The sequence below is a fragment of the Megalobrama amblycephala genome, linkage group LG10 (assembly GCF_018812025.1).
Source record: "Megalobrama amblycephala isolate DHTTF-2021 linkage group LG10, ASM1881202v1, whole genome shotgun sequence".
In the NCBI taxonomy this organism is placed as follows: domain Eukaryota; kingdom Metazoa; phylum Chordata; class Actinopteri; order Cypriniformes; family Xenocyprididae; genus Megalobrama; species Megalobrama amblycephala.
Window position 1 is genome coordinate 13,023,235 of NC_063053.1, and position 248,420 is coordinate 13,271,654.

Below are 248,420 nucleotides of genomic sequence, written 5' to 3' on the forward strand. Positions count from 1 at the left end.
ATTGAGAAAGCATTTAGCTTGACAACCTCTCGCACCTCACAAGGTAAGCCAGGGGGCACTTCTGGACCACTGAGGTGGACATTGTCTGGCTGAGGGCCTGTGCCGTGACTTTGATCACGGTTAGTCAACAAGCGCAGCTCAACCCCAGCACAGAACTACCCTCATGCAAAAAGAGTGCCTTGGCCTCACATGCAGGGTGGGTGTGGTCTGTGTACAGCCACCCCATCCAAGAGGGTAGTGAGAGAGGAAAAACTTATGCAGATTTTGGCACTTTTGGCATTCCATATTTATGGCACCAATATACCCCCATACTGCCAAGTTTTCCATGCACATCTGGAAGACCCAGGAAAGCATGGCTGTAAACTCCGAATCTGAGTCAGCATAAGCACACACCATTACAGTGGGCAGCGTCACCCTCATTTCCAGAGCATAACAGCACTCTCTCCGATGCTGCAATCGACGTCTGTCCCTCAGCTGGAGCTCTGAATGAAATGCTAGGTTCCCCTATGAGAAGGACCAGCAATCCAATCCAGAAACTGCACAGCTTGCAATGCGCTAGAGAGGGAGGGGCCCTAGGGGGTTGGTTCCCCGAAGGAACCCCTCAACCTCATGTCACCCAAGCCATATCAGCAAAGTAGACCTCTTTTGGTGCACCAGAGAGGGCGCTACAATGGAGATTATGCAAGGGAACCGCGCATCTAGAGCGCTGAGCGAGCGCTGGGTTGCCGTGACAACCTGCGCTGCAGCCCGGCAGCTCGACGGCACACGACACGCAGAGGAGCGAGAGGTTTGCTCTCGTTGATCTCCCAGAGTGTCGGGCAGACCCGCGGCTGTGCTTTTACACACAAGCGGCAGCTGGCCAACAACAGAGGGGACTCAAGCTTGCCGGAGAAAGAAGAGTCACGACCGGCGTGTCGACGTGATCATGTTCTCATATGAAAACATGAAACACCCACGAACATCGTTTCAGCACGCGCCCAGACATGTGAAACAGTGATCGTGGCCGTCAGTGAGGACAGGAACGACCGCATCCAGAAACACAAGTAGGATGTCATCTTTAAAAAGACGCAAATCTACTTGTGTAAGCTCTTTCAGGGATTTTACTCTTTTAAAAGTGCTGAAGCACGCAGGGGAACGGCCGCCGCAACACAGACAGGGATTGTGTGCAGCCTGTCGTGTGCTCTCTCTCTTTGAAGGCGCTCACTCTTACCAGCCGTAAAAACGGCTTTTCAGCGCTCAAAAGCGCACCGTACCGGCCGTGAGAACAGCCTTCTGATGCTGTCAAACAGCTATTTGCTCAAAAACGGCAAACGAAACAAAAACAGAAAAAGAGAGGACTTCGACCCCGCTGCTGTGCTGTTCGCCCGCACTCGGAAAAAAAGAGAAGTTCAACCAAAAAGCTTGACTCGTCTTCTAGCAGACACTCGCTTGCAGAGAACAGGAACAAACACCGTTCGGTTCCGAAGCGAAAAGCTGAAGATGCAACGCACCTGCTGCTCATTATATACCCGTGCTGCGAGGCGAGCAGCTGATGCATATGATTGCATGCCAATGTGCATTGGCTCGTTTTAGTTACACTCGAAGTAGATTGGCCTCTCTAGCGAGATTCCTATTCGTCGGTCTGTCCGACGTACGTCGAACGTGACCGACTGAATGGGAACAATAGAAGCAGTTAAGCCAACAAAAGGGTAACAATATGTAAGTCTCAGTTAGTCTAGCACAGTACATGTGGAAAGTTTTTTTTTTATATATATAAATAGAAAAAACAGCATAGAAATGGAATAGAAAATGTTAGTATTAATGGGTCAAGTGTTGATGAAAGAGACTGGAAACTGGTTTCAAAGTGCAAGTTTTTGAAAATGATACTGTTAAAGGTGCCCTAGAACTTCTTTTTAAAAGATGTAATATAAGTCTAAGGTGTCCCCTCAATGTGTCTGTGAAGTTTCAGCTCAAAATACCCCATAGATTTTTTTTAATTCATTTTTTAACTGCCTATTTTGGGGCATCATTAACTATGCACCAATATATAGGTTGCGGCCCCTTTAAATCTCCCGCTCCCCCTCCCCCGGAGCTCGCGCTTGCCTTGAACAGCATAAACACAGTTTACACAGCTAATATAACCCTCAAAATGGATCTTTACAAGATGTTCGTCATGCATGCTGCTTGCATACATTGGATCATGTAAGTATAGTATTTATTTGGATGTATTACATTTGATTCTGAATGAGTTTGAGGCTATGCTGCGTGGCTAAAGCTAACATTACACACTGTTGGAGAGATTTATAAAGAATGAAGTTGTGTTTATGAATTATACAGACTGCAAGTGTTTAAAAATGAAAATAGCGACGGCTCTCTTGTCTCTGTGAATACAGTAATAAACGATGGTAACTTTAACCACATTTAACAGTACATTAGCAACGTGCTAACGAAACATTTAGAAAGACAATTCACAAATATCACTAAAAATATCATGATATCATGGATCATGTCAGTTATTATTGCTCCATCTGCCATTTTTCGCTATTGTTCTTGCTTGCTTACCTAGTCTGATGATTCAGCTGTGCACATCCAGACGTTCTGCCCTTGTCTAATGGCTTGATCATGGGCTGGCATATGCAAATATTGGGGGCGTACATATTAATGACCCCGACTGTTACGTAACAGTCTGTGTTATGTTGAGATTCGCCTGTTCTTCGGAGGTCTTTTAAACAAATGAGATTTATATAAGAAGGAGGAAACAATGGTGTTTGAAACTCAGTGTATGTCTTTTCCATGTACTGAACTCTTGTTATTCAACTATGCCAATATAAATTCAATATTTAATTCTAGGGCACCTTTAATACATGTACTGTTGATACATGTAAATTACAAAAATGGGAATTTGTGACAACGGTGACATTATGCACTTACATATTACGTGTTCTATCTATTATAGCCACGTGGTTTTCTTTACAAACAGACAGCACCAACTACTGGCCTGGCATGCATAATACAGCATCATTTTCGTGGATTTATGTGAATGGGGATCGTTTTGATAATGTTGTTGTCCGTACGCGAAAAACGTAAAGGTAAAACTTTTCTGTTTTTAGTACATTGTTGTTGTGTAAACGTACCCTAATATGCTGTTTACCTTTGTGACAACTGACCCAATATAGTTTGACAACACTGATAATAGCTTTTAGACTTTAAGGTTTTTACTTGAAAATTTACTTTAAAAACTGAACCTTACCCTGAGAAATATTCAGTGGAGTAAGAAGTGACAAATTGGCCTTCCCTATGACGTAGTATAGCTCTCTCAAATCAAGCATACGCAACTGAACTATTCCCTTCATAAAATCATTATTTTCAAGATCACCAGAGGTATTTATTAACTCCGAACACATAAAGACTACAAACACAGTCTGTTTTAAAACTCTGCATTTCCTGGGGCACATACACCAAACCCACAATACATACATGAAACTTGAAGATCTATGTCTGCAATAGTTCCACTGACCTGGAGGCTACCACAGAACTGGTAGAGGGAGTTATCAGCCGGGTTGAGTTGGTTGATGTGTGTCGCCGGCTCTATAGCATTAGGCGATTTTTCTTGATCTCTGGCCCGCTGGGATGGTGTTGTCATAGAGGCAGTGGTTTGCACTGGGGGCATCGGCTGCCACACGCTCACATCAGTCCCATTTCCAAACGCCTGGATCGCATTGCCTACATACAAAGAACAAAGATAGTATATACCTCCTATTAAAAGAGAGATATGAAATATTCAATAATTAACTGTCAGGCCAATACAGACACAAGATAAACTCTGTGGACAGGTTTTGCCTCCTGTCTGCTGTCAACGTGATAGTCTGGGAGATGTTTACTATAAAATCAGAGTGCCATGACTGTTTATTAGTATTTCAAATGTGTTCGACTGTAAATCAATGCCTAAATACTGGAATTCATTTACATATTTATGTGCATGCTGTATGTGCATGTAGCACAGGTTTCTCTAAATATATCAAATAATATATATGCATAGAAAATGAACTGATGGATGCTAAATAATGAAACCGTGGGCATGAAAAATTGCCCTGTATAATGACAGGTGATGTTTATATGTTTCTGATTTCCTACATGAAAAGCATCTGCATAATGACCATCAGCTTGATCTCTCTTTCTCTGAGATTTATAATCAATGATTTAACAGAAGGACCAGCAGTGTGTACCATTCAGTATATGACAGAGTGACTGCAAGGACAGATATTAACATAGTTAATAGATAATGTGCTGTTTGCTTTGAGTGCTTGTGTCATAGACCAGAAATGATGCATATTTGCCTCTCCACATATGAAAGACTGGAAATGACTTGGATTTGCCCCAACTCTTAGTTTGGGCCTTCCCCCCTTACGGAACAAAAATATATTGGAATATACTGCAAAATATAATGCAATAAATCACATAATACATTTCCATATATGGGAAACTAATGCTTATATTTTTCAATAAGCTGCAATCTATGAATTGACCATGTATGGCTATAAATTGATACATATAAAATATGTATAAATGAAGACAAAAATAGCATTACATTCATAAAGTTTTATCCTTATTGTGTACATATATTGCACATACATGTTCCCATATAAATGTGAATGTATTGTACACACATATATACACACTTTCATGGAATGAGTTACAATCAGTGGTTACAACAGACTTCTAGATCCCAGCATGCTTTGCTTCTGACTGTTAAAGGAGAGTAAATGTTTAAATGAAGTGCTATTTCATGTGTTTTGCTCAATATTGATATAGGGGGAGATCTGTTAGTATTTAAAGTGTATTATTTTGTAATTTAAAAGGTTTTCTGGTATGTGTGAGTTTTTGGGGGTTACCATTGTGCTGAAGAGTACAGTCTATGGTTAGGTTTATGATTGGCTGAACACCGTTAAGACTATAATAAATTTATTTAAAAAGTAACGGCTGTGCACACTATACAGTGATAGTCTCTTTGGTAGAAACGTTAGTACATGCAGGTGTGCTTTTGTTAACTAACTTGAAAATATGAAACATTTAAAATGTAAAGAATTATAAAATATAAGAAATGTGTTACGTAATATACAGTGGGTACGGAAAGTATTCAGACCCCCTTAAATTTTTCACTCTTTGTTATATTGCAGCCATTTGCTAAAATCATTTAAGTTCATTTTTTTCCTCATTAATGTACACACAGCACCCCATATTGACAGAAAAACACAGAATTGTTGACATTTTTGCAGATTTATTAAAAAAGAAAAACTGAAATATCACATGGTCCTAAGTATTCAGACCCTTTGCTGTGACACTCATATATTTAACTCAGGTGCTGTCCATTTCTTCTGATCATCCTTGAGATGGTTCTACACCTTCATTTGAGTCCAGCTGTGTTTGATTATACTGATTGGACTTTATTAGGAAAGCCATACACCTGTCTATGTAAGACCTTACAGCTCACAGTGCATGTCAGAGCAAATGAGAATCATGAGGTCAAAGGAACTGCCTGAAGAGCTCAGAGACAGAATTGTGGCAAGGCACAGATCTGGCCAAGGTTACAGAAACATGTCTGCTGCACTTAAGGTTCCTAAGAGCACAGTGGCCTCCATAATCCTTAAATGGAAGACGTTTGGGACGACCAGAACCCTTCCTAGAGCTGGCTGTCCGGCCAAACTGAGCTATCGGGGGAGAAGAGCCTTGGTAAGAGAGGTAAAGAAGAACCCAAAGATCACTGTGGCTGAGCTCCAGAGATGCAGTCGGGAGATGGGAGAAAGTTGTAGAAAGTCAACCATCACCAGTCGGGGCTTTATGGCAGAGTGGCCCGACGGAAGCCTCTCCTCAGTGCAAGACACATGAAAGTCCGCATGGAGTTTGCTAAAAAAACACCTGAAGGACTCCAAGATAATGTCTTGTCCTTCATGTGTCTTGCACTGAGGAGAGGCTTCCGTCAGGCCACTCTGCCATAAAGCCCCGACGGGTGGAGGGCTGCAGTGATGGTTGACTTTCTACAACTTTCTCCCATCTCCCATGAACTTAAATGATTTTAGCAAATGGCTGCAATATAACAAAGAGTGAAAAATTTAAGGGGGTCTGAATACTTTCTGTACCCACTGTATTTTACCATGTGTGTTTATACCGCATGAGTAAATATATCTGCAATATAGTATGCATGCAGTACCATATCTGATCACATATAAATCTATATATTATTATAAAATTACATACATTATGGTATATTAGTAAATATATTATAACATATTTTTCAATATATGAAAAGCAGCAATTCCTTATGTATTATTCAATGTATTGTAATATATTTACACAATATATTTTTTCTGTATATTTTCAAATATACTGTTGATGTAATATATTGATCATTCATATATGGGGAAATATATATAAGGGCCAACCCAGCCTTTCCCAGAACTAGGCTCTGCTGCCTCATTATATGGGCCTCTGACAGGCTCTTGCTCTCCCTGCCATCTCCACTGAAACAGCACAGACAGCACACTAGTCTGTGAAGAGTTTTTAATAAAAGTCCAAGTATGTTTGGTACAGTATGGGTGTTGTTGTTGTGTTGTGATGTTGTTCTTGATCAGAAATGTCCGCCCTCTCTCATAGCGCTAAGTTCTTTCTGTCGCTACGCTGCCTCTTAATGTTTTTTTTTTTCATCTCCTCCTCTAATTTTATCATACTCACATTTAAATAGTTTGAGCAAACACATGATGAATGTGTTGTTTGCTATTTTTAGATGCTTTCTCTCCATCTCTCTAGGAAATACTGGAAAAGACCCACAAGGCTCTGAGCGCTTTGATCGTTGTTTTGAGTCTATGAGCCCTGACACATTTTCTTCAGCAGATGAATCGTGTAGTTTCCTCTCATGTGCATGTCTCTCAATGAGTCATGTTCTCTGAATCCACTCTACACTCCACCAGCTGATGTCTGGAGACCTTCATATCCACAAGGTTTTATGTTTCAAAGAAAGGAAAATGTACTGCAATATCAGGCTACTGTTTACTGTTTTTGTTATTTTTTTCTGACGAAATGAAGACCAGCTTAAAATAAGCACATTTTTCTGTTGTAAATAACACTTGCATTTAGGTTTTTTCAGCAACACACATTAACGCATTGTTACAAAACTGCTGTTCTTTCTATTTGCCAAAGACTATCACAAAAATATTAAGCAGAACAACTGATGACTCAATGATAATAATAATAATAAATTATAATAACTATAAACGTTTCTTGAGCATCAAATCATCATATTAGAATGACTTCTGAAGGATCATGTGACACTGAAGACTGGAGGAATGGCTGCTTAATATTCAGCTATTACTGTTCAAAATATTACTGTCCTTTTACTTTATATTACTGCACTGTTGTATTACTGTATTTTTTGATCAAATAAATTCACCTTTGGTGAATATAAGATTATGAACTTATTTCAAAAATATTTTAAAAACTGTACCGGCAAAAAGCAAAGGTATATACTGTAGGTGAAGGTGAATATTAGAAAAAAATTAAAAAATAACATTTCCAACTTAATATATTTAATAATCTTTGAGCAATCTCACAATTCTACTCAATGCTATCTGTTCTGCTGAAGCTCTGCTCTGCTCTATCCTGTGCTGAGGACGGCGTGTTCCAAGGGCAGACAGACGCATAACGCTCAGGGGCGAGTGTAGGGTGTGAGGCCAAAGCGCTTCGTCATAGCCTTCTAAACACCCAGATACTGACGGCACTGGGAACGAACCCCCAGAACTGTCAGGATGCCTTAACACTGAAATCTGGTAATGAGACACGAGAGAATGAGGTAATGAGAAGGAGAGAGAGCAAGAGAGAGAGAGGGAAAGAAAGATAGAACAATAAAGAAGCAGTTTAACCCAGTTTAACCTCCTGAAGAGTCTCCTTCAACATCCCCTCAAAGCCCTCAGCACTAAAAGAAACAAATCAAATTAAGCTCAGACTGCTCATAGATACACTCTTCCTACAGTGAATCCACCATGCCCTATTGCCAGTCTGATTTGAAGATCTGAAGATCTGATTTTGAAGATCTAAACTATTTGCTGTCTTTAGTGCGATGGTTTAGAGAACGATTTTGACTGGTCACAAATTCTTACATTTATCATCATTTTTAATCACCTTTTTTGCCTTCACTACTTCATTCATTGTAAATGGTCCTGATGTCAAACAGTTTGTTGTGTGCATTTTTAAAAGTTCAAATATTCCATGTAGACTCTTGTTACGTCATAGTACACGCATCCTTGTAAATGTGTTGTGTCCTTGAGCCTGTTGTGTCTCTCTATTTTGTTTCGGCTCAGGGTGAGAAATTAAAGTTAGTTCACCCAAAAATATATCTAATGATGGGCGATTTCAAAACACTGCTTCATGGAGCTTTGAAGCTTTACAAATCTTTTGTTTTGAATCAGTGGTTCGGAGTATGTATCAAACTGCCAAAGTCACGTGATTTCAGTAAACGAGGCTTCGTTACGGCATAAGTGTTTCGAAATTTCAATGGTTCACCACTGGGGCGTGTGACTTTGGCAGTTTGATACACGCTCCAAACCACTGATTCAAAACAAACATTTGTAAAGCTTCAAAGCTTCATGATGCAGTGTTTTGAAATCACCCATCACTAGATATGGTGCACAAAAAGTAGTCTTTAGTAGCTTTCTGGGCATCTGAAAGTGTCAATTATCTTGCTGGCAATAGAGGCCTCACTGAGCCATCGGATTTTTTGAAAAATATCTTAATCTGTGTTCCAAAGATGAACGAAGGTCTTATGGGTGTGGAACAACATGAGGGTAAATAATTAATGACAGAATTTTCATTTTTGGGTGAACTAACCCTTTAACATTTTTGCCTACTATCCACAGTGGCTAAATGCAGAATTTTACCTACACACAATGTTAAGCAGCCATTATTTTTTTCTTTAAACAAATACATAATATTTAAGCAACAAACTACAACTACAACTGCATGCACTACATATAACTACAGTATATATTATTTAGTTTTAGATTATATTATTTAGATATTTAGAGCTCTGTTAGCAGCACAATTAATTTTGTGATTATCAAATCGCAAAGGCTGTGATTTAATGTCCAGCAAAAGAAACTTAGTTCATGTGCTTTCCAAACTTATCCCTGCATGGATCTCTTTCAGTATAAGCCCTCCCTATACTTGCACAAGCCCTCCCTGAAAGCTCGCTCTTTGCTGTTACCACTTTGTCTGTTTTCACGCTATACTATTAGTTCACAGGAACAAAAGGAAACACTTGGTGCAGTCAAGGAAGTGTAGCGAGCAAGATATGTACGGGGCAAAGGGTAAAGAAAGAAGTGCACATAATAGGAAGATGGATAGAAGGGGCTTTTTAGAGGCAGAGGTAAAAACAGGCTGACAGGCGGACAGCTAAAAGCCTTGGAAAACAACTTGCTGGAGTCTGAAGAGATGGACAGTGCAAAGGGAGAATGAGACAAATGGACAGTTGGGAGAGAGATGGCATGGTTGGAGGCACAGAGTTTAATGGAGAGAAAACAAGATAGGAAAAAAAAAAACGAACAGAAGATATTAGAAGCCTTTGTTTGACACGCAGATTGACGCATCTAGTTTATATACTATGGGGCTGTTGAATGTTTGATTCTGATTGGTTGGTCGTTTTTTTTTTTTATTTATTAAAAGCTCAGATAAGTAGTTCCAGGCAGGTCTTGACTGCATTACAGTTCCATATCAGTATGCCAAATGATTTCAGTTATTTCAAAGGTCCTTACCACCTACAACAGCAAGACACTGACCAAGCGAATATGTATATATGTATATTCACACACAATCAAGCAATCTATCAATCTCTCTCTGCATATCAAGCCTCCGTTATTAGCTCTAAAATGAAATTCTGGGATTAGCAACAGAGGCTTGGGATGAGATGGGTAAGAAATGAGTCCTACACACAAGAACATTTTAAGGACAAAAACCTGACAAATGTCTTGAAATAAAACATCTGAACAATGTCTTGAGTTGTGGTAACCGTAGTATAAGCGAAAAGCCAAATTGACTTCAGCCGATGAAACATAAGAAAAATAATGCACACCCGAGGTGTATTTATTTGCTTGGTCAGTGTCTTACATATGAGAGCTTACATATAAATGAAGCTGGATCTTTTAATTTGGCCTTACTTTCCTAAGGAGCATGCCATTTTACTACTTACACAACTCAAGTATGAGAGCATTAAATCAGCAATGTTTTAATACTTTCCTTTAGTTGGAAAAATTTCATTAGAGTTGGTAAGTTTGATTTATTTCTGTTAATCACTTTGAACGGCCCATTTCAATTAAGCATTCCAAATTAATTTAAAGATAAATTTGGCATCATCACTCAAAAAATGTTAATGAAACTCTACCTTTGTGGCAATTTACATGCTTTACAATGTTCAAGTAAAAACAAATGTAGGTAAATAATTTTATAATATAGATAAAGTGTTTTCCTCTTATTCCCATTTACAGGTTCATAATTTTGTTTATGGGGGTCTACTAGAATACGTTTACAAAATGTAATGTTCAAAAAAACAAATTTTTCTTATAATTTACATTGTTGCAGCACCTGTTTTCACGCTCTGTCTGAACGCTCTGTTTTAGTTTCGGTTTCTTTAAAACCCACCTTCCAAAAAACAAAGTCTGCGCTGATTGGTCAGCCAGCCCTGTTGTGATTAATCTCCTGCTTAGAGCATGTGTCAGAAATGTAACTGCCCTTACCATAACCAGTGAGTATCAGCTCCACAGGCTTCCCGAGGCACTGTAAACACTACTGTAACTAAGCTTACTGTGATGTCAGTTTTGCTGTATCAGTTCGAGCACAAGTTTGATAATGACAGTCATGAATAACAAGCTGATCAACATGAAACACCTTCGCAAGCACGACTTGTGCAGGACATTATCAGCCCTAACACAAAGTATACATAAATCAGTGAGTATGCCTCAGATTTTACTTTGCACAGAAGCAGAGAGAGTCAGGCCAGAGAAGTAACTCACGCAGGCAGGCGTTGTCAGTGAAGAACTCTGTGAATCTGTCGCATTCCTCTTTGCTGTTGCCACTGTTGGTGCAGTCACAGAATGGAGATACGCTGATCTTGGGTGAACGCAGATAATTTGGGGTCATCACCGTACCTGGATAACAAAAGGAGATATGTTTCTACATTCTTTAGGAATATTGTATTTTAAAAATTAAAGTATCTTTTTTTTATTTTAAAGGACTGCCTAAATATATGCTTGATGTGTGCCTTGTCATCTTAGATTAGTCGCTATTTTGTTCTCACTGAGCTTTCTTAAAAATAATTTTTTGGTGCAGTCTGCCTCATAAAAACTATACTGTGGGGATATGACACTGTTAGCCCACAAAGTGAAATAGTCTCCCACTGGTAGAACAACAACATGAGCTAATCACAGATTAATAGCTGCACTGCTGTATTCCCGTGTGTCCAGCTGCTGTTTCTGTGTAGTGCACACACGACATTGGGAAGACTTCCAGCTCAAGCAAAACACAAAGAACTAGAGAACAAACATGTTTTTACAAAGGCTTTCTCTATCTACACTATATTGCCAAAAGTTTTGGGACGCCTGCCTTTACGTGCACATGAACTTTAATGACATCCCATTCTTAATCCGTAGGGTTTAATATGGAGTTAGCCCTCCCTTTGTAGCTATAACAGCCTCAACTCTTCTGGGAAGGCTTTCCACAAGGTTTAGGAGTGTCTTTATGGGAATTTTTGACCATTCTTCTAGAAGCGCATTTGTGAGGTCAGACAGTGATGTTGGCAAGAAGGCCTGGCTCGCAGTCTCCGCTCTAATTCATCCCAAAGGTGTTCTATCGGGTTGAGGTCAGGACTATGGACCTTGGTTTGTGCACTGGTGTGCAGTCATGTTGGAACAGGAAGGGGCCATCCCCAAACTGTTCCCACAAAGTTGGGAGCATGAAATTGTCCGAAATGTCTTGGTATGCTGAAGCATTAAGAGTTCCTTTCACTGGAACTAAGGGGCCAAGCCCAACCCCTGAAAAACAACCCCACACCATAATCCCCCTCCACCAAACTTTACACTTGGCACAATGCAGTCAGCCAAGTACCATTCTCCTGGCAACCACCAAACCCAGACTCGTCCATCAGATTGCCAGACAGAGAAGTGTGATTCGTCACTCCAGAGAACACGTCTCCACTGCTCTAGAGTCCAGTGGCGGTGTGCTTTACACCACTGCATCCGACACTTTGCATTACACTTGGTGATGTAAGGCTTAGATGCAGCTGCTCGGCCATGGAAACCCATTCCATGAAGCTCTCTACGCTAATCTGAAGGCCACACAAAGTTTGGAGTTCTGTAGCTACTGACTCTGCAGAAAGTTGGTGACTTCTGCACACTGTGCACCTCAGCATGCGCTGACCCCGCTCTGTGATTTTACGTGGCCTACCACTTTGTGCCTGAGTTGATGTTGTTATGATACCACTATCACGGCAACCTATCACGGTACTACGCTTGAATTCACAGAGCTCCTGAGAGCAACCCAATGCCTAGGTGCTTGATTTTATACACCTGGGCCATGGAAGTGATTGGAACACCGGAATTCAATGATTTGGAGGGGTGTCCCAATAATTTTGGCAATATAATGTATATCTCAGTGGATTGTATGAAGAGAACTAGCAGTCACCCAGTATTAGTTAATGAGAAACTATCCCCTGGTTTCACAGGCAAGGCTAAGTTAGTCCCAGATTAAATGCATGTATGAGATGTTTTAACTGAAAGCAACTTGCACTGACAAATCTTACAATATGTCAGTGCCATTGTTTTGTCTCAAGATGCGTTTATAAAAGCTACTTAAATACCCTAACTGAACAAAGGCCTAATCCTGGCTTAGGCTAAGCCCTATCTGTGAAACTTGGCCTATATTATATATATATATATATAATAAATTAACTTCACTACTGAATTGCTACATTAATCTACACAGCAAGGAGGTAGCAATGTGTCGCTGTTTTTGAAGTAATTAAATCAAATATCAGTCACAGCTTTAACTTTTCAATACGGGCAAAAGAACATGGTATAAGCAGGATAATCCATGTCTAGCGGTGCATAAATGACTTGAACGCACTCAACAGGCTCCACTTCATGTTCTGCATTAAAATCGTTTAATGCACAACTAGCCATGGATTATCCCTTAAAAACACACATTCAAATAAATGTATTCAAGTTTCACAGCACGAAAGATACATTTATAAATGCAATGATTCTCAGATGTTTTGTATGAACTTGTTTATCCAAGTTAGAAGACAGAAGACAGACTCACCAATGAGACCAGAGTATGACAGCAAGCAGTCAGCGTAGTTCTCCTTCAGACAACCAGAAAGAGAGCGGGGCTCAGGCTGACAGTTAGTGAAGAAATCAGCCAGACGAGACCTAAAACACCACATACACACTTTATATTGCATAGTTATCACCTTTACTATCTATCCTGTCACAATCAGTACTAACAACATCACTTTATAATTAAATACTGTTCATTATAAATGAAATAAAACATATGTTGCCAAATCTGTGTTTGTAAAGCTAACGGCACCCACAGTTCTTGGCTGTTAAATGTGCTGGAAGACTCTCAGCAGCAGTCTGTCATAGTGTTAAGGATGGAGAAGGAATGTGTAAATGAATGTGCTGTGCTGTGTCTCCTAAGACACATGGTGTAGGACTAGTGTGGGATCTTTGCACAACTACAACGAAGCTCTTGGTACAGCTAGGGGCTACACCTAGCTTTAAAACGATCATGGGTACAAGAACAGGATGGATATAAAGAGAAAGACAAATAATAAGGGAAAAAAGCGACCAGAATGGAGAATGTGAACTGTACAGACCCGGAGCGCAAGTGCAAATATATTCCATTTATTTGTATAAGTGTCTGAATGTGCCCCCAGAATGCCGAGCGGCGGCACTTCTGATTGAGCAGGGTCATTAGCTGTCGCTCTCTCTGTGCCTAAAGACGTTTACTTGGCAAAACTACATCCACGTTGTGCTAATGAATCCTTAACAAGCCACTTAGAGGACTCTGGGGTTGCCTCCTTCCTGCACAAACCAGATTTAGGGCTGCAGTTTTTATTGCTAGACTTCAATAATCACCTCGATTGTCCTCGCGATGTGCTCTCCTGCTTTAGCTTAATAAACGCTTTATTTCCCAATAGATGCAGCTTACCTGCTCATGGCCATGTCTGTCCCTAGTTGTGAATATGTGTTATTACAGATGGCATGTTGTGATCTTGCCTCTCAGATTCAGTAAGGCATTTCTTAGCACCTCTAAATAGCTCAGTTTACACTGCCATGTGTTAATGCACACAAGATACGTGCTGCCATGAAGTGTGGATGTATGGACTTGCTTTACTATTACATATGTAGTGAAATGCCTCTTTTTTGTAGTTTTACAATGTAATAATATGATTTTAAAAAAGATTATATAATATTGTAACAGTTTAGTAAGAAGTAGACTTTATATTATATATACAGTTGTGGTCAGAATTATTGGCCCTCTTGGTAAATATGAGCAAAGCAGGCTGTGAAAATAAATCTGCATTATTTATCCTTTTGATCTTTCATCCAAAAATTAACAAAAATCTAACTTTTCATTGAAGTAAAGTGTTAATGATTTATTAACCTATTACAACTTCATTACCTTAAGAAATATTGAGAAAATGCTCAAGAGAATAACATTTTAAATTGAGTTCAGACCTGCAGATGTAGTTAGTCTTGCATGATGCTTGTAGTGTCAGGCAGTTGGGCCTCTCCTTATCCTCGTATGAACAGGCTGGCACGATGGTCTGGCGTCTGCGCTCAGAACAGGCCGACTGATCCCCTAAAGGACACGAGCAGAAGAGCATACCGTAGCTGTGCTTGGGTGGCACCTTGTCGAAGAACTGCCGCAGGGCCTTGTGGCACTTCCGTTTGTTGCAGACTTCAGCCGTCGAGACTCTGCTTGTGCAGGGGCTTATGTAAGCCGAACGGTATTTCTTGCAGGTGTCATTTAGGTTGCAGGCCTTTGCTGCATTCAAGCAGTTGTTCTCCTTTGCTAGCGCGGGCTCACCTGCAAAGACAGAGAATACACAATATAACTAAAATGAACTGCTGATTTGTGTTCCCATTGACTGTAGTGCACAGTATTTAATAGTAAAACTTGGTTAAAGTCGTCATGAAATGGAAGTTCTGTTCTTCACTATTGTGTCATATGAGTGAAACAGCTTCTCCAACAAGAAAAAAAAAAAAAAATTAGGACAGGACTTGATTTTGTTAATTGGGAATTGATTGGATCGTTGTGGTTTGTTATTGCTGTGATCTCATGTGAGTGACAGGTTGTCCCGCCCTTGCACCGGTAAACAGAGAAGAGAAAAGATGTTGCTGTATGAGGGAGAGGAAGTTATTTTGATTAAAGATTTTGAGGGCAAAATAAAAAATTAAATAAATAATAGGGATGCATCAAAATGAAAATTCTGGGCCAAAACCCGAAACTTCTGGATGCACTTGGCCGAAACCTGAAAATGCTTTTTAAAAATTATTTATTTATTGTTTTAAATTAGCTTTTTACAAATAATTGTATTAATATTATACTTTTTAAAGAAATTAAATAATTTTAATGAAGCCAATAAAGTAAAATAACCACATTTATTTCACAATATATTAAAGGGTTAGTTCACCCAAAAATGAAAATTATGTCATTTAATACTCACCCTCATGTCGTTCGATTTCAAAACACTGTTTCGAAGCTTTACGAATCTTTTGTTTCGAATCAGTGGTTCGGATTGCGTAAACGAAGCCTCATTTACTGAAATCATGTGACTTTGGCGCTCCAAAACACTGATTCAAAACAAAAGATTCAAAAAGCTTCGAAGCAGTGTTTTGAAATCGTCCATCAATAGATATTGTTGAAAAGTCGTTTTTTTTATTTATTTTTTTTGGTGCACAAAATGTATTCTCGTCACTTTATGATATTAATGTAGAACCACTGTACTTACATGAACTTTTTTAAATATGTCTTTAGTACCTTTCTGGATCTTGAGAGGTTCAGTGACATTGCTGGCAATAGAGGCCTCACTGAGCCATTGGATTTCATCAAAAATATCTTAATTTGTGTTCTGAAGATGAACGAATGTCTAACGAGTGAAGAATGACATGAGGGTGAGTAATAAATGACATTATTTTAATTTTGGGGTGAACTAACCCTTTAATATTAAATATCAATATTTTTCTTTATTCAGTCCTTTAAAACAGAATCAGATTTAATATATTTATTTTTTGACCAATTATCCAAATAATGTATAGTCCTTCAAAGCTATTATTGTCAGAGCATATGAGCAGAGCCTAGCAGGGAAGAGGATCAGCAGTGTTGCCAAGTCCGTGGTTTTCCAGCGGAATTGGGCTACTTTAACACTGTTGCCTCGGGTTGTTTTTCATGTCCGCAGGTTGAAACAACCCCAAAATAACATGATATTTAACCCCTGAAATGCGAATTTGACCAGGAGAACCCCGCCAAAAATGCAGATTTTACCCTCCGGAGTGCGATTTTTACCTTCAGCCGTTTTTCTCTTTTGGCCAAAAACTGAAAATCCCATATTCAGCCGATAATTTTCAGCACAGATAAATCATTTAGAATAAACACAGCAAAGTATTGTCAATTATGATTCCATGGTGACTTTAAAGGTGATGTAATGCCATGCTGTACTGTTTGAGCTACTGGAATGCTAATCAGAACCAATAGCCACTTCCAGACACTCTCTATCCATCAATCATTTTGCACAATTTTGGAGGCGGGGTTTTTGCAGAGAGGGTGTGTGGATGAATTGAGCAAAATCAGCAGCTAAATTTGCTTACAGCACCTTTAAATCTGTAAAAATAAATTAATTATTTTACAAAAATATGTACAAATTTTAAAAGTAAAAAAGTAGATACCATAAGCAGAACAAACAGACAAAGAAAAACAGAGTCTGATGCTATCCACAGCTCTGAAATCCTTGGTCCACACACACACAAACACACACAAAAAAAATCTTTCATTTGAATACCCCACAGCACTGACAGGCATGTGAATTAATCATCCCTATTTCTGCAGGTCTGCCAAAACACAGAGGCTGTTTATAAGGAACCTGTTTTTTGTTTTAGGCTGTTTTTTTATGTTAAATGAAACAGTGCTCGTCCCTTTGGATCCCTGCAGCCTAAACAAACAGTCATCTTGGCCGAACAGGGGAGTCATCAAAGCGGCCGGCATGGCTCTGCTCTCGCCTGTCAGCTGTGGCTAATTGCTGGCTTTCTAACACATTCCACCATTAACTAACATTTCTGGAGACTCGCTGAGCTACAGCAGCAGTTTGGTTTATAATGAGAGCCAATTAAAAACAAGAGATAGGTTGTATTAGAGCAAGGGCGGAGCGTACTTGTGCAGTGCATGTGTTTTTGTATGTGCGTGTGTATGTAAGGACAGTGCTAATAAGATGGTTATCTTTAAGGGAGCCCGAGAGGAGACTGTATCCTCAGAGCCACTAGCAGCAGGAGGTGATGTCATTTGGTCATGTAAGTCATGTTGGATCAGACCAAGGCTAAAAACAGATGTATGAAATGGCTTAAGCTGTTTTTCCACTATCTCCAACATTAGGATACGATTGTTGCATTTCGCCCCCTAGTGGTAGTCGAACAGTTTTAAAAATTGGTCGTGAAGCAGCTGTTACCCTTCGCTCTGGTAAAATGAATGAATAATGAATGTATGAATATATCTACAAAAATAAATTTGTCTGAAAGAAAAGCACAGTAGGTTTTTGGGCGATAATTAATGTAAATTATTGACTTAAATTATTATTATGTAAAAAATTATAAAATAATTATTTCTGAAATAAATATTCGTAACACCCATTTTACAGGAATAATAGTCATTCTCACCTCACGCTTATAGTTTGATTAGAATGCATCACATTGGGTCACACGTGAAGCTCAAATAGGTTCCCAAAATTCCACATACGCAGGAGCTCCAAGCATCTCCTGTATTACTCTCCATTAGAAATGAATGACTTCCAGTCTGTATTTGTTGGACACAGTAAAAAGGAGGCTTCAAAGTCAACATTTAATCAAAACTGACCCTATTTACTTTCGTAATGTATTGTGCACAATGCAGAGCAAAATGTAATAATCTTTTATCAAAGCGTATCCAAACTTCTGCCTCTGAAATGACTCAAATTATGTCATAAATCCCTTATACAATTTTTAACCTCTCCCCTCCAACTACCTGATTTCTTGTGGTATAAAGCCAGTCAAATCAGAAATTACGTAAGTAATATGGATTAGTAACTCTGTAATGATGCACAATAATAAGTAGAAAACTTATTATTATTATTAGAAAATCAGTGCTCAGTGATGACTGTATCTCTAACAAGTAAATGTCAGTTGTGCTGAAGTCAAGAGCAAATTATACCATATCATTCCAAAGACTGAGGTCAGCAAGACTTCATTAAAAAACAACTTTTATTCAGCAAGGATGCATTAAAAACATTTATGATGTTAAAGACATTTATAATGTTAGATTTCTATTTTTTATTTATTTAATTATTTTTAAAAATGCTGTTCTTTTGAATTTTTTATTCATCAAAGAATCCTGAAAAAAACTGTATCAAGGTTTCAACAAAAATATTAAGCAGCAAAACTGTTTTCAACATTAATAATAATAAGAAATGTTATTTAAGCACCAAATCCGCATATTAGAATTATTTTTTAAGGATCATGAAGACTGGAATAGTGATGCTAAAATTCAGTTTTACCATCACAGGAATGAATTACATTTTAAAATAGATTAAAATAGATTTGTTTTTAATTGTAAAAATGTTTTACAATATTATTATTTTTACAGTATTTTTTTATCAAATAATTCCAATGTTGGTTAGCATAAGAGACTTCTTACAAAAACATAAAAAAAAAAAAAAAAAAAAAAAACATTCTTTTTAAAAACATGGTTGTGTATCTTTCAGGGACTGTGTGAGATGCATTGACCCCTTGACCTTCCATAGCACAATGTAAAAAAACACCACTCCACCCCATCTGTTAGCAGTCTGGACTGTAATTCAACACACACACACACACACACACACACAGAAGCATGTACACACATTTAAAGTCCATCTGCCCAGACAACATCTGCCCATTCAAGCCCTTCAGCACAGAAAAGTCTCTGTCTCTCACTGTTTCGCTCTCTGAGAGTGGGTGCTTATCTGTGTGTGGAAGAAAAAGTGGAATGCAATCTCGCCTATTCATGAACAGTGTGATGTTCTCAGTCAGAGTATCAGACATGCACAAACACTTTCACACAAACACTCAACACAACCACCTCCGCCTTGCATTATGATCACTGTATATAAAACGTTAAGCGTTCATTTAAGCAATGTTAGCCATTATAGACATATTTATTCAAATCAGCTGAATCAATAGAATCAACAGCGCATGACCAATATGTTCAAACCTAATAGCCCCTTTTATTATTAAAAAAATAGCCTCAAATAAAAGTTGGACCGCGTAAGTCAGCATGTTAAGGTATTGTTGTTCGTTACCACTGAAACCTCTTGCATGTCCGGGGTGATACACGTTCTTCTCATGCATGAAAAGTATCTGTACACATGATGGGCTGCAAAATCACAAGAAAAGCTTGATGTGTACTGACAACTATACGTTATATAACCGTATTTCTCTTCATTAGGATGTTTATATAGCAACTGTTAAAGTGTCAAGTAAGCTTCATTAATGTTTCTCTTTTCAAAATATATTAATTTTTAATATGTAACATTAACATGATGGTAATTAAATGGAGCCTTTGTAAAAATATAAACCAAAACATTAAATGTGCAATCAATCAATCAATCAATCAATCAATCAATCAATCAATCAATCAATCAATCAATCAATCAATCAATCAAGTTGAATAGTCTTGCATACTGATGACATCATCAAAAAAAAAAGACATTATCTGTGTGGGTGTGGGTGTGCGATGTGCCCTTCTGATCTGATGCCCTGAGGCTGACAAGAATAAAATACCTATTCTGTGGCTTGGCACAAAGGGCTTCAGGTTGAAACGATCCTCTACAGCTGTCTGAATCCTTCACCTCTCGTATGAACCGTTAGTACCAGATGTCACACAGAAGAGACTGACCAAATCACACATGAACACACACAGACACACAATCCATATAATCAGTGTCTAACATTTACACTCGTCAAGCACCACATAAAAAGTGGCTATGGTGAGTAAATAAAACAGATTTACTTGCAGTTGGCTGGTAATTTGTAATGAATTGCCATATAATACAAGGTTTAAATCCAATTGTAAGACCAATAGTCAAGCACCCGCTTATGTAAGATTTACTTATGTAAGTTTTACATAAATGGCAAATTTTTCATTGTTTTTTTTTTTTTTTTTTTTTTTTAATACACTATCATTCAAAAGTCTCTTATTAAGTCTCATTCTTAAAGGGTTCATCCAAAAATGAAATTTCTGTCATTAAGTATTCACCCTCATGTCGTCCTAAACCCGTAAGACCTTCGTTCATCTTAGGTACACAAATTAAGATATTTTTTATGAAATCCGAGGGTTTCTGAAGCGCACATATTAGGCACCAACGTCATTGCAACTTTTTGAGGTCTAGAAAGGTATTAAAGACATTGTTAACAATATTAAAGACATCTCTGCACTCCGTTCACTACGTCAACAGTGTAACAGACTGACATGGAAGAAAAGAAATTATTGAATAAAGTCGTTATTTTTGTTTTGTTCTTGCGCACACAAAAAGTATTCTCGTCACTTCATTACATTAAGTTTGATCCACTGTAGTCACATGGATGGTTTTAATGATGTCTTAACTACCTTTCTGGACCTCAAAAGGTGCAATGACTTTGCTGCTTATGTGTGGTTCAGAAACCCTCAGATTTTATCAAAAATATCTTACTTTGTGTTTCGAAGATGAACGAAGCTCTTGCAGGTTTGGAACGACATGAGTGTGAGTAATTAATGACAGAAATTTCATTTTTGGGTGAACTAACCCTTTCAGTCTCTTACCTATTCAATATCAAGGATCAATTAAGGTTTTTGCACCTACCAATCCTACTCATGAACATGCTTCATGTTCACAAATACAAACATCACACATACATAGCTCATTCACCCCACACCTCACACACACTGGCCATCTGGTCTGATAGGTAGAGCACAAACCCCCTCCCCTACTGTGTCTCATCTCTGATACAGCCTCAAATTGATTAGTGTCTCCTATTTCCTTCCTCTTTTGGCTCTAATTTTCAATTTGCAGGAGAATCAGTCTGAATAATGACCTTGGATGCTATTAGAACAAACCCGTGTATTTACAGATCTGCTTCTAATGTTTTATTTGGACCTTTGTTATCTTCTGTTCTTTCCTTGAGTCATTACAACAATGATCCAACTGTGGGTACGTTTTTTTTTTTTTTTTTTTTTTTTTTTAAATATTGATTTACATTAAACAATGAAATTGGAGCCCTACTGCAGCAGTTACAATGTCTGTTATTTAGAAGTTGGAGCTCACATATTCTCATGGGTTTGTGTTCCTGTAGCTCAGCCTGCAAAGTATATGTAAGGCACTAGCAACACCAAGGTCATGAGTTCAATTCTCAGATGGATGGATGGATAATAAAAAGGCAAAAAGGTTTAAAAAAAGAATGAATACAATTAACTTTTTGCCAGTGTTTAGAAATACAGAGAATATAGACATTCCAATTCAATAAAATTAGAGCAAAGGGACTGTAGTCACTCTTTTAATTCTCCCTCTCTCTGTGCTGTTTTAACATACTTTCTCTCCAGGATCAGAAAACAGAGGCCTGATTAAATCCTAATAAAAGCCTCACCTGAGGGTTAATGGGAAACGTACAGTGAAACAACGAGGGGAATCCAGCGCGCTCCTCTCATACTTTATCTGGAACTGTAATGTCACCAGCGATTAGCAGAGAGGTCGAGGATTTGATTAAAACACCACCATGATAAGAACCTGATGTCCTCTTGAGTACATGTGTGTGTGTGCGTGTGCTAGTCTCTGACTATAACTTTCTTTGTGTCTTTCAGGTGATTATTTTCAGTCACTAGACTGAAGAAACTAAACGAAGAGACAATTATAGAAACAACGACATAATGAGACTAAAAAGATGGAAAACATTAACAAATACTTTGACCGACACTGTTGGTGTGTGTCCAGGTTTTCTCTCCCTGCGGTCACACAGATGTAGATTACTCACTGGAAGTGATTGATAATATAAGGTAAGGGCTGTGTTTGATAATGTGCTGTAATTAGTCAGCTCTATAGTGGCTCTGACAAAGCCCTGTGCAGTCCTTATGAACACTAGAACTATATTTGTCTGTTTATCTGACATACAGTACAGTCCAAAAGTTTGGAACCACTAAGATTTTTAATGTTTTTAAAAGAAGTTTCGTCTGCTCACCAAGGCTACATTTATTTAATTAAAAATACAGTAAAAAACAGTAATATTGTGAAATATTATTACAATTTAAAATAACTGTGTACTATTTAAATATATTTGACAAAGTAATTTATTCCTGTGATGCAAAGCTGAATTTTCAGCATCGTTACCCCAGTCTTCAGTGTCACATGATCCTTCAGAAATCATTCTAATATGCTGATTTGCTGCTCAAGAAACATTTATGATTATTTTCAATGTTGAAAACAGTTGTGTACTTTTTTTTTTTCAGGATTCCTTGATGAATAGAAAGTTCAAAAGAACAGCATTTATCTGAAATACAAAGCTTCTGTAGCATTATACACTACCGTTCAAAAGTTTGGGGTCAGTAAGAATTTTTATTTTTATTTTTTTGAAAAGAAATTAAAGAAATGAATACTTTTATTCAGCAAGGATGCATTAAATCAATCAAAAGTGGCAGTAAAGACATTTATAATGTTACAAAAGATTAGATTTCAGATAAACACTGTTCTTTTGAACTTTCTATTCATCAAATAATCCTGAAAAAAAATATTGTACACAAATATTTTGTACAATTGTACACATTAAATGTTTCTTGAGCAGCAGATCAGCATATTAGAATGATTTCTGAAGGATCATGTGACACTGAAGACTGGAGTAATGATGCTGAAAATTCAGCTTTGCCATCACAGGAATAAATTACTTTGTGAAATATATTCAAATAGAAAACAGTTATTTTAAATTGTAATAATATTTCACAATATTACTGTTTTTTACTGTATTTTTAATTAAATAAATGTAGCCTTGGTGAGCAGACGAAACTTCTTTTAAAAACATTAAAAATCTTAGTGGTTCCAAACTTTTGGACTGTACTGTATAAAATAAATACACAAGCATATACAGCTGAAACATCATGCAATAAAAGCTATGAGTAACAGGACATTTTGTTGATGGCTTGGTTTCTATTCCTAGCATCGTTTTTAGTAGCCGCACCCACAGTAAAATCTCATTGGTCCAAAATCCTGATTCCAATAACTGTACATTAAACATTAAAAAATATTTCTCACCACCCTATTTGACAAATTAAAAATTCAATGTTTGTTGTAAACTAAATGACTTTATTATTTTTTTTAGCTGATTACATTTTAAAATATTGAATTAAAAGATTAAGCCCTATAGTTCAGAGCTCTCTTCTTGCAGTGGATATACAGTATGTTGGTGTATTTCACTTATTATTGTGGACCATAACAATCCATTTGTACAGGTGGAAACATAGAGAGCTCTTTCCTTGTTTACCATCAGTGAATCAGAGAAGACACATGGTTGAAAAGAAGACCCTCTCTTTCTCCTGTCTTTTGGTTCTTTGTAGTGCTTAATAAACTCTCTGTTTCTGCAAACAATCCTCCAGTGTAATAATGGCAAATGAAACAGTAGCAGTCCTATAACTCAAGACCTCTGTAATTGATCCCTGAAGCCCTTGCTCTGTCTCTCCTCACTCTTTCGATCAAGGTGGCATGCTCTCGGAGAAGGACATTCCTCTAAGATATTTCATCAGGGTGCATAGGGTTTCAGCAGTGAGTGGTTAAATCCTGGGATAATGGTGGGTTTGGTAAGGAAGCTGGTGTCGACAAGATGAGGTTAGCTCAGAAAATGTGATACTTTGTATTAGTAACCGTTTGGGTAATTCTGAGTAAACTAGCCATTGATGCCTTGACTATGTGATTAGCTTTTGGTATGTCTGATATCAAATCCCACCAAAATGGGAGGTTGTTTGAGAAGTTAACATCCCTCACACACATACACACTCCCTCAAGCTTTAGCATCACCATCCTGCCAGAACCCTCGAATGATGAGGATTCATGGCCCAGACTGCCTGCTCGATCCTGGCCCTGTACACAAACGTGATCTTTGAGGCATTAATATGCACAGCCGCCCCACCACCCCCCCCCCACCCCCACCCCAGCCTGTCACAGAGATATACTGTTCTAGCCCCAGAGTACCGGCACACTGAGAGACATCCGTTTCAGGGGAAGTTATACTAGTGAGAATCATTAGTCCCTGCTGCTGTATTTGCATGAATGCAAGAGATAGGATAGGATAGCTGTGATCTATTTCCCATGATTGGATGTGATGAAATAGAGCATGCAAACAGAATGTTGCTGAATCACTGCCCAAACAAGTACCCTTTGACCATGTGCAAATAAGAAAATACTGTTCTTGTTTGAGAAATTGAAAGAATATAGAGGAAGAAATGCATTGTTTAAACAGAAAAGAGTCCAAAAGTATGGGGTCGGTTAGTAATTTTAATGAAAACAGTAATATTGTGAAATATTATTAAAATTTAAAATAACTATTTTCTATTTTAATATATTTTAAAATGTCATTTATTCCTGCGAAATTTTCAGCAGCCATTACTGCATTATTTAGAAGAAACATTTCTTCTTATCAATGTTGAAAACAGTTGTGCTGCTTAATATTTTTGTGGAAACTGATAATTGTTTTTCCAGGATTCTTTGAAGAATTCTATGTAAAAAAACAGCATTTATGAATAAAAGTATTATTTAAAAAATAGCTCCTAATGGAGCTCCTATTTCATACAGTGGTAATTCACAAATAAATGTCACATAAAACTCAATTTTAAAATAATTAAAGACTAAAAAACATCAAAAATAAAAGTTTAATTTAAAAATACGTTATAATAATACATTAAACTTAACCACCTTTCAACGTATATGGATTTTCCAGTTGTTTCATACATTAAATGTGAACATATATATTACAATTTATAATTAGATTGTAATATTTTCTATGTCAAATTTTAATGACCCCAACTTAAAGGTCCCACAATGGCATCAGAAAGAGAGTGAGAACCATTTATGACACAATGCTGTTTGCAGGAGCTTAGAAGTTGCAGGTCTTGATAAACATGGTCGAAAACAACATTATTTCTAAGTTAGATTGGGCAGCTTTTCAGGTCCAGCCCCACTGCTTTCATGACTGTGAATAATTTTCCATTTCATTTGGAATCGATCAACTTGCCAAAGTGAGACAGAATTACCCCGGGTGGTGAAAAATTCTGTGAAAGTGCATCTATTGCCAAAGGCTTAAAGTGCAGTATAAACCTCCAAAGTGCAATCAGGCTAAAGCAGCAGTGCTTGGCTCTGATTGGGCAGTACTTGTTGCACCAAAACTGGCAGCACTGATAGAGGCCATATGCTCTGGAACTCAGAGGACTGTGCGGCTTACCAAGCGTCCTAAAATGACAGCTAAAACTACTATTGAGACTTGTGAATCATCATACAGCTCTAGTCATATGACATTTGACAGACGTCACAGTCATCAATGTGGTCTTTATCTCTGCGCCTACTGACTATATGAGTCAAAGGTCACGCTGAAGTGAAGAGCCATCTCATCAGACCCCGCCAGGCAGCGCTACTCGTGTGTGAATCCTCTAAGAGAGAAGAAACGATGTGGGAGGGAAAATACTTAAACGGCAGTCACGTTCAAAAGGCGCCCACTGACTGAACTGCTCATAAAGGACTGGAAGAGTGAGAGATCGCTCTGAGCTAATGCGGAAACCCACTGGGAGTGGGATATCAGTGTGGCTATCTAAACTGGCAGTCAACTGCATCTGCTGCACATCTAAATCATATAAGTACTGTGATATTTCTAACAAAAATACAGAAAGCTGTTTAGCAGAGCCAGGGGCTTTTGTAATGAAAGAGCAAAATGTGGCTGTGAGATGCAACAAACGGTATGTTTTATCGTGCATTCTCACACTTGTACAAACACCCCTTAAGTGTTATTGCTGTATGAATACTAATGAGATGAACTCAGTTTAAACAACTTTTCAAAAGAAATCTGCTTTGTGTCAGTGATGGGTCAGTATGGCTAATCGACCAAATTAATAGTTTTACTAGTTGTTTTAGATTTAATATTTTTTACGTCAGAACTTCTTAGCATGCTTTGAGACTGTCTACCATGAGAGACTTGGCCACTTAATCAGGTCTTGGTTTTTCAATGTCTCACACCATGAATTTTGTGTTAAGATGCTGTGTCAAGTTAAAAATAGTTCAACTTTTAAAGTCGCAATGAAGAGAAGTAGCGACAGATCCTTTCTTCCATATTGTGACATAGATCTAAGTAAAGATTATCGAAAAAGAAAAAAAAAATATATAGGGTGGGAACTTGATTCAACCCAACGGTTGTTGATTGGATGGAGGCATCTCTGAATGAAAGCTTGCGGCGATTATAAGAAAGGGGCGGAGTTTGAGCAGTGAGAGCATCAAAATGATTGGATTTATCCTGCATACATCACCTAAAAGAAGTACTGTGTTTCACCGGAAGATGAAGTGTCAACATTTTGATTAAAACAATAAGATCAAAAACATTTGTTTAGGAACTTTGGTAACACTTCAGTATGGGCAACACTTATTCACTATTAACTACAACTTTTCCCTCAATAAACTCCTAATTTACCACTTATTAATAGTAAATAAGGTAGCCAATATTCTAGTAATATGCAAGCTAATATCACCAGCAGCCATATCACCCTGTTGCCCACTTAGGCTAAGCAGGGCTGAGCTTGGTTAATACCTGAATGGGAGAACTCCTGGGAAAACTAGGTTGCTGCTGGAAGAGGTGTTAGTGAGGCAGGCAGGGGGTGCTCACCCTGTGGTCTGTGTGGGTCCTAACACCCCAGTATTGTAATGGGGACACTATACTGTCAAAAAGCATTGTCCTTTGATGACATGTTAAACTGAGGTCCTGACTCTCTGTGGTCATTAAAAATCCCAGGATGTCCTTCGAAAAGAGTAGGGGTATAACCCGGCATCCTGGCCAAATTTGCCCATTGGCCTCTGTCCATCATGGCCTCCTAATCATCCCCTTACACTGATTGGCTTTATCACTGTGTCTCCTTTCTACCAATAAGCTGGTGTGTGATGGGTGTTCTGGCGCAATATGGCTGCCGTTGCATCATCAAGGTGGATGCTGCACATTGGTTGTGGTTGAGGTGATTCCCCCTTCCATATGTAAAGCACTTTGAGTACCCAGAAAAGCAATATATAAATGTAAGAAATTACTATTATTATTAATTATTATTACAATTATTATTATCAACCTTAATGTTATGAAGCGACGAGAATACTTTTTGTGACCCCAAAAAACAAAATAATGACATTATTCAACAATATCTATCGATGGGCGATTTCAAAACACTGCTTCATGAAGCTTCGAAGCTTTATGAATCATTTGCTTCGAATCAGTGGTTCGGAGTGCGTATCAAACTGCCAAAGTCACTTGATTTCAGTAAAAGAGGCTTTGTTATGTCATAAGTGTTTCGAAATGTCAATGGTTCACCACTGGGGGGGCATGACTGGCAGTCTGATACGTGCTCTGAACCACTGATTCAAAACAAAATATTCGTATAGCTTTGAAGCTTCATGAAGCAGGGTTTTGAAATTGGCCATCAGTAGATATTGTTGAATAAAGTCGTTATTTTGTTTTTTTGCCACACAAAAAGTATTCTCGTCGCTTCATAACATTAAGGTTGAACCACTGTAGTCACATGAACAGGCAATGGAGGCCTCATTGAGCCATCGGATTTTATGAAAAATATCTTAATTTGTGTTCTGAAGATGAAAGAAGGTCTTACGGGTGTGAAACGACATGAGGGTGAGTAATTAATGATAGAATTTTCATTTTTGGGTGAACTAAAGGCCCCGGTATACTTCAAACGAAATCGAAGAACAATCTGATGTGATGTAATTTCGAACAAAATCAGGCCAAAACGAAGTTTGTTTTGTGTTCGTTTGGAAGTTCGAAACCGCTTGCCAAAGTGAACTTTCAAGAAAAGTTTGCTCCAGCTGCAAAACACCTTCGTACTACCATTAGTCCGTGACGATAACGTAATAGGAGGTGTGCGCAGAGGCTCTGCCTTCACTCGCGTGGAACGAGTCTCTGACTCATTTCGTGTGTTTGAGCTTGTTGAGGTAAGATCTCCGTGGGCGAAAACATGAACACACTGGATAGCCGCTTTATAGAACAAAATGAAGTTGTGCTTGTAAAAAAATGAGGCACTAACACTGTTTTTCGTGTTTGATACTGTAAAGCTGCTTGATTTTAAGCAATCTATTGAATAAAGTGCTATATGAAGACGTGACGTGACTGGAGTGCTAATTGCAGAGCTCGTGCTAACATACCCATGTTGTTATGATCAGACACTTTCTTATGCTTTATATAATAAATGTTTGCTGTTTTCTGATTTTTGTTGTGTTTATTTTGTTACTGAGAAGAAAGTGCACGGCACATATTTACATATTCATCTAAACGTCGCTCTCAGCAGTGTGGGCGGCGTCAGATGTTCGTTTACAGCATATCACTGGTCACGCATTTCGAACTTCGTTTTACCCCTAAACGAAGAACAAAAAAGAACTTTGTTTGAAGTATACTGGGACCTTAACCCTCTAAAAGCACATCTCAGGACCTCAAGCATTTGGTTACATTCAGATTCAGACCATCTAGCTGCTCATTAACACACAAATTTATCTGTGGTGGACCCCAAAACAGCCCAATTATCCAGGGCTAAAATGCTCAAGTCAACTAGTTGTTTAGACAACTCACTGACTAGTTGATTATGAAAATATGTAGTTCTATGCATCCCTACTTTCTATTAATTAGGCCAAAACCTAAATTTCCAAATGAAACAAAATAAAAAAAGATACAGTTTTTTTGTGTTATTGTACAAAAATAATGAATGTCCATTTTGAGATGACAGTTATACATACTATATTTAAATCAGCCTCCCACCACTTTAAATAACTATATGAGACACTAGTAGTTGGTTGCGCTGTGTTCAGCGGTGCAAAAGTCATCAGGGAACGTAATCTCGCTTGTTCTCTCCTCAGCTTTAAGAGTCTGTGGTCTATTATTATCTCAGTGATATGATATTTCTCTCTGCCATCCTTGTCGTCGCTCAGAATGTCAGCTGCCAATCTTAGGAGCCATGCAGAGGAAATGAACAGTCTGTTCTAAACACTGAAAACTACAGCTTTCATTCAGTTTGAGAGGTTACGACAGGGATTCATGCATCTAAAGGGATTTGCAGACACCTGAAATAAAGAACTCTTAAAGTGGGAATCATTTGATATCTAAACTTACAAGAGATGGTAGAATATAACAACTAAAAACAACATAAACATAATACCTAAAATGTATTTCAGTGACAAAGTTAAGGATAGTATTTCAGCTGAATTGTTCCAGAAGACAGAAATGAGGTAAATGAGAACTAAAAGATAACTACACAAACTGATTAAGTGATTAACTTAATGTGACATAATAACAAACGTTTAATCTACACAGTTCGTTACAGTTGAAAAGTTTACATTTTGCTGAAAAACAAACATTGTCTCCAGTCTATCACCCCATATAATTGGGCTGTAGTGTTGCTGAATTCACAAAGCCATTGCAGACTCACAGTTTTGATTGATGATGCTCATTTTCTAAGCGCTGTCTTCGACACTTAAAGTGCATATGACCCAGTTCTGTAGGCTATACGTTTTTAATTTAACATCCACAGTGCCAAAGTATGCCCTGAAGATGGATGACTACTACTCTCCCAGTTCTGGCAGGTAAAGTTGAGGATCACGCAGCAAAAACAGTCAAGCTTGGCAGGGACATGGGGAAAGAGAAACAGAAAGACATAGAGAGCAACACAGAGACTGGTAGAGACTGAACAGAGAGAACACTTCACTGTTAAAAAATTACTGTAAATTTTACAGTAAAATACTGGCAGCAGGGTTGCCAGCCAGTTACTGTAATTTTTACAGTAGTGTTTCTGTAATTTAATTTACAGAATTTTACTGTAATCGAGAATACAGTAAAATTCTGTAAATTAAATTACAGAAACACTACTGTAAAAATTACAGTAACTGGCTGGCAACCCTGCTGCCAGTATTTTACTGTAAAATTTACAGTAATTTATATATTTTGTATACTGCATTTTACAAAAAAATATATTGTATACTGCATTTAACATACTTCTTTAAATAGCAAATACACACATTCAAGTAGTTTAGTCAAGTAGAATATGTAAAATGCAGTATACAATATATTTTCCCTATTGCTCACTTAATGACTGGGAGCTGAATTTTAAATTTAATCTATTAACTGCATAAACTTTAAACAAATTTTAACTGCATAAAGTGTTGTATAATGCATAACTTAATTCACCCCCCTCCCAAAAAAATGATGCTTCTTAATCTTGAAAAACAGGTCAAAATGTAATAAATATATCTTTCAAATTTACATAAAAAATGCCATAAAAGGTGTATTATTTTGAATTTATTTTTTATTTAGAAAATCATTTTATTTTTTAAAGGGACAAAAGTTTGTCATGAAAATGTTTTTAAATTACTTATTGGCCATCATGGCCCTTCACACAAAGAAATACAATTATAACTATAACTTGACCAACAGGGTCATATAAAAACATTTCTTAAAACCCACATCACTTTTATCACTTCATGAACATACCAACATGGCCAAACAACAAGTCCAACAAACTTGCGATCAAAAAAGAACAATTCTGCTCCAGATGATGTTCCATCCCAGGATTCAAAGAGAGGCTAGAAATATTGAAAGGAACAAAGAGGACAATACATTAGATATACTACAAAACATAATACTTTAAGGGTACGTTCACACTTGTAGTTCGGTTTGTTTGGTTCATTTGGTCCGGACCAAAGAAGAAAAAAAAACATTTAGTCCTGGTCCGGTAGCGTTCAGATTGGCAATTTTATCACCGAACCAAAAGATACCGAACCTAAAGGTACAGGGATACATTCACAACGTGATTGGTCGGATTTTATGACGTATTGCCTATTTTGAGACGGAACTTACCGAACATCCAAAACAATGCTGTTTGCTGAGGTAAATGCGCTCGTTGTGTGTGCGTAGCGGGGCGTAGCCTGCATGTGATGGTATTTTGGCCAGTTGGGAACTCGTGAAGAGCTTATAAAATGTGTAAAGTAGTCAAAACAGCGGCAGGAATCCATCCGTCACACACACAAACGATCTGCTGTGTGGAGACGCACGTCTGATGCCTGTGATGAGCAAACTCGCGACTATGACGAGAAAAACCCACATGTGTGAGGATTCTGTCCTTGTTAGGGTCTCGTCTTCCTGTTTTTGGTTCGGTTACATGTCTTTGGTCCGTGTTGCGTTCATATATCATTCGAACCGCACCAGAGTTCGTTTGGAAGCGGACCGAGACCCATCTTTTCAGCGGTCTCGGTCCGCTTGTTTGATGCGCACCGGGGTTCGGATGGCAGCGTTCACATATGTTCAAATGAACCGCACTAACCGAGCAACCGCACCAGGGGTCGTTTTAATCGAACCAAACATGACAAGTGTGAACGCACCCTACGAGACTGATAAAGGGATGATAGATACAGTCAGATACAGATATAGAATAATAAAAGTATATAATAAAAGGAAAAATAGATCTTGGTGTGTGTGTGTATTTCTTACATTTCAGAAATTCCACTGAAAATCCATCACTTTGCACAGAAGAGTGGCCACATGTAGGTTGAACGCAACCCGTTTCTTCTGAACTGTCTGCCTGTTGTTTTAGATGGCACTTTTCCTTTCGTCTTTGTTCCTCTCTCCAGATAAATACCTACAAAGTGCATAAAGGGTCAGGAATTCAGATTGGTTTTAGCTTTTGAGGCATGTAATCATGTTTATGAAATTATACCATGTGGTAGAGCAGTATTAGCCTACAACTCCAGTCCTGAATACTTACTTCCCAGAAAGTTTTAGATGTCCCACTAATCAACACCTTATTTAACTAATTTGTTTGCCAGGGTCAAATAGAGAGACATCTAAAACATTCACCCTAAAAAATAAATGTCTAATCTAGTTGAGAAACAAATAGTTTGTAGTTGTGTTAAAGGCCTCAATAGATATAAAATGTACATCTAAAAGACAAGTACAGGATGATCAGTTTGTTCATATCTGTAAATAGCACATTTCATTTCAAGTTAAAAAAAAGATTTGTTTTCGTAATGGTACGTTAATACATTAACTATACAAGGCAAACTAAAATCAAACAGAGATGTTAAAGTGTTTGCATTACCTTAAGTTAGCAAATGTCCACAAATACATCACATTGGTTACGTTAACAGCATGAAGCGGCACCATTTTGCGTGACACATCCTCCGTGAGCGGCCTAATCGCGTCGCGAGGCTTTTTCGTTTCGGCCCGTGTTAACAGATGACTGTCTGCCTGTACAAATGTGATTTACGCCATAAAATAATCACGACCAAGTGCGCTGATGAACACGAAGTTCTCGTGAATTCCAACTGTTTCTAATTATTAATTTTCGGCCCACAGCCGCTATGCTAAAGCGCCGGGGAATGTGTGAGATCCTACCGCGACCGCGCTGAGGAAAACCCCGCGCAAGTCTGCTTCGCGCCCCGCGGACGGAGGATGCGTCAATCCGGGGTTACCAATATGAATCGCGAATGTAAATACATACATATTTACCAAAGACTGAGGGGGAAATTAAATAATAAGTCACTTACCACAGTTGTAAATCACTCCTCTTGCTGCTACTCGAATCTTGACCGTTGGAGATCCCACAATGCCTCTGTATATTTGAAATTTACAGCAATATTCTGTAAATTTGATTCAAACCGCCACGCCCCTGGAATTCATTGCAATTTACAGCAATATGCTGTATTATTAAAATACAGCCATCGGCTGTAAAATATTGCTGTAATTTTTACAGCAATTCATTACAGTGTTGTAATTGACCAAGCATGAGGATACAAAATAATACTCTAAATATGCATGATATATTGGTATATAATTAAATATGTTATTAATTTTTTTTTTTATTATTATTATTATTAGCCAATTTTTTGTCTATTTTAGGATTTACTTTTGTCATCCTTTTGCACAAACTGATAATGGTTGAATTTAAGGATTAGTATATTATTTCTTAAGGATCATGTGACACTGAAGACTGGAGAAATGGCTGCTAAAAATTCAGCTTTGCATTACATATAGTTTACATTTTTAAATAGATTCAAATAGAGAATAGTTATTTTAAATTGTAATAATATTTCACAATAATAATAAATGTAGCCTTGGTGTGAGCATAAGAGATTTCTTTCAAAAACATTTAAAAAAAAATCTCAAACCCCAAAATTTTGAACAGTAGTGTCTAGGGGTGTCCTCGACTACGGATTTACATAGTTGAATCCGATTCGAATCAGATTGCCTATATACGACTGATGGGGGTGGGGGGGGGGGGGGGGGGCGGTCAGTAAACTTTAAAATATAAATTTATACTGCAGAAAGGCCACACTAGATAGATATACGCATATGTCGGAAATCAAATTAAATGGCTAAATTGTCTGTGCTAGCAAGCTTTAGCTCTACACGCAACACTGATGCACCAAAAAACAAACAAAAAAATTAATTAATTTTTATTTTTATTTTTATCAAACATTAATTTACAGAATTGAATTAGAACAGAATATACCGTTCTAATAAATGAAAATAGCCTATTTAAAAAAATGAAATATGATCAAGTCAAACTGCAAATGCCTGAAGTGCAGGGGAACATATATTCAAAACACAAGCTAGAAATAGTTAAATTAGATAACCCAGAGTGATCAATAAATAAATTAAAATTAAAGAAATGATTAAAACAACTAAAGTATAGCTAGAATTGTCAACTTGTCTTTTTAACTGCAGAGACAATAAACGCTAAACTGGAGTGGCAGTCTTTTTAGCTAAACATTCACAGCATCCAAAAATCAAATTACATTCGGCTGAAATAGTTTGAAATCACTTGTAGCTACCCTACCTGATTAAGAGAGAAAAATCCAGTCTTTCACGCGATCTGCCTGTGTCCGTTTGAGTCTTTTCAAATCAGCTCGTTGGCCGGCAGAAGCGCGCCGCAGTGTTTGTTGTTGTTGAGTTCTTGGACATGAGCTGTTGGCACAACTTGCATCATACGTTTTTTTGATCATCTTTTACCATTTCAAAGTGCATCCAATTGTACACTTGATCCCAGGCATTGTTGAAGATTTAATCCCTGCCGTAAAGATGCTCATCTGCCGGTCACGGATCATGGAAGTGAAACTTAAATCGGTCACAGGTTGGATTTATTGACGCACATTAAAATATTTATTAAAAGCTTCTTTCTTTTCACATTTTTATTTATAGTATTAACATAATAGGCTGTATATTAACCTAATGGGAAAGAACCGTTATGTCTATGTAAAATCAGATATTGAGCGCCCCCTATCTCATCTCATAACACCTCTGCGACGATTCGACTGTGAGATTGGTAGTCGAATCAGGCTCCTCCTATCGAAGATTCGAATCGTCGACTATTCAGGGTCACCTCTAGTAGTGTTATATGTAAGCAATAAGGTAGGAGAGGCTGTGCTGTATCATGAATAAGTCACAGCTGGGCGTTGTTAGGCTCTAGCCTCGAGTACCTTATTGCTTTTATAAAACAGTTACCAAACAATACAAATATTAAAGCCAAAAATATGTATCAATGCAGCTTTCATGAATTAAACTTTCACAAAAAGCCTTCCTTCCGCTCGAAAAAATAGTCCCAGACCGTGACTGTCTTTATGAGTGTATCAGTCAGTAGCGTAGACTTTTACATTGAAAAGACTGAATTGTTGTGAACACGGAACAAGACGCAACTGAAAAATGCTTTGACTAGTGCTATCAGTCACGGGAAAACCCCTTAATTGTTAAAAGAACAAGATAATACATCGGACATTTAAACAGAATTTTTATTATGAACCTGACCTGAAGGAAAATGCTAAATCTGAATGCAGGTAATAAACTCGCTCACTCGATCTCTTTCTCACAACACTCTTCTACATAATACAGTAAGCTTCAATGAACAATATCAATTGAGAACATACCGTTTACGTTGCTAAGACTGGTTGCTAAGGGTGCTGTGCAGTGATACACAGAACCATTGGGTGAAGCAGTCATAGCTGTGTTTTAATGTGAATAAAATCAGAATCAAGGACAGGAACTAGCCATTTTATAATGTACATTATGACGCCTACTTATTCTTATTTTTGTGTGTGTGTGTGTTTCATGTTCTTTCATTTTGTGGTAAGTGGTATCGATTTATAACACTGGGCATTTATCGGAAATAACATGAACATAATTACTGGCTTATCATATTGGCCATTGTGTAATTTCAGTATAACTGATTGAACGAGAAAGAAAGAAAGAAAGAAAGAAAGAAAGAAAGAAAAAAAAAGAGCCCTTCACTGCTCTCATATCTAATTGGAGGAGATCTGTCGTCTCTGGAGAATCTGTCTCTCTGCGCTCAAAGAAACAGCAATGATGCAAAGATACTTTTTCACATCAAACACACCAAAATGTTACTCTCCTGCATTTTGTTGCTTCTTTGAACACTAAAAACTGCTGGTGTTTTGTTCACTGCCACTGTTGCTGGAGTTTGAATATTTTGTATCCAACTTAAAAAACTAAAGTATAACAGAAATTGATGGGGGGAGAGAACTGAAAACAATGCAGATACGCACAACATACTGATTTTATTTATTCCCAAACTGCTCCCTTTACACTAGTTGGGAGGTAAAGGAACAAGCCAATGAGGTCATTATTACCTAATGAGATTACCTAATGACTTCACAGGGGTTCCAGAGCCAATAACTGCCAGATAACTTCCCCTGTAATTATTTGGAAACAACAGTGTGTTCTTCCTCGACATTAAGCCAACATTTTAATCACATTGTCTGAGTGCTTCATAGAGCACAGCAAGTCTGGTTTGTTGAAAACACTCTTTGATTAGCTGGATTAGTGATGTTCATGATTTAAGCCACAAAACCATTACCATGCATGCACCAATACCACAGTGTTTTTTTTTTTCCTTTTCTTTTTTTCCCTTAAAATACTAGAAATATAAGTCTAGGGTGCATATGATCATGCAAATTTGTTATTTAAGCATAATCTGATTTTATTTTTGATTGCGATAGGTGCAAATTTGTTATCCAAGCATAATCTGATATTATTTTTGTTTATGATTGGCTGACGAAAGTTTATTTAAATTAACGTCTAACAGTCGAATAAGCAACAAAGGAACATTTTAGAAAGTGATAGCAATTGCATGTGAATCAGACTGTGCACAAACATTCACCTTACTTCCTTTTTTAAGTTAATATAGAGGCACATGGGATTGTATATATAGATGCACAAGCGCTTTCCATAGCATTCGTACAATCATGAACGCATGGCACGTAATTAATGGAGCTGCATGGGAAGTGAGAGGATGTAACTCTGAAACAGTCACTCGTCTGGGTTCGTCAGGCCTCTGGCGGCATACTTTACTGTGGTCGGACCAGATATGTTTTATGACCTCTCATTAATACCCATTACTATGGAGGTCAGTCAGGACACGCTGGTGGGTTATCTACAGGACTATAAACCACAGCACAATGAGAATGACTGAATCCATCACTCATACAGCTCGGACTATGATAGAGAGAGATGAAGAGACAGCGAGGGGGCCAGAGCAGGAAAGAAAAAGAAACAGAAGACATTCATAATAAACAAAGGGGGAAAATCAATAGCAGGGGAAGATGTGATGATGAAATCTTTCAATGTGAGTGTTAGTGATGAAACCCAGACAGACATAAATAAAGAATTAACAGTCTGAGGAAAAACTGAAACATAGTAGTTAATTTATATCCATGCGCCAATAAATGAGGAAATTAACAGTTTTACAACAAGGTCCAAACATGAATTTACATGACTTTTCCATGACCTTTTTTTTTTGCACACGTTTTGACTTTTTGAGCCTCTGTGCCCACTTTACCATCTGGCAAGTCATACTGACAGGCCAATAACGCTATGAGCATTATCTATTCAATGAAATATGACCTTTCATGTTATAAATTTCTATGATTTAAAACATGTGTAAATTCTAGGGCTGGGACAATACATCGATTCTCGATTTGCGATACAAAGAATCTGAAGCGAGTCTGATATTTTCCGATGTATCGTGATTCTCTCTCGAATTGATTCTGAGCAGATGGCACTACTTGCTTTAGAAACACACATACTCTGCTTGCTTCTAGTTCCTTTACACACACTACTTAAACCTAATATAATCAATCATAAATTTTGAAAATGTTGAAGCGAATTACAAGGGTGTTCGCAGTGGGTTGTTTACATAAATCTTGCGTCATAAAAGCATTCTGAGCCGAGGCGCAAGTATATTTAACCACTTACATCGTGAACACATGATCACTATCCAGCACTCTTCTTCATGAGCATTTGAGTGTGCGGTTAAAAACTAGCCTAGTGCGCCATCCTCTGTTAAAACTAAGCTCAGAATCGATTCGAGAGAGAAAATATCAGAACCGATCTAGAATCATTGTATTGTGAATCGAGAACCGATGTATTGTCCCAGCCTTATTAAATTCCTTGATATACATTACTGTTCAAAAGTTTGAGATCGATAAGATTTTTTGTTTTTGAAAGAAGCTCACCAGGGCTGCACTTATTTGATGAAAAATACAGTATAAAGAGTAATATTGTGAAATATTATTACAATTAAAACAACTGCAATTTCAGCAGCCATTACTCCACTCGGCAGTGTCACATGATCCTTCAAAAATCATTCAAAAATCATGCTGGTTTGCTGTTCAAGAAACATTTCATATTATTATCAGTTGAAAACAGTTGTGCTACTTAATACACTCTATTGCCAAAAGTTTTGGGACGCCTGCCTTTACGTGCACATGAAATTTAATGACATCCCATTCTTAATCCGTAGGGTTTAATATGGAGTTGGCCCACCCTTTGCAGCTATAACAGCCTCAACTCTTCTGGGAAGGCTTTCCACAAGGTTTATGAGTGTGTTTATGGGAATTTTTGACCATTCTTCTAGAAGCGCATTTGTGAGGTCAGGCAGTGATGTTGGCGAGAAGGCCTGGCTCACAGTCTCCGCTCTAATTCATCCCAAAGGTGTTCTGTCGGGTTGAGGTCAGGCCAGTCAAGTTCCTCCACACCAAACTCGCTCATCCATGTCTTTATGGACCTTGCTTTTTGCACTGGTGCGCAGTCATGTTGAAACAGGAAGGGGCCATCCCCAAACTGTTCCCACAAAGTTGGGAGCATGAAATTGTCCAAAAACAAAAACAAAAAAAAATTCCACAAATTGCTTATGAGAGACCATGCATACAGAATCAAAACAGCAATAAAAGACAATGAGATCCAACTATCCAGCTCAAGACTGACTGCAGTGCTCTGGTTGTGGATGAAAGGAAGCAGTTGTTATCAAAGGTGGAAACATACGGCAGGGATCACTGCACATAGCTCAGATTGAGTCAGGGTGCCCTTTGCTTTTGCCCGCTACTTCAAGAACCAGCTAAATGGACCCTTAAGGAGTTAGAAAACTAAAACACAATGTCCTGCAAAGTTCTGTTGAAGAGCCGGTGGCTATTGCATCCCTTATCAGCCAGCCCAGACGGAATCTAAAGACTTTATAAAGCATTTCCTCTGCTGAATATTTGGGCGAAATGGATTTAAACACTGTAAAATTTGTTAAATGAAGCCGAGATTACAACTTTCTGGTTACGCATAATCAAATAAATCAAAATTTCTCATGAACACACACACACAAGGGTATAACTCTGGGAATAACGGTCATTTCAATTCTGTGGAAATCTGCACATACAAATTCTGTGTGATCTAGCTTATCAGTTCACTCTTTTCTATCAATTTAGACTGTATATCTGCGAGGTAGCGAGTTTTTAGTGTGGCTCCATTATAATCAAAAGAAACCATTATTTTCCCTCAGGAAAAAGCAGTGTCATTTGTCCTTTGATAGTGAAGAGGGCGGAGATCAGACGTTTTATTAAGAGTTATGAGTTTAGTATGAGCTTGTCTGACAGGACGAACTTCAGTCCAAAGAAAACTGGTTGACAGGAGATTAAAGTCACAGTCTGGACCCTCTACAGCATTACAAGACAAGTGCCAGGTCTTTGATTTGTACTTAGAGTTAAGTGCCTGTATGCTGTGATGTATATTTAAAGACCAGTGCAGTACTTAGTAGTAGAAAGGGGAAATTTTATAAAGGGGGAAGTTTATAAAGAGTGAAATCAGGGGGCTTGTTCTGTGTCGGTTGTAAGTGTACGCTGGTGATTTTGCATTAGTGCTGAGCCCTGACCCACTGTAATGGACTGCATGATGGAAGAAACGTCTAGTTCAGCAATCGCTTTGAGCCAGAACACGAGGAATTGACTCATATGCCGATCAATATCTGGTAGCACGCCGCTAAATGAACAGGACACATTCAAAGATTTGTGTTCATCAAAGAACAAGTCGATTTTTGCACTTCATGTAATAACTCCACTCTGAATGGAGAGCAGAATTATTAGGCACAACTTAACATGTCACCCAACTTCCTTTCCAACCGACTGAAAAGGCCAACGCAATGCAATATGAGCCACTAGCAGAGCTTCCAGCAATAATTGATTCCAGAGCGCCATTGATGACTTGGAACATGGGCGCTCATCTCATCTCCCCAGGTATTTGACGTCCTGTGGGTTTTTGTTCCAGCTGTGTTCTACAACACCTCATTTGACTAATTAGCAAGTTTTCAACTACAGGGGATGGCTTATTAATAATGACAGCAAGGGAAGTGGAAACATAACTTAACAAACAATCATAACTTGAGCATGTACAACAGATATGAACAGTAAACGTGCTAACTTCCACAATTCAAAATGTGATCTGGGGATTTCAAAGGGGACTATGAAGAAGTGTTAACCGCCTTTCGTATTCAACTTACGAAGAAAGTGTAAAACTCTTGCAGTTCAAAAAGCTTACACTATGTCCTACGCCTTCCATATACCTATGGAAAAAGTTTAACTGATGCGATGCCAGTTCCGTTTTTTTTTTTCTTCGTATGTTGAATATGACAGGCGGTCTGCGGAAGCTAGATATTTTACTTCATAACTTGTTATTTTACTTCATAACTTGTCAAATGCATCGCTTCGCTTCAGAAGGCTTTTAATACCCTAAAGCGAGTGCCAGGTTGATGATGGACTTTACTGGAGCTGACTTCACAACAGGTGTTTAACCGTTTCTCTGAGATGTGTGTTTGCATGTATTTGTCTAGAATCCTGCCCAGGTCTGTGCTAGGCAATGCCAGGCTATAATCTTGTCTGGCTTGTGTGTCTGTAATTAATGGCTCTATTCTGGTGTGTGGAATGATGAGGAAGCATACTGGTAAGCATCAGTGTGATGCTCTGAGTTTAAAAATGCTCCTGAGTGATGTGCTCTGCCATTACATGAGGTCAAAGGTCATACAAACTCTCCCCCTTTGTGCTTCTTGATATAAGCTGTGTGTCAGAGAACATCTGAATTTTTCTTTGTGCTCTTAATTAGGGGAATTAAGACCTGAAAATCTTCTGGTGCACTTGCAAAATCCATTTGGCAGGCTATAGCTCTGCCGTGGTTATTTTGAAACCCATAATTTATCTTAAAGCTTAATCAATCCTCTCTACTTGTTAAAAACAATTTAGATTTACATGATTCTGGATTTGTTTTTAAAGGTTCTACTATGAAATAGATGATAAGGGAGAAATAGTCTCTCTTGATTAGTGCTTATGGGCAGGTGTGTGATGACAATACGCACATACCCCGCAGAAAAACAGACCACCTGCTTTTGTTTAATCCCCTGTGCCCAATCTGTGCCTGTCTGACATTTTAAGAACATACTGAATTGAACAACCCCCTTCTAATCTCCTTTAGATTTGCTATGGCACTTTCTTTTTCCAATGTCTTTTTCCCCTCTCTGGGATTGTGAAGATTGGAGTCGTACGAGACCGCGTCTGCAGTGCATCAGACAGCGCTTTTGTTGAAAGCTTTTTGGTTAGCTGATGCAGTGTGCTGAGCTGTTGCTGCTGACACTGTGCAGATGCATAAAGTGTTTGAAATGTGGAGTATGGTGATGGAGCATTCACAGGCCCGGGAAGAAATGTGTATTTCTGCACAACACTACTCCTGACACAGTGCCTGGAAAGAAGCGCAAACCTGCAAGATTTAACAGGTCAAAAAGCCCAAGGAAGCAATCATCCATTGACACCAGTGACCTGTACATGATGGAAAGGGTGGCCAGATGTGGGAAGTGAAGTTTTATTTAAATGTTATACATTCCTTACGCTGATAAGCTGGAGTGGTTTAGTCATGGGTTTCCCCTCCGGATTGTAAAAAGTAGATTAGATGACAACATTGTCAAACACATTCATTAGTTCAAAATCTGAGGTGTAAATGTTAATGCATGTTTATACACATCTGTTCAAAAGTTTGAAGTCAGTAAGATTTTTTTTAAAAGAAATTTATACTTTTATTCAGCAAGGATGCTTTAAATTGATCAAAAGTAAAAGTAAAAAAGTAATTTCTGAAGGATCATGTGACACTGAAGACTGGAGTAATGTTGCTTAAAATTCAGCTTATATATAACTAACAGGTGGCGTGATGAAGACATAATCAGTGTTACTCACTTCACCTGTCAGTGGTCATAATATTATGCCTGATCGCTGTATATATAATAGAATAGAATTTTGAATGGTCATAATATTTCTCAATATTGCTGTTTTTGCTGTATTTTTTGATTAAATATATGAGCATAAGAGACTACCTTTAAAAATATTTAAAATCTTACTGACCCCAAACTTCTGAATGCTAGTTTATTTGTCATCCAAATTAATCATCAAACCCAATACGTTGCACTTTTCTTTTCTTAAAAAGGAAGTTAATGTGTGAACAACATTTATAATATATATTTGCAAATAACTGACTTTAATATATCAATAGTCTATGGTTTCATTTTATCATTAATGCTGTTTATTTGTTATTTGTTGCCTAAATTTTTTTTATCATCAATTTCAAGGTCCAAGAGGCAATGTATCAAAGAAAATCACACATTTTGATATATTTGACCCTAATGTGGTATGTCTACAAAACTAGTTTGAGCTGCCTTCTTTAATGTGCATAGTGTCTTCCTTCTCAGTTAATTTGCTCTCACAATGAAGCAAATTTGATGTTATGAAGAGATCCCTACAGAGGGACTGGACACACATGACCTGCACATGGCATTGTGGGATATCTGCCCAGAGTAATCGGGATAAGCTTACAGCTATGAGCTTTAATGAGGCAAAAATGGAAACAAATGGAGTGTGTGTTCCCATTACTCTTCAGTGTGTCCAGGGAGACAGAGGAAAAAGAACAGAGGAGGTGCATAGGAGAGGTAAAGAGAGCAAGAGAGACTGTACTCAAGTGAATTAAACATCTCTTAATCTGTTTGTGTTCCACCTGAGCTCAGATACATCAGCTCTAACAAAAAAAAAAAAAAAAAAACCTGATAGATAAGAGAAAGGATAATGGGGAAACAAAGAAGAAGAGAGTGCATGTATACATAGATCAAATGGATACTAAACTTAAGGGTAAAAATTTGTTGTGATAAATGTGATAATTGTCTTCATGGGTACCACAATATGCCACATAAAGTGAGATTTCTCATGTAAACACATCTAGATTGCTGAGCATCACAGGGTTTGTGTAGTCAGAACCCAGTGTTAAAAATACCATAAATACCCACAAAGAAAATCAGAGCAAAAAAAAAACAAAACAAAAAACACAAAGGAGTACAAGCATATTATTCACACATCATCTCCACTGACAAGACAGTGAATTTAGATTTTTCTAAATCATTATTGTTTTCACAGCATTGATTAACACAGGATGTTGGGTTTCTTTGCAACTGGGTTTACAGTATGTAGAGATATTGCTTCCTGAATACAAATGAATAAACTGTGAGGTTTTTCAAAATGCTTATTGCAAATGACAAAAAATTGTAAAATTGTAAAGTTTTATTGTGCATATGCTTACCTTGTCTGTATAGCAAATTTTTTTGAAAACAACTCTTAAAGGAACAGTTCCTCCTCAATAAAACTTTCTGTCATTTATTGACCTTCATATCATTCCAAGCCTGTATGACTTTCTTCTGTGGAACACAAATAATGAGGAAGAAAAAAAAAGTGGTCAATATGATGTGTGTACTATAAGTCTTCTGAAGGGTTCACACATTTTTTAATCAATTAATTTTTATGACTCTTCCATGACAGTTTGAATTGTCTATAATTACTGAATAAAGATGTTAATAATTTATAGTAATTTAGTAATTAATCACTGATTTATGAACCCCGTCAAACTGTCAATTTGAAAAGAAAACAAATGTTATCATATGACTTAAGTAGACTTGGAATAAAGCACACTGTTCATTTGGTTGATGTTTATGATACTTTTATGGTGCTTTTGCATGTAACTGTATGGAAAAGAGCTATCAATACATTATCAAAATTTCTCCTTTCATCTATCCCTTTAAGATTCTGTTTTCCACTGTTGGCTACTGTGAGTTACTTGTGATTGGAAAATTGAGAAGTGAAGCCATGACCTAACTTAATTGGTATTAGCTACAATAGGCTACAGCTCAAGATTTATTACGCTTGGATTACTTTGTTTTTGCTTTGTGGAATAAATGTTCAACTTTGTTTACGGATTTGCTGACTCATGCGTTTGGATGACAACAAGCTGGAACTCTGCCGCTGTTGTTAATGCATCTGTGAGAACATTTACGTCCTGTTAGCAGGGGCTTAGAAAAGTGGGTTGTGGCATTACATATCTATACTGCTGTATCTGTAGCAAGCAAAAGCCAAGATTTTCTCTCTTCTAAGTCACAAACACACATACACGCATGCACACAGACCGAAATGATTCACCCCATAAACACAGGGATGAGGGTTTGGGGGAGAGTCGTATAAAGTCGCAAGGATTTATGCGGATGTGGAGCATTTTGTTGCCATAGTAACTTGCAATAAAAGGTATTCTAAAATGCCCTATTCATTTTGAAAATTCACCAAACATCTCCAAGGCAAGTAATTATAATACATTATAAATCTAATCTCTTTTCCCCCTCACAAAACCATATTTGAAAATGCATAACATGAGTCAACCCACACATTATTAAAATATATCACAGCAAATCTTTGCTGGGAAAACTATGCCTCAATATACACTGCCCGGACAAAAAAAAAAGTTGCTGTTTTTTGATTTTGATAAGCAAATACTTAAGAGTCTATGGATGGATCATTATTACAGTGATTATTATTTTTTATAGCATGTTACATGTTTGGCAACGGTTCTTTGAACCCTAAAAGATGGAGTGTGTAGCTTTTCATTTCTTAAACAACCATGTATTAAGATGTATCATGGCCATATTCCAGGATGACAATGTCAAGATTCATCAGGCTCAAATTGTGAACGAATGGTTCAGAGAGCATGAAGAATCATTTTCACACATGAATTGGTACTGACCTTAACCTCAGTGTAAGTTTTTGGGATGTGCTGAAGGAGACTTTACAGAGTGCTCACCTCTTGCATTGTCAATACAAGATCTTGACCAAAAAATGATGCACCTCTCGATCGAAATAAATGTTGTGAAGTTATTTCCATCAAGAGGTGCATCAATTTTTGGCAAAGATCTTCTATTGACAATGCAAGAGGTGAGCACTCTGTAAAGCACATCCCAAAGACTTTCAGTGAAATTAAGGTCTGGACCCAAAGGTGCCAATTCATGTGTGAAAATGATTCTTCGTGCTCTCTGAACCATTCTTTCACAATTTTAACCCTGGTGAATCTTGACATTGCCATCCTGGAATATGGCCATGATGTGTCTTCCTACATGGTTGTTTAAGAAATGAAAAGCTACACACTCCATCTTTAAGGGTTAAAAGGACCGTTGCCAAACATATAACATGCTAGAAACATAATCACTGTAATACTGATCTAGTCATAGTATTTGCCTATTAAAATCCAAACAGCGACTTTTTTTTTGTCCGGGCAGTGTAGGATCTGTTGGAAAGAGGTCATAGTAATGCAATCAACTTTGAGTCGCTATAGGAAATCTATAAATTGCATGCAGTGTTCAATAGTAATTTATTTCTAAATACAATCTCAGATGAATTATAATCTCATTCATTTTGCACATTTGAAACTGTTTGTCAACTTGTAGTTGTAAATCCATTCCATCTGTCTGTCCAGTCCTGTTTATTAGTGTAAATACATGGATAAACAGACATATTAAGTCAAATCCCTACCCTTCTATTCACCCATTTAATTCCTCACCAAAATCTGCACATGCTATTAATCTGATTTGTGAATAGTGGAGAGAAGAAGAAAATGTATTCTTCATTATCTCTGAAAGTATACTATATAGTGTATTTAAAGCGCTGGACTTTAACCATTGTTCATTATATATTTATATAATCAGTTTTCTCCTCACTACACAAATGCATGCAGTCTAAAAACATCTTTCTTTTTTTGCATGTGAATCCATGTAATTATCATAATAAAATGCCAATCTGAATAATTCTGTTTCATGGTTTTAAAATAGCAAATATGACTGTGTCCCAGTGTTCCAGAACCTGTATTTCATTATCATTCTCAGTCCAGCCAAAGCTATAACAATGGCACTGTTTCAAGCAAAGCATTCATTGTCACTTTTATTTGTTTAATATGATAGACAGAAAGAGAAAGACAATAAATGAATTTGCTTTTAACTTCCCCTGATGTGCACAATGACAAAATGTGCATAAACATTAAAAGGAGGCACACATTAATTAAGCACACGAAATCCACAGAGAATGGGAGGCTTTCATTGGCCTACAAAACTAATGAAGAGTTTGTGCATTGCTGCGTTTGAACCTGATGTCAGATTTCCTTTCATTTAGTCATTCTCTGTTGTTTTAACTTGCCGCTTTTCTAGGAAAACAGACTTCATTATTTACCGTTCAGCCACACTGAAGGACTGACACTCATACATAGTTCAAGCATGGGATAATGTACAACCAGACTGTCATTATAATGAGGGTGACCAGGACACTGACATGAAGCTAGCGGGTATAAATAAACGCATGGATATGAAATATTGGTTTGTATGGAAGCTTGTTTCCATTAAATGTAAAAGATAATTGCAACTTTTTATCTCACAATTCTGACTTTTTTTTTAAAATTGTGAGATACGTATATAGTCGCAATTGCGAGTTATAAAGTCCAATTTAAAAAGTCCAGTTTATATTTTGCAATTCTGACTGTATAACTCACAATTGCGAGTTTATATCACACAATTCTGATAAAAAAGATAAAAAGATAAAAAAGATGATAAAATCAAAGATAATTAATTCACAATTAAGTCGCAACTGCGAGAAAAAAAAGTCAGAATTGAGAGATAAAAAGTCACAATTAGCTTCTTTTTTTTTTCTTTTTTTCTCCATGCCAGAAACAAGCTTCCATAGATTTGAGCTGAAATTTTAAGTTTTCAAATTTTGCTTGTACGTTCCATCTTACCAACTTATGGCCTCCTTTGCAAAATAATTTTCCTATGTGACCCGTGCTGGCAAAATGATTCGAAATTAGCACATTTTCAAAAATAAGTTATTGTTATTCTCACATTCTCTATTAAAAAAATTCAAAATTATGTATGATTTAGTTAAAACTCTTTTCTGTTTTCTGAAGGTTCCAAAACAAAATCCCTGATTTGGCACAAACCAAGTCAAAACCCATATCTGTAAGAAAAAAATATATATATTCAAAGTCTTTTTCCATGATTCCACAATTGTTTGATTAACATTAAAGGTGCCCTAGAATTACTCTTGAAAAACAAGAGTTCAGTACATGGAAAAGACATACACTGAGTTTCAAGCTCCATTGTTTCCTCCTTCTTATATAAATCTCATTTGTTTAAAAGACCTCCGAAGAACAGGCGAATCTCAACATAACACCGACTGTTACGTAACAGTCGGGGTGTACGCCCCCAATATTTGCATATGCCAGCTCATGTTCAAGCCATTAGACAAGGGCAGGACGTCTGGATGTGCACTGCTGAATCATCAGACTAGGTAAGCAAGCAAGAACAATAGCGAAAAATGGCAGATGGAGCAATAATAACTGACATGATCCATGATATCATGATATTTTTAGTGATATTTGTAAATTGTCTTTCTAAATGTTTTGTTAGCATGTTGCTAATGTACTGTTAAATTTGGTTAAAGTTACCATCGTTTATTACTGTATTCACGGAGAGCCGTCGCTATTTTCATTTTTAAACACTTGCAGTCTGTATAATTCATAAACACAACTTCATTCTATATAAATCTCTCCAACAGTGTGTAATGTTAGCTTTAGCCACCGAGCATACTATCAAATTCATTCAGAATCAAATGTAAACATCCAAATAAATACAATACTCACATGATCCGATGTATGCATGCAGCATGCATGACGAACATCTTGTAAAGATCCATTTTGAGGGTTATATTAGCTGTGTAAACTGTGTTTATGCTGTTCAAGGCAAGCGCGAGCTCCGGGGGCGGGGGAGCACGAGAATTAAAGGGGCTGCAACCTATATATCGGTGCATAGTTAATGATGCCCCAAAATAGGCAGTTAAAAAAATTAATTTAAAAAATTCTATGGGGTATTTTGAGCTGAAACTTCACAGACACATTCAGGGGACACCTTAGACTTATATTACATCTTTTAAAACGAAGTTCTAGGGCACCTTTAATGAAACAGACAGCTTATATATTAAAACCTACTGTATCACACGAATCTATTATAATGTTACACATCAGATGTTTTTTCCCCAACAGTTAACCAAATGTTCATTTAAGACATACTCTCAGAAAAAGTACAAATATTGGATGGATGGATGGATGGATGGATGGATGGATAGATAGATAGATAGATAGATAGATAGATAGATAGATAGATAGATATATCGATAGATATATCGATAGATAGATAGATAGATAGATAGATAGATAGATAGATAGATAGATAGATAGATAGATAGATAGATAGATAGATAGATAGATAGATAGATAGATAGATAGATAGATAGATAGATAGGCACAAGTTGGGTTTGGACTGGTTATAAAAGATTTGAGTTTAGGATGAGTGGGTTTAGGAACACATAATTAATCCCTTATGTACTCCCCTCCCCCACAAAGTACCATCACTCTCAGCTCCAAAGTCCCTACAGTTTTTCTAATAACAGAGTCTGTTTCTGCTCTACGAGATACACCATTATTCCCTTAAGTGTATGACAGGCATTAAAAGGATAGTTCACCCAAAAATGAAAATTTACTGTTCATTTACTCAGCCTCAGGCCATCCAAAATGTAGGTGACTTTTTTTTTTTCCAGTAGAACAGTAAAGAAGATTTTTTAGCTGAAATTGTGGTCCTCGGTCATTCATATAATGCAAGTCAATAACTACAGTCACACAGAGTCAAAAAACATATACAAACAAAACAAAATTAATACCAGTGGCTCCTGATGATACACTGTGGTCTTAAAGAGAAACAATCAGTCTGTGCCAGAATCTAAACATTATTTACAACTTTATTACCTGTTATACACAGCCTCCGCAAACAGCCTGGAGAGCAAACTTCCTGTTGCATGATGACATATGTACAGGAGTTTAAAGTTTGGGAATCTATGAAAAGTCAATCTTTTAGATTGAGATTGCGCAAGCGAACGTAATCTTAATTTTTATATTGGTTGCGGCGGCATCCAGGATAAGCACAAGTAAGTACCATTTAGATGAACAATACAACACACACGTCTTTCCTCTCTGTTGTAAACAAACACAGCGTCAGCTCATGTGTGAATTTGCTCCAGTGCATACATCATACTGCGACAGGAAACTCGCGCTCCAGACTGCTGTGAACGCACTCATCACCATTTGCAGAGGCTGTGGATTACAGGTAATAATAATGTTCAGTTTCTTGCACAGACCAATCGTTTCGCTTCATAAGACCACAATGCATGTTCAGGAGCCATTAATTTTGTTTTTCCTGTATATGTTGTTTTTTTTACTCTCAAAGTGATAGCCATTGACTTGCAAGGAACATGGTTTCAGTTAAAAATCTACATGTACATCATGGATGGCCTGGGGGAGAGTAAATTAACAGCAATTTTCATTTTTGGGTGAACTAGCCCTTTAACTATATTTATGTTTACTGTAATACAAATAATAGTCTAATAGTCTAGATGCTTTCCATAGCCAGCCCTTCAGATAACTGTTGCCTACCAGCAATAAACCATTAAAAAAATAGTTCACCTAAAAATAAAACTTCTATCATTATGTTCAGACTGCATGCAGATTGGATTTCTTCTCAAATCAGATCTTTTCAGCCAGATTGACCCCACTATTAATTGCAAGTGATCAAATAGGATTTGTGTGTCCAGACATAACCAATCTATTTGCATAGGTTTCTTTAGTAATGACGTAGGCATACACTTATTGTATGTGATGAGGCTTTCAAAAAATGGATACAGGAAAAATGGAGGTGCATCATCTCGCTTTTCAAATAAGCACCATCGAGTTGCGGTGGCAAAATGACTGCCCACTGCTTTGGGTGTGTGTGTGTGTCCACGGTTTGCAGTGTGTGTGTTCACTACTCACTACTCCTAATGTGTGTGTGCTGACTTGGATGGGTTAAATGCAGAGGACAATTTCAGAGTATGGGTTAACATACTTGGGCTTCACATGTCACAATTCCCTATTGCTATAGTTCTATGGCCTGTTTCTCCAGGCAAAACAATGCCCTCATATGACGCAAGGTTTCAATACTTGTCATTCAACTAGATTGATTCAAAACAGTTGTGGATTATTTACCAAATACCCTTGCGGACCACAAGTATAAACAAGCCCTGACTCACTGCACCAGAGTGGGTCTCGAAAATTAAAATTTGTTGATGCCACTGTGTGTGAACTGTATATAGAACAATACAGATTTTTTATTTAACACCCATAAACAACCGTCGATTGACCTTGAATTGCCATCTAGTCTCATTCTGTCAGTCACATTGCAGGATGCCCTTCATTGAAGCATTCAGCCACATTTGCCAATATCAACAACTCAAACAAGACAGTAGCCCTCAGGGTGTTTACGGACTAGCCTCAGAGCTTGGGATAATAGAGAGGCTAATTGGGGGAGAAGTTCATCTATGGACTGCTAAAATAGTGGCACAGTGAGGGCGAGGGGAGAAAAAAAATAGAAACAAAAAGAGAAAAGGTAAAGTAAAGACCACAGAGCAAGGGAGAAGACAGTAGAAATGAAAATGACTAGATGTGCACAGAGGGAATTAAAAGAAAACATGAGAAAAGTGAATGAGTAAGTAATGTATGTAAAAAGAAAGACAATCATGTATCATAGAGTGAATGTGTGCAACTCAGTCTTTCTCTTAAGCTGATAACGGCATTACTGTGTGCATTTTAAATTCATAGTGCTTAATGTTACGAGACCTCTTAATCCGCAGAAAATCAATGCCTAATAACCTATGAAAATGTACATTTGCTCTTTTACTATCGCCAGAGGCCCAGTCACACACTCCGGGGGCCCTTCTTTCAATTCCCCTGCATTAGCAGTAAAAACCATAAACCACCATTAACGACAGAGGATTTGTGTAAAGCAGTGAGGGGCTGCTCTGTGCTCATGCCATTTGGGACAGAGATCAGCTCCAGGAATGATGTTTGCATGATAGAGATAGACAGGGAGCATCTCACACAGGTCTCATGGATATTTAAAATCAAGATAAGAGGAGCTGGAAGAAAGTGGGTTTACTATGTGAATAGAAAGGAGACACAAATATATACCATTTATTTATGTCTCCTTTATGTTTAATTGGTAAACTCTGAAATGCATAGCCTATATCATGGAATATGAAGTTGATAACACATCAGTGGGATGCTATATCAAAGTCCCTTTCAAGAAAAGTCTGTTCACTCGGCGGCCATATTTGCAATGCCCCCGGCCAGCTATTTTGGGCATCCAAGACCAAGTCCTTTCTATTTGAATGGGGGAATCCTGTAATCTCAAAAACTGCTTGGCAAACTCACAATTAAATAACATATTTCAAATCAGCAACAAAATCTGACATGAACTGTCCCATAAATGTTGTTTCTTATGCTCAAATAGCATTAAAAAGTTTATTTTTCAGGCTAGACGCAGTCCTAATCGTGAGTCTCAGGTTTCTATGGGAACCGGAGCTTCTAACAGCTGCTGCACCAACGCAATGACTTTATCGATCAGTGATTGGCACTTTTACTTAAAAGGCGGGACGTATTCCACTATATTGCGTGTTGCAGTTTCCCTCATTCATAACTAATAGAAGTGAACCGTCTTTCTATATCTATAGTCTTTGGCTATATATAATGGCAAGAAAAAAGTACTGCAACACTTTCTAGTCGTCAGATGTAGAACAGGTTCATAGTTAATGTAAAGAATCACAATTGTTGGCTAAAAGTAAGTGAAGTTAGTTCTTACGTTACTTAAAGCTGCGGTGTAACAGCAATGTTGCTGATTGAATGGAGGCAGATCTGTATATGGTGCATTCCATTTGTCATTGAAACAATCCATTTGTCATTCCCCAGTAAGAACTTTTAACTGGAATGCCCCCTCAAGTTGGAGTTGCAACTGGGAAACTGAAGGGAAACTCAACTACCCGACTTCAGAATCCAATAAGGTTTCTCAGCGCATCAACTGTAGTGAAGCAATGGTAATATATTGTTTATTAGCACTTCTGTTTGTCTGTGTCTCAATAAACTCAGTGGTGCACACAGTACTATCCAACCTCTATTTGTGGACATGATACTTTGGCATTATCTGTGCAAAAGCAAAACAAAGGTTTGCCTGGACGCGCCTATCTTAGATTTCTGACCTGTTTACTGGAGTGTGGTCAACTAAGGTATGATGCCATTCCCAGCTACGGCATCCCTCTTCCCAGGTAAATGGAATGCAGCATAAACTTGCGGTGGAATGTAGGAAAGGAGTGGGGTTTAAGCTCACTAAATAATTGCAGAAGTCTGGCAAACATACCAGAAAGTCTGTCGTTTCACCGGTCGTTCAAGTTGACATTTTGGTTAAAAATTAAAAAACAAATTCACAATATGATCTATGACATGCATTTACAAAATAGATGCCATTTTAAAGTACCACTATTAGGCTTTTCGGATATTACGTTTAATGTAGTGTGCAAAATACAGTAGCTGTTTGTGAATGTAAAAGGTCTGAAAAGTTTCAGATGGAGTTATTGTCTCCCAAAAGAAAGACCTCATTCTAAACTGCCTGAAACAAGTCATCAGTACTTCCAGTCTTACTTCCTGCACAAACATATGTAGGTTTGTAACAAATTTGCATAATGCCAGCATATGTTCTTCATTGGCTGCCTACAAACAACATCTACTTTGATCCGCTCTCAAACAATGTAGTTGTAGATGAGACCTGGAAGAGTTTGGTTTGTGTTGTTATGTTGAGAAAAAAAAAAAGTTTTTAACAAAGACTCGGGCTCGAATTGATATGGTAAAACCTACGCTTTCATCACTGTGAATAAAAGTGCTAAAGAGGCCTCTAGAGCTGAAATTCAATATGGTAATGGACACTTCATTTCTGACATGCACTGTAAGTGCTAGACCAATCACAACAGACTGGACCATCTGAGCAAACAGAGAAGAGTATGCTCTCGGAAAGGAGGGGTTTACAGAGACCGAATACTTGATCTATCTGTTTTAGACACTGTAAGAAAAGAGGTCTGCAATGCATAATACGCCAAAATTAAAGTGTTTTTTATTTATTTATTTATTTTTTTTTACCATGGATGCATGTAAATCTTTTGAAGGAGACCTCCAAAACAAAATTAGGAACCTTAAAAAAGCATCCAAATAGGTTTTGGGAGTCACTGTAAGTACCATGTTATTGGTGCCACAGTATGTTCTGTCTGCCTGTGTCTTTTAAGGGTTTTTTAATCAAAATTTTGAGTGCTGGCTTGTTTGTTGGTGTGCTTGCATGACCGTAAAAGTGTTTTTGGATAAGCCTATGTGTATGAGCTTGTATAATTGTGTTGTCTCTGACTGTCAGCTCCACTAAGCCCCAAACCCCCTATACCCACCCCCTAGCACACGGCTGACCTGTTTCCATATAAACACAGGATGCTGGAGGCAGAATGCTGAACGGCGGGACTAAAGCTTAGGCATCCTGAGGATGGACGCCTCCGAGGCTTAGGGGTCCCTCATCTCCCAGCGACAGAGCTACCAGACCCAGCCGGCCATCCTCCCTGCCACCCGACTATAATTACCAGACAGAAATGCATGTACGTGCTTACCGCCTGCAGGGCTGATCTCCAGCTGCCGTGATATTAACTCCATCAGGTCTTGTGCTGAAAAGAGCTTTATCCCTCAGCTCTCAGGAGAAGCTCGGCACAGCCATCCCCTTAATAACATACATAACTTCTCTCAAGCACAACTTCTTCTCCATGTCCCTGACCACTGAAAAACTGCTCATAGGAGGAGAAAGAAATCGATGTCCCTATCTTCTGCTGCCTGTGTATAAAGCATGGAGAGGTTATTAAGAATGAGTGGAAGGAGAATATAGGAAAGAATGAATGAAAACTATTAATGCACTGCAAATTTGTGTCTGTATTTTGTCAGTATTTTGTCTTTATTTTCAATAAAAATGTCTAAACATTCTTTAAACAAACATGTTTCAGATATTAAGATATCTGCTTATTGCCCCCCCCCCCCACCCCCCACCCCAAAAAAAACCCACCAAGCCCTTATTGTGACCTACAAACATAACATCTTTAAATGATTGATGAATGAACTGTCATATGATGATATGGCTATGAAGACTTATGTTTCTGGTTAACGACATGTTATTAATCTTTCCCCCTGCAGAGCAGATATCACAAGGTTATTAGCTGAGTGCCCTTTCATGGACAACCCCTAAAAAGGTGTTGCAGATGCACATTAACAGTTACGACAGCCTAGTCGTTTCAGTTTGGCAGATATAACATCTTATGCAAATAATATGGAAATAAATTCAAAGGTGTAACTCTACCAACACGCTAAATGTGGGTGTATGAAATTAACATGCTGAAGTGTAAATATATCTGTTTGTCTGAGGATGTACCACAATATCCACACGCATGCAATTACTCTTTTTTTATTATTATTATGTGTATGTGTGGTTCAGGTATGCCATACACATGGGGACAATATTTCCCCACCAAGATGTCAATATCCAAAAATCCTTGTGCTTGGGGTGACATTTTTTTGGTCCCCATGAGGAAAACAGCTTATAAATCACACAGAATGATGTTTTTGAAAATATAAATATGCAGAAAGTTTTCTTTGATGGATAGGTTTAGGGGTGATGTTAGGATTATGGAATAGACTGTAATAGAATAGACTGTAGAATAGACTGTAAAATATAAAAAATAATTATGTTAATAGAAAGTCCCGATAAAACATGGAGACCCAACATGTGTGTGTGTGTGTGGTTCAGGTATTTCCTATGTTATAGGGACAAAATGTCCCCACAAGGATGGCAATACCAGAAATATCTGACTTGTGGGGACACAAGCTTATAAATCATATTAAATTATATTTTTTGAAAACGTAAAAATGCAGAAAGTTTTCTGTGAGGGTTGTGTTTAGGGTTAGGTTTAGGGGATAGAATACAGTTTGTACAGTATCAAAATCATTATGTCTATGGTCCCCATAAAATATGGAAACCCAGCGCACGCGTGTTTGTGCGTGCGAGTGTGTGAGCGTGCAACACTGCGCATCAAAAGTCCATAATTCTGCATCTGTTGCTTGTGTAAAGCTCTCATTGAAGCTATGCCCGTTGGGAGATCAATCTTTGTTGCCCTATTGATCGGCATCTAGATGCAAGGCGGCTGAATGGCAGTGAGGGATTTCTGTGACTTACAAACCGTATGATGTGCAAAGTGTGACTGCATGTTTGTGAGAGAGAGAGAGATGGAAAAACAAAACTGCAAGACAGAATACAAACTGATTGGATAAAACATTCCCCAGAACAGATTACACACCAGTGCTTTAGTGGTCTGATTCGACTGGCTAAACACCCACAGTTAAAGTCATTCTATCAACAACTCATCTCCTTAGAATTTCAAACAAACCTCTCAGCAGACTGATGGTTATCAGTCCCTACAGACTTAACGCTCACCTCAAAACTGATTTCTCTCACAATATCACAGCTGCTAATAGGCTATCAACGTCCATCTCACCACCTAACGCTGAGACCCAGATGACATTTCCCCACTAGTTAGCCACCCTGTTCTCGCAATAGTCCTGAATTGTTCTTCCAAATCAGAAGGTGGATTGTGGTGTTGCTAGTGTCTTGTAGAGTGGAATACTTAACATACAAAACAGGCAGGCATACAAATAAAAGTATTAAAATGCACAGAAACAACCAGATTTAAAACTTTATTTTAGTGTATTTTAACTAGTTGCTTATTAGCATGCATATTACTAGAATATTGGCTATTTATTAGTACTTATTAAGCACATATTAATTCCTTATTCTGCATGACCTTATTATACATTTTTAATCCTACCCAATACCTAAACTTAACAACTACCTTACTAACTATTAATAAGCAGTAAATTGGGAGCTTATTGAGGGAAAATTTGTAGTTAATAGTTTGTGTTCCCTATAAGTGTTACCTTTTAATTAAATATAGAGCCGTTTTACTCAAGATGCCTTCGAAGGAGCGAGCAAAGATGAGCATAACCGATGTCCATTGTGATGGAATTTTTAATTAATCATAACCAACATGTATTTTTCTTGCTGGAATAACATGTCCCCAAATCTTGGAGCTGAATCAGTGTGTGTCTGAATCATGTCCAAATATAAGAAAAGGGGAAATGAAACTAGATAACTCTCTAAATATAATAGCCCCATACTGAGTATCCAACAAACTAACAAACCCACGATTTGGGCAGATCTTGCTTTACCTAGTAACAGAAGGGTTTGGCATATGAAGAACCAATTATATTGTAGAATGCTTTGCCATGTTCCTACTATTTTTGCTGGTGGGATTCTCTGAGATTGATGTGAGGCCATGATTAAAGCATATTCTAAGGCTTAGTCTGGAGTCTGTCTGGTTATTGCTGCACAGCAAGTTAGGACACCTAGAGATCTTATTTATATAGTGTCAAAAGGGTCAAGACATTAAACGACTCAGCCGACAACGATTTGGAAATGCAGTAGAGGATAAATTATTACGTGCCGACTGTAGACGTTTAGCCCGACCCAGGTAAAGTGAGGTGCGTAGGGGAAAATCTACCACATCTAATGGTATCTAAAAGATTTTTTTTCTTCTTCTCCTCACTAACATTCGGATATTAAAATTGAATAAAACAGCTACAATAAAAAAATAACTAGCTAATTACTTTAAAAGTGAATCGTTATATATCGCTGTCAGTTCACATTGTTATTAACACCCTCTCCGAAAAGCGGATGCAATGAGACCTGTTTTCATGTTTGTTCATGCGATGTTTGGCATAAAGTCAATTCTATTCATGTAGTCTAACAATTGATAAGCCCGACCTTTTATTTTTTTTTAGCTCATTCTGTATGTTTGTTAGGCTTTTATATATGGTTTATCTGAAATAGATGATACTACAATAGCCAGAATAGACGGGATACACAACATATAAGCACCATTTCGTCCATTTTTTTACATTTAGAATACAATCAAAGGCTCAATTAATGTTAATCTTAAAAAATACTAACAATTTAATAACACTGAACACTGCATACATGTTTTCATACTGATACTGTGCTTAAACTGCACTCTTGTCAATTTTGTGTGCAGTATGAACAGACTGTGGGTGATACATGGGCAAACTGTCTGACACTGAGATTAAAATGATATACATTCAAAATCAAATTTTAGACAATTCAGGAAACTGATTTCAATATCTTTATAAAGCATTTCATTATACTATTTTGTAGTCATGGCATGACATTTGTGATGGTCCAGTGAGTGTTGCGCACCAGCCTGAGAGTGTTTTTTGTGAGTTAAGCCAACAGCAGATGGTGAATGGACACATGACCCACCATCCTCATTCAACCAGCACTGGTTCAGAGGGAAGAACAGGTGCGTCGTCTGATACAGTCCCCCCTGAAACCTGAACTCGTACTTTCATTCCCCCTCTCACATTCACTTGGCCTGTCTGCTGCTATGCTTCACGGTAGACTTTTCCAATTAGTCTCACCCGTGTAACCCCTCTGGTGTCACATGAGACGGCATATGGGCCATTGTACTTATAAAACTTAATCTGACAAATGAGACACTGCATTCAATCAAATCCCACTTGTGGCAAAATCATTTAAGCCCTGAATATACTGAAAAATGACATGAGCATAGCTGAACATGGGATTGCGTCAATCAATTAGTGACCAATTCCTAAAGTAATTCAGTTATTAGTCACTTCTCTGACATGCAACACAAACATCTATGGCAGCACTTCTCAAAGTCCGGACTCCGGTCCGGATTCGGAGGGGATTCAATCCGGACCCGCCTCCATTTCGTATTTCAACAGCAGTAATTGTGTGTAAGGGATTAAAAGTCTGGATTTCCTACTTTGATAAACGCATGTCAAAATCATTTGTTTAGTGTTTTATGTCTTTTTGGAGATGGTCCGAAATTAAAGCGAAGGCGAGATATTTAAAGTTTTCCTCCGTGATTCAGTTGCCATGACATCCAGTGAGCATATACTTTTCATGTAATTGGGCGCGAGTTGCGCGACGCGACACTTAACGCGCAGTAAGCGTTTGAATGGGTGTGGAGCACTGGTTCTCAACCTGCGGCCCGTCACAAATGTAAATGCGGCCCGCGACATGCCGACCACAATAATAATAATAAAAAAAAAAAAAATTAGCATACAATTTATTTTTGTTTTAAAATTTAAATTAAAGTGAATTAAAAAAAAATATAAATGAGCTATAATGCTTTATTTGTCATATAAAATAATTTTGGTGAGCATTTATTATTTTCAGACATCAGCCAATGTAGGCTAATGACGCAATCACTCAGTTAACGAAACAAACACAAGTGCGCGCTTAGGAAGAGTTCAAACAGTAGCCATTAATTTTGTAAATTTAAGCCTCAAAATGGTCAAATTTGTTATTAAAGGAGAAAAACTAAATGTGGAATTTAAAATGAAGGAACACATGCAAACAAGCAGAGTCGCAGCATCAGCAGTAAAGGTAAGAAGAATGGAAGAATCAGTTTGCTGTTAGGCCTAATGAGTGAGATGGGCAGCGTTCCTGTTTGCTCTGTAGTAAAGTAGGCTACTTGATAAGCAAAACCTACAATTTCAAAAGACTGAACTGTGAATTCGATGTCTGTGATTGATGTATTTAAAAATAACCGCATCAGCGCACCCGCGGCTGGATGAGCCTAACTCTGCGCGCGCTCGCGGTGTAATGCTATTTCATGCATTCTAACTTATTTACTGTTAAAGAGTTGCATTCTCATGTTAAACATGGCCAAAGTTTCAAAACATGAGTTGGACGTATGATGGAGTATTTCTGTGCCAAATCCACTACTTCTGGTTTTGGTACAGGATTCTGAGAGGGTTTTTTTGAGTGTGTACTGTATTACGTTAAAAGAGAGCAGAATTCCTTGTAAAGGCACTTCTCCATGATAAGCACGCGCACACACATTACCCAGAGCAACAGCACACCCATCAACGTGTTTCGTTAGGGATACGGAAGCCGCTAGATTTTTCAACAATGGCTGTGTCCCAATTCAGGGCCTGCACCCTTTGAAGGCTGCATACATCATCGAGGCAGTCTCATTTAAGAAAAATAACCGTTAGATTGCAACGTAAGAAAGAAATTACGGTAATTTACACCTCACAATGAATATCAGTCAATTTTATTATGGTTACTTTTCCTAAACATGACATCCTTGATGAAGTATGCAGCCTTCAAATGTGACCTCCGGAGGACGCGGCATCTGAAATGAGACGCAGCTCCTGTCACCGAAGGAGTGTGTTTTTGTTTGTGAGGGAAAGATTACCTTTTTCAGCTTCCCAAAGAACCCAGCGTTAAGGGAACAGTGGATGAAGTATGTTTTTCCGGGGCAGCAACGGAGTTGTGCACGTATGTTTGTTTGTTCCCGGTATTTCGGTGATGAATGTTTTGTAAACAAGTCCCAGTTCGGCACTGGATTGGCAGATCGGGGCGGTGAGTAAAGCTGCATTAGATGTCTGTGTTTTGTTGGCAATTGGCGTGCAAGTGCATATAATGTAAACAACAAAAACTTTTTTATTCCCTTTTTATTTATAAAGATGTCGTAGCTAGCAGACGATCTCTACGCAGAAGCTGCACGCGCTCATGACTCTTTAGCTCTGCCCACAGCACTGACGGCAGGCATGCCTCCAAGAGCTCGGCTTTTTCCGGAAAGACTCTGTTTAGCGTGTCTATCTTTTATAAATATGACAAAACTAAAGACTTCGGAGATATGTAGGATACATTGTTACTCTATATGTACTCAAGATTAACATGAGATTGGCAGAAACTGTGTGTGACTTTAATAGTGTGTTTAATGTTGTAGATGTATTTCAAAGGTTGTAAAGCTTGTCTGGATTTTCCACTTCTGTGACCACACAAACAATCAAACGTTCACATACACCAATACAAACATGTACGGACCCTCACAGTGGAAGTTTTACAAGTTTAACGTGATCTTTTTCATCATTAAAATACAGAGAGCCTGAGGGGAAATGTTCAGTTCACAGTTTTGTTGTGGCTGCGACATATTAACTTGTAATCTTTATATTGTGGACATGTGATTTGAAGTTGTGGCCTCAAGATCTTATGTTGTATCCTATATATACATACGTGTGTTTATATATTAATATATATATATATATATATATATATATATATATATATATATATATATATATATATATATATATACACAGTATCGTTGAACAGTTTGGGGTCAGTAAGATTTTTTTTTTCCTTTTAAAAAAATCTACTATTCTAATATAAAAGACTTATATATTATAATACTTAAATTGATCAATAGTGACAGTAAGGACATAATGTTGCAAAAGATTTCTATTTCAAATAAATGCAGTTCTTTCACCAAAGAATTCTTTAATATTAATAATAATAATAAATGTTTCTAGAGCACCAAATCAGTAATAACTGCTGAAAATTCAGCTTAGACATCACAATCAATCAATCAACCAATCAATCAATCAATAATTTGTGTTTCTATAGTGCTTTCTTGCAAACCTGTGTAATCACATTAGGCCCTAAGACAGCTGTTTCGTGTAACTGCCGCGTCTAATGTGCCAAATTATGATTTTTAATCATATTAGTATCAGTTAGGGGTGTAACGATACGCTCAGGTCACGATACGGTACGTATCTCGATATGGAGTTCACGATACGATACGTATCACGATATTTTGAACAAAATGAAACTGAAATTCAAATAAGATTTATTAAAAAAACATGAACAAATTTCAATAATTTTCCTTGTTGTACATACAAGATCACATTTCAATAAAATAAATAAATATAAAATTTTAATAAAAACCTTCTGTATTCAAATTAACAGTTGAATAGGGCTGTCTGTCACTGAAAAAAAATGTTAAATTTAACATGAACTTAGAATTATGAATAGGGGCCGTTCACATATCGTGTCTAAAAACGCGTGGAAGGCGCGGCCGCACCGCTTCTCCTTCTTTCCAAAGCGCTTGCGCTCCCGTGGCGTCGGTCGTTGCTATGCAACCATGAACCGAGCTCTCCAAGAGGATCAGGATGTTTCTGCAAAGGATAAATGATTTCTAGCCCTTGCATTAGTTTTACTACGAGATATACTGATGGAGATAAGATATAAAAACCACCATGTACAGCTATGATCAGCTGTTCAGCTGAGCTTTTGATGTTTTGTTACTGAAAGGCCATAGCTGATCGGTTGATTCTTGTCACACGACCTGCGGTGCGCTTGCGGCATTCTGAGAAGTTGAGAATTGCATGCGCGTCGCGACCGCGTTGATCCCATTATGAGCGCGCCTGCCGCGCGGCTACATTTGAAAATAATAACTGACTTGCACGCGGAAAAGACGCAATATGTGAACGGCCCCACAGAACTTCTTAAAGCAAAGCATCGCAAGCGTCTTTTGCTTTTCTGTGAGCACAGCTGTTCCTGTGCACTGCGGTGAAAGAAAGCCACGACTTTTCTCACGCGACCATGCAAGAGACTGACATGCAGGCCTGGACTGGTAATCTGGCATACCGGGCAAATGCCCGGTGGGCCGACGCACTTGAGGGCGGGGCCGCTATATGATATGATTTTTTTTAATAAACATAAAAATTGGCCAACGACCGGCCCATAAAGCAGGGACAGCGGCCCATTGGGCAAAAAAATCAAAACATTTAGAGGTTGATGCCTCAACGTGCAAAAATTACTGGCATGTTTAGTGCGGTTACTGTAGCTTCAGTTTCCAAACCTACAGTACCTGACGTGCAAAAACAGGTGAACATAGAAGAACATGGAGGAGACACCTGTAAGGCAGAGGAGCAGCAGGTGTCTGACAGTGAAGCCAATGAGGGACAGAGTAAGCAGGAGAGTATAATAGAAGCGGTAAGCAGGGTAGTTACATGATTAACAGCGAGGGACTCATGATGCGACGACGACGACGATGATGCTTAAATGAATGAATATTATAAGACAACATAATCGTCGTCGTTATTATAAAGTCAGACTGTCACCTACTGCACTGGTCACTCAGTCAGCTAAAGTCAAATAGCACAGCAAAAGTTATTTTGCACTGTTTTTTGTAGTTAGCAGTGCCCTTGTAGCTATCAGAGTTCACTTATGCAGTAACGGCCTTTCTCATAGAAAAACCTGAAATGATGCAATTTGATTTTTCAAAAAAGAAAAATTCAGGTTATTATTATAATGTAATATTACTGACGATGTGTTTATTTCACAACGAGACTATAGGTGTCTATTTATAGCTGTTAGTCGTGATAATGGTCTACTAGATCTCACTTTTCAGCTATAAAAAGTAGCTCTTGTACCCTATTACTCTGGTATGAACACTTGGTTGTTTATGGCAAGTGAATAACATGAATATCATTTTATTAGGACGTTTTTTGTGAGTAATTTGGTAGTATAGTTTTCTTTTTCATTGTTTTTAATGGGGAGTATCTAAACAATGAGAGGTAAATGTTGGACACTTAAACAGGGGTTTGTGCTCTTTAAAACAAAGTATATTTGTAATTGTAAATTATAGTTTTTCTGCTGTCTGTTTTATTGGAATTTTTTTTTTTTTTAATTCTTTATAGAATTATCAGTATTCTACATCCACGTTCTAAGGGTTAACTAGCTTTTATATCATGGAGCACATTGTCTATCTAGAAATCCTACTCTTACTAAGTGTACTTTTAATAACTCTACCAATTAATTGTAATACTCTGGTGGGTGGTGTCCGACCGATTGTGGTGGGCCTGGGATACAGGTTCGTGGACCTGCGTATCGCGATTTCGGTTTCATATCGCATATCGTTACAGCCCTAGTATCAGTATTATAAAAGTTTATATAAAATTAGCTAGGACATAACCTGTTATACATGCACACTGTCAGTTTCCAAAAACTTTCAAAGAAATTACCATGCAAAACACAATAGAACATCCACAGAGATGTTCTCATAAAAAGGAAGCGAGGGGTAAAATCAGTAATAACAACAGAGTTATTAAGCCACCAGGCTGGCATTTCCCATTATGGATATTAAACTGTACCTCTGCTGCACTTAACCTGCTGGGGCATTTCTAAATCATCACTACTATTTCACACCGCTTTTTCCCATGCACTCCATTCTTTGTATGTAAATCTGAAACTCAAACACAGAGTCGGGTGCGTCTCTCTCATAAGCAGCCCAGTAAATCCCTCCTCATCACACTGTGGGGATTTGGCCTGTAATACAGCTGCCGTGACTCACCTACCGCAAGGAGGGAAGGAGAATTAAAGGAGGAACCCAAGCAAAACCAGGCTTTTAAGTTTGTTCTTTCCTTTACTCACTGCACCAGCCTTGTTGTTGGCTCAACAGTGACTTTTCAGGTGGTCAAAAGAGGGGTGAGTGGACGCAGGTGTGGGGTCGTTGTGTCAGTACTACAGTACAAGCCTAAAGCTGCTGCCTGGGGCAATCATTGCCCACAGGGATCCGTTTGAGGAAAATTGGTCTGCCCGTCATTTAGTCATCAGAGCGGCACGGCAGAGAGGCAAGCATGCAGTCTATTCAACCCCGATGCATGTGGCTACAGAAAACGCAAGCAGCTGCAGGCAGCGTTAGGGCCCACAACGCACAGAGCACCGAGTCTGACATACCCTGTGTCCAAATGGGCATATCTATCCTAATTAGTATAAGATATTAAAATAATGTGTCCCGACTCCCAAAGTCAAGTATGTCAAAGAGAGTCTGCCAAAACTACTCGGATGGTCAACTGATTCCAGAAGATTTTGAAGAATGGATCCGTGCACACTCTAATGGTGAATACCGCCCACGACTCATTGTGCTTTGGATGAGGATTTGGCCCAGAACTATAAACATGGCAGATGTTCGTGAGACCAGCGGTTAAGCAGAGATGCCCTGAAAGAGGTTTAAGTGATTAATAATCAATATGTAACCTGATGTAAAATATATATTTGTTTATATTATCTGTGTTATAGTTCATCTGCAACAACATTGTGAACTTTTATGTAGATGAAGAATAGCACAATAGCAAAACGGATATGTTTGGCATTTAACTAACTGCAAAAAAACATGAGATGAGTTATCTGCAGGAAAGACCCACATGATGAACGTGTAACGTCTTTTCCAATGTTGTTATTGTTAACTAAAAATATTAAAAATAGCTGAAAATTAACTGAAATAAAGCTGGAATAAAATGCAATATAATTATTAGATGAAAACTAGAAAATTAGAAATGCTGTAACTAACTGAAAAAAGTAAGTTTAAGTGTAAGTATTACAATTACTAAAACTAAAACTTAAATAAAAAAAAAAAACAGCAATTCCAAAAAATGAAAAAATCCCAAAAATTACTCAAATTAAAATGAAAACTGAAAATATAAAAATAAAAGCTGATTCAAAATATTAAAAAAATACTGTAAAAGTATATAAATAACACTAAAAAATACATTTTTACCCCCCTATTTGATATGGTATGTATATTGTATGTTGCGTAACATAAATGAAATGAAATGTGGAGTGTGTATATAAGGATGTTAACTGTGACAAGATTGACAGGCCAGTTTACAGTGCTACGATGTGCACAACTATGCAACAAAACGGTGCATGGTTTCAAGATACAATTGTACGTATGACATGGTAGTATATCCCAAAGCTCATCTACCCTTCTGTTACAAAAGTATATCTTCACAAAAAGAGGGCATAGTATAAGTAGATGTAGCAAGAGATACTTAAAGAGAGTTAACCCAAAGAAGGATATTAAAAAAAAAAAAAAAAAAAAAACAAAGGTATAGGGGCTATTCCTTTAAGCCTACCAACACCTGCCGGGTCTCAGATATACTTCTCACATAAATTCACACACCGCAGGCTTTCTATATACATGCTTATGGTGAAGAAACACACACAACCACATGTATAGATGTACCCCAGACAGGTCCTATTACCGCCCACTTCCTCTCACATACTCTATCACTTTCCCTTGTTCTTTCGCTACCTCTCTCATGCGCCTGACTTCTCAGGTTTCAGTGAATCAGAGCTGGTGAATAATGTATAAGGTACAAGCTGTGAAAACCTGGACAGCACTGTAGGCAGCAGGCAGCGACTAAATGCAAGTTTTAGAGCATACAGACAGACGGTATTCACTAGTGCTGTGTCGTATCCACCCACAGACACCGGTATCTTCATCAGCTCTGCTTTGCTTAAAGGGGACTGTCAAAAAAACCCAACATTTAAATAGTGAAATGGATTGTTCAGTGCCTGTTTGTAGAAATTATGCCATTTACCACTAAAAGATGTCCTAGAGGTCTGCCACAAAACATTGCTTTCTGTAAGGTTTGGTGGTTGGGGATTTTCTTCATCCTACTGACTTAAATGTTTTAAATTTGTTTGCTAAAAAGATTAGTTGAAATTCATTCAGTGCAGGTTACATTATTATGCAAGTAGGTAAAACACAAGTGATTTTTTCAAGAAGCTGACCATGTTGTTAAAATATATGTTTACAACTTTAAGAGAATATATAACGATTGTTTATGCATCATTTTACACACATTCATTATTCTTCCACCACCTTTCACCTCTTGTGAGATGTTTCATGTTTGTTCACAAATGAGATTTGTGCAGTTTGTATTGTCTGTGTCCAAAATCGCATCCATACTGCAGAACCGTCATTTTCTGCCTCCAGGTAGGCACCGCCCACAAAAACATCATCGCTGTTTGGTTCATTTTCATGTCTCGCTAGAAGATGGTGCCCACAGCCATTCCAGTGCAATCAGTCACCAAATTCGCTCACTCTTTTTCATTCATTTGTTCAAGTGGACTATATTAGTGGAATAATGTAGGGAATAATGAGGATATGAGGCGATTTCAGATACAACTATCGATTTATTATGTAAGAGGGCATATTCATTCAATAAGTCCAACCAATGAAACACTTCTTCACAGCTCACACTCGAAGGCTATTGGGATGTGCTATAGTCAGTCATTAAAGGCAGCAAAGCGGCTGAGTGCTTCACAGAGGTGTAAAGTACTTGAGTAATTTTACTTGATTACTGTACTTAAGTATTATTTTTGGGGATTTTTACTTTACTTGAGTACAATTAAAAATCAATACTTTTACTTTTACTTGATTACATTTTTTGAGAAAAAAGAGTACTTTTTACTCCTTACAATTTTATTTACAGTCAAAAAGTACTTATTTTTTGGAGATCACTTCATTCTATTTTCTTTTGCTATTACCAAACCAATTGAATTGTGCTGATGACCAGTTTAATTTAAAGGTTATTTATTCAATGAGATTCATTTTCACATTCCATGAAATTGGTCAGACATGTTCATTGGTCCTTTGGAAGTGACGTCATGTTGCATCAATTACCACAATGCACAGCACCTTGACCTCAAAAAATATACACTAACAAGAAGCGACACTCAACAGAATGTTCCATTGCAACACCTGCGCCAGCAGCGGCCTTGTATTTCCGCCATTTTGGGGTGAAGGCGACTTGGCAGTCCACTAGTTTCTATGGCAATATCAGCTGCTTTGTTAAAAAAAAAACTTTTTCACAAAAACTTTTTGCTCTCAGTCAGTTTGGGTTAAAACTCTTTAAAAGATCTAGTATTAGTATTAGACTTATAAACACTGAATTAATACCGATATGAATTATATATAATATAGCTCAGGAATTATATATAATATATGAAATTAAATTATGACATGCATCAGAAAAATTGGGAATGTTGGACAATAAATATATGAATATAACAGCTTGATTTTGCAGTGTTGTCTAATGTCCATTGAAGCAAAAGTGTCCAAAAGTGGGAATTATGCGATAATGGACACAGCAGATCATAAGATCATTATGTTTGTAGCGTGATCCATAAAACGTACAATATAGCTTATTTCAGTTCAGATCTAGATATTATTATTATTGCTCCAATAGGTCTGAAATATATTGTTCGCTGCAAACATGATGATCTTAAATTAATTAATTATTAATTTACTATTAATAAATGTGTAAAGTTTCATAAAATGGAAATGCTCAATAAAGTAGGCTAACTACGTTACCTCAGATGGATGAATGGTTGGATTCCACAACTGGTCAAATAAAACGTATATAAGACAATACAACATTTACTGTAGGAGCCATACAATTTACTGGTGACTTAATTTAAAAAAACTGTTCTACTGTGCTTCTGATTTGGCAGTGAAATTCACCAATTTTGGGTGCATAAGATGTGAAGGATTCAATGGTCCAGTTAGTATTTTCACCCCATAATGGTGGCCGCGCTACCGGAGCGCCATCTAGTGACTGTTGCCTAAAAAGTATCAGAGTGTCGCCTCTTCGGTTCTAAGCTCTTTGTTGACCTGGAAATTACAGTGGGTACGGAAAGTATTCAGACCCCCTTAAATTTTTCACTCTTTGTTATATTGCAGCCATTTGCTAAAATCATTTAAGTTAATTTTTTTTCCTCATTAATGTATACACAGCACCCCATATTGACAGAAAAATACAGAATTGCTGACATTTTTGCAGATTTATTAAAAAAGAAAAACTGAAATATCACATGGTCCTAAGTATTCAGACCCTTTGCTGTGACACTCATATATTTAACTCAGGTGCTGTCTATTTCTTCTGATCATCCTTGAGATGGTTCTACACCTTCATTTGAGTCCAGCTGTGTTTGATTATACTGATTGGACTTGATTAGGAAAGCCACACACCTTTCTATATAAGACCTTACAGCCCACAGTGCATGTCAGAGCAAATGAGAATCATGAGGTCAAAGGAACTGCCTGAAGAGCTCAGAGACAGAATTGTGGCAAGGCACAGATCTGGCCAAGGTTACAAAAAAATTTCTGCTGCACTTAAGGTTCCTAAGAGCACAGTGGCCTCCATAATCTTTAAATTTGAAGACGTTTGGGACAACCAAAACCCTTCCTAGAGCTGGCTGTCCGGCCAAACTGAGTTATCGGGGGAGAAGAGCCTTGGTGAGAGAGGTAAAGAAGAACCCAAAGATCACTGTGGCTGAGCTCCAGAGATGCAGTCGGGAGATGGGAGAAAGTTGTAGAAAGTCAACCATCACTGCAGCCCTCCACCAGTCGGGGCTTTATGGCAGAGTGGCCCGACGGAAGCCTCTGCTCAGTGCAAGACACATGAAAGCCCGCATGGAGTTTGCTAAAAAACACCTGAAGGACACCAAGATGGTGAGAAGTAAGATTCTCTGGTCTGATGAGACCAAGATAGAATTTTTTGGCCTTAATTCTAAGCGGTATGTGTGGAGAAAACCAGGCACTGCTCATCACCTGTCCAATACAGTCCCAACAGTGAAGCATGGTGGTGGCAGCATCATGCTGTGGGGGTGTTTTTCAGCTGCAGGGACAGGACGACTGGTTGCAATCGAGGGAAAGATGAATGTGGCCAAGTACAGGGATATCCTGGACGAAAACCTTCTCCAGAGTGCTCAGGACCTCAGACTGGGCCGAAGGTTTCCCTTCCATCAAGACAATGACCCTAAGCACACAGCTAAAATAACGAAGGAGTGGCTTCACAACAACTCCGTGACTGTTCTTGAATGGCCCAGCCAGAGCCCTGACTTAAACCCAATTGAGCATCTCTGGAGAGACCTGTCTGTCCACCAACGTTTACCATCCAACCTGACAGAACTGGAGAGGATCTGCAAGGAGGAATGGCAGAGGATCCCCAAATCCAGGTGTGAAAAACTTGTTGCATCTTTCCCAAAAAGACTCATGGCTGTATTAGATCAAAAGGGTGCTTCTACTAAATACTGAGCAAAGGGTCTGAATACTTAGGACCATGTGATATTTCAGTTTTTCTTTTTTAATAAATCTGCAAAAATGTCAACAATTCTCTGTTTTTCTGTCAATATGGGGTGCTGTGTGTACATCAATGAGGAAAAAAATGAACTTAAATAATTTTAGCAAATGGCTGCAATATAACAAAGAGTGAAAAATTTAAGGGGGTCTGAATACTTTCCGTACCCACTGTATAACAGTCAGTGGAAGAAAATGGAGGAAGTCAAAAATCAGCCACAGAATCAAGAGCACCCGTGGCCAACAGATCTGATGATGAAGATTTTTTCACTTCTTTGAAACAGACAACACATGAAGCCAGCAAAGAGTTGGATGGATATCTGGCCTGTGTTTCAGACACCAGTGTTTCAGGCACTGCAGGATTGATTTTTAGCCCCAAAAGAGCTAGGCTTGACACTCACAATTTTGAAAATCAGCTTAAGTTAAATCCAAGGTTTTGCAACTTTGAGTAGCATGTTGCATACTGGCATTAGGTAGTAGTCTTATAGTTTGATAATTAAATACAATTAAACACAAACAGTTCTAAAGGAGGATAAAACTTTGTATGTGGTTCATTCACTTCATGTTTTTAGAGATTAAAAGCTTAAACAAGAATCTCTAGTTTTCATTCTTGCTGTTACTTTTACTTTTTTAATACTCAAGTACAATTTTAATGTGGTACTTTTTTACTTTTACTCGAGTATGATTCTGGCCAGATACTTTTACTTTTAATTGAGTAAAATTTTCGCTCAGTACTTGTACTTTCACTTGAGTAACATTTTTGAGTACTTTTTACACCTCTGGTGCTTCAAATGGGAGACACTTGAATGAACGAACATTATGAGTGAAGTGCATGCAAGTGAAAGAGAACAATTTGTTTAGTTAAAAGATTTGTTCAAAAACTAATAACATCATATATTCTTCACAAAACAAATGTATGAAAATCAATCAATATATGTGTAGTAGAATCATAAGTTATTAAATATGAGCAAAATGTAACAATTTTTCTGTGACTACATCCCTATGAACTTTCCAGACAATGCTCATTTTAAGAGTAATGGCTTTTATTCAGATCCGCAGTCCTGCCTAGCAAACAGGGTCATTTAATTTGAAACAAAAGACATTTTATCTCTCTCTGTTGTGATAACTGACAACAAGCATCTAGAAAAAAAAGAGAATTATACTAGACTGGTAATTTCTTGGCTAAAAAAATAGCACTTTGTAACGGGCGGCGATGAGACTGCTCTCCAAAGCTCACGCCATACTTTCATTACCCCTCGTCTATTCCCCTGTAGGCCAGCTGCCATGCCAGCTTGGATCCTGTTAATGCTCTAAAACTGGAAAATAATTTCAAGGTCTCCGGGAATAGCCTGCTCTTTCCAGCCTTTTTATATTTATTTATTTTATCCAGAGTCACCTGTCGAGTGGCTGTGATTATGCATGCATGACTGGGCCTGGGCCATGCAAATCCTCCAGGCTCTTTCGCTGAGGGCTCACTGACCTGCTTCCTGCTTTCATCCCGCCTCTAAGTACCGATCGCAAATGGCCAGGAACTAAATCAACAGCACATGAAAGGCGCTGAGCGTGGAGGAGAGGGGCCACATGGCTAAACAATCCCCTACCCACACTATCGTAAACAGCTTGGAATGTTCACGCAGAGCTGAGCACATTCACCAATGCCTCAACAGCACTGTCTGTTATGCAAATGAGCTGGATTTCATTTCTATTCCACTGTTCTCAAAAAAATTATTAATATTACACAGCCTGGTCTGGGTGTTTACTTGCCCCCTGTCTGGAGGCTCTGAATGCCAATATATTTGGCTATACATTTAAAATATTGATATACAGTGTAGCGCACTGCAAAAAATAAAGAGAATATTTGGAATAAAATCTATGATTTCAAAATCAACCAGTCGGTGGGCTGCCTCAACTACTAGTCAGCTGTTCTTAAAGTGTCATTTTTTCATCATTAAAAAAGTTTTTTTAAGCTATAAAGAAATAAATAATACTTTTGAAAAATAAAATAATGTATAATAAATTATTTCAATAAGAAGAAAAAAAAAAGAAAAGAAATTTTACATTGAGTCTCATGGGTCCAAAAATGACATCACCTGATCAGCCAAATGTTATTTGCTCTACCTACGTCATCATACAAATGCAAGACACTCATTAAACATTTTTATGACTCAATGGCCAATGACAATCATTGGCATGTTTTTTTTTTTTTTTTTTTGAAGAGGATTTATTCTGTTTTATTGTGCAAACAACTGAAGCACATCACACTCATGAATTAAATATATTAAAAATAAGTTTTTATCCAAAAAACAAAAGATGACCTCACTAATTGCTGTTCAAAGACTCGAAGGCTATCTAGTCAACCACCGTGCTCTACATTAAATATGAAATGGTTAGATTATCTGACATATTTCCATGTCTGTGCCCTGACAATTACAATGCAGAAAAGATCTGAGGGGAAAACTTGATATACGTGTGTGTGTGTGTGTGTGTGTGTGTGTGTGTGTTCCTGTATGCATCCAAGTTTCCCTGAGGTGTTCCCTGTTGCATACAGCATACTAATTTAAGTCTTCCATTCATATTCATTGTACAGAAAAATGCTATTCCAGACACAATTTAAATAATGCTTTCATATTCAAGTTCTCTTGTCACTGTTCTGTTGATTTAATATCAAACTCATGACTTTCCATTTCCATATTTTCTTTTTCATAACCTTTTGAGTTCACAGCATGCCAATAAATTCCCACCTCTCCAGCTTTTTAAAAGAGATCATACAATTTAAATCAGGGCTTGAGTTTCCCATTTGTTTCGAGTCAACGGGTAAAAGGTAGTCAGAACCTCTATGGAAACATTTATCTGTCATATTTTTTAAAATGACGACAGTGAGGGTACGAATCCGTCTGCTGCGGCACTCAGAAAGCAGCATCTAAGGCCCAGGGAATGAGCGCCACTTGTTCAGCAGTACAAGAGGGAAATTGTCCCCCTCTGCAGCACACACAATATTGCAGGTGCTTAAATTATTCATCCTGTACGAACACTGGGGTCTCACTTAGAGCCAAAACTCCAGCCTCTTAATCTGTACTTTATATTCCATTTTATATTTTACAGCTTTGTTTACTCCGAAAGGGAGATAAAGAGCTTTTCGTTCCAAAGACGTCTAGCTTTGTTCTTACTGTTGACAACAAAGAAAACAGTTCTGTGTAATTTTCATATATCACTATGTAACATTTTCCGTCAACTGCCTTCACCCTGCTGGCAGACAGGCATAAGAGTTGCACATATACGGTTTTTCAGTAATTGTGATACAAACGAATGCCAAATCAATGAATACCCAGTGTTTGACAACTACTCATTTTTAAATAGTTAACTAGTCTTCTAGATTCTAGAAAACAAACTGACTAGCTGACTAGTTGATCATTGTTTACTTTATGCAAATGATTGTGATACAAACAAATGCTAAATTAATGAATACCCAGTGTTTGCACAACTACTTATTTTTAATAGTTAACTAATCATCTAGAAAACTAATTGACTAGCTGACTTGATCATTGTTTACTTTATGCAAATGATTCATCAAATGCCATTTAGCTTGGCTTTCTTTGCTGTTTCTGGCAAGCTTTGCTGACAGAGATGATGTGAATGTCAAAGAAAGTGTTCATATCTTCATCGTTTGCATTGAAAAAAAAAATCATACAAAGCAAAAAAAAAAACAGTAATGAACCTCTTGCTTTTAGTTTCTGTCAACGTTTAGACAAAATTTAACTTGTTTCATGATAGTTCATACACATTTTGTCTTGTATTGGTTCCTTGTATTTGAACACACCAAATAAACACCATCTAACCAATGGCTTGTTTTATGAAAGCAAAACATTTTGGCTTCATTTTAATAGAGAGATTAAAATATAGCCAGCAACCAAGCTAGCACTGAATAACTATTCATATTTACATTTACAGGTGCTGGTCATATAATTAGAATATCGTGAAAAAGTTCATTTTTTTATTGTAAATTATTTTTAAAAATGAAACTTTCATATATTCTAGATTCCCTACATGTAAAGTAAAACATTTCAAAAGTTTTTTTTATTTTATTTTGATGATTAGAGCGTACAGCTCATGAAAGTCCAAAATCCAGTATCTCAAAATATTAGAATATTTCCTAAGATCAATCAAAAAATGGATTTTCAAAACAGAAAAGTTCAAGTTCTTTAAAGCATGTTCATTTGTGCACTCAATACTTGGTCGGCAGCACATATTACAGCAAATGACTTGCTCTAGCACAAATTACAGCATCAGTGAAGAGTGGCATGGAAGTGATCAGCCTGTGGCACTGCTGAGGCACTATTGAGCCTTCAGATCATCTGCATATTGTTGGATCGGCTGTTTCTCATCTTTCCCTTGAAAATATCCAATAGATTCAGGGGTCAGGCATGTTGGCTGGCCAATAAGTGAAGTTCACAACGTAATTTCGGGAGGAGTGAACCCATCTAATCTTTCAATTAGTGAAACTCAAACATAATCTCAAGAGGAGGGAACCCTAATCTTTCAATTACATCCAGAGCATATAAGCAGCTACTCACCCTGCTCTGGCATCAGTTGTTTCGATATCCCTCCACCTCCCCAACTCCACCACATAAATTAGGCATCTCATCTATCGTACTCCTCTTCCATGTACTAGTAGTCCCTGGGGGTATATCCAAGCTCGAGTTGAAGCTGCTTCCTCGAGCCCCTCCACAGCGGACAGCAAGCCAAATACGCTTAACCTTATTAGCTTAAAGATTTTATGAGGAAACGAACTCATGAAAACACAGTAATATCATGTTCAGCAAACCACTTGGAAGTGGTTTTTGCACTGTGGGCAGGCGCTAAAGTCCTGCTGGAAAAGGAAATCAGCTTCTCCATAAAGCTTGTCAGCAGATGGAAGCATAAAGTGCTCCAAAATCTCCTTGAAGATGGCTGCATTGACTTTGCACTTGATAAAACACAATGGACCAACACCAGCAGATGTCACGGCCCCACAAATCATTACTAACTTCAGAAACTTCCCACTAGACTTCAAGCAGCTTGGATTCTGTGCCTCTCCAGTCTTCCTTCAGACTCTGGGACCATGATTTCAACATGAAATGCAAAATTTACTTTTATCTGAAAAGAGGACTTTCGACCACTGTTCACTGTCCAGTTCTTTCTCTCCTTAGCCCAGGTAAGATGCTTCTGACGTTGTTTCTGTTTCAGAAGTGGCTTGGTAGTCCTTTTCCTGAAGATGTCTGAGTGTGGTGACTCTTGATGCACTGACTCCGGCTTCATTCTACTCATTGTGAAGCTCTCCCAAGTGTTTGAATCGGCTTTACTTGACAGTATTCTCAAGCTTGTGGTCATCCCTGTTGCTTGTGCACCTTTGCCTACCCAATTTCTTCCTTCTAGTCAACTTTGCATTTAATATGCTTTGATACATCACTCTGTAAACAGCCACCCCATTCAGTAATGACCATCTGTGACTTACTCTCTTTGTGGAGGGTGTCAATGATTGTCTCCTGGACCATTGCCAAGTCAGCAGTCTTCCCCATTAGTGTGGTTTCAAAGAACAAGAGATACCCGGAATTTATACTGTAGGGATGGTCATTTAATGAAACTCAAATGTAAATATTCTAATATTTTGAGATACTGGATTTTGGACTTTCATTAGCTGTACGCTCTAATCAACAAATAAAAAAAAAAAAAAAAAAAAAAAAAAAACTTTTGAAATGTTTTACTTTACATGTAGGGTCTAGTATAAATGAAAGTTTCATTTTTTAAAATAATTTACAATAAAAAAATGAAATTTTTCACGATATTCTAATTATATGACCAGCACCTGTAAGGCATTTAGACTCTTATCCAGAGTGAATTATAAAAGTGCTTTATTGCTAACTATGAGAACTCTGTTATCAACAGATGGCAAGTAATATAACTTGGAACACTACAGTACCTGTTTAGTTGAATGAGGTCATGGATACCACATCCTTTCCTTGGTACATCTGTTTGTTGTCAATGATCACGTTCATTAGAATACTGACTGAATGTTACAAGCTATTTTTCAAATTCTGTTAAAAAAAAATTAACCTCCTTCAATATGGCAAGAGTCTTTTCATCTTATTCGCAAGACCTTGTAAAATTGAAATGGTTCCTTTTGTAAATAGGCACTGGTTACTTCTGTGTTTATATATATAAAAAATCTTTTCTCAGTTCAACAGAACTTTTCTTTTAATCTGTTCATCTTGTATTTCTATTCCCTCAGCCACTTAGAGCAAAGTGAGAACACGACCCTTCCTGACTGCAAATCCAGACCATGTGTACTGACATTACAAACCAACGTCACCATATAGTCATGGCACACAATGGAGAATGTTAACTTTTTGTTAATGGCATGCACACTTTTTTCCCCCCACTTACTCCAATCTTTTTCAGCATGTATTAGTGACGTATTTACCCAGAATTGCCCAGTTTGGGTGTGCTCTTCTGTTTCTACTGGGGTCTTGAGGCTCAAGTGGTCTTGACCTGCCCTGGGACCCTCTCACTGGGGCCACGGTGACAGGACTGCTCCAGGGACCGCCACCAGTCCCTCCCTCTGCAAAGAGACTCACTGTACTCAGTAACTTCCACTTGGTCAAGCAAAAGATATTTTAAAAGATGCCAACTAAGATTAGGAAGTCCATATTACGAGCTGTATCAATTGGTTCTGTTTAACAAAGTAAGAATTACCTAGTCGTTTTTCCAAATCTTCAGATGCTACTGTGATACAGATGATCTTGTTAATGGAATCTTTTTTGCTATCATACTAATGAAAGTAAATTTTGCATTCAAAGTCACTCAATCACATTGCAAAGCAATTAACAGCACATCTGAAACAGACAATGCTCAGCTAAACACAAAGACGAAGACCTGTACATTGGGGAAGCGAGGACACAAAAACAAGATTAAAACCATGTAATACAAAGCTGGAAAAAGCACAAAAAGATCTGACAACCACGAACACTCAACAAACAGAACAAGGGAGCTAGTCAGGTCCAAAAACTGTGTATAAAAAAGAGAAGAAGATGCATTCACAAGCAAAGAAAAGAAGATGGCAAGGTTTAAACAGAAGGAATCAGCATAAAGCAGAGGTGAGACAAAAGAGAATTATGGGAGTATAGTTCTAAACAAAACAAGAGCAAGAAGAAGAAGTCGAAACCCAGCATCTGAATATGTCAAATCAAAAGTAGAAGATGAGTATGTCCAAATATGCAGCGTTCATGAAATAGTCAGAGAAAAAGTTGGACACTTTACTATCCCATGAGGCCATGGGAGAGGAGTAAGAGTAGTCATATTCATAAATAGCACAGAACAGTGATGTGGCTGACATTTTAGGTCACATGACAATGCCAACATGGTGGATGTAGTACACAGGGAAATAAATAAATAAAAATTGTATTCCTATAGTAGTATATAAATTCATTAATTTTATTCAAACCAAAAATTATTATTTAAAATCACTGAATCAACCTAAATACATTAGGTTACACCAACAAAAATCACCAACAAATAAATATTCAAAAGTTTAGGATCAGTATGATTTTCAGTCTCGTATTCTCACCAAGGATGCATTTATTTGATCAAAAATAGAGTAAAAACAGTAATTTTGTGAAATATTGTTATTCTAATTTAAATTCAAATAATAATAATAATTTAATCCTGTGTTGGCAAAGCTGAATTTTCAGCATCATTACTCCAGTCTTCAGTATGACATGATCCTTCAGAAATCAATATGCTGATTTGCAGCTCAAGAAACATTTCTTCTTATTATCAATGTTGAAAACAATAGTGCTGCTTAATATTTTTGAGGAAACCTTGATACATTTTTTTTTTTGAATTCTTTGATGAATAGAAAGTTCAAAAATAACATCCTTCACTTTAAATAGAAATCATTTGTGTTTTTACAGATTGTTTTAAAACTACACAAATGCATAAAGCACACTTTATTAGCAGTCAATAATGCAGTAAATACATTGAACAGGGAACAAACTTGGATGCATTAAAATATATAAAATTTTAAAATTAGTATAAAATTTATTTTCTATGAATAACTATTTAACAGAGAGAATATATTTATTCAGCAGTCTATGAAATATTGTGACTTGGCATGATGATGGATTAATGATGTCGCTGTGTCCGTAGGAGGCCTTTGTGCTTGACTTTATATTTCTAGCATAAAAAGGAGTGAAATGAGAACACAACAGAGGATTTGAGTGAGGGGGGTTGATAATATGTAAGACTGGAACAAAGCCAGGAACAGCTGGATACCAGGGCAGCTGTTTTTTCTTTAATTTTTTAATTTATTTATTTATTTATTTTGTGTAGGTCCTGAATATTTGTAGAGAGCAGCTATGATTAGATGAACAGAGAGAATAAAACAGAGGGATGCTCTGAGAGGAAGTGTGGTCCGTGTAGTCTGGTCCAACTGTAGGTCATGAAGCAAAGGCATGATTAGAAGAGTCGGAGGCATGCTGAGATGAAAATCATGTATTAATGTGTCTTTTCCCTGGCTTTCAACATTCATTCATTTTCAACCTTTAATCTTCCTTTCTATCTCTTGTTCTTTCATGCACTGCCAGCCTCTTTTTCCCCCTCCCACTAAGCACTCGCCAAATCCTCAGTGAACCAGAGGTCTTGGTGAGATTGGGCAAGCCGATTCCTCATTATATTGTAAGGCTTTAAACACTGAGCGACAGACATTTCTCAACTGTCTGGACAACACCACCAACAATGGGGTCCAAATGTCTGAGACCATTACTGAATTGCTTCTAATTTGCAATTTTTTTTCTCTAATTTAATACAGTTTTACTTATTAGACTTATTAGGGGCCAGTTGCATAAACTGCTAAGAGTAGTCTTACAAGTTAAGGCTGATTCATACTTATGCGTCGAGCCTATGATGTAGCCTGACGCGCACCTAGGTCTGATGCAGAAGTATAAATCAGCCTTTAGTCATTAACTTTTTTAAGTCAGTTACATAAAAATGTAGATTGGTCTAACTTGATACCAAAAAGTAAGATTGATCAGCCCTAACTAACCGCTAGTTGGTCTTACTAGTTCTTAAGACACAGTCTTAACATAATGCTTTATGCTCGCGCTTCGGTTGCTCAACAACAACAAAGCTGGAGAATCTCACACACAGCCAAAATGACAATTGCCAGTAATGGTGTTGAGCCATACATTGTTCAAACCAGAGTCGGACACTGATGAAGAGACTCAGGAAGAAGTTACAACTTTTAGAATGCAACTGGACATTTCTGAACAGTTAGTGTAGTTGCTGTGGAGTTGATTCAGCTCATCGACTAGCATGTGCCGTCATGTTAATCTTTTGTGCAAAACCCATATGGACGCTCACTATACATAGCGTACCTGTTTGCCAAACAGAAACACACCAGGCTAACGTTTATGATTGCTATCAAATGCTGTGAATGATCTAATATTTTTTCCAAATTATCGCTCAGACAGAAATGCTAACGAAAGCTAACGAGACTCTAAAGAGTGTTCTGTACTCGTCTGTGCAGCCAACGACAAAACAGTTAGCATGCTTTGTTCGAACTTTTACCATGGCGTTAGAAATTGTACACCGTTTTCGCTTGCGAAAACAATATAATGGTGTTGTGGATGGAAACGTGCAGATTAAGGGGTGGTAATATAATAAGATCCCCTTCCCATGTCACAAGGGTGGTGTAATCTGAGCGGCTCGTCTTTTCACATGAGAGAAAGGCTTACCAAAACAAAGTTACAGGATTGTCCTTTTCCACATTTTTTTGGGTTGGTAGATACACTGGGGACTCGATTTAAACACGGAAAAAGTCAATTTTCATGATATGTCCCCTTTAAAATATTATTTTATTTTATGAATTGAAAACCAATAAAACTTTTTTAAGTCCCTGATTTTCAATGTTGTCTCAAACTTGTGGACCCATATCACAATACTGATGCAGTTTACAAATGGTTTCGTTAAATGTACTTTGGACTAGGTTATATTTCACCCAAAATTTCATAAATATTTTTTCCAAAGCAGCTTTACAGAATATAGAGCTTTAAAATAGTGATTAGTGAGCAACTTAAAGGTGACAGAAAAAAAAAAAAAAAAAAAAAAAACCCTTGAAAGACAATTATTATTCATGGACATATCTATGCTACAAGAAAGAAGAGATGAACATTTATCAGAAAAATATTATATATATATATATATATATATATATATATATATATATATATATATATATATATAATATATATATATATTTTTCAATATCAGTTTTGGCGTAGTCGCTTCTATGATACTGCTTATAAATCCTTGTAGAGTAATTAACAGGATTAGTTTCTCGAAACTCTGTCATACTAGTCCATTTATTTCTATCTCCTGTCTGCATCCCTCCCACCTGTTTAAAAACAGAGTAATTATGTGTTTGCCACATCTACCTGCTTCCTGACTGCCACTTGTTGCCTTGGTAATTGTGTAAATTTTGCATGCATCTGTGGTGACTGGCCAAGGCTGGAGCTGGCACAGACATCGCCCCTACTGATTCCAGCTGTCAGCAGTGTCTATTAACAATGATGAATCACTCCCCCACTTCTCAATCCAATCATAGAGACCACAGCAGGCCTTAGATCTGGTCACCTCTGACTAAATGATTTTTGGACAGCGTGGGGCGGTATGGCAGAGCACCCGGTTGGCGCTTTGTGTTAGATTACGCTATTAGCCTGCAGGCTTCTGAGCTTTACATCCTCCAGCCTGCCCTTGTAACTGTGGTACAAGTCTTTGTATTTATACAGTCATGCACAAAACATTAAAAATTCACATGTCATCAGAACTAAATTATACCCTACGGTTTTGGCTATGCTCAGATTCAGTGGGTAAAAAAATATCAAAATTCAGTCTAATAACAGATATAAGATAGTTTTCATTAATTGGAATAAAACTGAAATCAAATAAAATGTAAATATAAGAAAAACTTGAACTTAAAACTTAAACTTACAAAAATGGAAATAGTAATGTTGCATTGGGAACTAACTGCAATTAAGTAAGTTTAACTTGACTAAAATGACTAAAACTGAATTAAAAATAAATTAAAGTGAAATATAGAAATATAAAAAAACTAATAAAAATGTTAAAAGCACTTTAAACCATTAAAGCAAGCTTAAATTAAAATTAAATTAAAACTGAAAATATAAATATAAAAGTTAATTAAAAAAAACTATAACAGAAAATAAATAATACTAAAATAACACACACAAACAAATACACACATGTTGGGTTTCCATGTTTTATGGGGACTTTCCATAGACATAATTAATGTATCCCCTAACTCTAACCCTCCCTTAAACCCACCCATCACAGAAAACTTTCAGAATTTTTAAATTTTGAAACATCACATACTGTAGTATGATTTTATAAGCTGTTTTCAAGATTTTCAGATATTGCCATCTTTGTGTGGAAATTTAGTCCCCATAACGTAGGGTATACCTGAAACACATACACACATTTAACTTAAAATAACATTCAAAGAAAAAAACATTTACAATTAAGTGAAATTAGTTTCTGAAGCTGTTATCAGTGAGAGTGTTTGATTTCCCTACATTGAGCCTCAGAGGAGAGCAAAACAACAGCATGAATAAATGAGGAAAGCGAACAGGGGCTGCCATAACACTAAAAAATTCAATAAACTGCAAATCTGCAAAAACTATTTGGTTTTGGTTTTACACGACTTTTGAAAGTCTAAAATAAACATCCCAAGCAAGTTGTTCCATCACCATTCTGCATCATGTAGATATGCCATCATCTTTGGTTTCCCTTTTTCATCAGTGTGATCCTGCAGGTTAGAAGTCAAGGTCAGTGGGTTTCAATCACTTTCCTTAGCTTTCCACTTTTCTCTCACCATCACCCTCAAGGCCGTGAGAATGTTTGACCTCCAGAAAGCAGAAAGACAGATGGTAGACTGGATGTGATTGGGTTATGTGATGAGCTCTATGCCACATAAAATCTAGTTGACATCATGCTGTACAGTCAGTCTGTTAACATTTCCCTCAAGAGCTCCTCAGTCCTCCATCAAAGCCCTAAATGTTCTCTGCACATCTCTCCACTTCATCATTGGCATATAACCAATAACAAGCTCAGTGTTGACAGGGGTGACCTGATCTCTTAAAAGGGAACACTGTTAATAGAGATCAGTGGCTCTCTACTAATTTGTTTATTTTTTAACCCAGTTTGTACACTGGACATAGTATTGTGACCCAATAAATAAATACATAAAAAAGTGAACAAAAATGTCCTCAAAAAGATTGCATTGTATATTTATATTAGCATGTACTGCCCAGGAATATGCCAAACTATTAACAAATGTATACAGTAAATACATTTTGTTTTTTTGTTCTAACTGTTGTACATTCATTTTAAACTGCAAAAACAATTAATTAAAAAAAGTAATAATAAAAATCTATTATGCATTACATTACACATGACTTTGTAAATATGATGTAAATTATATTTAAATTGTAAAAAAGTCATTATTGACAAAAAAAATACCCATCAACTATCTGACAGCTGACAGTTTTTCTTTAAAAATTGGTTTAGCCATTTATTTATGTTTAATATGTAGAATATAAAACATTAACTAAAAGAACAAGTAATCAATAGTGCCTAAAACTGAAAACAAAATCAAAGGGGGAAAAAAATATTTTACTGTTTACTGTCATTTGAGCTGCATGTCAGACTATGGACCTACTCTGCATTTCACTTGAGTTTTAAAATGTCCTAAACCTGAGCATTAGAAACAGACAGATATTCCTCTGATCCATCTAAACGGAAGAGCTAAGGTGACAGGAATAAGAGAGAAACAAAGAAATCGATGGTTTCTTGTACTCACAGCTTCAGGTTTCTATTTTAACATGGCCCGCTATTGATTAGCTTTCATAGCTGAAGTCTCCCTGTGCAGCAGCTTGCTCCAGGAGGATAGAAGAGAGTTTAGCAGAACAAAACCCACAAAATAGAGAGAGAGGGGAGCTGGGAAATGATAGCCTGATGCTTCCTTGGCCTGCTTGATCTGCACTAACAGTTCCTGCTTAAGCACGGTCAGTGTACTGTTGCCAACATGAAAGGCTTTTGTATTGCGTGATGGACTTTCCCAGAACAGCACTGCGGTGCATAGAGCTTTTATAGTGGGAAAAGGAGGCTGACTTCGAAGGGTGAATTCATTTAAGGAGCGTTTGCCAAGTACTGTGCTCCCACTCCCGCTGAAATGAAAGGAGCTCCGGTGCTTTGTGTCAAGAGAGGCATCAAATACCTGTGCAGCGGAGAGCAATGCTGGGTAGGCACTAGGCAGTGTGTAGAAACAGTAAGTGGCATGTGAATGTCAGCATTAAATACTTGCTAATTAAAAGCCTGAAGAATATTATGCTACAATACTGGTATGGTACTATAATCTTACACAAATTATGTCCATGTTCTGCTGTCATGGTGAGTTTACGGTGACCAGCGTATTCTCTGAAACAACATGTTCTCGGTCTGGAACTGATTAACTGAGTGCTGCTGCGACTCTAGCTAGGTGTCGACAGCTTCACAGCATCATGTCAGTATAGGGATTTTCAGAAGGCTAGCCTGGAAGGTCATACAACTCACACTGCCTAAAGTTGACACCAAAAGGAAAGGGAATGCCATAACCTTCTGCAGACCCCAAATCACATCAAAATGACAAGTCCTAATCAAGTCCTTGATTAGCTGAGAAACATACTAAACATTGAACGTAACATCATGTACTATACAAACTTAATTTTGTGTGTTGCATTCTGAAATGTGTTAGTTACTGATGCAAGGTTGTGCACCATTCAGAACTGAAATGACCATTCGCAAATACCCGCCCTCTTTAGTTACTGTTGCTATGTCCGTCAAAGCCATGCACACATGCTCTCACAGTGAAAAATACATGGCGGAGCAAAGAGGACACTGACAATGTGTCAACAGACAATACAGAGTACTGTAGGTTACTATTGATATGAAACTAAGTCTCAAATTTTGTAATTTGTAAAGAAATTTAAACAATAAATACTGTTTTGTGGCTCTTTTTAATGTGTTGTGACAGATCGCTGTAGCACCTCAGTTCAAGTGGCTCGTGAACCGATCGTCTCTTAATTGTCTAGTTAATTAATAGCATCAAATAAACATAAAAGAACATCAGAAGGAAAGTTCTTTCAACCGCAGAAAGGCATCAATACACACCATTTTTCAAGTACAAATCCACCAACATTAATCTACTAACTCCCCTGCTGCACTGTCGGACATAACGGAGGATTTGGCGTCATGATTGGTTAGAACGCCTGTCAATCAAACTCTCTGCAAAGGGTCAACTGAATTTGAACTGAGAATTGAGCTGCAAACAGGATGCAAGAAAGTAGAATTAAAATGAATTGAAATGAAAAAAATCATATAACTTATTTAAAACTTGTTATTAAACGGCTCAAATCGGTCAGATACGACATTCCAAGGTCAGTTATTCCCCGATGACCATTACACCACAGATGGACGTGCTCTCTTGTCTTATCTTGTGCATCAGTTATTGACTGTATTTACTGTAAAATGAAACTGGATGACTTCAGCATGAAACGGAAGTTGTGATAGTATTTTCTTCCCTTTTGTGACTTATATATGAGTAAAACAGCTTCTCGGAGAAAAAACAAACAAACAAAAAATGTAGAGTGGGATTTGATTTTGTTCAATGGAAATTGAGTGGATCATTGTAGTTTGCTATTGCTGTGAATCTGTGATCTCATATGAGTGAGGGAAGAGATGTTGCTGCAAGAGGGAGGGAAAGTTATTTTGATTAAAGATTATGAGGGCACATGAATTAAAACAAAATAATGATGTGCATGGATTAATCATTTATATTAAATATGGCAATATTCCATAGAAAATAAGGAATGAACATTTTGATTTCACAGTGACTTTAAATGTCTTTGTACATTATTCCTTCAGTCGTCTAGGCTCAAAGTTGCTTGCTAGGAACCGTTTTTCTTTGCAGAAGCTTGGCGTTTAATAAGCTAATAAAATATTTCAACTCAAATCAATATTTCATGTCTAATTGTTTACTTACGTGGCGAGTAACTGTGTAATAAGCTTATTACATGGCTACTTGTACATAAACTGGCTGGATGTACATTATCCCTTACAAGTGGCTTGCACAGATTCGTGAAAAGTGCCCTTTGTGGTCACAATTCCCCACCACCGGGAGCGCAATTTCACCCCTGCCCCCGCAGAGGTCTGTGCCCGCCACTGTCCCTTACATAAACTAAAGCAAAGTTAGTCAAAACAAAAAGTTTGAAAAAGAATTTAAAGATTTATTACAGACAGACAAATAGATTCATACATTTCATATCTCCACAATGACAGACAACCAGTTGTTATAACAAAAAAAGCAAAAAAAGGGGCCAAGAAACAACAAATTTATACGGCAAACTCATCCTTATTCATAGCCGTGCTTTCTGAAATTGTTTGATGTCCTGTTCTTTTTCTCATGGCTACCCCATCATTTAGGCAATTTCATCCCAGCCAACTCAAGCAGCATAGCTGGCTATTACACTTTGTGTCACATCTCCCCCCCCCACCCCAGTCCCATTTGTTTCACAGGGCCACTGAACGCTAAATGGCAATTGCCTGATACTGCCAAGGACTTTATCAACAAACTTCAAATTTTACACCATGCATCTCCATGACAATAACAGCTTTTATTTTCCAACCTTGTGCATTTTTATTTTCCCCTGACAAGATTAAATTACTACTGCAGAGGCCAGGTTCAGATATTCTGCAACAGAATACTGTAGAAACAGATACTGCTGAGATACAGAACAAAAGTGTTTCAGCATAGGAGAGTAAAGGGTGCTCTGAGTGTTCAGGCGCTTAGGTTTTTCTCTCTGTTTTCCTCCTGCATAAAGCCTAATGATGTGGAGGTAATGCAAAGTCAACTCAGATCAGAGGATGAGAGAGTGCCAAATAAGTGTGAATAAACTAGCAGTGAAAAGTGGTGCGGTTTCCTCACTCCTTTAAGCATACTGCCTCGTACTCTACTTCTCTCTTACTAATTCTCTATGTTAACATCCAGTTCTGTTTTATAGTGAGAAAATCCCACCCAATAAGGTGTCATTTTTGTAACTTTTGTATCATCACACCTATAACCTGCGACTGCTTTTGAAAAGACCAGCATTAAGTATCATTTTGGATGCCAGTGTTCTGGTGTTCCCACCTGGCTTCTTAAAATTCTGAGGTAACCAAATTAAAAACCAAATAACCAAGTTTTTTTTTTTTTTTTTGTCCATACATTGGACATTAATGGGAACCAAAACTGTTTGGTTACAAACACTCTTCAAAGCATCCTCTTCTATGTTCCACAAAAGAAATAAAGTCATAGAAGTTTGGAATAGCATGAGGGTGAGTATATTATGACATTTTAGGTGGACTATCCCTTTAAATAGCCTGGAAATAGACTATCCCTTTAAATAGCCTTAAAAAACTGGAAAACCTCAGAAAACATTCAGGCCAGGTGAAATGGATCTCTCAAACAGTTTACATTTCCCTGTCCTCACCTATTTGTTGACATTTCAGGCCATTCTGAAACAAGACATCTGCATTTATGAGCAGAGGGAGACGCACCTGCAAACTCAATCCATCTGCAGCAACTCTGCTATAGAAAATATAGAAACTTTGACCCCTGCATCACCCTGCCTTTGGATTTGTTTTACTGGCACCAAGGCATACAATGGCACTTCAGGCAAATAAGGGGCAATAGTCCCAAAAGAGAGGAAGCCCTGCAGCATTCAATAAGTCATTTAATCGAGTGGAGAACAGACATCAATACAGGTAAAACTCAGCAGGATACTCAGCAGGAAAACAGACAGGGGGAGAGGCAGTTTTCATGAGGACTTAGTATGTTTCACACAAGGAACACACAACCACACTCCACACCCCAATAGAGCACAGCTGCGTTTTATAAAGGCAGAAAATTACATTAAAAAGTTGTGACCCTTGACTGTTTCAGCTAAATATGCTCTCAGTGATGTCATAAAGAATATATTTTACTTCTTTAAAGTGTGGGATTTTAAAACAATTCAAAAAGGTCTGAGGGGGACTGACTTATAGTTAAAAATCAGATAATCTAAGTCAGGGGTGTCCAGTCCTGCTCCTGGAGGGCCAGTGTCCTGCAAAGTTTAGCTCCAACCCCAATTAAACACAACTGAACCAGCTAATCAATGTCTTATGCTGCTTTTACGTGCTATCGGAAATTTCCTACTTCCTAATTCTGAAGATGTGATTATAAGCTTGTTGCATTCAAGTGCTTTGTTGCTGGAAAGAACAGGAATCATGGAGGACACCAGGTATATTCTTACCTATTTATTGGGAAAACCTTATTAAAGCCAAAATTATATTTAGCATCCCATTCATTGACAACCTTACAAACATTTACCACGCTATCTACTGTAGATAGTCAGCTTGTTGACGATTCTGGAATTTCTGTCAAATACAAGCTATTTTCGCTGTGTATAAAACATACAACACATTTCAAACTATTTTATTCATACAGTATATGTAAATATGCGCTATTTTAACAACAATACAAGGTGATGTAGCTGTTGTGGAAAAAAACTACACTGTAAACCCTAACGCTCAAAATAATTAATTGATTTCAGTAGGACAAACTTAAGTTAAACAAATTAGTTCAGTCATATTAACTTTTATGAGTATTTAGCGCTTTCTTTTTCTTTCAAGTTCACAGAACTGATATGTTTTAAGTAAACTGAACTGTTTCATTGTTTTGAGTTTTATGAACTTATTTCTTTTAATTTAGATGAACTTAAGTTTCACTGAAACTGGGCTGGGATTTCTATTTCCCAGCATGCTTTGCCCATGGCACTCGAAAGGTACAGTAAATGCTAAAATTAAGTGTTATATAATGCTTTTTTGTGCAAGATTAATGTTAAATGGGAGATTTAGTGATTAATGTTTTGTTAAGAGTTTCTGTTAATGTGGGTTTTTGAAGGGTTACTATCATGGTGACAAGTGATGCATGTGGTATGGTTTGAGAGCAGGTAAGTTAAATGCTTTATATTGCTGTACTCATTCAACAAGTGCTACACAATGCTACTGTTAACATGTTAGCAAATTAACAGGTTAGCATTGAGGTTATATGAAAATTTTAAGTTAACTGTATGATTTAGTGTACTCAAACATTTCAAGTTAGGAACAATTAAAATATAAGAGTACAAAATAAAAATCTGCCAGTTCTGATTACTTAAACTTTGAATTTCTTAACTTAAAAATTTTGAGGGAACTGAATGCCATACCAGAATACCAAACACAGCAGCAATCATTCTCCCCTCCGCCATGTTTAAAGTTTATGGCCTGCCCAATTTGGGAACTTGGGTATCGAAATTATGCCAGAGCTTTCCAGTGGTACATACGACTAGAGAGGACATTCATGTCCAATTTTTAACTAGGAAACAATTTTTTATTATAATTCCGATAACAGGTAAAGGAAGCATTAGGCATACTAGAAACTTTTAGGCAGGTGTGTTGAGGCAAAATTGGGCCTAAACTGTAGAACAGTAGCCCTTCAGGACCGAGTTTGGACACCCCTGATCTAAGTTGACATAAATTAATTATGCAACACTCAGCAGATCTAATCAATAAACTCTCACCTCCTAAACTGTACAGTATCAATCATTATTTAGGGTATTATGTATTTTAAATTAGATTCAATAGTCCTCTAAGTTCCATTAATGACAAGACAAATTAGAGATGTAGTTAATGTAAGAGCCAGAAATTATAAAAGAATTATAAGCATAACTATATTGCTGAGACATTTATTTTATTGTTACCATATCTCCACCACATGAAAAACAAACATATGTAAATATTTAAGTAAATTAGCCCAGACAAATGAAACATATAAATTAAATTAAAACTAAAAAGTTATCTTTAATCTTCTGGCTGTTGAGAAGGAAGTGCTAATAAAACTGCGATCTACTACACCCAGACACCCAGAATGTATAGTCTGCCTCGTCTCAGTGTCTATGTCATAAATCCCTATGAAGGTGGGGAACTGATTCCTCTCTTGGCCTGTTTCTTAGCCATGGAACTCTGCCGTCAATCAATGTAAAAAGCTTTCCAATGAGGATCCCTCAGATTTAGAGCACGCTCTCTGTTCTCACAACCACAGAGTGAGAGTGTCTGAGGGAAAGTAGCAAGGTACATGTTATTTTAATTACTGTGGTGTTTACCACCTTATTCCAGTTCCCCGAGGGAAGCTCGAACCAGGATTTGCAGTTCTTCATTTCCGTTATTTTGGCTGACATGACTTAACAGTGACATTGAATTTGGAAGGTGTAAGTTTTTTTTTTCCTTTTTCTTTTACAATAAACTTCTAAATAGGATATTAGTTGTTGATTAAATTAAGCACTCTCTTCCTTCACACTCTCTCATGTCGAGGAAATCAATTGCTTCAGAAAACTAAAACTTTTATTCTGACTTCATCTGGTGCTGTTAAACCATTGCTGTCACCATCTGTTGTGCACACCTTTGACAGCGCATCTCTGCTCTTTTTATTATGCCCTTTCCATAGTGAAGCAGGGAACAACATTGCCACCTAGAGGATGATCCAAGTCAGCATCCAGCATCTCAGGTCAGATTCACAACCCCTGCTATCCTCATGAACATGTTTCCTCAGTAACCCGAGGCACATGTAAAAAGTAATTTCATTGCAGCCCCTCCCCCAAATAAAACACATTCAAATGCTACTGTCACATCAGCAGCACCTCACACAAGCTTCATCCCCGATCCGAGCAATTGCATTGCCCCTAGAGTTCGCTGAAGTGTACAGCATTTATAATGGTTCACTGAGCACTAACCATGAACATTCAGAACTATATCTCCCCATGCAAGATCCAGAGGATCAGAGAGCGGAAGATAGCATGCATCCACAAGGGCATATAGAGGAAAAAGAGGGAGGAAAACAAGTAGGACATGAGAGAAAATATCAACCCCACTGGTTGAACTACACCATGTCAAAGTCCTTTTTTTCAAAAAGCATCTTTATTTTATCCACTTGTTAAAATGAATGAAGCGGATTAAAAAAGCACACCCTACCTGAATAGATGGGGGCCAGTCGAAAAATGTCTGAAAGCCGGCTGTTCACAGGCTCATATGGAGAATCCTCAAGTAAATCATTCCCTGAAATATTAACAAATGAAATGTGATTAAATACCAATAATGAAATGCTATATGAATTATTAAATCAGTTTTTCTTAAGTGCACTCTTAATATCATTATAAAACTACAAAGCTGCAAACTGTCCATCATGTTTGTTAGTATCTGGGTCATTGATTCATGGGACTGGTTTACATTTCCGGAACCAGTTTCTGGTTGATTAGCTTCATTGGTCAGTTGAGCTGAGAAATTCCCCCCACAGCACACACACACACAAACATAAAGCATCAGATGACCTCACACTCCATAAACTTTAATGGACACACTTCAGAGAGGCATTTGAAGACTTTACAGTGACCCTATCTGATAACAGAACCCAGAAAAGCAACTCCTTGGCTTAGTATTATTGCTAGCTAAGTATTAAAAATAAACAATGTCAGAAAAAATGATGTGTATAACTTAAAAGTGCAATTTGAAGCTAAATATGGTCACAGCTTTATATGATTATAGTGCATAAGCTCCACGCACCCTGTAAATGTTGATAGATCCCCCAGTAGATGCGCAGGCAGTTCTTTTCTTTCTTCATGCCTCTTTTACAGCGGCAGTTGTACAAAGGGCTCTGCTTTAAAGCGTCCAAGGCAAGCCGACATTCATCCTTTGCCTCCATTCCAGTCACCATACTGAAGTTGGTCTCTCTCCCCGCCAAGCACTGCCTCATAGTTCGATACTTTGTACTGCATCCCGGCTCCTTCAAACACAGCTCGTTCGCCTTTACACAGTCCAGCCGGTTTGAACTAAAGTAAGACTCCTCGGCAGATAACAGCACATCTATGGAGGACGACAATAGAAATAATCATATCACGGTCAGGGTCGCGTTTTATGTAAATGCTCCAAGAACTACTCAGACTTTTACAAGCAAAATCGACAACAACAGTTAAATGCATATTTAATTCGTATAAATGTGAATTATTTTATTTTTGTTGCATTGTTTAGTGTATGGAAACACTTGAAAATGTTGGAAAAATTAACACAAGTTAATTTTGTTGAAGAATATAAAGGGATTTAATAAACTTTAAGTGCTTTAGAGATTAACTATTGTTAACACAAGAATATTTAATGAGAATTAAGTGGAAAATATGACAGAGCTGATTCTCAATAGCTAAAATATGCCCTAGATATAAGATATGTTGTAACATCCTAAGTGCATATAGACTAGAATATAGTTATATATTTGACAGAATCAAAAAGACCAAAATGTAAAACTCTTTTTGGCGGTATTTTAATGACATTTGAGTTTTAAACTTAAATACAATAGCCTACTGCGCGTCTATTGCTATGTAATTCACCAATCAATCACTGAATATGTAAAACCGCATTCTAACTCACCCAACAGTGGTAAAATGATGTAAATCGCGGCGAAGATCATTGCGCTTTTTATCCGTGGGTAAGTTCGTTCAAACACTCAATATATTGTTTTGACGATGAAAAGAGTAATCCTTCTCATTCAGGTCCATTGAAACATCGTTGGTCACAATGTACATCCAGAGTACCTAAGAAAAATGTTCCGTAACCTGGTCCAAAACAGTCACTAATCGATATGTGATGGTTTCTTGGATTAAGACTCATATACGATGTAACAACCAAGCAGAAAATGAGTCGCGAGGCAGTAGAATAAAACTCCAGCTCTCAAGATATGCTCGTGCGACTGAGCGCGCGACAGCACTGTGGCATTCAGCTGCGCTGTAACCCAAACCAAAAACCACACGCGACTCAGTGCACTCTCAGCGTTTCTGCGTGAAACACGGCAACAGGACAAAGACGTCCTGCTTTGCCACTACAAAACTTATGTTTACTGCTCTGTTACTATATAACAGTATGTAAGGATATACGTAATGCACGTTTCTTTCTTTCTTTTCACGTCAATTGTTGAGTTGGTCTTATCAGTTATTCACGTTAGTTTCTCTTTCTTTCCTCGTCAATTGGTAATCTGAGTATGTCTTAGAAACTGCACAGCAGACGCTGAAATAGCTTTTGTTTGCCTAACTTGTAGATGTTAGCTGCTGGACAATCTGTCTGAATGGAATTGGGAAGATTACGTCCATAACTAGTGAAATCAAGTAAATGATTTACGAGTATTAAACTGTTCCGTGTATCAAAGTCTATCTCAGTACGTGTAAATACTTATCTAAGGGAACATGCTATAAAATATTTTTAAGTTAAGTTTTTTTTTTTTTTTTTGTACTTTAAAGAATTACAATATATTGAACAGTTATGATATGGCTTTCCTTGTGGATAAAAATACTTGACAAGTTTTGTTGCGATCTCGTTCGAGGTAATGCTTACTGAACTGAAGACTGGTGGAGGTCGCCATCTGTTGGTACGTATATGCAACTAACTCATTAGTGGGTTGCATGAGTTCATGAGTTAGTGACTGGGGCTGCATGAGTGCTGCTGGTACTGAGGAGCTGCGCTTTATTGAAGGAAACATGGATTCCAACATGTACTGTGACATTCTGAAGCAGAACATGATGCCATCCCTTCAGAAATGGCAGTTTTCCAACATGATAACGACCCCAAACACACCACCAAGATGACAACTGCCTTGCTGAGGAAGCTTAAGGTGAAGGTAATGGAGTGGCCAAGTATGTCTCCAGACCATCCTGGATGGTCAGGGCATCCTCAAGTGGAAGGTGGAGAAGTGTTATGTGTCAAACATCCATCAGCTCCGTGATGTCATTATGGAGTGGAAGAGGATCCCTGCAAAAACAACCTGTGCGGCTCTGGTGAATTCCATGCCCAGGAGGATTAAGGCAGTGCTAAATAACAGTGGTGCTCTCACACACACACACAAAAAAAAAATTGACACTTTGGACACAGTTTTGACATGTACTCACTTTTGTTGCCAGTTATTTAGACAGTAATGGCTGTATGTTGAGTTATTTTAAGAGGACAGTAAATCTGTACTGCTATACAAGCTGCACATTGACTACTCTAAAGTATGTCCAATTTTCATTTCTATAGTATTGTCCCTTGAGAACATATAATGAAATGGTTGCTGAAATGTGAGGGGTGTATATATATATATATATATATATATATATATATATATATATATATATATATAAAAAGATAAAATAAAATAAACTATAGTAAAAATGTTGATACATTGAAGTGATAATTATTAAGCTCATTTATTTATTAACTAACTGTAGTAGTTCTCCAGATGTAGAATTGATTACTGTGGAATTTCTTTGTAACACCCTAATTAAATAATTAAAGGATTATAAGAAATAAGAACAGTAAACAAAGTTGTAGGTCTAATTGTAGCCTAGTTGTGAAGTAATCCATTTAAACTCTTTACAAATGATATTTAAAAATATGCACATCATCACTCTTATTTGTATGTCTAAAATGTCAAAAATGCAAAACGTTTCTTGTCTCATCACATTCAGTTATGAATGACATGGATCATGGAAATTATAGCATATTTTCAATTAAAAATGGCAAAATTCCATTTAAAAAAGTTGAATAGTTCACATCACTGTATATTACTGTGGGTCGTTGAACATAGCAAGCTACTTACTTCTTACCACACACTCTTTCATTGTAAAAACTAAAGTGTTGCATTGGAATTTGCACTCAGTAAGCCCCGCCTTCTTTGATTTGATTGGCCATCTTAATCATTTTGACAGTGACGAGTGCTGTTAGACCGCTAAGGCAGACCAGCCTAAAAATTTAACTTTTTAAACTTTGTCATCCTAACAACAAACAGAACGGTGCGTAATGGAGAGCAGCAGAGCAGCATTAATTAAGGATATCAAATATTTGGGGGGTGGGGGACTTGTCCCCCTCAATGTCTATGGTGGTTATGGCCCTGAGTTCAACTAGCCTAGAGTTAAACATGAGTAACTGTCTCTGAAGAGTGAAAAAGCACACAAAAGTTGGCAATTCAAACGTTTTAGATCTACTGACAATTGTTAAGGTGAAAACTGAAAGTTTGTTTGCCAAGGTTGAACACTGAAGTGAAAAATTGTTTGGGTAAACTGTTGTCCATGTAAAGTGTCAGATATTTCTCCAAATTAAGAAATATGATGTGGAGTCCCATTCAACAATGACTAAAGTCACCAAGCTGCTAATGGCTAGGAGGTATTCCTACTAATATTTATATGTATCTATGTACTGTATGAATGCGTGTGTATGTGTGTTTTAACAGATTTACTTTTTTTTTTTTTTTTGATTTTTTTTTAGATAATTTGTTTAAATCATTTTAAGACATTACTCCGCAGTTGAGAATCACTGGAATATCCTTTTCTGAGGACACAGGCTGGTGGATTACATTCTACTTATTCTGTCTTGTTAATGCATTTTACAATTAAATGGCTTAATAGTTAACTTGGTTAAACATAGATCAATTTTTCCTTATCAATGAGATGAATTTTTACACAAGGAAAAAAAATCAAAACTGTTTGACATTTATCCTTATGTCCATAGTTCATTAAGGATCAATTATTTTGACCAAATCTATTGACAGCTGTTCAATCAAGAGTCATGCTTCTTGTCTGAGTTAAATGCATTTCTCAATTAACCTGAGCTCATTTCATTTTAATAAACTTAAGTGGAGAACTGGGTTTCTACAGGCCATCTGTGACAAGCAGGGTTCAAAATCATTTGAAATATTCCCCTCACCTCATTGTTCTTTCTCTCTCTCTCTCTCTCTCTCTCTCTCTCTCTCTCTCTCAATGGGAATTATCTGAATTGTAATAACTAAATCGATTTGTACCAGGCCTGGCTCCAGCTCTAAGATTTAAGGTGGGTCAGACAGTTGGGGTGGGGGTGTTGGTTGGTTGCCTGGGTGGACCAAGACCTGTTTTGCACTGTATCATAGAGTAAATTAAACAGCCAAACTTTTAGACCATCTCTGTCCTGATTTAAGAGTTTGGTTCTTGAAGAAAAAGTCTGAAAAACATAAAAACTTAAATCAAAATGGACTATTCATTTTGCAAATGAATGTCAAAATGATATAGTCACGGTCACATAAACTAGAACACTTTAATGTGCTGCGTGGCACCAGATCAAAACCATCCTTTCCAGCAGTGTCTGGGAAACTGGAGAAAGTAAAGAATGACATGACAAATACTGCAGGACCAAATGGCACCAAATTAAACTTATTGATTGCTGACTGTGCTTACAAACGCCAAACAATACAGAGACTGGCAGTTTAAATTGCACTTCAAAGTAGGCCAGTGATGAATGAAATGGTTGGTTGAGGAGGCAAACCGACTGAGCTATCCCATGGGCTCACATTTCTCACATGTGGTGCATCTAGGTACACCTCTACCAGTGTATCATCAGTTTGTAAGGCTACTGCAAATCTATTTATCTGCCTGGAGGTTGATGCCCTTGTTGTATCCACTCTACATGCCATCAGTGTGGTAATGGCAGTGCAACTCCTGAAAAATTTGATCTGAGGCAATAATGAGAATAAAGTCACCCGACTCCAGGAAGTACCAAGACAGATTCTTCCTTTTTGCCATCTTCACTCTGCAAAGGCAGCACAGAAACTGCATATTATGTGACATATATGAAAAGATGCATTTAAACAAACTGTTCAATCCTGCACACAGAAATAACATTATGCTAGGGGGGAAAAATGATTAAAAACATATATATGATTAAAAACAGATAGATAGATAGATAGATAGATAGATAGATAGATAGATAGATTTCTTCTTCTCAATAACATTTCGAATAAAACGCCAACAATAAAAAGAACTAGCTAGGTTAGTTGATAACCTCATATGTCCATAGATATCGCCGTCAGGTTCTTAGACAGGCAGATGTGATGAGATGTAAATTTCTGATGACGCAGGAGTTGCAACTACGGCAGCTGAGAAGGCCATTCTTTGTGTTCTTTTTGAAGAATTTTCGGAATTTTAAAGTCACCACCCACACCATTGCACACCGTTTCCAGGAAACATGTCGTTCAACCCGGAAACCGTAGCAAAACGTTGCGCACCGGTTTGAGCTTGAACCATAGGCTTGAACGAACGTGCCCCCGTTTTCCTGTTTGTTCACGTGACGTTCGTCTAGTAAAATTCCATTAATTAACTTACAAAAGATTTTAAGTTGAAAGACTGAAATAGTATTTTCTTGTAAAAATGTACTCCAGTGCTCTTTGTTTTATTTACAACTTTTAAAAAATCACAGACAGGCCTAGATAGTTTTAGACAAGGGTGATTTACGTCGTTGCTGCGTATGCATTTGCGTAGTTACATGTGTCAGGAGGATTGCGCATGCGCACATCACGTGAAGACTCGGGTTATTCTCGAAACGCTTCAGAAACAAACTGTTAACCAAGCTTTCCTCTTAATATGATTGCTACTAAGCTAATTTGGCCAGTTTCCTTCTTTCTGGTATTTGGTATTTAATGGTAAAAATGAGTCTAGAATCTCTTTTCGAGCAAATCCTGTTGACAGAGCAGCAGGTGTCGGAAAATATCAAGCAGCTTCATGAAGGTAATGAGCAGATTAGTTAACGGTTAATTTAATGAGATGAGTTCGCGAGTGTTTTTGAACAAACTAAATCCAACACACAACTAATATATATATATATATATATATATATATATATATATATATATATATATATATATTTTTTTTTTATTTTTTTTTTTTTTTTTTTTTTTTTCATAAAATATTTTATAAGCTTGTAAACGTATACAACGTTTTGTACAGTAATAAAAAGTTAATAATGTTCGTTTTTTTTTTCTTTTTTTCTTGCTCATTCAGTTAAAGCTGCAATCAAGAGTGTACAGGACAAAATAAACTCCTCATGTGAGAAACTGGAGAAAGCACATCGTGAACTTGACGAGAAGGTTTGGACTATTATTACCCAGTGTTTTTTTTTTTTTTTAAACACTGGCAGATAAGAAAAGATTAATTTCCGTTTCATTTTTTTTCTTAAGTGTTATGTGAATATATAGGCCTAGTTCAGATAGAAATATTGCCACACAGCAGAGAATGTCCACTGTCACTCACTTTATCTATGCAGAAAGCTGATATGCAGTATTAATATCCTTTGGCCCTGTGAAAAGACATTCTGTTTCATGATTAAAACACTTCATCTAATGGACAGGATACATTAAAATGGAGTGGATCAATTCAAAGCGGCACTGCAAAATCAATCTCGTTTCTTTCAGATTACATTAGTATTATTCTTGAAAAACCTTTAAAAATACAATTATCCTTGCAAACATATGGCACAGTTTGTTTGATTCCAATGTCAGACATAGTAAGTCAATGAGCAATTGAATCATTTGACTAAAGAGGTCACTCATTTCATGAATACTGAGGTCAATACAGAGGTGGTCTATAGGATTCTTAATGCAGATGACTCCAGATGTCACCTATTCACATAAAGTCATTTAAAATATATATTTAACATTTTATTTAGCATTTTCACAGTTTGTAAATGAATCCATTCTGTGTTGTGGCAAGTTTAGAACATTTAATACCGACTCCTGGAATGACCTCAGTGGTCCACCTGAGGTAGTGAATGTCATGAAAGACGTGTCTAATTTTCTGCATAATATTATGTTTGGTCAGACCAACGTGTCCTGTGTAATTATGAAGCATAATTTGCTTGCATTCTTTGAAGCCAGGTAGAGAGTAATTACCTGAAGGATCCTTGATGTCTTTCACAGTTGACTGAGCCGGTAAAAGGAGAGAAGCAGGGACTTGAATTCAAAAGGCAATGCAATGCCAATTACAGAATGACCTACAAACAAAATGACATAAGCTTACCTTAACAAACAGCATTGAAGCCACTGATCCGTCAGATGTGCAACATGCTGTGCTGCCGCAATGTCTTTGTGCAGCCAGTTATAAAACTTCACTGCTGTGAATACAGAGTTCATTTGAGGGACGCTTTTGTCTGAATAAGACACCGGTCAAACTCATGAATACGTTTTTTGACCATAGGCTCAGCTCCTGTCAGAAAACAAACTGCAGCTTGTTTTGATGACAAAGCGACGGGATCAACTGGAAAGGCAGAGAGAGGAACTCCTGGAGCTGCAGAGAGATCTCAAAGAAACCCTGGTACATACTGCCACATTGAAGACTATTGAAGTTTTTTGTATTCCATCTTTTTGGAAAGGCTATTGTCTCTTCATCACACACCCCATTAAAACACAACAAAGTTAAGCCTGAAACAATATTATTACAATTATGAAGCTAGTTACAATCATGTGGTCTGATAAAGAAAGACATCATTGGCCATTGAAAATTTCAGAGCCATGCATTATTCGTCATCTAATACAATGCACATGCTGAAGTGCTTTTGTACTCTGTTTGTAATCTGCATAATAGCCTTTTGATTGTTTTGAAATTCAGGACAGGCTGAAAAGAGAATACTGTGAAGAAAGAGAGAAATTCTTGAAGGAGATGATAACTTTCAACAATAAATTCAGCCTAATCAGCAACAGAAACGCTGTTTTTCACACCCAAACCCGCTCTAAGATCCAGAGTCTGGAGTTGGAAGCTGAAACTCTACACAAAGGTAGGTGTTTTATTGTTGAAAATCAGACAAAAGTATTTTATTCACTGCACATCAATGCATTACAAACAAACTACTGTGCATAAGTCAAATCCAATCTAAATCAATCCAATAATGTTCGGTAAGATTTTAGAAAATCTCTTATGCTCACTAAGGTGACATTCATTTGATAAAAACAGTAAAAACAGTTATGTTGTGAAATATTATCACTTAAACAATTGTTTTTATTTCAATGTATTTTAAAATGTAAATTGGTGCTTTGCTGGCAAAGCTGAATTTTCAGCAGCCATTACTCCAGTCGTCTGTGTCACATGATCCATCAGAAATCATTCTAATGAACGCTTTTCACGGACTGTGATGATCCATGATCCATCAACATTGCAAATCTAGCAAATTGACTGCTGAAATCAATTTCTATATTTTTCTCTTTTGGAAAGTTGTTGAAAAGCTATCACAGATTTTTTTTCTTTTGCGTTTAGAGCAAATGCAAATACGAGCATTTTTGCTGTCATGTCCCATTCACCACCATAGAGGTTTACCCAAATGTGATGACTTCTGCTTCTGAAAAACCCAGAAATGTGAAAAGGGTCCATATGCTGATTTGGTGTTCAAGAAACATTTCTTATTATCAGTGTTGAAAAAGTGCTGCTTAATATTTTTGCAGAAATAGTGATAATTTTTTTTTTTTCTTTGATGATTACAGAGTTCAAAAGAATAGCATTAATTTGAAATAGAAACGTTTTGTAACAATATATATATGTTTTTAGTGTCAGTTTTGATCAATTTAATGTGTCCTCCTTGCTGAATTAAAGTATTAATTTCTTTCAATCTTCAAAAAAAAAAAAAAAAAAAAATCTTGCTGACCTCAATCTTTTGAACAGTAGTGTTCCTTGTGCCAGAGTCCACAGTCTCAGTCTGAAGCCAATTTTATTGGTCTGTGCTGGTTTTATTTCCTTGAGCATTTGAAAAAAATTCTTAAAGTCATCATGAAATCAAAATCAAACTTATTTTTGGCTTTTAGTATGGATATGTTAGCCTTAAGATTATCTATAAGCTAGTGTGCTCCAAAACAATGACAAAATTGGCATTTAGAAGATATAAGCATTCAAAACTTAGTCTCATCACTTTCGCCAATATGGATCAACAGTTTTAATGACATCACCCTGCACTTCAGCTTCAGCCCTGCACATCAGATTTTCTCACCAATCAAATGCTTTCTAGAATCTAAAGCATCCCGCCCCATACGTTATAAATAAACGCTGAAGTTGCAGCTAAAATCGGTCACTTGTTCACACATTTTCTATTTTCTAAATGGTAAATGGCACATAGTGCACTACACTGAAAAAAGTGATTTTGGAGAGTGGTAAATATAATCTGTGGAAACCATATAAAATGTACATGATTATTGCAGCCAGCCAACGAATTCTAAAGTAATGGGTAAATTCTACATATGCTACCCATTCGTCAACAGTAAGAACCATCACATAGAAAAATGCAGTAAAATATACCCCCAAACTGTGAGTTTTTTTTGCTTTAAATTGCGCATGCGTCAGCCCGCGTTTTTGAGTGAGTGTGGACGACGCTGGATCCTCTCTCTGGCTGCCATCGAACAGCAGAAGTGAAGGTAAGCTATTTACATAGGAGTGCTGTATATATATATATATAATATATATATATATATTTAATTATGAGATATTACACTTCACTTGTATTCGGCTTTCGTTTGTTTAACATGCCATTACTTGAAATTAAAGTTTGAATCTGTCGCTGGCGTCACCATGGCCCGGGACACATCAAGCCACGTCGGACAACGTCGGACCGTCGGTCAGGCAACTTGGTTTATTGTGTTCCATGCGTCGGTTTGATGTGTTCAAATAAACAAATTGACCCCGACGAAAGCAGACGTGCCGTTGCTAGGATGAGAATGCGTTGACACGCAACGGCACATCTGCTTTCGTCGCTGCTAGTTCTTTGCCATCGGTTTGTTGTGTCCCGGGCTTTCACCGTCCTTACTGCCGGTAAGTTGAAATGCCGTCGTGGTGTGCTTTTTACAAGATTGGTCAGCATGCATGACTGTGTCTGACCGCTGGTTTTAAGGTTAGAAACTAGTCAAAGCCAGCTTTTTCTAATATATTGAATGGGCGCAGGATTAAAAATAAAAACATAGTAACGTTACCACTGTATCCCACGAGTGTGTGTGAAAACACCAACTGTTGCTGCACCTAAGTTTTTTAAGGAATTGTGGGATCACGTACAACATTTTAGAATTGATTTTATATTATATTTGTTATTGTTAGAACATCAGTGCTTAATAAATGTTTTCATAATTTTGTAATATGTTCTATGAAACACATTACATCTATGAAGCTAATTATATGAAGTATGAATATTAATATATGTAATTGCAATGCCTTTATTTAAGTCAGTACACAGTCTGTTATTTCTGCATGACCGTCCCTTGTCAGACAGACAGACTGCCCAGATCAGAGGAGCACTGATAAACTACCATATTTCCCCAATTAATCACCGGTCTGCAAATAGCCGCCTGGTTCTTTTAAACGTCTGGGGTTATAATCCATTTTGCATATTAAACACCCACCCGAATAACCAAAGGGGTGTGATTATTTGCATTATATTGAGGTAAACCCAAAATCATCTGTACAAAATCTAACCCAGGTGCATGTCTGATAATTTGTTTTGTGTAATTTTTGTTTTTATTTCTGTTGTAGGCAGTCTGTGTATGTGGACACTCACTATTTGCCCTCTCTTCAGTTCCTCTTGTCTGTCCTCCACAAGCAGAGACTCACTGATAGACCACTGTTACCAGTTCTAGTGTTGACACATCCACCCACATCCCCACCACAAGTGTATCCTTTACAGGTATGCAAGTTTTCCAAATAAAATAAATCACATTGTCCTTAAAGGTATAGTTACCTTAACTAAAGTCCTCAGTTATGGGAAAATGAACTGGAAATGTAAGTTGTGCAAATTCACAACATCAAAAAGATTGGACCTGCTGAAACACAGCAGACTAATACATGAGCATTTAGGTCGAGTCCACTCCATACCCTGCCTCTATGCAGATTGTCCTTGCACAGTCAAGACATGGGGTGCATTAAGGACACATTTGTCAAGGCATCATTCTCAGTCAACCCAGCCAGGAAACATTTTGTTTACATGCATTGTCTGTAATTCATGCTCTTTTGACAATGAGAGGCATTTTTTTGAACATCTTGGTGGCCATCTAAAAAAATTTGAAACTGTGACATGTGTTTTTGAGGGTTGTGATTACAAGACCAACAAATATACAACATTCCACAGCCACAAGAGTAGAAAACACAACCCACATTTGTTGGAAGATTTCAAGACTAATGTTCTTTATCAACACCAAAACAACCCGGATGAAGAAAGTGATTTTGTTGAGGATGAAAACGACTGTGGCTTAGTCCTTGAGGAGGATGAGGACTTGAACAAAATTATTACTAAAAGAGTGGGGTTGCTCCTCCTGAAAATGGAGAACATTTTTAATGTCTCAAATTCATGCATTAATGAACTAGTAGAGGAATTTCATTTCCTTACAGCGTCTGCATCTGGCCCCGTCATTAAAGAGATCATTCTGAGTACTTTGAGAAAACATGGCTGTACATTTGAAGACTCAGTGATATCAGAACTGGTCAAAGACCTTTGCCAGCTAAGCCCTGTCTGTGCTGCTTTACGAGTGGATGGGCCTTTCAGCAGTAAGTTCAGGAGAGAGCAATTTAGTAAGGAGCATCTCTCATCGATTGAACCAGTTGAGTACATACTTGATAGTACAGAGAAAAAATCATTTCAGTATATACCAATCCTCCCATTATTATCTCAACTTGTGAACAACAGCCACATTCAAAACACAATATTACAAAACAAAAAGACATCTGATGCCTCTTCTGGATACAAATCGTTTAATGATGGATCTTTACTAAGAGAAAACAGCTTTTTATGTGAGGATGAACTTAAACTCCCACTCATATTATATATAGATGACTTTGAGATATGCAACCCTCTGGGAACATCCCGCAAGAAGCATAAAGTCACAGCAGTGTACTGGGTGTTCGCAGACATACATGCCACATTGAGATCTACACTGACTTCCATTTACTTAACCATTTTGTGCAAGGCAAATGATGTCAACCAGTATGGCTATGCAAAGGTTTTGGACCCACTGCTCAGAGATTTGAAGTCCTTTGAAGATGAAGGTATTTTTGTTTCAAGTCTGGGCAAAGTGGTCAAGGGCACTGTACTTGCTGTAGTCGCTGACAATCTTGGTGCTCACTCAATAGGTGGCTTTGTTGAAAGCTTTTCAGCTTCACATTTCTGTCGCTTTTGCATTGGAGAACGGTCACAGATCCAGGAGCATGAAGTAGGAGAAGGACTGTTTCCTCCACGGACTAAGTCCAACTATGCCATGCATGTCAAAGCAGCACTGTCTGATCCAGCAGAAGGTCACCACTGCGGAGTTAAAAGACAGTGTCCCATCTCAGACAGACTCAGTAAATTTCATGCTATATCAGGTTATCCCCCTGATGCTTTGCATGATTTGCTCGAAGGAATTGTACCTGTGGAAATATCACTCTGTCTTGATGTGTTAATCAGAAAGAAATACATCTCTCTTCAGGAGCTCAACCATTCCATACGTTGCTTTCCTTACAAATGGAGTGACAAAAGAAACTGTCCACAACCCATTGCCCCGCATTTCAACTTACGAAAAAGCGTAGGAGGTAACGCACACGAAAACTGGTGTTTGTTGAGAATGATGCCACTCATGATTGGTGACAAAGTCCCAGAAGATGAGCCTGCTTGGGAGGTTTTGATGAACCTTAAAGATGTTGTGGAGCTTGTCATGGCTCCTCTCCACACAGATGAGACAATAGGATACATGCAAAGTAAGATCTCAGAACACCGTTACAGATATTTTGAAGTGTTCCCAGAGGAGAAAGTTCGACCAAAACACCACTTTCTCGAGCATTATCCATGGCTTACAACTGTTTACGGGCCACTGGTACATTTCTGGACTATGCGGTTTGAAGCCAAACATCGATTCTTTAAAAGGATTGTGAGGCAGACTGGGTGTTTTAGAAACATTCTCATGACAATGGCAAGAAAACACCAATCAATGATTGCGTATCATACCAACAATTGCAACAACCAAAGGCCAGCACTGTCAGTGTCCCAGAGGACTCTTGTGGCAGTTGATGTTCTTAAAGATGGCATTAAGGAGTCCTTCGCAAGGAAGTTCCCTGGGGAAGAGTTTGTGAACATGACAAATAAAGCAACCATTTTAGGCACAGACTATAATATTGGCATGGTGCTGCCGTTTGGCTCAACAGGAGGCCTACCTGACTTTGGAGAAATCCAGCAAATAATCATTGTGCGTGAAACTCCTGTCTTTGTTCTGAAATTGCTTAGTGGTTGGTATTGTGAACACCTGAGGAGTTTCAAAGTAGAGCCAACAGGAGAGACAGAAATCCTTAAACATTCTGAATTAAAAGAAACATACCCCTTGGCTGCATACAATGCAGCAGATGGCCGTATGGTGACCCTTAAACACTTCATTTGCACATAAGAGTAAGTGTAATGGGTTGATTTTATTTATGTTGTCATATCAAATATGTGTGCACTTTTCAAGTAGATATTGAAACAATTACTTAACAGCTGTATGGCCAGGAATCCTGTCTTATTTATTTATTGTAATGTTTATTTAACGGGGATGATTGCCACAGAAAATGGGAAAATGTGATGCATACTTACTCTCCTTTTTTCTCCTCCTTTCCTCATCTACCTCTTCTTAAAATAATAATGATAATCAAAGATTATTTATTGAAATTTCCACTGAACTAAATATCTGTTTATTGCTTTGGCAGAAGAATATTGAAGCAAACCTATGCAAGTAAGCTCATCAACTATTAATAACCTGTCTCAATTTCGTTTCTTTCTCTGTCTCTACAGCTGAGGAAACACACACCAAACAACAATGGCGGTCCATTTAAGAGTCGTTTTAGAAGAACACAACATTCAAAAGCTGAAACTTCCAACAGGAATTCCAAATACAGTGGAAGATCTTGTTTCCATAGTTACTGAAACTTTTCAATTGCATGGGGAAATTGGACTACTATACCAAGACAAACACTTTGACAATGAGTTTTTCAGTGTCACCTCAACTGCTGACTTGTATGACAAGGCCACTGTTAAAGTGATCCTAAAAGAGCCGACGATAACCCTTGACCTACACCCAGTACTTGAATCATCTACATTGAGTTCAGTGAGCACCTATCCTGCAAGTACTACTGAAACGGACATCTGCCCTGCAGATCATGATGCATCCTCAGAGGTGTCAAACTACGCATCGTCAAGTTCCAGTGACACCATTATTCTCCCTGATTCATGTCGCTCTGCTGCATGGCCAGTGCCATTCCAAGTACCGGAGTTTTCCCGAGACCTAGAACTCATCCTCGCAGAGGCAAACAACTCATATGATGCCACTGGAAGACACTTCATGGATGCCAGTGTTAAATCAGCAATAATGCAAGAGCTTGCAAAAGTAATTTTTTCTTACACTGCTTACCCAACCAATCAGCAAATCCTCTCAGTGGCTGAAGCCTTGGTTTCTAAGTTTCCGTGTCTTAGGGAGCCGGGATCATTTGCAGGCTTATATGGCTGGCAGCAGCGCATAAAAAACAAGATGCACAATTACCGTGCCAAGCTAAGATCTCGAAAATATTCTTACCCGGAAATTGAAATCAACACCTTAAAAAGGAAGCATCCGGGTGATGCAGTGCCTTCGAAAAATGTAAAAAAGCCCAAAAAAGCAGAGGTTAATTACCTCCCTCCGCACCCTACTGGTGAAAGCCAAGAGACTCTGGAGAAAGAGAGGCTTGAATTAATTTTTGAAATTACAAAGAAAAACAATGCAAAGATAATTGCAGATAAAATGAATAAAACCTTCTCTAGCCGAAGAGTTGAAGTGGTCAGCCTCAGCCCCTCTGTGGGTGTGTTTAAAGAAAGGTGGCCAGCATTATTCACTGAGGCTCAGGTGAGAATGTCTTGTAATTTTTTCTTCCCACTAGGATACATTCATGTGATTACTATGAGAGCTGGTCTTTAATTTAAAATGTAATTTTTGGTCCTTTTACTTCCTAGATCAAGGAGGAGTTTAGACGCATCACAACAGTTTCCTTGGAGGAGACATTCATGAGGAAGCTCGATGAGTACACACCAGGTCTTTTGCGGCTAATGCGTGCCAAAGGAGGAGCAGCTGGTTGCAAGATGCGTCCTCTGCTGGACACTTTAAATGACGTATGTTATTTTATTTTTTCACAAATATGTAATTATTGATATGAGTGAATTAAAAGTAAAGTAATTTGTAAACAGTTGCTTTGTTGTGCGCAAAGTTGAGCTCCTTACCAACTTAAACCTTTTAACATCAATGTGTGAATTCGGTCTTATCCATCCATTTTCTTTACTGCTTTGTCCGTTCGGGTCACAAGATTTTTGAGCCAACCCAGCATTTATCAGGCGAAGGGGCAGGGTTCACTCTGGACAGGTCGCCAGTCTGTTGCAGGGCCAGAATTCGGTCTTAGTATATGTAAATCACTCCCCACACCGCTAACAGTCTTATCATTAAATTGTATCTCCCTACAGACACAGAACATTGATAAAAAAAGAGATGCTGTTGTCTGCTGCCTCATTAACTACCTCGGTGAAAGACAAGAAGATCTTTTCCATGACTGCCAGGTATGTCATATTGATAACAGATTTTTGATTAACTCAAGGGATCCTCCTCTCCTCTCCTCTCCTCTCCTCTCCTCTCCTCTCCTCTCCTCTCCTCTCCTCTCCACATAGGGCTGGGCGATATGTCGCATGAGATTGTCATGCGCATTTCGTCAGTAAAGCCGGTTCCCTGATTACCGCTAAATCGCCATCACCTGCTTTCAAATGGAGCGGCATTTAATAGACAGAGCCGTAGATCACTGACAAGCTACGCAATATCGCGTTCATTATCGCAGATGAATCGCCTTCGATAATGAACCCGATTTTGCGTGGCTTGTCAGTGATCTACGGCTCTGTCTATTAAATGCCGCTCCATTTGAAAGCAGGTGATGGCGATTTAGCGGTAACCAGGGTACCGGCTTTACTGACGAAATGCGCGTGACAGTCTCATGCGATATATCGCCCAGCCCTACTCCCACATGGAAAAAACCTATATAAACATATATGTTTCAATATAGGTTTTGATATAGGTTTTTAATATATATGACATATATAAAATTGGCCGTTTTCCTATATTATATGTACATATATGTACATATATGTGTATATATATGTGTATATATACAGTACAGTCCAAAAGTTTGGAACCACTAAGATTTTTAATGTTTTTAAAAGAAGTTTCGTCTGCTCACCAAGGCTACATTTATTTAATTAAAAATACAGTAAAAAACAGTAATATTGTGAAATATTATTACAATTTAAAATAACTGTTTTCTATTTGAATATATTTCACAAATTAATTTATTCCTGTGATGCAAAGCTGAATTTTCAGCATCATTACTCCAGTCTTCAGTGTCACATGATCCTTCCGAAATCATTCTAATATGCTGATCTGCTGCTCAAGAAACATTTAATGTGTACAATTGTACAAAATATTTGTGTACAGTATTTTTTTTCAGGATTATTTGATGAATAGAAAGTTCAAAAGAACAGTGTTTATCTGAAATCTAATCTTTTGTAACATTATAAATGTCTTTACTGCCACTTTTGATTGATTTAATGCATCCTTGCTGAATAAAAGTATTCATTTCTTTAATTTCTTTAAAAAATAATAAAAATAAAAATTCAAAAATTCCCCAAACTTTTGAAAGGTAGTGTATAATGCTACAGAAGCTTTGCATTTCAGATAAATGCTGTTCTTTTGAACTTTCTATTCATCAAGGAATCCTGAAAAAAAAAGTACACAACTGTTTTCAACATTGAAAATAATCATAAATGTTTATTGAGCAGCAAATTAGCATATTAGAATGATTTCTGAAGGATCATGTGACACTGAAGACTGGAGTAACGATGCTGAAAATTCAGCTTTGTCATCACAGGAATAAATTACTTTGTCAAATATATTTAAATAGTACACAGTTATTTTAAATTGTAATAATATTTCACAATATTACTGTTTTTTACTGTATTTTTAATTAAATAAATGTAGCCTTGGTGAGCAGACGAAACTTCTTTTAAAAACATTAAAAATCTTAGTGGTTCCAAACTTTTGGACTGTACTGTATGTGTACATATATATGTGTTGTCACAGATCCCTTGTCTCCAGAACTCCAATTCCCATGATCCTCCTGTTCTCCACACCTGCACTCACTTCCCTCGTCATCTCCCCATCATCACATATCATCATCACCTGGACTTCCTTGTTAGCACTCCCTATATATATATGGACTCACTCCCTTCACTCCTTGTCTGTTCTAAATGTTACATTGTATGTGTTGGTTGTTGTTATGCTCCTTCGTTTCATTAAAGTACCCATCTTGTGGATTTCCGTGACTGCCTCGTCTTTGCAAACACCACCCGTAACGTGTGTACATATGTACATATAATATAGGAAAACGGCCAATTTTATGTCACATATATTAAAAACCTATATTGAAACATATGTTTATATAGGTTTTTTCCATGTGGGACCAATTTCACGTGTTTGCACATACATAAATTCTTGCATAATTTTTTTTCGTTAATTCTTAGTTTTTGCCTTGATAATAGAAAATATGAGCTAAGGCATCATGTATGACAGTCAAAAATTAGATATGAGCTACAAAATGACCAGATCCTGCCATTAGCTATATAGAAGACATATACTGCATATATGCGGCATATATGCAGTATATATGCAGCATATATATTATCATATATGTGCATATATGCTGCATATATGTGCATATATCCACATATAGGTTCTTTCCATGTGGGCTCTCCTCTCCTTTCCTCTCCTCTCCTCTCCTCTCGTATCCACCTTCTCCTTTTGCCTTCCACTCCCCCTCTGCTCTCCTTTTAGATAAACTGAAATATATTGAAACAGCATCTTAAATAAAATAAAAATGTGTATGCTTTTTGTTTGTTTCTTTTTAACATGTAGGAATGTGAGGACTACACAGACAAAACGATGAAGGTGATTGTTAAGCACAATGTCATGGCTGAGGAGGATCCATCAGATTTGTCTATTGTGATCGAGGGAAACCAAGTGATGGAAGGATGTGGAAGCCGAACAAAGGCATGCATACTGCTGATGGGACTCATTTATGCAATCAACATCGAATATCCAAAGGAGCTGAAGAACACGTTTGAAGCTTTTCAAAAACTTTTTTTGGAAATTGACGGGGCAAAACTACTGAAAAAGGTCCACAGCCTCAAAAATAAGCTCATGCAGTAGACACACATTTCCCCTGTTGTTCGAAGAGGATCTTTTGTCTGGACATACTTTTAATGGAGTTGTAATGGAGTGTAGTTTTATATTTTTCTTCTTTTCCTTTATTTGCTCCACACACAGACACAGATCCATCCACTCTCTCTCAGCCCACTCCATTGCTCTGTGATTTCCCCCAGATTGACAGAAAAGGAATACCAATAGAAAGTGGCCTGAAGAATTTTGATCTCTCCTTCTACCCTCTTTCCCTCCCCATTTGTTTGTTTCTTTTATTCTCATCCTATCTTTTGAGAGTGAGAGCAAGCTCAAAAACTAAAGAAATATCTTTATCCAGATATTTGATACTGTACATGCACAGAAACAACCATGTGGAGTTTGTGTGTGTGCTTTTGATTTTTAAAATAGAATAAGTGGCATGTGTTGTTTGCAGTAGCCAATTATCCAGAAACAACATTTGAAACTGTTCTTAGTGAGTTATAAAAAGTCAATTCGTTCATTGTTGTGTGAAGCTGTTGTACTTTATCTAGCACTTTATTCTGTGTTTTTTGATAATTTGGTGCATCATTGCTGCATATAAACAAGGCTGTTCGGTTATTTGTTATATGAATACCTGGACCACAGATTTGGTCAGTCACTGTTGTGTAAATCTGAAGAGACACAAAGAGTTTAGTCTAAGAATTTAGATACAACAAAATCTTAATGTGATTGGACATCCAGCACTGCTCTGATCTCCTCACTTCTCCTTTCATTTTCTCTTCTCCCTTCTCTCCTCACTTCTCTTTTCCGCTCTGATCTGGATGTCCTAAAACAGGGATATGTTTTATTATCCAACATTATTGAAACAACATTTGATAGATCAGTGAGTTATAAAACAGGTTCATTACTTGACATGTTTGTTAAAGCTGTTGTGCTGCACTATATTTTGAGTGTTTCATAGGATTTTTTGGATTAAAAACATTGATCTGATGAACCATCTGAATGTCTTTATTGTGGGGGGTAAATTTTACCTTCTCTGAATAAGTAATTGTTATTAACTGATATTAATTAACTTTGATTTGAAGAGATAATTTTTACCTAATTTTAATGAGTAAGTAGCTGTTGAATATATACATAAATGTGAGGTATTGTTACCCAATTTATGCAAGCATTTAATAGCTTTTTACTTCAGATAGTTTATACTCAATATATGGGATTAAATCTACCCCACCAAAGTCGATGCAAATTGTTACCTCACATTTATTGGGTAAATTCTATAGATTAGTTTTTACAGTGTATATAGGGGACAGGGAACGATTAAATCAGTGTAAATATTAGGGCTGTAACGATATGCGATATGAAACCGAAATCGCGATATGCAGGTCCACGAACCTGTATCGCGATGTGAGAAGGCAGAATCGCGACACACCCCTTCCAACTCCCAGAGTTATCCTTCCTGTCCAGATCCAATGCTACCACATTTTTAAATTACTATAAGTATTAGGGGTGTAACGATTTATCGTAGATGGTGTGTCTCAATCAGCTCTCTAGTTCAGTAAGTGTTTCGGGCACACATTGAATCTTGCAAGCAGGTTTAAACGTTTCTCATGTAAGTCTCTTGCATGGTCGCGTGAGAAAAGTCGTGGCTTTCTTTCACCGCAGTGCACAGGAACAGCTGTGCTCACAGAAAAGCAAAAGACGCTTGCGATGCTTTGCTTTAAGAAGTTCTGTGGGGCCATTCACATATTGCGTCTTTTCCGCGTGCAAGTCAGTTATTTTTTTCAAATGTAGCCGCGCGGCAGGCGCGCTCATAATGGGATCAACGCAGTCGCGACGCGCATGCAATTCTCAACTTTTCAGAATGCCGCAAGCGCACAGCAGGTCGTGTGACAAGAATCAACCGATCAGCTATGGCCTTTCCGTAACAAAACATCAAAAGCTCAGCCGAACAGCTGATCATAGCTGTACATGGTGGTTTTTATATCTTATCTCCATCAATATATCTCATAGTAAAACTAATGCAAGGGCTAGAAATCATTTATCCTTTGCAGAAACATCCTGATCCTCTTGGAGAGCTCAGTTCATGGTTACATAGCAACGACCGACGCCACGGGAGCGCAAGCGCTTTGGAAAGAAGGAGAAGCGGTGCGGCCGCGCCTTCCACGTGTTTTTAGACGCGATATGTGAACGGCCCCTATTCATAATTCTAAGTTCATGTTAAATTTAACATTTTTTTTCAGTGACAGACAGCCCTATTCAACTGTTAATTTGAATACAGAAGGTTTTTATTAAAATTTTATATTTATTTATTTTATTGAAATGTGATCTTGTATGTACAACAAGGAAAATTTTTGAAATTTGTTCATGTTTTTTTAATAAATCTTATTTGAATTTCAGTTTCATTTTGTTCAAAATATCGTGATATGTATCGTATCGTGAACTCCGTATCGAGATACGTACCGTATCGTGACCTGAGCGTATCGTTACACCCCTAGTAAATATGCTTTCCAATGAGGCGAATTAAGTTTGGTTTCATGTTAGCGTCACGCGAACCACCACAGAGCCAGTCCAGAGACGCAATACCACAGAGCGGATAATATAAACGAGTTGGTGCAGACCACACAACATATCGGACACATTTGAATTCTGTATAGAATGCTATATTTTAAAGCGATATGGAGGAGATTAGGAAGATAAATGGTTAGAGATTAGGAGGAAACTGTGGTTTTACCGAGCTCAACGGCTCTGGCCGAGCTGTGATATAAACTAAACGCTATTGGCTACTGGACATTGTTAAATCACCACACAAGATGCAAACTATTTGAGACAAAATTAGTGTTAATGAGCACTGAATGACTATTAAGCTTTTGTCAACATGCTGTAATTTGACAAATAAGCCTGTAATGTTCACTTTGCTGAAAATGCACCATTGTTTCTCAGGTTTCGATGAAAACAAAGCTTTGTAGTTCAGAAGACATCCACAAAATCCTCATTAAAATGGTTATCGTTTTTCAAAAGTCTGTTTGTTGTAGTTCTGACCGCCTGCTAGCAGGTTACATGAGTTGTCACCTTTGCTGTTCCTCAGAGATAGACTTGCTGAAGCAAAAGAACACTTTGCTGAGCTCCATGGAGGCAGAGAAAAGATCACTAGAAACTGAGCTCCAGGATATACAATCACAGCTTGCAGGTGAAACAAGGCTCTGCTCACTTCAGAACTTTCTCTGACATAGTTTAGAAGTATCCATGTGTCAGAAAGTCCTCACCCCCTAGTTTTCTGTCCTTCTGCAGATATAGAGAGAGATCTGAAGGAAGCAGTGGCAGTGACAGAGATTTTGAAGACAGAGAGCCTCATGGTCCGTCAGAAACCTTTGACAGACAGCACCTGTATCAGGCAAGAAAGTTAAGGCCTATCGTAATATTAGTGTGTGTCTTTATCTACCCAGAGAAACATGATCCATGGGGAGGGTGAGCAAAGAATGCTGAATTTCCATTCATTTATCTTTCCATCTTCCTCCTCCTGTCACTTAACCATGTGAAACTAATGCAGCATTAGATCCATCCTATTAATTAGGTCTTTGATATGTTGCTTACTATGTCCGGTCCAGAGTTAGATAAACACAACCCCTTCAGATCAACGCCCCACTAGGAAGTGATGATGGAAAGGGGATCGATCGCTGTCCTGTCTCAGGAAGAAAGCTCCTCCATAGGGTGTGTAAATCACATGTGGGGGTAGTGTGGAACAAATCTTCCTCGTTAATAGGAAAGACTGTATAAGCCCACAGGATGTGCTGAGGACGAGGCTTTTGGGACAGCGCTGCTAAGCTCAGGATATGTTCATTCCTCTCCTATGTAGTCATGAATCACTCTTAAACACATGCCCCAATCGTGCAGAGGGCAGTTTTTCCCCTGTATTGATCATCTGACATTGAACATATGTCAGTTGAAATTAACAGCATCTATTTAAGTGGAAGTTATGAGAAAGACTCCATCAGCATCCCAAACTTTAATGCATGGCAGTGTTGAAGTGATTTATTTTGCTCATGTAAAGATGTTTCTGGTTTGATGTTTTATCAGCCTCTTTGGGTTAATTCAAGACTTCCTTAAACCTCAGAGTTGGTTTCCAGTAGTATTTAGTGAGCTTATTCACATTCCTCATTTTAATGTTTTGGGATGCAAGTCACACCAAAACATTATAAACAAATTTTCTTGTTCATATAGTGCAACCTAATTGTTCCAAACTGTATTAGTAAATCCTAAAATCAACTGTGTGCATTAAAAACATTTCATGTTGATTTGCCTTAACTGGTTACATCCTGGAAAACTATTCAGCTGTTCTGTTGACAATGCTATGTGCTGAAAATGTCTTTCTTTTTAAAAAGCAACATTTCAGTCTAAAGTAGTAATGTAATAATGTTGTTATATAAAAAATCAAACATATTCAGTTGTATTTAGTCATGTAATTGATTTATATTATATAGACAAGATTTGTGGATTTCCAAGGCTGTTGTGTTTATCACATACAGTGCGAATATTCTTTGCTCTTAAGTCTTGTTTTTCTCTTAATGTTGTACAGTAGTAGTAGCCTGATGAAAGAAGAGCAATGTCACATACCATTCATGTCATTTATATATTCTGTTATATTCTGTACTTAGTGGATATGTGCTTATTCTCGGCAAGCATTTGTTTCTTGTAGTATGTTCAGGATTCTGTTGTGCTCACATCAGCAGACATATTTTTTACTGAAATCATTTCTTTGAAAATGACTTGATATATGAAAATATGAATCATTTATTGAGCAATATGTGATTCATATGAGCAACCAGTATTTTAGATTGATGAAACTTTCACTAATGTTGCAAATGAGGATTTTTTAAATAGTAAATAGCTTTCAGAAAGTACACAGATTACAGTAATGGTTTTGTGCTCAAGACAGTCGATTTAGTTATCTAACCTGTTCAGACTGAAAAAAGGGCAACTGCAAATTGGGCAGTATGCTGCATGTTTGGTTTTTTTGACAGTAGTTAGTGGGGACAACATGGTAGAAAGCTATGCTGACTTTCAGTACATTATTTTTTTGCCCCATCTTTCTCTCGTTTTATACAATTCATTAATTCACAACTATGTATTCTCCATGTTTCAGCAGTTTTTCAGCTTTTGTGCAAATCCATAGTTGAATTGACCCTCATTTGTGAAGCAGTCCAGTGTAAAATGACGGCATGGTAACAACACTCTACTACAACAACTCTTCCTCTTCTCTAAGAGGAAGAGTTGTAGAGTGATGACTCTGTAGCCCAACGAGGCCTCGCCTCCTTTGTTGCGTGTTCTCGGGGGCAGGGTTGATGTAAATTTTAGGGTTAGTGAAGTCACTAACACGAGAAGAAACTTTTTGTAGTCCCTACCTGCCATTTGTTGTAGTCCTTAAAAGGAATTCTTTAAAGGAAAATATCTCTCTTAGCATTGAACTTTGAGCACCGTAACTTGCAGACATTGTTTTTGCTCTAACAGCAACATTACACTCTAACTAAAGTTAAAAAAGTGAAATCATAATTAACCAACCATTTAATAATATAGTTTAAAATATGAACTTGCTTGAATGATTGAACAAGATTAAAGATTTGAAAATTATTACATGAAATTAATAAAATAAAATTGAACACATTTTTAAGTTAAGTGAAAGATTTGAAATGCACGTGTCATTTTAAGATTGTATTATTTTGCTTTGGGCATCATGATTGGTTAACCATCTTCCTGCTTGAATGTGTCTGTCCCATTCAGACTCAAGAAAGAGCTGGAGTTATATAAAGAAGAAGAGCTTGAGCTTCTGCGAGAGACCCTCAGCTCTGAGATTCACTCCCTGCGACTGGTAACTATGTACTTTCCAAACACAATGACAAAGAAAAAGGTCTTTCTCATTGACACTGCTACCACAATCTCTTTATATACTGTACCCAAAGCTAAGGCACCAAGGAAGTATTTTAAGCTCTTTAATCTGAAAAATGTATGAAAAGCGCTAGCTTTCTAGGCATAGGCACATAATAGGAATGTGTTTAGTACTCTACAATGGTAAAAAAAAAAAAAAAAAAAAACTTGTTTTTTTTACTTTGCAGAAGTTATCACAGAAGGACATGTGTTGAGGCTGGGTGCTTCAGTCAGACTTTGTATACTTCAGAAACCCTCTGTGTTTTGTAGGCTTATATTTAGCATTTCTTAGTGACAGTTTTGTTTTGCCTGGGAATGATTTAATCTTGTTGGACACAGACTTCATATACAGTATATACAGTATAACCAGCATTGTAACAACTTTAGATGATGATTTACATCTTATTTGTACTGTTAGAAAAGCTTGACTAAAGCTAAGGTGTTGAACTAGATTAGTTGTTTAGAAATGTTCTTCTGTTGATACCGTACCTGTCTTAATCTCACACAAGGCACAGATTCTGTTATGTATTCATATATAAGTACTTCAAATGCTGACAACACTGGCATCTAGTGGCCCTATTGCAATAATACATCCAAATGGACAACATTCGAATGCTTTTTAATATTCATGTTTAACAATAAAAACAAGGTTGCATACAGACTGAATTGGATTCATATAAATCCTAAAAATGGATTGCTTGTTTGTAATGAAATGCTTAAATGCACATTTTGGACAGATGAAAATGGACTCTGAAGAAAATCATACAATTTCTGTCGCACATGCAGCATTTGTGTATGAAATTAACAGGGATAGATTCACTGGCCTCAGGCTGTGATTGGTGAGGTTGGATGACTGGTGCACATCTGCCATTAAGCTGATCTGTCTGATTCTCATCTCCTCCTTAGACCCCAATGGGCAGATTATTCCAGCCATGGAAATTAAATCGTCTGAAACCCCCTTAGTAATAGGCTGCTTTATTTTCCCATTGTCTGAGGGTGATTAATTGTGTACTGTAAAATTGCTTAGAAAAAAACATGACTAATGTCTTAAGATTTTGTAAGACTCCCCAGCCCAACTATTAGAGCTAGAAAAAATCTATTCTTTGTAAATGATGCTGCCTGTGTCAGTTTGCCCGTTTTGTTTTACCCTTGTCATCTACTGTGGTATTTCTATACTGGGCCTTGTCATTATGAAAATACATTAGTTGTTAAATTATTAAATTATTAGTTTGAATTATAAGTCATTAAATTATTTTGGTTAACTTGATTTGAGCACATTATGCACAGCATAATATTTATTAAAGCGTTAGTTCACCCAGACATGAAATTTCTGTCATTAATTCACCCTTATGTCATTCCACATCCATAAGACCTTCGTTCATCTTCGGAACACAAATTAAGATATTTTGATGAAATCTGAGAGGTTTTTTTATCCCCCATTGAAAGCAATTAAATTACCACATTCAATGTCCAGAAAAGTAGTTAAAAAAGTGTTAAAATAGTCAACGTGACTACAGTGGTTCAACCTTAATGTTATGAAACAACGAGAATACCAATATAAACAAAACAAAAATAACGACTTTATTCAACAAATTCATCTCTCCCCGTCTCTCCTCTGCCACACTATTTTCGTTGCAGCTTCCGGGATCTACTTCCGAACATTGGCGACATCGCGTGAGCAGCACAAGGCATGTGTGTGATGCTGACACAGGAGCCGGCCAATAATACGTTCAGACGTAAACACGGAAACGCAGCACTGCGCCAACTGCTTAAAGCTGCAGTAGGTAACTTTTGTAAAAATGAATTTTTTACATATTTGTTAAACCTGTCATTATGTCCTGACAGTAGAATATGAGACAGATAATCTGTGAAAAAATCAAGCACCTCTGGCTCCTCCCAGTGGTCCTATTGCCATTTGCAGAAATACACCGCTCCTGGTAAGAAACAACCAATCAGAGCCAGGAGGAGTGTCTTAGCAGTGTCAATCAAGCTCGCGTGAGCGCTGATCACACCCCTCTCATGCAGAGCGCGTACAGGCGTTCAAATTCAAGATTACCGGTGTGCCACAGCTTTGCTTATGCCGGACAAACAATCCAAACTGCCAATTCCTCAAGTGGCTCCTGCTCATAAAATAAAGACAGGTAAACGGAAAAAGACAGATGACGATGATAAACAAGCCAAAAAGAAATAATTAGATAGAGCCCGAAATAAAACGAGGGTAAATATCGGAGCAGCTTTTCCGAGGTGGAGGGAGCTACGTGTCCTGAAAGGATTAAAAACCGATGCAGAGTTAGCCACATTTCTGCTTGACAAGTAAGTATCCCTGCTTGATTTGTTTCATTTTTTAAGAACTACACAACTAAGATAATTTCAAAACAGGCCTGCCCGTCCCCTGCCTGATGCTTCCTCTTCTCCCCGCCCGTTGACTCCTCGAAGCCGCTGTGGGTGTGGATTCCTCGTCGGAGCCCATTGACTCGGTGTCAAAACTCTAGCCGCATAACATACAGATAAAATGTCATGCACTGTGCAAAGAAACTATTGAAACCTACTAATTCACTGGCTTGTCATGTTGCTGAAATAATGTACTAGCAAACCTTATTTAGCATTACATATCGATAGAATAATTACTTGCATACTGTAACGTTAGTTACCGTTATATTATCATACTAGCTATTTATTACTTATAGAAATAGTGCAACGTCATATAGTTACATTACATGTATTGCAAAATACGTAATGTTTTGAGGACCAAGTTTGTAGTCAAAGTATGGGCAGGACATAGTCAATGTAAATCATATTGTTGATGTTTCGTCTGTACCAGTGAATGTGCCATAACTGTTTATCCACCTCACTAGCCTGCGCGTTCACGGCAGGCTCCGTTGTGATGGGGGAGGAGCTGTGGAGGGAGGGCTGTAGCGCAGCATAGAGCAAAGGGGAGTGACCTGTGAGTTGTGCTTGTTCAAATTTTCAGGCTAAGTCGATGTTTTCTAAAAACTCCCTACAGCAGCTTTAACAGACTGACAGGGAAGAGGGAAAATTATTGAATAAGGTCATTATTTTTGTTTTGTTTTTATATTCTCGTCACTTCATAACATTAAGGTTGAACCACTGTAGTCACATTGACTATTTTAACAATGTGGTAATTTCGTTGCTTTCAACAGAGAATAAAAAATCCTCTCGGATTTCATCAAAAATATCTTAATTTATGTTCCGAAGATAAACACGGGTGTGGAACAACATGAGGGTGAGTAATTGACAGAAATGTAATTTTTGGGTAAACTAACCCTTTAAAGGGTCATGAAACCCCAGAACACATTTTTTGAGCTGTGAACAGATATGTATAGGCTGCACGTCATTGAAAACACTAAAGGTACTTTGCTGTTGTTCACCAGCACAAATGGAAAATATGTTTGCATGAGATCGCATTACAGCGGAGAATTCAAATGTCACAAAAGTGCTGTTCATCACCTCTGCGACACGCAAGCTTTGTGTATGTTTCCCTCAGCACAGCAAGCACGTGAGTGTTGTTTGTATTTTGTCCGCGATGCGGTCAGAACTGAAGTTTGAATACGAACACATCAAAAATACAATTACTCATACAAACAGCGTGCATATGATCGGTTTCAGCGCGGAGTTCCGCAATGAGTTTTACAACACTAGCCACGTGGATCAAAGATTATACAGAATAAAGCATCTGTGTTTAAAGTTTTTATAGACGTATTTCACACATTCTCCTTCACCAAACATGAACCAGCACGGTGTATGCACATGAACAATGAAATGTATGTGCGAACTGGACATAGTGGTGTTTCTGAACGTGATGTCATGATTATTCTGATGGACAAAGGATTTAGAGAATGGACAAAAATTATGTCTTTATTCTTTTTTGTTAAACTACGTGTTGTTTATCATGAGACTGTATGCTCGTAAACGTAATGAAAGCATTATTAGCCCTTTTAAATATTCGTGCACATTTCTCCATTTGTGCTTGTGAGTTTGTTGTCATTTTTCTCTGTGCTCATATATTAATATTCATTATTCTGTATAATGAGTGTGCTGTAGGTCTGTGTTTCATTGGTTGTTCTTTCCCACCCCCACCCCTCTACACTCCCACTTTTCCAGAGCTTTACATGCCCATTTTCACAGTTTTTCCAGCTCAGAGGTGTGAATGACCAGGCTAAAACAGGGGGGTTTCATGACCCTTTATTGTTTCTTCATTAAGTGTTATATATTTTCTAGAGTTTACATTTTATTAAAGTTGTTGCACTTACATGTCATGAATCATGCCTTACAGTACAGTCTATGGCAAAAAAAAAAAAAAAAAAATCATCCTGGTTTTTAATTTTATACCCAGCACTTCTTAGATTTCCTTCTTGGATCTAATTTTTGTTCTAGCCACAAAGGATGGAAGAATGTAATAATTGTGTGATGCCTGCCATATCCAGCTCTGATTGGAAGGTCTTTCTTATATTCTCCATTAGTTGTTCATGGCTCTTTATTTTGTGACAGTCGTGGCCCTCAGGGAAGTAGGCAGAGGAGGCTCCTGATACCGCAATCTGGGACTCTTCAGAGAAATATAAGAAAACACCTTATTCAGTACATGTAAGCATACATTACTACAGTATTCAGGATTTTATTTTAAGAATGTAACCTGTGAACATCACAGATTCCTTTATTTATAAATATCAAATTTAACAAATGTGCAAAACTTACTGATGCATATAGCCAGCCTGTTGCCACCAATGAACTGTGTTGTCCATTTGTATTGTGTGGCAGCACTGCATTCCTCAAACAGCCTTGATCTTATAAAGGTGAAATCATAGCCCTGTTTGCATGGAAAAATATAGAAAAATAAATGTTTTGTTTGTTAGGATAGTGTTTTTTACCCTATATAGGATTGGCCTGAATTCTGGTCTTAAGCTTCTTTTTTTTTTACAATATATTGGGTTGTCCACTAGGAGGAGCTGATGAATCATTGGGTTCTGTCTATTGAAGTCTGTTAAACAAATAACATGTTTACTTCACATGCTTGCAAATACAACTCTTTGGGCCTGTTCTAATACTCACACTTGTAGTCTTTGCACTTGTGTTATAAAAATTCAAGTGAAGTTTTTACATAGCTTCATTTACACATTTTGATTTTCAATACTTTGCACTTTAAAATAAACTTCTAAATGTCTCTCCAGTAATCTGTATGTAGAAGATGGTGCTTCTAATTAAGTGATAAAAAAGCAGTTTTAAACCTTTTGCAAAATGCACAAAGTCATCTCTGCACTAATAAAATATACAATGATTTACAACCAAATTATATGTAAAAAAATATAATTGCCGCTCTGAAGTGGATTTAGTGTCCATTAAAGGATAAAAAAAAGCCTATTGGAATGTATTAGACCTGAAACAGTCTTGTGCAATTACTTCCTGTTGTGTGCACTCTCAAGTGGCCAAGACCGCAAGTGTGATGATTGGGACAGGCCCTAAGACAACTGAGCTACAAATCTATGCATAAATGTGCAAGTCACCTGCACCAGTTTTGGGTGCATTTTACAGAGTCCCCACGGATCTTAAAAAGTCTTAAATTGAGTTTTATCAAACGTAAAGTCATAAAAAATCCTTAAATATCTTAAATGGTATTAGAAAAGTCTTAATTATTTCAAAAGGTCGTAAGGCTCCTTTCCTCAGCAGAGTTAAAGCGGCTCTGTGCCTGCTCAATATTCTGTGTAAAGACATAATGCTGCAAAGCCAGACCAAATTATGCCTGGTTTGACCCAACTCAGCCCCTAGAATCAAAGTGTATAGCTGAAATTGCTGTGTAAAAGCATGTATGCCACCTCTGTGCAGCATTAAAAAGTCTGTGTAAAGACAATACATTTTGGGAGGGAAATGCCCCAAATGCCATCTACTGTCAGAGATTGAATTTGAATTTAGTGTGCCTGCCGTTTTTGTTCAGACAAATGTGAGGATCGACCCATATTTTTTTACACCGCTTACACGCAGTGTTTTAATTGTTAATTGGAGGAACGATAAGAAGCTAATGTGCTACCTAATGTAAAAAAAAAAAAAAAACCTGCAGATTGGGAATGTAGTTAGTATAGTATAGTGGAAAAAATGAAATGTGCCTTGATAGCAGTGAGACTAATGTACAGTATACCGCATTGCACATAGGTTTACAGTAGATCTTATCCGTCACAGATATACACAGCAGGCCTCCATCCTCGGGCACTGCTGGAGCTGAACAGTTTTTTGGCAGTAACTTCTGTAACTCTGCAAAGAAGAGAGGATTTGTTTAGTACGTTTATAGACATAAATATTAGCTGTGTTTAACATGATGTTTCTCAAATATATATTTGAAAGAAATAGTATATATATTACACATCTGGGTGCTGTACTATATTTGCAATTTTAAAACATATTATAAGTGATATACTGCACTGTACTGAAGTTTTGGAAAAATAGCATGCAGTATATGCTGAAATATCGAATAAAATATGCTGAAAGGGTGTGATGAGTAATATGATAATATGTTGTTTGGAACATTTGTTTTTTGAAGGACAGACTGAATTACCTTTTGTTTGTTGATTCTGGATGATATCAGTCAGAATGCGAAGTTCATTAAAAAATTTTGCGTTTTGATATGCTGCCCATGTGTCAGATGCAGCTTCCAAACAATTTTTTAAATCCTACATAAAAATTAGTATAAAAATCTAATCTTAATTTTGATACTAGATGTGTCTGCAATAGTCAACACTGAAAGTACCATTATTACAACAATATGTTGTATGTAAGCAGATACTGTTTACAGTGTTTTAGCTGTAGATAAAGAGACACTATACCTGAATTTTTTTGTCGAATACCTCAAAAGACAATTCAGAGGAAGAGCAGGAAGTATTCTGTCCATGAGCTCTAGTCAAGAGAAATGCTATAGAAGAACCACAAAGACATCTCCAGTAAAAATATTCATAGAGCGATTAGAATCAAATCATTCAAGATTTAGCATGCATACTGTGAAGTAACCGAAATAATTCTTACCAAAGAGCAAGCAAAGCTTCTTCCATGCTCTGATTATTGTTGTAGATTTCATGTTGTTAGTGCTATTGGGAAAAGGCTCTGTGATGTTAAACTTTTATTTGGGGGGAAAATTTATTGCGTCACAGGTTAATGTACGCTAATCTTGTTACCAAATTACAACACGCCTGCCTTGAACAATCAGAATTGATTTTTTTTTTAGTTTCCAGTCAGTTCAGTCAGACAACACATGCTTCCACTACTCAAACAGAACAGACTAACTAATTGCCAAAACAACAGTTAGCCTGGGAACCTTCTTAATTCTGTTGTTTTCAACTTCTGTTTGCTTTGATAATAAGTTGTGTTTTGCACCATGGATTACTGTAGGATATTTACTTGCTTGATAGTCAGAAAAAGTTCTAGATAACAGTGATATCCTAACATATACTTTAGCATCATATCGCATTTGTCACTTACAGTTGCCATAATGTTAACCAGCTGTGGCATTATTTATATCATTCACTTAAGTTGCTTTTACTCAACAGTTTATTGTATAGTATGTCTTCTAGCATTATATATATTTATCTATATATATATAGCGCGCAGCGCGCAATCATCCCTTCCTCTTCACTACTACAGTGTTTTATCCACAGAAAGATGTCAGTAAAACAGTTTGTAAACAATATGTCACATAGTAGGCTATTACATTTACCTCAGAAAAGCAATTCAGTGCCAACAGCTTGTTAGTTCGCTGGAGAAATGAACTGTTTCGCTAAATAAATTCACTATTTTAGCCTTTATATTAGTTATATTTAAAGGTGCCCTCGAATGAAAAATTGAATTTATCTTGGCATAGTTAAATAACAAGAGTTCAGTACATGGAAATGACATACAGTGAGTCTCAAACTCCATTGTTTCCTCCTTCTTAAATCTCATTTGTTTAAAAGACCTCCGAAGAACAGGCGAATCTCAACATAACACCGACTGTTACGTAACAGTTGGGGTGTACGCCCCCAATATTTGCATATGCCAGCCCACGTTTCCAACATTATAAAAGGCATTAGACAAGGGCAACCTGTATTAACGTCTGGGTGTGCACAGCTGAATCATCAGACTAGGTAAGCAAGCAAGAACAATAGCGAAAAATGGCAGATGGAGCAATAATAACTGACATGATCCATGATTACATGATATTTTTAGTGATATTTGTAAATTGTCTTTCTAAATGTTTCATTAGCATGTTGCTAACGTATTGTTAAATGTGGTTAAAGTTACCATCGGTTATTACTGTATTCACGGAGACAAGAGAGCTGTCGCTATTTTCATTTTGAAACACTTGCAGTGTGTATAATGCATAAACACAACTTCATTCTTTATAAATCTCTCCAACAGTGTAGCATTAGCCGTTAGCCACGGAGCACTATCAAACTCATTCAAAATCAGAAGTAAACAATATAACAGTATACAATACTCACATAATCCGACGCATGCATGCCGCATGCATAACGAACACTTTGTAAAGATCCATTTTGAGGGTTATATTAGCTGTGTAAACTTTGTTTATGCACTGTTCAAGGCAAGCGCGAGCTCTGTGGGCGGATAGCACGGGATTTAAAGGGGCCGCAGCATAACATCGGCGCGTTTATAATGATGCACCAAAATAGGCAGTTAAAAAAATTAATTTAAAAAAAATCTATGGGGTATTTTGATCTGAAACTTCACAGACACATTCAGGGGACACCTTAGACTTATATTACATCTTTTAAAAACATAATCTAGGGCACCTTTAACTTAACTTGTTAGTTAATGTAAGGCCTAAATAAATCTGTCATGAAAACAAGTTATGACAGCCATTGTGTAAATGATTAACAGTTTTGTTTTCTCACCCTGCTGTACTGAACCCGTACAGAACCGTGACTTCAAAACCGAGGTACGTACCGAAGGGGTTTACCGTTACACCCCACATATATATATATATTATTAGATATATATAAAATTAGAGAAAATAAGAACAAAAACTAAAAAGACACATTGAACTGATCAGAAGTGACACAAAAGATTTCTATTTCAAATAAATGCTGTTCTTTTTAACTTTATTATCTATCAAAGAATTCTGAAAAAGTTTTTTGACACTGAAGACTGGAGTAATGGCTGCTGAAAATTCAGCTTTGCCATCACAGGGAAAAAAAAACATTTTAAAATATATTAAAATGGAAAATAGTTATTTTAAATTGTAATAATATTTCACAGTATTACTTTTTTACTGTATTTTAGGTCTCTCTGATCTCTTCTGCATTAACCTTTACTGACTGATAGCTCATCTTAAAGGGTTAGTTCACCCAAAAATGAAAATTCTGTCATTAATTACTCACCCTCATGTCGTTCCACACACGTAAGACCTTTGTTCGTCTTCGGAACACAAATTAAGACATTTTTGATGAAATCCGAGAGGTATCTGACTCCTGCATAGACAGCAATTTAACAACCACATTCAAGGTCCAGAAAGGTACTAAAGACATTGTCAAAACAGTCGATGTGACTACAGTGGTTCAACCCTAATTTGATGAAGCAACGAGAATACATTTTGTGCACAAAAACAAAACAAAAATAATGACTTTATTCAACAATATCTTCTCTTCTGTGTCATTCTGGTATGTTGTTTTCGTTCAACCCTTCCAGGTTCTCAGCTCAGTATTGGCCGAAGCTGTAACACGTGAGCAGCACGACGCATGCTTGTGATGCTGAAGCTGGAGACAGCAAATACTGAGCCAGCGTTCTGACGTAGAACCTGGAAGCACTGACGTAATTAATGACAGAATTTTCATTTTTGAGTGAATTAACCCTTTAAAGTTAATCTGTACTGTATTAGTGTGTAAGACTATTGTCAAACAATTCACTAGAGGGAGTACTACTTTTGGGGCTAATGAATATTCACTCTGCAAGAATACCTAGACATTAAATCATGCCTCAAAGGACTGCTCGCTCAAACAAATTAAATCATAATAATTACCTTCTCCTCTAATTGCTTGTTTGTTTAATTTAAGGATTAATTACTGCCATACACAGAGATGACATAGGCTTTAACTAAACTCATTTCACTTGATTGTAGAGTCTTTAGTTCATTGTGTCTTAGGGGGAGAATACTGTTTTAATAAGAGCTCTCCTGTTGTGGCTTAAGAGGTTTGAAAGGGATGATTGTACGCCTGTGATGTCCTAACCTATTCTTTAAGTATCTCCACATAAAAGCGGCTTAAACCCAGCTTTACATTATTAAATGTTTAATGTCCTGCCACTGGTCTGCTAGCCAAAAAGAGTGGCTTTTTTCTGTCTTGTGCAGCATACGCACATCTCGTTAATCAAACATTTGTTGAGTACTTAATGCTACTTATTGCAATGTCGTTCTTTTTCAGCCAAATAATTGGGGTTATGTTCATTTTGCATTTCAGTAATGACTTTCAAACTAAAGGATTTATGCCTAGCAATATAAGAGAAAATTAAAACGTAGCTGTTCAAACTTGAGAACTTTTCATTTTTCTGATTTTAATTACTGAGCATAAATCATAGTTCTTTATTTATTTTCAGTCTGAGGCAATTAACTGCGTGAGCCTGGCAGAGGGACAAATGTGAATGCTTTTCATCTGTTGTGTTAGGACAACCGCTGCCTAAACCGTTTTATACACAAATTAGCAGATAATGTTTCTGAAACAATGTGTACATCAGTGTTCTTGTGTGGTTTTGTTGGACTCTCATTTCAGTGACATCTTTAAATTAAATGGAAGATGGTAATATAAAGAAATCACTGTGAGAAAGACAAGGAGAGACTTGAGGTGTTGGTTGTGCTTAGGCGCTTTGTGAATCATACAACATGCATCTGAATTTGGAGCCTGGGACCTCCGCCAACACACTGTCTCACTGTACTCAGTAATATCTCAGAGAGATTGTTGATGATAATGGGTGTCTAAGGGGCATTTACAGATTAATATTTAAAAAGGTTTTTTTTTTTTTTTTTTTAATGCAATCTTAAAAAGGTTCTTTCTTCTTGTAATGTGGTTGAAGGATTCCATCAGCCCCCCAAAGTCTAGCTTGAAGACAGACAGGATAAGTGAAAATATATTGTTTTGTAATACAAATGGGCTCTTCTGGTTACCTAAAAAAAAAAAAAAAAAAGAAAAAAAGAAAAAAAAAAAAGGAAAAGTAGTGGAAAGTAGACACTTGTCACATATACAAAGGGAAACACTTTTTTCCCCCCTCATATCTGTTTTTGGAGTTTTGCACTAGTAAACAATTAATTTAATATTTTCTACCAAACAGACCTTGGAAGCTTTGAAATTGCACGTGTAGGCCAACATCTATTTTAATATGCTCCATATGACATTCTAGCCTTGAGTTATAGTTTTAATTTAACTTTACACGGCTGTAAATAGGACTATTTGAATAAACCATAACAACTCATAAAAGTGCCTGGATGGAGCGAGATCCCTATTAGATTCTTTCTCCTCTTTTTTTCATAAGCACTTGATTTATCTATTGTGATAGAGCATTAAATAAAGATACTGCTCTGATTTAATAATAATAATTATTATTATTCTATTTTGTGAATCTATTTTGTTTTTGCCATGAAATAAAAAATAAGGGTAATTGGGATGATTTATGTCACAATTCTGACTTTTTTGCATCTCACAATTCTGACTTTTTTTTCTTTGTATCTTTCTTTATATCTTGCAATTTTGCACTTTATAACTCGCAATTGCAAGTTTATATCTCACAGTTTTGAGAAAAAATAATAATAAGAATGCAGTATATAAACTTGTAATTCTGAGAAAAACATCAGAATTGTGAGATGTAAACTCACAATTAAACACGCTAATTAAAAGGTTTTTATTTTAAAAACTGATCCATAAACTTTGAGAAGTTAACCTTTACAATACTTTTAGTGTTTTTCGTACTTTTAATTGCTTAGCTGTAGTTAGCTAGTTAGCTACCCTAAATGTTAAATGTTGCATTATTTGACACATTTTTAAATAATTAATATCAGTGTAAAGGCTTGTTCACCCCAAGAACATTAAATATAAATATAACTATAACGATAACTAAATTAGTGTCCACATTATTCTGTTTATTCTAAGCACGTGCTGCAGTCTGCTGCTTTAAATGGTTGAACTCTTTAAAGCAGGGTGAATTCTGATTGGCTTTTAGTGTTTTATCATTCATCAGCTGAAAAAAAAAAAAAAAATCTGAAAATGATTTCAGCGATATTGTTTCTCTGTGTCATTATTGTTATAGTTGTGGTGTGAACTCATGCTATTCTTTTATATTTAGAAGGATTTTTAGAACTATATATTTAACGTTATTGTTATAGTTATCATCCTTGGTGTGAATGGGCCTTAAATCATCAAACCATCATTGCTGAAGTGTCCACTCTCACCTTGCTGTGATCGATGTAGGTTTGTGTGGCACCAGAGTGACACTTTCCCAATCGACAAGCTATTGATCTTTCTTCATTCTAATATTTAATGATAATGCTTTTGATTGATTCATCCCTTCATGGCTTGCGTTGGTTTAATAGAAGCCTTTTATTGGAAATCCTACTGAAATTGAAGCTTTTACGTATTTTAGTATCTACTCAACTAATTGTGGTGTTCAACATGTATAAAAATTGACAGGGTATATTTGGCATGTGAGATTAAGGTAGAAAGTGACATTCAGAAGGGTTCAATCATTATATACTTAGATTGAATGGGGAATGTTAAATGGATGGTAAGAGTTAACTCAAGTGTAACTTTAACAGAGGGTTCACACAGGGCATTGAAGCTGAAAGATAGGTTGGCAGCAAGAAGACATACGGCTTTGGAGTAACGCAGACGTAAAGAGAGAATGTGCACGTCTTTTTGCGTTTTCTGTAATTGAAGATACAAAACAATGGGAGCTGACATGATAATGTATTGAATGTTTCATGTTCACGTATGTAGAGAAAAGTAGAGACGAAAGTAGACACTTAAAAGGTAGTATAAGGAAGGAGGATATGCTTAACAGCACGCCTTAAGCAGTATGCTCAACGGAGAAATTTGTGTAGCTGGGAATTTGGTATGGACCAAGCGTTGGCCAATCATTGTTATAGAGGGTCCCAGGCAGTAATCTATCCAATATGCACCCACAGCTGGAAACCTTCTCTGATGTATGCTTGGATAGAGGAGCTCAAGGGCAAATTCTGATGCAAGGCCTCCACAAGGGCCATAGTATTTATAGACTTGGCATAAAAAAGAAGTAGTGAGGGTTTGTGATACCTCAACACAGACTAGCTTACTCAAGGGAAGGGATCAAGAAAGTGAGAGTTTTCTTTCTTTTCCCTCTTCTCTTTTCAGTCAAAGAGTAACTGCATATTTTCAGACCTTGAGCTTTGTCTTTACACATTTGAAATTAAATAGGAAATGTAACAATATATTCTCAATTTTCTGCACATTGAAGCATTTGAATGTTTAGAACAATAAATGCTAAACTTTGATTAAAAAAAAAAAAAAAAAATACTTAAACTTTTTCTTCTTTCCAAACACCACAGGATAGCTTTGCAGCAAGGTTTAGTAAAATATGGAAACTTTGAGTTTACCAAATGGCGTACTTAATGGTTCACTTAATGTTAGCGCTAGCAGTGAGTTCATTGGCCTTTGCAGCAGAGGTCATAAATATGACAAAATAGCATGTATGCTGTCATTCATTCATTATTGTTGTAATCAGCTTTTTTTTTTTTTTTACTGTTCCAGGTAAGACCGTTCCAATCACCTTTGGGATTAACTTATGAGTCAAATCCACCCTTGGGCTTTCTAAGCATCTAGCATTTTCTGCTCTATGAGTGGTGCAAAGCAGTGAAGAACCAGGTAAACGGTTATGTCACAGCTGCTTTGGCTCAAAGTTGCAAACATGAAGGAAAAGAAAAAAAAAAAAACCCTGCTGGCATTTCAACACCAGAACACCTTAGCCAATGCTTGGTTAAGCATCCTCCTCCAGTGCTTTCCTAATTCTAAATGTCGCTAGTGTCCTGGATGCTTTTTACACCCTTTTCATAAGAAATGCCATTTCTTTGGGTTATGGCTTCATTCACATTTCATTCATATATATATTTCATTCATATATAATTATTATGGGAGATATTCATAGACTATAGTTCATTCAATCTCTGGATTGACTTTTTAATCAAAACGCACAACTAGATCATAGACTTAGACCAGTAAATTTTTAAAGGCAAGAATTTGTTAAATGTAAATGTGGCTTGAGTGGCTTTAATGCATGCACTTTGTAGCACATGTCATCCTCATCCCAAACATAGCATCATCCATATAGTGCAGCGAGTGTGCGTGACATCTGCAAACCTACAGTGCTCAAAGAGCTGTGAAGCACACTTAGTGACCCAGTTCAATCAACCCAAAGACTACATTTTCATCTAGTTACCTAGTCATTTTTTCCCTAAAGCTTTTATGCCCTCTGACATTATTTATGTGAAGTGAAAAAGCTGTTTTTTTTTTTTTCTCTCCAGTAGTGCAGGCAAGTTGAACGAACACTATTATTTTGAAGTCAGAGTAATTAATTGTATAACAATGCTTTTTTTTTTTTTTTTTCATGAAGGATGCTAGTTGTACTTTGTCTCATTCTCTGAATTAGGGATGAGCAAAACAACATAAATCACTAGCCTCTAAAACCTGAGCTGCAAAGAATGCCATATGTCTGATCACTCTGGAACGCTGATTGGCTGATGGCACCACAAGAACGTGCACAAGCCTTTCAGACAGGGAAAAAAAATAGACTATTTAACACTGAAAAACACAGAAAGTTAACAAACAAATGAAGGACAAGCAGAATATATCCAACCTTCAATAAGGTATTATAGATATTCAACAAATAAACATACTTAAAATTATAGCTCACCCAAACATTTTAATTCTGTCATCATTTACTTGCTCTCATGTAATTTCAAACCTTTACACATTTCTCTCCTGTGTAAAACACAAAAGAAGGTATTTTGAAACAGCACACTGACTTCCATTGCATGGACAAAGAAAAAAAATCTCAAACACTCAAAGTCATACAGTTTTGGAATATTTGACATGAGGGTGAGTAAATGTTGACAATTTTCATTTTTTTGGGTGAACTATCCCTTTAATATGCACAAACTATCTTAGAGACCTTTAGATTGTATATAATAATGGGAACATTGCTCACAGCAGGTGATTTGAAGTCTCTTGCTGCTAATTTGATTGGATTTGTTTGTTTAGCACCATATTTTCTGTTCCGGACATGCCCTTTGCCATTATCATTGTGGGGAATTGCTTTTGTGTTCTTATTAGAAGCACAGCAGGCCTCAGTTGAGATCCACCTCCATCGGTTGCATCTGTCAGTCTGGTGTACTGGGGATGACTGTTACAGTAAATGGCTTATGTGAAATCTAGACAGGCATGAGGTCAACTTTTTATTTTGTTAACCAAGGGTAGGCTTTTAACTTCATCTGTACTATGATACAGGGACGAGCATGTGGTGCATTTCTTAGAATGTGTGTGCTCAAGTATACCATGTGAATGTTGTGGTTCATAGAACAAAACTATGCAGAAATACAGCTTCTTCTGAACCATTCTGAACCCATTAGACTGCAGCAGGGTACATCTGGCTTGTGGTAAGAAATCTTGCCTAATGGAGGAATCTAGGTTTCCTAGAATTAGTGGGGGGACACAGTTTCCCATACTACAGTTTTATAGCGACTGCACTTTATACTGAAAGTTTAATGTAACATTTTTACCTTCTAAAAGAGAATCTCTCCGCTGTGAAGTTTCCTTTGGATGTGATTTGAATGTGATCACATTCGTTGGCTTGTGGCACGCTTCACTATTTTCTTTAATTGGATTCTTCATTAGAGCGCAGAGAGGAAATGCAAGGATGATGGGACATTTGACAGCTGTGAGATGTGCATTGTCCCAAACATCATTGTAAGCCTAACTCGTGTATTATAGCTGTCACAAATCTTTAAGAAACATGTCTTTTCATAACGTGCCGCTTACCGACGTTTTTGCAAAATTCCAAATATGTATATGTACAATTCACTGCAGTTTCTAGCTGAAACGAACCCTATTGTAGAAGCAGTAAAATGGCAACAACTTTGTTTTTTCCTTTTCACACAGATCATGACAACGGGGCATATTATTTATTAATAAAGACACATTTTTTACGCTGTTCCTTGCACAATACTATATTATGACCTCAAATCACTTTTACTATAGTGCATAATTTGTAAACTAATACATTTTGACACTGGCATCACATAACCAGCTCCATATGCACAGCTTTTCTAATGTAGTAAACTTGCTCTGTAGCTCACCTGATTGAGCATTGCACATGCGATATGGAGCATTCGGGCACAAGTTGCATGAAACACAAGTCGGAATAAAAGAGCTCAAAGACTAGAAGCAAGCTAAAATGGCATGATTGCTTCAGAAAATGCATTTTTATTTTGCGTTTTTATCTCATATACAGTACATTATTTTCAAACACGATAGAACTACATTTTTAGCGCTACCTCACCAAACATTATGTATTGTACAACAACCAACATAATAAAATGTTGACATGTTTACATTCATCTGTTTCGGATAAAACTGAACTCCATTTAGGTGCCTCTCACTGGACATTTCACTAGGGAAGTATCGCAAAACATGCAAGAAACAACTTAGTATCTTTTCGCAGACATGTTTTTTTCAATGACCTTGGGTTGTCTTTTTGTGACATATTTAGTCTTAGGGTGACGATATACCGGTAGAAATTTGTCAACTAGTAGAAATTTTGGACTATCGACTTTATCGCGGTTACGTTGTGAAAGACAACTCATTTTGGTATATGCGCACACTGTCTGAGAGACATTTCTGTCATAAGTGAATGTAAACAGTTCGGTCGTATCTGTGCCATTAATGTTAATCAAACAATCTCTCATTGCTCTTGACTGAATTACTTTTGTAAATTTGTTTAGGCCTACTTTATACAATTTATGTAGTATTTCTGTTCTAGTGCTTGACATTTTTCAGGTAATCTATTTAATTTGTCTTTGTTCTATTGTAGTTTTTTTGTCCTTTTGTTTGTAATTAGTTTCTTTGTTCCTATTTTATCACTGACTGTTGTCTTCATTTATTTATTTATTTATTTTTTTACTCATGTTAGTTAGGCTGTAGTATTTGTGTGATATTGAAATTGGTGATTTATGAGAAGTAATAATTTTTATGTGCTTGTCACAAACTTAAAGAACAAACATTTCGAGACTGTCCTCCAAAAAAAAAAAAAAACGACCCTATAGGTCGTTTTTCAAGCACCTTTTTACGACCTATATTTACGTTTTAAAGTCATGCGCCCTCTAGTTGGCGTAAAAATAATGACGTGTCGTGTTACGTCTGTCATCCTGAAATGATGTATGACTGTCGTTACCAATCAAAATGCGTGTTCATTTAAATGCAATGTGTGAACTTTTTACACCATTTCTCCTATTTCCATTTAGCAAAACTCATTTTTTTATTAACGACTACACCCACCCTAAACCTAACCTTAATGATTTATAGTGCATATACTATTTATGAGCACAAGCGTTCCCTGGGATGGAACCCACGATCGCATGATCACATGATTGCATATTGTTATTGCAATGCTCTGCCAACTGAGCTATGCGAAACCTGAAATATGACGCAGATAAAAGGGAACAATGCATTAAAATTAAAGTGTCCTGTTGTCGATAGGGGTGCAACTTTAGCAAACGCTCCTATGGGTCGTATTTCATCAATTGAAATAAAAGTGTTCTATTGTCGATAGGGGCGCAACTTTAGTAAACGTTCCTATGGGTCATATTTCAGGGAAGTGACAAATGACCTATATGGTTGTATTGGTTGGAGAACATGGTGAAAATTTCACATTGTCCAATAACCTTCAAAGGGCATAATTACCAATATATGTAATTGTTGTTATATAAAAAGAAATTTACAAACAATACAACAAATACTACAGAGATACAAATTAAATATTTTTCAGATACAGTAGGTTTATTTACCTTGTATACATTTATTTAACATCTTTTGTTGTTTTAGTAACATTAGTGACAAATATAGGCTATGGTCCCTTTAAGACCAAATCCTTGGATAGTGACACATTTCCTGTTTTCATCCAAATGTACTCCACACGATGGACATTTTGACAACTGTGTGCATTTGACCATTCAGGCGCGAGGAGAACTGATCGCGCGCTGTCTGAGAGAACTGGGATCGCGCGCACGAGAGAGTGAGAGAGTGCTTCTGGTCTGTGTCATTCAGCGCGATTCCGCCTATCCCGCCTTCACTAATCGATTACGAATTGTGATTGAAAGCATGCAGTTCGCAATGTGTGGGTTGCCATCATTAATTTTGAAGTATTTCCACACCCCTGAGGCTGACATTGTGTCTCTGTGCACAGAAAATTCTGTCAGTTATGTCATGCGAGGTATCGGTCTTTGGTATCGGGGGTATTTTTACGAGTACAAGTACACAAGCTTGGTATCGGGCCCGATACCGATACTGGTATACAATATACCGATACTGGTATCCCTAAAAATTACTCATGTCCTGATTTAAAATTTTGGTCATATCGCTCATCCCTATTCAGTCTTGTACTTTAGTAGTACAAGAAGTAGTAGTACTTTAGTAGTAGTCATTTGAACATTTGAGCTCAAAAGAGTGGGAAAAAAACTAAGTCTTTCTAGTGTTTTGCCCTCTAACCCTTTTTCGCTTTACCATCTTTACCCATGTTAAATTAAGGTATCCATCAGGAACATATGGACAGGATGAGCACAGATGGCATTACAATGCCTAACTTCTCTCTGCCCGCAGGCCCAGGTGAGCCTCACACTTCATCTCAGCCCCAGATGCGAGTGGTTCCTTGGGAATTCCTCCTGTTTAAGATAAATTGGAGTTTTCTTATCACAGAAAGACTTATTCCCATATTCAATATGAAATAGTTTCCAAATTTCCCAGTACTGCATTGCATATCGCATAGAATTTCCAGTATTTATTTACCGAACACAGCTCTTATCGTTGTGTGTTTATGCATGCGAGTTGCTCATGCTTACACAATGTGCACATCATGTTCAGGGTCAGAGAGATAAGGATGAAAACAGACAAGAGATGGCATACTGTCTGGGAACAGAGAATACTTCCCATGAATGGAGAAGTATAGTGGTTTTAGACCCAGCAGGTGTCTGTGAATGTAACACTCTAATGATAATCTGAGATAAAAACAGCTTTCCTCACAGAGTACCTCTTAGTATAAAGTATAGGGTCATTTAAAGTACTTTTCTTTGATATTGGAAATTGTATATCATTATGGAGGTAATTAACTCTTGTAAGTGTGATCATTATGCTTTTAAACACAATTGCATATATAAAATGTGACTCTGTTGGTGATTGAGTATGTAAGTGCAGTGAAAATACCAGAGGGCGATAAGCTTACTTGCAGATATCCGATTTTGACCGCAAAAATAGTCTGCTTGATATTTTTAGCCGTTCAAATGGAATTGAAATATAAGCTGGTGGCAGTGTGGTTATTAAAGGGATAGTTTGACCAAAAAATGAAGACTCTGTCTTCATTTACTCGCCCTCATTTTGTTCTAAACCTATATGAATTTCTTTCTCCAGTGGGAACACAAAACAGAGGTTACCTGTTACAGATGCATTCAGAAATGTCAGCTGCTAAACTGACTAGAAATTGTGACTGCCTTTTCCAAGTCTTTATGAGAACAAATGAATTAAGTAGTAACTGTGCAGTGTTTTTGTCTGTAAATATTAGGGTCAGTGGTTCAAAGCTTTTGTAGAGCACCAATTGTGACGATACACTGGGGCTCTAATTAAAACTAAAGGTTTCTCTTTTACACAATGCATAGCAATTCTGCCCTTGAGCATCAAACAGTCGTGCAAATTGTTCCAGGGTTGCTACAATACAGCGTTTTGTTCTCTCTATAATGTATAGAGAGTAATAGAGCTGATGTAAGCTGCGCACATTTATTTCAGTATTGACATTTTCTTTTCAATAAATCTGACTGAATTCAGACAGTTGTTTAGTTTTTTAGCTACAGTCTGGAGGGCCCTAAAACAAAATGGCAAAATGCACATTTAAATACATGTTTTTAATGTTCAATGTCAAGGTTATGGTTCATCTTGTTGTATTGAGCAATTTATGTCTATTCCTGTTCAGCCGGCATTCTAACCGAAAGGAATGCTGGAGAGTCTGATCTTGTATCTTTGGATACTAGAACTGCCATTCATCAAGCTGCCACTTCAAAACTCTTCAATACCAGTCACCTTCAATCCCAGCACTCCATTCCTCTTTTAGCTATTTAAATGAAACTGTAATTACTGAAAAATTGTAGGCTTTCACCATTGCTTTGATGTACGCTACTGTACAACAGCATTTCTGAAGCCTGCTCAGGTTTAATGAATTGGCTTAAGGTATAAATATTTATTGATCATCTCAACATCAGCTGCATCCACTTCAGTTTCAGTTTTGAAAAAGAGAAATCTTTTTTTTTTTTTTTTAATTTAGAAATGATCATTTTAACTCATTTTAATCATTTTAAAGAACTTTGAACAAGGTTTAATGACATGAAAATGTCAAGAGGTGTAAGCTTCAAGTAAAAAGTATTGAAATTTTCTCTGAAATTAGTTAGTGTGAATAATAATTATAATAATCTTATCTATCAAGAATATTCTTTTATGCAAAATAATTGGTATATATTTATGGATATCTCAATTTACTTAATCTGACATGAAAAATGTGCTTTTTCATTCAAAGGACAAATATTTATTTTATTTATATTACTGACATGGAAACAAAATTATAAGGGTCTAAAGGGGTCCTCTGTGTTTTATTGTTTATTTAAATTTTGAGTCACATTGCAATAATTTGGCTTACTGTATGTTGGTTATGCCATATTGACTTTATATTAAATAATGCCATATTAACATTATATTAAATAATATCATAGTTCATCATAGAAGATGTGTATTTAAGATTTTTGTATTAATTGTATTAATGTATCTTTGAATACATTAAATCTCACATTAGAGAGCAAGAACATCACTGCTTTGATTACTTCTAGTTAAAATCACCTGGAAGTTGTGTTGCAAATTGATGATTGATTGATGGCTTTAATCCTAATTTGCACAATTCACATGTATATCTGTGTAGAGCATCAACATGCTAAGGAAAATCTCAGTAATTGATCAGTGGCATGAATACACAGCTCACAGTACACAGTAATTTACTATACCAAAAGAAGTTGGGATACCTGTAAAAAAAAAGAAAAAGAAACCTAGAAAGTTTGTTTGCCTTCTTGCATCTGCTATCTGTCTTTCTGTTTGTGATTTTTAAAGCTTCAAATCACTGTAATAAATAAATCAACGGGCTGAAAACCATTACTTAGAATTATAGGCAACCCACTATCTCTGAGAATAAGCTGACACAATCATGAAAGCAGCCTTCATTATAGTCTATTGACTAAACCGCCAAGGAGTTAAGATGGCGAAAAGCTCACTAGACAAACCCGTAGAATAAACACTGCACTGAAAGAGGAAGACAGAGGAAAAGAAAGTTGTGATTTAAAGCGAAATATATCCTCAGCTAATAGGATTAGAGCAACAACAGGATGTTATTAAAAACTGGACACTGGAAGAGACATTGAGAGAAAGGTTGAACTGATGCGATTTCACTGTTCTTTTCAAAAGTATACTGCAAGGTTTTTCTTAAGTAGTTTTTCAAGAGCTGAATTTTGTAACTTCAAGGTTTGCAGGTGTAATGAAATAACTGACACGTGCTACACTTCTCAGACTGTCCTCTGGGTGGCAGTGTGGTACAGCACTTCACGCCAGGCTTCGTCCATGTGGCTCTGGCATCTGTGATCCTGGCATTACCGCCTTCCCTAAATACACATATTTTTCCTGTTTCTCCGCCACATCACAAATGTGAAATAAATTAATCATTGAAATGCATTGTAAAACCTATGATTGGGCAAAATGGCTCATCAACACAATGTTATTGTAGTCCTCATTTGTTATTTCCTCCAGTACAACACTCTCTGAAGCGACGATCCAAGAATCCTCTCTCGAGTCCAGAATCTCTCCCACCTTCCTCGGCCATAATACAATGCAGTGTCTGTAGTCCGAACGAGCCTTTTGGACAAAGCAAGGGCCAGGAGCTGCCAAAGACACACAATTTCTCTCTCTTTTTCTCTCAGTGTCTTTCTCACTTCCTCTCTCCATCCATTTCTCCCTCTCACACACTCACTTATTCACCCACACACATGTAAAGCAGGTCATTAGTATGCTTGTTGGTCACCTCTCTTCATCAGAAGTGTAACCAAGCTTTATTGAAAAACAAGCCAATCAGCAAGGATGTTGTCATTTGGAATTAGATATTTTTGGACATGACTTTCAGCTCACATTCTCATTTTCCTGCATAATATATCTCGTAGACACATACTTGATCAAGTCCCTATTTATGTGAATGGTAGAAAGAAGAAGCTGAATGTAAGTACAAGGCCTGCGTAACAAAATGTGTCATATCTGACAGCGAATCATAAACTTTGCTGTCTGATTAATGGTGCTCGCTAAGGCAGGCATCACTGCTACTGTTGCTCATATTTGTAATTAATAATTGTAACTAATCTCAAAGTTTCAGTTGCGAAGGCATTCAATGGAAGGAAATCTGACAGCATTCTGTAATCAAAAAGGTCTTCATTTGTGTTCTGAAGATGAACGAAAGTCTTATAGGTTTGGAACAACATGAGGGTGAGTAATTTATGACAATTTTCATTTTGGGGTGAACTAACCCTTTAAACTTCAGTCCTTAATGCTTCATGCACCATTTGCATTACAGTCACAATGCTGTCTTAAATTTTTTGACATGAGCCAGTAAGCAACAACCAGAGCACATTAAAAGTACGGTCACATTTGACGTTCAAAATAGTTTTGCTGTTGAAATAGTTTTCAATAGGTATCCACGCGATCTGGAATTTTGCTTGAGGGGGAAATACTTCCCTACGCAGATTTTGCATTGGGTTCATGTTAGTCATGCAAATTTGCAGTGTTAACCAACAGAAAGCTGCTTGGTTTGAAAGTGACTTCTGTGTGAGCTGTGCTTTACACGTCGCTACACTATTAACAATGGAATTTCTCTGTCTATAAAATTTTACAGACATTTCACTATTGTGACCACACCTTAAAGGGTTAGTTCACCCAAAAATTAAAATTCTGTCATTTATTACTCACCCTCATGCCGTTCCACACCCGTAAGACCTTCGTTAATCTTCGGAACGCAAATTAAGATATTTTTGTTGAAATCCGATGGCTCGGTGAGGCCTTCATAGGGAGCAATGACATTTCCTCTCTCAAGATCCATAAAGGTACTAAAAACATATTTAAATCAGTTCATGTGAGTACAGTGGTTCAATGTTAATATTATAAAAAAAATAAAAATAATGACTTATATAGTGATGGCCGATTTAAAAAGCTTTAGGAAGCTTCGGAGCATTATGAATCAGAGTGGTGAATCTGCAGTTCTGAGCGCCAAAGTCACATGATTTCAGCAGTTTGGCGGTTTGACACGCGATCCGAATCATGATTCGACACACTGATTCATAACGCTTATAAGCTTCCTGAAGCAGTGTTTTGAAATCGGCCATCACTATATAAGGCGTTATTTGGTTTTTTTTGGCGCACCAAAAATATTCTCGTCGCTTTATAATATTAATATTGAACCACTGAACTCACATGAACTGATTTAAATATGTTTTTAGTACATTAATGGATCTTGAGAGAGGAATTGTCATTTCTGGCTATGGAGGCCTCACTGAGCCATTGGATTTCAACTAAAATATCTTAATTTGTGTCCCGAAGATTAATAGTCTTACAGGTGTGGAAGGGTGAGTAATAAATTACATTATGTTTGGGTAAACTAACCCTTTAAGAAGCTATCTAGTCACGACTGTTTCCCACAAATTTGCCGATGGTGTTGGCGGAGTAATAACCTCTTTTAATCAATCCGTTTGAGATCAAATTAATGCCGGATTTTTTGCTATAAATTACGGGCATTGCATCTGAAGACTAAACTATTTTAGCATCCACATCAGCGGACGATATAGTTGTTTATTCTAAGTGCGTGATTGTCTGCCACTTTAAGTGCTTGAGCTCATTATAGCAGGATTGATTTTGATTGGCTGTCAGTGTTTTAGTTATAGTTATAGTTATAGTTATAGTTATAGTTGTGGTTTGGACTCTGCTATCTTTAAAGGGTTAGTTCACCCAAAAATGAAAATGATGTCATTATTGACTCACCCTCATGTTGTTCCAAACCCGTAAGACCTCCGTTCATCTTCGGAACACAGTTTAAGATATTTTAGATTTAGTCCGAGAGCTTTCTGTCCCTCCATTGAAAGTGTATGTATGGTAGACTGTCCATGTCCAGATAGGTAATAAAAACATCATCAAAGTAGTCCATGTGACATCAGTGGGTTAGTTAGAAGTTTTTGAAGCATCAAAAATACATTTTGGTCCAAAAATAACAAAAACTATGACTATATTCAGCATTGTATTCTCTTTTGGAATCCTTTCCATTGAATTGATTCCACTGAATTGATTCCATTGAATCCTTTCATCTGTTGGCGTTGGTAATGCACTTTTACGTCGTTGTTTTTGGCAATTAGGACATCCGCGACATGCACACTTACGCACCATTTTAAAAAAATATAGCAATACCAAAATACAAACAATGTAGAATAGCTTGAATACAGCATGCATCTCCCTCAGACTGTAAATGAAGCTTGGGTGCACCGGATAACACGTCAGCAGCGTCTTACGTCAGCAGCGTCACTGCAGAGTCGTGAACCCGGATTGACAACAGACCCGGAAGAGAATACAATGCTGAATAAATTCGTAGTTTTTGTTATTTTTGGACTAAAATGTATTTTAGATGTTTCAAAAACGTCTAACTAACCCACTGATGTCACATGGACTACTTTGATGATGTTTTTATTACCTTTCTGGACATGGACAGTCTACCGTACGTACATTTTCAATGGAGGGACAGAAAGCTCTCGGACTAAATCTAAAATATCTTAAACTGTGTTCCGAAGATGAACGGAGGTCTTACGGGTTCGGAACGACATGAGGGTGAGTCATTAATGACATAATTTTCATTTTTGGGTGAACTAACCCTTTAATATTTTGAATGGTATTTAGAACTATATCTTTATTGTTGTCTTTATAGTCCTTGGTGTGATCAGGTCTTAATTCTCTTTTTTCTCAGTTACACATGCACACTTTTCAAAAATGGGGCTTTAAATCTCTTGACAATCTAAAAGATATAAATGAAAGTTGTATATATTTGAAATGAAAGATGTAGATTGTACTAAATGTCAGCTTGCTTATTTTGCTCAAGATAATGATTTAATGAGTCCACATGTCATGTTTCTAACCACAAGTTGAGAGCTGTTGTTCAAATAGGGTTGCCACCTTCAATACAGAAAAATAAGGGACGCCAGCCGCAGCGGGGGCCACACCCCTCGGGGCCACGATGACCACAGTCCCGATGGTGTGCCAGTGGTGGTATATTATAACTTAAAACATATTTTCATAAAAATATTAAGATTGATACCAATGGACATTATAATAAGATATCTACTATTGAAATCAGTGTGAACAGATGCACTCAATCTCTCACTATCACAACTTAAGTGGTCATATTGAATACACAGCTATGACAATAATAAACATAGGCCAACAAAGTGTGACTGAGACCACAAAAAAATAAGCTTTTGGAGGAACTTGTGAGATGTGAACCATATTTTATTAACTTATTAAATTAACAGATCCATAACTTAGTAATTATAAATTAAACAAATTGTAAATTGTCATTTGTTGTGAACAAAGATTTTGGCTAAAATATGTGTCATTGTTTGCAGTAACATCATCCAAACAGTGAAACCACACCTAAATAACTGGAAATGATATATCTACAAACATTTCTTATTTAAGTAAAACACTTAACAACATTTTTATTATTGGAAAGTAAATATATTTATGTATTTATTTATTACATTTTTATATTGTCTATTGTTAATTCTATAGTATTGAATGATGCAATTATTTAAATTGGTTAAGCATAACAAATAGTTGTTTATTTTATTCACATATGTACTATATTTTGATTAAATATGTATTAAATATATATCTCTTATCTCTTATTAAAGTAATGCTTATGTGTCTGACTGTACAACTTAACCTTAATAAACAAATCCTACCATAATATGATTAATGTACATTATTAACATTATTTCTTAATAGGCAGCATATGAAATCGAACTTTATCAATCAAAAACTTGAGGTGATAAAAAAATAAATAAAACATTACACTATCTGCCTCAGGAGAGAACCGGCGAGGTGGCGTCCCGTCCTCCTCTGACTCTGATTGGCCGTGATTCACGGCCCGTGAACCTGATGCAAACCAATCAAACCATGATGGCAGCAAGTATTACCCAATCAGGGGCAGAATCAGGACGTGTCTTCACACAATGCGGGTGGGGTGATTTGCATGGGATGCTGCATAATATGGACCTATGTAAAATACGGGACAAATCGCGTCCCGTATTGATTTGATACGGGACGCGTCATTTTGGCTGTAAATACGGGACGATTCCGTTTTCACGGGACGGGTGGCAACCCTATGTTCAAACCACACAACTTTGCAATGTTGTTTGCGAATGTTCATTGGAACTATGGTTTCAAGAAACACAGACTCATCGAACTACTGTATGCTGATAACGACAGAACTTGCGACCGTAGTTGGCTAACAATGCTTTTGGAAAATGCACCCCAGAACATCTTAGCAACTACATATTTTATAAATGACAAACACAATATTATAAATAAACAACAACTATATAATTCACCTGTGTTCTGGTCACAAGTAGTGAAGGATTAGAAATGTAGTCAAATGCCAATCATATAATTAATTTAAATGGGATAAATTTAGTGATGCAGCTTCTTCAGCAGGGTTTTAGCATGCTGAGAGTGTGTTTTGGTTTAACATGCTGTTACACTGTCAGAGAAATTTTATCTCTAAATTCATCCCCTTTAAAGTGCCGCCACTACAGCCATCAAAACACCGCTTGTGTAACAAATTCGCCGCACTCAGTAATAAATTTCAAGACAGTTACTGTCAGTCTTCAGATCGCCCACTGTGAGCAATGTTCCCGTTTTCATGCATAATACATTGGTCTCTATTTTTTTGTGAGAACTGTGATAGTTTTATGCGATGAAAGGTTATAGGCATTTATCCAGTTTATTTGTTGAATACCTGCCAGGGCCATGCAGTCTGACTACATCTTTAAATGTTGGTTGATTTACACATTCAGACAAATTTTATGGTCTTACATTACAGTATGTTTCACATACTGAGCATTGTGTATTGCATACAATATTAAACATAGTTTAACTTAAAAAATAAAATCTTTAGACCTCTCTGTTCTGTTTTATTTGGTCATGCAAGGATGCTTTTTATGTGAACGCCCCCTAAAATCAGATTATACAGGGCTTCCTTAAGTAGTTTTTTTTTATTTTTTATTTAAATGTATGTATTTATTAATGAGGCATGTATGAGTGTAGTAATGTCAGTCTATTTATTAGGCCTGGATTTTGATCCCAAGCCCCGTTTCAAATATGGTTCATCCAGACAAAACTCAAAAGTCAAAACTGTTTCATAATTCGTTTTTAAATTAATGTTCACCTGCTGTAGTATTTCTCAGCATTTGTGTAATTATTCTTTTCCACAAGACTCTGTAGAAGGTGAGAGACGCCCCCACACTCATCATCAATAGAACTAATGATGATAGATCCGTAACAGTCCACACCAGGGCTCCTCATTGTCACGTTAGCTTCAAATGGAAGCCACGCTTTATGTGATGGTGGGCGGTATTGTGTGTGTTTTCATCTCACACACACACATAGAACTGACTCCATATGGTTACACACGATGGCTTCCCAGAATGACAGAACCCATTCTACCATCTATTCCCTTTCATTAGGTACCATAACGAGATACACCTTTTGAGATGCGTTACAAGACTCCTCTACCTCACACCGTCTCTTCTGTTTTCCTCTCCTCTTACCTGTCTCTTCTCATTCACATCACGTATTCAATTACATCGGACTTTATTACATACTTATATGTGGTTTTAAAGGGCAAACAGATACTTATTACAAAAAGGAAATCTATTTTTTAACTCATCTTGCAAGGGGCATCCTGGGGTTTGCTTTGTTTATTCATTTGAGTGACTCTGCTCTGGTTATCAGTGCTTTGCAATGACCCAACAGGACCAGTCTCAGGACACTCAATAGGGGCTTGACTTCATCATGCCTGATCCTCAATGATTCACTCAGGGAAATACTCATTATGAGGATGTATTCAAAGAGACAGCGGCAGAGACTCATTAAAAGACCTTAAAAGTGACCTGCCAGATTACATAACAACATACTGGATGTCAACCTTGTAAACACAGAAAAGAACACATTAGGTTCTAGGAACACATTAACAGTATGTGAGATTTAATTATTAATTAGATTTATTTAAAAAAAAATTTTTTTTGGGTCATTTTCTATTTATTTATTTATTTATTACTTATTCATTTATTTTATGTTTTATTTATTTATTTATTATTTAATGATTATTTTAAATGTATTTATTTATTTATTTATTTTTGAGAAAACACTAGTTTTATAATATAAAACTTATAATAATAGTTCACGCAAAAATTCTGTCATGTCATTCCAAACCCATAAGACTTTGGTTAATTCTCGAAACACAAGTTAAAGGGATAGTTCACTGTAATTTATTATTTGTATTATGTATTATTATTTAATGTATTATTCAATATAATGTATTATTTAATGAAATTCTTGACCTTGTCCGTTGGTCTTCTTGTTCGTGAGACTATTAGAATTGTGCAGTTCACTCCGTCTTGCCTAGAAAAAGCACAGTTGTGAGATATCAAGGTTAACAAAAACATACAACCTAAAGCTGATACAGTTTTAACATTGTCAATGAGAATTTCAGACAGTCCATTATTGCTTTTCTGAATTCTAGTTTGCTGTATGAAAAACTAAAAATCTAGCCTGCTTGGTTCCACACTATCCCAGCACTTTCCACAGCCTCAAAACACATCACACACTTTTACATCCGTCAAACGCTCCGTCAGAGCTTCCTATATAGTGTGCAAGCACTTGTAATGTTGTCATTTTAGCATGTTCACATCCAGCTGGTGTCTATTATGGTTCAATAGTCTCCATCATTAAATGTATTGCATTTCTGGCAAATTCATCAGAATGGGATAGAACAGTAATTGTGACTAAGTGCAGCATGACTCTCCTCCTCTTCATTAATTGAAGAGGCAGAGCTGTTGTGCGTTGGTGGTACGGTACGAGAGAGAGTTGGCCACACAGGGCTCGCTGTCATGCACTCTAACGTGTGCTCATAGTGCAAAAGTCTGGCTGAGTCACACGTCTCTGAAACACACTTCATCTGCCTCATTATAGATTATCTTTATGCTCACATTATAGCTCTTTTATATGTGACTTTCTGAGGCTCTGCAGCTGTAATAATACCTTCCATTTGTATATGTATCTCAAATAATTTAGTTCATTCCTACACTGTATTTGCAGTTTATTAACAAAAAAAAAAAAAAAGGGTTGATGCTATACTGCTCTTCCTTTTTTAATAAAAAACCTCTTTGTTCCATAGAATGGGATTTTTATACTGATGGCTTTGGTGGAATATATCAACGTTTATCTTTTTGTTCTGGAAAGCCGGTCAGCCTGTTTTCATCCGCAAGCATCCACTACTATAGCTAATACGTATAAGCTGAAAAACATCGGAATATATCTGCACAGTAATAGATGTCAAAAGCACTAATGCGTAGGAACCTGGGTTGTCGCATGATTGCACTGTTTTTGCGCACGGAGATTGCATCTGCATCTTAATTAGGACTGTTATAGCTGTGTTCCTTAGTTATTGGCTTTACCGTGGCAAAATCTCCAGTGTATCATGAAGCCCATTGGTGAATTGCAGATTTTAAATCATCATCTAGACAAGAATTATAGCATCCTGCAGCTTTTCTGAAGCTGAGTCCCAGAGAGGGACATCATTACTGCACGTTCTCTTCTCTTCTCTTCTCTTCTCTTCTCTTCTCTTCTCTTCTCTTCTCTTCTCTTCTCTTCTCTTCTCTTCTCTTCTCTTCTCTTCTCTTCTCTTCTCTTCTCTTCTCTTCTCTTCTCTTCTCTTCTCTTCTCTTCTCTTCTTTCTTTCTTTCTTTCTTTCTTTCTTTCTTCCTTCTCTCTTCTGCTCCTCTTTTGTTTTCTTCACTTTGTTCATTCTATATCACAATGCCCACACATCTGTTCTTCACAAGCACAGTGCTCTGCTTATCAGGCTGTTGCACTTTCAGTTGAGAATTTAGTTCAACTCTTTTGTTTTTTCACCCTTTGTTTCAAATTTTCTCAGACTTTATTTATTTATTTAGTAGATTTTTCTCCTTATTCTGCATTACATGTGCAAACCCTGGTTCTAAATGATTTTATTCCTTCATATTTTGAGTCCAATATTACTTAATACTGGTCCAGCATTCAAGAGTTTTTCCTACTTCGTTTAAAAAACAAAAATCATGTCCACATGAAAGTGTAAAAACATGAAGCGCTGTCAAGAGCATTCCAAATATAACACTAACCATAAAACCATGCTGGCCAATCAGAAGCCTGGAAAAAAGGTTATTACCGGTTCCGGTTCCGACATCACAAACCAAAATCTCTGGTTTCACTGTCTATATGACAACAATGCAACTAGAGTTTCTAAAAAAGTTCAGTTTCAGTGACCGGATACTGCGTTTGCATGTAGACGAACGGCCAAACCGCATAGAAAAAAGCTGCGGTTTTGAAAATACCCGTGGACATACCCCGTTCATGTGGACAGGGCCTTAATCTGCTCCAACAAACCTGTCTGTTATTGGTTCACATGTGATTAATTCATATAATTTTATGTCCTTATTGATGATGCATAGGGCCAGCAGATAAGCCCAGAATAGGAAAGCAAAACATTGTCTTTATAATGGAATTCTATGGAAAAACGTTTATATATTATGCGGTTATGTTCTGAGCTCATCTGCTTACCTGTAGGTATATGCATCACCAGTAAGTTGTATTCTGAATTTGGTCAGTTTAAATCACTGTTTTACTACATTAGTACAAACCTGGTAAAAATGACTATCTATCTATCTATCTATCTATCTATCTGTCTATCTGTCTATCTGTCTATCTGTCTATCTGTCTATCTGTCTGTCTGTCTGTCTGTCTGTCTGTCTGTCTGTCTGTCTGTCTGTCTGTCTGTCTGTAACGCGGTTCGTAGATGTGGGAAGGAGGAGGCGGGAACCGGCGAACATTCAAACAAAACTTTAATATATACATAAACAAATACAAAACGAAACTAATGCCGGCAGACCCTCGCGGACGTCTGCCGGCCACACAAACATAATAAAACATAACAAAGTCCAGGCCTGGTCCTCTCTCGTCCGTCACTGTCGTCGCTCCTCCTTTTATGCTCCCGGAGCTCCTCCGTGAGAGACTCAAGGCTGGTGCGCCTCCCAGGTGATGCTCGTTATCACTTGCGTCACCGGCCTCGCGCAGTTCCCTCACGGCTCTCGCCCGCCCTGCTCGTCACACTATCTATCGGTCTTTCTGTCTGTCTGTCTGTCTGTCTGTCTGTCTGTTGTGGCACTGTCCATGATATGAGTTTTTTTTTGTTGTTGTTGTTTTTTTGTTTTTTTTTTTTTTTTATCTCATTTTCCCTTTAAAAAATCTTTTTTCACTTTTCTACAGTCCAGTGACAATTTGGAAAGAAGATGCGTCAGAAACCTACTGTTGCTATAGTAACAAATGCAACTTTAACACGGGTCCATACTTTTGCAGCATCTATCATGTGACGCTGAAGACTGGAGTAATTTCTACTAAAAATTCAGCTTTACATGGATTTTTATTTTTTTTTTTTCAAATTGCATTAAAACAGAAAACAGCTATTATAATTTGTAATAATATTTCACAAAAATAACAATAGTGTAATATTTCACAATATTATTATTTGTTTTATTACATATATACCAATATTTAAGCACTTAAGCTGATGTTAACCAATCAGAATCAAATATTCCAGACTGTATGTATATTGTGTATATGTAAACAACTAAACAATTCCATAAGTGTAGGATTTGTTGTCATATATTACATTTTTAATAAAAGTAATATATGAAATACTTGACTGGTATTTTAATTCACTTACAGTGCAGGTCAGTGCAAGGGGGGGAAAAAGCTCTTTCTGAACTCTGACTGTACATCTCACACCAACCATGATTGGCATCCTGAGAAATTGCATCCACATGTCCTGTCTCCATCAACATGCCAATCTGCCATTTCAATGACAGCTGGCTGGAAGAGGTGAAATATAAAATATGGCTACTCTGAGGCACAACAGCAAGAACTGCTTAATGCTATTTTTTTTTGTGTTAAAACTTAGTATACAACTACTTTTTCATATATACAGTCATGCGAATATTTATAAATGATAGTTTCTTCACTGAACAACTAATGTGTACATAAGAAATAGGACCTCTGAGCTCACTGCCAGTGCATAGTGGGTCTAGTGCTATAACATATGCTGGAGTTAAAGTGTCAGAGGCAAAGAATATGTGAAAGATGTATGTTTGTGTAAAACAAACATTTTACATTGTTCTTTTCAAAAGATACAACACAGATGCACAATGGCATTATTTGCGATTTGTTGATGAATACCAGCTATGTTTTAATGTATGTTTTATCATCATGTCACATGTTATAACAACTCAAACTCTTTACAAAAAAGGTTGAGTCATTATCACAAGGGGTTTGCCTATTGTTAGCTTTTACTGATTAGACAAGCATGTAAAGTATGGAAAAACACAACTGCAAACAAAGCAAAATCCCAAAACAAAACTGTGTTGAAGATACGAGGTAAACTAAGTCAGAGTATACACTTGTTAGTCACAGGCAAACATAACATAAACCCAAATGAAATAATCAAATAATGAAGGTTCAGGAGTAGGCTTGTTGCCCCTCAGTCCTTTCAAGCAAAAAAAATAATGATAAAGGTACTCATCTGTCCTTTTCTGCTTTGGGGTAGGTAGGGAATGTAAAGTCCTGACGAAAAAACAAAGTCCCCAAAAAGAGAAAAAAATATCAATCCAATCCACTGGTTCAAGGCCCCACAGAAACAGGTTATCCTCCAGCAGTATAAAGTCTCCAGAGAATAGTCCAAAACGTATATATATCCTAGACCAGAGCGTGCCCTTATGAAAAGGCCCCAAAGTCTAACACACAAATGTCTCTTCCCAGAGATCACTTTGGACAATTACACAGAGGTTAGCCTAGCACAAGCAACCTCACCAAACACCAAAACTTTTTTCCCTCTTCTTTAAAATGGCCGCCCTCCCCTTCTTATTGGTAGGCACACCATAATAAGAGTCCTTAGAGGCCAACAAAAGTCCTCAAAAAATATGCGTGTGTAAATGTTCAAAATCAACATAAATAAAGAAAAAAACTATAAATATACAAACATAGCATATACATAAGCAATGACTTTTTTTCCTGCTTAAGTGAGCGTCATGCAGGGCTTTATTGTGGCAGTGTCACAATGTTATTGTGTCATCAGTGTTGTTTACTTGATCAAGTCCCTGAATTTGTATCATAAGGAACTACGGAGTGGAATGAGACATGACCCTAGATAGATAATAGCTGCCCCGAATTTGCTAAAATGGCCAACGAGGGGACTGACATGCTTTAAAGGGTCTTTGGCATTAGATGAGTTTTGAGCAGTTTGCTATATTGCATGGTGTGTTTGCGAAGTTCTGCTAATGAAGCTGATATCTATGAAGAACATCTTAAACGAGTCACTTATGACATTCTGTTTTAATTAAAACGCTGTTTATGTAGACAACGGGCCATTTAATGTAGATGCAATGTAGTGAGTCAGCTCATTAGGTTTTGATACACAGCCAATGTGAGTATTCTTTTATTGGGATTTGGCAATGGAATTTCCTTTTATACCATCAATTATTTATTTCACTTCACAATGGAAAGATTCATTAGGTTCATGTTAGCCTGTATATGTTTGCGTTTGTCTTATTGTGTGCATCTTCATTACCGTTTAAAAGAGTCAGTAAGATTTTTTAAAGAAATTAATGGGTTTTTTTTTTTCAACAATGATGCATTAAATCAGTAAAATTAAAATTCAGCATTGCCATCACAATAATTCATATAAAATATATATTTTTTTAAATATCAAAATAAAAAAAAAAAACTGTTATTTTAAATAATATTTCACAAAATTACTGTTTAACTGTGTTTTGATTAAAATAATGCAGCCTTGGTAAGCTTCCAAGAGACTCCAAACTTTTGATAGGTAGTGTATTTGTGTGTGTGTGTGTGTGTGTGTGTGTGTGTGTGTGTGTGTGTGTGTGTGTGTGTGTGTGTGTGTGTGTGTGAGAGAGAGAGAGAGAGAGAGAGAGAGAGAGAGAGAGAGAACACAAGTGTGTATTATGTGTCAGTGTTCCTGCAGCTTGGCAGTAAGACAGTCAAACCATTGAACATCAAGTTCTGTGCCTGTGAGCACATGGCCAGGCCTCGCTTATGCTGATCAGACTCGATATTAATTATATTATGAAATGGTGTGAAATGTGGAGGGAGATCACAGGGGAGAAGGAATTGAATGGAAATTAAATATCCATTGATTTGCCTCCCTCAAACTTCTGTTTTGATCTGCAGTATTCTCTATATCTGATCTCCAAGTGTGCACATGAAAGTATGTCTGGTATTGATGGGACTTCTCAAGCAAAACGCATACATATTGCAGGATGCACGTATCCTGTTTCAGGTATATAAGTATACTGACGATACGCACTGAAAGATGTTTGTCCATGTGAGTTAGAAAGGATAAAACACTAACCCTTTTGACATCCTTGATATTGGCATCATGGTAGAGTAGAAAGAGTTTCAAAGACAGTGGGGGAAAAGAAGAAGAAGGAAAAAAAACGTAGCCTCTTCATTATAGTTCTTTTGGCACTCAACAACTTTCTCTTCATTCCTTGCTCTTTCTTTTGCCTCTTTAGTTCAATCAGACTGCTGTTTCTCTGACTGACCCCAGCTGCCTCGCTCACTGTGGGATGTCGTTTGCTGGGCACGAGGGTTCTGTATAAAAGAAGCTGATGTCATTTCTCTCTTGACCTCTAATTTAGAGGATGTTTGGGGTCTCGTCTCAGAGGAGAGGCTTGGTCGACCTCAAAGCTTTGGCACTCTGTGAAACGTACGTGCACAGATTTAAAACAATCGGCCCCGCCAGCAAGGTTTGCTCTAAATTTTAGAAGCGCCAAACCCACTCTTCCCAAACCCACTGGAAAGGAAGACGGACTTTCACGATTTGTCCCTTAATGATCCCCTCTGCTTTCTGTAATTGCAGCCTCTTATCTTCAAAGCAGACCTTTGAATGCCCTTCAGTTTGGGTGGATTCCAATAGTCCACTTATAGCAAACCTGAGTCCTTTCTTTTGCCACAGAAGGGTTTGGCTTTGAACCTGGAGAGTCACGACTTGGGGTTTAGAAAGCATTTAGACCCACTTCTAGTTGACTGATATCAATGTGTCAAGAAATCTAAAATGAATCAAAATTTCTGCTCTTAATTTACCTGAACAAGGAGCAGTTAAGCTGAGAGAGAGAAATTGGCCCAGAGGTCATCGTGGAGCTCATTTAGCATCCTTTCTGTGATAATTTTACACAAAAAGTATGGTGGCCCAGTAGTGCACAACACAACGAAATTAAAAAAGCAAACATAAGTTCACAACACAACAGAATAAAGCCACAACACAACGGAATCAAGCCACAACACAACGGAATAAAGCCACAACACAACGGAATAAAGCCACAACACAACGGAATCAAGCCACAACACAACAGAATAAAGCCACAACACAATGGAATAAAGCCACAACACAACGGAATCAAGCCACAACACAACGGAATCAAGCCACAACACAACGGAATCAAAGCCACAACACAATGGAATCAAGCCACAACACAACGGAATCAAGCCACAACACAATGGAATAAAGCCACAACACAACGAAATCAAACCACAACACAACGGAATAAAGCCACAACACAACGGAATAAAGCCACAACACAACGGAATCAAGCCACAACACAACGGAATCAAGCCACAACACAACGGAATAAAGCCACAACACAATGGAATCAAGCCACAACACAACAGAATCAAGCCACAACACAATGGAATAAAGCCACAACACAACGGAATCAAGCCACAACACAACGGAATAAAGCCACAACACAACGGAATAAAGCCACAACACAACGGAAATGCTAGGGGGTTCTCAGAGCTCGGTAAAGTTAGTTTTCCTTGCCACTGTTCTATAGAGTCGGCAGTAATATCAATACCACGATTAGTTTAAACAGTATGTAACCACCGTATATCGATATGAAATAATAATTCAATATCACCTATATGCAAAATAGCTTCATATTTATACATGTGAATGATTTGACGTGCTACCCCGGCGCATGATAAAGGGAACATCCACCAATTCCACCAAGTGGTTAAAACGTATAATTTGTATTCGTTAAAATTACTTTTGACATTTAAAAACAGACATATTAAAATTCCAAAGCTTGTCAGTCTTACCAACAGGAACTAACAACCTTTGGAATTTTAACATGTCTTTTAAATGTTAAAAGTAATTTTAATGATTACAAATTATAAGTTTTAACCACTTGGTGGAATTGGTGGATGTTCCCTTTATCATGCGCCGGGGTATCGCGTCAAATCATTCACAAGTATAAATATGAAGCTATTGTGAACGTAGTTGACTTTTAATTAATATATTATGTCGATATACAATGCTTACATACTTAAAACTAATCATGGTATTGATATCTTTGTAAAACTGTCGACTTTATAGAACAGTGGCAAGGAATAGTAATATTACCGAGCTCTGAGAGCCCCCAAGTGGTCGGGAGCATTTCCGTTGTGTTGTGGCTTGATTCCGTTGTGTTGTGGCTTTATTCTGTTGTGTTGTGGCTTGATTCCGTTGTGTTGTGGCTTGTTTCCGTTGTGTTGTTGGTGGCTTGATTCCGTTGTGTTGTGGCTTTATTCTGTTGTGTTGTGGCTTGATTCTGTTGTGTTGTGGCTTGTTTCTGTTGTGTTGTGGCTTTATTTCGTTGTGTTGTGAACTTATGTTTGCTTTTTTAATTTAGTTGTGTTGTGCACTACTGGGCCACCGTAAAAAAGAGTTAAAAAAAAAAATTAAGTCTGTTCCATGCAGTGGCGTAGCCAGAATTTTATTTTTGGGGGGGCCCATCTAAAAATGAGGGGGCCGCTATATATATATATATATATATATATATATATATATATATATATATATATATGACACTAATAATGACTACAATGACACTAATTCTTAATTTCTAAAAGAAATGCAAAATCAGTCGGTATTTATTAATAGAATAACGAGACACAAACCTTTACATTAAATCGCGCTTGGTCCCATTTATTTTTGATCACAGTGCATACTATATATACAAACTTTTACTGTCAAAGTGCGCACATTTGCAGAAATACACGTTTACCTCAGATTTCATTAGACAGAATTTATAGAACCTGTACGCAGAGTTTCATAATTACAGAGGTCATAAAATGTAGTTTGTTAGGGGGGTAAGGGGGCATGCTCCCCCGAGAAAATTTTGATTTCCTTGGTGTACATATGTGCATTTTTAAGACGTTTAGACCAACACATTGGATAACAATAGCTTTAAAACCATGTCAACAAATACACACGGCAGCTTTAATCGCATGTTTGGCAATTTCATTTTCAAACGACGGTCATTGCTCGTAGTATTGCGCTTTATTTAAGCTATAATAAAGTAATTACGCAACGCGCGCCGGCGCATTTGCGCATGCAATTCTTGAGTGCGCGCCACGAGCACAGTATAATGACTGATTTAACAGTCTTGTTAATTTTTCTGAGTTTTACCGACATAGCCTGACAACATCTCATCTGACCGCAGTTCACTGTTGTTCAAGTGAAGCTCCCTCGTCGTCACCTGCACCTTTTCCGCGCTCGTTTGACTTGCGCCAGGCGCTGAGGCGAAGTCGGAATGCGCGTCTAAAAAGTGTCCCGTTTGTTGTGTCGTAAAGAGACAGTTCTATATAAACACAGCGTTTTACTTGGCGATGTTTTAAAAAAACGATTTTTATTTTTGGCATTTTATATGCTCTGTTGGTGGTTTGTGGAGTAGCGACACCCGGGAGGGATATTTTTTTTTATCCCCACCAGGGATAAAAATAATTCAGCAGAGGCAGGGATACATAGACCAGACCATAAACCATTTATAAATTAATTTTAAACAATAAAACGTTTTGTCATAACCTAAAGTAAATTATCCCTACATATTATTTTGTTTGATTGTGTAATTTGCTTTTTGAATCGTGGAAAAACCGTTATTTCTATTCTAAAAACTACAGATTATCCAGACTCATAACCATTTTGATTACACTCATGCTGATATTGTACTATTTGGTGATCAGTAGTGGTTCGCTAAATATAATAATTCAATAAGCATTCAGGCTACAATAAGCACTTAACTTTTTTAAAATATATATTAAATAGATAATAAAAATATCTAGATAGCTGGCTGACTAAAGTAGGCTAAGTTTGAAAATGATATAATTTGTACATGGAGTTATTATATAAAAAGATACTTAATTTCTTTACAATTTATAGGTGTTATTTTAACAGTCAGTTATGTAAGTTTGATGATTAATAGCTTCTAGCAACATTAAATTCAGGAGAGAAGACAATTCTAGAGAAAAAGCATGTTTGATTTACATATAGGCCTAACAAAGTTTGAGCGCAATATCTGAGAGAGAGCAAATAACGCCACGGAAACTGCCTCAAATTAACTATAATGACGAGAAGAAAGCTGTGTGCGCTACAGTCAGAGGTTCTTGATTCTCTAACGACTTTTTATTGGTTAAAATGAATTGAGAGTTAGGAGCCCGAGCACCCACCGGATTTCACTGCATTGAGATGCGCGTCTTGGAAACGGGAAGCCTCGGGTGCCGCTTCACATTGCCACTCACCACATAATAACGAACTCTCACGCGCAAAGATATAACAGCAGAGGCTACGTGCAACACGTGAAATAATCAAACCAATAAGTCTTAAAACAGCTGTTGCATTTTACCGGGCAGCATATGCATCAGTGTAACAAATAAACATAAAAATTGAAAAAATCGCTCAGAAATCTGGGGGGGCCTGCATGTTAATGAGGGGGCCTAGGCCCCCTCAGGCCCCCCCGTGGCTACGCCACTGGTTCCATGTAACAATGCAGCACATACCAATGGAAAAGCAGACAGGTAGTCAGTTTACATGCACTATAAATGTTTTGTCTTTAGCATAATCTTTCAAGAGTGTACATGATACATATAGTTCTGTCTAGATGGGCTGTTCACTAGGGTTTGGAAGTGCTGATTCTTATAGGATTCCACTGGAAGTGTGTTGAAACATGATGAGTTGTATGTGGTGTCATTACTAGATATTTTAGTTTTCATTATTTCAGAGCTTCAGTACTGCTCCAGCTTTAAGATCACTCAGTACTCAGAATTTCTTTGAAAAAACAAAACAAAAAAGCGTAAAAATTTGAAGTTAATATTTTTTTGCTGTCAGTCTTCAGTGTCACATGATCCTTCATAAAACATAAAAAATCTAATATGCTGATTTGATGCTCAAGAACATTTATTTTTATTATAAATATTGAAAATAGTTGTACTGCTTAATATTTGTGTGGAAACCATGGTACATTGTTAAAATAAAACTCATTCTTGCTGAATAAAAGTAATATTATTTTTAAAAATCTTACTGACCCGAAACTTTGAATGGCATACAGGTGTGCAATATGAATACATTTTATTATATATATTATACTTGAAAAGAGCCTCCTGTGGTATTTTGGGATACACTGTAAAAAAGAATTGTTGGTTTAACTAAAAAAATTAAGTTACCAGGTTGCCTTAAAATTTTGAGTTAATTGAAATTAAAAATTTGAGTTAATACAATGAAGGCAATTGGTTTAATTAACAGAAACTCAAAATATTATGTTATCTGAACCACATTAATTATCTAAGCCGATATGACAAAAGTTTTGTGATAAATCATGATTTTTTTTTTTTTTTTTTTTACAGTGTAGCAAAGTTGATAGCAAAGATCTCAGCAGGTTGTCTGATATTGTTCACCTACTGATTCATGAATGCATATTCAGACATCCTACTTTGACATACTGCTTTTTGGTTACCATATAGAAAGTATGCATTTATGGTTACAGGGATGGTTTATAGCTTTATAGATTGTTTCAAACATGCAGCATAGAATTCCCCTCTGCTCTACTCTAAATATCAGGAGAGGAAGAAATGACTAAAACTTCAGAGGGAAGAACGGAATAACAGGAAGTATGAAGAAGGTGAGGCTCAGGGAGCAAAATTTTGTGGATTTATGACACCACATCTTGCTAGAGACAGGCGAGAAAAGACAAACAAATAGCACCAGTCGTGACTGTTAACTCACAACCTTTGAAATCATTAGACACATGATTGATGGCAGACTGCAATGTAATTAGGTGGAAAGATTCAGATTTCAACCACATGCCAAAATTCAGAGAATGGAAAACACATTTAGGGAGAATTTCTCCCCTCTATCAGGGCAAACTACTGCCACGAAAAGGTCAAAATAGAGATTTGATGTCTGTTTTAATTGCCAGCACCCATGGCACATTTCCACTCTTTCTCATTTCTCCTTCCTGCTTCTTCCCTCCTGAAGTAAGTACAGTTTTTAGTTTATTTAATCTCTAGGCTCTAAGAGACTAATTCATGTTTTCAGCAGTGCAGCAGAGAATGCCATGAATTAAACCCTGAAACGAACTTCTTGCTGGAGTGGAGTGTTGATGCGAAAATAACCACCCAGACAACAGCCGGGTGGCAGAGGAGTGTGCAGCGAATATTGAAACCAGATTAAAGCATTTTCCCTCAATTTCCCTGATTATCTTTCAGTCCTGCCACTCCAAGAGCCATTCTGTACCCATTTCTGATCAGCCTTACTGGTTTACCCAGTAATGTAGTGTTTTACGGCTATTCACACAATCCATCATTATGTAAGATGCACAGCAATGATTGGGAATGATTGTGATTAAATGCCTCAGACCTGCACTTAGCACAGATTGATCAAGGCATGAATTATGCCTTTAGAACTCAGAGCAGAAAACAAGGTCAGAGACAGGGCGGATGTTTACCGGTGTACTAGATTCAGTGGAGTTACTTCAAGTCTCATTTAAGAGAAAATAATTGTGTGTTCCTGCTTGAATTGCATGTACAAGCTTATATGAATACATTTGTCTTTATAGCTAGGGCAAGCATCCGTGCAGGTTGCCTGAAGTCAGAGGTTTGGCATTCACGGTTGATGAAATAGAGTATGAAGCATATGGTAGGCTTGATATTTGTGCTAATGTAGCATGTCATATTTTTTTTCCTTCTAAGTAGTTGAGTTAAAGCTGCTCTAAACCACATAAAACCATACTGGAATGGCAGCTCTGCCCACCTCAGACACTACTTCTACTTATTCATTTCTTAAAAAAAACTTTTGTGTATTCAAACCTTTTTCCACCTCAGAATGAAAAATATAAAGCTGGCAGAAAGAGGACTCCCACCACATGTCTATGACAGCATATCTTTTATTATGTGAAACTATATTTTCATTCATTTTATGTTTCTATATCCATAATTTTGTATTAAAAATATTAAGTTAATTATTTCTTTATGCTGCATTACACAGTCAGCGCTTTACAGGGTAACGGCAGCCTTCGTTTGTGAAAGTGAGATGACTTTTCATTGTTTTTAGTATTCAGCTTAGGGACAGATTGTAAGAGCTAAAAAAAATTATGATATATAAAAGCAATCTAACACTGCCCACACCTAATAAAACACCATGCCTACAGTGAAGTATGCTGGTGGTATCTTCATGCTGTGAGGTTGCTTTTCATTATCATGATCTGGGCATTCTGTTAATGTAGAAAGAGGAATAGCGGAAATACTGCAAGATTACCTACTTCATTCTGAAACTTCAAGCCTGGGAGAAAGTTAATTTTTCAAGAAGATAAAATTCCCAAACACAAAGCCAAATTAAAATTGGAGTAGCTCAAGAACAAATTGAATGCCCTGCAATGGCCCAAGAAAACTTACAGCTGTCATTGCTGAAACAGATGTTTCTACCTTTTTTTTTTCACTCTTTTCTTTTATGTACTTTTATACAGTTGCAGGGAAAAGGATATGAACCCTTGGATTTTCAGAGGAAAAATAGATTGAGATGCTTTGGAATGACCTCAGCTGAGTGATTTATACCAGCATCCCAGGTATATTGGTGAACTGAAACGGTTTTGTAAAAAGCAATGGTGAAAAAAATCCTATTGATCATTGTATAGGTCTTATCCGCAATTACAGGAAACATTTGGTGGAGGTTATTGCTGCCAAAGCAGGATCAACATGTTATTAAAGCCAAGGGTTCACATATGTTTTCTACCCTGTACTGTGAATGTGTTCAATGAGGGCATACAGAACAAGCATTTTAGTTTGTGTTCTTTGTTTAAGCAGACTGTGTTTGTCTATTGTTATGACTCAGATGAGGATCGGATCAAATTTTATAAACAATTTATACAAAAATCTACACTGCTTACCAAGGCTGCATTAATTTGATCAAATATACAGTAAAAACAGTAATATACTATTTAAAATAACTATATGTATTTTAAAGGTGCCCAAGAATGCTTTTTCACAAGATGTAATATAAGTCTAAGGTGTCTCCTGAATGTGTCTGTGAAGTTTCAGCTCAAAATACCCCATAGATTTTTTTTTTATTAATTTTTTAAACTGCCTATTTTGGGGCATCATTAACTATACCCTGATTTTGGCAGCGCCGGCCCTTTAAATCGTGTGCTCCCTGCCACACGAGCTCTCTACTATATTACAGTGCATTTACAAAGTTCACACAGCTAATATAACCCTCAAATGGATCTTTACAAGATGTTCGTCGTGCATGCTGTATGCATGCTTCGAATTATGTGAGTAAAGTATTTATTTTGATGTTTATGTTTGATTCTGTATGAGTTTGAGGCTATGCTCTGTGGCTAACGGCTAATGCTACACTGTTGGAGAGATTTATAAAGAATGAAGTAGTGTTTATGCCTTATACAGACTGCAAGTGTTTAAAAATGAAAATAGTGACGGCTCTTGTCTCCGTGAATACAGTAAGAAACGATGGTAACTTTAACCACATTTAACAGTACATTAGCAACATGTTAATGAAACATTTAGAAAGACAATTTACAAATATCACTAAAAATATCATGCTATCATGGATCATGTCAGTTATTATTGCTCCATCTGCCATTTTTCGCTGTTGTTCTTGCTGGCTTACCTTGTTTGTGCACAGATCCAGACGTTAATACTGCCTTTCCTTGTCTAATGCCTTGAACATGGGCTGGCATATATGCAAATATTGGGGTCATACATATTAATGATCCCGACTGCACTCTTAGCCCGGATTTTATATTTACTTAAAAAATATAATTACAATATACTTAAAATATTTAAGTTTGGTTGCATTACTTATAAAATATGAGTATATTCTACTAATTTGTGGGTGTATTTGAATGTGTTAATAAATGTAAGTTAAATGCACTTAAATTATGAAGTTTTTCTCCTGGCCACGCCTCCTTCACACTGGTTTGCGGCAGGTAATGACGCCATTTTGTCGTGGTGTGTATGAATTCAAGGAGCTGTTGATGAGCAGTTGGAACATTTGTTTTGGCTGTTCTACAGACATTTTTTCCTAACATTTACCTTATAGTTTTTCACCAAAGGAGAAAATCACAATTTTTAAGTTACCATCATCGAGGGTCAGTGTTTGTTTTAGTTGAGCTCTTGACCCTTGACTTTTTAATATTAGATTTTGTTTGGGCAGTTTTAACTGTATTAAAACCAACCAGACAAGCAAAGTTAAAAGATGATCAGGTGATGTTGGTTATGTTTTCACATAATCATTATTTCATCTGAATCACTAAACTCATTTAGAGCCCAATCTCTGAGTTAGATTTACATTATTGATTACAGCAGCACTGTGATTCTACAGCAGAGGATCAACTTCTACAATACAATTTTTTTTTTTTTAAAGTTGTCCTTATCACAAAAAAATATATATATATATATATATTTTAGGCACACACAGACATCAAGAATCAGCCTTTGAATCTCAACGACGGTGACAAGCAGCATGTTCTGATAAACAGATCAACTCTGAACATTAGAAAACAAGCTACTAAAAAGTCACAGAAAAACAGCAAAATTTTAATAGTGAGAATAAAGAAAATTACTAAGACAATTCAGCTCATAATTTATTCATGCAGCAATGCATGATGGGAGGCATGGATGAATTTTGATTGGTGGCAAGTTAACTTGCTTAGTACATTGAACTTAAATATACTAGTTGTAATAACTACAAAGTAATTAATATTACAAAACATTTTAAGTTAAATGAACTCGAATTATTAAGTTCACATTACTTAATCATTACTTAATTTTTTTAGGGCAACCAGTTTCCTCAAATTTTTTAAGTAAATTCAACTTATCCGGGCTAACAGTGTGTTACGTAACAGTCGGTGTTATGTTGAGATCCGCGTGTTTTCCGGAAGTCTTTTAAACAAATGAGATTTATATAAGAAGGAGGAAGCAATGAGGTTTGAAACTCATTGTATGTCTTTTCCATGTACTGAACTCTTGTTATTTAACTATGCCCAGATAAATTCAATTTTTGATTCTAGGGCACCTTTAAAGTTTTATTTTTAAAATAAGTTTTATAAGTTACATTGTGATTTATGAAGTTGCAATAATGAAATATAATCAAAACTGTGAAAAACAAACTTGCAGAAACTCACTACCATAGAAATCTATGGCAAAGCCACAAATTCACATAATTTTTCCTGCAATTGCATACTCTTCTCCTTGGCCACGTAAACACTGAAGAGTTTTGTGAGTTACATCCTCATAAATGTGGGAGTTAATACCCTAAAATTATCATTTTGTATGTGCATGGAATACTGGACCTGTTTGGTTTAGTACTATTAATGGCCTGAGACATTATTGTCCAGTAGTTTTAAAGAAATAACCATTGATTAAGGCAATGTGTTTTGTTTATGCTCATTAAGCTGTTGCTTCTAAACACTTCTTATGCTCTCTCTGGATTCTAATGTGTTGCCCCAAAACCTTAAGGACGGTGGGAGAGAATGATATCAAAACACAGACAACTTGTTTTGTTTCTGTTTGGTTCCGTGCGCAACAGAGCTTAATTTTTAAAAGATTACGATCTCTATTCATGCGATCATATTCCTAAATGACAACGATTCAGCTATGTTGGTTAAACCTTTGACAAGTACAATCACAGCGAACATTAAAATCTGCTTTGGCACTGCTGCTGACCTAAGCCGCTTTTCCACCGTCAGGCCGAACAGTTCTTAGAATGGTAAGGAACGGTTCCAGTTGAGTTTCCACTTGAGCCTGGTACGACACAGCATGATTATAAACTGTTCTCGGCCCAGAATCCTCGCTGATTCGTGCTGGTAGAATGTGTGAAGTGACGTCGGCACAAAATATTTGTCGCTTGTCTTTTGCCTGGCTACCAGTTTCTCCGTAGCTGACTAAGCACTGTATTTGAGCGACGTAAACACAAATTAATTATAAAATTAAGAGAAATAACTGATCATTCTCTACAACGCAGTTGTTATTACATCTCATATCATCAGTAAACGTTGCATTATGCTTTTATATTACATTCCAAAGAGCGGCCGTTATCAACCCCACAGTGGAAAATCAAACTGGAACCATACCAGCTGGCCCGGATCGGCACGGAATGGAACAGTTATGCAATGAGAACCATTCGGCCCGACGGAGGAAAAGCGGCTCTAGAGAGCTGTTGTCATGTATTGGTACAGTATGAAAGTGAAAGTGACATGTGAAGGCCATACTCTGAATTTGTCCTCTGCTTTTAACCCATCAAAGTTAGTGCACATATAAGGGTATTGAGTAGTGAACACACACACACACACACACACACACACACACACACACACACGCACACTGCAATCTGTGGACACACACACCCAGAGCAGTGGGCAGCCATTTTGTGGCGCCTGGGGAGTGATTGGGGGTTAGGTGCCTTCCTCAAGGGCACCACAGTCATTTCCTGCTAGTACTGAGAATCGAACCTTCAGATTATCAGAACCTTCAGATTATCAATCTGACTCTCTAACCATTAGGCCACGACTGCCCCTAACAAAGAAATTTCTGTGTTACAATAATTAGAATTATCACAGAATTTCTAGGATAAAAGTTTATAGTTTGGATATAAACACTGATGTCTACGGTAGTGATCAAAATAGAGCAAATAACCATTTAAAAGAAACTGAGACAGGGATAGCTGCAGGTCAAAGTAAAGGGCATGCCGAAAGGTGAATTGCCACAACAGAAACTAACTCCTAACTAACCCTGACAGACAGTTTTTGCAACCAGTGATTAAGACCTTTCTCCACGCCCCTGCCTTTCAGCACACCCCAACCTTTCATCACGCCCATCATTCCAATTTGCAGATACCCACACTTGGAGACACTTGACGCTTCAAATAAAGGTTGAATCAATTACATCATTACACCAGTAGGTTGCAACAAATAACTGTTAAAAATGTATTGGCCATTGAATCATTCATTCAAGAGATTCTTTAAAAAATGCTTCATACATGTAAAGTCTTTATGGCTGAGTCATTGAATCATTCATTCAAATTGATTTAATTATGAACCATTTATTTTATTTAGTTGTTTATACAGAATCATGGGAGAATTGTGAAAAATTGTGATTCTCCATTTAAAAATCATGTAGCTCTAGTACACAGCCTGAATTTTGAGTGAAATCGCTTGTAGAATGCAGTTGTCACTCGTAAATAATGAAACTTTGTACGTACGGAACAGGATTAAGTGATCCGTAGAGAAGTGACAACCATATTTAGCTGCAGTGTGGCCATTGTGTCGTTGCTGGCCTGTAGTGATACGGTACGTTCCACTCTGGCCTTGCTGTGCCGGCGCCCACCATGACTCCTGAATCGCAAAGTAATGACGAATGAATGAGCAATCGTTCTCTTCACACCTCCAACTCCTCTCCCTCATTTCTCGCCTCTCACGTCTGCCAGGCACATCCCAGCTCTGCAATAATCCCTCAACTATCTGTGCACACTACCAAAAATAACCTGCTCCTGCAGAAAGAGAGAGATGCAGGAGGAGGATGCACAAAGCAACAGAGACATAAACTTTCAAATTGTGAAGGGAGAGCGTGAACGCAGGGGTCAGAATGCTCCAGACTGTCTTTCTGTATGTGGGTGTCTGTTCGAGTGAGTTTGTGATATGTTCACGTCCTCTTTGCTTTGTCATGTTTATCGCCATCCCTGCAGCTTGTCAGAGCAGCAGCCCTCCTGTGTGCCATTAGTAAGATTAAACTGTACCGCTTTTTACATAATCACTATTTCAGCACTGTCAGTTCTCCTCACGCACGGTACTCTCCACGCCGTCCAGTGTGTTGCTGACAGTAAAGATCTGTCGTCACAAACCAGACTCGATCATAGATTTGTCATGCCTGCCATTTTAATTCACTGTGCCTCTGTCCAAGCTAAGACCACTCAGTCTTCACGCTGGGCCTTTGGTCATCTTTGCTGCTTCAGTCTGCTTTGGGAGGGGGTTGTAAACGGGGTTGTAAACATCAATACTGTGGTCTTATGTGTAAATTCAAAACTTTTTTGGGTTACAATTTATTTCGATGGTCCACTTTAGTGTGGAAGCTTGTTTTCCGCCATGAAATAAAAAATAAAAAAGGGGAATTCTGACTTTTATTCTCACAATTGCGAGTTTTTATCATGCAATTCTGACTTTATAATTCGTAATTGCATCTTGTAAAGTTTCACGCAATTTGGACTTTTTTCTCAGAATTGTGTTTAAATCTCGCAATTCTGACTTTATAACATGCAACTGAAAAAAATCTTTTTCCCTCACAAATGCACATTATAACACAAAATTGCGAGTTCATATCTCACAATTCGGACTTTTTTCTCGCAATTGCGAGATATAAACTCACAATTGTGAGTTATAAAATCAGAATTGCGTGATATAAAGTCAGAATTGTGAGATATGAACTCACAATTGTGTTATAATGTGCATTTGTGAGGGAAAAAAGACTGACTGTCAGAATTCTCAACTCGCAGTTGCATGTTATGAGATCAGAACTGTGAGATATAGACTCAATTCTGAGAAAAGTCAAAATCTTGAGATATAAACTCGAAATTCTGAGAAAAAATGTCAGAGTCTTTATAAGATGCAATTGCGAGTTTATATCATGCAATTCTGACTTTATAACTTGCAATTGTTTATATCTCACGATTCTAAGAAAAAAAGTCAGAATTGTGAAACATAAAGTCAGAATTGCATTATAAAAACTCGCAATCGTGAAAATAATAGTCAGAATTGAGTTTATATCATGCAGTTCTGACTTTATAACTCTCAATTGTGAGTTCATATCTCGCAATTCTGAGGGAAAAAAACTTAGAATTGTGAGATAAAAAGTCGCAATTACCATTTTTATTATTTTATTTAGTGGTGGAAACAAGCTTCCATACTTTAGACTCTACTAACGCTAAGAAGTAGACTGTTTGAAGACTACCCTGTTTTTTGTTAAATGCATTAAATTTCAGTGAGTGCCTAATTTGACCTTACTGTAAAAGGGATACTACACCTACAGCAATCTTAAATCATTTACTCACACTGTACAAAAACAATACTGTCATTTTTACAGAAAAACTGGCAAATATATAAAAATACAGTAAAAATGTAAACTTTTTTTTATTGTGGAATGTGGATGCAATATTCTTTATCTAGGCTGCATATACAAAACAAGCTGTAACTATTTTTGGGAAAATATTTTTCAGACTTTTTTTTCTTGCAATTGCAGTTTTACATCTCACAATTCTGACTTTTTTCTCAGAATTGTGAGGTTATATCTTACAATTCAGACTTTATAACACAAGTGTGAGTTTTTTTTCTCACAATTCTGAGAAAAAAAGTCAGAATTTCAAAATATAAACACATTAAAATCTGCCACTTTAAGAACCAATTAAGTTTATGCATTTTTTTTTTTTCTTTGCATCCTTCTCCTTATGTGGTGTAGTACACACTGTGCTTATAAACAAAGACATACTCTTGTGTATCATTAATGTGGCAGCTGTGAATGACTAAGGGGAAGGTTTTCTGTGAATAATGGTCTATTTGTCACACATAGCTTTTGTTCGGCTTCAGAAGACTTGGAATACGGCACACGTGGACTTTTATGTGCTTTTTGGAGCTTGACAGTTACAATCACAATCCTCTCATCCCTCTTCCATCTCCTGTGTTCCACGGATGAAAAAATACAGATTTAGAACGACATGAGGAAGAGTAAGTGATGACAGAAATTTCATTTTGGGGTGATCTATCTCTTTAATATTGCTCCTGCAAAGCAGCATCGCTTTATTCATTCATAAGTTCTTCCCTCCCCCAACCCCACCCCCAAAGAAGAGTAACTTATTCAACAAAATTGATTTTCAGAAGAAAATTCAGAAAAAGTGGCTTAAAGCTGAAATAGCTTTATTTTATTTATTTATACTTTTTAACATCTGCTTGATATGGTTAGGTAATTTGTGTTTTCTTAATTTTTGAGTTATTTGGACAAAATTGTTTATTTATTTATTTTTTTATTTATTTATGTCATTCACAATTCTTAAGTGCTAACATTTAAGAATGATACTTAAAGATGTTAAGAATGATTTTTAGAGTGTCAAAGGGTTTTAAATCTATTTAGTTCTATGACAATGTGTAGACCAGCCCAGAATGCTAATTCACCTTAATATTAGCAACACTTGAGGAGAGTGTCATGTTTTGTTCAAACATAATACATCAAACATTGATTTTGAAGCCACTTTTTTTTTTTCTTTTTATAATGCAAGTTGCTGGATACAACTATCATAGGGATGTAAGTTTATGTGCTTGACGAATTGGACAACTCCAAGGTCCACTGTGTAAAATTTGAGAGGATCTATTGACAGAAATGCAATATAATATACATAACTATGTTATCAGTGGTGAATAAAGATCTTACCGTAATGAAACATTGTTTTTATTACCTTAAAATGAGCCATTTCTGTCTACATACACCGCGGGTCCCCACATCGATTTTGCCATTTTGCGCTTCCATGTTTCTACAGTAGCCCTAAATGGACAAACTGCTCTACAGAGCATGTTTGCTTGGCTGGCTACTCTCTGCTGTCTCAGACGAGGACATCTTTGTCCTGTGACAGATAAAGCTTTATCCTCTGTGGCCATTTTAGGTAGAAGCTTTGTGGTTTATCATTTGCAGCTGGTGCTTTCCAATGGTTCCTCTTGACAGACAGAGGAGTTCTTTCCCCAAGAACCAGAGACACTTCCCTGGGGAGAAGAAAGGAGTGAACAGGTGTTTCTGTCCACTGATGTTCTTCCCCAGAGATGAAAAAGGCACTGGCACTCCAGCTCACACCCTGTCAGGACAGATCTATGTCCAGTGGCGGCAGGAAAGCCGTCTGGGTCGCAGATGGTGCTTTTGGGTTTAGTGTCAGAGACCTAAAGAGGTGATGAGCACAAGCATCACCTGGGTCTGTGGAGACAAGAAATTCAACAGTGCTGGATTCTGGATGCTAGGTTATTTCTAGATGTAGATCTGATCATCATAAGCCACTATTTTGCATGGTTATTTAGGTTTTTACTTGTGCACAAACATGGCTCAACATTAACTAAGGCATGATAAAAAGAATAGGGGAATATCACTGTGCTAAATATTTCCCTAGCTAGCTATTTGTTAGCTATACTGACTTGCATTTTCATAGATGATGCTCATCGATGAGATGAAATACTTGCGCTTGTTTTTGAAAAGTATTGTTCAGATACATGCTACACACCAGCAGTCACATGTTGCTGTAGGCGAGATCAGTCATGAGGCACTCCATTCTACCTTGCTATAAAAGAGAATGAAAGAAACAATCAACTATGAATCATTGTTACTGAAAAATGATTCAGTTGAACTATTAATGCAAAACAATATGGTGACATCATACAATATGTTGTCACAACTTGTCTCAAGAATATATACAGTATATTAAATAAAATTACACCCATTTGTAAATACATTTCGAGCTGTGTCACGCCATCCAAGATGAATGCCAATATGGAATAAGTCACGATCCGTTACTGTACATCATTGATGGTTCAATTTATTCTCTTATACATTTCAAGCTCATGAGATGTCCAAATTATTTGATGTATCCCATGAAGCTTTGTGAATTATGGGTGCAACTTCTGTATAAACAATTAGTAATTGGTTTGTTTTATGCAAGCAGTGATACGGTTTGTGAGGATGTGGTATACAGATTAATTAGCCTAGACTATCTCTTGAAATCTGTAGTAAAGTGTTGTGCAAAGCTGTTCACAGTTTGGGGTCAGTAAGATTTTAATTTAAAAAAATGAATACTTTTCAGCAAGGATGCATTAAAGTGCTTAAAAGTGACAGTAAAGACATTTATAATGTTACAAAAGATTTCTCTTTCAAATAAATGCTGTCCTTTCGAACTCTAAAGAAAAAAAAATCATGGTTTCCGCAAAAATGTTAAAGAGTTAGTTCACCCAAAAATGAAAATAATCTCATTTATTACTCACTCTCATGTTGTTCTACACTCATAAGACCTTCGTTCATCTTCAGAACACAAATTAAGATATTTTTGAGGAAATCTGATGGCTCAGTGAGACCACTATTGCAAAGCCACCAAACCTCTCAAGATCCATAAAGGTACTAAAAACATATTTAAAACAGTTCATGTGAGTTCAGTGGTTCTATCTTAATATTATAAAGCGACAAGAATAATTTTTGTGTGCCAAAAAAACTAAATAATGACTTTTTCAACAATATCTCGTGATGGACGATTTCAAAACATTGATTCTGAGCTTTATGAATCTTTTGTTTCAAATTAGTGATTCGGATCTCTTATTAAACGGCTAAACTGCTGAAATTAGGGATGTGCACAAATATTCGAATATTCGTTCTGTATTTAATATTCGAATTTTACTATGTTGCTTTGCTGGCCATAAATGCAGTGAATCCATGATAAATCCTAAGCACTAAATCTCGCAATTATAACTAAATGCACCGGGTGGCGCTGTGGAGCGTGTTTAACAAGTTTATTTTGTTTGATCGTCACATAATGTTGTCGTCTGCCTCGCAAAGTTTGGAATTACTTAGATGAAAATGATCTTACAAAATGGAATTACTTTTGATCAAATTAATTAATGAAACAGAGTTATCATAATATCAACACCATAATGAGAAAGCACATGAAATCTAAATACCCGTCGAGTGAGGAAAGACAGCTGTCCATCACTGCATTCACGACGTCAGGTAAGTGTTAGCTGTAAGTTATCCCCGAGTGAGCCAAGATGATAACTTATCTGATAGCAAAATGATTTTGAGACATAAAAAGCCCCTTAAGTTTCGTCGAGGGAGATTCTATTTACGAACAGAAAACAAAGTGCTACTGTTAGAAACTTGGCTTAGCACAGTTATGTAGGCTATTATTATCTTTGTGTCTCTGCAACGTCTGTCAGCACGGCTCGTTTTCTCACCCGAGCATGTGGATATTATTGTTTTTCTCAACATGAACATGTGAAACAATATAAACACGATAACCATATACTGACTCGAGTGTATTATGTACGTTTATTACAATAACTGGCGCTGTCTGCTTTATTAGTATTTTTCCCGCTCGCGCTGCTTGATATTAAATGCTTTTGTTCTTAATATTTTCTGTTTACACTTATTGTTTAATGCTTTGAACTAAAAGAAAACCTTAAGATATAATGTAAGCTTGTTGTGTATATTGCCTAATCGTAAGCTTGTTCAGAAATGGTTACAAAATATTGATGAATATAAAACAATAACGTCTTTCTCGTTTAACCTCATTTAAATAAACGAATATTCGAATATTCGTTTTTTACGAGCCCAAATATTCGAATACAATATTTTGGAAAAATGCCCATCCCTAGCTGAAATCACATGACTTTGGCGCTCCGAACCACTGATTCGATACGTAAAGCTCCGAAGCAGTGTTTTGAAATCGGCCATCACTAGATATTGTTGAAAAGGCGTTACTTTGGGTTTTTTTTGCCGAGCACATGAACTGTCACATGAACTGTTTTAACCCTCTGGAGTCTGAGGATCTTTGGGCCCTGGAGAAGTTTTGACATGCCCTGACATTTGTGCTTTTTTCAGTTGCTTATTAATATATTACTGGCAAGAGTGTCATTACACTGTATTCAGCACGAACTAGGCTACCATAATATATGAGAAACATGTATATACATGTATGTTTTTAGTACCTTTATGGACCTTGAGAGGTTCAGTGGCTTTGCTCTCAATAGAGGCCTCACTGAGCCATTGGATTTCATCAAAAATATATTAATTTGTGTTCTGAAGATGAACGAAGGTCTTACGGGTGTAGAACGACATGAGGGTGAGTAATTAATGACAGAATTGTCATTTTTGGGTGAACTAACCCTTTAAGCAGCAACCGTTCTCAACATTGATAATAAGAAATGTTTCTTGAGCACCAAATCAGCATATTAGAATGATTTCTGAAGGATCATGTGACACTGAAGATTGTAGTCATATTTTCACATTATTACTGTTTTACTGTCTTTTATCAAATAAATGCAGCCTTGGTGAACATTGGTGGACTTCTTTCAAAAACGATAAAAAATGGTACTGACCTCTGAACAGTGTACACATTTACATAGTATTCATTTGATGTATTTTTTTATCACAAAATAAGTTTTTCAATAGAAACCACTTTTTGTTCAGTTCAGAAAAGTTCTAAAAAGTTCTGTAAAGTCCTTTTCAGTTCAGAATGTTTTTAATACATTTACATTTATTCATTTAGCAGATGCTTTTCAAGGTTACAGAAATGATGGCACAAGCGATAAATCATATGCAGTCAAAAATGTTCACAGAGAAGCCGTGTTTTTGAGCGATGACAGGGGTAAACCCTAATAATCAGTAAAAGCTGAGATCTAGCATATGCTACTCAAGCATCAATGACTGAGACGGTTTCCTTGGTGCTTCAGTCAATCATTCTACTTCATTCATGCGAAAAAGAAAGTCCACAGCATACTGTATGACCAATGACTGATTCATCATCCTTCTTTCAGCATGTTTTGCTCCTGCATTGACCTTTCTTGTCTGCTGAAATCTCAATAATTGATTGTGTCTGTTTTTCTACCATGGTTGGTGGTGTTTTTTTTTATTTCCCACATGGCTTTGCCTCAGTGAGTACATTCCTTGTCATTTCTGCGTGGGCTTTCACCATTGTCAAAGAGTTCTCGAGGTGAGTTAAAACTGGGCAGAAAACACAGTGGCCATCAAATGTTAACACTTGGCAATTTATTCAGCTATGAAAGACGAGCATAAGTTATAAGTCTGTGGTTCTGATTCTCTCTTTGCCTCTGTCTATCTATCTCCTATATCTCCTACTCACTGTCTCCCTCTTACTGTCAGTCCCCTTTCTGTGAACCCTTCCTGTCTTTGTTCTCTTTCTTTCCACATTATCATCTTCCCAGCTCATTGTCCGCATGCATCTCTTTTTTTACGTAACATTTTTATGAACGGTCGCCACTCCAGGAAGCCATTTTTAAGAAGGTCTGGCAAGGGGGACGTCTGCAACAGTATTAGAATTTCTACAGTTTTCCTGTTTCACACTATACAGCACTAATAATTCTGCCAAGTGCCCTTGTGGCTTATGGCCGGCCCAGCAGGATCATGTGGGCAGGAATGTTAAGATATTATGCTCTCTATTCATCAACACCTGATGAATATGCCAGAAAAACATTCCCCGAATTATACACTTCATCTTACTATTTCTCTATAGCTCCCTCTCTAATCCTGCTTTTTCTGAACGGTGAATTGGTGGAAATATGCCAGCCATTAATGACACCGACACAAAGACACCGCAACTTTCACGTAGACAGCCAAACAAACATGTTTTGCCAAGGTTATCCATTAAGAGGCCCACACAGATGCATGTTTTAGGCGGACAAATAGAGGCCGCTTTTAATTCTGGGTTGCTTGTTCAAAGAATCCTCCACATTATTTACAGGGCGGAGATAAAAACAAAATCATACCTCATTCTCGAAGCATGTTTTGAAAAAAGATTACTGTTTTTATTACTCTGGATAATTATAGCATTCCAAACAATTATGATTTTTCTAATTAGCATGGTTTACCCAGCATCTAATTTGTTGTTGTATAATGGAGGTGGTATCCTCCTTAGTGTGATCATAATTGGAATTTGGGGCTTTTAGTCTGTCAGTTAGAATTTAGGTGATCTATATAGGGTTCTTATAAAAGTTGACAAAATTCAGATATTTACAGTAGTATTAAAGTCGGCATGAAACTCAAGTTGCGATAGTCTTTTCTTCCCTATTGTGATGTATATGTTAGTGAAACAGCTTCTCGGACAAGAAAAAAATGTAGGGAGGGACTTGATTTTGTCCATTGATTAGATCGTTGGATGGTTGTGGTTTGCTATTAGTCGATCTCATGTGAGTGACAGGTTGTCCCGCCCTCAGGCCAGTAAATGTCATCAGAGAAGAAAAGAGATATTGCTGCAAGAGGGAGGGGAAGTTATTTTGATTGAAGATTACAAGGGCATGTGAAAAAAATTATGTGCACAGATAAATTATAATAAATACTGTAATATTCACCCCCAAAAAAACAAAACAAAAGAATTGTCTGTTTCACAGTTTCACAGCAAGCCTACCTAGTAGGTAAACTGTACCTATTGTACTGTAGGTAAACTGCACTATTGAGAATGATTACATCATGCGAATAGGTAAACGTTCCTGTACTAACAACAAAGGACATGTATTGACAATATTATGTGAATACTATAGAGTTTTAACGTAATGTACCACACTGATGAAAAACATTGTGTAGAAAAATACTGTACTATACTAGAAAACTTTGACTTGGACCACTTAGAAACCATTAAGTAACTGCCCAGCAACACCCTATCAACTCAAGTCAGCCAAAAACTGAGATTTTTACATAAGTATTCTAGCCTTCAAACTTCAGCAAAGATGCATTAAATTGAACAAAAGTGACATTTATAAGGTTATAAAAGTTGATGAATGGTGCTCTTTTGTACATTAACATATCAAAGGATGCTAAAAAAAAGGTTCATGGTTTTCACAAAAATATTAAGCAGCGCAACTATCTTCAACATTGATAATAATAAGAAATTTTTCTTGAAGACCAAATCAGCATATTAGAATGATTGGACCCACTTTATATTAAGTGGCCTTAACTACTATGTACTTACATTTTAATTAATCATTTGATACAATGCACTTATTGTGTACATACATGTTTTTACATTGTACTTATATTTTAAAAACACCTGCATGTAATTACATCTGTAATTAATTTCTGTAATTACATTCATAATTACACTGTTGACCCATCCCTTAACCCTTACCCCTACCCTTAAACCTACCCATACCACCAAAGCTTTCCCTAACCTTACCCGTATCCACCTCAATATCAGCAAAAGTGTTTTGCAATTCAATATGAACCCAATAAGTACAATAAGTACATACACTTATTTTTTGATGTAAGTACATAGTAGTTAAAGGCCAGAACACACCAAGCCGACACTGACGAACTAGTGGCAACGAAAGCAGACTGCGAGGTTTGCTCACGTCGGCAGCGTCTGTGTCCAAAGTTGCCCTGACACACCAAACCGACGCTAAACAGCCGACGGCCAAGCAGCACGTCAGTTCTGCGCCTGCGTGAGATGAAATGCCTTTCCGAAACAGCAGACGGCAGTAGCTGAACAGCCAATCAGAATGATCCGATGGCCCGACGGACCGACGAGCTCCAACGCCGATTTAACATTGTCGAATCGGCTGAAAAAAGGCCGACGAGGACCAACTTCAGCCGACGGTGCGGAACACACTGAGAAAACTTGGTCGGCCGACGAAGAAAAACTGCCCGACGGCTGACCGTCGGCTTGGTGTGTTCCTGCCTTAAGGCCACTTAATATAAAGTGGGACCGAATGATTTCTGAAGGATCATTTGACACTGAAGATTGGAGGAATGGCTGCTGAAAATTCAGCTTTGCCAACACAGGCATAAATGGCATTTTCAAATATATTGAATTGTAATAATTGTTCACAATATTATAGTTTTTAACTGTATTTTTTTTTTTAATTCAATAAATGCAGCCTTGCTGAGCATAAGAGAAAAAATCTTACCGATCTCAAACTCTCGTATGTCTTAACTCAACAGAACAATTATACAAAAAGTAGAGCTGAGACCACCGCATACTGCAGCCATTTTGCTATTAGACAGCAGGGACACATTATGTGCTTATCTGTCACCGAGCTGTGCCGCTGCAGGATAAACCTCCAGATGAAGGTATGAGCAGTTAATTTGGTCCTTCTTTTTAAATATTGAGTTGAGTAGCCTGAGTATGCACAGTATGACCCCTCATCTCATCCACATTTAATTCATACCCAAATCCAATCCATTGGGACCCTGCGGTCCTCTACTCCACCTGAACTCATAAAGGGTTTAATTGAATCCATCATTGGCTTAATTGTTTAAATGAAGTGCTTTATCAGACTCCAGCCTTTGATGAGTTTTGTTACAGAGGACCCGTAGGCTTGTAGGGTAAATACACAAGCTTGGACACAAGCTTACTCATCGGGCTGAGGCTGGAGTCATTACGACTGTTGGGTTATGCAGAGTGCAGAAATCATATCACTTCCTCCTCTACATGTTTCTACTGGAAGCCCAATGACACTGAGCCCCATGCTGTGGAAACCGCCCCCCCAAGTGACTGGCTTCCATTAAAAATGCATAGCTGCCATTTTGGTGCCACTTAAGTTACACGTGCAAAGCTGATCTGCTCATCACTAACAGATGCTAAAGACGTCAGTCCTGCTTAGAGGTTTTACACATATACAGTATGTACATGGGCAAATGAATCAGCTATTAGCAATGCAAAATATAAAAGTATACTTGAACCTCTTACCACCCTAAAATGTGTATAAGCAACAACAACTAATTATTTTTTTTTTTTTAATTGTTATAATTTTATAAATAATAAACAGAAATATACTGCAAATACCATTTGCATTTCATTAGCTTATGAATTTGTACCAGGTGTAAAGTAATTATTTTCAGCATGGTTTAGGATATGGAAATAAAACACTGTCCAGACACTCTGTCTTATTTCAAAGTCATTGAAATGCCAGTATGGCTCATCTCACAGGTGTTTCAGTTGGAAAGAACAGGATTATTTGTCTCTTTCCCCCCCTCCCCTCCCCTCCCTTCCCTTCCCTTCCCTTCTTCTCTTTCGTCTGCTATTCACTTTGAGTAAAATAGCATTTGTTACACAGATGTGACCAATATGGAAATTCAGCAACAATTAGAGTTGCGGGCGAGCATGCCAAATTGACTGACAACACTGCTGAAGCAATTTGGAGGCCAACTGAATGCATCTATGAGTCCTCAAAGGCAGTTTGCTTTGGTGGATATTCATTCTGGTCCCAAGATTCTGACATTATTAGACCTGCCTCTTGATTTCCAGCAGCTTGTGCTAGGTAGAATAAATATTACGATTTGGCTGCTACTGCTGAGAAGTGTATGTTGGAGTAAATTGATGGCTGGTATAAATAAAATCCTAATTTAGATTGATCGCATTTTGTGGAATTTGAGTGGACTGTTCAACAACCTCCTATAATAATCTCAATAAAACAGCACTATAGACAATGAACACTGCCAAAACAAGTTCATTTACCAATAAATGATGTGCTTTTTATGCAAAGGTATCACATATATAAATTTGCAACACATTTAATTGAATAGTATTAAATATATTAGTATAAAATGATTATTTTAAATAATAATTTACATTTTATACTTTATAATTTGTGTTTATGTGTGTATAATTGTTTGATTGTTTAAAATAGAATTTGTACTCAATAATATACAATATAATATTTAAATTATAACCAATAATCTATTGAATATTATTAAACACAAATGTTTATATTGTATTAAATGTTATTGTATTGTATACTTTATATGTAGTACGCTACCATTCAAAAGCTTGTTTTTTGTGATTTTTTTTTTATGCTCACAAAAAAGTAAAAACAGTAACATTGTGAAATATTCCTATAATTTTAAATAACTGTTTTCAGTTTTAATATATTTAAAATCTTTATATGTTCCTGTGAAGGCAAAGCTGAATTTTCAGCAGCCATTACTCCCAATCATTTTAATATGCAGATTTTGTGCTCAAGAAACATTTCTTATTATTATCATTGTTGGAAAGAGTTGTGCTGCTTAATATTTTTGTGAAAACTGCATTTTTTTAGGATTTGTTTTTGATGAATAGAGTTTGAACAAACAGCATCTATTTGAAATATTTTTGTAACAATGTAAAAGTATTTACTGTCACTTTTGATCAATTTATTGTGGATAAAACAACATGTCCTCCAACCAATATGCCCATATAGGTTGTTTGTCACTTTCCTGAAATACGACCCATAGGAGCATTTATTAAAGTTGCGCCAATATCGACAACAGGACACTTTCATTTTAATGCACTGTACCCTTCTATCTGCGTCATATTTTGGGTTTCGCATGGCTCAATTGGTAGAGCATTGCAGTATACAACAATATAGAATCATGCGATCGTGGGTTTGATACCAGGGAACTCTTGTACTGATAAAGCACTATAAATCACTAAGGGTAGGTTTATGGTTGGGGTAGGTGTAGTCGTTAATAAAAAATGAGTTTTGCTAAATGATGTTTTATTAACAAAGTTTGGGAGGAGCAAGTTAAGATAATTAACCTAATTAGCACAGGTGGAGAGCATTCAGTTAATCAACTCAACCAATATCAAGAGGTATAAATTCAGCAGACTTACTTCTGTTCATCTGAGAGTTTATCAGCATCCCTCCTCCACCCCATCTCCTCACTTCTAGTTCTATCTACTTTTACCACACCGGGGGGAGTACTCTGGGTTCGGAGCCCTCTTCCCTGACAGCACGCCAAATACGCATAACTTTACTCTATTTAATTATATGGATATGTGAACTCGTGAAATGGAAATAGGACAAATGGTGGGTAAGGGACCATGTAAAAAGTCCACACATTGCATTTAAAAGAACGACCGTCATATGTCATTTCACGGTGACAGACGTAACACGACACTGTCATTATTTTTATGCCAGCTAGAGGGTGCATGACTTTAAAACTTAAATATAGGTCGTAAGAAGGTGCTTGAAAAAACGACCTATAGGGTTGTTTTTTGGAAGAGGACAGTCTTGGATAAAAACAATTTCCTTCAGTGTACTAATATATGTTTTGTATATGGAAATATTTATGTACATAATCAGCTCCCCAACCCCAACCTTAACCACTACACTAGTGCACATGTGAGAACAACTTGTTAGTTCAGTTGCAAAGATATAAAATGTCAGATATAAAAATATTTTCAGCTTTACAGGTGTTCTTTTAAGCCTCCCACCTACTCTAACTTCTATTTACCGCTAGAAGCCCTCTGTGAAATATCCCCTTTGCTCTGAAAGGCAGTTATGTGTCAAAGATCTCTCTACAGGGTCATGACGACACTGTCATCCCTTGCATGATGGATAGCATGCTTAATTCAGCTTTCTACTTCTCTGTCAGAGCTTCAGCATCCATCATCTCTGCACTGGCACTTTAAATCGGTTACATCAAATTAACCTCATGACTTGAGGCTGAGATTTTACGCTATCAAATTGGTTTTGTCTCCATGACATATGTGACTGCGCACATCACCGACTGCCAGCGCTTCAGAATAGCTATTGGTTTCATAAACCAGGTGATCAAATGAAAAGGTTTCATTATTTTCTCAATATCTGTAACACGATCTGTATCGGGTGTCAAACAATAAAGTGTGTAGTGTTCAAATTAAGTGATATGTGAGGAACACACTTTTCATACACAGAGATGACTGCAGTGTCAGTATTTCTGATGCAGAAAGCAGATAAATTGCTCTGGCCGCTTGGTGTTGCGCTTGCGGGATGATGTGTGACAGCTCAGGGAAGGTTTTTGTTCAGAAGTAATTGCTCTCAGGCCTCTTTGCTGTGGTATAGAAGATCCATATTCAAATAAATCATGCTGGGATTAACTAGTTCCTTCTCAGCTCACTGGAAGAGAGAGAGAGAGAGAGAGAGAGAGAGAAAGGAGGGGTGGAGGCTTGTTTAACAGGCGACATGCACATGTATGTTTGTTTTGATTGTGAGTTGGACTTATAAAGGTTTTGAGCTTGGATGCATACATGAATGTGTGCGTGTCATTCACATGGGCTCCTCTGTGGTTTCGCTGGAGGCTGCACACTAATTGTGACCTGTCTTTGTTGAGTGGTGTGACTGACAAGCTTTCATCTCTAGATTGGCTGTAAGTAGCCCACCCGTAGGGAACACTCAATCACAAAGAGGGCCCACATCTGAAGTAAACGTTTTAGTGTTTCATCATGACACGTCAGATATACAAGCACGACATGTTACGCAGATATGCTTCTAAGTTATCACACTCTTTTAAAATCTGCAAGATGTTTTCTTTTTAAAACAAAGATAAATGTAAATGTCAATATAAAATGTCAATTAAATGTCAATTAAAACCATACAAATGTTTTTTTATAATAAATAAATAATTTTAAATGATTAATAATAAATCATAATAATGTATTATTATTATCAGTAATACTATGTATTATATTATAATATATATTATATTTATTTTGTATTATAGATTAATTTTCCCTTTCCCAATGGCAAATTGATGGCAAATTTGTGTTAGATTTATTTATTTGTTTGTGTTTTTATTTATTTAGTTAGTTAGTACACACAAACAGTTCATGATCCAGTGTGTCTCAGAATGGCTCGGTACGCAGTAAGGTTTGGGATGCATGTAACATCCATTTGAAAATGCAATTCTGTCATGAAGCCTCTCCGAGTGTTTGGCATGGTAATGGGTATGACAATGTTGATATATTTGGTCTTGGCGGAAAAAATCTACTCTGCTGTTGCTGCAGAGCAAGTATGGGACTTGCTACTGCCAATACATACACACCACACTGCTGTGTAAGTAAGACATGCTGCTGCTGTACAGTGTAGTGTGCATGAATTACCCGTAGCAGATCTATACAGGTGGAGCTGGGGAAGGTGGAGGGTTTCTGAAAGCACAACTGCGCTGCTAAGGCAAATGCTAGGGGAGTGACGAGACAGGTATCTCACGAGACGAGACTCGAGATTGAGTTCACGAGACGAGACAAGATTTTTACACACTATTTTTAAGAAATCCTCAATGGCGAAATACATGACTAGAAAAAAATATTCTGCAGGTGTATTTGAAATGTTTTAACTAATCATCTTGTAATGAATGTCATTTCAGTTCTACTTTCTGAGTATGAATTATCATATGCAGTAAAAGACAACAATACTCAAGCACTGTAAAAGGTTTTGCCACAAACTCAACTGACTGACTTCTCTCCTGTATGATTTCAGTCTCTTCAGACCTTACTGTACATGATTTATGAGCTTCTACAACTTTTGACCTCCTAACTGAACTACTTTCCACAAATTGATCATAGAAATAAAAACAGTATAAATAAAAATGGTAACACTTTACAATAAGGTCTCATTTATTAACATTAATGTATTAACCAACATCAACTAACAATGAGCAATATATTTGCTACAGTATTTATTAATCTTTGTTTATGTTAGTTAATAAAAATAGTCATTCATTGTTAGTTCATGATAGTTCACAGTGCATTAACTAATGTTAACAAATGAAACCTTATTGTTTGTGCTTAATAAGATTAAGAGAAAACTGTTATTCATTTTTATGGTAACACTTTACAATAAGTGCAACCATAATCGCACTCTCTCAATATTCAAAGTGCAAATAAGACCAAATTTTTCTTTGATACAGAGCTAAGAGATGGTTACAACTACACTGCCCAGCCTAAAATAGCTTTCATATTGAGAGATATTTGCATTCATCAGGGAGCCGCTTTCAAAATGCGGGGTATTGAAATCGTGTTTGAATGCACGCTCACGTTTACTTTTACTTTCACGATCGCGCGTAACTCTGTAAATATGGAGCGGCGGCGACCGTTATCAAACTGAATTAAATGTTTTTTATTTAAATACAAAGCAAAACGACAGTGGAGGCATAATGTAAACTTAGCGGTGGCATATTCTTTCCTAATCATCCTAACACTCTGTCATGGCAACATCACACCCCTAGCAAATGCTAACCAGTATTTGAAGGTTGAGCACGTGAGCTCATTGGCTACTGATACAGCAGGAACCAATCATCTGTGCCCTATAGAGAATGATGTGATTTCAAGCAAGTTGAGTTAAGGACCTTTTAGCCTGTTCCATCTTGCCAAACTTGTAATGAGAATCATTTATAAATATGTTTCCTTGCAATTTTCCACCAAAAATAAAAGTTAAATGGTTTAACATTTGAAAGCAAAGGTATTAAAGGGTTAGTTCACCCAGAAATGAAATTTGTCATTAATTACCCTCATGTCGTTCCACACCCATAAGACCTTTGTTCATCTTCGGAACACAAATTAAGATATTTTTCATAAAATCCGATTGGCTCAGTGAGGCCTGCATTGCCAGCAAGATAATTAACTTTCAGATGCCCAGAAAGCTACTAAAGACGTATTTAAAACAGTTCATGTGACTACAGTGGTTCAGCGTTAATGTTATGAAGCAACGAGAATACTTTTTGTGCGCCAAAAAACAAAATAACGACTTTATTCAACAATATCTAGTGATGGGCGATTTCAACACACTGCTTCATGAAGCTTTGAAGCTTTATGAATCTTTTGTTTCAAATCAGTGTTTCGGAGCATGTATCAAACTGCCAAAGTCATGCGATTTCAGTAAACAAGGCTTCGTTACGTCATTAGTGTTTTGAAATTTCCATGGATCACCACTGGGGGGCGTGACTGGCAGTTTGATACACACTCCGATCCACTGATTCGAAACAAAAGATTTGTAAAGCTCTGAAGCTTTAGTAACTTTCTGGACATTGAAAGTGTTAATTGTCTTGCTGTCAATGGAGGCCTCATTTCATTTTATGAAAAATCTATTAATTTGTGTTCTGAAGATGAGGGTGTGGAATGGATGAAGGTGAGTAATTAATGACAAAATTTTCATTTTTGGGTGAACTAACCCTTTAAGGCAGCCATAAGTATTATTATTGTAATTTTGCTGTTGTTCTGTAAATGGATTATTATTATTCACAATTATATTTCAATTGTATTATTATTATAATTACAAAAATTAAACTAATCAAAGAATTATATTACTATTTCAATAATACTATTGTTCTATAAAATAAAGTACTGCTATTTTTATTATTGCACAGTCATATGGGGAAGTTTTCCTTCTTTTTTTGTCCTTAGCTGATCACATGCCTGTTAAATGCGCTTAGTTCTTCAGTATCATTTATTGCTTCCTCAAGCATCAGTGAGATCTTGTAGCCTTCCTCTAGGCCCTGTAAGTTCTCTGTTTTCCCAGCATTCCTCACAGTGGCTCAGTGATGTCGAGATACACCTTTGGCACTTGGGGCAGTTCAGGGACTAAAACTCTACAACTATCACAAAAGGCCATAAAAAGTCAATGATGCTGGAGGAGGCAACACACCGTACAGTATTAAGAACCAATGGTATGTAAACATTTATACAGTATAATTAGTGTAATTTATCTATATAAACTTGTATGTACAGCTGTACAAAACTACATTTTGCATGTAAAGGACGCATTTATATAACAGGAACTGAATTGTTCTGATGAAAAATCAGACTGTCTGGAAAACGTACACCTACACTATCCAAAGCTCATTATCTTCAGCTCAAGCACAGCTAGAGCTCTCAAAACCTACTCAAAGATAACCTTGACAGACAGAAACACATACCGAGACTTATAGAACTACCAACACGACTAATAAAAGACCATCACGACCGTGATATTGACCTGTGCAGCAAGACAGACAGCGCTGGAGAAGAACAAGAGTTAGTCGTGGTGTTCTTAAGGGAACTTTCTGCACAGAACCTTCAGTTCTCAGTGGTTGCCAGTGGCAATGTACTTTAACTATTCCAAATTTTGATCCCTCATGAACCAACAATATGCACTGGTTGACTGATCTTGGTGTTACATCACACTAAAGAAGGACTATACTTCAGGGAGGGATGTGCATTTTCGATTATCTGTCTGAATGTCCCGAGTCACTAGTTTATAATGGGGGAAAAAAAAGTAATGCTCATTCCAATACTCATGTAGTTGGTTACAATGACAAGTAAGTTTTTACTTTTTACATCATCTCATTGTGGCCCCTATTTTGCCTGTTTACTGAAGAATAGCCACTTTTCAAACAGCAGGCGCCACACTTAGACAGCCTAGAACTGTCTTTCATATTCTTGATACAGCTGAGATGTAGTTTTCCCATGAATAATGCAACAACATTTTTCTCCTGTGAACAGTTATAAAAAAATGCATGAGGCATCTCTCTGGATGAGTTGAAAAGCTTTTGTTTAAATCTCATTGTTTGGAGGTTAAATCTCCTCCATCTCTCAGCCCAAATGGAGAGCAGCATGATCGGTTCAGCGAGAGCCAGCTCAGAGTCTGCTCTCATTACTGTTCATATGCTATCTCATACAGACACATGCGGAGGAGACCCCCACTTCCCAGTCCCCTACAGTGAGCAGCACGATCGGGATCAGCGCATATTCAATTACTATGAAGATCTTTGATTTGCGACGTAACATGCAAGAAAATTGCTTCTCCCTGGTCGCAAGAAAGAGAGCCTGTCTGTCTGACACTGATGCATGCAGATAAGCACAATGACACACACATCCACGCCTTTAGGAACCAGATCATATCAAACCTACATGAAGGGGGGCCTTAGCAAACTTCCAAGGGATGAGTGAATATATTATTATTATTATTAATATATATATAAAAAAAACGTTTATTAGAAAAATAAACGTACTCCCTGTTCCCGGTTCCCTGAGATATGGAACGAGTACTGCGTATGGGGGAAAAGTCTCCCTTTTTCCCCACCACTGAAGCCTTTTCAATAACGCAGTGTAACTGCACCGTCATTGGTTCACTCATAGACAAGTTGTTGAACCAATGGCGGCGCGGCTCAGCTGCGCGGCCTATGAGAAGAGAGCGCGCGCACATTCCCGCCAAAAGGGGCGAGGTAATGTGCTATATAAGCGAGCGAATCGCCATAGGCCATCAGGCCATATCGACTGAAGCGACGACCTAAGCCGCAGCCTCGTGGCACGGCAAGTAACGCAGTACTCGTTCCATATCTCAGGGAACCGAGGTTACGTTAGTAACCGAGTACGTTCCCTTTCGATATTTCACTCGTACTGCGTATGGGGGAACGAATTCAACCGCGCCGTGCCACGGCTGGGGAACGACTGAACTTGAGCAGGCACCAGAAGGGGCCGAGGACAAGTGAAGGCCGAAGCCGTCGTACCCTGTTACACTACGGAGGAGAGAACTCCTGAGTTTGTGATGTGCAAAAAGCGGAATATTAAGGGGCCGCAATTTTACACTGAAAGGACCCGAGCATGCAAGGTCGGAACGTCCAACTGGTAGAATCTGACGAAAGTGGACGGCGAGGACCAGCCGGCCGCCTCACAGATGTCTTTGATAGAGACTCCACTGGACCAGGCCCATGATGAAGCCATGCCTCTAGTGGAATGGGCTCTAACTCCAATGGGGCATGGCGTCAACGATCCATCGTGATAGACGCTGTTTCGAGACCGGAGACCCTTTGGTGCGGCCACCAAAACAAACGAATAGCTGATCAGATTGCCGGAAGGGCTGTGATCGCTCGATGTAGACGCGCAAAGCCCTAACGGGGCATAGTGATTCTAGCTCTGGGTTGTCCGATGAACGGGGGAGCGCAGAGAGTGAGATCACTTGTGCTCTGAACGGCGTAGAAAGCACCTTGGGAACGTAGCCAACCCTTGGTTTGAGCACGACCGTGGAGTCGTTAGGCCCGAATTCAAGGCATGCAGGGCTCACAGAGAGTGCCTGCAGATCGCCAACGCGTTTAACCGATGCCAATGCAAGTAGCAGAGCGGTTTTAAACGTTAAGGGCTTGAGGCCTGCTAGACTTAATGGCTCAAAAGGAGGACCTTTAAGAGCCCTGAGGACCAAAGAGAGGTCCCAGGGGGGAACGGTGAGGGGACGAGGAGGATGCAATCGCCTAGAACCCCTCAGAAACTTAATAATCAAGTCGTTCCGCCCTACAGATTGTCCAGCAATGGGCGAGTGAAACGCCGCAATGGCTGCTACGTAAACCTTGAGCGTGGAAGGGGCTCGCCCCGAGTCCAGTCGCTCTTGGAGGAAAGTTAGTATGGAAGATACTCTGCATTCCTCTGGGTCTGTGCTGCGTGTAGAGCACCAGCTAGCAAAGACCGACCACTTCTGGGCGTAGAGACGTCTCGTGGACGGAGCTCTTGCCTGCGAAATGGTATCTAGCACATTCCTGGGGAGGTTAGATGGCTCCCGTCGAGGATCCACAGATGTAGAGCCCAAAGCTCTGGCTGTGGGTGCCAGATTGTTCTGTTCGCCTGAGAGAGGAGATCCCGTCTCAGGGGAATTGGCCATGGGGCTTTCGTGGAAAGCCGAAACAGCTCCGAGGTCCAAACCTGGCTCCTCCAGAGTGGGGCCACCAACAGAACTTTGTGTCTGTCCTCTCTGATCCGTCTGACGACCTGAGGGATCAGGGCGATCGGAGGAAAGGCGTAAAGAAGGGTATTGGGCCAGATGTGGGCCAATGCGTCGTCCTTCTTGGAGAAATAAGTTGGGCAATGAGAGTTGTCTCCTGAGGCAAAGAGGTCCACCTCTGCTTTCCCGAAGAACTCCCATATGGTTTGAACAGTCTGGGGGTGGAGCATCCACCCGTCCGAGGGGATGTTGTTCCAAGACAGCATGTCTGCTCCCAGATTGCTTTTCCCAGGTATATGAGCCGCTTTGAGTGAGCGAACACTTGATGAAGCCCATTCCAGAAGGGCTGAGGAGCACGGATCTGTGGTGTTCTAGTTCCGAACGCGAGCTGGCCAGGATGAGCCAGTCGTCGAGGTAATTCAAAACTCGTATTCCCATCTGTCTCAGAGGGGAAAGAGCCGCATTCATGCACATCGTGAAAGTGCGGGGGGCCAGGGAGAGCCCGAAGGGGAGGACCGTGTACTGATAAGCCACACCCTCGAATGCGAATCTCAAGAATCGCCTGTGATGGGGGGCTATCTGGATGTGAAAGTAAGCGTCTTTCAGATCCAGCGAGCAAAACCACTCCTCGTGGCAAATCTGCGCGAGGATTTGTTTCAGCATCAGGACTTTGAACTTTCGCTTCATAAGGGAAAGGTTCAACAACCTGAGGTCCAAAATGGGTCTGAGACCGCCGTCTTTCTTGGGTACCAGAAAGTAGCGGCTGTAAAAGCCCGACTCGCTCTCTGGAAAAGGGACTGTTTCTATAGCCCCTTTTCTGAGTAGAGTTACGACCTCGGCTCGGAGGACGTGAACGTCGTCCGCTTGTACCATGGTCTGGATGACCCCTCCAAATTGCGGAGGTCTTCTGGTGAACTGGAGCGAGTAACCCTGGATTACGACTTTTAGAATCCATCTTGATACCCCGGGGATGGCTTTCCAAGCCTCGGCCCGTGTGGCAAGAGGGAGGATTACATCGGGTGACGGCCCGAGAGAGGGCGGGCCGGACACCGGGAGTGATGGAAGAGGAAATTTGCTCTTTTGTGAAATGTTTAAAAAAAGGGTCGCCGTTAAAACGGCGGTTGGGGAGGGCACAATACTTGTGGGCCCTGTGACAGCAGGCTGTGTTATTCCCGCGCCCAGAGATGAACGAGGCGGAGGGGAATTTGCACGAAGGAGCTTCTGGGGTGGTCCGGCCGCGGCGGGACATGCCCCAGTCCTCTTCCTTAACAGATCAGGATGACTTCGGAGTCGCCGGGTCCAGCGCAATCCTGGGCCGGGGTCCCTGGCGTCTCGGGAAGGGTGGGTGCTTAGAAGGGCGCGAGCGCTGGCGGTGCTCCTTGGGCGGCGCTGCTTGGGAAGCGGAGGGAGCGGGCTTCGTCTGCTGAACCGGCGCAGGCCTGGGGCGGCTAGAAGCAGACGCAGAGCTCGAGCGCTTGGGTAAGAAGTGTCTCATGGCCTGAGACGACTTCTGTGCAGCTGTGAAGCGCTCCGTGAAACCCTCCACTGCCGGCCCAAAGAGTCCTGACGGGGAGACGGGGGCATCCAAGAAGGCCGTCTTGTCCTGATCCTTAATTTCCGTCAGGTTTAGCCACAGGTGGCGCTCCAGCACAACGAGGCTGGCCATGGATCTGCCAATGGCCTGGGCTGTGGCTTTCGTGGCCCGCAGGGCTAAATCCGTGGCGCTGCGGAGGTCCCGAAAAGCAGGCGCATCAGTGCCGGACTCGTCCAATGAGCGGAGGAGTTTGGCCTGGAATACTTGGAATAGGGCTGCACGATTAATCGCATGCTATTCTCACGCGCATTTCGTCAGTAAAGCCGGTTCCCTGATTACCGCTAAATCACCATCACCTGCTTTCAAATGAAGCGGCATTTAATAGACGGAGCCGTAGGTCACTGAAAAGCCACGCAATATCGCGTTCATATCGCAGATGAATCGCCTGCGATAATGAACGCGATATTGCGTGGCTTGTCCGTGAACTACGGCTCCGTCTATTAAAAGGCGCTCCGTTTAAAAACAGGTGATGGCGATTTAGCGGTAATCAGGGAACCGGCTTTACTGACGAAATGCGCGTGAGAATAGCATGCGATTAATCGTGCAGCCCTAACTTGGAAGATGGCCATGGAGTGTAGTGCTGAAGCGGCTTGGCCTGCTGAGGTGTAGGCCCTTCCTGCCAGGGCGGAGGTCGTCCTGCAGGGTTTGGACAGGAGGGTTCTCTTCGTCTTCCATCCCACAGCTGCGGGAGGACAGAGGTGAGCGGCCACTGCTTCATCCAAGGGCGGCAGATGCTCGTAGCCCTTTTCTTCCGAGCCGTCCACAGAGGTGAGGGCTGAGCGGTGCGAAGTATGCAGGCGGGCAGAGTAAGGGGCGTGCCACGACTTCGTGAGCTCCTCGTGGACTTCTGGGAAGAAGGGAGCGGAGCGCTGGCGAGGGGCCTGACGACGACCTGGGAGGAACCACTCATCCAGGCGGCTCCTAGATGGCTCCTCTGGAGGGGCCCAATCGAGGTCGAGGTCTTAGATGGCCTTGGACAGGACACGGAAGAGCTCGGCGTCCATGCCCGTACCGTGGTCGATGGGCTCCAAGGAAGGCAGGGGGGCGGGGTCGTCCGACTCGCCAACCCAGGCTTCTGGCTCAGAGGCTGCCATAGACACAGAGTCAAAGAGGGGCTCTTCGTCGGATCCGCCAAATGAGACGAAGTCGCTCGCATCTGCTGAGGGACGCTGGTCAGGGCAGGAGAACAAGACTGGGAATTGCTCTCTGCTGGGAGAGGGCAAGGCACGCGGGTGCTGAGCCGACGTGGGCTCGCCCATCTCCATGCGCTGAACCGCTCTGCCCCACGGTCTCTTCCTCGCAGGAGAGGGGGACGGGAGGGCGCGAGCGGCGGGGTCTTCCTGTTTGAAGAAAGCGGCCCGTGAGCGCAGAGACGCGAGACTCATAGACTCGCAGTGCGAGCATGAGCCGCCAACGAGCGCGTTATCCGCGTGAGACTTGCCCAGGCATCCGATGCACTCGTTGTGCCTGTCTTCTTCGTGCAGAGGGGCTCTGCACATACCACAAGAGTGGTGTGGCATTTAGAAATGCCGTGCGCCGTGAAAACGGCGATTGGGAGGCTCTGACGGCGAGGGCCGGTGCTCGAGGGCGCGCCTGGATGGCGGCAGGAGACCCGCTGAGAAGCGGCCGGTCACAGGAAGCGGGAGGCGGCGGCTCGTCGACAGCGCGAAGGCGGTAGTCGGCGAGGGCGCGGGCGCTGCGGGGATCCGGCGAGTCGGCTGGGTCCGCTGCAGGGCCTTGTCAACGGCGGCGAAGCGTCTTCTCAGGCGGCGAGCTTCTTTCCCGGCGAGCAGGCTTCGGAGAGGATCAGCGAAGAGAAGTTTAGTCGTCCCTGAAGGAGAAAGGACTGATGGCCTATGGCGATTCGCTCGCTTATATAGCACATTACCCCGCCCCTTTTGGCGGGAATGTGCGCGCGCTCTCTTCTCATAGGCCGCGCAGCTGAGCCGCGCCGCCATTGGTTCAACAACTTGTCTATGAGTGAACCAATGACGGTGCAGTTACACTGCGTTATTGAAAAGGCTTCAGTGGCGGGGAAAAAGGGAGACTTTTGCCCCATACGCAGTACGAGTGAAATATCGAAAGGGAACTGAAATATTTTTTTTTCCTTCTTGTAATTACATTTATTAGGTGTTTTATTTATTAATAGTTTATTAATGTTTATTAATTGTCCCAATAAACAGGGAATCTGTCCTTGTACCATTAAAACATCCTGCAAGTTTCATAGCTTAAAATGTCCCCCTCATAATAAACAAAGCATTTATTTAACACTCTGAGGTCTGAAGGTATCGCCGGCGATACCACCGTGGTTTTTTCTTATCAGTGTGAAAGAGACTCAAAATACTCCGTCAATGTTGCACATACAATTAAGAGTTATACACCATTTTAATCTGTGGAATATCTTCTTTCATTTGTGTACACTCAGAGTAAAAACAAAATGTTGTGCTCTTTGTAAAATAAAGAAAACTAACATGATGCGTGATCTCTCGTCTCCCTCTGAACGAACTCCAATCTGATAGTTCTCAGAAAATGAACTGTAACTTAGTGAATACTAATCACAAAAAAATTAGACTTGTGTCTAAAGAAACGTTGAAATGTCAGGTTTTAAATCGTGTAAGTCAAATCGAAAACAAACATTCTGTGTTTATGTAATCTGTATGAAAAGAGAGCCATGTCAGAAGTCCTTGATTCAGCTCATTATCCGCTAATGCGGCCATGCCCACGGAGTCAGCGCTATTCAGAGGCAAATTCAGTCAATACATGCATTCATCGTCTCAATCGTGTATTTATTGTCTTGAAAAGTGTTTTGAATAGCCATAGTTAGCGATCTCTGGCCTCTGTTAGATCAGTTATTTCCTGGATTGCCTATTCTTCTTTAGCATTGGCATTTGTGGACTAAAAGTGCACAGAGCGCCCTCCGGCTGCAAGTATGAATTGAAAACAGTATCCAGCGTTCACAGTGACGACAATAAATAATGAATAAATACTCCTCTGTATAGAAAATTGACATAAACATGAGAATCCATCAATATTTCTCCAAATGTGCATGCTTTTAAGCTAAAAGCCTAGAGGTAACATAACTGTTCAGACACTTTGTATCATAGAAATGCATTATATTTTAATAATAGAATACCATTATTTTAAATTGTAATAATATTTCACAGTATTGCTGTTTTTTCTGTATGTTTGATTTACATTATGATGAGCTTGAGACATGATCAACAGAGGGTTTTTTCACAGCCTACCTGTCTGAAAGAGCTCATTATTTATGCAGGTCATTAGAGCTCTTTTATGCGATTATTTTGTCTTCTCAGGTGAAAATCACCCACTATTCATGATTATTCACGCCTCCACGCATACTGTGTTTCTTGACCAAAGATGTTTTAGAAAATTTAAATCTCTCTATTGTTTTATATGAAGGAGTAGGAATGATAATTTTTACATAATTTTGAAGCAAAAACTCTACAAGTCTACAACCTCCAATACCCAGAAGTCTTGTGAACACAGATTTAATATATATTTTTTGGCTTTATTTCAGTGACTAAAGTTTTTTGTTTTTTCAATAACCACGCATAAACGTTATTCCTTCAAAAATACAAACATGTACATACATGTTCCTTACATATTATTGTAGCCTAGTTTGTGCTGAATACAGTGAAATAATGTTTATGAACAACTGAAAAAAGCACAAATGTCAGGGCATGTCAAAACTTCTCCAGGCCCCAAATCAGCCTCAGACCCCTGAGGGTTAACTATGACTTTTGCCTCAAACTCTTAATTTATTGCGTATTAATAGTTAGTAAGGTAGTTGTTGTAGCGTTTAAGTTTAGGTATGGGGTACGATCTAGGGATGTAGAATATGGTCATGCAGAATAAGGCATTAATATGTACTTTTTAAGTACTAATAAACAGCCAGTATGCAAGCTAATAAGCAAATAGTTAAATGTGAGATTTGTTCCCCATACTAAAGTGTTAGTGTTACCAATGATTTAATCATGCTTTGTCTGTAAATGACAAAGATTTTGTCTGGATAATGTTTTCAAAACACTTACTCACGTGCAATCCACCTTTTTCCTATGCCCTATTATGCTTTGCACGATCATGGGAATAACTTCCATTAAACTGTAAACAATCAGTTAAGGGTTCACTCAATGAATGCAATTTTTAAAAAACTGGGTACAATGAAGTGACATTATTCACCGTTCAATCATCGAACATTTAAAGGAAATTTAAATGTGTAAAAAGCATTAATAAATTACTACAACGCACCATGAAGAACCCCAAAAGCTCGAATATTTCTACAGCAATTTTACGGACGTGTTAAATATCACTGGATTTGTCTATATTATGTAACTTATGTTGCCTTAATCAAAAATGGTGAAGAACTTTAGCATTGAGTGATAATATTTTAAAGTGCTTTCCGTCATTTTGACAGACAACAAATACTGCTTTAGAAATGTCCAGTAAACACTAATAGGGATAAGAAGTGAAAAGGGGAGATAATTACATTTTGAAGCATCCGTGTGAAAACAAACCTGGAAAGAGACGTGAGGATTTGGGGAGAAAAACTAGATATTCTTAGTGCATTCCAGTGAATTATTCATGGGATAAATCGGAAATTAAATCGGGAAAGCAGAACACAAATGCACAGTAAGTTGTCTTTTTTCATACAGTGGAATACAAACAAAAAAAAAAAGAAAATAATCAGGAGGAAAAGAATGCAGCCACTGAAAAGGGCTCTTGCCACAGATACTGTATTCTTGTGATACCACATTAAAATACCAAGCATGAAGTGAAATTAACAGTGATGATTTGATGATTTGTTTCAGTCTTTTTGAGTGGAAGTTCCCAAAAAAATGGACGGGCCACTCAGAATACAAAACACAGTAGGCTTGTCAGGAAAAAAGGTGGATAGTGAGTGGGCATTGATACGGTTTCCTATGCAGTGATGTTAGCATAACCTTAACAGTGGCCAATTACTGGCAAAGCCTTGAAGGAACCGGCACTTGAAACGTATCATTTCAGTCAGAGGGTCAGAATGAAGGTTGAAAACAATCATATATATATATATAGGGGTGTCCTCGACTACGGATTTTCATAGTCGAATCCGATTCGAATCAGATTGCCTATATTCGACTGATAGTCGAATCATAATGGGGTGGGGGGGGTGGTGGACTTTGACTACGCACGGACTTTGAAAGGTTCGCGCGCTGAACTGTGCACGAGTTGGAGCGGGACACGGAAAATGAAGTAAGGCCTGGCTGTAGTCTACCCGCGGCTTAAGACAACTTTTATTTTCTTTCACACACAGCACAGAGAAACGTCTTTCTAATAAACCGACCAAACTGCCTGTCAAGTGATAGACGAAACTGACAATGATTTTATCTTTTTTAAACAAATGAAAGGCAATGTGGATAAACATTCACAGCCACGATGTGCAGAACACTCTCAAAGATATAGAAGAAAATGAATAAAAACATTTTGGATCAATAAACTTTAAATAATAACTGCAGAAAGGCCAAACTGCAGATACATTTCATATGTCGGCAAATCAAATTACATCGGCTAAATTGTCTGTGCGAGCAAGCTTTAACTAATCTACAGTGCAACACTGATGCACCAAAAAATTAATTAATTTTTATATATATATATATATATATATATATATATATATATATATATATATATATATATATATCAAACATTAATTTACATAATTGAATTAGAACAGAATATACCGTTCTAATAAATGAAAATAGCCTATTTAAAAAAATGAAATATGATCAAGTCAAACTGCAAAATGCCTGAAGTGCAGGGGAACATAGGCCTATATTCAAAACACAAGCCAGAAAAAGTTAAATTAGGTAACCCAGAATGATCAATAAATAAATTAAAATTAAATATATTATTAAAATAACGAAAGCTAGAATTGTCAACTTGTCTTTTTAACTGCAGAGACAATAAACGCTAAACTGGAGTGGCAGTCTTTTTAGCTAAACAAATCCAAAAATCAAATTACAAGCGGCTGTAATAGTTTAAAATCACTTGTAGCTACCCTACCTGATTAAGAGAGAAAAATCTAGTCTTTCACGCGATCTGCCTGTGTCCGTTTGAGTCTTTTCAAATAGCGCGCTATAGTCAGCTCGTTGGCCGGCAGAAGCGCGCCGCAGTGTTTGTTGTTGTTGAGTTCTAGGACATGAGCTGTTGGCACAACTTGCATCATACGTTTTTTTGATCATCTTTTACCATTTCAAAGTGCATCCAATTGTACACTTGATCCCAGACATTGTTGAAGATTTAATCCCTGCCGTAAAGATGCTCCTCTGTCGGTCACGGATCATAGAAGTGAAACTTAAATCGGTCACAGGTTGGATTTATTCACGCACATTAAAAAATATTTATTAAAAGCTTCTTTCTTTTCAAATTTTTATTTATAGTATTAACATAATAGGCTGTATATTAACCTAATGGGAAAGAACCGGTATGTCTATGTAAAATCAGATATTGAGCGCCCCCATATCTCGTCTCATAACACCTCTGCGACGATTCGACTGTGAGATTGGTAGTCGAATCAGGCTCCTCCTATCGAAGATTCGAATCGTTGACTATTCAGGGTCACCCCTATATCTCTCTATATATATATATATATATATATATATATATATATATACAGTCCGTGTCTTGACCAGTGTTGGGCACGTTACTTTAAAAAAGTAATTAGTTATAGTTACTAATTACTTCTCACAAATAGTAACGGAGTTAGTAACTGAGTTACATCATTATAAAAGTAACTAATTACAAGGGAAAGTAACTATTGCGTTACTTACATTTTTTTTTAAATATGTCAAATAGCTTGAATGCCCCCAATATTAAACATAAGTCTAAGAATAAATTATTCTTGATCCGACTCGTGACTCATGATGCGCTCTTCCTCGCGACATGAAATTTCTCTGTACTGTACTATACGTGTTGGTAGCCATTAAAGAAAATGTAGTTTCATATTAATGTTTAAATAGTCCTATGTTATGTTTTAAATTCATTTACTTGATTATGAAAAGTGAACACCATGAGTAAGATGCATCATAAGATGCGCAATATATCGGGAGACATGGAGTGGGTCAGACACGATTTTGACCACTTCATTAAGTTTTGTTTTATAGAAAGCCTCTCTTTAAAGTGAATTTCGTTTTGTAAAAATTGTATCTTAATTTTATTTAATCTTTCATTAATCAATTGCCTGGATTTAATAAATATGAAGCAAATATAGCAGACAATATAATCATGGCAGGCACGGGCGCGATCACTGGCGCGTGAACTGGAGCGCGACTTGTAGGCTACAGAACCGAAACTCAGAGGCTGCTTGCCTCGCAGACATGAGAAATATATCTATAGAAAGCTTGAAATATCTAAAAACGAAAAGAAATAGGCTACTCTGATTATGTAGCCTAATCCGAATGAAATGTGCATTTTCTCTCTAGACGCGTCCAGTATAAGCAGATGATGAGAGTCAGCAATGTCAACTTCATCTTTGCAGCCGACACTGATTCAGAAAACATTACTTTATTAATAAACAATTAAAATGTCTCCTTGCTGTTTTGGTCACATTCATAATTATTACTTTTGCCGGTTCTTTATGGCAAGCTTTATGCATGCGCTTGAGTGCCTATTACATAAACGCTCATTATTATGGTTTATTCTCTCTAGTATTTAAGAAATTAAATTAATATAAATGTGATTAGTCAACTAATGGCGTAAATGAATAGCTACTAGTCGACTAGAACAACTTATTTCCCATTTTTTCGATCCAGCATGTCACAAAGGGTATTCTGGTTTGAGCTCGCGCTCAGCTCGCATGCTCATAGACACACACACAGAGCATCGAACATTATTATCAGTTTAAAATTATATTTGAGTATGACTAACCCCAACACACACCAGAGAAAAAAACTTTGCAGGTCCTATGGCTAAGAGAGAGCCTACTCAGATGAAAACCGCTTCAGTGAGCTCAATTATAGTAACGCGGCATTTTTTTTTGCCAGTAACGGTAACGGCGTTGTAACGGGAGAAAAAGTAATTCGTTTGATTACTCGTTACTAAAAAAAGTAACGGCGTTAGTAACGCCGTTTATTTATAACGCCGTTATTCCCATCACTGGTCTTGACCCCTTGAAGAAAAATAAGCTTAATTCAAATATATTATGCAATTTTTCTTTCCAAGCAAGTTATCCTTTTTAAGGATATTTTGATATTTTTAACTGGGGAAACTAGACAATAATTTCATTAATCAGTATTTTCTGCAGTGCACAAAACAAACACATGCTTATACACAACTCCTACAGAAGTAGGCCTTGTCGTCTACAATCCCTGAGGCAGAGAACATGATAATGAGTCTGTCCCCATCCCAGTCTGGGTGTTCATTATTGTTTACATTTGTTTAGCATTCCATTGGCGTGCTAAAAGTTGTGCTCTTATGTAATCCGACTTATTAGTGGGGTATGAGAATGAGTAGAAAGGTGCTACAGACAAAAGGGACTCTGACTTAAAAATTAACCAGGACTGACACAACAGAAACAACAATGCTTAAAGCAATAAAGCTGAACCAAATCATGGATGCTCAGATCCTGATTGTTTCCCACAATGCCCTCTTACATTACCTCAGTCCATGCCACTGTTTCTTATTCCTGCACACAACAACACAAAACACAAACTTTTGAAAATGGGTTTCACAGTGCAAGTTTTTGAAAATGATACCGTTAACATTTCTGTTGTGTTAACTATTAATGCGCAAATTTGTGAAAATGGTGACATCATGCGCATGTGTTTTATGTAAGGGTGGGACGAGATCTTGTGCCTCGAGATCTTGCAATATTAAAATATGAAGAGATTTCTCATTGAGGTGAAACCCCCTTGACAGAGTGTGAGTGTGAAATTAGCATAGATTATGCCACCGCTACATTTACATTACAGCCTCCATTGATGTTTTAATAACGGCCGCTTCAATTCTAAACCGAAAGCGTCTGCTCTGCTCATCCAGCACGAGCTGCAGAGTCGCACACAGTGCAGCAGGAATCACAGTTCGCTGCTGACATGACGAGAGTAAGGAGAGATAACTGACAAGACCATGGCGAAGGATTCGTTGTGCAACAGAGCCTAAGTGTCTGACATATGTCTTATCTTGTAGAATGCACACTTAGCACTGCCGCTTCCCACTCACCAGGTACGCACGATGGCGAATTCGAAAGCGATTTTTTAATACCCCACAATTGGAGAGCTGCTCCCTGATGCAAGCAAATTAGACATATAATGTCTTCTAACTATATCTTAGCTCTGTATCATACTTGAATAACAATTTGGTCTCTGTTTGCACTTTGAATATTGAGAGTACTTTGATTATGGTTGCACTTATTGTTTGTCTGTTATTTATTTTTGTTATTTATACTGTTTTTATTTCTGAGTTCAATTTGTGAAAAGGAGTTCAGTTAAGAGGTCACACACAGCTTCAATCAGAAGTTCTAGAAGCTCATAATTCATGTACAGTTCTAAGGTCTGAAGAGACTCATGTCAAATCATGCAGGAGAGAAGCCAGTCAGTTGAGTTTATGGCAAAACCTTTTACTGTGCTTGGATATTGTTGTCTTTTACTGTATATGATAATTTATACTCAATAGAACTGAAATGACATTTATTACAAGATGATTAGTTAAAACTTTTCAAAATGCACCTGCAGACTATTTTTCCAGACATGTATTCTGTCATTGAGGATTTCTTAAAAATACTGTGTAAAAAATTATGTCTCCTTCTTGTGAACCCAGTCTCGTGTCTCGTCTCTTGAGCTAAGTATTATGTGTTCAGTCTATAATTGTGTGGTGTTTCTTTACAAAGTGACATCACCAACTACTGGCCTGGCATCCAGAATACAGCATTTGAACATGAATCATTTTGACAGCATTGTCTTCTTTACGAGAAAAATGTAAAGGAAAAACTTTTCAGTTTTTAGTACATCGTTGTCGTGTAAACGTACCTATAGAAGAAAATAGTTGCTTCAGGTGCTTCATATATAGAAACTTGTCACTAATATTTTATCACTAGAAAAATACCTTATCACTAGAAAAAAATTTAAATGAGATGATGAGTTGAATTAGGTGTTTTAAAAAGTAATTAATTTCAGAACTGCTTTGAGCATGACTCGCTGATCAGAATTTAGAATTGGAATTCATTTTTTATTTAGACTTGGTGATCTCCAGCACTATAAGCGACAATGGCTTATGTTCAGTTGAGAAAATATTAACTTTATGCAAATGAGCAGTGATGTGTTTGCACCGATTACCAATAGAAGTAAAACACTGGAGGATATTTTATCAATGTGAACGATTTCGCGGTTCTATATGATTTGTATTTGTCTATATAAAGCAACATAATAAAAAATGATGTGTGTAAAACCGTGTCGGAAATTTTGATTAATGTATTGATAATCATTCATCTTGTTTATGATATGATGTATTGCACACTGCTGCAACTTATATTCAAATGCTTTCTCCTGCAGAATATTCATTATAGTGGCAAGAAAAACTGATTGCTTGTCAGATTAGAATGCCATCTGGTTTTAAAATCACTTGTTTGTCACACTGACCAAACATTTTCCAGTAGAGATGTATTGTATAGACAAAGTCGGAATCGAACCATCTAATTTCGGTACTTTAGTTGCTTAAAGGGTTAGTTCACCCAAAAATTAAAATTCTGTCATTATTCACTCTTGTGTCGTTCCAAACCCGTAAGACCTTCATTCATCTTCGGGACACAAAATTAAGATATTTTTGATGAAATCCAAGAACTCTCTGACTCCTCTATAAACACAAATTTAACTACCACTGTCAAGGCCCAGATAGGTACTAAAGACATCATTGATTTCACTGTCTTGATATTGAAAAGTGATATGTTGGTACACTCCTACTCGAGATACAACATAATAAATGTGCTTGGAAATTATATCAATATTCCATTTGATTTAGCCTGAATGCATTAGACTTTACCAAGGCTGTGAGGGCTGGTCTTGACCTTGCTCTTAGCAGTCCAGAATGTCTGGCAGTGAAACGTGTGCCCTAGTTACATTTTTTCCCATCAGAAAATGTGTGAAAGAGATTGTAGAGAAGGGAGTTTTGTGTTCCATGCTGTGATCAGTGAGGGAAGAGCATGTCTTCGCATTACCGAGACCTCTGTCACCTGCAGCAAGTGCCAAGTGAATAAAAAAGCCTCTTCTTGGCTCTGCATTAGGACATTGGCCTCTTACCAAGATGAAAAATATTTTATCTGAAACTACATATGCATCCTCACATGCAGATATTTCTAAACACACACGCACACGCCACCCACCCACATGCATATCCTTTGCGGATCCATGTGATCTTCTCTCCAGGGTTTCTGATAGAGGTGAGTATAATGACAGATAATGGTTTTCTCGTTACTGGAATGAACTCGATTCCATTCCTGTTTCCTCTTTGCTTGTGACCTCTTACCTCACTGGCACTGTGTGGGGCCCCTGATGGCTCTGGGCTGTGGTGCTATCCATCTTCTCTTATTGAGTTTATTCACAGCCTGAGCTTTGTCTGTATTTTTGAAAGCATTTGTTTCTCCTCTCTGACCTGAGGGAGACAGTCTGTCTGTGTCTGTCTTCGCAATGTTTCACCTGCCTTCACACTTTCATCTGCTCAACACCTCAACACACATCACACCTACTTAGAGAGAAAGAAATGATCTGTTACCTTGTTACTCTGTGTTCGAAGAACTGCATACTTGTGTGATGTATCAGATTTAGATTCATTACTTATGAGTAAATCTACATGATCAGTCTTACATATATGAATATATTTACACATGTACAATTATAGTACATGAACATTTTCACTTGCTTTTGAAATATGATGGCAAAGCTGAATTTTCAGCATCCATTACTTTAGTCTTCAGAAAACACTCTAATACTGTATCCTGATTTGGTTTGATTTGACCTGATTATTTTCAATTTTATAATTAATATTTTTGTTTATTTTTTTAAATGGTAAACACAAATTTAGAGACATTCAGTGTCTTTGTGTTTGGAGTAGTTTAGCAATCTGGATTTTATGAGTTGAAACTAGGTGAAGAGTATTTTTGGCAATCATTGCATTGAATCTTTATTGTCAAAACGTGTTGCGATGCAACGATGCATATTACCATACCTCAAACTGTTTGCATATCTCCTATGGTGTGTGTACTTATGCATTACTGTTGAAGCATGGATGATATCAGCGGTTTCCTGAGCAAACTGTTTTAGTTTGTTCTATTTATAGACATTGTCTCGCAATAAATAATTAGCTCCTGATGTGTGGAGATGGCAAAGACCCTAACGCTCAACAGTTTAGGCACAGCTGCACAGATAGCAGCAGTGATCAATAAAGTCCTCTAGCTTGCTAACATTTTATTACTGATAATATCATTGAGATGAAAAATTGTTATGGGACTCTCAGTCGCAAGGTTGGTTTTCTAGGAAAAAAGGGGGGGAGGGGCGCTGAAAAAACTTAACATGATCATGCATGATGTGCATATTTTTGTTGTTCTGTTGTTGTTTTGGTTAATATATGCAATTTTTTTTTATTTATTTTTTTTACCTCAGACATGACCTTATAGTCAGCCAATAAAAAAAAAAAATTGGTAATTGTCATTCAGTCGTCATTGACACAGTAATTGATAACTTCATTTGCAAGACCTTTGAATACATCAATAACTTCAACTTTAATAACATTGATTACCCCATGGATGACCCCTTATTAAATCATCTGTAATCTTAATAACATTGAATTTTGTGTGTTGGAAACAGTGTAACCATTTACACTGGCATGTGATCTCTCTCTCTCTCTCTCTCTCTCTCTCTCTCTCTCTCTCTCTTTCTCTCAGTGGTTGTATTGGTTAGTTGTGACCACATAAAGCAGGAAGAAAACAATGCTAAATGCAAACAATAAACTGCAGCTAGCCATTTAATTTTTTATTGTAATGATGGAGAAAATATTTCTCATTCTTTTGTTGTTGACATGAAATGCTGTGTATCAAATCAAATGGTGTGTTTACCAGTAGCGGCTCCTGACCATAAATTTAGGTAGGGCAGAATCTGGGTCTTAGCGCTACAGTTTATGAAAAACATTTTTTAAGCTTTATATTCTAATCACTGAACACATGCAGACTCTTTTTTGGCGTTATTCAGCCTGAGAGTGGCTAATGTTTATTGACAGACACATAGAATACTATCTTAGTATGCTATCTTAGAATGTTACAAGTTGTGGAGGAATTCCGGTGAGGAAAAGAACAAACATAAAACAAACACAACAGAACTATATAAAGGCTATTCACATTAGCATGTTTAAACTTTCATTCATTTGATACAAAGAACAGACATGCCATCTAGTTGCAGACTAATATACACATAGCTGAAGTGGACTGATATCGTCTTGGTCTGGAGCTAGGTTTACGTAAGGTAATGTCAAAATAAGCGGGGCAGTCTGAAATCTGCCCCAATGGCTCTCAATTAGTAGCCTGGTAATACCAGACTCTGCTACTTCACTTTGCTTCGTAGACAGAGTCTGGAATGGCATAATAGAGAAGTGTTTTCTCTCTCGCTAGGGGACGCTTGTCTGAAGTTTAAAATCATTGGTTACCCGTAAGCCAATCAGATACGTTTAGTTATGACGTATGTTATCCGCCTGTACAGCCGCATCGAAGCACAGACATCATGCATCGAACTCAAATCTATGATTGAACTTCCACTGTAAACCTGTTGTAAACACATGATGATGTGAGCGAAATACCGGAGTGAACATGGCTGTAAACGACTTTGGCAGATTATGCAAAGTTAATGAATCCCGAAGTTTGCATCCCGTGTCTCGTTTCCCATTTCCGCGGTCGTTTCGGTTTTCGATTTCTCTAACCTACAATGTAAAACTCGGCGCTTAGCATCTACGTCACGGCTCTCAGCCCGCCCTCTGTTCGTTGATTGGCCCGGCTGTTTCCAGACCGGTGGCAAACACAAAGCTCTGACGCTGTATCAGACTGAGTACAGAAGCTAAATGAAATTGAGCGGAAGTAGGAAGTCTGACGTAGTCAGGCTACTCAATTAGAGCATGCTGCAGTTCCATTTTTCACCACAGATTTACATTGGGACAATTGTGGGGTGCTGTGGAGCTGGGGAGGCACTGTATCTTGAGAGTAAGCACTGGTCCAGTCTATTTCACCAAGGTCGACTAACTTTAAATTTATGGCCTCACCACTGATCTATGAATATTTTGCTGGGGCTCTGTGTTTGGTCTTGACCCTATGTTAAAAATGTCAAACAAAACGATACTTTCAGTCAATTTGTAATGAGATTCCTCAATGCCATTCCTGTGGACTGGTGTATATTGTATGTTTCAGCTCTGCTCCTCATTTCCATGACTTGGCATAAACCCCGAACAGACCCGCAAAGAGTTAATGTTTTCAGATCTATGCAGGAATAGCATTCTATGGATCAGTGCTCTCACAGTATGAGCTCTTTTTGCTCTTGCTCTGTCTGGTTTTTCTTATCAAATTTGCCCAGTTAATCAATTCCCACAACAAAAATAGTCCTCGGGCAGGAAATGAGCGATAGCGCAGAAAGATCCTTTCGGCATGATGTAACTATGAACCTCTCGGTGCTCCCTTGGGACAGCAGTGACCTTGAGAGTTCTTTGTACATAAATCAAACTGCCATGGAGAGTTGGGCGAAGGGAGACAAAAAGAGACAGAGGGAGAGAGCAAGACAGAGAGAGTGTACCAGTTCCCCACAAGCAATGTGGACGGAAGCCAACTGTTCTAAGCATATGTTCAGATTTTTATATATGTATGTACTGTATTTATGTATGTATGTAGTGTATTTATTCTCCAAAGAAAAAAAAGTTTCACGGTATCCACAAAAATATTAAGCAGCACAACTGTTATCAACATTGATAATAATAAGAAATGTCAGTTGAGCACCAAATCAGCTTATTGATTCGAAGGATCATGTGACACTAAAGACTGGCTGCTAAAAAATCACAGGATTAAATTACATTTTAAAATATATTTAAATACAAAACTACGAAAGAGGATTAGGGCCAAGCAATAATAAAAAAAAATAAAACCATCTCGAGATTAAAGTTGTTAAATTTCGAGAAAAAAGTCGAGATAAAATGTTGAGAATAAAGTCATTAAATTACGAGAAAAAAGTCGTTAAATTATGAGAAAAATGTCGTTAAATTTCGAGAAAAAAGTCGAGATAAAATGTTAACGAATTTATTCTCGTAATTTAACGACTTTTTTCTCATAATTTAATGAGTTTATTCTCGTAATTTAATGAGTTTATTCTCGTAATTTACTGACTTTATTCTCGTAATTTAATGACTTTATTCTCAACATTTTATCTCGAATTTTTTCTCGAAATTTAACGAGTTTGTTCTTGTAATTTAATGAGTTTATTCTCGTAATTTAATGACTTTATTCTCGTAATTTAATGAGTTTATTCTCGTAATTTAATGACTTTATTCTCGTAATTTAATGACTTTATTCTCAACATTTTATCTCGACTTTTTTCTCGTAATTTAACGAGTTTATTTTCAACATTTTATCTCGACTTTTTTCTCGAAATTTAACGAGTTTTTTCTCGTAATTTAACGAGTTTATTCTCAACATTTTATCTTGACTTTTTTCTCGTAATTAAACCAGTTTTTTCTCGTAATTTAACTAGATTATTCTCAACATTTTATTTTGACTTTTTTCTCGAAATTTAACGAGTTTTTTCTCGTAATTTAACAACTTTAATCTCGAGATGGTTTTATTTTTTATTATTGCTTGGCCCTAATCCTCTTCCGTACAAAACAGTTATTTTAAATAGTAAAAAATATTTCAGATCCGCCCCTTTACAAGTGATCACAGGAGAAGCATTTGAGACGAAGTATTGAGCTTATTTGAGCCATTGCTATCCATTGCTATAGCAGTGGTCAAAGTAATCACTTTACTTTACTCGGCACAATAAAGCCTGAATTGTGTAGGTCTAGGTCTATTGATCATAACAGCTGTAGATCATTGTTGGAGCAACATTCTGTGGAACATAGTGCTCACACAGAATGAGGATTTCTTGCTGCAGCTCTGTCTGATTTTCTTATATAAAAAAAATAGACCCGGGCAGCAATGAAGTGATAGTGTAGAATGATGCTGCAGAGCTGATGTAACTGTGAACCAGTGTTCCCCTGAAGCAGCACTGACCTTGAGAGTCCTCTCTTTCTCTATATTCATCCATGTGCCAGAGTGAGCAAGGAGCAATCACAAAAGAGAGAGAGAAAGAGAGAGAGCTGTGAGTGCAGTGTAGCCTGTTGTTCTAACATTTAGGCATAATTATTAACAAGAGACAATATAAAATGTGATTTAAACCCAATTTAAAACGTTTTTAGGATTTTGAAAACTTACATACAGTAAAATATTATGAGATATTATATCAGATTCTGCACTAGGTCATTAATCAAATATGTAAATGTGTAACATTGATCATGTGACTCTTTGTATGGATGGTCTGATGTTCCTGCAAGATGCTCTTTGGATCATTCTCAACAGTGTTGGGGAAAGTTACTTTTATAAGTATTTATTTACAATATTGTACTAATCCTTTAAAAGTAACTAATTACATTACTCAGTTACCTTTTATGGAAAGTAATGTGTTACGTTACTTTTTCTCATCTGGACTTGGCTTTGTTTACAACAAAGGCTGAAGGAAATGCAAATTCTTGCAAATACACTCCTGTAGTCTGCTGCATGAAGCTAGTTGAACAAACTCTGAGTTTCAGAATAGGTTTGGAGTTGAAAAATCCAGATAAATCCATCCTGGTTTAGATCAGGATCAACTGTTGCACAACCCTCGGTATAAACTTTCTCTGTCAACGCAGGTTTAATCCAGAGTTTGCAAAGCATCTGAAAGTGTGACACGTCAACAGCCAATCATACGGAACAAGGAGAATGTCAGTTTGATTCACTTCTCGCTTGAGAGCCGTGCAATTCATGTCTCTTCCGAAGATTAAGAGATCTTTATGAAAAATATGAAATTAAACGCATTTACAAAGCAGGAATAAACACTGATGCAATGAAAGTTTGAGAAGGCAGCTGAAAGAAAATATCTGATTATATCAATGCATGTGAATCAAACAAATAGACCAAATAATTAATATAGTTTTACAAAGAGCTCAAAAGAATACATGTAAGCTTAATCTGTTTAAAAGCTTTATATATTATGCCTGTATTATATTTATTTTAATTTGAAAGCAAAGTTTAATATTGTCAATTAATAAATAAGCCTAATTATATGAATATGTCATGAATTATTCATAATATAATTTATTTAATATAAATATAATGAATAATTAACAGCAAATGTTATGCAATTTTGTCTCTAAAATTTTTCACTATAAACATAATTAATTTGGAGCGAGAGATACAGGTGGAGTGGCTTTATTGCATCAGACACATGTCACTTTTACGCACAGCTGATTGGTCGAGTTTGGGTTTGTGATCTCTAACTCAGAATAAAACCTGCTCCGGAGCAGGTTAGCCGTGCAGTGTAAGTTACCATAGCAATGAACCCTGCTAAAAACCAATCCACCTTCATAAACCCGAAAAACCAGAGTTTGCTCAAACTAATCTTGAACTTACCTGGGTAGCAACTGAAACCGGCTTTGTGCAACAAGGTCACAGTGCAATAGAGGGCGCAGCTCAAACAAACCTTTCAGCTGTGCTGTCATTCTGGATTGCAGAAGAATAGGACGCAGGAGAAGACAGTTCAACACTCTTATTTCAGCAATAAAATAAATAATAAAACAAATGTGATCTTGATATCTAAAGTCATTTTTGCTTATTCGTATGGTTGAAATGGATCATCATAGGTTATCATCAAAAACATTGGTTAAAAAGTGAGATTAAAGGAATAGTTCACCCAAAAATGAAAATTTGATGTTTATCTGCTTACCCCCAACGCATCCAAGATGTAGGTGACTTTTTTTCTTCAGCAGAACACAAATGATGATTTTTAACTGCAACCGTTGCCGTGTATCAGTCAAATAATGGGAGTGATACACCACTATGTCAAACTGCGTTCAGCAATCGCTTAGTGAGGTCTGATCGCGCTCTGACAACGGCAGTGATGTCTCGCGCTTATACTTCAATGAGTGCTAGACATTACTGCCATTGTCAGAGCACGATCAGACCTCACTAAGCGAGTGCTGAACACAGTTGGACATGGTGGTGTATTAGAGGTAAAAAATGATATAAATTCGGTTTCTCGAACAAACCGATCGTTTCGTGTCTTAGGACATCAATGTGTCGTCACGAGCCGCATGGTTTAATTTGGATTTGTCTATGCAAGTTTTTTCGACTGTTATTGATCGAGTTCCCATTCACTCCCATTATTTGACTGACAGACAGCAACGGTTGCAGTTAAAAATCATCATTTGTGTTCTGCTGATGAAACAAAGTCACCTACATCTTGGATGCGCTGGGGGTAAGCAGATAAACATCAAATTTTCATTTTTGGGTGAACTATCCCTTTAAATAAAGTTATATTTGTATCATTTAACACTTAATTGTTGCAGGCTTGTGTAATATTCTGAGTTTGCATTTCACTGTTTTTATTCATTATGAGGAATACTGAATCAGTGTTTGTGCGATGAGATGAGATGCACGCTCACATTTAGTCTAGAATATCAATAAGCATCATGTTTACACAGCGCAGACAACTACTCACAATTTCTCTCAACTTGGGAACAGGAAAGGTGTCAGTCTATAAATGGGAAAACAAAGTTACTTGAGTTACTTATTTGATATTTTGTTATAAGTTTAAAGGGCCATGAAACCTCAGAACACATTTTTTGAGCTGTGAACAGATATGTATAGGCTGAACATCATTGAAAACACTAAAGGTACTTATTAATTATATTTATAAGTTGAAATTAGTTATTTTTGCATTTTGCATAGCGATTTCTGTCTTCCGGTTTGAAAAGCAAAGTTGGAGCAATGTCAGAAAATCTGACGTCATCGTGTACTACCGCCAAGATCCGGAGTGCTGATTGGCTCCAGTATGGGCTGGTCGAACAATCTGACGTCAACCGTTTCTGCATTTATTCATGACATAAAACTCATTCAATCCAATCACTGCGCTGTAGTATGCATAAGATTATAATTGCGGTATTATGCATAAGGAAGTATCACTTCTCTTGCCTCTGTCTCTGTTGTTGTCATTCAGAGACATGGTTGCTCGTTTCCTACAAAAATGTGTTTTCCTGTGACGCGACCAGAGCAGACGCTTGGGTGCATGTGTATTGTTTTGCTGTAATCTACCAGCACAAATGGAAAATATGTTCGCATGAGATCGCATTACAGCGGAGAATTCAAATGTCACAAAAGTGCTGTTCATCACCTCTGCCTGCTCTGCGTTCAGACACGTGAGCCATGTGTATGTTTCACTCAGCACAGCTAGCACATGAGTATTGTTTGTATTTTGCCCGGGATGCGGTCAGAACTGGAGTTTGAATACGAACACATGAATAATTGTTATGATATACGTTACACGCGGAGCGCACATATGATCGGTTTCAGCACTGTGATGAGTTTAACAACACTCGTAACGTGGATACAGAATATAAAGTATCCGTGTTTAAAGTTTTTATAGACATATTTCACACATTCTCCTGCACCAAACATGAACCAGCATGGTGTCTTCAAATAAAATATATGTGCAAACTTGACACAGTGTATCTGAACGCGAAGACACGATTATTCTGATGGACAAAAGACTTGCCGTGTAGACTGTAGTGCTCGTAAACGTAATGAAAGAATTATTATGCTGCATTCACACCGAAGTGAATTTCACAGCGAATTTGACGCCCCAGACGCGTCTAGTTGGACGCTTGAACATTTTGAAGTCAGACGCTTCAGACGCGCGTAAAATTCGCTCAATTCGCGCGTCTAAACAAAGTGTGCTCTTTCTGCACAGATCCTCTGAATAAACACATAATCTCGTCAGTTGGAATCCTGTAGCGGCAATTTAACTCGGTTATGCCGGCCGACTTTTGCTAGCTAGACGGTGGGCTAGTATCAACGGCTAAAATCATGCAAAAAGTTTTACAACTAACCAGATTGTCCGATTTCTTCGCTTATTCTCTTCCAGGCAAGGTCCTTTTTATTCCTGTCTCAATAAAAATATAATGACACATCATAGAGCTCAGGGTGGCCACACACAGCGACATCTTTGTTCTGGTCTCCACCACTGATCACATCATAAACACGTTACTACCAAAGCAGAGTCCCTGATTGGTTAACGCGCCGCGAATTTACGCCAAAGTTCAGATTTTTCAACTCGGGCGTTTGGGCGTCAGACGCTCAATTTGCGCGTCAGCCGCGTGAACGCTCAATTCGCGCCGCGCCATTCGTGCGTCAACGGCCGATTCGCGCCGCAGGACACCTAGACGCGCGTTTACATTGACTTAACATGTAAATCAGACGCCCCAGACGCGTTTGGTGTGAACGCAGCATTAGCCCTTTTAAATATTCTTGCACATTTGTCCCTTGTGCTTGGGAGTTTGTTGTCATTTTTCTCCATGCTCATATTCATTATTCTGTATGAGTGTGTTGTATGTTTGTTTCATTAGTTGTTCTCACCCCTCTTTCCCCCCTCTACACTCCCACTTTTCCAGAGATTTACATGCCCATTTTTCCAGTTTTTCCAGCTCAGAGGTGTGAACAACCCTTTAAAAGTAATGTGTTAATTTACTAGTTACTAAAAAAAAGTAATCTGATTACGTAACTTACGTAACACTGATTCTCAAATCATGCTGGAGAACATGATCATCGGGTTTTACACAAATTTGTGGAGTTCATGCAGCTCGAGTGCTGCTGTCATTAAAGCAAAAGAGAGACTAAATAAATACTGACATTCTTATATTCATATTTCAGCTATTTACTCAAACTGTCAGGCTAATATAATTTGTAATAAAAAATAAATGAGAAGAATGCAAAACAAAATATTTTCACCAGTGGACTCATGTGTCACAACACGAATGGGGCTGCGTAGTCACAGACAATCAAAGTGCCTATGATGACCCTGTATACCATAGAAAGCACCTACAGTGGTTACGCGAGTGGTGGAACTGGACCTTGGAGCAGTGGAAGAAGGTCACCTGGTCCGATGAGTCCTGTTTTTTTTTTACATCACATAGATAGACGTGCACATGTGTGCTGTTTACCTGGGGAAGTGAGGGCCACCTACAGAACTTGAAGGATTTGCTGCCAACATCTTGGTGCCAGATACAAAAGGACACCTTCAGGGGTCTTGTTGAGTACATATATATAAAATCCTGAATATAAGCAGTTTATAAAGCTGTAAATGGAAAAGAAGAAGAAGAATAGAAAGAGAGCGAAAGTGATAAAATTCAGGTGTGCATCAGGGATTATATGAAGAGTCTCTTGAGTTGAAGTTTACTTGTGTTTGCTTTCTTTACGGTAATCAATGTAGCTTTGAGTGTTTTTTCTCATATACGCACATTAAATGCCATTCTGTTTGATAAGAGGCATGTGTAAAATAGGGGAGGAGTCCAGACAGGACATAGAAATGCATGTCTTATGGTTCTGTTTACACTGGAGAATTCAGGAGTCAAACATTTAAGTACACAACCACACACTCTTTTCTCAAAACGCACACATTCAGTGACTTTGAGTGCCAAGTGCTTTTCTAGCAATCGTTCTGTAATCCTGCTTTTGGTGTATTTCCGTCTGAGAGGAGAAACAGAGGAAGTTAAGCACAGCTCAGACATATTAATGCCTAAGACACTCCAAGCTCTCTATCGCTGTTTTCCTGTCCGTCTTTTTTCATTGTTTGTTTCTCTCTCTCTCTGGCTCCCTGCCTCTCTCTTCTTCTTGTTCTTTGTGGTCATGTATTACATAAAACCATTTCTTCTACTGACATTACACCTCCATGGTAACAGAAAGTCTTTTTATTTTTGTCTCTTTATGACTATTTAATTTGTTGTGTGGAGCTTGCTGCAGGCAGGGTCATCGTAGCACGTTAAATATAATCACAGTGTTGTAACTTCATATCAACAGTAATCTTCCTTTCCCTACATCATCCCGCTTGTATAGGATTTTTTCCTGACAACAGTCACCATTTCCTCTAGAGGGGTATGTTTGGATGAACAGCAGTGTCTGTCCTAGCAAACAACAAATACACTTTCACACAACAGTGAACATATGCTTTCATTGGCCTGGCTTCCAGAAGTACATTTCCCACGTATAGAAGCAAACTAATAAAAATAAAAAAATATTTTAAAGTGGAAAAAAGTGTTTGAAAATTTTCTGTGAAGTTAAAATGACTCAAATCAGCTCTGTTCAAAGAGCTTTCTTATCTGAAAAGCCTAGCATGCCTCTGCTAGCCTGCAAAACCTCACTGTTGTGGAGATTGCCATTGTTTCCATGGAAACACAAGTTCTGTGATAGGTGGATGGTGCTTCCGGCTTATGGGTAGTGTAGTATTTTACTTGGAATTTGGTAATTAAATTAAATGTTTTTTTTGTTTTTTTTTTGTTTTTTTTAAATAACTGCCTTTGAAATCAAGGCAGTCTTATGACAGAGCTCAAAGCTTATGGTAGGTCTGTCTAGTTTTATGTTATTGCTGAAAATCAAAAGTTGCTAAAAAATATACAGTATATATGGGGACATTTTCTGGTCCCCATGAGACAGCTTATGAATCATACTTGAGTTTTTTTTTTTTTTTTTTTTTTTTTTGAGGGTTGTTTAGGGGTAGATTTACGGTTAGGGATATAATATGCAGTTTCAATAGTATAAAAATCATTATGTCTATGGAAAGTCCCCATGAAACATGGAAACCCAACTTATATTGTGTGTGTGCGTGTGTGTGCACGTTTTTGTCATTTATGAGGACACAAATTTGTATAATGACATTACAACGTAAACATGAAATATGAGAACATTTCATGAGTCCTCATATTTAAAATAGCTTTAAAAACATACTAAATGTTTTATTAAAAATGTAAAACTGTAGAATTTTTTCTGTGATGGGTAGGTTTAGGGGTAGGGGTAGTGTATGAACAGTTTGTACAGTATAAAAACCATTACGCCTATGGAATGTCCTCACTTTGATAGCAAACCAAACCTGTGTGTGTGTGTTTCTCCTAGATCAAGGATGGGCAGTTCCAGGAAGGCCACTGCCTTTCGAAGTTTATCTACATCCTATATGTAATCAGTAGGCCTTGCATACAAATACCATTTATTCATTTTACCTGAAAATAATTGTGTAATAGGACAGTAATAGCAAATTAATAACAGTAATAGCAAAAGAATAAATACTATTTTAGAAATTGATAATGCGTTACTGGTAAGCATGTTATTGGCATTCGTACAGGCAGTGTATCACCATAGTATATTGCTGTACTGCTTGTTCACAGGAGCCAACAGATTTTTCCACTTTTGAGCACGTGTTAACACCCGCGCTTCTTGTGTTTATTTTCAGCCGTGTCATTTTTCACAGGTTGCTCCTTGACAACTGTTTTTTTTTTTTTTTTTTTTTTCAACACCTCCCAAGACATACATTGTGCTGAGAAGTAAGAGCATGAGAGGAGGAGCTCGGTAGACCTTAATTTAGTTGCCAGGTAATATTTACAGAACAAGTCTTACAGAGTTTCTATTTTGATCCAACAATCAGAACACAGCAGTTTGAACATATTTTCTCCTGAATACTGTGAGGGAAGACGTAGGATGTAATCAAATGCTAAATATGGCATCGCTAAGCTGTGACCAACAGCATAACAGACCAATTTACAATATCACAATAATCTTCAGTGTGAAATATGTCATTTCTGCAGCAATTGTAACCAAACTGTATTACGAAAAAAAATGGTTGTTCACCCCACTTGTCTTTCATTATTAAACCAAACAGCCCAAAACTCATGCCGTAGAGTGAACCGGCCTTGATTCCGGAAGTATTTTTCCCATAGGGTTTTTTAAAAAGTCTTCATTAAAGAGTTAAAAACCATGAAGCAAACCAACCAGCTATAAGGTGCCTTGAGTTTACAAACTCTGATTGACTTTAAAAAGTATTTAAAAATCAGACAAAAGGTACAAGACTGCTTTAATGAGGGAAATATATACAATCATATATAATCATATATCATATAATCATATACAATTATATATATTTAGATCAGGCATAACATCATGACCACCTTCTTAATATTGTGTTGGTCCCTGGCCCTTTTACTGCCAAAACAGCCCTGACCCACTGAGGCATGGACTCCACTAGACCCCTGAAGGTGTGCTGTGATATCTGGCACCAAGATGTTAGCAGCAGATACTTTAAGTCCTGTAAGTTGCGAGATGGGGCCTCCATGAATCGTGGATCTGTGGGATGTACAAACAAGTCCGATTCATGGACTTGTTTGTACATCCCACAGATGCTCGATTGGATTGAGATCTGGGGAATTTGGAGGCCAAGTCAACACCTCAAACTTTTTGTTGTGCTCCTCAAACCATTCCTGAACCTTTTTTACGAATTACTCTGCTGACAGAGGCCACAGCAACCGGGGAATACCGTTTCCATGAAAGGGTGTACATGGACTGCAACAATGCTTAGGTAGGTGGTACGTGTCAAAGTAACATCCACATGGATGGCAGGACCCAAGGTTTCCAGCAGAACATTGCTCAAAGCATCACACTGCCTCCGCCAGCTTGCCTTCTTCCAATAGTGCATCCTGGTGCCATGTGTTCCCCAGGTAAGTGACGTACACGCACCGGGCCATCCACGTGATGTAAAAGAAAACATGATTCGTCAGACCAGGCCACCTTCTTCCATTGCTCCGTGGTCCAGTTCTGATGCTCACATGCCCACTGTTGGCGCTTTCGGTGGTGGACAGGGGTCAGCATGGGCATCCTGACTGGTCTGCGGCTATGCAGCCCCATACGCAACAAACTGCGATGCACTGTGTATTCTGACACCTTTCTATCAGAACCAGCATTAACTTGAGCAATCTGAGCTACAGTAGCTCATCTGTTAGATCGGACCACACGGGCCAGCCTTCACTCCCCACATGCATCAATGAGCCTTGGCCACCGATGACCCTGTTTTTGTGTTTGTGTTATTTATAATTTGAATATGACTAGCGTAGTTTTCATGTCAGACACAGTAACTGACATCTTTCATGTATATTTATTTTTACCTGGAAAGCTGATTTGTACACTCACACTCTAGGTTTTTTATATCTCTGTATAAGATTTTTGATGGGTCATACAACTCTGGGAATTCCATTCCATTTAAAATGATCTTTCTCCATCATGTTTTTAACACTCTGATATGAGCTCAGCGAAATGTTCAATGATTGGTTGTTAATAATCTATTCAATAATTGTTAAAGCCAACATGGCTGCCATTGCCGCTCACAAAAAAAGTAAAATATTTTTATCTTCAGCGGCACCTGCAACAAAGAGCCGTGCTTGGGGAAGTGGCCAGATTGTGTGCACCACCTCTGCACCGCCTTGAAACCGCCTACATTTTGCTGCTTTCCACATGTCTGCCATTGAAAATGAACTAGACACTCAAGACTGCTGTGTCCCGTGTGAAAGTATGTGTGTGTAACCCCCATGGTGCATTTGCAGAATCATTGGTACTATAGATTTTCACCAGGAATTCCACTGTTAAACATGATAATTTAAAAAGTCAGTTGACAATGCGGGCTGGTGGCTTCAACAAAAGCATGCCATTGACTGACAGCTTTGTAGCTGACAGTAGGTCTGTCTTTAGGTTTATATAGGGAATCCTATTGATAAAAATCAATTGCAGATTGGTACTTCTGGGACCTGACTGTTGCACTCTATGTGCACTGCACTGTCAATTACTGTAACTGGATCATCAAACAAACTAAGCAAGGTTTCATCACACCGCAGATCCACAGTGTTTCCTCTTGGTGGAATAAACCTACAAATTGCTTACTTATAGTTGTTTCTCCATATTAATGGTGCAATATGTAATATTTTTGCAGTAAAATATCCAAAATCTACTAGGCCAGTGTTATATATTTTGTTCACTTGACTATTTACAATATCCCAAATATTTCCAACTATTTGTAAATCGTGAGAAAATTGCAATTTTAACCAAGGCTCCGGGAAGTGTGAGGAGTTGCCTGTCAATTGCGTCATACCTGCGTTTCCCTCGGTTTTATTTTGTAGAAACCATGGAAACACCAAACACGCTTTAATATTTACATGTTTTAATAGACAAGGGAACATCTGTTTTGATATATTTATAGACAGAAAAAAAAATGTTGTTATATAACTCAACAAGTTTAGTCTTATTGTTTAAAGGTCCCGTTCTTCGTGATCCCATGTTTCAAACTTTAGTTAGTGTGTAATGTTGTTGTTAGAGTATAAATAAAATCTGTAAAATTTTAAAGCTCAAAGTTCAATGCCAAGCGAGATATTTTATTTAACAGAAGTCGCCTACATCGAACGGCCAGTTTGGACTACATCCCTCTACTTCCTTCTTTAATGACGTCACTAAAACAGTTTTTTGACTAACCTCCGCCCACAGGAATACACAAGAGTTGCGTTTGTAGAGTGTGTTTGTCGCCATGTTGTCGAAACGCTGTTATTTTAATCCCGCAGTCCAATCACCGGGTCTGATTCCGGCTCAAATTGATAGGGTAAAATTAAAGACATGTTTACAATAACACTGAGCGCGTGCATCTCCACGTTATGGTAAGAGGCGTGACCTTTCCGGGCAAGATGCCCTAAGCTGCTGTCGAATCACAACACAGGAACCGCTGGCACAATCAGAACTCGTTACGTATTTCTGAAGGAGGGACTTCATAGAACAAGGAAGTCATCAGCCCGTTTTTATGACAGTGGAAACAGCGGTATACAGATAAGTAAATTATGTGAAAAATACTGTGTTTTTTTACAATGCGAAACATGAACACATGTTATATTGCACACTATAAACACAATCAAAGCTTCAAAAAAACACGAAAAACGGGACCTTTAAATAAATTTTCTTGATTTTTTTCGAGTGCATGGTTTACCATGCCTCAGAGAAAAACACTATTTTTTCAAATAGCTAACATAGCATAATCAGATGCAGCTTTATTTTTATTAACAGTAATACATAATTTTCTCCATCATACAATATGTTTTAAAATTAATTGCATGCCAATTATCAACATAAGCCATCCAGCATTTAATATGAAATTCTAAAATCGATCTAGCTTAAGTGAAGTGGGTTGCAGTGTCTCACAGCAGCTGCCGAGTTAATAAAAGTTCTGCTGCTCGTGAGGCGTGTGTTGCGCAATCGCTTCAGCGGCCTCGTTCAGCTCCCACAACACTCGCTCCTGCTCTGCTTCATACTACAGTAACGTTAATAATCGCATCCATGAACATGATTTCTTCCCGACTCCAATCCCTATTCTTTTGCACCGTCCGTTGAGATGGAGACCACATGTCCCAAGATTCCGCTCTAAAACTTGGCGTCATCAAGCTACACCTTTGTTTTGAATAGGCTTCTAGCGACCTCTAGCGGACAGAATTATTACATATTGCACCTTTAAGCTGGAAAAGAGAAAATATTTTAGCACTTGCTTGGATTTGAGTCAGCAATGTAAAATCACTCTAGTTTTCAGCTTGAACAGTAACACCACAGTGAAAAAGGGATTAACCCATCAAACCTAACAAAGATATTTATTAAGTAAAAAAAAAGTGCATATATTGTAGCAGAGACGGTTGTAATTAACAACATATGTAAGAGTTGTAATCGTCTCCTGAAAGATTGTGCCTCTGTCATGCCAGGGAGGTTAATTACAACTGTCTCTGCTACAATATGCACAGTGTTCAAGTGAAAGTTTATCTACTGTTTTTCAGCAGATGTTTGGCAGGACAATGTTTGTGAAAGCATGCTGGAAGAGGTTGTGTAATCCCTGTAATATGCAAGGTTTTCACTTTTCTCTCCTACCAACACTGTTTAGTCATCAAATAACTTTAACATTATGAAAATCAAAGCCGTATAGGTGAATCAAAAGAAAAAAGAAATACAATAAAGCCTAGACATCTTGGAGATCACTTACAGAGGAAGAGACAGACATATGAGGATACTGGCAGATGCCTCTTTGTGTGTTTGTAAATAAATTGAATTTAGGGTACCTGGACACTTCCATTAGGCTTGCCATATTTCTATCTACACTGTTAGCTATAAAAGAAACAACACATGGCATATGATTCTATTATAATACATAAGTTACAATATATTTTATGTGGTTGGAGAGTCCAAATCATGTTTTCAAGCACACCAGGGTACAAAAAAGTTTGATAAAGGATGCAGCTCCTACAGCCACATTTGTTGTGTTTATATATATATATATATATATATATATATATATATATATATATATATATATATATATATATATATCTAGTGCTTTTCTAGTGCTATCTAGTGCTGATCTTGTTCTTTTATTTTTGAAGTTCTTGGATTCTTGTTTTTGTTTGTGTTCCTTGATCCTTCCCTGATTGTATTTCAGTGTTTCATGTGTTAATTAGTTCTCTGAGTATTCCTAACCCTCCTGTTTTTGTCTTACATTTGTTTGATGTAACATGGGTTTCATTTCATGTGGGTTTACTCTGATTTTCATGTTTTTGTTGTCTCCCCCCTTATGCCTGTTTAACAGAGATGTGTAATAAATGGGTCCGTATCAGTTATCTATGGAGATAACTATGGATATATCTATCTTTTTTTTTAATAGCTAAAGTAAGATATGAAAAGCCTTTTCTTGTTATTCAGCATTTTCTGGCTGTATTTTTGGAATTTTGTAAAATAATTCATTTTCGCTTTTTGATGTCCTCTGCAAAAGCCGAACATAGGCGGAAATATGAATTATTGAAAAATTTGGCCAGTAACCCTTTTAAATACTAGTTTGTTATGCTGCTTTTGCCTGTCTGTATTTTGATGTGTTAATTTTATCTGAACGGTCATAAACCACTACTGTCTGCTGCCTTAGGTTTCAAAATTACATTATGGACATGCAAATATTAATAAATTCAAATAAGGCATATATAATTGAAATATAACCACATTCTGACTTATAATAATATTTCTGTGCACATGGCCACTTATTAACAAAACTGAGTACAGTTCAAAAAAATGTTAATCAGCTCACTTTTTTTTTTACACCAGGTCCTGCCTTTATGAATCCTGATTTGTTTTTCACATTTAACATTAGGTCAGATTCATGGAATTTAGGATCAAATGATCATATGTGCATTTTATAAATGAGGCCCCATGCAGGACCAGTTATCCATATTCCATTTGACCTTTGAATCACTTCACGCTTCTGCTGATATATGTGCCGTTTTGTCCTTTCTGGTAAAAGAGAAACAAACTGCATCATCAAGTGCTTTCAAAAACATAAACTCCTTCACAGTGAAGTAGAAGCCTTTGATTTTATATCTGGTTCTGATAAACTCCTTATTTTATAAGGAGATCTTTAATACCGAAAAAGCGAGTGGTGTGTTTATCCGGGGATTAAGCCAAGTCATTTATGGCAACTTTATGCTGCTGGAATGGAAATTTAAGCTTTGGAAATACACTGCATAATAGATCGCAAAGGAGGGAAAGTTGTTATCAGTCTATAAGCACTGTACTGTCAAACTACCACATGTCTTAAAGGTTTTCACTTGGAAAATAAAATCAGGTTATTTGTAAAGTCATATATGTGTATAACAGTGCATAGCTAGTCCATTTTCTTTATGTACTGTATATGGCTGAATGAGTTCTCTAATAATGATTTGGCAAAAATGCACAACAGTTCATAATTTTGCCATTTAGCAAATGTGGATGAAATTGAGGTCTAGCTGTTCGCTTTTCATTGAAAAATGTTTCTTAGCTGTGTAACGGGGCCTCAGTGGATATAATTGTAGTAATTAGCTAAACATCTAAACACACACTGCACCTCTTGTTTCATTTCAGCTGCAAGCTCACAGGAGTACAAATGTTCCTCTTGAGATCTCTGTTGTTGCCTTCTAGAAGCTCTTTTGACAACTGTTTAGCTCACACAGAATGGAGACATCAAATATCTGCTTAGGGAAAGCACTATAGGACAGGCGTTGAGTCATAAATCAATAGTGCAAAATACACCATAACATACATGTGTCAGTTCCATAAATTGATTAGCCATTCAAAAACTGGGTGAACCCACAAACCCAGCTGGATGGCTTAAAGATAAATGGAAGCACAGATCAGAACTTGGCACATGTCTTTCTGCCTCCATGCTGGGAAGATGTAGAGGAAATGGTTGATTCCTCAGAACATCTGCCTTCTGGCCCAGTCGAGTCTCAGAGCAGCTTCTGCTCATCTGCATGCTGCCGATGCTAATCAGTCATTCATTTAATGCATGCTAGCGTGCCTCATAGCAGTGGGGGTGAAACTGTCCCTAGAGTAAAACCATTTTTTTCCCCTTACTGCAATTGCACATGCTGAAGTGTTTACAAGGTTTATTTGAAATTTGCCCCTCTGAGAATTGAAAAGGTGTGTTTGTGGATCTATATGTGAAGATTAGTTTATTTTGTCACTCAAAGGTTTCTGGTGACCTTGTGTCCTCTTTTACCCCACTACCCCGAGTTGTTTACGAGGGAATTTAGATTTCATCTTTAGAGTTTGTGTATATACACAAGCAAATGTTCATAACTGCTATGTTCTATCTGAATTGAAAGTGGCCTCTGGTGTACAAATGCATTACATCCCTCACACTACAAAAGTGTATATTTAAACATTCCAATGAATGATTCATGAAATGAAATGTTCATATGGCGTTTGGAGGCTGTTTAGGATTTATAGATTACTCAGAAATTGTTTGTCCATGATCAGGCTGACTATGAAAGCTATCATTTTCCTTTTTCATGAACAAAGACGTTTGATTCTGCAGAAGCATTTCTGTGCTGCGTACAGTACCATGAGAGTGAATAATAGGCAGCTGTTAAATTTTGTTTTGTAATTGTTTTTCTTTTTATGTATTCTTTGTATAATTTGTATAATTTGTTGAGTTGTGCCCATCCAAGGTTTTCCTCATGTTTGGTTCCTTCCTTCTTTACATTAAACTAGAGATTGACTGATAATCATTTGGGGTTGGATAATTTATTTATTTATTTAACCACTGTTTACACTTTTCAATCCAGATTGCAAAATGACAAAATAAATCTGAAAATTGGTTATCAGACAAAATATACAACCCGAATTCCGGAAAGGCTGAGACGTTTTTTAAATTTGAATAAAATGAAAACTAAAAGACTTTCAAATCACATGAGCCAATATTTTATTCACAATAGAACATAGGTAACATAACAAATGTTTAAATGGAGAAATTTTACAATTTTATGCACAAAATGAGCTCATTTTAAATTTGATGTCTGTTACAGGTCTCAAAATTTTTGGGACGGGGGCATGTTTACCATGGTGTAGCATCTCCTCTTCTTTTCAAAACAGTTTGAAGATGTCAGGGCATCGAGGTTTTGGTGTTGAAATTTGTTCCCATTCTTGCCTGATATAGGTTTCCAGCTGCTGAAGAGTTTGTGGTCGTCTTTGATGTATTTTTCTCTCTAGGTGAAAGATCTGGACTGTAGGCAGGCCAATTCAGAATCCGGACTCTTCTACGACGAAGCCATGCTGTTGTAATAGCTGCAGCTGCAGTATGTGGTTTTGTATTGTCCTGCTGAAATACACAAGGCCTTCCCTGAAATAGACATTGTCTGGAGGGGAGCATATGTTGTTCTAAAACCTTTATATACCTCTCAGCATTCGTCCAAAACATGCAAGCTGCCCATACCGTATGCACTTATGCACCCCCTTACCATCAGAGATGCTGGCTTTTGAACTGAATGCTGATAACGCGCTGTGTTATTAATCAGTGTCCGTGATTTCCAACAAGAATGTCAAATTTGGACTTCGTTTGACCATAGAACACTTATCCACTTTGAAACAGTTCATTGTAAATGAGCCTTGGCCCACAGGACACGACGGCGCTTCTGGACCATGTTCACATATGGCTTCCTTTTTGCATGATAGAACTTTAGTTGGCATCTGCAGATGGCACGGCAGATGTATTTACAGACAGCGGTTTCTGGAAGTATTCCTGGGCCCGTTTAGTAATGTCATTGACACAATCATGCCGATGAGTGATGCAGTGTCGTCTGAGGGCCTGAAGATCACGGGCATCCAATAAAGGTCTTCGGCCTTGTCCTTTACGCACAGAGATTTCTCCAGTTTCTCTGAATCTTTTGATCATATGCACTGTAGATGATGAGATTTGCAAAGCCTTTGCAATTTGACTTCTTACTCTTTTTACTCTTTCACAGCTCTGCCCATCTTTACTTCTGAGAGACCTCTCTAAGACATCCCTTTTATACCTAATCATGTTACAGACCTGATATCAATTAGCTTAATTAGTTGATAGATGTTCACCCAGCTGAATCTTTTCAAAATTGTTTGCTTTTTCAGCCATTTGTTGCCCCCATGCCAACTTTTCTGAGACCTGTAGCAGGCATCAAATTTGAAATGAGCTCATTAAAAGTGTAAAATTTCTCACTTTAAACATTTGTTATGTTATCTATGTTCTATTGTGAATAAAATATTGGCTCATGTGATTTGAAAGTCTTAGTTTTCATTTTATTTAAATTTAAAAAACATTTCCGGATTTCGGGTTGTACAAAAATAATCAGTATCGTTAACAAAAAATGATAGTCTATAGAGTTTTTCTTGCCACTTTTGCCTTTGGCTTGCTTAGTAGGGGGTTTGTAAGGCAATGTTGGAATTATGTGCCTTGTGAAAAGTGCTATAAAGATAATTCGAATTAAAACTGATATACATATGAACATTTCATACAAGAATTCAAATGTTAAAAGGAGATTGCATTAGCTATCATGTGCTGTGACACAAATGCTAAAGACGCAGTGCAATTTCGTTTTTCTTTTTTTTCCTCTTTTTTTTTTTCAGTTTCTCACTTCTTTTAACAGGATGTTATAATAATTCCCAGCAAGAAGTTAGAGGGATAAGGAATAGATAAGAATTAAAAAGTACAACAGATGGAAATACAATCAAGAAACAGCTTTAGAGAGAACACATTGAGTACACAGCATTAGACTCTTTCTGCATTTTACATTTATAGCACTGCCCTCATTTGAGTTTCAGATGAAAGAGACTGCTGAATTTCTTAAGTGCAGGTCATATATCTTACTGTTTAAACCATGCAAATATCAATCTCTGCCCCCCGGTCACCAGTAAGACCCCCATTTACAAGAATGTTGGACTCAATTTTCATCTGTCCAGCTAAACGTCAGCATCACAGTGACTCTGCCATTTCATCAGCAGACGTTAACACGGCTCTTCAGATTTTGTCTTGAAAATGCATAAATAAATAAAAACACATTTATTTCCTCTGAGCTTTGCAAATCATACCAGATTGAGAAACTGAAATCATTCCAGAGGCAATGTTGTTCTGGAAAGTGAAATGCAAGGTCATTGCTTTCTCTTATCACTTGACTCTTAAGTGACTCTTCAACAATGTTAAAAGAGGAGAAACAGAAAGGACAAATCAAGCTTCATAAAGCCAACCCCTTTTAATCTTTTCAGATAAAAGCATCTTCTTAACACTCTAATTTTTGCTCTTACATGAAAAATGGGGCAGATTTGCTGAAATTCTGCTTTCATTGCCGCCTTTATCACGTTTTTATCAAAACTTTATGCCGTCCTTGGCAGTAGCACTCGAAAACAAATACCTGCTTTATGCGACCAGTTGTAAAATACAAATAAAAAGCCAATATATTCTTTGAACGAGTGCATCAGCCAGAGAAAAATCTGTTCTGTCTTCAAGAATCTGTTGAAGTAGACAGACGGTAAGTATGTTAATACACTGTTTCACGTCTGTTGATCAGCTCTGTGTGAAGTGTTAGTTTGTGTGTGGGATGTGTTTGAATGCTGCACTGTCTGGGGGCTGAAGCTTGTGTTCCATTCGAGTTTTTTATTTATTTATTTTATTATTGGCTGCTTTCATACCTCAGTGTGTTTCATTTGGTACAGTGTGGCAGACTGTAGCAGTAACCAGTGATATTTACCGGTCACAAAAACAGATTAACAGATTTATTAGAACTTAGATCTCATTAGAACTTAGAACTGCTCATTATCGATCAATAGCTCATGTGGCCACATTATTTAGTTTAGATTAATTATATTAATAGCTCTTACAGGTGCTTGTGAAGGCATGCCTCAATGGTTAAAAGTAGGTTACTTTCAATGAAAGGCCCAACATATTGGAAAACTTTTAGCTGTTGCTATGTGTCATGAGTAAGCAAATGAGTAGGCTAACACTCTGCGTCCAAAATCGCAAATACCGTAGTAGGTAATTTAAGTAGTTTGAAACTTACTTCATGACCATTAAAAAAGTAGTATATATACATAGTTCTGTCATGAAACTCTAGCTTGTTGCTCACACATTTAAATGGCTGGTTACATTCACTATAGCAGATTGCAGCGAGCTTCAGAGTTCCTCTAAAACCCTCCACCTTCCCCAGCTCCACCTGTATAGATCTGCTATGGGCAGAGCTGGGTAGTAATGCATTACATGTAATCTCGAATACGCAATCAGATTCCAAAAATCAAGTACTTGTAATTAGAGTAAACTACTTTTTAAATTACTTGTAATCAGACTACAGTTACTTTTTTATGGATTACATGATTACATATTATTTACACATTGGCAGCAAGTTGTTCACAATTCATTGATTCTCCTAATTTTTCATTTTTTTAATGTTTACATTTTTTTCATAATAACCTGCTTATATACATTTGTGATTCTTTGAGTTTTTCCGGCGGTAAGAGGGAAATATAAATGAAATATACAGTGCACAGCATAAATGAGTACACCCCCTCTGAGCAAATACAAAAGATGTACTTTATGATCACTAATACAATTCATAGAAAGATGGCAAAACTAAAATGTATTAAACATATACATAATAAAAACTGAGAAATATATGTCATTAATAGCCATAAAATAAGTAATTTAGCCAATTTTGTTGAAATTAAGGATTGCAGAAATGAGTACACCCTAGATTTAATTCAACAAATGTATAATATTCTAGTACTTAGTATGCCCTACATAATTTTGAATATACTGCTCTGACACTTCTTGGCACGGAGTGCACAAGTTCATGACAAATTGTCACTTCTGTCCTGATTAACTCCTGGATGATGAGCTCCTTAAATGCCCTGATCTTTAATGGGGAGTATTGCTCAACTCGTCCCTACAGAATTCCCCCACAGGTGCTCAAGAGCGTTAAGATTGAGTGCAATACATGTCAGATTTTTCATCTTGGGAGAATGCATATCCTGTCATTGTCATGTTGAAAAAATGCCCAATAATGCAGGGAATGAGGAAAGGGTAACAGAATCTGTTTCAAGTTTGTATATTAAATTGTGGTGTCATGAATTCATGACAGTGGTGTGGGAATTCATGACAGCATTGATAAAGCACAACTCACTCACACTTTCAGCACTCATACATCCCTATATAAGAGCTTTACTACCACTGAACTTTACTGTGGGAACCAGACACTTCTCACTATACTCCTCCTCTAGCAACACCATAACATTGTGGATGCGGTTAGATCCAAAATGATTGATTTGGTCTCATGAGACCAGAGTATTGATTCCCAGAATCTATATTTTGTAAATATGGGCTTTGGAAATGGCTAACTGACTTTATTGTGCTTTGGCTACAGTAGAAAGTTCCAGTGAGAACAACCACCATGCATGTCATTTCTGCAGGCTGCATCTTACTCTGTGAAATAAACAGTCACTCTTTTAATAGCTTTTGCTGGCTCTGAGACACTCGCTTGGTATTTCTCATGCTCTTTGTCTAGCAAAAAAATCCCTCATCACTAAATGAAAGCTTAAAATGAAGGCCTGATTATTTCAGGGGCCTTGTCACAAGTCCATTGTTTTTGAATTTCTGTGTTACTTTTGCTATATTTTCACACTTCAAACAATGATTTGATAATCCTCTTGTACCACTGTCCTCTTTTGTGCTAAGAAATAAGTCTCCTGACAGTTCTCTCCCAAGTGGTTCCATTGTTGTCAGCATTAAGTCTGAAAATGATTTAGTGGGCTATAACACTTTTAATTGTCAAAAAATTACTTCTCTTTAAATGATTTGGTTCAGCATACTTACCTGTTGATCAAACATTGCCTTAAACTTACACCAGAATTTTTTTATAAAAACACTCACAAATTGTGAATAAAAACAGAATGCAATGATGTGGAAGTTTCAAATTCCAATATTTTATTCAGAATACAACATAATGACATATCAAATGTTTAAACTGAGTATCATAAAATGTATCATTTTAAAGGAAAAATAAGTTGATTTTAAATTTCATGGCTTTAACACATCTCAAAAAAGTTGGGACAAGGCCATGTTTACCACTGTGTGGCATCCCCTCTTCTTTTTATAACAGTCTGCAAATATCTGGGGACTGAGGAGACAAGTTTAGGAATAGGAATGTTGTCACATTCTTGTCTAATACAGGCTTCTAGTTGCTCAACTGTCTTAGGTCTTCTTTGTCGCATTTTCCTCTTTATGATGCGCCAAATGTTGTCCGGATGACATGGCGTCCCAGTTTTCCAAAAAGAACTTCAAATTTTGATTCATCTGACCACAGAACAGTTTTCCACATTGCAACAGTCAATTTTAAATGAGCCTTGGCCCAGAGAAAACGCCTGCGCTTCTGGATCATGTTTAGATATGGCTTCTTTTTTGACCTAATAGAGTTTTAGTCGGCAACAGCGAATGGCACGGTGGATTGTGTTCACCGACAATGTTTTCTGGAAGTATCCCTGAGCCTATGTTGTGATTTCCATTACAGTAGCATTCCTGTATGTGATGCAGTGCCGTCTAAGGGCCCGAAGATCACGGGCATGCAGTATGGTTTTCTGGCCTTGACCCTTATGCACAGAGATTGTTCCAGATTCTCTGAATCTTTGGATGATATTATGCACTGTAGATGATGATAACTTCAAACTCTTTGCAATTTTTCTCTGAGAAACTCCTTTCTGATATTGCTCCACTATTTTTTGCCGCAGCATTGGGGGAATTGGTGATCCTCTGCCCATCTTGATTTCTGAGAGACACTGCCACTCTGAGAGGCTCTTTTTATACCCAATCATGTTGCCAATTGACCTAATAAGTTGCAAATTGGTCCTCCAGCTGTTCCTTATGTACATTTAACTTTTCTGGCCTCTTATTGCTACCTGTCCCAACTTTTTTGGAATGTGTAGCTCCCATGAAATCCAAAATGAGCCAATATTTGGCATGACATTTCAAAATGTCTCACTTTCAACATTTGATATGTTATCTATATTCTATTGTGAGTTTATGAGATTTGTAAATTATTGCATTCCTTTTTTATTCATAATTTGTACAGTGACCCAACTTTTTTGGAATCGGGTTTGTATTTTGTTTTATTTAGTAACTTTTAGGAGGGTGTACTCATTTTTGCTACACAACATTTTATCACCTTGATAATAAAATCTTATTTTCCTGAATAATTTTGACATGCTTCTTTGGTAACTGATTAAGCAGACTTGCTGGAACATTATATCTCTAAAGAACCCAACATGTCTTCTAAGTAATTGTGTAATTGCTGACTTTCAGAAGTTTCAGAGGGGGTGACTCATTTATGCTGTGCACTGTAGATGAATATATATGAAATATAGATGAAATGTATATATGAAATAATAATATAATAATAATAATATATGAAATATTTTATGTAGCAGTGATATGCTGTGCTGTGAATTTCATGTTTTTCAATATTTGTTTTTGAAATGTTGCTGTTTTCTAAATTTACTTAATTTTAAGTAAATATGTTAAAATCATAAGATTTTGTTTTATTCAGTGTTACTGCAGCAAACACTAACAGGTACATTAGTGTTAGTATTTTGAAGTATTAACTGTCCATACATTGCACTTTAAAACGAATCTTGGGCTATGGATTATTGATATATGCTATTTGTGCAGCAGCACTATGTCTTACTCGCAGCAGCGTATCGGCGTATGTATTGGCAGTAGCAAGTTCCTTTTACTTGTGCTGCAGAAGCAGCAATAATCTACAACAACAGTTATAATCTACAGCAGCAGCAGCGTAGCAGGTCTTTCTGAACGGGTGTGTGACTGATGATGCTGTATGGTATTGAAGTGTCCGTTGATGTGTTCATGACCTTTTTAATCTTTGAAGGTCTAAATGCAGTGAATTTTAACTTGCGCTTCTGTAACCAGAACTAAATGGGTGCGTCTGAAATCGCATACTCTCTTGAGTAGGTACTTATTTTGAATAAGTAATTACTTCACGACCGCTAAAAAGTATGTTCTATATAGTATGAATTTGTGAAGTATGAATGTAATTCGGACATACTACATCTGCCATGCTGTCATTATCATGTGACCTATGGTGTCAGTTGCATTACTTCACTGCCATTCACAAATCCTCTCCCGTGGCCTCATGGGGAAGTAAAGTGTCCATCGTATGCACATTTCAGAGTCTCGCTGGAAGTACTAGGTCATCCATGGTACTTTTTGCCTACTCTTTTATGAGTTCTGTGAATTTGAACATACTTCATTTCTCACATACTGTTTTTCACCTACTAGGGAAGAATGTGGTTTTGGATACAGCCAATGTATTTATTCCCATGTAATCTGTCAGCCATGGTCCCACACTGGCTAAACCCTCTGGCTCAACCTGCTACAGTAGCCACACCCCAAACTCTCAATGTTTTGATGGAGCCTGGGAGGCTCAATATTTACACTTTTGGGGGGGGATAAACCAATGAATGTCATACTAACAGTAGTCAATGAACAATAAACTTGATCAATAAAATTTATTTTAACATAAAAATCTTAAACGCTCTAAAAAACTTTTGTGCAAGCACAAAAACAGTATAGCTGAATTTGACAGCAGCTCTATCATCCCGTACAGTGTCAACATTATGTCACCAGCATGTTGGAAAATGCGCCAGTAGTATGTTGATCAAGCATATGTTTGCATACTCATATAAAGTACAGTATTTGTTTCTGTCCTGAACTTTAACACTTATCCTTGTTTACCCTCAAAGAGACTTAGGTTTGATCTAATGGCTCTCCATCTTTAGTTTGGATTAGTTTTATTTCTAGAGTGAGTGCTTTCCTAAAGAGGATTAGTCCTGTATGTTGCCTTTGATCATAAGCATTAAGTCTCATTCGCTGATCAGTATTTTAGATCTCTCCCTTTTTGCCACTGCTGTGATGGATGTCAGCTAGGGCATGGCGTAAAAACTCACTGCTATGGACCAGCATGGACTTCTGTTGAGTTCCATTGAGTTGCTATGGGTGAATACTCTAAATTGTGGTCATAATTTACCCTAAAATTAAAAGATAATAAAACACTATATTCTCATAGAAAATGAAGCATAAAGCAAAACAAAGGAAATTATGTATTTCATTTAGTATACGCCATGGTTTTGCCACTGTTATGCTGATTTACATCATTCTAATATAATTTTTTGTACATTTTTATATTGTCTACAGGAAAATAATGTCACAAATAATTGTAATGGTATGAAAAATATGGTTAATTCATTTTCTTTTTTTCCTCTTTTTTTGTAAGATTTGTTCATATGATGATGTTTCTTGCTGTCACATTATAATTTTTTTTTCAGCTTACTGTTGTTATAATTCCTGTCTCTTTTCCCGTCTTGTGCTTAAGGACTCTTATTTTGAAGTGGTTTTTTTTCTGTTGTTCCTGCTGCTTGACTTCCTGTCATTAGGTCCTGTTTTCTTTGGCTGTGTCCGAAATAGCCCCTAAACCCTTAAACGGCACTATTTGAGGGGACAGCCATTTGTAGTGATGTTCGAAACCATGGTGGACGTTATTGAGTGTACTTATTCAATCCCATAATGCACCACAATAACGAGTGTACAACTGATGTACACTCAATGGCTAGAGAATACCCATAATGCACTGTGAGGGTCGTGCCAAATGAATTCCTGTGTCTCGCCAGAAGATGGCATTTGCAACTGCACTCAGTGTCCGAATTTGTTCACTTGTTTTCATTCACTTCTTCAAGTGGACTATATTAGTGGAGTAATGTAGGGAATAGTGAATGAGGATATAGGGAACGATTTCGAACGCAGATTTTGTTTCCATTGCTGGCTTGTTTGTTCTTATAGTTACCCTTGTTTGTTTCCATAGTTACCCTCATTAGTCTCCATAGCAACTGATTACCCTCACCTGTTCCTTGTTGTAGCCCTATTTATCTTGTGCGTTTATACACCAGTGTTTCCTTTGTTCTTGGTCTGGTTTTGTCCTTGATTGATGTTACGTGTGCTCTTGTTTCAGTTCTGTGCACTTATAGAGTATTCTGTTTCTGCCTGGTTTTAGTTTTGTTGTGTTCGCTTCAATAAAGGTTTTTGCTGTACCTGGATCCAACTCTCTCTTGTTTCAGAAACAGCCTGCATTATTGCTTCCAGGTTCTTTGAAGCAGCATACATTAAAGCAATAAGCCCCTAGAGGCCATTAACATGACTTTACCATTGCTAAAAGCAGTGGTGTTGTTAGACAAGCGAAAATCTTTATCCTATAATGCTTAAACCTATGGTAAAATAACTGTAATGCTTGGCCTTAGGTGATTTATTGCTTTTAGAAATTGGTGGCACCATCAGTATGATAAAGGACTTGAATATGTGTTATAGTAAAAACCATTCTTCCTCTTAGAAATATAAGTTATTAGTCATCTTTGAGGTGGACTATTTTACAGTGCCTTCGAATATTGCTTTTCCAACAATATTTTAGTCAGAACTGTGTTTTCTAAAGATGTAGAGAAGTTGTATGTCGAACTTAAAAAATGGTTTTGCTTCAGCATCAGGCTGTAACCTGCTTTTTTTAATTAAACTCTTTTTCTTTTCTTTTTTTATAGGGTCTTACCTCTCTTTGTCATATTTATTGAATTTTTCCATCTCTCTTCTCTGTCTGTGGTTATGGCTACAGAGAGGCCATCTAAGCCCCCATACTGAATGAGTATAATTAAATTACATGCTCCTGGTGTGAACTCCATTATCAATGTGCTTCCAGATACATCTGACTGATGGTATCTGCAAAATCCCAACTGTTATCTTAACTTTTTTTGGATCAATAGCTGTAGAATTTAATATACTGATTGTAAGATATGTAGCTTTGATTGTATTGTGTGTGTTATTGGGTGATGGAGTGCTTGAGAAAATTGCTGTTAAAGAGCTTTTTTACTGTAACACATTTGGTGTGAGAGGATGTACTGTAAGTGTGAGGAACTGAACATAGGTGTGGGAGTACTGCACGAGTCTGTATAGCAGCTTCCAGATAAACACATGCAATATAGGTCACATTTATATGAAGAAACAAATTTCTACATTTCTTGGGAGGATTTATTTCAGTATAAGGAAGAGATTTGGATAGTTTCATGAAACCAGAAAGTGCTAGACTGTTGTTTTTATTCTTATTTTTTTAATTGAAAATTGAGTTGGTGTTTGTATATATATATATATATATATATATATATATATATATATATATATATATATATATATATATATATATGGTTTAAAAAGTCCTTTGACCATACGCTAACGTTCAAAAGTCAATAAGATTTCTTTGTTTTTGAAAGGGTTAAAATAGCAATATTGTGAAATATTATTATGATTATTTTAAATAACTGTTTTCTTTATAATATATTTTAAATGTATTCCTTACTGACTTACTGGCTCCAAACTTTTGAACATTTTGTACATAAATTCCTTAATAAAGAATTTTATTTACAAGAAACCACTTTTTTGTAATGTTTTTTTCAGTGCCACAATAATGTGATGTCTTAGAGTATTATTACTTTTGAGATATATTCTTACCAAATATTGATATATGTGATTAATTGTCATTAGTTTTATTAATTAGCATATTATGTCATTCATTTAAAAATTTTAAGTCGATGGACATCCCTAACAGTTATGTGACCATAGCATACAGAATGCAAGATTCTCTGTTGTTCCCGTGAGAGTGGAGACCAGATCGGCTGGAATCAGACTTGTGAAGTGGAGAGAAATGAAAGAAAACTGGCATTATAAATGTCAAGGGAAATAACACAACAGCTATAGTCTTATATCTCTTTAGGGTGAGTTCTTTCTCTCATTTTTTTTCTTTTTTAGAACGAAAGCAAGCAAGAAAGTGAGATCCAGTAGTGTAACAGTTATCTTTTGTTAGTAAATCTCTGAATATAGTCGACTGATAGTAGAAACACACAGTGCACCAGAACTTTGCAAATAAAGTCTTGTCACAGTCAGGGAACCAGTCATATTTCATGGAGAGATGAAAACAGCACTGGCAGTTAGGACGCGTTAAATATATGAAGGATACAGAATATCTGCTCTGGCATTCTTCCAATCTGCAGTATCATTTATTGGGCCATAAATACGATGAGAATGTGTGTGTTAATGTATGTGAGTCAACAGGAGACTGGGTGACCTATGGTTACTAATAGGCAGTAAATAGGCAGTGACTCTTATGTGAGAGGTCTCTTCCCATGCTGCCACTTGAGTTGATTTAATTATCGAGAAACTCATCGCTTTAAATATGCTTTGGTGTCTGAGTTCTCCCGTCCTACACTTCCACTTTTCTTCTGTTTACTCGAAAATAAATAACCTGTGCACAGAAACGCACGCATACAAATACACTGTTATCGATCTGCAAGCAAATGATGATGTTGTAGAGAGGAGCAATGACTCTTGTTGTCAGTCAACACCTCCATCCTCTTTCTACCATTACTGATCTTAAATAGAGGCATAATCTGTCTAATCTTGTCAGCTCTAAGGTCCTGTCTATATAAATCCTACTGCTACATTCATTTTTTTAACTCTGCACCTGAGCTTAAAGGAAAGCATTATGTTTGACTCACTGTGGTCAGGTGGGTTTTAGTATTAAGAGAAATGTCAATAACGTGCCAGTAGTGCAAACCAAAATGAAAGGTTTCCTCCCTCTGGAAATCGCTTGACTTTTCCACAATCTGTTATGCATTTGATGCTATGTTCAAATACCTAAGGTATCAGACAGTATTACTGAAAGCATGCATTCACTAGCCTGAAGATGGTTGCTTCTCGCGGCTTTCTGACGTTTCTGTGTGTGAATCACTTTAGCCCTTCAAAATGTATGATGCATTGATTATGCAGTAAATAATCTGAATCTGAGCAATGGTTAATCAGGGCAAGTGCACAGAAACATAGCAAAGGCCTGTTTTCTTTGGAGGATGGGAAGATTCCTGTGGAAACTCTAAAGGGTTTGTTCATGACAAGAAATTTAGATTTAAAAAATGTGCCTCCCTGATTTGTTTTCAAGAATGCATTTTATTGATCAAGTATCACTTGATCACAATAAAGACATGTACAAGAACGACTATTTCTGTTTCACATAAATGCTGGTTTATTAAAGGTGCCCTAGAATTGAAAATTGAATTTACCATGGCAGTTAAATAATTAGAGTTCTGTACATGAAAATGACATACAGTGAGTCTCAAACACCATTGTTTCCTCCTTCTTATGTAAATTTGATTTGTGCAAAAGACCTCTGAAGAACAGGCGAATCTCAACATAACACCGACTGTGACGCAACAGTCGGGATCATTAATATGTACACCCTCAACTTTTGCATATGCCAGCCCATGTTCAAGGCATTAGACAAGCCAGTATTAACGTCTGGAGCAGCACACAGACTTTATACAGGTAAGCAAGCAAGGACAATAGCAAAAAATGGCAGATGGAGCAATAATAACTGACATGATATCATGATATTTTTAGTGATATTTGTAAATTGTCTTTCTAAATGTTTTGTTAGCATGTTGCTAATGTACTGTTAAATGTGGTTAAAGTTACCATTGTTTCTTACCGTATTCACGGAGACCAGAGTCATGTCGTTATTTTCATTTTTTTGCAGTCTGTATAATTCATAAACACAACTTCATTCTTTATAAATCTCTCCAACAGTGTGTAATGTTAGCTTTAGCACCGTTAGCCACAGCATACGATCAAACTCGTTCAGAATCAAATGTAAACATCCAAATAAATACTTACATGATCTGATATGCTGCATGACGAACACTTTGTAAAGATCAATTTTTAGGGTTATATTAACTGTGTGAACTTTATGCAATGTATTATAGAGTTGCGAGCTTGGGGGCGGGGAGCGCGAGCATTTAAAGGGGACACGCACAGAATCGGCACATTTTTAATTATGCCCCAAAATAGGCAGTTAAAAAATTGAATTCACAGCTCAACACCTCAAACTTAGGTCCGAAAACTTTAAAATCTCATCTTTGTTATTTTGCTCATTCTCATATCCTTCTCGTTTTATTTGTCAATGTCAGATGCTGTATTTTCTTTGAAAGTCTGCCTAAAAGCACAGTCTGTTTCTCAAACTGCTCTGAAGTAATTGTCCTCTAGTTGTTGTACATCTACTGTCCACTTCTCTTTCTGTCCTACTTAGATCCAGATGTCTTTCTTCTTTTGAAACAGTAATTTATGGAATAGCCCTCATCTCTCAAAAGAACAAAAGATGGATTTGTTTCTTTTTGGTCTTTTTGAGTGTGGGCGTTGCTTTCCACCATGCCTTTGTACTCCATGAGCAGTCCCACAGTGACGCACGGCTCACGTACCTGGTCAGACTCACTGTGGGGCTCAGGTTCCCAGGCGACGGTTGGCTCAGTCCTCATCTGGCTCGTGCATCGTGGCAGACTCGAGCTCTCTGTCTGCGGTGGGCTCTGGCATTCGTTCAGTACAGTTTGTGGGCAGTGGCTGGCTGGGCTCTGGGTCCGTAGTGGGACTGGTGATGTCCTCCGCTAGGCAGATGGTGAAAGCCGATTCATTACTCACCAGCATCCACTCCACAAAAGCAGCAAAATTGCTCTCTGGGACCGTTCACTGGAAGACGTGCCTCAGAGATAGTGGGTTAGGCATGCCAGATCTAAAATGTCCCTTGTATGGTCCTCCAGGAAGAGTAGTTGGATGGCGGGTAGGTTCAACTGTGATGGAGAGAGGGTAACATTTTTTTTTAAAAAATCACTAAAATCTGTTCTGTGGTCTAGTCACAGTAGGTTGTAGAGAAGCGCATGACGAAGGAGTAGAAAACGGACATGGAACACACAGGAGATCATAGAAGAAAACTTAAACACAACCATGTATAACATAGACAAGGGGTAGGCATTGTCGGTCCTGGAGAGCTGCTGTCCTGCAGAGTTTAGCTCCAACCCTGAAAAAATCCTCACTTGTCTATAGCTTTAGTAATCCTGAAGACATTGATTAACTTGTTCACGTATGTTTGATTAGGGTTAGAGCTAAACTCTGCAGGACATCGGCTCTACAGGACTGACGTTGCCTACCCCTGACATACAGTAGATGATACGAGACACTGAACAGAAAGAACTCAGGCTTAAATGTGGAAAGAACTGGTGTGTGGCAACTAATTAACAGCCAGGGAAAATAACTAGGAAATCAGGCAAAACATGAACGAATCAAACAGAGTAAAAACAAAACATCTATCTGTCTGTCTATCTGTCTGGAATTTAAAAGTCATTCTCAATAAAATTCTGAAATAGGCATGGGCTGTGTCTTGTGCAATAGCAAAGAGTGGTTTGAACTGTTCGTCACCATGAGTGTGTTTGGCAGAGCAGTCCGATTTAAATGCATTCTGATCACAGACACTTCGTTCTTTTATATGGGCAAAATCAAGATTCAGGACACATGCTTGAAGGTGTAGAGAGGAACGTTGAATGCTGGGTGGGTACTTTGTGATCAAAGTCATTGCAGTCATTTCTGTTTTAGTGGCTTTTCTCTGTGTTTATGTGTTCATTCTTGATTAAAGCATACAGTAATAATCACAATTGATGAATGACATATGTGACTGCAAGAGTTGATTTTTTGTAAATGTCGTCATATTGACTGCATTTGACAGGGCAAGCTCAAACAAAAGGGGATGCAGGAAGGAAGCTTGCTACACAGAGCATGATATATGGATCAGATTTAACCATATTTATACCCAGTTTAATACATTTCTAGCCAATAAAAAATGACATTATAATATAACAATGCAGCACTAAACTTGTGGTTTTTTGAGTGTGACATCAATAAGAGATCCTGCTGTCACTGCAATGCAATAAAAGATCATTTAAGAGGTTTTTAGTTTGCTTGTTCATGTCTTCCCAAATGTAACATGTAAATGAAGTAATATCTGGAGCAAGTCTCTCATTGCCTATTTAGAGGACATTAAGCACAGAATTATGCAAACAAATGCAATAAATACCGAGGTATGCAGAGGTCACACGCATTGCTTTGTGCCAAGCAATGAGTGCATACACCACCAAAACTAGTGAAAAAGGACCCAGAATTGCTCTCATTCTAGTTCTCTATGAAGGAGAATAGGCAATGAACAACTCTGCATTTGAATACACTCAATACAGGTTGTTTTTAGGAGAACACAATGCATTTATAATTTGTGTTCCAGCCATCTTTTGACAAAAGCGGAGCTTCTGGTTGTCAGTGAATTTTGAATGAGGGCTCCAGTTGTCACATTTATTGAATGCAAATATTCTCCATTAGTTTTCAGCTGGAGAGCAAGTTAATTAAATTTAAGGAGCACTGTCAAGTGCATGGTATTCACAAGATGAATCAATTTGTCTCTTTTGTGTAGCTAAAACACCTTACTAAAAAACAAAGGCATTTCTGAGAAATTCTGCATTACTTTGTCATCTTTTCTCCCTTTTTTGAGAATATTGATAGAAAAGTCGACAGTAATACAGATTATTACAGCTTGTAACATTTTTATTTTAGTGTTATATTTTCTACATGACTTTATTCTGTATCTTATCGTATATCATATTCCAACGTGATCTCATGAGAATATGTGTGTATTTTGACATAAAGTGTGGTTCTACCACATGTACATTTACTTACGTTTTCATACACACAAAAACGTACAATTTTGACGTATTTATAGCACTAAAACGTAAAAATACCTACGTACAGGTGCTGGTCATATAATTATAATATCGTGAAAAAGTTTTTTTTATTGTAAATTATTTTTAAAAATGAAACTTTCATGTATTCTAGATGCCCTACATGTAAAGTAAAACATTTCAAAAGTTTTTTTTTTTTTTTTTTTTTTTGATGATTAGAGCATACAGCTCATGAAAGTCCAAAATACAGTATCTCAAAATATTAGAATATTTCCTAAGATTAATCAAAAAATTGATTTCAAAACAGAAAAGTTCAAGTTCTTTAAAGTATGTTCATTTGTACACTCAATACTTGGTCGGCAGCACATAATACAGCAAATGACTTGCTCTAGCACAAATTACAGCATCAGTGAAGTGTGGCATGGAAGTGATCAGCCTGTGGCACTGCTGAGGCACTATTGAGCCTTCAGATCATCTGTATATTGTTGGATCGACTGTTTCTCATCTTTCTCTTGAAAATATCCCATAGATTCAGGGGTCAGGCATGTTGGCTGGCCAATAAAGCACAGTAATGTCATGGTCAGCAAACCACTTGGAAGTGGTTTTTGCACTGTGGGCAGGTGCTAAAGTCCTGCTGGAAAAGGAAATCAGCTTCTCCATAAAGCTTGTCAGCAGATGGAAGCATAAAGTGCTCCAAAATCTCCTGGAAGATGGCTGCATTGACTTTGCACTTGATAAAACACAATGGACCAACACCAGCAGACGTCACGGCCCCCCAAATCATTACTAACTTCAGGAACTCCCCACTAGACTTCAAGCAGCTTGGATTCTGTGCCTCTCCAGTCTTCCTTCAGACTCTGGGACCATGATTTCAACATGAAATGCAAAATTTACTTTTATCTGAAAAGAGGACTTTCGACCACTGTTCACTGTCCAGTTCTTTTTCTCCTTAGCCCAGGTAAGATGCTTCTGACGTTGTTTCTGTTTCAGAAGTGGCTTGGTAGTCCTTTTCCTAAAGATGTCCGAGTGTGGTGACTCTTGATGCGTTGACTCCGGCTTCATTCTACTCATTGTGAAGCTCTCCCAAGTGTTTGAATCGGCTTTACTTGACAGTATTCTCAAGCTTGTGGTCATCCCTGTTGCTTGTGCACCTTTGCCTACCCAATTTCTTCCTTCTAGTCAACTTTGCATTTAATATGCTTTGATACATCACTCTGTAAACAGCCACCACATTCAAAAATGACCTTTTGTGACTTACTCTCTTTGTGGAGGGTGTCAATGATTGTCTCCTGGATCATTGCCAAGTCAGCATCTTCCCCATTAGTGTGGTTTCAAAGAACAAGAGATACACAGAATTTATACTGTAGGGATGGTCATTTAATGAAAATCAAATGTAAATATTCTAATATTTTGAGATACTGGATTTTGGACTTTCATGAGCTGTACGCTCTAATCATCAAAATTAAAAAAAAAAAAAAAAAAACTTTTGAAATGTTTTACTTTACATGTAGGGAATCTAGAATATATGAAAGTTCCAGTTTTAAAAATAATTTACAATAAAAAAATGAACTTTTTCACGTTATTCTAATTATATGACCAGCACCTGTATTAACAGCAATAAAACGTAAATCATTTACATATCCAAAAGTGAATGTGTATGAATTCCCATGTATTAATATTAAAATCGTGGCATTAATGTTTTAAATCCTGTTGTATTCAATTGTCATATCAATATATGTTTTTAGTCGAATTTATTGAATGTAGTTTAACATTACTCATCTACGTAATATGAAATAACATTTCTGTTCGTGACTTGTGCTACAAACTCGTTTCGGAGGATTACATAATGTTAAACAAGACTACACTTTGAAACCGTAAAATGAATAAAATTTCTGTAAATGTTTAACCATTTTGTAATATTTCGTTTGTTTGCTGAAGGTGTTTTCTCCTATGCAGCGACTGACAATACAACCATAAGATACACCAAAGCACAACATAAATTCACAAATCACATCAATTTTATTTGTTCGCTGTACTCCAAATAAAATTAGAATCCATATGTTTGTAAGGAAGAGATCCAAATTCAGCCCTTTTCCCGGCGATCTTTATCTTCACTCTCAGTGCCTATCACGGTGAAAGACCGTGCTCGTTATGATTCAAATTTGAAAGTAGCGCCCTCGAGAATCTTTACTACATGGCTTACGGCTCTGATATCGAACGTTCATTGGTTCTCACCTGCTTCGTCACAGATTGCGACATGCTGTGTTTCAGGGGAGTTCGCGCCTTCACAGAGATAAACCGGATTCGTATTTTCTTGGATTAATAAATTCAATTCTGCTCTGTACCCTATAAAAAACTGTTACCGTCAGAGAGGACTACGACTGCATCATCATTTGAACTATTTTTGGTACGACTTTTGACATTTTCGCAATAAATTATTGTGATTACGGTTGTCTGTTATTCTTATTTATAACATTATAGTTTTAAGAAATGGTTATAGGTTGGGGTAGGTGTAGTATTAGTGGCTCAAAATATCATTTTAATGTTATATTTTTACTAAAATTGTAATTTCCCTACACATTTCTGTCCATTATGTTTTATTCTTTAATATTCTGTATAAAATGGGTATGTTTAGGTTTGGGATGGGGTTAAGGCATCTTACATTTATCTACAAAACGATAAAAGGGAAATTATACATATATCTTTATGACATGAAAGATTCGTAAATATTTTATTCAGCGAAAAAACATATTTTTTTCGTTTTACTGCTATAAATACATCAATATTGTACGTTTCACCACCTTTCTAAGGTTTTGTGTCATTGAAAGTTACGTATTTATACCTACGTATTAACAATGAAACCAGGCTGTATATTCTCAGAAAGACTTATAAAACTTATAGAGTAAAAGTATTGTCCTTTTGTGTTAGCTATTGATTTAACTAATGTTAATGTATAGAATCTTATTGTAAAGTGTTGTTTTATTTTCCTTACACGCACAGCAATGGCATCATTAAATGTATTGCTATGTTCTGTTTCTTGTTTTTTTTTCTGCTCTTAATCTTCTTAACTTAATAAGGAATTTCCATTACATTTCCATAAATTAGGATTATGGTTTTCTCTGGTTATTGTGTATATTCCGTCCACATGCCATCATCAATAGACCGTGAGCAAAATATAAATCAGAATTCTGTAGTCAAACAGCCTTCAGTCTTCCTTAGGTGGGTCATTACTCACTCTTTCATGGGCTGATCCTGGCGGACCTGCTGCAAATACAACTACATTGTGTAGCTCTCATTTGTGAATCATTTAGGGGTCACTGGTGGACCACTGACAACTGTTTATGAGTAGTTGCATTATTGTAACAAGTGCAACAGTATGATTGAGTGAACTCATAGTTGAGAATAAATTGATGTTGAGCATTTGGTTTGGACGGTAACTCTCATACTCCCAGGGAACTAATGAATGGGAATGTTAACAGTTAGCTTTCTCCGAGTATTACAGATTGCCATGTATTTTGTGATATTGTGAGAGTTGCACCACTATGCAACATTAATAGAAAGATAGAGACAGAAAATAAGAAAAAGTGATGAGCAACAAGTCCTAGGGTGAATCTCTGTGTGTGTTTGCAGCCAATTTTGGCACCTGGAAGAGCTACTGATTATTTTGCAATTACTTCTCACCTTGAGCCAAAGAATGTACTGCGTCGCAAGGGATCTATCCTTCTCAGCCACCCAATCACCATTTTTTGTTTTCTCTGCTTCTGCCTGCAGTGTCTGTTTACGAGTTCATGCCTGTTCCCCCTGCCTGTCCTCAAAAGCTCTCTGCCAATTAAAGCAGACTTCCATATCCAGCTATTTTATACAATAAACTTGAACATTCTTGATAAGAATGCATCTGATATAGTAAGGATAGGGTGGGACAGGTAAGAAACATATTTAAAAAAAAATGTTTTGTGGTGGAAGTTTTTCAGTAATTCAGCCTTTTCTAGCGTACTCTTCCTCTTTTTGCAGTATGAATGAAGGCTTTCATCAGCTTGCAGTAAATAAAGAAAACATGACTGGGAGGTACATTATACTAACAAGATTTTAAGTCAACAGCTTTTAGGGCCTGAACAAAACCAACTCCAATGACAGAGATGTAACAATCTGCCGCAGGCACAAAGAAACAGAACAATTAGAGAGCCTGTACACTACTGTTTTATAAATAACTGCTCTCATTCCTGCCAGATAGAATTCTTATTAATTCTGATACACTATATCAGGGAAAACTTTTTTTGTTTGTTCCAAACATGCTTTAAAACAGACCGCCTCAGGAGCTGGTCTGAGTATGGTTAACTTCAAGTCTGCGAACTTGCATTGTAAACTCAAAGTGCACCAGGTTCATTTTCATTTCTTCTTTGCATAAAGGCAAATATTTTTAGTCATTATTGTAAAAAGGTAATGATGACTCGCAGATGAGAAGATGAGCCGCTTCTTTTTATGAAGACAACCGAATGAGAAGCATATTAAAATGTATTGTAAAGTACACGCAGACTCTCAAATGTGCTCTTTCAGTGTTCTGCGCGAATTAAGTCTTGAAGGTCCAGACTTCTTTCCAGTGCCACATGACAGAAATATACCATTGTATTTTATGTATGAATTTATTCTGTAGCCATTTTGTGATTCAATTTCATTTATTTTTTAGCTCCTTTTTAATATGCTAAAAATTGACCCTAAACATTTTCATATCAAAATGCATTCAGTTTTAATGCGTGCACTAAAACGTTTCTCCTTTAAGCTAAAAGAAAACAAATTATTATGTACTAAACACACCGAAGGTCAATTAAATAATCACGGGTGACGTGTCACAGGACTCGGAGGCGGAGAAAGATGATGAACTCAAATGCAGGGTTTATTGAAAGGTTGGTGAGTTAGAGGAATACTGGTGAATGAACAGGTAAATTAGGTTTGACAGTCCTTGACTTAAGTTTGACAGTCTTTGTGTTTGCAACACTGAACACTGGAGAAACACTGGAGAACTGTAGTGTTTCTTTTTCTATTATTAACAGGCTCTACATAGGGCAAGCAGTGTGTAGAATTGATGGATAATATAATATAATAAACAATAATATAATAATCTAAAAGTATGAAGACATCTAAAAAGAAAGAAGAAAAAAAATGAATGCATTAGTTATGGATTGTACCTTTTGGAGCAACATGATCTCATGAAAATGCGTGTGTATTTTTATGTAAAGTGTTGTTCTACCACTTGTACGTTTCCTTACATTTTCATACACTCAAAAACGTACAATACTGATGTATTTATAGCACTAAAGCACTTTATAGAACAGCAATAAAATTATGTACGTATCCAAGTGTGAATGTGTAAGAATTCCCATTTATTAATATAAAAATTGTGGCATTAATGTTTTGATTCTGTTGTATTCAATTGTCATATCAATACAAATTTTTAGTCGCATTAATTGAATGCAGTTTACTCATCTTCTTAATATGAAATAACATTTCTGTTCATGACTTGTGGTAAAAACTCATTTCGGAGGATTACATAATGTTAAACAAGACTACACTTTAAAACCTTAAAATGAAAAAAAAAATTATTTAACCATTTTGTAATATTTAGTTTGTTTGCTGTGAGACACAAAAGGTGTTTTCCCTTATGCAGCGACTAACAATACAAGCATAAAATACACCAAAACACAACATAATTTTATTTGTTTGCTGTACTCCAAATCTTGAGAATCCATATAGTATGCTAGCAAGGAAGAGATCCAAATTCAGCCCTTTATCCGGCGATCTTCATTCTCAACAGCGACCGTCACGGTCAAAGCCTGCGCTCGTTATGATTCAAATTTGAAAGTTGCGCCCTAGAGAAGCTTTACGACATTGTTTTTCTGCATTGTATAAATCATATTCTGTATAAAATGGCTATGTTTAGGTTCAGGGTGGGGTTTAGGGATCTTACATTTATCTATAAAATGATAAAAGGGAAATTATGCATATATCTTTATGACGTGAAATTTTTTCGCTGTAAAAACGTAATAATGCTATGTTTAAATGCTGCCAATACGTCCATATTGTATGTTTCAGCACCTATCCAAATGTACAAAAATATACGTTTTATGTCTTTGAAAGTTACGTATTAATACCTACGTATTAACAATGAGACAGGCTGTTTGGAAAGGCTATACAGCTTGTAAATATCCTCAGTAAGATCAATGAAAGAAAGATCATGTATTGTGAAGAACGAGATCAGGCCTGGATCTAATATTCCACCGAGAGCCATATCAAACAATGGATGTTGTTGCTGGCTCTGCACCATCTCAAGATTTCAGTAAAGATGGCAGCCCAGTGGGGAGCAGCAGCTATATGTGAGGGTTCAGATTAATTCTAATGATTGCTGCGGGTGAATAATGCATGACAGTGGGTGCTCTGCAGTCTCTGCCAGGCTCATGGTAAGCTGGTTAATTGTGTTGATGTGACACTCTCACATGCACACAGGAGTATGTTACTCTTTAATACAGACTTCCATCCTTTCCACACTTTCAATCCCACTCTGTCTTTCTGCTCTGCCTTGTTGAATGATCGTAGATCAGATTGCACATACCCGCTCGGAGCTTTTCTGAGTATATTACTTTCATTCTTTTTGGGACTTCTTCTCTGGGCTGTCCATAGGCATGTCCATTAAAAGAGTATTGGTGACAGCTTTTAGTGGTGAGGTTCATTTAACACTGGAGGATTTTAAATCATGCCACAGAGTTTATGCACTCTCAGTTCCAGCCATTAGACAACTTTTTCCCCCCTATTTCTTTTTCTCCCTCATTTTCTCATCTGTCCTCACTATGTCTCGTCCACTCTTCCCTGAGGTTTTCCAAACATTATAATCCATTTCCTCCCAGTCATCCACCAGAGTGTCATTGGCTCTCACAGACCACCCTAAGGGCTAGTTAGGCTGAGAGATATCTTGATAGACAAGCTTACAGATCGTTGTCATAACAGAGCTTCCTGTCTCAGTGGACCACCAGGTTGGGGTGAAAAATTAGATGCCTTGTCACGGTTCCACAAAAATATGAATAACAACTGTTTTCAGCATTGATAATAATAAGAAATATCCTTCCAATAAAACCTTCCAACTTAAAGACTTTTTAAACTTCTCACACCATCATTCAAAGTTTTGAATGATGGTGTGAGCGATTAAAATAATTACACTTTTTTTCTATTACGTGACTTTTTAAATATTTTTTTATTAGTTCATTTTAATTCTACTCCCTCAAATTCAAATAGCAATTACTTAGTTGACTGACTGATTGATTTATTGATTTATTTATTCTAAAATCAGGTGACAATGAACTTTCAATGGTAAAAGTAAATGAGACAAGACAATAAATGTTAAAATGCACTCACAAGATTTTACATTTAAAATGGTAGTTTGCCAAAATTAACATAAATTCACTTACATGAATTCCTTTGAATGTTCATTTTAATTCTACTTCCTCAAATTCAAATTGCAATTCTGCAACACAATGCACAACTTAGTTGTTTTCCTTTATTTAAAAAACACAAGGCTCCAATAATGCACTTACAATGGTAAAAGTAAATGAGGCAAGGCAATAAGTCATGTATTGCCTTGCCTCATTTACTTTTACCATTGTAACATTTATTATAAATGTTAAAATACATGTTGTTTAAAGCTTGATTTAAGATTTAAATATATAGTGTACAAAATTGACAAATTCACCCCTGTTTTGTTCCAAACCCCTATGACTTTATTTAGATTTATTTAAATCAGCAGAAGAACACGTATCTCCTTCCTGTTGTCTGCTCTCTTCCTGTTGTCTGCATACATTAATAACGTTCGATGACAATAATCAGCTAGAAACCATCTGCTACTCTTTTACCTGACAACAGGTGCATAATGACACATCTTTGTTAATGTAGAAGCAAATATCCCACAGATATTACGTCAGTGACAAATAACTTGAAGTTAACTCTCCTAGAACAGCAGTCCTGCTGTGAAAATGATGATTTAGGCAACTCAAATAAGGTCAAATAATACATGATTTAGAGCAGAATTAATGTAAGAGATTAGCGTATGAGCTTCAATTTTTGGCCTTTAAAGGTCCCGTTCTTCGTGATCCCATGTTTCAAACTTTAGTTAGTGTGTAATGTTGTTGTTAGAGTATAAATAAAATCTGTAAAATTTTAAAGCTCAAAGTTCAATGCCAAGCGAGATATTTTATTTAACAGAAGTCGCCTACATCGAACGGCCAGTTTGGACTAAATCCCTCTACTTCCTTCTTTAATGACGTCACTAAAACAGTTTTTTGACTAACCTCCGCCCACAGGAATACACAAGAGTTGTGTTTGTAGAGTGTGTTTGTCGCCATGTCGTCAAAACGCTGTTATTTTCATCCCGCAGTCCAATCACCGGGTCTGATTCCGGCTCAAATTGATAGGGTAAATGTGGCGACCAGGGCGGGCGAGAGCCGTGAGGGAACGGCGCGAGGCCGGTGGCGCGAGTGTTAATGAGCTTCACCTGGGAGGCGCACCGGCCTTGAGTCCCTCACGGAGGAGCTCCGGGAGCATAAAAGGAGGAGCGACTACAATGAAGGACGAGAGAGGACCAGGCCTGGACTTTATGTTATGTTTTATTATGTTTGTGTGGCCGGCAGCGAGTCCCCCGTTCCCTGCTCCTCCCCTTTATGGCGGACGGCAGCAGGCTCCGGCCCACGGCAAACGGCGGCGACTCCTCCGCTCCCTCTTGGACGGCAGCCACCCCACCTCGTCCCAGGGGCACAGCCTCGAGCTCTCCGACCCACCTGTCACTAGGCTCCAGCACCACCGCCTCGGGCAGCCTCTCGCGGTCTACACACACTCCCGCGCTGCCCGAACTCCGCAGCACCGCGATCCCCCTCAGCAGCGAGGGCTCTTCGACAGCATGTCCCTCCTTCCTCCCGGGTTTCGGCACCAATGTAACGATGTTCGTAAATGTGGGAAGAAGGCGGGAACCGGCGAACATTCAACAAAACTTTAATTAGAAATAAACAAAGAACAAAACGAAAGTAATGCCGGCAGACCCTCGCGGACGTCTGCCGGCCACACAAACATAATAAAACATAACATAAAGTCCAGGCCTGGTCCTCTCTCGTCCTTCATTGTAGTCGCTCCTCCTTTTATGCTCCCGGAGCTCCTCCGTGAGGGACTCAAGGCCGGTGCGCCTCCCAGGTGAAGCTCATTAACACTCGCGCCACCGGCCTCGCGCCGTTCCCTCACGGCTCTCGCCCGCCCTGGTCGCCACAGTAAAATTAAAGACATGTTTACAATAACACTGAGCGCATGCATCTCCACGTTATGGTAAGAGGCGTGACTTTTCCGGGCACGGTGCACTCAGAGCTGTCGAATCACAACACAGGAACCGCTGGCACAATCAGAACTCGTTACGTATTTCTGAAGGAGGGACTTCATAGAACAAGGAAGTCATCAGCCCGTTTTTATGACAGTGGAAACAGCGGTATACAGATAAGTAAATTATGTGAAAAATACTGTGGTTTTTTACACGCGAAACATGAACACATGTTATATTGCACACTATAAACACAATCAAAGCTTCAAAAAAACACGAAAAACGGGACCTTTAAGCTCTCCGGATCCCTGTCAGCAACAAAGTGACGGCACAGATCCGGCCCACATCTGGTCCACGTATAAACCACATGTACCAGATGAGGGCCGGATTTGGGCCAGACTATGTTGATGTTGGCACTGTTTACTTCCATTGTAAGTGCCTTGCTGTAACCATGACATAAAGGATAAATGATTTTATTTGGTAATTGACATTATGCAACAATTTTGAACTTAACTTGAAGTGAACTTGGAACATTCTCTTATATCTCAAAAGACTTTGACCCACCTTTGGGGATGTGTTTATTTATGATGCAGCAAAAGTTCACATCACAACTGGTTCTGTATGATCTGAAGCAATGTAAAGAAACTTGAGGATGTAGCCTGAGAAAATCTGGGATTTCTGAGTTCTTTAGCCTAAAAATGATAAATATGTGAAATAAATATGAAGTTTTTAGACTGTGAAGAAAGAGAAAGGAGAGAAAAATTGGGTTGAGGGGGAAGGGGGAATCAGACAGCCTTAAATTGTTTTCTACAAGCCTTTAATTTTTTATGTGAGTGTTTATGAGGAGATTTTTCTGACTGTGATGCAGTGCCTGAAATAAAAATAAGAAATAGAGAGTTAGTTTATTCTTGTCTCCCAGCTATTTGTCTAAGGTTTGTTCTCTTTCTCTCTCTTTCTCTCTCTCTCTCTCTCTCTCTCTCTCTCTCTCTCTCTCTGTGTGTGTTCTCACTCTTGTTCAGGTCTTGTCTATGTGGGCGGCTTTGTGACCTTGGGAAATTTGAGCATCTTCTTGGTGCTGCGTACAGAGAATTGAAAATGTCAGAGTCATTCTCTCTCCACCTTGATAAGCCTCTATTAAAAATTGTTCCTGGGATCACCAGCAAGCAGAAAAAGCCAACCTACAGATTGAAGGAGACTGCAAAAGTGAAGGCTCTGAGAGTGTGAGTAGCAATTTCCCCGTCAGTGCTGGGTGAGAGTTATTTGATTTTGAGGCCAACAATAAAGGATTCATGTATACAGATTGAGTCGATGTTCTTGAGCTGAGCTGAAGGTTACCTGTGGAGCGTTTGTCTGATTTACACTGCCGTTTGGCAGAAGCGTTGCTCTCCCGGCCACAGTCCGGAACCCTCCCTTCCATATGTCTGGCTCTGGATGGAGAGAGAGAAGAATAAAGACACACACAGAGAGAGAGAGACCTTCATTAGCATTGCTCTCAGGGCCAGCAGGTGTTCTGTGCAGATGGGCCTGTGAACAGAGTCTTCCACCTCCACAGCCAGCCACTCCTAACTAAATCTGTCCAGAGGCCTTCTGACCTCTGACAGCATCCTGTGAGTCCCTTCCTTCATTTGAATGTACAGGGGGCATTGTGTTTGCTCTCAATGTCGGCTCAGTGTGAGCTTGAATTGATTGATCATCTGTGATACATGTCACGTGGCATGATGTTTCTGGTCTTCATTTTTTCAATAAAGTTTGGCATTAGCATGTTGTTCTGCCAGGAACACTTATGTCAAAGATAATTGACAATTAGCATACAGTTTAGATTGGCAGTATGGTTGTGTTCTGGGCAAGCCTATGCACGCAGCCTCGCATGGATAAGAGCAGGGAGCGCAGCAATAAAACCCAGTGAAAAGAACCAAAGCAACATTAATGATATCTGTAATACATTTATGTTCTTGATGACAATGACATTTGGGAATACCAGAGGCCAAATCTTGACTGTGAACAAGAGGTGGAGCTGGGAACGGTGGAGGGTAATTAGCTTCTGAGCAACGCAATGAAAGCAGCTGAAGGATAACTGAAAAGGTAACTTAACTTTTGGTCAATTTAATGCATCTTGCTAAATAAGTATTAATGTCTTTCTTTTATGACTTACACTACAACAGTACTATGTACTTACATTTCAATTAATCATTTGATACTATGCACTTATTGTGTACGTACATGTTTTTACATGGTACTTATATTTTAAAAACACCTGCATGTAATTACATCTGTAATTAATTTCATTTATAATTACACTGCTGACCCATCCCTTAACCTTTTCCCCTACCCCTAAACCTACCCATACCACCAAACCCGTCCCTAACCTTAGCCGTATCCCACCTCAATAGCTCAAATGTGTTTTGCAATTCAATATGAACCCAATAAGTACACTGTACTTATTTTTTGATGTAAGTACATAGTAGTTAAGGCCACTTAATATAAAGTGGGACCCAACATAGTTAATGCTCATTCTACAATTTACTGTATAATTACTGTGCAATTTTATATTGACCCCTCCCATATGTTTCTAAGACTAAGCTGTTCTCTATAGTGCAAGTGACATTTTCCAGCATTGCAGATTGTGTCGTCACCAAGTAAACATTTGCTCTTCTGCTTTAATGTGTATTCTTTGATGGGTAATATCTGTGACTGACTAACTCCAGTACAGAATGGTGTTTATTTCCTGTTGTGTTCTCGCTGACATTGCTCAGCCTGATGAAGATGTTTCTCCACTAATCTGCTTCTCTTCCAATATGGACTGTTCACAGAGAGGAGGCTAAATGCCAGCCAGGCCCTAAAGGGTATCCTCTGTCTAACAGAGACAGTCTGGACCGCAGAATAAATCATGGCCATAATTACCACATCAGCATACTGCAAATTAACAGCTGTCATTTGTTAACTGTCCCGCCAACAATGAAACCCCAGCACTCATGTCTACGATTCACCTTTCTGGTTTGCTTCAGGGCCTCAGGAAGATACTTCCACAGGCTAAATGGAAGCCATTTCAGCACAGGACAACAATGACAACAAAAAACATGTCAATTTAAAGAAGAGCAACAGCTTAAAAAGGAAGATAAAGCATTTGTATTGAGGTCAGGCACTGATGTGGGACGATGGTGCCTGGTTTACAGTTGTGTACCAATTCAGCCCATATCATTGGGTTCAGGTGAGTGTTTTGTGTAGGACGTAAGTTTTTACGCAACAGACTTGGTAAAAAAAAATTCTGTATGGACCTTGTTTTGTGCACAAGGACATTGTGGTGCTAGAATATATATCGGGGTGGCGAATGTCAGTCCTAGAGAGCCACAGTCCTGCAGAGTTTTGCTTCAACCCTAATCAAACACACATGAACAAGCTAATCAAGGTCTGAAGGCTTACTAGAAAGTTACAGGCAGGTACACAGCAAAATCTTCAGAGTTAAATCAACTCTGCGCAGAGTACATATGTTCTCTCTCTAAATAGTGTTAAAATAACACTAAAGCAGTTAAAGTTAATGAGATATTTAAGCAATTAATTAAGTGATGATTGTGCATCATTGATGAACACCTGCTGTTAACAAGCAGAATCACTGAAGAAAAGAGAAACACAAGAACTACAACTGACTTCAGTCACAGCCTTATTAATTGCTTAATTATCTCATTAACTTTAACTCTGCTTCAGTGTTACTTTAACACTATTTAGAGAGGGACCATATGTACTCTGAGCAGAGTTTATTTAACTCTGGGGATTTTACTGCATAAGATTTTACTGGGGTTGGAGCTGAACTCTGCAGGACTATCTCTCCAGGACTGGAGTTCGCCACCCCTGATATATTTAATATACATTTGATAGTTCCTGATTTTATAGATTTTTGCTGTAGTTCTCTTGCATGCCTCTCAAACATCACTAATGTTTCCACTATGACTCAATCAGGGAGGAAGACTGTGTCTTGTTTTTTTTGTTGTTGTTGTTGTTGTTGTTGTTGTTGTTTTTTTGAAATGGCAAGTCTGTCTTGGTTCATTACCTCATTTTGATATGATAATCATTGAACATTGAAAAAAAAAAAGATACAGATAAGATAAACAAATCATTAAGATTAAAAACACACTTGTGGCATCAGATGAATGCATTAGCACATGACCCCATGTTTACCACAATTTTGTAATATCTGGAGAAATCTTTGATTCAGTTTGATTTTGTGAAACTGCTATTTTGAAAAGATCTGAATCAAAAGAAAAATTTAGTTTACAAATTAGGTATTACTACAGTACTTCACTTGTGAACTTTAATGGTGTATACTAAGAAGTATACTGCTTTTTAGACAGTGTCTTACACAAATAAATGACTTCAGAAGACTTGTGCATGTGTCAAATGGACCACTTTTATGATGCTTTTATTGTGATTTTGCCTCCTTTTTGCAGCATGAAAGGTTCAAACTTTTATTGTAACTGCACTTTTTGTATGCCAAAAAAAAACAAAACTTTTCAACAATATCTAGTGATGGTCGATTTCAAAACACTACTTCGGAGCTTTATGAATTGATCTTTAGAGCGGTTCGGAGCGCCAAAGTCACATGATTTCAGTAGTTTAGCTGTTTGATAGGAGATCTGAATCACTGATTCGAAACAAAAGATTCGTAAAGCTCAGAAGCAGTGTTTTGAAATCGGCCATCACGAGATATTGTTGAAAAGTCGTTATTTTGTTTTTTTGGAGAATAAAAGCATTCTCCTCGCTTTATAAAATTAAAGGTGCTCTAAGTGATGTCACGTGTTTTTAGGCCAAAACATTTTTCGTCACATACAGCAAACATCTCCTCACTATCCGATAGCTGCCTGTCCCCTGAACACACTGTAAAAAAACGCGGTCTCTGTAGTTGCCACAAGCTCCGAAAACGGCAATAAAAACAAACTGGTACAGCCTGGACCACTTAACATAATAAACATGCTCCAGCCAATAACCGACAAGAATGATTTTAAATGCGCGTTCATGACTGTTTCAGGAAGCACGGAGGGGAGGGGGAGGAGGAGGAGGGAGGGTCTAGCTAGCCTCTGTTTTGTTTGACAACACTTCGAACGTCAACAGGAAGTTACTCCACCCAGGATCGCTTAGAGAACCTTTAAGGTAGAACCACTGAACTCATATGAACTGGTTTAAATATGTTTTTAGTACCTTTATGGATCTTGAGAGGATCAGTGGCTTTGCTCTCAAATTGTGGCCTCACTGAGCCATCAGATTTCATCAAAATATCTTAACTTTTAACTTAACTTAATCTTTAACTTTTGTTCCGAAGATAAAAGAAGGTCTTACGGGTGTAGAACGACCTGAGGGTGAGTAATAAATTACATTATTTTCATTTTTGAGTGAACTAACCCTTTAAAAGAACATGAGGGTGAGCAAATTATGACAACTTTAATTTTGAGTTTAAAGTCGTCATGAAACAAAAGTTGTGATAGTCCTTTCTTACCCATTGTGATGTATATCCAAGTGAAATGGCTTCTCGAGCAAGTACAAAAAATGGAGGGTGTGACTTGATTTTGTCCATTGGGAATTGATTGGATCTTTGTGGTTTGCTTTTGCTGTGATCTCATGTGAGTGACAGATTTTCCTGCCATCACACCAGTAAACGTCATCAGAGAAGAGAATTTGTTGCTGCAAGAGTATACTGCAAAATAATTGTGAACATTTTGATTTCATGGTGACAATAACTCACTGGTCCAGTCTATATAAACACCCATATAAATGTTATGATAACAAAACAAACCAAAAAAAAAAAAATGACAAAAAAAAAGGTAGATGATTTGGGAACACACATTGAGTGTCACTGACACCACATTAGAGAAATTAACAAATTTTTGTCCTGATGACTAATAAACAAACCAATTTAGGGCATTGCCAGAGAGACAAACTTCTGCGTTTCGTTTGAAGAGATGGATTAGAAGCGTTCTTTGGTGCCAGATGCACTAAGAGAGTGAAATGACAGATTGTTGACATCAGCGTCTTTAATCAATCAGCAAAAACATCAAGATGAATTGTTGTAGACTCACAGGCTGCCTTGAATGGTGCTAGAGGCAAACAGGAACAGACCCAGCCACGGCTGCAAAGATTAAGGCTTAATTAATGCTTTGTTTCCATTTTAAACTGGGGTCTTTGCACCACGCAGGGATCAGGAACCACGTTGGCTGATCTCTGCCGAATGGGGTGCAGCTAAAGAAAAGTAAACAAATCTGCGGCGTAGCTTCACACTTACAGCATACTCAAAAACAGCAACAGATGCACGTGTGCTTGAACGCATGAACTACCACATGCTTGGAGCAACGAGAAACCTTTTTTTCTTAGCATTCCACATCAAAGCTAACAGGGTTCCCAAGGCATAATCAGTGGGTGTTTGGATGGAGTGTGTTCTGAGACCAGGAGCTATTCACAGTTGTATTGACTCTAGAAGAGCAAGACTCTGTCAAATTAAATACATCATTTGCATTACATCAGGCTAAATACTACGCACAGACCATAGGCTATAGCGCCGTCTTGTAGCGTGTGTGCGGTAGCGTCAGTGTGCATGAGCAGTAGGAGAGTTTAGAGTAATGAAGCGATCCTCTCTCTCATACTTTCCCGTTGCTGCATACCATCGTATTATTGTCCGGGAATGTACATAAAAGCTCAAGAGAATTCTCTGGAAACCCAGCACTATATTACTTTGAGAAATGATACAATTCTCTGAGTTCAGTGGTAATTGTGAAGATAAGTTTAATACTTCTCTCCCCAGATACACGGTTCAGCCAAGAGATGAAAAGGCCTGAAAATATTAATGAGGGAAGAGGGAGTGAGCCTTGGCTCGCCGGTGCTTTAATGTCCTTATCTGTTTAGCACAGGGGCCGCTCTTTGCAAACCAGACCTTCTCGAGTATGCAAATATCTCTGCGATTGGACAGGCTGTGAATTGGGCTAACGCTAATTTCATCCCTCACCGTGTGCTGCTTAATGTATATTATTAGTGTGTCTGCTGGGAAGACGGGACAGAACTCAACTCTAATTGATGACATGGCAGATGAGGACTTTATTTGAATGCCAAAGTGTTGTTTCGTAAATGTGCTCTTCATCTGAAAGTGTTTGCTCAAAGTGTGAGAGAGGCTGATCTCTCCTCCACTTCTCCCTGCCCACATCACTTACAGAATTCTACCTCAGTGTTCATCTGTCAGAAATGTAAGTCAGGATGGAGCAACAGCATATTTAAATTATTTATTGTATTGAAAAGAACAGCTCTAAATTTGTTGAAGGGGGGCAGTAGGGTGTAGGGGTGGGGGTATAACCTACAATAATCTTGCAACATAATTTTTATAGGTACAATCCAAAAATCAGCTTGAATGTGGTGTTCAGATTTGTTCAGAATTTTGCTGTTACACCATGTTCCTGTATTCTCTGGGTGACTGTGTCAGTGTCCTGTGATGAGCAATGGTGGAAAGAGTTGTACTTAAGTAAAAGTATTGCTACTTTTTTACTTGAGTACAAGTAGAAGTACTGAAAAATAATATGACTCAAGTAAGAGTAAATAAGTTTGTAAGTACAAAGTACTTTGGTATAATTTTTCTATTTTTACACAAAATGAGGTGATGTTTTCAATATGGAGTGCAAAACACTCTCATGTTTCATTCATACTGAAAGCCAGAGGGCGCTGTCATGCAGAAAGTCCACAAGTGAGATACATAGAAGTATTGAATATATGACATTCCAAGAAATCCCTTATATAGACATCAGCTGATGCAGATAGAGACATTTTGACTGATGAAACACAAAGACAATAAACACGATTGCAAGGATATATCTGTGTGTATCATCTTTGGTATTTTCATAACAATTATGTATATTTAT

The 248,420-nt window shown here is 37.6% G+C and overlaps 4 protein-coding genes and 1 long non-coding RNA gene across 15 annotated transcripts in view; 2 read left to right on the plus strand and 3 right to left on the minus strand.

The window, feature by feature from the left end:
- gfra1a (gdnf family receptor alpha 1a) overlaps positions 1-91,426 on the minus strand; it is a 101,113-nt gene extending 9,687 nt beyond the window's left edge. The window contains exons 1-8 of one of the 2 annotated variants that reach the window (XM_048204642.1): positions 90,695-91,426; positions 89,837-90,136; positions 89,249-89,332; positions 75,534-75,671; positions 14,760-15,111; positions 13,336-13,445; positions 11,034-11,168; positions 3,497-3,702 (exon numbers count right to left, since the gene is read on the minus strand). In XM_048204642.1, the coding sequence (XP_048060599.1) occupies positions 3,497-3,702; positions 11,034-11,168; positions 13,336-13,445; positions 14,760-15,111; positions 75,534-75,671; positions 89,249-89,332; positions 89,837-90,136; positions 90,695-90,734 (1,365 nt within the window). In that variant the 5' untranslated portion in view covers positions 90,735-91,426. The remainder of the gene's footprint in view (positions 1-3,496; positions 3,703-11,033; positions 11,169-13,335; positions 13,446-14,759; positions 15,112-75,533; positions 75,672-89,248; positions 89,333-89,836; positions 90,137-90,694) is intronic. The other variant, XM_048204643.1, reaches the window with a different exon arrangement.
- LOC125276802 lies at positions 30,913-33,304 on the minus strand. The gene is made up of 3 exons (XR_007186760.1): positions 33,098-33,304; positions 32,043-32,190; positions 30,913-31,138 (listed from the first exon to the last, which is right to left on the minus strand). It is a non-coding gene; the product is annotated as an uncharacterized LOC125276802 (long non-coding RNA).
- Positions 91,427-95,490: 4,064 nt separating the features above from the next.
- Positions 95,491-242,699, plus strand: ccdc172 (coiled-coil domain containing 172). Of its 4 annotated transcripts, none has more exons than XM_048204646.1 (8): positions 95,491-95,823; positions 96,097-96,182; positions 97,288-97,404; positions 97,699-97,864; positions 111,379-111,480; positions 111,582-111,684; positions 114,069-114,156; positions 241,554-241,711. In XM_048204646.1, the coding sequence occupies exons 1-8, from the start codon at positions 95,736-95,738 to the stop codon at positions 241,578-241,580; spliced, it is 777 nt and encodes a 258-aa protein (XP_048060603.1). In that variant the 5' UTR covers positions 95,491-95,735; the 3' UTR covers positions 241,581-241,711. The 4 variants fall into 4 exon arrangements, with proteins under 4 accessions (XP_048060603.1, XP_048060601.1, XP_048060602.1 ...); XM_048204644.1 differs by lacking the exon at positions 241,554-241,711 and adding an exon at positions 115,851-115,952; XM_048204645.1 differs by lacking the exon at positions 241,554-241,711 and adding an exon at positions 114,401-114,701.
- LOC125276797 lies at positions 98,934-109,228 on the plus strand. Of its 6 annotated transcripts, none has more exons than XM_048204637.1 (6): positions 98,946-99,485; positions 100,591-100,741; positions 103,847-104,930; positions 105,038-105,193; positions 105,539-105,631; positions 108,030-109,228. In XM_048204637.1, exons 3-6 carry the CDS (start codon positions 103,872-103,874, stop codon positions 108,321-108,323), a joined length of 1,602 nt encoding a protein of 533 aa, XP_048060594.1. In that variant the 5' UTR covers positions 98,946-99,485; positions 100,591-100,741; positions 103,847-103,871; the 3' UTR covers positions 108,324-109,228. The 6 variants fall into 6 exon arrangements, with proteins under 6 accessions (XP_048060592.1, XP_048060594.1, XP_048060597.1 ...); XM_048204640.1 differs by having other exon boundaries at positions 99,442-99,485; positions 100,634-100,741; XM_048204638.1 differs by lacking the exon at positions 98,946-99,485 and having other exon boundaries at positions 100,492-100,741.
- Positions 118,400-121,361, minus strand: si:ch1073-126c3.2 (uncharacterized protein LOC555816 homolog). 2 transcript variants are annotated; one of them, XM_048204649.1, is made up of 6 exons: positions 121,239-121,361; positions 121,043-121,128; positions 120,775-120,790; positions 120,361-120,473; positions 118,926-119,037; positions 118,400-118,776 (listed from the first exon to the last, which is right to left on the minus strand). In XM_048204649.1, exons 1-6 carry the CDS (start codon positions 121,288-121,290, stop codon positions 118,604-118,606), a joined length of 552 nt encoding a protein of 183 aa, XP_048060606.1. In that variant the 5' UTR covers positions 121,291-121,361; the 3' UTR covers positions 118,400-118,603. The 2 variants fall into 2 exon arrangements, with proteins under 2 accessions (XP_048060606.1, XP_048060605.1); XM_048204648.1 differs by having other exon boundaries at positions 120,775-120,889; positions 121,239-121,360.
- Positions 242,700-248,420: the final 5,721 nt, after the last annotated feature.

Bases quoted from the DNA above. Each gene is read 5' to 3' on its own strand.
- si:ch1073-126c3.2 (XM_048204648.1), bottom strand. From the start codon at position 121,290: ATGAAATCTACAACAATAATCAGAGCATGGAAGAAGCTTTGCTTGCTC. The intron at 120,474-120,774 runs GTAATTCAGTCT...TCTTCTTTGCAG, and splicing joins CCAGAATCAACAAACAAAAG to AGTTACAGAAGTTACTGCCA. The intron at 119,038-120,360 runs GTATACTGTACA...CCATGCAAACAG, and splicing joins GTAAACCTATGTGCAATGCG to GGCTATGATTTCACCTTTAT.
- ccdc172 (XM_048204644.1), top strand. From the start codon at position 95,736: ATGGTAAAAATGAGTCTAGAATCTCTTTTCGAGCAAATCCTGTTGACA. The intron at 97,405-97,698 runs GTACATACTGCC...TTTGAAATTCAG, and splicing joins GAGATCTCAAAGAAACCCTG to GACAGGCTGAAAAGAGAATA. The intron at 114,157-115,850 runs GTAACTATGTAC...TTTTCGTTGCAG, and splicing joins AGATTCACTCCCTGCGACTG to CTTCCGGGATCTACTTCCGA.
- LOC125276797 (XM_048204635.1), top strand. From the start codon at position 100,824: ATGAACTGGAAATGTAAGTTGTGCAAATTCACAACATCAAAAAGATTG.